The following is a 212,988-nucleotide window of genomic DNA, read 5'->3' as shown; positions in this document are numbered from 1 at the left end:
AACCTCTGCCTCCCGGGTTCAAGCAATTCTCGTGCCTCAGCCTCCTGAGTAGCTGGGATTACAGGTGCATGCCACCACACCCGGCTAATTTTTGTATTTTTAATAGAGATGGGGTTTCACCATTTTGGGCAGGCTGGTCTCTTAAATCCTGACCTCAGGTGATCTGCCTGCCTCACCCTTCCAAAGTGCTGGGATTACAGGTGTAAGCCACCATGCCTGGCCTGGAGACCCCATTTCTACAAAAAATGTAAGAAAACTAGCTGGGCGTGGTGGTGCGCGCCTGTGGTCCCAGCCACTTGGGAGGCCGAGGTAGGAAGATCGGATCGCTGGAGCCCAGGAGGTCGAGGGTGCAGTGAACTGTGATCGTGCCACTGTATTCGAGGCTGGGTGATGGGAGTGAGACCCTATTTCTTTAGAAAAGTAAAAATGCGGTCAGGCACAGTGGCTCATGCCTGTAATCCCAGCACTTTGGGAGGCTAAGGTGGGTGGATCACGAGGTCAGGAGATTGAGACCAGCCTGGCCAAGATGGTGAAACCCTGTCTCTACTAAAAATACAAAAAAGTTAGCCAGGTGTGGTGCCACGTGCCTGTAATCCCAGCTACTCGGGAGGCTGAGGCAGGAGAATCGCTTGAACCTGGGAGGTGGAGGTTGCCGTGAGCTGAGATCGTGCCACTGCACTCAAGCCTGGTGACAGAGTGAGACTCGGTCTCAAAAACAAAAAAAAAGAGGGGTTGGTGAGGAAATCTTCCCATGTTCCTTGAGTGGGTGAGACCTGTGGCGAGCCAGGGAACAGAGTGCAGGGGGCTTCACAGCTTCTGTGAGAGGAGGTTTCATAGCCACTGTGTTACTGGTGCACATAATGACAATTACGGATGTGGATGGGGAGGTTGTGATGCTCTAGGCTGGGTCTGAGGACCTGCGTGTGTTAGTGGTTATTCCTCCAGCGCAGAAGTGGGTGCTGTTGTTACCCTGCCCCCCCATGGTAGAGATGGGGAAACAGTCCACGGCAGTGAGAAGGCACCCATGGAATCTGTCTGTGTATTTCCCACATCCCACATTGCGTTCACTCTCACTGTTGGAATATCCGTGGAAGGCCAACAGAGAACCTGCTTTCTTTTTTTTTTTTTTTTTTTTGAGATGGAGTCTTGCTCTGTTCTCCAGGCTGGAGTGCAGTGGTGCAACCTTGGCTCACTGCAACCTCTGCCTCCTGGTTTCAAGCGATTCTCCTGCCTCAGCCTCCCGAGTAGCTGAGATTACAGGTGCCCACCATCATGCCTGGCTAATTTTTGTATTTTTAGTAGAGATGGGGTTTCACCATGTTGGCCAGGCTAGTCTTGAACTCCTGACCTCAGGTGATCTGCCTGCCTTGGCCTCCCAGAGTGCTGGGATTACAGGCGTGGGCCACCGTGCCCAGCTTAGTTCGAATGAATTTAAATGTAAACAGCCTCGTGTGCCAAGCGGCCTGCAGTGTGGACAGGGCAGGATGGTAGTGGTGCCAGGCGGGGAGAGCCGTGTCCGTGGTGCGTGGGCAGAGGGCATGTGTTGGCTGAGACGTCTGCCGGGCTGGGCGTGGGCAGTGACAATCCCGACCTCACAGGTATTGCCCTGAGTGCCGGAATGATGCCAGTGAGGTGGTGCTGGCTGGAGAGCGGCTGAGAGAGAGCAAGAAGAAGGCGAAGATGGCCTCGGCCACGTCGTCCTCGCAGCGGGACTGGGGCAAGGTGAGGCGGGTCCTCCCCCTGCGCCCGCGGCCCCTCCCCGCCTGCCAGGGCTCACCCTGTTGTTCTTTGTGTCTGTGCCTGGGACAGGGCATGGCCTGTGTGGGCCGCACCAAGGAATGCACCATCGTCCCGTCCAATCACTACGGACCCATCCCGGGGATCCCCGTGGGTACCATGTGGCGGTTCCGAGTCCAGGTACCTGCAGCGTCCCGGGTCTCCAGGGGCCACGTGGGCTCGTCCTGCTTTTCTGGGGGCAGTTTCTGTGGCTTCGGCCAGCCAGGGGTCAAGGTGGTTACCAGTGGTGCCTCGGCTGGCCGAGGAGGGGTGTGGAAAGCCTGCAGGTTTGGGTTCACTCCTTATTTTACCAGGGACCTGAAATGAATCCTTGGGGGCGGGGGCTGGTGCTCCTCTGCTCAGAGGTGTGTAAGGTCATTCCCAAAGCTCCTGTCCCAGGGAAGGGGTGGCGTCTGCTAAAAGGGACCTGTCTCAGCCCTGGTTGTGATCTGTCATTGGGGCAGCCCCCGCTTGTGACTGGGTGTTGACAGTGCTGGGTGCTGTCAGCTGTGAGACACTTTGGCACTAGTGACATTGGAGCCAGATGGTTCTCTGGGGCGGGGGAGTCCTGGGCACTGCAGGGTGCTGAGCAGCATCCCTGGTCCCCACCCACTTCGTGTCCCCCCAAGTCATGACAACCAGAAACGTCTCCAGACATGAGTGTCCCCTGGGAGGCAGGATTGCCCCTGGGTGAGGCCCACTGAGCTGGGTAGACAAGCTGGGCCTCATCGTGGAGTTCACGGGGCCAGGCGTGCAGGGCTAGCAGCTCCTGGGGCAGCACTGCATCTCTACTGCTCAGAGCCAGCCAGGGCCCCATGCTCAGGCCAGGGCCTCTCGGAGCGTTTTCTGGAGTGAGTGGCAGGCTGCACCTCAACCGGCCCAATGAAGGCTGGCTTTTATATCATCACCTCATTTAGAACTCAGTCACCCCAACTTTTCTTTTTTGAGACGGAGTCTTGCTCTGTTGCCCAGGCTGGAGTGCAGTGGTGCGGTCTCGGCTCACTACAACCTCCCTCTCCCGCGTTCAAGCAATTCTCCTGCCTCAGCCTCCCCAGTAGCTGGTATCATAGAGACATGCCACCACGCCTGGCTAATTTTTGTATTTTTAGTAGAGACGGGGTTTCACCTTGTTGGCCAGGCTGGTCTTGAACTCCTGACCTCAAGTGATCCACCCACCTTGGCCCCCAAAAGTGCTGGGATTACAGGTGCAAGCCACCATGCCCAGCCATCACCCCCACTTTCTAGAGGCCGAAGAGGAACATCAGAGATCAGCAGTGAGGCTGCCCCATGCACGCTTGATGGGGCTGGAATTCACACCAGCTGTTTTTTTTTTTTTTTTTTTTTTTTCATGGTGCATCTCAACTCCAGCAGTCTCTAGCCGAGCAGCACATGTAGTAGGTGACTCGCAGGCCTGACGAGTTTGGCGTAAAATTGAGGCTGCTGGCTCCTCGGGGTAGGGAGGAGGAGGGCGGTGGAGCTTCTCTGCAGCAGTCATTGCAGAGGACACCATGTATATCTTGGTGGCATCCTCAGGTCAGCGAGTCGGGTGTCCATCGGCCCCACGTGGCTGGCATCCATGGCCGGAGCAACGACGGAGCGTACTCCCTAGTCCTGGCGGGGGGCTACGAGGATGACGTGGTGAGTGTGTGTGGGGGAGGGTTGCTCTAGTTTTTTGGATGGTGATAAAATACATAGAACAAAATTTCCCATCCTAGCCATTTAGAAATGCTCAGTTCCCAGTGGCGCGAAGTATATTCCCATTGCTGTGCAACCATCACCACCACCATCTCCAGAACTTTCTCATCTTCCCAAACTGAAACATTGTCTCCACAAAGCACTCACTCCCCACCCCCTCCCAGTCCCTGGCACCGCCCAACCTGCTTCCTGCCTCTGTGACTGTGACGGCTCTGGAGACCTGCTAGGAGTGGAATCACACGGCCTGTGTCCTTGCGTGCCTGGCTCCTCTCACTGAGCCTGACGTCCTTGCTTTGTCCATGTTGTCGCATGTGTCAGGATTCCCCGTTCGTTCACGGCCGAGTCCTATTCTGCTGTGTGGAGGGACCATGCTGTGTTGATCTCTCTTGTCTGTCCGTGGGCACTGAGGTTCCTTCCCCTTTCGACTGCTGTGAATAGATCTGCTATGAACACGGCTGTACAAGTATCTCCAGCCCCTGTTTTCCATTCTTTTGGGTTTATATCCAGAAGTGGAATTCAAGGCTCCTGTGATGATTCCATGTTGAGTGTTTTTTGTTTGTTTGTTTTTTTTGGAGACCGAGTCTCATTATGGCTGGAGTACAGTGATGTGATCATAACTCACTACAGCCACTGCCTCCTGGGCTCTAGTGATCCTCCCACGTCAGCCTCCCAAGAAGCTGGGACTACAGGCAGGCACTGCCATGCCAAGCTAATTTTTGTATTTTTTTGTGGTGATGGGGTTTCGCCATGTTGCCCAGGCTGATCTCGAACTCCTGGGCTTAAGTGATCCTCCCGCCCCAGCCTCCTAAAGTGCTGGGATTACAGGTGTGAGCCACCGTGCCCAGCCCTCTGTTTAAGTTTCTTGAAGATGCACCACACTGTTAGTGTCGTCGCTTCGCCATTCTGTAGTCCCACCAACAGTTCACAAAGGGCTCCAATTTCCCCACATTCTCACCAACGCTTGTTATTTTCTATTTCTTTGAAAGTAGCCATCCTGGGGGGTTTGCCTTCAATGCAGTCTCTCCCTTTTTTTTTTTTTTTTTTTTGCCTCTGCAGAGGGTTCACCCAGCCTTCTTGTCTGTTTCAGGACCATGGGAATTTTTTCACATACACAGGTAGTGGTGGTCGAGATCTTTCCGGCAACAAGAGGACCGCGGAACAGTCTTGTGATCAGAAACTCACCAACACCAACAGGTTTGTGGAATCAGGCTTCTTATTTCCTTGCGGACGCACATCTGCCGAGTCCTTGGTTCTGTTTTGGGCCTGATGTCCAGCAAGCGATAGTCTCATCAGGAGTGTGGTAGAACATAGCGATGGCTGGCACCTGGTTCCTCCCTCTGTCTCCCAAAGTGCTGGGATTACAGGCGTGAGCCACTGCGCCTGGTCTGGTTTCTCCCTTCTGTGTGCCACATACTGTGAGCCATTCAGATGGATGAAAGCAAACTTCCCTATAAAAGGCCAGATAATAGGTATCTTTTTTTTTTTTGAGGCAGCGTCTCCCTCAGTTGCCCAGGCTGGAGTGCAGTGGCGCACTCTCTGCTCACTGCAACCTCTGCCTCCTGGGCTCAAGTGATTCTCATGCCTCAGCCTCCTGAGTAGCTGGGATTACAGGTGCTTGCCACCTCGCCTGGCTAATTTTTGTATTTTTAGTAGAGATGGGGTTTCGCTATGTTGGCCAGGCTGGTCTCGAACTCCTGACCTCAGGTGATCTGCCCTCCTCGGCCTCCCAGTGTTGGTATTACAGGCATGAGCTACTGCGCCTGGCTGATAGTAGGTATCTTAATGCTGGGCCTGGTGGCTCACGCCTGTAATTCTTGCACTTCAGGAGGCTGAGACTCGAGGATTGCTTGAGTTCAGGAGTTCAAGACCAGCCTGGGCAATGTAGTGAGACAACCCATCTACAAAAAGTAAAAATAAAAAAATTAGCTGGGTGTTTTAGCATGTGCCTATAGTCACAGCTAGTCAGGAGGCTGAGGCAGGAGGATCACTTGGGCCTAGGAGGTCGAGGCCGCAGCGGGCTGAGATTGTTCCACTGCACTCCAGCTTGAGCAACAGACTGAGATCTTGTCAAAAAAAAAAACAAAAAAACCCTCCAAAATAGATTGCTTCAGCTATGCAGGTCACACAGTCTATTCAGAGAACCTCTTCAGCTCTTGTGTCGTAGCACAAAATCAGCCATAGACCATATGTAAGTGAGTGAGCGTGGCTGTGTTCCCGTGAATTTTAGTTGCAAAAGTATGTGATAGGCCAGAATTTGCTTGGCCTCTGATTACAGGATGGGGGAAGACTTTTCCAGCATAAAAACCATCATAAAGCCCAAAGGAAAAGCCAGATTTGATTATCTAAACATTATAAATATATGACATAAATAAATCCTATAAATTAAAAGGCAGATGACTAGGAGGAGTTCTTGACATGACACATGATGATTGTGTCTTTATCATATAAAGAGCTGTTGCAAATCAACAAGAAACTCATAGAAGAGCTGGGTGCAGTGGCTCTTGCCTGTAATCCCAGCACTTTGAGAGGCTGAGGTAGGTGGATCACCTGAGGTCAGGAGTTCAAGGCTAGCCTGGCCAATGTGGTGAAACCCTGTCTCTACTAAAAATATAAAAATCAGCTGGGTGTGGTGGCAGTCACCTGTAATCCCAGCTACTTGGGAGGCTGAGGCAGGACAATCGCTTGAACGCAGGAGGCAGAGGTTGCAGTGAGCCGAAATCACGCTATTGCACTCCAGCCTGGGTAACAGGAGTGAGATTCCATCTCAAGAAACAAAGAAACTCGTAGAAGAAAGCCAAGAGGCCAGGCATGGTGGCTTACGCCTGTAATCCCAGCACTTTGGGAGGCTAAGGTGGGTGGATCACGATGTCAGGAGATCGAGACCATCCTGGCTAACATGGTGAAACCCTGTCTCTACTAAAAAAACAAAACAAAACAAACAAAACAAAACAAAACCAAAAAAAAAACAAAGCCTGGCGTGGTGGTGGGCGCCTATAGTCCCAGCTACTTGGGAGGCTGAGGCAGGAGAATGGCGTGAACCGGCGAGGCAGAGCTTGCAGTGAGCTGAGATCGCTCCACTCTGCACCCCAGCCTGGGTGACAGAGCAAAAAAAGAAAACAAAACAAAACAAAAAAAAATATGGAAATAATGCACAAAAAAAGAAATGGAAACGGCCAGTGGCCACAATAAATCGTTCAACTTTTGTAATCAAATATAAACTCTGAGGCTGTGGTAACATACTGTTTGTTTCCCCTATAGAGTTGGCCAAAAATTCTAAAATGTTGAGATAGGTCAGGGAGTAAAATAGCATTCCACTGTTGCTAGAAATACAAATTGGAACCATCTTTCTGGAAATCTCTTCTGCCTGTTTGTATGAAGAGTTTTATAAATGATCTATTCTTGACACTCTAACTCCACTTTGAAAAATGTCTTTAGGAGACCTCTGGCTTGGTAAAAATGTAAGATGTAATGTTTTTCATACCATTATCTAAAACAATTGGCGCATAGACACACACACACACACACACACACACACACTCACAAAATCAGTAACTAAGTATCTAAAAGAGACACGGGCCGTGGGTGGTGTGTCCCATGCCTGTAGTTCCAGCACTTTGGGAGGCCGAGGTGGGAGGATTGCTTGAGGCTAGGAGTTTGAGACCTACTTGTGCAACATAAAATTATGAAAAATTAAAATTACAAAAAAGAATTTCAAAAAAGTTAGCTGGTTATGGTCGTGTGGGCCTATAGTCCCAGCTTGGGAGCCGGAGGTGGGAGGATGGCTTGAGTCCAGGAAGCTGCAGTAAGGCATGCTCATGCCATTGCATTCCAGCCTGGGTGACAGAGTGAGACACCCTTTCTCTTTTTGTTTTTGTTCTTTTTAACCGTATATGTGTGTATGTGTGTGTGCTTTGTTTTGTTTTTTTTTGAGGCAGGGTCTCCCTCTCTTGTCCAGGGTGGAGTGCAGCAGTGTGATCATAGCTCATTGCAGCCTCCACCTCCTTGGGCTCCATTGATCCTCCCACCTCAGCCTCCAGAGTAGCTGGGACTTACCAGTGCATGCCACCACGCCTGGCTAATTTTTTTTTTTTTTTTTTTTTTTGGTAGAGATGGGGTTTTGCCACGTTGGCCAGGCTGGTCTTGAACTCCTGGGCTCAGGCAATCCTCCCGCCTTGGCCTCCCAGAGTACTGGGATTAGAGGCGTGAGCCACAGCACCCAGCAACCCTGTCTAAAATAGTAGGCTGGGTGTGGTCTATTTTATAAATTTTATATATGTATGTATATATATACACATATATAACTTCTTGAAATACTAAATTTTTATTTTATTTTATTTTATTTATTTATTTATTTTTTTTGAGACAGAACCTCGCTCTGTCACCCAGGCTGGAGTGTGGTGGCATAATCTCAGTTCACTGCAACCTCTGCCTCCCAGGCTCAAGCGATTCTCCTGCCTCAGCCTCCTGAGTAGCTGGAATTACAGGCACGCGCCACCACGCCCGGCTAACTTTTGTATTTTTAGTAGAGACGGAGTTTCACTATGTTGGCCAGGCTGGTCCCGAACTCCTGACCTCAGGTGATCTGCCTACTTCAGCCTCCCAAAGTGCTGGGATTACAGGCCTGAGCCACCACTCCCGGCTCCTGTGTTTCCTTTTTTGGGGGGCACATCCTCACCTATAATGCGTGGGGTCCTGACTCTCCCCGCAGGGCACTGGCTCTCAACTGCTTTGCTCCCATCAATGACCAAGAAGGGGCCGAGGCCAAGGATTGGCGGTCGGGGAAGCCGGTCAGGGTGGTGCGCAATGTCAAGGGTGGCAAGAATAGCAAGTACGCCCCTGCTGAGGGCAACCGCTACGATGGCATCTACAAGGTGAGTGCCCCTTGAGGAGGCGGGGGGCTCTGTCCCCGCCGGGGCTGCCTCTGATGGAGCTGATGCTGATGCCCGCTCCCTGCAGGTGGTGAAATACTGGCCTGAGAAGGGGAAGTCCGGGTTTCTCGTGTGGCGCTACCTCCTGCGGAGGGACGATGACGAGCCTGGCCCTTGGACAAAGGAGGGGAAGGACCGGACCAAGAAGCTGGGGCTGACCATGCAGGTGCGTCTGGGATGGGGGATGGCACTTTGGCAGGCCAAGGTGGATGGATCACTTAGGAGTTCAAGACCAGTCTGGCCAACATGGTGAAACCTCATCTCTACTAAAAATACAAAAATTAGCTGGGCATGGTCGTGGGTGCCTGTAATCCCAGCTACTGAGGTGGCTGAGGCAGGAGAATTGCTTGAACCTGGAAGGTGGAGGTTACGATGAGCCGAGATGGCGCCACTGCACGGCAGCCTGGGTGACAGAGTGAGAGTCCATCTCAAAACAAGAGCACTGCCGGGCTCCCTGACGGCTCTGGGCACTTCCCGCCTGGGCACCATGTGTCCTGCTTGGAGGCTGTCATCCTTGAAGGTCATTGCGGGTCACAGAATGGGCCCGGCCTGGGCTTGTGGCACTCATGTTCTGGACCACGCTGAACACTCCAGGAGGCCTCCCGTCTTGTGCCCATGCTTCCCTGGTTTCTCTCTGATCCAGAATAATTTCCAGGGCCCCAGCTGATGGCGCCCCCCTAGCTGTCCCATATAAATCCTCCAGCCAGGGGGTGATAGGAATGCGCAGATGACATTTGCGTTTCCGCCTGCCGCATCTCAGAGTTGAAAACCAGACTTGCTTGTCTTCGTTCTGTCGGTAAAGGGATCGCTGCAGACCAGTCAGGCATCTGGTGGCTTCTGTTTTCACTTCTCGGCTCATCAAAAAAAAAAAAAAAAAGTAGAAACCAACCAACCAAATTGGTGGAATCCAGAGAGATCTGGATGGAAAAATGGGGAAGATGAATATCCCCTAGCCATCTCTCACCTCCCTGTGGCCGTGGGACCTGCCGAGAACTTACTCAGCGAGCGGCGCAGCATTTCGGCACCAGTTAGGGTGTGGTCTGTCTGTTGCAGGGAGAAGCTTTACAGCAGATGAATCGTGGGGCTATTTAAGGAATCTTAATTGCTGTCGAGAGCCCGATGTCCTCTACCCGAGGGGGTCACTCAGGTTGTCTTTTGAATGGATTTGTACAGTGGGGAGTTTCAGAAGCTGAGGAACTAGAGAAAAACAGTAATGGGAGAGACAGCCTCAGCTTCCGTTGGGAGTAGGGTTTTTTTTGTTTGTTTGTTTTGAGATGGAGTCTTGCTCTGTCGCCCAGGCTGCAGTGCAGTGGTGGGATCTCAGCTCTCTGCAACCTCTGCCTCCTGGTTTCAAGCGATTCTCCTGCCTCAGCCTCCCGAGTAGCTGGGTTTACAGGTGCCCACCACCATGCCCGGCTAATTTTTGTATTTTTAGTAGAGACGGGGTTTCACCATGTTGGTCAGGCTGGTCTTGAACTCCTGACCTCAGGTGATCCACCTGCCTGTGCCTCCCAAAGTGCTGGGATTACAGGCGTGAGCCACCACTCCCAGCATTTTTTTTTTTTTTTTTTTTTTTGGAGACAGTCTCACTCTGTTGCCCAGGCTGGAGTGCAGGCATGATCTTGGCTCATTGCAACCTCAACCTCCCAGGCCCAAACGATTCTCTCGCCTCAGCCTCCTGCATAGCTGGGATCACAGGTGCGTGCCACCATGCCCAGCTAATGTTTGTATTTCTAATAGAGATGGGGTTTCGCCATGTTGGCCAGGCTGGTGACCTCAGGTGATCCGCCTGCTTCCACCTCCCAAAGTGCTGGGATTACAGGTGTGAGCCGCTGACCCTGGCCAGGATTTTTTTTTTTTATGACTCTCATCTCCACTGCAACATAAAGAATGTGAAAGGAACTCGAAGATTTCCCGAGACACTGGAGAGTCAGACGTGACTATAGGTGCCTTCAAAATGGAGCCATAATGCCCTGTGAGGACGGAGAGGAGAGGGCCCGAGTCCTCAGAATCATCAGAGTTGTTTTTTTTTTTTTTTTTTTTTTTTTTTTTTTTTTTTGAGACAGAATCTTGCTGTTGCCCAGGTTGGAGTGCAGTGGCGTGATCTCAGCTCACTGCAGGCTCCGCCTCCCGGGGTTCACGCCATTCTCCTGCCTCAGCCTCCTGAGCAGCTGGGACTACAGGCGCCTGCCACCACGCCCAGCTAATTTTTTGTATTTTTAGTGGAGACGCGGTTTCACCGTGTTAGCTAGGGTGGTCTCGATCTGCTGACCTCGTGATCCGCCCACCTTGGCCTCCCAAAGTGCTGGGATTACAGGCGTGAGCCAACGCGCCCGGCAGAATCATCAGAGTTTGGCCAGCTAAGGCCCTGGGGTCAGGTGTTCGTAAGTGAAGTTTCTGGGGAAACAGTCACGCTCATTCACTTAAGTAGCCTGCCCTCAGCCCTTGTGGTCCAGACCCATAAGGCTTGAAGGCATTCACCCTAGGGGCCCTGGAAGCAAAAGTTTGCCTGCCTTCATGTAAATCGTAACGACAACGAGATCTTATTGGTGGGATGTGATGCTGAACACGTCACCCGCGTTCGCTCACATTAAATGCGCTTACCCCGACCCTGCCAGGTGGAGCTTGGCCGATTATCTCCTCTTAGTCTCCTCTTGTTTGTAGTGAAGCTTTGAGATTAGACAGGATTAGCCATTGGTCGAGGCTCCACAGTTAACGAAGAGCTGAATCCACAGGCGTCCCCCCCTTACCAGGGGGACACTTCGAAGGTCCTCAGCACATGCCTGAAACCAGAGATAGTGCCAAACCGTCGAAATATAATGTTTTTTTTTCTATACGTGTAGACTGGTGACTAAGTTTAATCTATAAATTAGGCACAGTATGAGATTCACAACCTCTTTTTCGCATCTTTGGCTTCTCTTCGGCATTTCCAAATTGCCAGCATCCCTACTCTTGCACTTTGGGGCCATTATTTTTATTTTTGAGACCAGGTCTCGCTCTGTCGTCCAGGTTGGAGTGTAGCAGTGTGATCATAGCTCACTACAGCCTCAAACTCCTAGGCTCAAGCGATTCTCTTGCCTCAGGCTCCTAAGTAGCAGGGACTACAGATGCACGCCACCAGGCTGGGCTAATTTTTAAAATTTTTTTGTAGAGAGGGGACCTTGCTATGTTGCCGAGGCTGGTCTCAAACTCCTGGGCTCAAGAGATCCCCCTGCCTTGGCTTCCCAAAGTGCTGGGCTTATTTAATAAAAATTATAATGTTTAATATTAATATTTTATATTTAGCCTGTAATGCCAGCACTTTGAATGACTGAAGCAGGTGGATCACTTGAGGTCAGGAGTTCAAGACCAGCCTGGCCAACATGGTGAAGCTTCATCTCTACTAAAAATACAGAAATTAGCTGGGCGTGGTGGCGGGTACCTGTAATCCCAGCTACTCGGGAGGCTGAGGTAGGAGAATCAAGACGCTGGACAAAGGGAAGGTTCACATCCCTGCGGGACGATGCAGTGTTTCATCACGCGCCTCAGAACAGTGTACAGCCTACAACTTAGGAATTGTTTCTGGAATATTTCATGTAACGTTTTCAGTTGACTTTGGGTCACTGAAACCTCAGCAAAACTAGATAAGGGAGGACTACCCTGTGCTCTTCCGGAGGATCGGGGGTCAGGTGCGTCTGGAAACCCAGACCTGGCAAGGAGGCTGGAAGAGCGGGCTCTGCGTAGCGTGTGGGCCCCAAGCCTGACTCACTGCTGTCCCTCCTCCTCCTGAAGTATCCAGAAGGCTACCTGGAAGCCCTGGCCAACCGAGAGCGAGAGAAGGAGAATAGCAAGAGGGAGGAGGAGGAGCAGCAGGAGGGGGGCTTCGCGTCCCCCAGGACGGGCAAGGGCAAGTGGAAGCGGAAGTCGGCAGGTGAGCATTTCGTGGGTGTGGGGTGAGCGTCTTGTGTGTGTGGAAGCAGGTGGGCGTCTCACGGGTGTGGGGTCGAGGTCATGTGGACGTGGGAGCAGGTGGGCGTCTCTCCAGCAGCTCGGGCCACACACCCCTCCCTCGGCCATGGCGCCCCTCCCTCGGCCACACGTCCCTCGCTCACGTGCCCCACCGCCTTCCAGGAGGTGGCCCGAGCAGGGCCGGGTCCCCGCGCCGGACATCCAAGAAAACCAAGGTGGAACCCTACAGTCTCACGGCCCAGCAGAGCAGCCTCATCAGAGAGGACAAGAGCAATGCCAAGCTGTGGAATGAGGTCCTGGCATCACTCAAGGACCGGCCGGCGAGCGGCAGCCCGGTAGGCACGCACGGCTCACTCGTCGCCCTGATTTGCGTTGATTGTGGTAAAATGTATGGGGCTTATTTACCATTTTCACCATTTTCAAGTGTACAGCTCAGTGGCACTGAGTACATTCTTGTGGTTGTGCAACCGTCACCACCATCACCATCTCCAGAACTTTCTCCTCTCCCCAAACAAACCCTGGCCCTGAAACTGTCACTCCCACCCCCTCCCCAGCCCCAGCACCCGCTCCCCAGCCCCGGCACCCGCTCCCCAGCCCCGGCACCCACTCCCCAGCCCTGGCGCCCGCTCCCCAGCCCCGGCGCCCGCTCCCCAGCCCCAGCACACCCTGCCATCCTGCCTTCTGTCTCTGTCTCCCGGGGCTGTTGCAAAGTGACCCCAAGCTTAGGAGTGCAAAGCGACTCACATCTCACAGCTCTGGGGCTGGGAGCCCGACATGGGCCTTGCTGGGCTAAAGTCAGGGCACGGACAGGGCTGGGCCCTCCTGGGGGCTCCAGGGGAGAATCAGATTTCTGCCTTTCCCAACATCTAGAGGCGCTGCATCCCTCAGCTCGGGGCCCCTTCCTCCCCCTTTACAGCCACAGCACATCTTCTCCCAGTCTCTGAGTGTCACCCTCCTGCCCTCTCTCGGGCGGACCTCAGGGTGACATCAGGCCCCCTGCCTCACCCAAGATGCTCTCCCAGCTCCAGGTCCTTCACTCAGTCCCGCCTGCCACTTCTCCTCTGCTGTGGATGGTGACGTAGTTGCAGGTCTCAGGCTTCAGCTGTGGCCGAGGCCATTTTGGTCCCTCTCCTCCCATTTCCTTCAGGCCACATTCTTCTCAGGGCTTTCTCCCCAGCCCCCACCCCACGCTGGGGCAGCCCCTTGCCCCCAGACCTTCACTTGTGTCTCTTTGGTCCCTGCACTTAGCTCCCAGCAGGAGGAGGTGTCTTTCGAGTCATCCGTGGCTGGGCTCCTGGTAGCCCATGTACTCAGTATGCATTGTGTCAGTGGAGGCTCATATTGTGCCAGTGGAGGTCGTGCCTCAGGAGAACCTTTTTTTTTTTTTTTTTTTGGTGACAGGGTCTTGCCCTGTCACCCAGGCTGGAGTGCGGTAGCACGGACACAGGTCACTGCCTCCTTGAACTTCCAACTCCCAGGCCACGCCTATTTTTTTAAAATTTATTTTATTTATTTTTGTTACTTTTTTTTGAGATGGAGTTTTGCTCTTGTTGCCCGGGCTGGAGTGTGCAATGGCATGATCTCGGCTCACTGCAACCTCCGCCTCCCAGGTTCAAGTGAGTCTCCTGTCTCAGCCTCCCAAGTACCTGGGATTACAGGCACCCACCACCACGCCTGGCTAATCTTGTATTTTTAGTAGGGATGGGATTTCACCATGTTGGTCAGGCTGGTCTTGAACTCCTGACCTTAGGTGATCTGCTCACCTCAGCCTCCCAAAGTACTGGGATTACAGGCGTGAGCCACCATGCCCGGCCTATTTTTTTTATTTTTTGTAGAGATGGGGTCTCACTGTGTTGCCGGGCTGGTCTTGAACACCTGGCTCAAGTGATCCTCTTGTCTTGGCCTTCCAAAGTTCTGGGATGACAGGCGTGAGCTGCCGCGCCCAGCCAGGAACCTCTCCTAAAGCCCTGTCTTAACTCAGTGCAGGGCGTGCTTGGTGCCAGCTGGTTGTATCTGGGTCCTGCCCAGCATCATCGAGGCTGGCGCCCCTGTGCTGGCTCCGCCCCATCCTCCCCACCTTGCCACTTGGGGTGTTGGGGACTTCAGGTGAGGCTCACACCTCTTGGGCCTCTGTTTTTCTCAGAATGGGGAGGATCATGGCCCCCGCCTCCTGGAGTGAAGGCTGGGGACAGAATTAGAGGACCCAGGTACATGCTCAGCAGGAAGCCGCTGATCTCTGGGAGCCCTGGTCTCGGAGTCTTTGCTGGCCTCACACCCGCTTCCCTCTAGTTCCAGTTGTTCCTGAGTAAAGTGGAGGAGACGTTCCAGTGTATCTGCTGTCAGGAGCTGGTGTTCCGGCCCATCACGACTGTGTGCCAGCACAACGTGTGCAAGGTGAGTGGAGATGGCCGCGGGAGCTGGGTGGAAGATTCCGGAAGAATGACCTGACCTCCCGTTCCCACGTGCTTGCCACTACAGACAGAGGCTCGTTGGCTTTGCTCCGCTCACTCTGCAGCTTTTCTGGGGACTTACTGACTGCTTTCTGGGCAGCCTGTATTACGGTGGAGGCCTGTAACATTCTCCCCCCAGCCCTGTATGGCCAAGGGGCCAGGGTGGAAGAGGATGGGCCACAGTCTTGGCCTAAGGTCTGGAGAGGGAGGTGCACATCCCCTAGGGGTCAGGAAAGAAGGCTTCTTGGAGGAGGTGGTGTTACCAGGCAGCATCCCTGGCACCTGGGACAGCAGGTGAAGAAGCCTGGGTGAGAAGCCAGCAGCTGGGGCCTGCAGTGGCTCTGGGCACTGGGGTGGTGGTCTGGCATGGGCTTTAAACTCAGGACAAGTGGTCAGTCCTAGGAGGGAAACAAGATCCCAGCTTTTTTTTTTTTTTTTCCTAAGACGGAGTCTTGCTTTGTTGCCCAGGCTGGAGTGCAGTGGTACGGTCTCCACTCACTGTAAGCTCCGCCTCCCGGGTTCACACCGTTCTCCTGCCTCAGCCTCCCGAGTAGCTGGGACTACAGGCGCCCGCCACTGTGCCTGGCTAACTTTTTGTATTTTTAGTAGAGATGGGGTTTCACCGTGTTAGCCAGGATAGTCTCGATCTCCTGACCTTGTCATCCACCCACCTCGGCCTCCCAAAGTGCTGGGATTACAGATGTGAGCCACCGCACCCGCCCCCCCCAGCTGATGGTTTTCAAAGAGATTGGTTTGGGGCCAGGACAGGGTCTCTTCCCCGCTGTGCTGTGGGCTTTGGGGCCGGATCATTGTCTGGGGCGGGGCTGTCCTGGGCACTGCAGGGTGCTGAGCAGCATCCCTGGCCCCCACCCACTCCATGCCAGGAGCTCCCTGCCTAGTCGAGAAAACCACAGACATCCCCAGACACCTTCCAGTGTCCCCTGGGAGCAGAACTGCCCAGGTGGGCAGCGTGGGTCTGGGTGATGGTTTCTCTGCTGCGACCTCTGGCCAGAGCCGGCAGTCCCGGTGGGCAGGTGTGGAAGGGACCGACCCTGCCACCCCGCGGATCTCCCCGGGCCTCTGAGTTGCTGGCGGTTTTCCTTCCAACTACAGTCCTCTCAGCCATGGGCCACACCCCCGGGTCTCGGACCCCGTGTTTGTTTTCATGCCAGGAGGCAGCTCAGGGAAGGTCAGGAGACGGGGTGTTCCCAGTCACGCCCATGGCATCTCTGCCTCCTCGGGCCCCACCTGCCTCGCCCTGTGGCCCGAGTCCCTTCATCTGTGTGGGCCTTCCTGAGTGCCCTGAGTGAGGTGGCAGAAGGGGTGAGAGGCCATGGTGTCTTTGGGACTGGTGGTCCGGGTCTGGCCATCTGTCACCTCTCAGGTGTGCAGGCACTAATCCCTCCAAGCCTCAGTTGGCCACAGTGAGAAGGGGCCTGGTAACACTGTCCTGGCCGCTAGGTTGTTGTGAAGGTCCCACTTAGCCCCTGGCAGGAAGGAGGTGCTGAGGAGGTGGGCACAGGCAGAGGGCTGGCTGTGGGGGCTATTGGAAGAGGGAGGCCTGGGAGCCTCGTGGCGGTAGGAAGGACTGTGGGGACATTGGAAACCACCTGTCCTGTGCATTGGTGTGAAGGCGCGGAAGCGCTGAGGATGTGAAGGAAGGGGCTAACCAGCGTCACTGTGTCCCCACAATCTGTCCTTGCTGCTCTGTTCCAACTTGGGAAGCTCAGCGTCGGAAGGGTTCTGGGAAACAGGCTGTGACCTTCCACCTTGATCTTTTTAAATTAAAAACTTGAGGCCGGCTGCGGTGGCTCATGCCTGTAATCCTAGCACTCAGGGAGGCTGAGGTGGGAGGATCACTTGGTCAGGAGTTCGAGACCAGCCTGGCCAACATGGTGAAACCCCATCTCTACTAAAAATGAAACAAAATTAGCCGGGTGTGGTGACAGGTGCTACTCGGGAGGCTGACGTGGGAGAATCGCGTGAACCTGGGAGGTGGAGGTTGTGGTGAGCCAAGATCACGCCATTGTACTCCAGCCTGGGCGTCAGAGCAAGATTCTGTCTCAGAAAAAAAACATTGAAAAAATATTCAGAGACAGCGTCTCACTCTGTCGCCCAGGCTGGAGTGCAGTGGTGCCATCATAGCTCATCGCAGCCTTGAACTCCTCAGGGGGCTAAAGGGATCCTCTTGCCTTAGCCTCCTGAGTAGCTGGGGCTATAGGCATACACCACCATGGCCAACATGATGAAACTCTGTCTCTACTAAAAATACAAAAATTAGCCAGGTGTGCTGGTGGGCGCCTGTAATCCCAGCTACTCAGGAGGCTGATGAGACATGAGAATCCCTTGAACCCGGGAGGTGGAGGTTGCAGTGAGCCAAGATCACGCCACTGCACTCCAGCCTGGGCGACAGAGCGAGACTCTGTCTTTAAAAAAAAAAGAAAACAAAAACAAACACAGGCTGCCTGGGGCAGGTGACCGTGCTGTGGTCACCAGGCCTCTCCCCCACGTGGCCACCGCCCTCGCCCAGCTGTGTGACGACATGCTGCAGACATGTGCCCCCTGCGTAGGCATCTGTGCACCCGTGTGCGGCGTCTCACTCCTCCCTGGCGTGCAGCCAGCCCGGTGGCATCTTCCCTGTTTGTCTGCTTGGGAAATGGAGACTCCAGGCCTCTCAGCTCTGTCTTCTCCTGGCTTTCTTCCCCAGGCACGACTTGGTTGGTTGAGCTTGAAGTTAGGAATCTGAATCCACCAGACTTGGTTCCTTCCTCCTTTTCCCCTTTCTTCTCATTGACGTGTATGTTTATTTTTTATTTTTTTCGAGACAAGGTCTTGCTTTGTCGCTCAGGCTGGAGTGCAATGGCGTGATCATGGCTCACTGCAGCCTCAGCCTCCCTGGGCTCAGGTGATCCTTCCACTTCAGCCTCTGGAGTAGCCACGCCCGGCTAATTTTTTTGTTTTTGTTTTTTCTTTGAGACACGGAGTCTTGTCCTGTCACCCAGGCTGGAGTGCAATGGCGTGATCTCAGCTCACTGCAACCTCTGCCTCCCGGGTTCAAGCCATTCTCTTGCCTTAGTCTCCCAAGTAGCTGGGATTACAGGCATGCGCCTGGCTAATTTTTGTATTTTTAGTAGAGACAGGGATTCACCATGTTGGCCAGGCTGGTCTTGAACTCTTGACCTCAAGTGATCTGCCCCCATCGGCCTCCCAGAGTGCTGGGATTACAGGCATGAGCCATGATGCTTGGCCTGATGTGTGTGTTTATTAAGCATCTACTGTATACACTGTGCTTGGTGTTGAGAGAGAACACAGCCTCAAAGCTCAGGGAGCATCTGAGCTGTTGTAGATAAGATAAGCACATTAATATATAAAACGGCTCCACAGGTGGAAGGAGAGGTGCCATCTTGAAGGCAGATGGGGTGAGGGGATAGGACTACCTCTGATACTCTAGGGAGGTGTCAGGGAAGGCCCCATAGGGGAGGTGACTTGAGCTGAGCTGTGAGTGATGAGAGCCGGGGGGACCGAGCTGTTAAGCTGCATGACCTGCAGGGACAAAAGCCTGGCGGCTGGGTGAGCTTGGAATCTCTGAGGGCCCCCAGGGAGGCCAGGCTGGTGATGGGCAGCAGGTGGAAAGTGAGACTGAAGGTCAGAGGGGCCTCTGGACCTGGCGAGACTGTCCCCGCAGTCCTGGGAGAGGTGGCCAGGAGCAAACCTGATGGCGTGGATGGCACTTCTCACGCGCCCGCTGTGTCTTACAGGACTGCCTGGACAGATCCTTTCGGGCACAGGTGTTCAGCTGCCCCGCCTGCCGCTACGATCTGGGCCGGAGCTACGCCATGCAGGTGAACCAGCCTCTGCAGACCGTCCTCAACCAGCTCTTCCCCGGCTACGGCAATGGCCGGTGATCTCCAAGCACTTCTCGACAGGCGTTCTGCTGAAAACATGTCGGAGGGCTCGTTCATCGGCCCTGATTTTGTTCTTAGTGGGCTTAACTTAAACAGGTAGTGTTTCCTCTGTTCCCTAAGAAGGTTTGTCTTCCTTTTTTTTTTTTTTTTTATTTTTATTTTTCAAATCTATACATTTTCAGGAATTTATGTATTCTGGCTAAAAGTTGGACTTCTCAGTATTGCGTTTAGTTCTTTGAAAACATAAAAGCCTGCAATTTCTCGACAAAACAACGTAAGATTTTTTAAAGATGGAATCAGAAACTACGTGGTGTGGAGGCTGTTGATGTTTCTGGCGTCAAGTTCTCAGAAGTTGCTGCCACCGACTGTTTAAGAAGGCGATGGGATCAGTCCTTCTCTCGGGTTCTGGCCCCCAAGGTCAGAGCAAGCATCTTCCCGACAGCATTTTGTCATCTAAAGTCCAGCGACATGGTTCCCCGTGGTGGCCCGTGGCAGCCCATGGCGTGGCGTGGCTCAGCTGTCTGTTGAAGTTGTTGCAAGGAAAAGAGGAAACATCGCGGGCCTAGTTCAAACCTTTGCCTCAAAGCCATCCCCCACCAGACTGCTTAGCGTCTGAGATCTGCGTGAAAAGTCCTCTGCCCGCGAGAGCAGGGAGTTGGGGCCACGCAGAAATGGCCTCAAGGGGACTCTGCTCCACGTGGGGCCAGGCGTGTGGCTGACGCTGTCCGACGGAGGCGGCCACGGACGGACGCCAGCACACGAAGTCACGCGCAAGTGCCTTTGGGTTCGTTCCTTCTTTCTAAAGACGACAGTCTTCATTGTTAGCACTGAATTATTGAAAATGTCAACCAGATTCTAGAAACTGTGGTCATCCAGTTCTTCCTGACACCGGATGGGTGCTTGGGAACAGTTTGAGCCTTATAGATCATTTACATTCAATTTTTTTTAACTCGGCAAGTGAGAACTTACAAGAAGGTTTTTTTTTTTTTTTTTTTTTTTTTTTGTCCTAATGAACACATTTTCTAAATGAATTTTTTTTGTAGTTACTGTATATGTACCAAGAAAGATATAACATTAGGGTTTGGTTGTTTTTGTTTTTGTATTTTTTTTTTTTGAAAGGGTTTGTTAATTTTTCTAATTTTACCAAAGTTTGCAGCCTATACCTCAATAAAACAGGGATATTTTAAATCACATACCTGCAGACAAACTGGAGCAATGTTATTTTTGAAGGGATTTTTTTTTTCACCTCCTTATTCTTAGATTATTAATGTATTAGGGAAGAACGAGACAATTTTGTGTAGGCTTTTTCTAAAGTCCAGTACTCTTTGTCCAGATTTTAGATTCTCAGAATAAATGTTTTTCACAGATAGACTTGATTGTGTCTTCCTATTTGCAAACTGCCTTTGGAGCTTTCTGTGCACTTTTGTGCACTATTTTACAGAAATCCCAGGAGAAACATGAGGCAGGTGGCTTCAACCCCACTTTACAGATGAGAAAACTGAGACCCAGGAGATGATGGTGATGGGCTGAGGTCCTAACTGCAGCCTAAGAGGTGCTGGGCTGTTAACTGCAGCATCGAGTGCAGGAGTCAGCAAACCACAGCCAATGGGGCCCAAGTCAGGACAGTGCCTGTCTTTTGTAAATAAAGTTTTATTGACACCACCACACCCATTTCTTTATGTATTTAGTGGCGTTTGCGCTACCATCAGCAGAACTGAGTAGGTACAGCAAAAACCATCTGGATCGCAAAGCTGAAAAATACTCACTGCCTGGCCAGCAAAGCTTGCTGGTCCCTTCTCTTGGGAGGATGACTTTAGTGTAGGAGTTTGAGACCAGCCTGTAGACCCCAACTCTACAAATAAATAAAAATATTAGCCAGGTGTGGTGGTGTGTTTCTGTAGTCCCAGCTACTCAGGAGGTTGAGGCAGGAGGCTGATTGCTTGAGCCCCAGAGCTAGAGGCTGCAGTGAACTTTGACTGCACCACTGTACTCCAGCCTGGGCAACAGAATGAGATGCTGCCTTTAAAAACGTTAAAAAAAAAAATCGGGACAGTAAAGAGGCTGCGTCTTACAGATTAATTAATTCACATCAACCTATTACTGGTGCCTTTTATTGATGGTTAAGTAACCACATGGGCAGATTTGTTTTGTTTTTGAGACAATCTTGCTCTGTCGTCCAGGCTGGAGTGCAATGGTGTGATCACAGCTCATTGCAGCCTCCAACTCCTGGGCTCAAGTGATCCTCCCATCTCAGCCTCCCAAGTAGCTGGTACCACAGGCATGCAGCACCATGGTTGGCAAATTTAATTTTTTTTTTTTTTTTTGGAGAGACGGGATCTCATTATGTTGCCCAGGCTGGTCTCCAACTCCTGTGATTAGGCGATCCTCCCATCTCAGCCTCCCAAAGTGCTGGGATTACAGATGTGAGCCACCACATGCAGCCTGGAGTTTCTTTTTGAGGTGGTAAAAATGTTCTCAAATTGATGGTTGCACATGTCTGTGGATATACTAAAATCCACAGAATTGTGCACTTTATTTTTTATTTTTATTTTTTCCTTTTCTTTTTTTTGAGACAGAGTCTTGCTCTGTTGCCCAGGCTGGAGTGCAGTGGCGTGATCTCGGCTCATTGCAAGCTCCGCCTCCTGGGTTCACGCCTTTCTTCTGCCTCAGCCTCCCAAGTAGCTGGGACTACAGGGGCCCCCCACCACACCCAGCTAATTATTTTGTATTTTTAGTAGAGACGGGGTTTCACCGTGTTAGCCAGGATGGTCTCGATCTCCTGACCTCGTGATCCGCCCGCCTTGGCCTCCCAAAGTGCTGGGATTACAGGCGTGAGCCACCGTGCCCGGCCAGAATTGTGCACTTTAAATGGGTGAACTGTATGGCATGTGGATTATACCAGAAATATGTCAAGTGTGAATGTGAAAATAGGAAAGATTCCCAGTTCTTGAAGGAAACTCCATAATGTCCTCAGTGGGCCCTTCCTAGAAAACACTAAAGTGGGTTCATTGTTGAAATTGCTGCCTTCTTCTTGATTCTTCTCTCACTTTAAAGAACAATGTCATGTTTAAAAAATGAGCAAAACCCAGAAAAGTATTTGTGGAACTGTTTTGCCACCGACTCTAATCTTGGGCATATTTCTTTCCTGGTTCACTTTTAAAAATTTCTTTGGCCGGGTGCGATGGCTCACATCTGTAATCACAGCACTTTAGGAGGCTGAGGTGGGTGGATCACCTGAGATCAGGAGTTTGAGACCAGCCTGTCCAACATGGTGAAACCTCATCTCTACTAAAAATACAAAAATTAGCTGGGCATGGTGGTACGCACCTGTAATCCCAGCTACTTGGGAGGCTGAGACAGGAGAATCGCTTGAACCCAGGAGGTGGAGTTTGCAGCGAGCTGAGATCAAGCCACTGCACTCCAGCCTGGGCAACAGAGCAAGACTCTGTCTCAAAAAAAAAAAAAAAAAAAAAAAAAAAGTCTTTGATTCAAGATCTCACTTTGTCACCCAGGCTGGAGTAGTGGTGGTGTTGTCATAGCTCACTGCAGCCTCAAACTCCCATGTGCAAGCAATCCTCCTGCCTCAGCCTCCTGAGTAGCTGGGCCTACTACAGGTGCAAACCACCATGCCTGGCTACTTTTTTAAAGATATATATATATGTATATTTTAGTAGAAAGAAGTCTCACTTTGTTGCCCAGGCTGGTCTGGAACTCCTGGCCTCAAGCCATCTTCCTGTCTGGGTCTCCCAAAGTGCTAGAATTACAAGTGTGAACTACCATGCCTACCCTAAAAATCTTTAACAGCTCTATTGAGATAATTGTTCAGATAATATAAAGGTCACCCTTTTAAAGCGTACAGTTCAGTGGTTTTATTTTACTGTGTTGTTTTTGAGACAGTCTCGCTCTGTTGCCCAGGCTGGAGTGCAGTGGCAAGATCTCTGCTTACTGCAACCTCCCCTTCCTGGGTTCAAGCGATTCTTCTGCCTCGGCCTCCCAAGTAGCTGGGATTACAGGCACGCACCACCATGCCTGCCTAATTTTCATATTTTTAGTAGAGACAGAGTTTCACCATGTTGGTCAGGCTGGTCTCGAACTCCCGACCTCAGGTGATCCACTTGCCTCGGCCTCCCAAAGTGTTGGGATTACTGGTGTGAGCCACCGTGCCCGGCCAGCTTAGTGGTTTTAGTGTAGTCAATACAGTTATGCAGCCATCACCACCATCTAATTACAGAACTTTTCCATCCACGCAAAAAGAAACCTCACACCCTTCCACAGTCTTGCCCCATGTCCCTCCCCCAGCCCCTGCAAGCCACGAATCCTGTTTCTGTCCTTATGGATTTGCCTGTCCTGGACATTTCATATAAATGGAATTATACAGTATTCTTTTGTGTCTGGCTTCTGTCACTAAGGATGGAATTTTCGAGGTTCATCTGCATTGTAGCCTGTGTCAGAGCTTTATTCCTTTTCATGGCTGAGTAATATTCCACTGTACAGATGGGCCACCTTTCTATAATCCCCGTTTGACTTGTTTTAAGATGTAGTCTTGCTCTGTTGCCCAGGCTGGAGTGTGGTGGCATAATCTCGGCTCACTGCAATCTCCACCTCCTGGGTTCAAGTGATTCTCCTGCCTCAGCCTCCCAGGTAGTTGGGATTACAAGTGTGCACCACCATGCCTGGCTAATTTTTTTTGTATTTCTGGTAGAGACAGGGTTTCGCCATGTTGGCCAGGCTGTTCTCGAACTCCTGACCTCAAGTGATCTGCCCTCCTCGGTCTCCCAAAGTGCTGAGATTCCAGGTGTGAGCCACTGCGCCTGGCCTATATTGTTTTTTATTTTTAAGAGACAAAGTCTGACTTTGTCACCCAGGCTGGGGTACAGTGGCATGATCATAGGTCACTGCAGCCTCGACCTTTTGGGCTCAAGGGATCCTCCTGCCTCTGCCTCCCAAAGTGCTGAGATTACAGTCATGAGCCACGAAGCCCAGTCCCCATCTGCTTTTTTTTTTTTTTTTTAGAGTCTCCATGGCCCAGGCTGGAATGCAGTGGTGTAATCTCAGCTCACTGCAGCCTCCTCCTCCTGGATTCAAGCGATTCTCGGGCTTCCCCCTCTCGAGTAGATGGGACTAAAGGCATGCACCACCACACCTGGCCGATTTTTGTAGAGACGGGTTTTGCCATGTTGGCCAGGCTGGTCTCGAACTCCTGGGCTCAAGTGATCCTCCTGCCTCAGCCTCCCAAAGTGCTGGGATTACAGCCACTGTGCCTGGCCTCCCATTTCAATTTGTTAACGCAGCAGACCAACCCATAAGAGGGAGGGGCACCTATTGAAGCATTGAACATTTTTGCATTCCACACCTTGCCTGTCTAGAAAAATTGATGGAGACCAGTCAGAAATTGAGCATTTGGCCTGCTAATTGGGGATTCCTTGACGTCTGAAAGCCAAGCCAAGCCTCCTGGTCTTGTTTAGGGGGAGATCCCCAAGCATTCCCTGCCCCAGTCCTTTGTGAGATTTGCATCTGACTGCAAAGGATGGAAGAAAACCAGGGCAATTAGGTGAGTGTTCCCTAAATTAATCTGCCCATTAAAATATTCTAAAGAGCATTTCCTTCCTTTTTGGAGGATGAGGACTTCTACTTATCTGACAGCAATTCTAGTGTGTTTTTAACATTTTAATATGAAGAGTTTCCAAAACTTGGAAAGAATCGGATTTGGAAAGAATCGGATGGTGAACCCGCAAAGAGACCTACCGTCTAGATTCTATGATTGTTCATGTTAAGTTTTTCTCATAGTAGGTGGCATTAAAACTTTGTCTAAGCAAAATAAAGTGGAGAACCCATTTGGGTTCCTTGGTTAAAAACATTTATATTGTCTGTGAAATCTAAACACCCCCACTGTCTTAGAGAACATACTTGGAAGTAGAACAAAAAGCCCAATGTATGTGGTATGTGGGGTAGGGACTCCTTCCCTTCATGATTGCACTTTTTTTTTTTTTTTTTTTTGAGACAGGGTCTCATTCTGTTGCCCAGGAGTGCAGTGGTGTGATCATGGCTCACTGCAGCCTCGACCTCCTGGGCTCAAGTGATCCTCAGCCCCCAAAGTAGCTGGGACCACAGGCATGTGCCCCCACAATCAATTCGGTTTTTATTTTTAGTAGAGAAGAGGTCTCGCTGTGTTGCCCAAACTGGCCTGAAACTCCCGGGATCAAGTGATCCCACCTTGGCCTCCAAAGGGCTGGGATTATAGGTATGAGCCACTACACCCAGCCTGTTTTTAAATTTTATTTTTACTTTTTATTTTGAGACGGGATTTGACTCTGTCACCCAGGCTGGAGTGCAGTGGTGTAATCAACGGCTCACTGCAGCGTCCACTTCCCTGGGCTTGGGTGATCCTTTCGCCTCAGCCCCCGAATAGCTGGGATTATAGGCGTGTGTCACCACGCCCAGCTTTTGTAATTTTTTTTGGTAGAAACGGAGTCTTGCTATATTGCCCAGCCTGTTCTCAAACTCCTGGGCTCAAGTGATCTGCCCGCCTCAGCCTCCCAAAGTGCTGCGATTCCAGGCATGACCTAAAATTAAATCTTAACTCCATGTGGAATATATGAATATGGTCCCGTAAGAATTTAAAACACCTAGAGCTGCTTAAATTCTCCTTTGACTTCTCTTTCTACCAGCGTGCAACTTTCCTTCTCTCCCCAAGGATTAAATTAGTTTCTTCAGTTTAGGAGTACCTTTTTCTGTGCATTGACAAGCTTGTGTGCTCTTAAAAACCTCATGATACCGGTTTCCGTGTGTGTTTCCATATTTATTTTATTGAGTACAGGATTCTGGACCCCTAGCTCAGCGGTTGGGAGATACTTCATGATTGCATACAGATCGGCCTTCTCTCTTTTTTTTTTCTTTTTTCTTTCCTTTCCTTTTTTGAGACAGAGACTCACTCTGTTGCCCAGGCTGAAGTGCAGTGATCTCGGCTCACTGCAACCTCTGCCTCGGCCTCCGCAGTAGCTGGGATTACAGGCATGTGCCACCATGCCTGGCTAATTTTGTATTTGTTAATAGAGACAGGTTTTTGCCATGTTGGCCAGGCTGGTCTCGAACTCTGGACCTAAGGTGTTCCACCCGACTCGGCCTCCCAAAGTGCTGGGAGTACAGGTGTGAGCCACCGCGACCGAGCCACAGCACGAGGCCTGGCCTCCTTTTCAATTGCTATATAGTAAGTATTCCAGAGTACTGATTGCTATTAAGTTACTTCTCTAATCCCCCACTGATGGATATTTAGTGCAAAACATTGGAAACAGTTGCAGACCGCCCTGCCGCCCGCATTCTTGAATTGTGTAAGCTCCAGACCTTTTCTCAGGGTACATCACCTCCAGGAAGAACTGCCGGCTGGGTTATAGGGTGGATGCACTTAGAATGTGACATTAGAAAATGTCAAATTGCCCAATTTACACTCCTGCCAGTCCAAATGGGGGCATGCCCACAACCCTGCGTGGTCCAGTACATAATGCTCATTTCGTGAAGTCACAGGGTCAAATCTTTCTCCGTGCCTCATCTCACTTAATCCTTGCAACATTCTCAAGAGGCGGGTAGAAGGGGTGTGGCCACTACCGTCATATCCATTGCACAGTTGGAAACAGACTCAGCGAGGTTACTTTGCTGGAGGCCAACCACAGTGAGGCATGGGGCCCGGCTTAGCTTTGAACCCAGGTCAGAAAGCACCAAAGCTCATTCTCTCCCATACATTTTAGGGAACTCGGGGAGAGGGACCCTAACTATTCGGAAGGCCTTGCCCCTTGGCAAAGGTTTGTTGATTGTGATGGGAATAGACCTGCGGGGGCAGGGTGGAGGCTCTTGCTGCTTTACCCTATGTTCTCGGTTCTCCTCCTTTGCAAAACGGATCGCTACGTCTCCTTGCTTGGCACTTTGCAAATTGGGGAACTCTACGCCCACATTCCGGCCACGGGTTTCGAACCTCCAGCCTGCACGTTCCCGGCCGGTGCTGATGCTGTGCTGGGTCTCACGTACTCAGCCGCCGCCTGATAACCAGGGCGGGGCCCGGAGCGTGCGGGCAGTGATTGGCACCCACCCCAGCCTGTCCGCGCCTCGGGCTGGCCCCTCAAGCCAATACTGGCTCCTCTCTGTGCGGTCGTCGGGCGGGCCCTGAGGCTCCCTTGTCAATCCGAGGCCCAGCTGCCGTCGGGTTGGTCGCGGCAGCCTTGGCTGGCGTGCGCCCCCTCCAATGAGAACGGAGCCGGTCAGCGGGCACGTGGGTGGGCGCCGGCGTGTCCCTGCCGGTCTGCCAATGAAGAGGCGAGGCCGGCGTTTGTCCCCGCCCAATCGCGGTGCGCGGTGGGCGGGCCGTACGGTGTTGATGGGCCCGGCGGAGGGGAGGGGCGGAGCTGTCAGCTCCGGCCAATGGGCGCTCGGGCGTGGGTCCGGCAGCCAATGGCAGTCGGGGCGGAGCTGGCGCGCGGCCTTATAAGCCCCCCCCGCGAGCGCTCGCGGAGGGCTCGGTCGCCAGCAACCGAGCGGGGCCCGGCCCGAGCGGGGCCTGGGGGTGCGACGCCGAGGGCGGGGGAGCGCGCGCCGCTGCTCCCGGACCGGGACGCGCACGCCGCCTCAGGTGAGCCCACGGGGAGGCCGCCCGGCCGTGTCCGAGCGCGGACCCCGGCGCCATGGCCGCCCCCGCGTCGCGGCTCGGGGCTGCGGGCGCGCCCGGGACTCGAGGCCCAGGCCTCGGGCGCGGCCTGCTCGGGCCGGGCCTCGCGCTTTGTCCGGGCCGGCGGGGCGGTTGGGGGCGTGTTAACCGCCCGGCCCGGGGGCGCCCGCTGGTTTTCGGGCGGGGGCGGCGGGGCCGGACAATGGCGGGGCGCGCCCAGGGGCGGGAGCGGGGGCCCCTTCCCGGGCCGGGGGCGCGCGGGGGCTGGGCGCAGACGGCCCCGGCGCCCCGCACAAAAGATGACAGCGTGGGTGGCCCCGGCCGGGCCCTTTTATCATCCAGGACAATCCTCAGCCTATTATTATTATTATTTTTTAAAGAAAGCAAGAAAAAGGAAAAAGACCCCAGCCCCTGGGTAACCCCCGCCTGCGTTTCTGGCCCTTTGGGCGCCGGAGGGGCTAAGGGGAAGCCCCCCAGCTGGACACCCAGGGATGCCCCCTAAATGCCTGTCATTGCTCCTGCACTGCCCCCACCCCGGTCAACCTGCTGTGCCTTGATAGCTTCCAAACTTGCCCCCCCTGTACGTACCCGAAACCCCCACCCCGCCATAAGCATATGCAATCTGGATTTTAGAAAAAAATTATCTTGCTGTGCAACGGCAGCCTCCACGAGTCTCCCCGTCCCTCCCCCTTCCAGCCTGATCGCCATCTCGAACGAAGCCCCTGCTCTAGAGAAATGAATTGAGGAGTTGCTTCCGCTGAGACCCCTTTTCTGTGTCCCCCGTGGACATCCCCGTGGGAGCTGAGGACGGACTCGCTCTGAAATCTAATTGACCTGGGGTCTGCCAGGGCCCAGGTCTGCGCTCAGTGGTGGCCATGATAATCAGGCAGGACGGGGGTCTCTGTCCACCTGGGCACGGTGGAAGGTTTTAAGGGGCATGTTTTCTGCCCCTGGGGGCAGTGGAGGCGTGTACTGCTTTTGGGTGCATCCCATCTGTTTGCTTGGGGGAGGATGCTTTTGTTTTAATAATTTAGCAGCACCTTGTGAGGAAGTGTTTCCCGAGTTGTGAAACTAGTGAGAAGGTGGTTCAGCTCCGTGGAGCCTAGTGATCCTGTCATATGTGAAGAGCGTCTTTTTCCATGTGTTTCTGGCTGGGGCGTGTATTCAGCAAGTTCCTTTGGGTCCCACCGGGTGCCTGGACTGTCTTGGGATCTCTGGATACTGGACTGAATTCAAGGGATCGGTGCCCTGCCCCACCCCTCTGCCTCAGTGGCCATTTATCAGAATGTCCCCGGGCTGGAGAATGCTCCTAAAAACAGCACCAGTCCTAAAGCAGGCTCGTTAGACTACTCCTATGGGCTTTTTATCTCTGCCGTTATGGGAGCTAATGACTCCCCTAATTCTCCCATAATAGCTTCCTTATGAGCCACCAGGAGGGTTTGTCAACACACGGGGTCAGCCTTCTCCTGCAGCCCCTGCTGAAGCAGTGGGCATCCTCTCTCCGCTTTGCAGTTTATGTTTTGAAACTCCGAAGGTCGGAATGTAAAGCCGTGGTAGAGTCAACTTCTGTCTGAGCCGAGGATTTCTGGGACTTGCCAGCCTCGTCTCCGTGTGTCTGATTGGACACCTGGCAGGTCCGGGCGCTCCCCCGCCTTGAGCCGGCGACACCAGGACGGGTCAGACTGTCCTGGCCTAGAGGAGATCACCGCTGGGGAGGAAAAGGAGGTGACAGAGATTCTGCCGCACAGATGGGTGTTTGTGTACTGGCTGTTTTGGTGGAAGCTGTGTACTGTGTCAGGAGCTGCGGGTGCCTGCGTGTGCACGTGTGTGTTTAGTTGCTGAGACTTGAAATATATATGTCTTAGTAACAATCGGTTTGCTCGCATTTTCTAAGCCTTTCCTCTTTGGGGAGGGGGCTGCTAACAAGATGTTAACTACTGGCGCTTAAAGGTGTAGCTGATCAGCCACCGCACAGCACCCCGCCTGACCTTTGTTGTACTTCCCTGTCTCGTGGAAGAGACCCTTCCTCAGCCTCCTGCCCTGTCTTCAGTCCCTGTCCCGTCCTGCAGGAGCCCTCTGGGGTGGCCAGGGGCCGTCCTTTGTGTCCTTCTCTCCCATCTGACCACTCTGCCTATACTTTAATTCCTAATTTCTCTGTCTCCTCTGCTGGTTTCCTGCCCGTGTTTGTCCTATGCCCCACCCACTCCCTGATGAGCCGGGGAGGAGCCTCAGCTCCGGGAAACCATCTGTCCTCGGTTCCATCTGACACCTGTGGGGACGTGCTTTGGGGTCATGCGTTCACCTGGTCTGGGCTGCTAGGTTTCGAGTGCCCAGTGCCATGCTGGGACAGGTTGGGAGGAGTCCCTGGCTCCTGTGGGTTTAGAGTGTAGTGGGGGAAAGGGTGAGCTGGCTGCCCAGGGCCTGGTCACAGCTGGAATGGTGGTGTGCAGTCCACTGCCCTCGGGCCCAGCTCAGGGAGCAGGCAGGAGGAGGCAAGGCTGTTGAGGGCCTGAGGTGCATTTGTAGGTGGCTTTGTTCCCTGGATGGGGAGTGGAATTGGGGGTTCAGAGCTGGGTGACCTTGAGCCAGTCACTTGCTCAGTAACAAAGCAGATCAGGGGGCACTAAATCTTTCCGAGCCCACTGGGCAGGAGGGGACGGAGAGCAGATGAACGGGATGGGGGCTCGGGGCGGGGGGAGCTCCGCAAGCCTGCCCTGGTCACTGCCATGACACATCGGCCGTCCTCATCCACAGCCTCACCCTGGGCTCCTGGCTCAGCTCCAGGGACCTGCCATGAGGCAGCTCGGTGGGGCCTTCAGATGCCACAGCCCTCCCCCTTCTTGCCCCAGGGGCCTCTGCTCCTGGCTTAGGATGCCGGACAGAAGAGCAGGGGCCCAGCCTGGGCTCCGTTCTCATCTGGTGGTCTTGGCGACATTTCTGGGTCTCTGCCCTCCGTCCCATGCCCCACACAGGCTTCAGAGTTGGAGAGACCTGGATTCAGATCCCTCCTCTGGGGCGGTCACTTCCCCTCTCTGGGCCTTGCTTTCTTCATCTGTAAAATGGATGTAATGCGAACACTTCCCTCCCAGGTGGCTGTGAGGATCAAAGCGGGTAAAAGGCACTGAAGCTTGCAGGGTGCCAGGAGCTCTGAGTTCGGAGCCGGTTTATTGCACGGCAGGGCCTTGCTGCCCTGTCAGGGTCTCCCCACTTCTGCCCTGTCCACGTTCTGGGCTGGGACATTCTGTGGCGGGGCTAGGGTGGGTGTGAACAACACCCCTGACCACCACCCACCAGATGCTAGTAGCACCCTGTCCCCTAATCGGTAGCAACCAAAAATGTCCCCTGGGAAGCACTGTCGCCCCCCCAGTGAGAACCTTGGACTTGGCCTTCAGCCCTGCAGTAGCTCACGGTGTGCCATGACTGTGATGGGCCTCAGCTCCCTTTCTCTCCTCCCCACTCACCCTTTAGCTGTGAGTGACTCCTATTTGCAAACTGTGTCCCGGCCACACTCCTCACCTGGTTGTTCAGGTTCTCCGTGACTGTCCTTCTGCCCTTCCAGGGTGGCAGCTTGCACCTGAGAGGAGAGGAGCCCCCACGGGGCCCCCGCACGCCCTTCACTGAGGGGCAGCCCTGCACCTGTGGGGTCTTCCTGGGCTGCTCTCTGGCCTCTGAGCTCTGGCAGGTCCTTGCCCAGGCTTGCCTGGCTGCCCCCAGGGGTGGCACTTCCACACCCTCCCAGTCACCATAGCCCTGACCTGTCGATTTGCCAGACAGTTTTCTTTAAGTCCATTTTAAAATGACTCACCTCTTTGATCTTGGCCTCTTCCTGAACAGTAATGTCCCAGAGTTGTGGGACGTTAATGTGCTAGTTGCACATACTTTTATTTATTTATTTTGAGACAGAATCTCACTCTGTCACCCAGGCTGGAGTACAGTGGCTAGATCTCAGCTCACTGCAACCTCTGCCTCCCGGGTTCAAGTGATTCTCCGGCCTCAGCCTCCCGAGTAGCTGGGATTACAGGTGCCCGCCACCATGTCCTGCTAACCTTTGTATTTTTAGTAGACACGGGGTTTCACCATGTTGGCCAGGCTGGTCTCAAACTCCTGACCTCAAGTGATCCGCCTGCCTCGGCCTCCCAAAGTGCTGGGATTACAGGCGTGAGCCACTATGCTCGGCGAAGTTGCACATACTTTTACTAATTCATGTTCAAATGAGCTTAACCACTATATTAAAAAAAAAAAAGAAAATTTGTGTCTTCCCAAATACTGAGGCGGGAGTGGATTGACGAATTGATGTTTTTTGGTTTTTGGACAAATTAATTTTCAAGCTCACTCCCTGCATGACTTGGCCTGTTCTAGGATGCTGGGCTTGGTTAGATCTGGGTCCGTCTATTCCCTCCTGCTCCCTGGAGGAGCTCGGAAAATGGCCTTCCCTGTGGGGGCGGGGAACATGGGAAGTCTCTACCTCCTGTTTAGTTTTGCTGTGAACCTAAAACTGCTCTCTGAAACAAAGTATATTAAAAAAAAAAATAATAACTGGCTGGGTGCGGTGGCTCACGCCTGTAATCCCAGCACTTTGGGAGGCTGAGGAGGGTGGATCACCTGAGGTCAGGAGTTTGAGACCAGCCTGGCCAACATGGTGAAACCTCGTCTTTACTAAAAATAAAAAAATTAGCTGGGCGTGGCGGTGCACACCTGTAGTCCCAGCTACTTGGGAGGCTGAGACAGGAGAATTGCGCTGAGATCCTGCCACTGTACTCCAGCCTGGGTGACAGGGCAAGACTCCGTCTCAAAAAATAAATAAGTGGCCGGGCGCGGTGGCTCACGCCTATGATGTCAGCACTTTGGGAGCCGAGGCGGGCGGATCATGAGGTCAGGGGATCGAGACCATCCTGGCTAACACGGTGAAACCCCGTCTCTACTAAAAAGGCAAAAAAAAATTATCCGGGCGTGGTGGCGGCCAGCGCCTGTAGTCCCAGCTACTTGGGAGGCTGAGGCAGAAGAATGGCGTGAACCCGAGAGGCAGAGCTTGCAGTGAGCTGAGATTGCCCCACTGCACTCCAGCCTGGGTGACAGAGCGAGACTCCATCTCAAAATAAAAAAAAAAAAAAAAAACAAAAAAAAAACTGGCCAGTTGCGGTGGCTCACGCCTGTAATCCCAGCACTTTGAGAGGCCGAGGCGGGAGGATCACCTGAGGTCAGGAGTTTGAGACCAGCCTGGCCAACATGGTGAAATCCCGTCTCTACAAAAATACAAAAATCAGCTGGGCATGGTGGTGGGCGCCTGTAGTCCCAGCTACTCAGGATGTGGGGGCACGAGAATCTCTGGAACCTGGGAGGCAGAGGCTGCAATGAGCCGAGATCACACCACTGCACTCCAGTCTGGGAGACACAGCGAGACTCTGTCTCCAAAAAAAAAAAGGTAGTCAAAGGAGTAAAAACCAAAACAAACAAAGATTTTCCCCTGCTCAGAACCTTCCGGTGACTTCCTATTGCACTTGGGAAAAATTCCGGGCCCTTTCGCGTGGCCCCTTCGCTCTGTCATCTGTGGCCTTGTCCTTCCTTCCTTTCCTCCCTTTCTCCCTCCTGCGCCTGCTCTTTTCCTGGCACAGCCGCCTTCCCTGGCCCACCCTTCCCTGTTGCAGGACCTGTGCACTTGCTGTGCCCGCTGCCTGGGTCTCTTTCCACCCAGCGGGCTCCTTGTCACTCCAGTCACTTCCCTTCCCTGCTTCTCCTCCTTTGCATGTCACATGATCGGAGCTGGGTATTAGTCTGTTTGTGTATCTGTTTGTCTCATCTACTAGGGCAGGGGCTTTTTCTGGAAGGGCCGGAGAGTAAATATTTTCGGCTTTGTAAGCCAGAGGTCATCTCTGTCCAGACCACTCTGCTTTGCCGTTGTAGCAAGAAAGCTCCCGTGGGCGAGTGTGCCTGTGTTTCAGTAAAACTTTATTTATGGACACAAACGTGAATTCCGTGCAATTTTTACATTATAAGACATTTTTCTTCTTTTGCTTTTTTTTTTTTCTCCAACAACTAAAAAATGTCAAAACCATTCTTAGACTGCAGGCTGTACAAAAACAGGTGGCGGGCAGGATTGAACCTGTGGGTTGTAGTTTGCAAATACCTCGCTAGGGTGTGAGGGCCACACTATGGAAGGCTATGGAAACCACGTCAGCCTCGGGACCCCCTAGGATGTAGGGCAGCTCCTTAGACATGGTGGGTGTTGAGTGGACATTCCTTGTTGAGTGAATGAATTTTTTTTTTTTTTTTTTGAGACAGAGTTTTGCTCTGTGGCCCAGGCTGGAGCGCAGTGTGCTGATCTCGGCTCACTGCAACCTCCACCTCCCGGGTTCAAGCGATTCTCCTGCCTCAGCCTCTCGAGTAGCTGGGATTACAGGTGCATGCCACCACGCCCGACTAATTTTTGTATTTTTAGTAGAGATGGGATTGCGCCATGTTGGCCAGGCTGGTCTCCAACTCCTGACCTCAGGGCATCCGCCCGTCTCGGCCTCCCAAAGTGCTGGGATTACAGGCGTGACCCACCGTTCCCAGCCTGAGTGTGAATTTGTATCTTCCTAACTTCAAAGCATTTAGAGTCATATTCTAGCCTTAAAAAAAAAAAAAAAAATGGATCATGGCCGGGTGCGGTGGCTCACGCCTGTAATCCCAGCACTTTGAGAGGCCGAGGCGGGTGGATCACCTGAGGTCAGGAATTCGAGACCGTCCTGACCAATATGGAGAAACCCTGTCTCTACTAAAAATACAGAATTAGTCGGGCGTGGTGGCGCATGCCTGTAATCCCAACTTGTTGGGAGGCTGAGGCAGGAGAATCGCTTGAACCCGGGAGGCAGGGGTTGCAGTGAGCTGAGATCGCGTCACTGCACTCCAGCCTGGGCAACAAGAGGGAAACTCAGTCTCAAAAAAAAAAAAAAGGGTCATGGGTCATTTCAAGGATCCTTAAAACTGCAGGAATGTAAGAAAATGTGATGCTGACATCCACCCAGACAGCCTCACTATAAAGGAGGGAAAAAACAGCTACAAACAGTGTAGGTGGGGGGAGCGCTTCACTGTTTGAGACGCCAGACTCTCTTGCTCTGGGGTTCACGCGGCCGCCTTTCTGTTACAGCTCACCAAGCGTCAGAAGCACGTCGAGCCGTGTACTCGGCCCAAGGAGTTCAGTGTGACCTGGCAGGAACTGAGGGTTTGTTTAAAAGGAAGACAGCATTGCACAATTCCACAGGGCTTTTGTTTTGTAAGCATCCGAACTCTCCTCGTTACCAATGCTAGCGCCCCCGATGGGAGGGGCAGGGGAGTCGCAGATGGTGGTTTCTGCTGTCCCTGAGCACAGAAAGACTCGTGAGCGAGGTGGCTTATCCGGTGCAGAGCTCAGCTTTGTAGAGTGAGTGGACAAGTGCCCGTCGGTGGCCATCATGCGGTCAGTGGCCGAATGGGGGACTGTGCCCGGCCACACTTCCTTTGTCTCACTCTTCTCCCGGCTGACAGGCATTTTCTGAGCCAAGTAGGTCTTTGGCATCTTAGATTTGGGCCTGTCCCAGGAACGTTCTGACTTGTCAAGAAATCGTACCGTTAATTTACGGTCATGCTTTCTTTCCTTGATTGAAATAAACAATCTGGAGAGGCTTGCTCAGAATTTCTTGGCTTTCAAAAGTTGCCTGTCTTTTTTTCTTTTTCTTTTTCTTTTTTTTTGTTTTTTGCTTGCCCTCTCTCTCTCCCTGCTTCTCTGGCTCTGCCTCCCTTCTCTCTTCTTTCTTTATCCACCTCAGTGATCTCAGCGAACATGAGGGGATGGATGACAAGTTTGTGTCCGGCCATCTCCACCCCGCTGGCGGGCTGTGCCTCTTTGGCGGTGGCCGAGCGCGAAGTTGCTCTGTGGCTCTGGACTGGGATCGTGTTTGTTCAGTGGACAAAGGCTGAGAATCCCGAGGCCGACTGCCAATGGCTGCTGCACCCCGAGATCCCGAGGGCTCTCAGGTGCACAGCGACAGTCACTCACGCAGACCTGGCCCCGTTTGCTGGTAGATGCGACCACCGTTGCGTTTTTCAGGCAAGCCTGGGTGACTCGCTGTGAAAACGTCAGCTGAGGGCACGGTGGCAGGATTTCCCCCTGCACAGACCTCCCGTCAGCATTCATAGCTGGACCCAAGTGCTGGCACCTTCCGGGCCACCGGCGGTGGCGGTGGGCCTGTTTTCGTTTTTGCGGCTGCCCTAGTCTCCAGGGAGAGAACGTGGAGACAGATGATTTGTGTGAGATTGGCCGGCCGTGGATTCAGAATCGCTCTTTGTGTTGGGTCCCAGGGGTCCCTTTTGACCACAGAGCCAGCCTGAAACTACCCACGGTGCTGCGGGCCCCTTGGTCACGGCGGGATGGAAATGGGCTGGGCCCTCAGCCGGGACTCAGGACTGCAGCATATCTGGGCAGCAGCCTGGAAGCTGGCCAGCCCAGGTGCCCCTGGGGACAGCCCTTGACACTCTGGCTCATGCCCTGAGTGAGGGGGCGCCACCCTGGGCTCCCTGGGATGCGAGCAGGACCCAAGCCAGGCTGCTGGATCGGGACAGCTGCATCATGTTGCTGTCGTCCCCTTCCTGCAGCATCTCCATACTCTCCTAAAATCCCATCTGTCAGACAATGTTGGCTGTAGGCAGAGCGGGCCTCCCGTCCTGCAGTCGGGCCGCGTGGATCTGATTATCTTGCTCAGGAGAGAGAGAGGATTGCTGTCCCTAGCATGCACTTGAGTCATCCCCTGGAATTTCAACTCCTATTCCCTGCTCTATTCCAACTGCTTCCCCCAGGAAAGGGGGGGACGAAGCGGAGGAAGTCGCTCTCCTGACACCCCTAGAACATAAGGCATCTTGGCCGGGCATGGTGGCTTACGCCTGTCATCCCAGCACTTTGGGAGGCTGAGGAGGCTGGATCACCTGGGGTCAGGAGTTCAAGACCAGCCTGGCCAACGTGGTGAAACCCCGTCTCTACTAAAAATACAAAACTTAGCCGGGCGTGGTGGTACGTGCCTGTAATCCCAGCTACTTGGGAGGCTGAGGGAGGAGAATCGCTTGAACCTGGGAGGTGGAGGTTGCAGTGAGCCAAGATCGCGCCACTGCACTCCAGCCTGCACAATGGAGTGAGACTCCGTCTCAAAAAAAAAAAAGAACATAAGGTATCTCATGTTACTGTCTGTCTGGGCTGGAATCGGTGGAAGCCACAGAATTTTCTTGGCCCCTCCAGCCACAGGTGTCCTGCGTACCCCAAAGGCAGAGCAGAGCCTACTTCTCAGCCAGAGCCCAAAGGGCAGCTGCGTTCACCAAAACAGCTCCTGTGCACTTCTGTGCCTGTCGCTGGCCCAGGGGTGGGAGGAGGGATGGGCTGCAGCGAGCGGGTGTGGTCAGGCCCAGGCTGGTGCGTGGTCACTGGGAGTTCGGGCGGCATGGCTGTCACTACAGCCACACCGTGGGTCCCTCTGAGTGGGTTTGCATTGTCCAGCTCCGTGTGAGAGTTGTCAAGTTCATGCGTGCCTGGTTAGGGGCGCAGGGTGGCCAGATGACCAGTGTCTCCTGCCCGCAGGGCCTCTTGGTGGAAGGAGATGGAGAAGAACTGCCAAGAGGGATAGAAACCAAGCCTGGAGGCCGGATGGCTGTAACCCAGCACTGTGGGAGGCTGAGGTGGGAGGATCGGTGGAGGCCAGGAGTTCAAGACCAGCAAGGGCAATGTGGCAAGACCCATCTCAACAAAAATTAGAAAAAATCTGCCAGATGTGGTGGCTGTGTCTGTAGTCCCAGCTACTCGGGAGGCCTGGGTGGGAGGATTGCTTGAGCCCAGGAGTTTGAGCCTACAGTGAGCCATGATTACACCACTGCACTCCAGCCTGGGCAACAGAGCAAGACCATGTCTCAAAAAAAACCCAAAAAACCAAGCCCGGGGAAGCACAGGACAGTGCAATGCGCCGGGAGGCTTCCCATAGGAACTGCTGTTTGTGCAGAGCCTTGTCCATTGTGGGAACTGTCACAGATGACTGTGAGCTTGGGAGCAGAGGAAGTAGCGAGAGGGACTTGGGGATGTGGCCTGGGAGACCTGAGAGGGGGTGGGGTCAGGGTGAAGCCCACCTGGCATGCTGGAGGCAGCTGGGCACCCAGGCTCTGGGGTGTCTCTGGAGGCGTCACCCGAACCAGTGTGATCATGGGGACATGAGGCAGCAGGCAGCCCCATCCTCGAGGAGCTCAGAGTCTAGTTGGCAAGTCTAGAAGCCATTCCTGTCACCAGGGAGGGCCACCTCACAGTTGCCCAACCATTGGCATCAGTGTGCTGGCCAGGTTCTGAATTTCCTAGGACAGCCTCCCTTAGAAATGATCCTGCCATTTTAAAAAATATATATTTTTATGGAGCTATCATTCACATACTATAAAATTCATCTTCTTAAAGTATACAATTCAGGCTGGGCACAGCGGCTCACGCCTGCAATCCTAGCACTTTGGGAGGCTGAGGTGGGCAGATCACTTGAGGTCAGGAGTTTGAGACCAGCCTGGGTAAAATGGTGAAACCCCGTCTCTACTAAAAATACAAAAGAATGACCCAGGCGTAGTGGTGCACGCCTGTAGTCCCAGCTACTTGGGAGGCAGTGGCATGATCTCAGGTCACTGCAGCCTCCGCCTCCTGGGTTCAAGCGATTCTCATGCCCCAGCCTGGGTGACAGAGCAAGACCTTGTCTCAAAAAAAAAAAAAAGAAAAAAAAAGATACTATTTAGTGGTTTTTAGTACATTCACACAGTTGTGCAACCATCACCACTATCAAATGTTAGAACATTTCTATTATTACACAAAGGCACTCTGCCTCCACCCGCGGTCACTGTCCATCCCCTCCCCCATCTGCTGGTACCCTCACATCTCTTTGCTGTCTCTGGATCGGCCTGTCCTGAACATTTCATAGAAATGGAGTCACATACTGTGTGGCCTGTTGTGTCTGGCTTCTCTCAGTGGGCGTGATATTCTCAAGGTGTAGCCACGCATGGCGTGTGTCAGAGCCTTGTCCCTTTTCTTTCTTTTTTTTTTGAGATGGAGTCTCACTCTGCCACCCAGGCTGGAGTGCAGTGCCATGATCTCAGCTCACCTCAACCTCCGCCTCCTGGGTTCAAGTGATTCTCCTGCCTCAGCCTCCTGAGTAGCTGGGATTACAGGCATCCGCCACCACACCTGGCTAATTTTTGTATTTTTAGTAGAGATGGGGTTTCACCATGTTGACCAGGCTGGTCTCGAACTCCTGGCCTCAAGTAATCTGCCTGCCTCGGCCTCCCAAAGTGCTGGGATGACAGGCATGAGCCACCGCACCTGCCGCTTTGTCCCTTTACATGGCTGCATCCTATTCCCCTGTGTGGGCGGGTCCTGTTTTGTTTTCCATTCATCTCAGTGGGCATTTAAGTTGTTCTCATTTTTTCAGCCCCATCCTCTCCTCAGTCCGTGGCAGAGCTCAGAGATTCCTGTGCTGCACCATGCAGAATACAGGCCGAGCTGGCCCCGGGGCAGAGACAGCATAGAAACCATTTGTGGGGCTGTCTTAGGGGCTGGGGTGGGGTGGGGTCTGCTTGGCGGAGGCTGGGCTGCGGCTAGGCTTCGAGGCGCAGTGGCCCGGCGGGCCTGCAGGGGGGCACAGGTGCCCTGTGAGGCCACAGGGTCTGGGCTCCAGGTCATTAGTGGCGAGTCCGGGCCACGGGCCTCTTCTCTCAGCCTGAGCTGGCGCATCTCAGCCAGTGGGGCCCTGGCGGGGACCTCTCTGTGCAGCCACAGGGCCTCTGTGTCTCCGCTCCATGGGGCAGCGTGGCCCCAGCTGACCACAGCTCTGACTTGCCCTTTGCTCTGTCCTGTAAGGTCACCCCTGGTGAGCAGGACCCCTGAGTCCACCACACCAGGGCCCGATGGCTGTCCTGTCCTTCCCTGTCATGTTGTTGGTGTCGCCCTGCTGTCTGGTTGGCTGTGCCGGCCTCCCTGAGGGGCTTGTGAGAAGATGCCAGGGCCTTTCTTCCCCAGAGCTGCTCCCTCGAATCCAGCCTCGGGTTGGAGAGCGCGCTGCTCCCTGGGTCACTTCCCTTTCCTGGTCCGGGGCCTGGTCCCAGCCCTGACAGGGTTGTGAGCCTTAGGAGGTGGCCACCAGGTTCTAAGTGTGCCCCTGGGGCCCAGCAGCCTCCACCTGGACATCCCCCCAGGAGGTTAAAGGGGTAAGTGGGAGCCCCCCAACCGTGCTGGGCCCCTTGGGAGTGCAGGTGGGTTCTCCAGGGGAGCAGGTGACACTGCCAGGCACCGGCAGCGCCGAACGGTCAGCCCAGTGCCAAGCCCCACCTCTTCCCAGCTGCTCTGCAGTGCTCTCCCTGTGGAGACAGTGACGTGCCTGGGGACTGTCACCTGCTCTCCCCTGACAGAGGATGTGAGTGACCTGGGGTGCCCCATCAGTACCCCAGGGGCTGCCGATGAAGATGGGAAGACCCCATGGCAGGGGGCGGTCATGTAACTAAACACTACCAAGTGTCATGTGGTGAAGGTGGACCCCTGTCTCACACTGTGGCCAGAAGCCAACCCCACATGTAGCAGAGACGAGAACATGTTACTAAAACGATTACAAAACCTCTAGAAGAGCCGGGTGTGGTGACTCATGCCTGTCATCCCAGCACTTTGGGAGGCTGAGGTGGGCAGATCACCTGAGGTCAGGAGTTTGAGACCAGCCTGGCCAACATGGCAAAACCCCGTCTCTACTAAAAAATACAAAAAATAGCCTGGTGTGTTGGTGCAGGCCTGTAATCCCAGCTGCTTGGAGGCTGAGGCAGAAGAATCGCTTGAACCTGGGAGATGGAGCCTGCCATGAACCAAGATTGCACCACTGTACTCCAGCCTGGGCAGCACAGTGAGATTCTGTCTCAAAAAAAAAGCCAGACGCAGTGGCACATGCCTGTAATCCCAGGTACTCAGGAGGCTGAGGTATAAGAATCTCTTGAACCTGAGAGGCAGAGTTTGCAGTGAGCCAAGATTGCACCACTGTGCTCCAGCCTGGGTGACAAGAATAAGACTTCGTCTCAAAAAAAAAAAAAAAAAAAAAAAAAAAAAAAAAAAAAGCCTCTGGAAGAAAACGTGGATGTAAATGTAAAATGTTGTATTTCCTTTTTTTTTTTAAAAAATTTAAAGTTATTTTTATTTTTCTGTTTTTTAATGGCTTGTCTGTATAACCAAAAGTGATGTTCTCTCTCTCTCTCTCTCTCTCTCTCTCTTTCTTTCTTTTTTTGTGGCGGAGTCTCACTGTGCCACCCAGGCTGGAGGGCAGTGACGAGATCTTGGCTCACTGCAACCTCCACCTCCCAGGTTCAAGCGATTCTCCTGTCTCAGCCTCCTGAGTAGCTGGGACTACAGGCACGTGCCACCATACCCAGCTAATTTTTGTATTTTTAGTGGAGACAGAGTTTCACCGTGTTGGCCAGGCTGGTCTCAAACTCCTGACCTCGTGATCTGCCTGCCTTGGCCTCCAAAAGTGCTGGGATGACAGGTGTGAGCCACTGCACCTGGCCTAAAAGTGATGTATTTTTTAAGGCAGCGCTGTCCAGTGAGGATGCAGAGCAAGCCGTGTGTCTGAATTTTCTGGTAGCTGAGTTAAAAGGTGAAGAGAAATGGGGGAAATTAATTATAATAGTGTATTGAACCCAGTATACCCTCAGTTTTATCATTTCAACATGTAATCATCTTCAAAACTGTTGGTGAGATGTTTCACACTGCTTTTTTTTTTTTTTGGTGCTGTCTTTGACATTCATTGTGTGTTTTCCCTGAGAGCTGGCCCTACATGGTTGATCATTTGGGGAGGGCCCTGGCCCCGGATGCACTGAGCGTGATGCCAGCCTGGTGCTATAGATGGGGGCCTGATGCTTAGTGGACCAGGGCCCACGCTCCTTCCTCCCACCCTCCCAGTCCTGCCCCCGCCTATCCCAGGCAGGACTTATGGCTCTGATGGTTTCTGGCTGGAGAGATGAGACACACCTGACATTCACCAGCAATGGCAGGAGACGCTGTGACAGGTGCGGCTGAAGGAGAGCTAGGCTGTCTGGCGGTGGTCCTGGCCTATCTTCCCTGTGGGCCCTCGCCCACAGCCTCTCGCCTTTGCCAGGGAGCACTGAACCGTGGACTGATCCTGGGGGCCAAGGGGTCCTGGCGGCCCAGCCCTGGCAGCGCCTCTGGCATCGCAGCTGGTGGAGAGGTGCAGGGCTGGCGGGGCTTAGGAGGCGCTTGGTGCTGAGGAGATGTTTCCGGGAAGAGAACGGCAGGAAGTTGGAATGCTTCTTTGGCTGTAGGAAAGCCCAGAAGAGAGACTTGTGGATCAACACAGCCCAGGAATAACATCCTATAGCCACAGGCAGCTTCAAAGGGCTTGAGCTATCAGGGCAGGATCGCAGGAGGATTTGCAGCAGGGAGGATGGACACCCAGAGACCTGCTACCCACGCACCTGGCCTGCTGGGCTCACATCCACCTCTCTCGGGTCTGTGTCTTTATTTCCAAAATGGGGGTGGCTCTACAGGTCCCGCTTCAAGGCTGGGTGAGGTTAACTGAGTTACCACGCGAAAAGCCCTTGGTGAAGTAGTTCTCACCCCAGGGGCAATTCTGTCTCTTAAAGGACACCTGGCCACAGCTGGGGACATTTGTGATGGTCAGGATTTAGGAGTGCTCCTGGCGTGGGGTGGGTGGAGGGCAAGGACACTGCTCAGCACCCTGCAGTGCCCCGGGCGGCCTCATCTCAGGGAAGGCTCCGGGCCAGCGTCCACTGAGCGGAGGCTGAGGCCCCAATCCAGAGTGGTGCTGGCTGGGTTGGGCCCCGGGAGGTCACAGTAATGATTCTTCTCTGGGCTTGTTTCTGTTCTTGACTGTGAATAGAGGTGCTGCACTAGAAGTTTCTAAAATCTTTTTCCATTCCAAGATAGCTTAGGGTTTATGCTGCTCTTCGTGTTTGTGCTGGAAAGGAAGTTAAGGAGCTGTGGAAGCGATCATAAAGCAACGTGAAAATAATAGTTTTTGCGGCCTCTTTATTATAATGGGGCAGCCAGGTGGATTGGCCGGGGTTTTATGGGCCAGGAAGTAGGCGTGGGGGTTTCTGGGGGAAGCTGGACCCGAGGCAGTGTTGACCCCAAGACCAGGACTCCGCGTCTCTCCTGTTCCGGCCTGTTCCGTACGCCTCGTCAGGTTTTCTGCTCCGGTGAACTTGGAGTCTGTTGGGGAGTGACAGATCCAGAGAACATGTCCCTCTGCTGCATGGTGCCGCTGGGGCCCTCGGGAGGGCTCGGGGTGTGATGGTGGGTCTTGCAAACATGCTCCTCTTGGTGAGAAGGATCTGGTTACATTTTGTGCCCTTGGGCTGTCCCCTGGCTCGGACAGAGGTGTCCCTGCTGTAACCCCCACTTCGCAGGGTACCAGATGCCACTGCCCAGGAGTTACTAATGTACCTGGGGGTCTGGCACCTGCTCCGTGAAACCTGAGGTCTCCCTGTACTGATTAATTTGGCCTTTAGCCAAAGGGAGGGCTGCAGCCTTCGGGATCTGCTGGGTCACAGTGGCTGTTACCTTAACAAGTTTCCTAAAGGGATATTCATTAGATAAATAATTTATTTTATGGTATAAAAATCAGCAATGACAGGCTGGGTGCGGTGGCTCCCTCCTGTAATCCTAGCACTTTGGGAGGCCAAGGCGGGCAGATCACCTGAGGTCAGGAGTTCGAGACCAGCCTGGCCAACATGGTGAAACCCCTTCTCTATTAAAAATCCAAAAATTAGCCCGGCGTGGTGGTGCGTGCCTGTAGTCCTAGCTACTCGGGAGGCTGAGGTAGGAGAATCTCGTGAGCCTGTGAAGTGGAGGTTGCAGTGAGCCGAGATCGCGCCACCGCACTCCAGCCTGGGCAACAGAGTGAGACTCCTTCTCTTAAAAAAAAAAAAGATCAGCAATGACAGTGAAGTGGAAACAAAACAATACAAGCTGCCGGTCATCTCCAGTGAGCTTCCGAGGTTTCTCCTCCATCCATGTGGATATTTGGGAGGGGCCCTCCGTGGGCTCCAGGGGGCTGATTTAGAGGTGGTAGAATGTTCTAGCTCTGTGAGGCTGGGACTCCCAGGTGGAGACCTGTGATGCTGCCGGGTGACAGACAGGCAGAGGATCCTGCTGTGCAGGCTGGGCCTGCCATGGGAGGCTTGGAGCCGAGGGTGGTGAGGATGGAATTAAGGGACCTGGCCCCGTGCGCTGTGCCGGGTGAGAGGCGGGTGTGAGCATGGCAGGAGGCTTTGGGGGCCGAATGTGCAGTGGAAGCCTGGATGGTGAGCGGATGAGCTGGTGCTGGAACCCAGACCCGCCTTCACTGCCCCCAGCGTTGGGCCAGGACCGCTCATCCTGTGGGCGGATGGTTTTGCTCTGAGCCTCAGCACCGGCTCCGGGAGCACAGCCTGGGAGCGCGGATTGGGACTGTCTGTCTCTGGCCAAGGCTGTGTGCGTCTTAGGAAGCCTCCCCAGCACCCAGCCCTCCACCTCTGTGTGTTCTGCACCGGCCGTCTCCGGGTTTTTCCCTCGCTGTCTGGGCCTGAAACAGCCCAGAAGAGAAATCGGATCTCTTTTCAGCCTGAGCTTCTCTTTTAGCCTGAGCTGAAAGAGATCATCTTGGGAAGGAGCTCCCCAGCCCGGCTTGGATTGGTCCCCTCTCTGGTGCCGCGGGGGAGTAGTGATGGATTCAGGACTTGGTCCTGGTCTGACCTGCAGTGGGGGCTGTGATGGGGTCCTGATGTCCCCTGTGTGCCATGGCGCTTGCCAGGGGCCAGCATGTTTGAGGCCTCCCAGAGACTTCACGGGCCACATTCGGGGCAGTGCTTGGTTTGGAGTCTAGAGCCAGAGCCTGGCGTGGGACCCGAGATCATGAACTCTGTCAGTGCCACTGACTTGGGGCGGTGTCTCCGTGTACCTCCCTGTGGGGCGATGGCGAGAGTAAACGGGTGATGGTCACTGAGCGCTGGCCATGGGGGCTCTTGGTTCTGGCTGCCAAGTAGAAGCTTCAGGGGTGCTCTTCATGGTCAGCTGACTCTGCCGTCCCTGATAGCAGAGGACAGCGAAGGCACCTGCCCCCTGCCTCGGCAGGTCGTCGGGCACAGAGAAGGGCTTGGGAGGCTGTGTCCTCCAACGTCTCCATGTTTACTGTGCCGGGCCAGGTGCTGAGGAGCCAGCGAGGAAGACATGAGGACTGGGGAGAGCCTCGATTAGGGCCCTCGAGGGGCGGCACTGCCTTAGCCGGGGGAACAGGGAGGGCCTCTGCCAGCAGGCGACGTTCAGACAGAGACCTCTGAGCGACTCATACCTGCCCACCTTTGCAGGATTTGGGACAAGAGTGCTCCAAAGGAAGTGCAGGCAGCACGTGCGGAGGCCCCGAGGCGGAACGAGGCACAGCTCATTGAGCTGGCAGGAGCAGAGAGGGCCCCAGGGCCACAGGGCCTGAGCAGCAGTGCCTGCTGCCTAGTCAGCCATGAGGGGCAAAGGCTGGAGGCACTGCTGGCAGAGATTTATGCCCTTTTTTTTTTTTTTTTTTTTTGTGAGACGGAGTCTTGCTCTGTCGCCTAGACTGGAGCGCAGTGGCACGATCTCTCGGCTCACTGCAACCTCTGCCTACTGGGTTCAAGCGATTTTCCTGCCTCAGCCTCCTGAGTAGCTGGGATTACAGGTGCCCGCCACCACGCCTGGCTAATTTTTATATTTTTAGTAGAGATGGGGTTTCGCCATGTTGCCCAGTCTGGTCTCAAACTCCTGACCTCAGGTGATGTGCTCTCCTCAGCCTTGTAAGAGTTACAGAAAGAGGAAAGAAACACAAAATGCGGCTGGCAGTTAAAGACAAGTTTTCTTTAGTTAAAACCTGAGAGGCACTCCTGGCCAATTGCAGTCAGGAGTGCTTTCTCTTATAGACTAAGAGTATATATTGGTTTTAGGGTGAAGGGGCTTATCACAAGCTTGGAATGTTTCTGTGTGTGGAGAAGTTTATGGCAGGGCTGGAATCTGTCTGGGAGGAGGGGAGGTTATCTTGGGGCAGACATCTTCCTGGCCGGAGGGGGGCTGTCTCCGGTCTGGCCTGTCTCTGGTTGGGGAGGAGTTTGCGATGTTTCTGGCTGGAGATGTTATTTGTGGTTTATGGTCATGCTGATCTTAGCTGTTAGGCTGATACCCTTTGGATTTAGCGGTCTTTTATTAAGGTGAACTTGTAGAATGAGGGGCTTGTCCAGGATGGCAATGCTTCTGCTGTCAGGCCTCCCAAAGTGCTGGGATGATGGGTGTGAGCCACCGCGCCTAGCCAGTGTATGTGTTTTAAAGACCTCTCTGGTGGCTGTCAGGAGTGAAAGCAAGGGACCTGTTGGGAAACTCCAGGTGTCGCCCGGGTGATTCATGACAGTGGTTCAGGAGAAGGGGGTCTTGGCTGGGGCCGCGGCCTGGACTGGGGGTGGCTTTTGGAGGTAGACGGGATAGGCCTGGCTAGTGGGTTGAATGTGGAGCAAGGAGATCACTGCCACTCCCAGGGCGCAGCAGCTGGTTTCACGCCCCTGGCTTGGCCACGTCGTCCTCCACAGCGATGTGGTCTTGGGCCTGAGAACGTGGGAATAACAAACTCACTTTCTCCCAGGCTGTCAGAGCAGTCACAGATCCCTTCCAGCACACGCGAGCAAAGCGGTGCAGGGGCAGGAGCTGGGGTCCTCCGTTCAGTTCACTCCTACCTGGGGGCTGCATCGGGTAGGACAGGCTGCGGGCTCCTCCCCACACACCTACCCCCAATGGCCCATGCCAGTCACAAGCCCCAGGCTGTGCCCTGAGCTTCTGCCGGACCGGCTGGAAACCAGCCTTATCATGAACCCTTCTTTTTTTTTTCTTTTTTGAGACGGAGTCTTGCTCTGTCGCTCAGGCTGGAGTGCAGTGGCGCGATCTCGGCTCACTGCAAGCTCCACTTCCCGGGTTCACGCGATTCTCCTGCCTCAGCCTCCCGAGTAGCTGGAACTACAGGCGCCTGCCACCACACCTGGCTGATTTTTTGTATTTTTAGTAGAGACGGGGTTTCACCATGTTAGCCAGGATGGTCTCGATCTCCTGATCTCATGATCCACCCACCTCGGCCTCCCTAAGTGCTGGGATTACAGGCATGAGCCACCGTGCCCGGCCTCATGAACCCTTCTTTGAGCTTAATTTGCTAATGGCACCTCTCAAAACTCAGGGAAGCTGTTACTTACATTTACCAGCTTATTAGAAAGGATTTTACAAAGGAGGCAGATGAAGACATGTGTAGGACGAGGGATGTGGGAAGGGGCACGGAGCTTCCATGCTCTCCCCAGGCTGTGCCGTCTCCAGGAACCTCCACGCATTCATCTTTGGGGAAGCTTCCAACCCAGTCCTCTAGGTTTTACCTCAGCTTCCTCGCAGAGGCTTGGGTGACTTCATTGCATTGGCTTGGGTGATTAAGTCAGCCTTCAGCCCCATGCCCCTCCTCTCCCGTCCTGCCTGGGTCTTGTCAGTGAGCAGCCCTATTTCCGCAGCTCCCTAGGGGCTGCCAGCCCTTAGTCACCTCATTAGCACACAGGAGAATTCCGAGGATCTGGGGGAGTCGTAGGCCAGGAAACAGGACAAAATGTATTTCACAGTCTCACTGGGCCAGTCCCTTGCCTCCGCTTCCTTGTCTGTGATGAGAGGACGGGAGGGTGGCTGTCTGGACAGCACTGAAGTGGTAGAAGTGAGTCGCTGGCGTGGAGGGCTTGGCAGGGTGCTCTGTGAAGGTCCCTGTGGCCTGAGGTGGAAGCCGCTTGCATAGTTCTGGTTCTTTGCCTCTCTAAGGATGGTGGGGCAGGGGGGGCCATGTTCACACGTGCTGTTGGCTCTGTCTGCCAGTGTTCCTTTCTTTTTTCTGTTTGTTTCTTTTTCTTTTTGTTTGTTTGTTTGTTTTGAGACAGAGTCTTGCTCTGTCGCCCAGGCTGGAGTGCAGTGGCGCGATCTTGGCTCACTGCAACCTCCATCTCCCAGGTTCAAGCGATTCTTCTGCCTCAGCCTCCCCCAGTAGCTGGGATTACAGGCATGCACCACCATGCCCAGCTAATTTTTTTGTATTATTAGTAGAGACAGGGTTTCATCATGTTGGCCAGGCTAGTCTTGAACTCCTGAGCTCAGGCGATCCACCTGCCTCAGCCTCCCAAAGTGCTCGGATTACAGGCATGAGCCACCATGCCCAGCCTTCTTCTTCTTCTTTTTTTTGTGAGATGGAGTTTCACTCTGTTGTCCAGGCTGGAGTGCAGGGGCACGATTTTGGCTCACTGCAACCTCTGCCTTCTGGGTTCAAGCAATTGTCCTGCCTCAGCCTTTGAAGTAGCTGTGATTACAGGCATGCACCACTGTGCCCGGCTAATTTTTGCATTTTTAGTAGAGATAGGGTTTCACCTTGTTCACCAGGCTGGTCTTGAACTCCTGACTTCAGATGATCCACCCGCCTCAGCCTCTCAAGTGCTGGGATTATAGGCGTGAGCCAGGGTGTCTGACTCAGTCTTCCTTTTAATGTTATCCCTTGTTAATTTCCTTTAGAAAGAGTTTGGGCCAGGTGCAGTGGGTGGCTTATGCCTGTAATTCAAGCGCTTTGGGAGGCTGAGGTGGGAGGATCACTTGAGGCCAGGAGTTCAAGACCAGCCTGGGCAACATAATGAGACTCAGTCTCTACAAAAAAATTAAAAGCTTAGCTGAGCATTGAGGTGGCACCTGTTAGCCCAGCTACTTGGGAGGCTGAGGCAGGAGGATTGCTTGAACCCAGGAGGTTGAGGCTGCAGTGAGCCGTGATTGCACCACTGCACTCCAGCCTGGGCAAAAGAGTGAGACCCTGTCCCCACCCCACAAAAAGAGGTCAGAAACTTGGTGTTAGAGCAGTTCATTTCCACCCAGAAACAGGGACTTAGAAAGGGAGACACTTGTGTGGAACCCGAGGCAGAAATGCCCTGACTTAGCAGTGCAGGTTTCTGTATTGGGATGAGGGCCTGGGGTGGGTCGCCTCTGGCAGGACACATCTGTTACCTGAGTCTGAAGGCAGCGTGGCAAGGAGGTGGGAGGACTGTGTCTGGGATCCTGGGGCTGCGGAGAGCTCATTTAGAGGTCATGAGTATTAGGCAAAGCTCACATGCCGTGTTTTTAATACTGTCATTATTAAAGTTGGCCTGGGGGATAATCCAGTGTCTCTTTTAGATCTGTGTTGTACAAACACTGAACTAGTTCTGGTCACCTCTCTGGCCTTTGTTTTGGGGAGAATATTAGATGAGATGGCCCGTAATTCTAACACTGTGCATTTTGAAGGATATTTATAAACCTGGATGGATAAGGCCCTTGTTAGTGCTATTCTTGTGTTGGTTCCCTTTATTATTTTTTTAAAAAAAGTTTATTATGGGCCAGGTATGATGGCTCACGCCTATAATCCCAGCACTTTGGGAGGTTGAGGTGGGCGGACCACCTGAGGTCAGGAGTTGGAGACCAGCCTGACCAATATGGTGAAACCTCGTCTTTACTAAAAATACAAAAATTAGCTGGGCATGATGGCGGGCGCCTGTAGTCCCGGCGACTCGGGAGGAGACAGGAGAATTGCTTGAACCCAGGAGGCGGAGGATGCAGTGAGCTGAGATTGTGCCGCTGCACTCCTGCCTGGGAGACAGTGAGACTCCGTCTCAAAAAACAGTAAAGCAAAAACTAAAAATAAAAACACTGTTATGGAGAATTTGAATACACATAAAGGTAGACAACATGGAATAACGAGCCCCCCAGGCCCCTCACCTGGCCCCAAAACCATCAGCCCATGGCAACCCCCCCTGCCCTACCCCCATCTATGGTGAAATAGCCCTCGTATTATTTTTGTTAATTTTTAATTTTTAAAGAATTACAGAGGCTGGGTGTGGTGGCTCACACCTGTCATCCAGGCACTTTGGGAGGCAGAGGTGGGAGGATCACTTGAGTCCAGGAGTTCGAGACCAGCCTGGGCAACAGAGTGAGACCCTGTCTCTACAAAAGCAAAAATAAGAATGAATTACAGACTGCCAAGGTGTTGCAAAAATAATAAAGAGGTTTCCCTAGCCTTCACCCTGCTTTCTCCAATGGTAACATTTTACATAACTTTAGTATCCCATTAAAACTAGGAAATTGACATAGGACACTGTGGCTTCAGACCTTCCTCAGGCGTCATCAGTGTTAGCACTCTCTCATTCTTTTGGTAGAGTCTTTGCGACATTCTGTTACCTGCACAGATTCCAGGAACCACCATTGCAATCAAGATACAAAACTGTTCTGTCAACACAAAGGAACGCTCTGCTTTTCCCTTCTGTCACCCCCAGGCCCTGGCAACGGCTGAGGATCTCTGCATCTCTGTAACCTTGCCCTTTTGAGAATGTTATGTAGATGGAATCACAGCGTATTTAACCTCTTGGGATTGGCTTTTTTCGCTTGCAATCCGTTGAAGTTGTTGTGTGTATCAATAGTTACTTTCTTTTATTACTCAGTAGTTCTCCATACGAATGTTGTTTTCTTACTGTGCTTATTTCTGTGAGACGGGTGGCAGTGGTAAGGTCCCATCTTTCATTCCCGATTTTAGCAATTTGAGTTCTCCAGAGATGGAGGACAAGATCCAAGGTTGTCAGGGCCTGGGGGCGACAGAGTGGAAGCAGAGTGAGTTCCTTTGTGTTGACAGAACAGCTCTGTATCTGATTGCAGTGGTGGTTCCAGGAATCTGTGCAGATAACAAAATGTCACGAAGACGTTTTTTACCTTTGACAGTTTTGCTAGTCTTTTCAAGGGACCGACTTTTGGTTTCATTGGCTGTCTCTATTTTGTTTATTTTTGCTCGTTATCTTTGTTACGTACTGTGCTCTGTCTGCCTTAGTTTCTGTGTGCTCTTCTTTTTCCAGTGTCTTAAGGGAGATGCTTAAATTAATATTTGAGATCTTGCTCTTTTTAAAAACTATATAGGCAATTACAAATTTCCCTCTAAGTACTGCTTTAGCTGCAACCTGTATATATTTTTTTTCTTGCAATAGGATCTTGCTGTGTTGCCCAGACTGGAGTGCAGTGGTGCAGTCACAAATCACTGCAGCCTCGACCTCCCGAGCTCAAGCAATCCTCCCACCTCAGCCCACCAAGTGGCTGGGACCACAGGCATGTGCTACTATGCCTGGCTAATTTAAAAAATAATTTTGTGGAGTTGAGGTCTCACTATATTTCCCCAGGCTGGTCTTGTACTCCTGGGTTCAAGCATTCCTCTCACCTTGGCCTCCCAAAGTGCTGGGATTACAGGCGTGAGCCACTGTGTCTGTCTTTACCTTGTTGTGACTTCATTTTCATTCACCTCAAAATATTTTCTAATATTTTCTTCCTGTTCAACCCTGTGATTATTTAGGAGTGTGTTGGTTAATTTCCATGTACTTGTGAATCCCCAAAGTACTTTCTGTTGTTGATTTCTGATTTCCATTGTGGTTGGAGAACTTACTTTGGATGATCTGAATTCTTTTCAATTTAATGAGGCTTGTTTTATGGACTAACATATGGTTTATCCTGGAGAATGTTCCATATGTACTGAGAAGAGAGTATGTTCTGTAGATTCTTTTGGCTTATAGTGCTCGAGTCTCTCTCTTTGTTGCTCTTCTGCTAGTTGTGTTATCTTTATTGAAAGTGAGGGTATGAGCCGGGCATGGGGGCTCATGCCTGTAATCTCAGCACTTTGGGAGGCTGAGGTGGGTGGATCACCTGAGGTCAGGAGTTTGAGACCAGCCTGGCCAACAAGGCAAAACCCGTCTCTACTAAAAACACAAAAATTAGCTGGGTGTGGTGGCGCTTGCCTGTATTCCAGCTACTCGGGAGACTGAGGCACCAGAATCGCTTGAACACGGGAGGCGGAGGTTGCAGTGAGCTGAGATCACCCCACTGCACTCCATCCTGGGTGACAGAGTGAGACTCCATCTCAAGGAAAAAAAAAAAAGAAAGTGAAGGTGTTGACATCTCCAGCTATTGTTGAATTACTTCTCCTTTTATTTCTGTCATTTTTTGCTTCATGTATTTTGGGGCTCTGTTATTAGATGCATATATGTTTATAATTGCTGTGTCTTGCTAATGGATTCACCTTTTTTGTCATTATAAAATGTCCCTCTTTATCTCTAGTAACTTTTTTTTTTTTTTTGAGATGGGGTCTTGCTCTTTTGCCCAGTCTGGAGTGCAGTGGTGCGATCATGGCTCATTGCAGCCTCAACCTCCTGGGCTCAAGTAATCCTCCTGCCTCAGCATCCTAAGTAGCTGGGACTACAGGCGTGTGTTGCCCCGCCTGGCTAATTTTTTTGAATTTTAACAGAGATGAGGTCTTACTATGTTGCCCGGGCTGGTCTCAAACTCCTGAACTCAAGTGATCCTCCCACCTTGGCCTCCCAGAGTGCTTGGATTACAGGCATGAGTCATTATACCACACCTGGCACATTTTTTTTTTAAGTCTATTTTGTCTGATGTTAGTGTAGCCACTCCAGCTTTCTTATGGTTCCTGTTTGCATGTTACATGTTTAATTTTATATTTTCAGCCTGGTGCTTTTTTTTGTTATTGTTGTTTTGTCTTTTTTGAGCCAGGGTTTCGACCTCCCGGGCACAAACGATTCTCTTATCTCAGCCTCCCAAGTAGCTAGAATGACAGGCATGCACCACCGTACCTGGCTAATTTTTGTGTTTTTTCTGTAGAGACGGGTTTTGCCACATTGCCTAAGCTGATCTTGAACTCCTGGGCTCAAGCAGTTTGCCTGCCTAGGCCTCCCAAAGTGTTGGGATTACAGGTGTGAGCCACTGTGCCCAGCCTATTTTCAGCCTGTTTGTATCTTTGAATCTAGAGTCTCCTGGCTGGGCGCAGTGGCTCACGCCTGTAATCTCAGCACTTTGGGAGGCCGAGGCAAGTGGATCACCTGAGGTTGGGAGTTTGAGACCTGCTTGACCAACATGGAGAAACCTCGTCTCTACTAAAAATACACATGCATGGTGGCGCATGCCTGTAGTCCCAGCTACTTGGGAGGCTGAGGCAGGAGAAACGCTTGAACCCGGGAGGTGAAGATTGCAGTGAGCCAAGATCATGCCATTGTACTCCAGCCTGGGCAACAAGAGTGAAACTCTGTCTCTCAAAAAAAAAAGTGTCCCCCGAAGACAGTATATAGTATAGTATATAGTTGGATCGTGTTTTTTAAATCCAGTCTGACAATCTCTGTCTTTTGATTGGATTTTTAATCCATTCATATTTAATGCCATTATTGATATAGTTGGATTTGTATCTGCCATTTCCCTTTTTGTTTTCTTTTTTGTTCCTTTATTTCTTCTTTGATGTTTTCTTTTGCATTAAGTGAATATTTTCTAGTGTAATATTTTAATTCTTTTCATGATTGTTAGCACTATATTTTTGGAAGTATTTTCTTAGTAGTTGCTGTTGGTCTTATAGGCATCTGAACTTCTCAGAATCGACTTCAGATCCCCAATACCATTTGAAGCAAGGCTGTGCTTATTCCCTTTGAACTCTGCTTAGCAATCAGGATTTCACTTAATCAGTTAAATGGCTTGGGTTTTCAAGGATGCCGATGTGTTTGTTTGCTTGAGTGGTGCCTCTTCTTTTGCTCTTTCCTCCTCACACTTGGTGAAATGAACACATCAAAGCCCTCTTAGGACCTGTGGTCATCAAAACCATTTGGAGACCCCACTGTCTCGGGAGCAGGGCTTGGGAAGGACACCAGCTCCCCTGTCATCCCTCTCCTTGTGTTTTTGGCTTCTTTTCATCTCCCTTGAACCACTGAAACTGACGAGTTTGTAGCCCTGTTCCTGACACAAGACTCCAAATCTGTGTCAGTGGGTCTCACCCACTTGGAGGCAGGTCTTTTTTTTTTGAGATGGATTCTTGCTCTGGGCAACAGAGCAAGAATCCTGGGTTCAAGCGATTCTCCTGCCTCAGCCTCCTGAATAGCTGGGATTACAGGTGCCCGCCACCACACCCAGCTAATTTTTTTGTATTTTTAGTAGAGATGGGGTTTCGCCATGTTGGCCAGGGTGGTCTCAAAACTCCTGACCTCAAATGATCTGCCCACCTTGGTTTCCCGAAGTGCTTGGATTACAGGCATGAGTCACCGCACCTGGCTGGAGGCTACTCTTTGGTTTTGAGAAGCGTGTAGTACAAGAAGGCCCCAAATCAGCCGAGAGGGAAACTTACTAAAGACCCCCAGGGTGATGGGGCTCTGGGGGTGGCATCGTAAACTTGCTTGTTGGCTGTGATCATTCGTTTGAGAGCCTGGGATGTGGCCTGCGTGGTGGCGGTCACAGTGGCACGGGGCCAGAGTGCCAGGCAGCTGACAGAGCAGGCGCCTCTGGGCATCGGCAGAGTGAGTGGCCGCAGTGTTCTGGGTCCGTGTAGTTGAAGCTTCCAGACATCATTGAAGTATTGATCAGAGCTTTGCAGAGCTTGTAGACATTTATTTTATGGCTTGTTTTTTCTTTTTAAATAACAGCTTTATCAAGTATAATTCACATGGCATACAATTTGTCCTTTTAAAGTGTGCAAATCAGTGGTTATTAGTATACTCAAACTTGTACAGCAGCCATTATACTGCCTACTTCCAGAACATCCCATCACCTCAAAAAGAAACCCCATCTCAATTAGTGATCACTCCCTATCCCCTCCCCTAGCCCCTGGCAGCCACAAGTCCCCTTCCTGCCTCTGTGGATGGGCCTGTCCTGGACATTTCATAGAAATGGGATCGCGCACTGTGTGGCCTTTTGTGTCTGGCCTCTCTCACTGGGCGTGACGTCCTCAAGGTGCATCCGCGCTGTGGCCTGTGTCAGAGCCTCGCTCGTTTTCATGGCTGGGGTGCTGTTCCAGTGTCTGAAAGGACCACACGTTGTTTATCCATTCTTCCATTGCTGGGTGCTTCTGTTTGTGTTTTTACTTTTTGGCTGTTGTGAATAATACTGCTACGGGCATTCCTGTCCAAGTTTTTGTGTGGATGGGTGTGTGCATCTTTCTTGGGTGGAGACCTGGGAGTGGAATTGCTGCGTCCTACGGTAACTCCAAGTTTAACACATGAAGAAGCTGCTAAACTGTTTTCCAAAAGGGCTACAACATTTCACAATCCCACTAGCAATGTAGGAGAGTTCTAGTTTCTCTTGTCCCCGCCAGAGTCGGGGTCTCATTCTCCTGCCCAGCCTGGAGCACAGAGGCATGATCATAGCTCACTGCAGCCTCCAACTCCTGGCTGGGCTCAAGTGATTCTCCCACCTCAGCCTCCTGACTAGCTGGGACTATAAGGTGCATGCCACCATGCCTGGCTCATTAAAAAAACACTTTTTGTAGAGATGGGGTCTCACTATGTTAGTTAGGTCAGTCTTGAACTCCTGGCCTCAAGCAATTTTTTTTCTTTTTTTGAGATGGAGTCTTGTTCTGTTGCCCAGGCTGGAGTGCAGTGACATGATCTCAGACCTTGGGTCCCAGCACAGCATCCCAGGCTGGCCTCTTTTAAATACTCGTTGTTTTTATAAAAGGCATACGTAAGTATGGTTGGCGTGTGAACTACAAATGTCCCTGCATCCTGTGCCCCTGAAATGGCCTGTCTTGGTGTCGGTACTCCTGGTCGCCGTGGTGTCACATGTAGATCTTTGCTTCTCAGTGGCTGTGCAGTCCTTTATGTTGGTACAGATATGTATAATTTACTTACCCATTCTCCTACTAACGAGCACTTTCTTTTCTCTCTCTCTCTCTTTTAGACAGTGTCTCACTCTGTCGCCCAGGCTGGAGTGCAGTGGCGTGATCTCAGCTCACCGCAGCCTCCGCCTCCCAGTTCAAGTGATTCTCCTGCCTCAGCCTCCTGAGTAGCTGGGATTACAGGCATGTGCCACCACGCCTGGCTAATTTTTGTATTTTTGGTAGAGACAGGGTTTCTCCATGTTGGCCAGGCTGGTCTCAAACTCTTGACCTCAGGTGATCAGCCTGCCTCGGCCTCCCAAAGCGTTGGGATTATAGGCATGAGCTACTGAGCCAACCTACTTTTTTCTGTTTTAAACAATGCTGCTGGCCACATCCTTGCTGCCAGCCCTTCTAGGTGGGGTTGCTCAGAGTGTGTGTGCCTGTTTAATTTTTATGTTTTTGAGAGGGGGTCTTGCTCTGTCATCCAGACTGGAGTGCAGTGGCATGATTACAGCTCATTGCAGCCTCAGCCCCCTGGGCTCAAGCGATCTCTTGCCTCAGCCTCCCAAGTTGCTGGGACCACATGCGTGCACTGCCACATCTGGCTAATTTTTCTTTTTTTCGTAGTGACGAGGTCTCGCTATGTTGTCCAGGCTGGAGTTTATTTTGAAGCGTGTTGCTCAGCTGTCCCCTGAGGTGGTCTGAATTTGTGCCCCTGCAGTGGTGTGGGACAGTCATTGTGCTGGGGACAGCTCTGGTCTCTGCCCCTCCTTATCACCTGTCTCCTCGTGCTGGTTCTTGTTTGAGTTGCCAGTTCATAGCCTTTGCCTGCTTGTTGATTTGGTGTGTTTTTTTTTCTTGACTTAAAAACAAAAAAACAAACCCAAAGCTTCTCAAATTCGGCACTCTTGCTATCTTGAGCTGGGTCCTTCTCTGGGCTGGGGCTGTCCTGGGCCCTGCAGGGTGCTGAGCAGCATCCCTGGCCTCCACCCACTGCATGCCAGGAGCACCCCCTAGTCGTGACAACCACAAACATCCCCAGACCTCCCAGTATTCCCTGTGGGCACAACTGCGTGGTTGGGCAGTGTGGGTCTGGGTGAGTGGGTTCTTTGCATCCCTGGCCTCCACCCACTCCACGCCAGCACCACCCTCAGTCGTGACAGCCATAAATGTCCCTAGACGTTGGAAAGCGTCCTCTGGGGGCATGATCAGCCTTGGTGGAGAACCCCCGTTTTGGAATAACCCTCCCTGTACCCGGGCTATTAGCACCCTATTGTGCTACCTTTTTTCTCAGTTCCTCACTTATCTTTAGTTTTATTTTTGGTACGTTGTTACATAGGATGTTTTCAAGTTGCCAGATGTGTCCTTCCCTTTAGGGCTTCCGAGTCTGTGTCCCACTTAGAGAGGTTTCCCCTGCCCTAGGAGTCTGGGAGCGTCAGCCCCTGGCTTCCACCGTGTCCTTCTGTGGTTCATGAGGAACTGCCATCTGGGGGCGGCGAGGTGGGCTGGGCTTTGTGTTTCCATCATGTCCACCCCAGCCGGCTGGGCCTGCGGACCCAGTGGGCAGCGCTCAGGTCTGGAGCTGCCTCCTTGGCTCCCCGGTTGTTAGCTATGTGATCTAGGGCAGGCCACTTCCTGCCTGTGCCTCGGTTTCCTCTCCTGGGCAACGGGCTGGAATAGCTGTCCCTGCCTCCTCGGGTTGGTGGGCTGGTCAGCCATGCCAGGCACTCAGAGTCATGCCTGTGTGGGGGCTCCAGGACTTCATCGTCAGCCTCTTCATCCTTACTGTCAGGTCTGTTCCAAAGGCCGCACGCCCCAGAAAGATGGTGACGCTCCAGGAGGTCGCTGGACCTGGCGGGCCCCAGGGCCAGGAGTGAGGGGCAGACGTGCCACTCTGCACTGCTGTCCCTCTCCACCCAGGCCTTGGGGCTCCCAGACAACCATGAAATTACAAGGCAGATTTGTAGATGCATAGATTATTTTGTTAATGATTATGATTTTAAATGGTTAATTATGGAACGTCAAATACCTATAAATAAGTGTGAAACATGGACTGGTCCTTGTGTGTCTGCCAGGGGTTGCCTCCTGACTGGGTGGTAGCCTGCTCGGGGGCCCAAGTCCGCTGGCATCCCTGCTCTGTGTGGCTCCATCCCCTTGCCTGGGGGCAGTGGGCGGACAGGTGGGCTGCATCTCCCTTTCTATGGAAGGTTCCAGAAGGAAGTGCCAGGTGACCAAGCCTGTGTCTGTCCTGGGTTTTCTTGGCTCTTCACCCAAACACTTCACTTTTTTTTGTTTGTTTGTTTTAATAAAATTTTTTTGGACATAATTTCAGACTGACCCCAAAATTGCAAGAATAATAGGAAGAATTCCCAGACACCTTTCACCCAGGACCCCCCTGTGGCGACATTCACTGCTTTGCCTTTAATCCTTTCCTCTCATTCTCTCTCCCTGCTGTTCTTCCTAAACTGTCAGTGTGTGGCAGACGTGACATCCCTTTACCTCTCCTTCAGTGTGTATTTCCCCCAGACAAGGAATTTTTGTATCAAGTTATCAAAATAAAAAATTCGCACTGATAAAATCAGACCTACAGACCCTATTCTGACTTTGCAGTAATGTCCTTAAGAATCAGAAGGGAATCCAGGATCAACACAGCACTCACTTGTCTTGCCTGTCGGTTCCTTTTAACCTGGGGCTGATCCTGAGCCTGTCTCTGGGTTCTCTGACTCTAATGTTTTGGGGGCGTACAGGCCGTCATTCTGTTAAATGTCCCCCAGGTGCGTTTGTCTGATGGTTCCTCAGGACCAGATTCAGGCCACACACTTTTGGCAGGAAAGCCCTAGAGCCGACATTGGGTACTTCTTAGTGTGCCCTATCAGGAGGCCCATGATGCTGATTTGTCCCATTTCTGGTGATGTTAACCTTGATCCTTTGGTTAAGGTTGGTCCCCCAGGTTTCCCCACCCTAACATTACTATTGTGCCATTTGCATCTCATGGGGAGGCCAGTGTAAACATGCCGTTACTCCTCAAACATTCACTGCGTGTCTCAGCAGACACTGATTCTTGCCACATGGTGGTTGTCCAGTCCTGTCATTTCTTCTGCATTTATCAGTTGACGTCTCCTATGCAGGACAGCTGTCCCTTGTTCCTTTCTTATTTCTATCAGGGTGGGCTTGTGGATTCTTACTTTGTTCACTGGGTTATAATCCACTGCCATCACGATTGATCTGGTTGCTCAGATGGCCCCACATTTTTCCAGAAAGAGCCCGGTCGAGCTGGCTCCTGGGCCATTTGACATGTCTCCACCCTGCTCTGAGCACTTCCCAACTTTTTGACACTGGGATGCTCCCAGCTCATCCTGTAGTCTCCCTCGTGGTCGATCCCTGGGATTGACCAATCTCCAAGGAGCCCTGGTTCTGTTTGTGGAGAATGCCACCTAGAAACCAAGATCCAGGTGCTCCGTGTGCTCAGTGCTACTGGGGTGTCTTTGCTTCTAGGTCCTCTAATCAGACAGAGCTGGGAAGTAGATGTGTGCACATCTTACACACATGTACGTTGTGTGTGTATATATGAATACACATATATACATACAGACACCTGACATTTGTATCCATCTCTGCATCCATCCATCCACCCACCCATCCACCCATTTACTCACCTATCTATCCACCTGTCCACCCAACCCACCACCCATCTATCCATCCACCCACCCATCCACCCATTCACTCACCTATCCACCCATTCACTCACCTATCCATCTATCCACCTGTCCACCCACCCACCTATCCATCTATCCATCCACCCACCCACCCACCCATCCACCCATTTACTCACCTGTCCACCCACCCACCCACCCACCCCCCACCTATCCATCCATCTATCCATCCATCCATCCACCCACCCATCCACCCATTTACTCACCTATCCATCTATCCACCTGTCCACCCACCCACCCACCAACCTATCCATCTATCCACCTGTCCACCCACCCACCCACCAACCTATCCATCCATCCATCCACCCACCCATCCACCCATTTACTCACCTATCCATCTATCCACCTGTCCATCCACCCACCCACCTATCCATCCATCTATCCACCCACCCACCCATCCACCCACCTATCCATCCACCCACCCATCCATCCACCTATTCACCTATCCATCCATCCATCTATTTATTCACCTATCCATCCATCTGTCCATCTGTCCATCCATCCATCCATCCACCTACCCACCCACCCATTCACCTATCCATCCATCCACCTATACATCCATCCAACCGTCCATCTATTCATTCACCTATCCATCCATCTGTCCATCTGTCCATCCATCCATCCATCCATCCATCCATTCCATCCATCCATCTATTCATCCATCCATCCATCCCATCCATCCATCCCTCCCCATTAATGCCCATGAGTTCACACTGAAACCTCTAGTTCCAGCCCCACACCCAGGGTCCCTTGCCATCTTTCCCCATCGTTATTTGTAACTCCCTTGGCTGATAGTGAGAATCCACCCACTGCCTACCATAAAAGCATCTCCAGGGTAGGAGCCAATATTTCTTTTATGTTTATCTCAAAGACGTACAGTCCCAAACTGTATTTAAAAGTTTACATGGATTAGTTCTTCCATTTTTTTCCCCCTTCTTTACTGTGGTTATATTGTTTGCTTGAAATAAGGTTTGGTTTACTTGTTTTTGTTTGTGTTTTGGACAAGGATTTTCCTCCTCAACTCTTGCTGATTTTAGTTGCCTGTTGATTGATTTCTTGATTCAACATACGTGATGCAGTGTATAGAACATTAGCATGGTTCCAGAGTCAGGACTGCACAAAAAGGCGCGGGCAGAGAAGTGTCATCAACCCCCTTCCTCCTCCCCATTCCTGCCCACCCCTTGCAGGAAAGGAATCTCATTAGTCTCTGGCTCAGCCTTTCAGGGCAGCTCAAAGAAGCAGATGTGTATTTTTTTAATGTCCCTTCTTTTTTTTTTGAGACAGAGTCTTTCTCTGTTGCCCAGGCTGGACTGCAGTGGTGTAATCACAGCTCATTGCAGCCTTCACCTCCTGGGTTCAAGTGATCCTCCCACCTCGGCCTCCTGAGTTAGCTGAGACCAGAGATGTGTGCCACCATGCCCAGTTAATTTTTTTATGTTTTTATAGAGAAATACAGGGTCTTGCTATGTTGCCCAGGCTGGTCTCAAACTCCCAGGCTCAAGTGGGCTCCCAAAGTGCTGGGATTACAGGTGTGAGCCACCGCGCCTGGTCTTTCACCTTTTCTTTCCCACGTGAAAGTGGCACTGTACTCTGTTTACTTAGCTGTGTGTCCTGGAAACCACTTCATTGGCCAGGGAGCTCTTCCCGGCTCCCCTGCACAGCTGCGTAGTGTTCCCTGCAGGGACGCAGCGAAGTCCACCCAGTGTCATCTCCTGCATGCAGGCATTTAGTTTGTTTCCAGGCTCTTAGGGTGGCAAACTATGCTGCTGTGAGTAACCTGGTGTATATGGATTTTCACATTGGTGGAAGGGTATCTTCATGGTAGATTTCCGCGAGTGGGATTGCTGGGTCAGAAGGGCAGACATGTTTCGTTAGCTTTTATGCTAAACACCCATGTAAGACCTGTTCCGCTGGCTGTGGCGTCTGGGAGGGCCTGGTTCCCCTGCCTCGCCAGCAGGGTGTGCTGTTCCATGTCTAAATACTTGCCAATCCCAGTGCTGAGAAATGGGAGCTCAGTGGAGTTTTGATGATTGTTCCTATAGTTATGAGTGGTGATGAACATCTTGTTGTGATTAAAGTTGTTTTTGTATCTTTTCTATGAACCGTATCTTCATGCTTTTCACTTACTTTTTTCTATTGGATATTTGACCTTTTCCTCCTAACTTGAAATTCCAATATGTGAACCTTTGTGGTATGTATTGCAAATATTTTCTTTGTTTCTTTTTTTTTTTTTTTTTTTTGAGACTGAGTCTTGCTCTGTTGCCCAGGCTGGAGTGCAATGGCACAATCTCAGCTCATTGCAACCTCTGCCTCCCAGGTTCAAGCAATTCTCCTGCCTCAGCCTCCTGAGTAGCTAGGACTACAGGCGTGTGCCACCATGTCCAGCTAATTTTTATATTTTTAGTAGAGATAGGGTTTCACCATGTTGGTCAGGCTGGTCTCGAAATCCTGACCTCAGGTGATTCACCAGCCTTGGCCTCCCAAAATGCTGGGATTATAGGCGTGAGTCACCACGCCCAGTGTAAATATTTTCTCTCGGTCTCTGGATTGCCTTTTGAGTTTGTTATTGGTGTTTGGTTTTCTTTTGCCCTGCAGAATGTTTTTTTACTTTCTCCTTTACTTTCCTTTCTCTCTCCTTTCTCTGTCCTTTCCTTTCTCTCTCCTTTCTCTCTCCCTTTCCTTTCCTTTCCTTTCTTTCCTTTCTTCTTTCTTTCTTTTCATTTTCTTTCTTTTTCTTTATTCTCTTTCTTTCGAGATGAGGTCTTACTATGTTGCCCACGCTGGTCTCAAACTCCTGGGCTCAAGCAGTCTTCCTGCCTTGGCCTCCCAAGCAGCTGAAATTACAGGTGTGAGCCTGTAATTAATTAGCCACACCTGGCTAATTAAAAAAAAAGTTAGCTGGGCACGGTGGCTCACACCTGTAGTCCCAGGACTGTGGTAGGATCACTTGAGCCCAGGAGTTTGAGACCAGCCTGGGCAACATGGTGAGACCCCCATCTCTACAAAAAAGAAAAAAAGTTAGCCAGGCATAGTGGTGTATGCCTGTGGTCCCACCTACTCAGGAGGCTGAGGTGGGAGGATTGCTTGAGCCCAGGAGTTCAGGGCTGCTGTGAGCTACGATCACACCATTGTACTCCAGCCTGAGTGACACAGCGAGACCCTGTCTCAACAAAAGTCACATTTCTGAGTCTTTACTTTCTTTGCCTCTCGATTAGAGCTGTGGTTGGAAAGCCCTTTCCGTCTCTGGGGCTGGAGAGGAGTTCACCTCGTTTTTTTCTGGCTCTCGTATGATTCCTCCTTTATACTCACATTCCGATTCCACCGCCATTCATTCTCGCAGATGGTGCGAGGTGGGGACCTCGCTTTATTGTTTTCTAAATGGCTACCCTGTTGTCCCAGCTCCATTGATTTAAAAAATCCCTGCTTGGGCCGGGCATGGTGGCTCACGCCTGTGATCCTAGCACTTTGGGCCCAGACGGGCGGATCACCTGAGGTCGGGAGCTTGAGACCAGCCTGACCAACATGGAGAAACCCCATCTCTATTAAAAATTGGCTGGGTGTGGTGGCGCATGCCTGTAATCCCAGCTTCTTGGGAGGCGGAGGAAGGAGGATTGCTTGAACCCGGGAGGCGGAGGTTGTGGTGAGCCAAGATCGTGCCATTGCACTCCAGCCTGGGCAACAAGAGCAAGACTCTGTCTCTAAATAAATGAATAAATAAATAAATAAATAAATCCCTGCTTGGCCAGGTGCAGTGGCTCACACCCGTAATCCCAGCACTTTGGGAGGCTGAGGTGGGTGGATCCCTAGAGGTCAGGAGTTTGAGACCAGCCTGGCCAATATGGTGAAACCCCGTCTCTACTAAAAATACAAAAATTAGCTGGGTGTGGTGGTGGGCGCCTGTAATCCCAGCTACTTGGGAGGCTGAGTTAGGAGAATTGCTTGAACCCGGGAGGTGGAGGTTGCAGTGAGCTGAGATTGTGCCGCTGCCCTCCAGCCTGGGTGACAAGAGCGAGACTCCGTCTAAAAAAAAGGTCCCTGCTTACCCCACTGCCTTGGGAAACCCCCTCTGTTCTCCACACAGGCTCTGTATATGCCTGAGTCTGTGTTTGGTCTTCCTCACCTCTCCACAGCAGGTCCGCCCCCTGGGTTGTTGGCCACGGTCAGATGCTGAGCCGCTGGAGAATACTGTCTCCTGCCTGGGCACGTCTGGCTCCCCTCTGCGTCCTGTTTGGTATTATTTTTTAGGGTTTGTGCATTTCTCTGTGTACTTTGGTACACAAATGCTTCTTTGAAGTTAATACGTGGCAGTAATGCTGGCACTGGGGACGGCTAGGGCGGTGGATGGCCTGTGTCCTGGAGGGCGGGTGTGCTGGCAGAGACTTGGGGATGAGGTTAAGGATTCTTCTGGGGGAAAGAGACTCGTGGGAACCCCTCCAGTGCAGCGGCCTTGCCGTTTCCACACGCCGGCCCCTGGCACTTTCCACCATTCGCGTGCCCGGCGCCCAGCCCTTGCCCTGCCACAGGCCCTCGCTCCCTCCTCATCTGGCCTGGAGTGCATGGCCCACAGTGGGCCTGTTCTCACCGTGCATCCCGCCAGCTCCTTGGCCCCTCTCAGCCCTTGCTGCCCCCTGGGCTCATGCACCTCTACCCACGATCCGAAGATGGATTGTCACGCCCAGGGGTCCAGGCCCATCCCAGCCCGGCAGCTTCCTAGAGCAATGCCCTCAGCCAGGCATGTTGTCTGGGGACTCTCGGCAGTGTCTAGAGACAGCCAGTCCCTGTGACCCGGTGTGCACATGTGCTGCCGTGCACATTTCAGCTCCCCAGTTTCATGTAGTTGAGAACGCTTGGCTGTGAGATGCATCACGGCTCTGTGCTCCCTGGGAGTCCCCATACCCCTGTGCGGTGAGCGTGAGAAGTCACCCACAGAGGGGCAGGAAGGCAGTTATATTTTAGTGGTCACAGGTGGGCAGTACCCCTGGGTGTTGGGCAGAGGCCACCCCTGCTCCCCTCTGGAATACACTCCCTTCTGTCCAGGCAGCCCTCAGATTACAGCCCCCAGCCTAACCCCAGAGACATGCAAATGTGGGACAGACGCAAGGCTTTGGTGCCGGAACCAGGAGCATCCCGGGCAAAGTGAGACGAGCTGGTCACCTCCTGCACAGTCTCCCACTTCCCCAGGGTTTAGTCTCCCATCCCCTGGAACTGGTAACCCTTCTAGAGGTACCCGTGTAGCGTCTTCCTTTTCTGCGTGCTCTGTGTGTGCTGGCCTGTCCTGCGGCCGTCACCTGGCAGATAGCTGCTGTCCCAGGGATCCAGCACAAAGCTTGGAGATGTGTCTGTGCAGCCCACTCCGTGGCAGTGTGTGGAGTTGATGGTGGACTTCTGTCGCCCCATGACATCTGAGGCTACAGGAGTGGCCTGTAGAGGTGTTGGTGGCCAGGTGGGACAAACATGGAGAACACAGATGCCTGGGGCAGCTGGCAAGAAGGGGCAGGTGCTTTTGAAAGAAGAGATGTTACCAAACTGTCCTTCCCAGCGGTGCTGCCAGGCCACTGGGGCATAGATCAGTGGGGGCACCTGTTCCTCCATGGCCTCTGTGACCTGCCGGGTCATTGGACTTGCTGGTCTGTGGCTGAGTGAGCCTCCTGAGTGACAGGATGGTGACAGCTGCCACTTAGGGGACCTCGTTGAGCTTCCTGAAGACCCCATGAGGAGGGTGTTAACATGGGGAGCCCCCTTTACAGATGAGGAAACTGAGGCCCAGAGGTGGGGGCCTCACCCTCGTCCGGGCCTCATGGTGGGTGGTGGGGGGTCCACCTTCCTTTATTTGCATGTGGATATGCAGTTGTCCCAGCACTGTTTGTTGAAACACCTTTTCTTTCTGCATTCAGTGGTCTTGGCACCAGGCCTTGGGGGACTGTGCTCTGTACCATGTCCCCACCCAGGACCTCCCTCTAAGAGTGATCTTAGAGGCTACAGGGCCACGGGGGAGAAGGTCCCCACCATTCTCCAGCGGCCGCCTCGCCACACAGCTGGGAGGGATGTGGGGTAGAGAGCCCCCTGCTTGGCACTGGCCCTGGGGGTCTAAGTGGTATGGGGAGCAGGCGTTGCCCCTGCAGTCACCACGTCCTCCTCTGGCGGAGGTGAGTGGTGATGCCGGGTCACAAGAGGTGGCTTCTCATCCCAGTGGTCTCGCGCTGCACTCCAGGGCCTCCATCACCTGATCTGGGGGCTGTGGGGGTCCTGGGAGAGGGCTCATGGGTAGGGGACAATTTTTGATGTTCCCTTAGGGAAGGACAGAGAAGAAGGATGGGGGCTGGTGGTGGGGGCAGGGAACCCGGATGGTGCTGGTCCCGCCTCCCTTCCTTCCGTCCCTGCTGCAGGCCTGCCCTCTTCATGTCTGACTCCCTGCAGCCTCTCCCTGTCCCCGTCTGTCCCGCTACTACTGGAACCCCACCCTGCCTCTGGGTAGTGTGCACCCCATCCTCAGAGCAGAGCCCCCATCCCCTGGGCTTGTGGGGGCTTCACTTCCTGCTGTCTCCCCGCAGCCCGTGGCCATTCTGCTCCTCCCACCCCTCCTCGCTGTCCTGCCCGGCAGTCCAGGCCCCTCCACTGCATCTTTCTGACTCGTGTTGCCACATCATCTGCCCCGGCTGGGGTTTTAGCTCCCTGGCAACTGGAAATGTGTTGGTTAAGATACGGTGAGTTAGGCCGGGTGCAGTGGCTCATGGCTGTAATCCCTGCACTCTGGGAGGCCGAGGCAGGTGGATCACCTGAGGTCAGGAGTTCAAGACCAGCCTGGCAAACATGGTGAAACCCCGTTTCTACTGAAATTACAAAAATTAGCTGGGCATGGTGGCGCACGCCAGTCATCCCAGCTACTTTGGAGGCTGAGGCAGGAGAATTGCTTGAACCTGGGAAGCGGAGGCTGCAGTGACCTGAGATCATGCCATTGCACTCCAGCCTAGGCAACAGAATGAAACTCCATCTCAAAAAAAAAAAAAAAGATATGGTGAGTTAAGAGGGTAACCAGCCCTGGAGCTGACAGCCTGGGTTAGCACCTCTGGGACTTGGGACGGCCTCCATGTTCCACTCTGTGAAGTGGGAGTGACAGCAGTGCCTTTCTCATGGGGCTGCTGGGAAGTGACTCAACGAGGAGCACCAGCAAGGGGACACCAGAGCGGGCCCCAGCCACCTCCTGGCAGAAGCATGGGGCTCACGAGGCAGGGTGGGGATGGCGGGGACCAGGCGCAGACCTGGGCAGGGACCTGGGCGGAACAGGGGAGGCGGAATCTTCTAGAAGGGCTTTGGGGGAGGGCCTTGCCCCCACCACCCCTTGTGAGCACCCCCTGCCAACCTCCATCTCCCATTTGAGAGTTGGGAAACGTAGCAAAGTTATCTCAGGACTGGAATATGAATGGCAGCTCTTGGCCAGGCTCTGCCATATCGGAGAGGGTTCTAGAAGGTCCTGGAAGCCCACTGGCTCCTCTGTCATTTTCGGCATGGTTTTGGCCTCTCCTCTTCTCCCTTGCTTCATTGCTGTGATGTCAAGCATCTCTTCCCGTGACTGTTGACTCTTTCTGTATCTTCTTTGGAGAAATGTCTGCTCCATCCTTTGCCCGTGTTTTCTGTTAGGTTGTTTGTCTTTTGTTGAGTTGCAAGAGTTGTTGACATATTCTGGATGCAAGTTCCTTTTCAGATAATGTTTTGCAAATATATTTTCTCCTGTTTTGTACATTGTCTTTTCACTTTCTCTCTCTCTCTTTTTTTTTTTTTTTTTTTTTGAGACTGAGTATTGTTCCATCTCCTAAGCTGGAGTACAGTGGCACAAACATAGCTCACTGCAACCTCCGGAGTCCCAGGCTGAAGCGATCCTCCCACCTCAGCCTCCCGAGTAGCTGGGACTATGCGTGTGCACCACAATGCCTGGTTAATTTTTTTCTTCTTTATTTTTTGTAGAGATGGCATCTCGCTGTGTTGCCTAGTCTGGTCTTGAACTCCTGTGCTCAAGTGATCCTCTCACCTCGGCCTGCCAAAGTGCTGGGATTATAGACATGAGCTGCCATGACCAGCCAAGTCTTTTCACTTTCTTGAGACTTTTGCAAACAATTTTTCTTTTTCCACATCCACTTTTGGTGTTTTAGCCAGAAACTTTGCCTGATCCAAAGCCACAAAGGTTTAATTCTATGGTTTTCCTAAGAGTTGGATAGTTCTGGGCTGGGTATACTAGCTCACATCTATATGCCCAATGCTTTGGAAGGGTGGGTTGGGAGGATTGTTTGAAGCCAGGAGTTTGAGACCAGTGTGGGCAACATAGCAAGATACTGTTGGTACAAAAAGTTTTTAAAAAGAGTTTTGTAGTTTGGGCACTTACATTTAGATCTATGACCTATTTGGAATTAGTATAAATATATGGTGTGAGGTAAGGGTCCACCTTCATTTTTTGTGTGTGAATATCCAGCTGTCCCAGCACTATTTGTTGAAAAAACTGTTCTTTATGCGTTGAGTGGTCTTAGCACTGTTGTTGAAAATCACCTGACTTCTAGTGTGTGGGTTTATTTCTGGACTCTCAGCTTTCTCCCATTTATCTAATGTCTGTACTTATGCCAGTACCATGCTGTCTTGATTACTGTAGGTTCATCACTGTGAATTTATTTTTTGTCTAGTCTTGAGTGTAGACGTTAAGGAAAAATAATATGGTTCTTACATTAACATATAGGGACCCAGATTAGCTGATGAGACTACAGCCTTCTTAGTTGGGATCCAGAAAACCCTGGCTGTTCCCTGCCTCCTTGTTTCTTCTTTTTCTTTTTTTTTTTTTTTTTGAGACAGAGTCTCACTCTGTCACCCAGACTGGAGTGCAGTGGCACAATCTCAACTCACTGTAACCTCTGCCTTCTGGGTTCAAGCCATTCTCCTGCTTCAGCCCCCTGAGTAGCTGGTACTACAGGCCTGTACCACCACACCTGGCTAATTTTTTTTTTTTAATATTTTTAGTAGAGACGGGTTTTCACCATATTGGCCAGGCTGGTATTGAACTCCTGACCTTGTGATCTGCCCGCCTTGGCCTCCCAAAGTGCTAGGATTACAGGCGTGAGCCACCGCGCCTGGCCCCTGCCTCCTTTTTTTTTTTTTTTTTTTTTTCCACAAAGATAAGAGTTTTGCTGTGTTGCCCAGGCTGGAGTGCAGTGGCATGATCTCGGCTCCCTGCAGCCTCTGCCTCCCAGGTTCAAGCAATTCTCCTGCCTCAGCTTCCTGAGTAGCTGGAACTACAGGTGGATGCCACCATGCTCAGCTAATTTTTGTATTTTTGGTAGAGATGGGGTTTCACCATGTTGGCGAGGCTGGTCTCAAACTCCTGACCTCAAATGATCTGCTCACCTTGGCCTCCCAAAGTGCGGGGATTCCAGGTGTGAGCCAACACTCCCGGCCTATTCCCTGCTTCCTTTATTGAGCCATGCCACCTTCCTCAGTTGGATTTTGGTATCAGTAAGGATATGAAGGTTTTGGTGACATATTTCTAAATAAGAGGCTATTTCCCTAGGATGCAGAGGTTGGTAACAAATGTCAGCTTTTCAATTCTTTCACTCAAGAAGGATCTGCAACTTGAATTCTGCAGGTTTGGTCTTCAGTGGGCTTGAAAGTGGATGGGATGTGGTGGTGCCCACTTGGTTTTCTGATCACCTTGGCTTTTTACGGCCTGACTCTCCTCTTCCAGTGAAAACCTGCTATGCCCTGAGCTTCAGAGGACAGAGGTCCAGGTGGTTGTTTGGTTTGGTCTTTTTAACTTTTTATTTTGAAATAATTTAGACTCACTGAACTGTTGCAAAGATAGCACAGAGCGTTCCTGTGTACCTTTCACTCAGCCCCTAATGTGAGCATCTTATGTAACCACAGAATGCTCAGAAATTAGCCAATTCCATACTACCATGCAATTTACTCAACTATAGATTCTTTTTTTTGAGTCAGAGCCTTGCTGTGTCACCCAGGCTAGAGTGCAGTGGTGCCATCTTGGCTCACTGCAGCCACTGCCTCCCAGGTTCAAGTGATTCTCTTGTCTCAGCCTCCTGAGTAGCTGGGATTACAGGTGCCCTCCACCACGCCCGGCTAACTTTTGTATTTTTAGTAGACGCAGGGTTTCACCATGTTGGCCAGGCTGGTCTCAGACTCCTGACCTCAGGTGCTCTGCCTGCCTTGGCCTCCCAAAGTGCTGGGATTACAGGTGTGAGCCACTGCACCTGGCCTCAACTATAGATTCTATTAGAACCTCACTAGTTGTCCCACCAACGTCCCTTTCCTGGTCTAGGACCTCATACAGGACCCCACTCACCGTTTAGTGTCATAGGCTCCTCCAGGTGTGCCAAGGCCTCCATCTTGCCTTGACTTTCATGACCTTGGCACTTCCAAAGAGCACCAGGCAGGTGTTTTGTAGAAGGAACTTCCCTTGGCTTTCAGACGTTTTCTCATGGTTAGCCTGGGGCTCTGAACTTTTTAGAAGCATGCCATAGGGCTCATGTTGCTCCTTCCCTGTGCAGCGTATCAGGAGGTGCGTGTGGCTGATGTGGCTGATGTGGCTCAGCATGGTGGTGGTGACCATGGCTACCTGGCTGAGGCGTCGATCAAGTTTCTCCACTGCAAAGTTACTCCTTTTCCCTTTGGGACTTTGAGCCTGTGAACATGTCCTGTTCCTTCAACTTTTGCCCACCAATTTTTGCATCTCCGCGTGGCTTTTTCCTGCAGGAATTATTCCTGTGGTGTTGGAATGGTGATTTTATGTTATGCTTATTCCTTTGACACTTACGAAGGAGAATTCTTCTGTGGAGGAGAGCTGTCCCTCTTCCCCGTTTATCAGTTGCATTTTATTTATTTATATATTTATATTATTTATTTATATTATTTATTTATATATTTTTGAGACAGAGTCTCACTCTTTTGCCCACGCTAGAATGCAGTGGCGCGATCTTTGCTCACTGCAACCTCCGCCTCCCAGGTTCAAGCAATTCTGCTTCAGCCTCCCGAGTAGCTGGGATTACAGGCGCCCACCATCACACCTGGCTAATTTTTGTATTTTTAGTAGAGACGAGGTTTCACCATGTTGCACAGGCTGGTCTCGAACTCCTGACCGCAAGTGACCCACCTGCCTCGGCCTCCCGAAGTACTGGGATTACAGGCATAATCCACTGCGCCTGGCCCTCGATTGCATTTCACATGTTCTCTCAGGAAAGCCATGTGTTTGTTTTATCCCATGGGTTGTAACGTGATGCTATCATTCATCCTGGTGCTGGGGTAGATGGTCCTCGTTTTGGCCATCGGGAGTCCCTCACGTGTCATTTCTGCCCGCTCCTGTCCTGTCAAGCCTTCCCTTCCTCTCTGGTCCTGCAGGGCGATCTGGGCTCAGCTTGTATATTCTGCCCCAGCCCTGGAATTGACCACGTGTCCTGCAAGGCGCCCTGTTTCCTCATAGTGGAGAATGAGATTTACAAACCGTGGCCTGGGTGCTGGCCGTGCTCGATGCTATTGGGGCATCATTGCTTCTAGGTTTTCTCTGCTGACAGGGCTTGGAAGTAGGAACGCTAACCCATGTGTATATGCACATCTGTATCTATCTCACTGTCTCTTTTCCAAAGCTCCTGAGTTCATACTCAGGGTGCTAGAGTGTTCATGTCGTGGGCCCTTCTGAGGCTTTGGGTGTCCACCCCCAACCTGTAAGGGGTACACAGAGCCCCTGGAAAAAGGAGGACCTTCCTGTGGGGCTGAAGACTTGGGTGGGAGGCAGGAAATGACATGTCCCTTTTGAAGGCCACTTGGGGCTTGTGGCCGTGGGAGAGGCAGGCAGGGCCGGGCACTGGGCCATCCCAGGTCAGGTAACCTCGCCAGGCGTGCAGGTGAGAGGATCCCTTCCTTCTGGTTCAGAGACTCCTGTTTTTGGACCTGTGCCCAGCCCCAGGAAAGAGGTAGGCAGTGTGGTCTGGTGCAGGCCCAACTTTCTGAACCCACCCGAGGGTCAGTCCTGGGGGCTCCGGTGACTGGCAGCCCCATGGCCAAGAGCACCTCCTTTTGGTGGGTTCTTGGGGGCCAAGTTCTGTGGTCCGCAGGCCTCTGTGCTGTGGTGCCGCTGTCTCCTTCCTGATTCCCGCTGGTGGTCTTTTCTTCCGCCCCACCTGTGGGTCTTGGCGGAGGGGCTGGCAGAGCTGGCACTGCATCTGAGGCTGCCCTCAGGGTCAGCGCACGTGCGGGGCAGTGGCTGTTATGTAATCGGCAGCTCATGCTGTTTGGGGGCGTTGTTGTCCGATGCCTTGGGCTGTCACTGCAGGCTTTTGTCATGCTGCGGTGGGCTCCCCTTGCCAGTTCTATTCCTAGTGCCCAGAAGCCGCAGCAGGGTCGACAGGCTGGGCCCATGGCAGGACGCAGTCAAACCTAAACCACCTGGGTCTTCCCCTCCTGGCAGTTAATAGAACTTATTTTTTGGAGCAGTTTTAGATTTACAGAGAATTTGGGCAAGTGGTAGTGAGAGTTCCCATCTCTCCCTGCCACCCCCCACCCGTTTCCCTTGTGGGAACGTCCTGCCTATTGTGGCGCATTTGTCTCTTGATTAACACGTTGTTAATGACACTTCACACTTCATTCGGATTGCCTCTGCTTTTCCCTAATGGAATTTTTTCTGTCCCAGGGCCCCTCACACCGGGATCCCTCGTGGCCCGTGGCCGTCTCCTCAGGCTCCTCTGGGCTGGGACCGCTCCCCACATGTTCCCTGTGTTTTGTGCCTGGACAGTGTTGAGGGGGCTGGCTAGGCAGATGGTAGGGCGCCCCTCGATTGGGGTATGTCTGGCGTTTTGCTCAGGCTAGCACGGGGTGGAGGCTGTTGGGAGGACTTCAGAGGTAAGGGCTCTTCTCATCACATCCCGGCGAGCGTCAGGACGTGGGTTGGACGCTGTGTGGCTGGGATGGGGTTGGAGCCGTGTGGCTGTTGCTGCTGCCCTGACGGCCTAGCTGCAGGGGTTCGTCATCCTCTCCCCAGGACGCTGTCCCCCAACTTTCCATTTGTGCACTGATGGAAGGAAGTCACCGCATAGCCCATGCATAAGGAATGGGGAGCTGCCTGGGCCCCAACCCCTCGTCTTCCCTTCTGGAGGGGCAGTGGAGGCAGGCTAGCCCGGCCTCTCATCCATTGCGGATGGGGGCCAGGGTGGACAGAGGCCTAGGCTCGGGCTGTGCCTTGAGAACTGGGGCCTGGCCTCAGCCCTAGAGCCTCCAGCCTCCCAGCTTGGAGTGGGCGCTTTTGGGGCCCCAGGAGGGAGGGCAGAAGGACCCGTGGTCTTGGTAGCACCGGGCTGAGGTCTGTCCACCTGAGAGCCTCAGGGTCTGGTGGCTTCCATGCCTTCTTGACCAAGTGCCGAGAGTTGGGGTGGCCCGTCGTGCAGCTGGGGAGAGAGCTGTACAAAGAGACAGTTACTTGTGGCAGGGGAGACCCAGGATCCCGTGGGGACCTGGTGGCAGCCAGGAGCAGCAGGTCCCAGGGGAGAGGCCTGGGTGGCCCCTGGGAGTGGACAGGTGCTTGCCTCTGCTGAAGTCAGGGAGGTGCCCTTTGCTGCTGTGACAAATGGCCTCAGACACAGTGGCTGAAAACAGCACCCGTTCATTCTCTCCCATGCCTGGAGGAGAGAAGTCTGACATGGGCCTCCCTGGGCTAAAATCATGGTGTGGGCAGGGCTGTTCCTTCTGGAGGCTCCCGGAGACAGTCCATTCCTTTCCCTTCCCAGCGTCTAGAGGTGTCCGCATCCCTCGGCTTGGGGCCCTTCCTCTGCCTTCACAGCCACAGCGCAGCCTTTTCCAGGCCTTGACTCTCATCCTCTGGCCTCCTCCCACAAGGAGGCTGTGAGGACATTCGGCCTTCCGGATCATCCCCTATCTCAAGATGCCTAATTCAGTCCCATCCGCAGAGCCCCTGTTGCCATGGGTGGTGAAATAGTCCCAGGGTCTGGGGGTTAGGACGGGGGCATCTTTGGGAACCATTGTTCTGCTGCCCACAGCTGCATGGAGGGATTCCGGTCCTCGGGTTCAGCTGGTGACAGTGTCAGGTGTAGGCCTGGGCAGGCGGGAGAGGTCATGAAGCCCTTTGCAGGGCACTTGGCCGCTCATCTGGCGCAGGGGAAGAGGCACAACCTGCGGCCCGGCACTCTGGGACCTGCTGTTCCCTTCCTACCCGGGGTGGGGCCTGTGGGAAGATACGGAAGTCGGGTGAATGAGCCGTGCCCAGTGATTTTAAAAAGCAGATTAAAATAACATAGAAAATGTCAGAGCTCACTGCGTGCTCTAGGGCATTTGTGAAACTTGCATTATTTATTTTTTTGAGACAGGGTCTCGCTCTGTCGCCCAGGCTGCAGCCTTGAACTCCTGGGCTCAAGCGATCCTCCTGAGGAGCTGGGACCACAGGCACGTGCTACCACACCTGCAAAGTGTTGTGTTGTTTTGTTTTTGAGACGGAGTCTGGCTCTGTTGCCCAGGCTGGAGTGCAGTGGCACGATCTCGGCTCACTGCAAGCTCCACCTCCTGTGTTCATGCCATTCTCCTGCCTCAGCCTCCCGAGTAGCTGGGACTCCAGGTGCCCGCCACCACGCCTGGCTAATTTTTTGTATTTTTAGTAGAGACGGGGTTTCACCGTGTTAGCCAGGATGGTCTGATCTCCTGACCTCATGATTTGCCCACCTCGGCCTCCCAAAGTATTGGGATTACAGGCGTGAGGCACTGTGCCCGGCCTAAGTTTTAAATTTTTTGTAGAGACAGAGTCTCACCATGTTGGCCAGGCTGTTGAGACTCCTGGCCTCAAGTGATCCTTCCTCATCGTCCTCCCAAAGTGCTGGCATTACAGGTGTGAGCCACCGTACCACTTGGTGTTATTTAAAAGTCCTAGTGAATTGTAAAAAGTGTACAACTTTGGGAGGCCGAGGTGGGTGGATCACAAGGTTAGGAGTTCGAGACCAGCCTGGCCAGCATGGTGAAACCCCGTCTCTACTAAAAATACAAAAAATTAGCCAGGCGTGGTGGCACACACCTGTAGTCCCAGCTACTTGGGAGGCTGAGGCAGGAGAATTGCTTGAACCCAGCAGGCGGAGGTTGCAGTGAGCCGAGATCGCGCCACTGCACTCCAGCCTGGGTGACAGAGCAAGACTCCGTCTCAAAAAAAGTACAACAAAACCAGGGCCACAGGGGGCGAGCTTCTCTGCCCTGGAGGTTGGGCCCACCGAGGGGATCTTAGAGTTGCTTCTGAAGTGAGAGTTGGCATTAGCTGAGCAGAAGGAAGCAGAGGGCAGCCTGAGCTGAGAGCCAGTACCAGTGGAGCTCTGAGACGAGGCTCGCAGGCCTGGGCACCCACCGAACCCCAGGTGGGTGGGGTGCCAAGTCCAGTGGGAGCTGCAGGTCAGGTTGTGAAAGTCCTTTTTTTTCCCTCGACGTAGTCTTGCTCTGTCACCGAGGTTGGAGCGCAATGGCGTGATCTCGGCTCACTGCAACCTCTACCTGCCAGGTTCAAGCGATTCTCAAGCCTCAGCCTCCTGAGTAGGTGGGATTACAGGTGCACATCACCACGCCCGGCTAATTTTTGTATTTGTAGTAGAGACGGGGTTTCACCATGTTTCACCATGTTGACCAGGCTGGTCTGGAACCCCTGACCTCAGCTGATCTGCCTGCCTTGGCCTCCCAAAGTGCTGGGATTCCAGATGTCAGCCACCGCACTCCGCCGTGAAAGTCTTGATATTGGCTGGGGTGGTGGCTTATGCCTGTAATCCCAGTACTTTGGGAACCCAAGGCAGGAGGATCACTTGAGGCCAGGAGCTTGAGACCAGCCTGGACACTATAGTGAGACCCTGTCTCTTAAAAACAAGAAAGTCTTGGTGTCACATCCAAAGTTTGGGGTTCCGTTCCGCATCCATCCTACAAGTGTCTGGGCGTCTCTGTGTCCAGGACTAAATTCAACGCCTGGGCTGTGCCTTGGCCCCTGTGCGGTCACAGCCCCTGCCTCCCTCTCTCCCTGTGCTCTGTCTCTCGGTGTTGGGGGGTGGGGGAAAAACTGGGTGCATTTTCTGCACTTTTCCCCTTGGAGGAAGCAAAACTTCTTGAAAATCTCTCAGTAGCTGTCTGCGTCTTAAGGCCTCCAGAAGCTTCTTTGGTTTCATTTGACTGTTCACGGGTACTCTCGCTGCCTTGGCCCCTGGTTTTTAGGAGCTAAGCTTAAAATGGGCCCTCATTGGAAAACTTGACTGGGTAAAGTGCTTATAGTTATGGATTTTTGTGTTGTTAAAAATTGACAAGAATGTGGAAAATCTGAATAAAGGCAAGCGTCCTCGGGCTGCGTGCAGCTGGTAGGAGTCGAATTTAGAATTAAAACTTGAGCGTGCAATCAATTTAGTTAATCATGCTTTTATTTGCATGTTTTAGGAAGCATCACCGTTGCTGGAGGCACCTGACAAATCCTGGCGAATTTTTGGAGCATCTCCGCCCAGGAACCTCGCCATCCAGAAGTAAGTAACACAGGCCCGGCCCCCAGGTGGCCCCACAGGACCAGGGACCGGAAGGCTGTGGCCTCTTCCCTGGGTGGCCCGCCAGGGAGAAGGTGGTGGCCTGCCTGGCTCTGAATTCCCGGGACGTCCAGGCGCGAGCTGTGCTTAGACAGGAGCCTGCGGGCCGTGGTGGGGAGGTTCTTCTTCAAGTTTCTTCATGAAGCCTGTCTGCTTTGGGCTTGCATCTCGCCCTTCGGCATCGAACCTCCCGACCCGCACTTCTAGAAACCGCAAAAGCTGCGGCTCCTCCTGCATTTCGGGTGACACTGGGGTTTCCCAGGACCCACTACCCTGTCTGCATCGGCCCTGGGGATACCTGAGCTCACGGGGCGTTCCCCCATGCACTATCAGAAGTGGGGAGCAGTTAGAGCAGGGGTCTCTAAAAGTGGGAGACTCCGTTTTAAATGCCTTTGAGATAGTTCCACCGCCTGGCCACCCCAGGTTCAGTTCCTTTTCTTGTGTCTTTCTTGTAAGCCAAGGACGGCGGGCTTAAAGAGGTGCCTCTGGTGGCAGCCCAGGGGGACCACTCAGGAGAAGAGAGAGAATGACCTCATCCCTTCTGGCCACACCCACAGGGCCCGGGTGTCCCAGCAGAGGGTGTCAAGTGTGGGATGAGCAGTGCAGTGTCCTCCCGTCAAGGCGGAGGTGGCAGTGGCAGTGGCAGCGGTGGCCGGCAGAGCACCGGGGAAAGGCTGCCTCGTGCGTCGTCGCCCTTGGATTCTGTGCCGCTTCCCTGTGCAGAGGGAGGAAGGCGCCCATCCAGGGCCTCTTGTAGCTAACGAGGGCGAGTGTGGACTTGAGCTGGGGCCCTTGAATCATTTGTGGGTGCCTTTTCTGTTCTGCCACGATTAGGACCTTGAGGAGGGTGGTAGAGCCCAGCCTCCCTTGGAAAGGCATAAAGTGTAAGGGAAGAGGCTCTGGGCACGTGGTTGGCAAACTATGGCCCCTGGACCCAATCTGGCCCCCTGTTTTTGTAAATAAAGTTTTATTGGCACGTGGCTGTGTCCATCTGCCTGTGCATTGTCCCTGGTTGCCTTCTCCGCACAGTGGGAGAAGTGAATAACTGGAACAGAGGGCGTGGCCTGCGCACCTGGAGATATTTCCTGTCTGGGCCTGTGCAGAAAACCATGCGCCCCCTCTTGTCCAGGTTAACTTACTGCTGGCCGGGGCGGGATGGACGAGTCTCTTGGTGACTTGCTTTGGAAATTGGCAGGTCTGTCTGTGCCTCCTGAAATCTTGCTTTTACCCTTCAAGTTTGTGCTTCGTTACAAGACGGTCAATTTTCTAAAACTCAGCTGTTTTCTTTGTACCAAAATTAACACAGCACAAACCAAGTAAGCAACTTGCTCTATCAGTTAGCTTTATTATTTATTTATTTATTTTTATTTTTTTTGAGACAGAGTCTCGCTCTGTCACCCAGGCTGGAGTGCAGTGGCATGATCTCAGCTCACTGCAAGCTCCACCTCCCGGGTTCACGCCATTCTCTTGCCTCAGCCTCCCGAGTAGCACCACGCCCAGCTAATTTTTTGTATTTTCAGTAGAGATGGGGTTTCACCGTGTTAACCAGGATGGTCTCCATCTCCTGACTCGTGATCCACCTCGGCCTCCCAAAGTGCTGGGATTACAGGCGTGAGCCACCACGCCCGGCCAGTTAGCTTTATTTTTTTGAGGCAGGGTCTCGCTCTGTCACCCAGGCTGGAGTGCAGTGGTGTGATCATAGCTCACTGCAGCCTCCACCTCCTGGGCTCAAGGGATCCTCCCACCTCAGCCTCCTGAATAGCCGGGACTACCTGGCTAATTTTTTTATTTTTTGTAGAGACTATGTTGCCCAGGCTGGTCTCAAATTCCTGGCCTCAAGTGATCCTCCCACCTCAACCTCCCAGTGTGCTGGGGTCACAGGCGTGAGTCAGCTCATCCTGCCGCAGTTCACCACATAGCCCTTGATAAACCCACTTTATATCTGAAGGTGCTGAGTGCAGCAACCAGGAGGTGCTAGAAAGTCCTCGGGGAGAGCACACGAGACAGGAGTAAGGGAACGAGGCTCCTGCTTCCGAAGGCCTGGAGCTGAAGGAGAGGAGGAGCTCAGGGCAAACCATGTGGGCTTGCTGTGGTTTGGCAGGTCCCCAGATAGGCTGCCTTCACTTTGTAAAAGTTAACTTTTACTGAGATGAAATTCACATACATCATATTCACTCTTTAAAGGATACAGTTTGGAGGTCGTTGGTGCGCTCGCAGGGCTGGGCAGCATCACCAATTCCGGAGTATCTCATTGTCCCAGAGGAAGCTCTGTCCCCCTCAGCAGTCGCTCCCCATCCTGCCCCCACACCCCGAAACCAGGCATCCCCTTCCTGCCTCTGTGGATGGGCCTGTCCTGGACATCTCATAGAAATGGGATCATGCACTGTTGTGGCCTCTTGTACCTGCAGTCTCTCACTGAGTGCCACATCCTCAGAGTTCATCCACTCTGTGGCCTGCGTCAGAGCCTCGCTCCATTTCATGGCTGAGTCGCGTTCTGCTCTGTGTGGCGCCTGCCGATGGGCGTTCGTGTGGCCTCCTCTCTGGCTGTTGGGAGTCGTGCTGCTGTGGACGTTGGTGTGCAGGTGCTGCTGTGGACGTTGGTGTGCAGGTGTTGGTGTGCAGGTGCTGCTGTGGCTGTTGGTGTGCAGGTGCTGTGGATGTTGGTGTGCAGGTGCTGTGGACGTTGGTGTGCAGGTGTTGGTGTGCAGGTGCTGTGGACGTTGGTGTGCAGGTGTTGGTGTGCAGGTGCTGTGGACGTTGTTGTGCAGGTGCTGGTGTGGACGTTGGTGTGCAGGTGTTGGTGTGCAGGTGCTGCTGTGGACGTTGGTGTGCAGGTGCTGCTGTGGACGTTGGTGTGCAGGTGCTGCTGTGGGTGTTGGTGTGCAGGTGTTGGTGTGGGTGTTGGTGTGCAGGTGGTGTGGGTGTTGGTGTGTGTTGGTGTGCAGGTGTTTGGATGTTGGTGTGGGTGTTGGTGTGCAGGTGGTGTGGGTGTTGGTGTGTGTTGGTGTGCAGGTGTTTGGATGTTGGTGTGGGTGTTGGTGTGCAAGTGTTGGTGTGTGGGTGTGGGTGTTGGTGTGGGTGGTGTGCAGGTGGTGTGGGTGTTGGTGTGGGTGTTGGTGTGCGGGTGTTGGTGTGTGGGTGTTGGTGTGTGGGTGTTGGTGTGTGGGTGTGGGTGTGTGGGTGTGGGTGTTGGTGTGGGTGGTGTGCAGGTGGTGTGGGTGTTGGTGTGCAGGTGGTGTGGGTGTTGGTGTGTGTTGGTGTGCAGGTGTTTGGATGTTGGTGTGGGTGTTGGTGTGCAGGCGTTGGTGTCTGGGTGTGGGTGTTGGTGTGGGTGGTGTGCAGGTGGTGTGGGTGTTGGTGTGGGTGTTGGTGTGCGGGTGTTGGTGTGTGGGTGTTGGTGTGTGGGTGTGGGTGTGTGGGTGTGGGTGTTGGTGTGGGTGGTGTGCAGGTGGTGTGCAGGTGGTGTGGGTGTTGGTGTGGGTGTTGGTGTGTGGGTGTTGGTGTGTGGGTGTGGGTGTGTGGGTGTGGTGTTGGTGTGGGTGGTGTGCAGGTGTTTGGATGTTGGTGTGCAGGTGTTGGTGTGGACGTTGGTGTGCAGGTGTTGCTGTGAACATGCATTTTCATTTCCCTTAGATGGACACCTGGGTGTGGAATCGCGGGTCCAAGGGTACATTCTGTTTAACCTTCTCAGGAATCGCCTGCCCGTCTCCACGGCGGCTGCACCCTTCAACATTCCCACCAGCCGTGCATGAGGGCTGCCTCTGGTCTTGGAAAAGTCTCTCAGAATAGTTGCTCACTTTCTCCATTTCGACGCTGGAGCCGTCGCTTGGTGCCCAGAGGAAGCCGGGCTGCGGGCGCCGGGGGAAGGTGGTCCCACGGCAGCTGCGAGTCGGCCTCTCCTCCTGCCTGCTTCCCATGCCTCAGCTGTTGGCTTGAGTATTGAATTGTAATGGTTTCTTCCTCCTAGTTTGCTACGTTTCGTTGTTCAGGCCTCGTAACTTTTCCTACTCTGTAAAAAAGCACACCTTGAACACCTCGCTTTCTGTCTGTGCGCACGGATAGGTGTCGGCTGGGGGCTGATAGAAAACACCCCTGACTGGCCGGGTGCGGTGGCTCACGCCTGTCATCCCAGCACTTTGGGAGGCCGAGGCAGGCGGATCACCTGAGGTCAGGAGTTCAAGACCAGCCTGGTTAACATAGTGAAACCCCATCTCGACTAAAAATATAAAAATTAGCCAGACGTGGTGGCATGCGTCTATAATCCCAGCTACTCAGGGGGCTGAGGCAGGAGAATTGCTTGAACCTGGGGGCAGAGGTTGCAGTAAGCCGAGATCACACCACTGCACTCCACCTGGGTGAAAGAGTGAAACTGTCTCAAAAAAAAAGAAAGAAAACACCTCAGCTGCGGGCCTCGGGCGGCCCTGTGTCCTCCAGCTCTTGGGGTGGGGCCACTCTGACATCATGTGCCGTTTTGGGGAGTGTCATGACCAGGAGGGCATCTTTTGTTTTTTCTTTTAATTAAAACAAATGCTAGGTTGGGCATGGCAGCTCTTGCCTGTAACGCCAGCACTTTGGGAGGCCAAGGTGGGTGGCCTTGATTGCTTGAGCCCGTAGTTCAAGACCAGCCTGGGCAACATGGTGAGACCTGGTCTCTACAAAACAAATACAAAAAGTACTTGGGTGTGGTGGCATGTACCTGTGGGGCGGGAGGATGGCTTGAGCCCAGGAGTTCCAGGCTGCAGTGAGCTGTGATTGTGCCACTGCACTCCAGCCTGGGCGATACAGCAAGACCCTGTTTCAAAAAATAAAATCAAAAACAAACACTGAAGGGAAAGAGTAGATAGAGTGCAGGCCTGGCACAGGTTTTTTTTTTTGTTTTTTTGGGGTTTTTTTGAGACAGAGTCTCGCTCTGTTGCCAGACTGGAGTGCAGTGGCGTGATCTTGGCTCACTGCAACCTCCGCCTCCCGGATTCAAGTGATTCTCCTGCCTCAGCCTCCTGAGTAGCTGGGATTACAGGAGCGCGCCACCATGCCCAGCTAATTTTTGTATTTTTTTAGTAGAGACGGGGTTTCACGGTGTTGGCCAGGATGGTCTTGATCTCTTGACCTCGTGATCTGCCTGCCTCATCCTCCCAAAGTGCTGGGATTACAGGCGTGAGCCACCGCACCCAGCCAGATTTTTAATTTAAGAGACTTGGCACGCATGTTTCGTTTGCCTCTGTCTGCTTTCCATAGACCCCCAAGCAGGGACGATGTGTGATCGTCCATTTGTTTTCTCCTCTGCAGTTTGGGGGTCCTTGGGTAGAAGGACTGAGCGTTGAGCTTGGATCAAACTGCTGATATTATGGACAGAGTCGAGTGGCCCGGAGGTGGTGACTTGGGCCACGTTCCTTGTGAGGGTTTTGTTTGTGGCTCATTCATTCAGCACAGGCAGGCCCCGTGGCCAGGTGCTGATAGTCCTGTGTTCCCTCTGAGAGTGCGGCCCTGGTCCCTCGTCTCCTGGGGATCAGTGGTAGGGCCAGGCCTGGCCCCAGGTGCTCTGGGTCTTGTGCCTGTCCTTCCTCATACCACCTCTCTTGGGTACGCAGGGCACAGGGCACAGGACCTCCGCCCGAGGGCCACCATGCTCAGGTGTGGCTCACATCTCATGGCTTCGTCTTGAGGCTGGTCCGTCTGCTTGGCTCACCACACTTAGGCCTGAGTGTCTGAAGAAATAATGAGCTGCAAACCTCATGACCTGGAAATCCCACTTGTCAGAGCCCAGGCCTCAGGAGGAGGCAACTGAGGATGTTGGGGGTGCCAGCAACTGGAGCCCACTTCCACCTGCCTCAGTCAGGGCACTGGCCAACCCACGGATGGTCCCGGGAGTTAGCTCTGTGACCATGAGCGGCTGTTCCTGCCCCACCTCTTGGAGCGCCGCCTCTGTTGGTGTTGGGGGGGAACTGGGTTGGGAGAGCTCACTCCCTTGTCTGATTTTCTGGAAACTGTGCTCCTGTCTGAGTGAGTGCTCAGTATACCCGAGGTGTGCCGGGCAGGAGTGGTCTCCAGGTGGGAGGGCTTGGAAGGACATGGGGGTTGGTGCTTTTTTTTTTTTAAAGTTTTAATTTGTAGTTTTTATGGGTACAAGGCATGCTTATTTCTTTGCATGGTACATTTTCCACATGGCATTCGTGGTGGACTGAATGATGGTCCCCATAGATGTCCACATTTTAATCCCTGGAACCCATTAACATACTACCTTAAATGACAAAAAGGACTTTTCGCGGGTGGGACTGAGTGAAGGACCCTGAGCTGGGAGATGATCCGGGATGATGTGGGGAGCCCGATGTCCTCACCGGGTCCTCATGAGAGGAGGCAGGAGGATGAGAGTCAGAGAGAGGCTGGAAGAGGCTGTGCTGTGGCTGCGGAGGTGGAGGAAGGGCCTTGAGCTGAGGGAACCTGGCACGCACTGGTGCTCTTTGGAGTAGGACGAAGTAGAGAACGTTCTGGTGCCAAGGTTTTCTCTTTCCTGCCTGAGGGCCCTTTATGTAGATCAGACCAGAGACAAGTGAATCCCGGTCTTGCCAGGGGAGGCATTTGGAGCTGCTCGTGGGACGTGGTGATGCGGTGCCAGGCCACATGCCCGGGGCTGGGGCCGAGGGGCGTTCTTGTGCCGCCTCTGTGGCCAGGTTTCACTTGGGAGCCTGGCTGCATCGCGGGTTCCTCCTGGGCCTTCTGGCTCGGGGCTCCTCTGTCCTCGGTCCCTGCTGGGAACCGTACTTTGGCAGCAGGAACCCAGCGAGATGGCAGCACAGGGGCTGGAGGCCGGCTGGGGTTCACTGGGGCGGCATGGGGCTTCACCTGATGGCCAGCCCTCCCAGGACAGGGACCAGCTGGGACTCACTGGGGCAGTGTAGGGCTTTGCCTGATGCCCACCCCTCCTGGGACAGGGAACAGTGGGAGCAGGAGGGTGGGACAAGAGGATGAGGGCCCGAGGGAGCCCCTACACTTCCTACCCACAGAGGAGGGCCTGATACTTTTCAAAAACTGTGCACTTTTTGAATTTTTTTTTTTTTTTTTTTTTTTTTGAGATAGGGACTCACTCTGTCCCTGGCTGGAGTACAGTGGTGCGATCTGGGCTTACTGCAGCCTCGAGCTCCTGTGCTCAAGGAATCCTCCTGCCTCAGCCTCCGAGTAGCTGGGCGTGCACCACCACGCTGGGCCGATTTTTAAATTTTTTTGTAGAGATGGGGTCACGCTATGTTCAGGCTCGTCCTGAACTCCTAGCAGCAAGTGATCACCCACCTTGGCCTCCCACAGTGCTGGGGTCACAGGCGTGAGCCCCGCCCCTGGCCTTCTTATTTTTAAACCGATTCTTTGTCATCAGTTTCTGCGTGTGGCCACTGAGAGCCATCACCTGGCTGTTTCTTGGGTGGCCCTTGAGCCCACACCCCTGCATCCTGCCTCACCTTCAAGTTCTTCCATCCCAGAGTGGACTCTGGGTCAAGGAGAGTCTTCAGATCCTGGGGACATGGGCCGTTGTGGGGCCTGGGGGCATGTGGACAGGATGCCAGCCTGGCCCCAGCAGTGCCAGTGCAGGTGGGGTGAAGGCCTGATGGGGTCAGCCAGACTGTCCCCGCCTGAAGCCCCCTGCCAAGCCCCTGCATCTGAAGACTGAAGGGTGAGGGTGGCAGCCCGGGAGGGTGTCCTTGGGCCCGGTGTGTCAGCGATCAGGAGAGCAGCCCAGGCTGGAGCGTGCGGCCCTGCTCAGCCCGGCCGGAAGCGTCCCCTCTCACTTGTTCCTCTCCCAGGTTGCAGAGGAGCTGTCGAGGACAGCTGGGGTGGGGCCGCCCATAAGATGCAGCTGCTGGTCCCATGTCATGGTCACAGCAGGAGGGCTGAGGAGCCAGGCCTGGCCCATGGTGTGCAGGTCCCTGGAACAAACAGCTGCCCTAAAAAAAAGGCTTTAAGGCCAGGCGCAGTGGCTCATGCCTGTAATTCCAGCACTTTGGGAGGCCGAGGTGGGCGGATCATGAGGTCAGGAGTTGGAGACCAGCCTGACCAACATGGTGAAACCTCGTCTCTACTAAAAATACAAAAATTAGCTGGACGTGGTGGTGAGTGCCTGCAATCCCAGCTACCCAGGAGGCTCAAGCAGGAGAATTGCTTGAACCCAGGAAATGGAGGTTGCAGTGAGCCTAGATCGCGCCGCCGTGCTCCAGCCTGGGTGACAAGAGCGAGACTCCGTCTCAAAAAACAAAAACAAAAAGGCTTTATTGAGATAGTTTGCGAACCATACAAGTCACCCATTTGAAGCATGTCATTCAGTGGTGTATAGTTTACTCAAAAGGCTGCGCTTGGGCCTCAAAATGAGTAGAGGGGAGAAAGGGAGCCTTTTTTTGTTGTTAGAGATTTTGAGAGCTGGGTTGGGTTAAGCGGCTTTCACGGTAAGCTGGGGGCCAGGGTACCCAAGCCTGTCTTGAGCCCCGAATAAAGAAGAAACCAGGGACAGGGCATGGTGGCTCACGCCTATAATCCCAGCACTTTGGGAGGCCGAGGTGAGAGGATCACTAAGCCCAGGAGTTTGCCCTGGTCTCTCAGCTTCCTCTCTGGGGCCCCAGCCAGGAGCAGCTGTAGAATCTGCGGACCCTATGTATGCGGCTTCCCAAAGTGCTGGGATTACAGGCGTGAGCCACCATGCCCGGCCTTAAAATTTTTTTGAGATGGTCTGGCTCCGTTGCCTAGGCTGGAGTATAGTGATGTGATCACAGCTCACTGCGGCCTCAAACTCGTGAGTTCAATCGATCGTCCCACTTCAGCCTCCCAGAGCACTGGGACCACAGGTGTGTGCTGCCGTGTCTGGCCTTCATTTGTCTTTGAAGCTCTTGCTCGCCCCTCTGTGATGTCGCTAATTAGTAGTCTCCAGATTGGGCCCCGTTTTGTCATCCCAGAACCAAAACTCTGCCTGGCACGTGGTGGGGCCTGCACATTTGCTCAGCGGAGGAGGATTCTGGGGCCCTGGGTTCCCGAGGCTGGCAAGTTGGCTCAGAGCTGCCCATGGGCTGGGTCAGGGTGGGGTAGGCTGGGGGCAGCACAGAGTGGGCACAAGGCAGTTTTGTGGTTTTGAAATTGAGTTTATATCATGAGCTTTACTGCTTTTGTAAAAACTTGCTGGCATGGTACTGAGAGAAATTCAAACAATAGTTGAGAATAAAATCCCTCCCTACCCCTGCCCTGGTGTCCCCATAGGAGCTGACTGCTGCCCCCTTTCTGCAGCATTAGCTATTGTCTAGAATCTTCTACAAGGATGGGGCAGAGCGGTGGGAGCAGGGCCTGAGGGTCCCAGTTGTTGGTAACTATGTTGGCCTGGCTCCAGCCAGGTCATACCACGGGGCAGCCGAGGCCTCCTTTGGCCCAGCTGAGGCCTTCACAGCACCCCGAGGCCCAGAGTCCCGTGAGCAGGAGACAGAGAAAGGGGTCTCCAAGGAAGAGTGGGCCTGGCAGCAGCCTATGAGCAGCGGCAGGTGCAGGGGTGCCACCAGGCAGAGGCCGGCAGAGGCGGAAGCCGGCATGGTTGCCCTGCGTCTGTTTCCACGTGTGTGTTTGTGCCAGGGCTGCTAAACATGGACAGCAGGCACTGTGGCGCTCACCCCAAATCACAAGAAGGTTGTGTCTCCCTGTGACCGTGAAACCCACCACCACTCCATAGTGTCGGCTCACACCCGGCAGTTTCCCACGCCTCCCCGCCTGTCCCCAAGACAAAAGGTCTGGGATGAAGCTGCCGTTTGGGTGGCTGGGGCTGTCTCCTTGGCCTCTCTCAGCTGAGAAGAGTGCCAGGTTCCTCTCTTCTTTTGCGAGTTCAGGAGAGCATTATTCTTTCTTCTTTCCATCATCCTTCCTCCCTCGCTTTCTCTCTCTTTTCAATTTTTTTTTTTTTTTTTTTGAGATGGAGTTTCTCGTCACCCAGGCTGGAGTGCAATGGCACAATCTTGGCTCACTGCAACCTCTGCCTCCCGGATTCAAGCAATTCTCTTGCCTCAGCCTCCCGAGTAGCTGGGATTACAGGCGCCCACCACCACACCCGGCTAATTTTCATGTTTTTAAGTAGAGATGGGGTTCATGATGCTGGCCAGGCTGGTCACGAACTCCTGACCTCAGGCAATCTGCCCACCTTGGCTTCCCAAAGTGCTGGGATTACAGGCGTGAGCCACCGTACCCGGCCTTCTTTTTAATTTTTTTGCTAAGAGCTTTATTAGATATAATTTGCACACTCATTTGTTCACCCATTTAAAGTGTCCAGTTCCACAGTTTTCAGTACATTCAAAAACTTGTGCAACTATCATCACAATTTGATTTTATTTTTATTCATTTACTTTTTAGAGACAGAGTCTTGCTGTGTTGCCCAGAGGCTGGAGTGCAGGGGTGCAGTCATAGCTCCCTGCAGCCTCGAAATCCTGGCCTCAAGCGATCCTCCTGCCTCAGCTTTTTGAGTAGTTGGCAGGCACGCAGGCACGCACCACCATGCCTGGCTAATTTTTTATTTTAACTTTTAGTAGAGATGGGGTTTCCCTATGTTGCCTAGGCTGGTGTTGAACTCCTGGGCTACAGCACCCCTCCCACCTCAGCCGCCCAGAGTTCTGGGATTACAGGTGCGAGCCACCGCACTGGCCACAGTCAGTGGAGAACATTTGCACCCCTCACAGAGAAGCCCTGTAGCCTGGGGTGTAACACACGGCCTTTTGTTTCTGGCTTCTCTCACTGTGATGTCCTCAAGGTTCATCCATGTGGTGCCTGTGTCAGAGCCTCGTTCCTTTTCATGGCTGTGTCGTATTCCACCGCATGGGTGGGCTGTGTTGTGTTGTGTTCATTCATTCTTCCATTGGTGGACACCTGAGTTGTTTCCACCTTTGGCTGTTGGGAATTGTGCTGCTGGGGACATGGTGTACACGTTTCTGTGTGGACGGATGTTTTCATTTCTCTTGGGCAGATACCCAGGAGTGGAATTGCTGGGTCAAGTGTGATTTATGCGTGACATTTCCAGGAACCACCAAGCTGTCTTGCAGAGCAGCTGCCCCACATCACCGTCCTGCCAGCCTGTGTTCGAGGGCCCCAATTTCTCCACATCCCCGTCCACAGTGTCACCGTCTGTCGTTCTGATTCTGGCATCCTGGTGGGTGTGAGGTGGTTCTGATTTGCATTTCCCTGGTGCCGAGTGCTGCTGGGCACCTTTTCATGTGCTTATTGGCCATTTGTCAACTGTGGAGAGCCGTCTACCCGAGTCCCTGGCCTGTTTTTTGCTTGGTTTTTAGACAGGGTTTTGCTCCTGTTGCCCAGGCTGGAAGGCTGGAGTGCAGTGGTGCGATCTTGGCTCACTGCAACCTCTGCCTCCCCAGCTCAAGTGATTCTCCTGCCTCACCCTCCCAAGTAGATGGGAGTACAGGTGCAGACCACCACACCTGGCTAATTGTTGTATTTTTTATGGAGACGGAGTCTCACTATGTTGCTTATGCTGGTGTTAAACTCCTGGCCTCAAGTGATCTTCCTGCCTTGGCCTCCCAGAGTGCTGGGATTACAGGCATGAGCCACCTCACCCACCAGCCTTGGCCCATTTTTATTGGGCTGTTTGTCTTTGCCTGTGAGTTGAGAGCCCCATTCCTTGGCGTGGCACCGTTGTGAGCATGTCGCTGTTGCCAGGCAGCTCCTTTGGCTCCTCCAGGGTGTCTGACGCCCCCGAGTCATCCTGTGTCCTCTGTCTGCCACATTCCTGGTGACCTGGAAGGTCAGTCACAGGGCTGCATTTCAGTAAATTCCCTCTTCCCTGTTTAGCTGTGTTGCACATGCATCAAGGTTATGGCGCGTGGGGACTGTGGACGATTTTAGTTTTCCTCTTTATGATTTACCTCCTAAGCAATGTCATTTCAAAAGGCACAAATGGCTGGGTGTGATGGCTCATCCCTGTAATGTCAACACTTTGGGAGGCCAAGGCGGGAGGATCATTTCAGGCCAGGCGTTTATTAGCAGCTGGGGCAACATGACAAGACCCCGTCTCTACAAAAAGTACAGAAATTAGCCAGCTGTGGTGGCGCACACCTGTGGTCCCAGCTAGTTGGGAGGCTGAGGCGGGAGGATGGCTTGAGCCCAGGAGGTTGAGGCTGCAGTGAACCGTGACCGTGCCACTGCATTCCAGCCTGGGCGACAGAGCCAGACGCTGTCTCAGAAAACAATAGTTTTTTAAAAAGTGCACCAAGTTGCCCCTAGGCGGCGGTGGTGGGTGAAGTGCCTGAGCACCTGTGCTGAGAGTGGCTCCCGGTGTCACGGCTCCACCTTCCAGATGGAAGGGCTGTCTGGGTCTCCCCAACGTGAGTTTTGACGCGTAACCTGCCATGGGCTGTTGTCACCTGACACTGCAGGGTGTGCTGCTGGCAGCTGTGGCCACGTGCTTTTCAGATGAGCCACCTTGTGGGGAGCCCCCCTTTTTATTATTTATTTATTTATCTATTTTTTGAGACAGGATCTCTGTCACCCAGGCTGGAGTGCAGTGGTGCAATCATAGCTCACTGAAGCCTCGACCTCCCAGGCTAGAGTGATCCTCCTGCCTCTACGTCCCATGTAACTGGGACCACAGGTGTGCACCATCATGCCTAGCGTTTCCTGTCGTACAGAGCACGAGTTTGAGGCATCCCTTGGGCCGTCCAGCCCTGCCCCAGGCCCTGTCCTTCCTGGGCCCAGCTGGTCTGGGGGACATGAGAGTGTGGCAGGCCCCATACTGCATAGGTCACCCTGTGGCCAGTCCTGTGGGGCAGGTGGGCTTTGATAACCTGGAGGTCAGAGCCTGCAGAGGGGGTGGGCCAGCCCCTCACAAGACTTACTGGAGGGTTTCTTGGGAGCTGATGGCCCTTGCAGTGGGTTACAGGGAGGCAGGAAGTGGCCATGTGTGCGCCGGCCTGCAGAGAGGCAGCCAGGGATGGGGGCTGCTGGGTGCACGTGGGTCCCAGTGCCTCCACCAGCTGCCAAAGCTCAGGGGGAGACTCATGCGCTCATGGCAGCGCCCTGGCATAGCATGTGGCCCAGCTGTGTGCCATGTGGCCTAGGCCCACAACTGCCCCTCGTGGGCCTCTGTGCCTCCTCAGTAAGCTCAGTCGACCATGTCACCACCTGCGATGCACAGAGCAGGGCCAGGGACCCAGTAAGTGCTGATGTGGGGACCACTGCGGCCACCACCGCATCTGGGCACTGTTTGTGGCAGATCCAGGGACGGCCTCAGGCCTTTTGCCTGGCCTCTGAGGGCTGGGGACCAGTGGGAGGCCTGAGGTGACCGCGTTCTGCCACCCAGTCCTCCCAGAGGACTGCCCTGACAGGTGCCTTGGCAGCTCCCATCGTGGCCACTGGCCCGGCTCAGGCCGGCACTGAGGGTCCCACAGTGGTCCAGCTGCGGCCTCTGCTCCCTCTGAGCCGGTGGCTCCCTGGGGACAGTGCGCAGGCCCTGGGTGAACACTACATGGCCATGTCCGGGTGAGAGCGGGAGGGCACGTGCAGCGTTGGGGGGATCCTGGGGCCTGTGGGGCTGGCGGGGTCGCAGGTGAGGATTAGTTACTGGGCCCTGGCTGTGGGCGAGGGGCCTGCTGGGACAGTGTGGTGGCCTGGGAGGCCCCGCGCAGTCAGAGGCTGGTCTCTAGGCACAGGCAGCTCTGGTGACTGTGACAGGCACCCTGCCTTTACACACACTGTGACCGTCTAGTCTACATTCCTAGGCTGCACGTGGTCACATGCCGTCCACGGTGCACTCGGGGCCTCCTGTGCAGACACTGGCTTTGCGGCTGCCCCATGGGAGAAGCCTCGAGGACTCTGCACAGAGCAAGGGTGGCGGGCAGGGCCTCAGCCCACGTGGGCTTGGAGCTGTGGGGTTTTGTCAAACACAGTGAGGGTCTCAGCAGCAGCCCAGCCGGGGGTGTGACATCAGGGCTGGGGCTCAGCGCTGGGTATCAGCCCTGTGTGCTGCAGGCGGGGTATGGGGTGGACCCAAGGCAGTAGGGGGAGGCCGGGGGGCGACCTCGGCTTTGCTTTTGTCAGAATGGAGGGTTCTGGACGCCGGTGCAAGTCTAGCTGGGGCCTCCCTGCTGTCCTGCTCGGATTCCTGGGTGCGTGCTGCCCTCTAGTGCCCTCAGTGGGGAGCGCCTTCAGGAACAGGTGGCTGCGCCTTGGTGGCTGGGAACCCCGCTCCTGGGACTGCCTGGGCGGCTCCCTGCCTTGCTTCCTTCACGCTCTAGATCACTTTGGGGGTCACAGGGTGGGGAGGTGGATTTTGCTAAGTTTTTTCTAAGTTTTTGGGTTTGTGTGGACTTGGGTCCTTATTTCCGAATCCTAGAGGGATTCTGTCGTCTTTCTGCCTTTGGAGACTTGAACCTGCCAAGGAGGACCCTTCCCCAGAGTCTGTTATCGAAGTCCCTTCCTGGTTGGGGTGGGCTATCAGTTCCCACCCTGCAACACCTGGGGCAGGAGGGAGCCGCTCCCGCCCGCAGCCTCCGTGGAGAGGACAGTCTGACTCTGACGTTTCCAGGCGGGTGCCGTCAGTGAATCACTTGGCCTGGAGACTCAGCTGCGATCCCCTGTTCTGTACAGGGCTGGTGGGCTGGTTTATGACCCACGTGGCTCTGGGCAGCTATGATGGCAGGAAATGAGCCGTCCTGGGCGGGCCTGCTGCTCTCCTGGGTCAAGGTTCTTGCTGGGGCCTGAGTTCTGCTGGAAGCAGCCAGCCAGCCCCCTGTGACCCACGGGCCTGCTCCGAGGGGTGGGTGCCCCTGCCCTTGAGCGTGTGACCCTCGCCCATGGCCCCCCTTACCTTCGAAAACCCGCAGGTACCGCGGTCTCTGGTGCGGATCTGGCTCAGAGCAGAGAGACTGATGTGCAGCGGACGCTGACACACCTGTGGCGTCCCTGATACGTAAGCCTCTCTCCGAGGCCCCACTTAAAATTAGCGCACTGGCTCCCGGTGTTGCCTCGGCCTTAGAAACTAGGACGCCTCTGCTTCTCGTTAGCTGCAGCCCTCGTGCCTTTTATGCTCAGCAGAGTGACGAGGCCGCTTGTGGTTTTCTCTCCTGCCCTCGCTCAGGTGCGAGGGCCCAGCCACCTTTGTCCTCCTGGTGGCCGCGGTATTTTAGCATGCTCCGTTCTGAGGGAGGACGGGCTCCAAGGGCCGGGCGTGGCGGCACCGCTGGTTCACCCTCTCTCGTCTTCCTCCACAGGTGTGCTTCCCGCACAGCTGCAGCCATGGGGTCTGAGGACCACGGCGCCCAGAACCCCAGCTGTAAAATCATGACGTTTCGCCCAACCATGGAAGAATTTAAAGACTTCAACAAATACGTGGCCTACATAGAGTCGCAGGGAGCCCACCGGGCGGGCCTGGCCAAGGTGGGTGACATCCTGGCCCCAGCGTGGCCCTCCATCAGCCTGCGCCGTGGGCCTGCGGACATCCTGGGTCCCAGCTCAGCCGGCCCCACAGGCGAGGCCTGTGCATGTGGAATGTGTTTCGGGGCCACTCCCAGCTCGTTTACCAGCGCCTGTTTGTGGAGTTCAACAGTGTGCCAAGCACCATTCTAGGCACTGGAGTTGAGAAGTGGCCGGTGCAGGCCCTGGCTCCAGGGAGCTGGCAGGGGGTGGTGAGGACACACAGCCACACTGCAGTGAAGTCCAGGGGCAGTGGGGCACCAGGTTGTTCTGGCCGTGAGCTGGCGTCTTACTGAGGGATATCAGGAGTCCAGGAAGCCTTCCAGGGGTGTTCAGTGCCCAGGAAGGCCTTACTTTCCTAGTAAAACAATTTGTTTAGAAGCTGGATATGGTGGTTCATGCCTGTGCTCCCAGCTCTTTGGGAGGGTGAGGCAGGAGGATTGCTTGAGCCTAGGAATTAGAGGCTGCAGTGAGCTATGACTGTGCTACTGTGCTCCTGCCCAGGCAGCAGAGCAAGACCTTGTCTCAAAAACCAAATCAGACCAAACCAAAAACAATCTTTTTGAGATGGCAGAGTGGCTGGGTCAGGAAAACTCAAACAGTGCGACAGCGCAGGTAGATAGTGACCAGGAGCCTCCTCCCTGTCCCGACCCAGCCCCCCACCCTCTCCCTGGAAGCAGCACTGTTATTGGTTCTCTCTCTCTCTCCTGGCATATCGTGCATGTGTGATTGTGTGTGTGTGTACGTGAATACACACAGCAGACCCCTGAACCCCGCGTGCTGAGTATGTACAGTACCATGCTGCTCGGCTGGGCATGGTGGCTCAAGCCTATAATCCCAGCATTTTGGGAGGCTGAGGCGGGAGGATTGCTTGAGGCCAGGAGTTCAAGACCAACCTGGCCAACACAGTGAGACCCCATCTCTACTAAAAATACAAAAATGAGCCAGGTGTGGTGTTGGTACATGTCTGTGGTCCCAGCTACTTGGGAGGCTGAGGCAGGAGGATCACTTGAGCCAGGGAGGTTGAGGCTGCAGTGAGCTGAAATTGCGACACTGCACTCCAGCCTGGACGACAGAGGAAGATTCTGTCTCACAAAACAAAACAAACTTAAAAGTTCGTGCTGCACGTTTCACAGCTCTGAAGGTGGCTGCCGTGGTCCGTGAGTCTCTGTGTTCGGATGTGAGCCTGTTTGAATAGTGCTCATCCCTCAGTTTGGAAGATGAATCATCTTTGCATCTTGGGTTCTTCCAGTTGCCTGCTGTTTGACTATCGCTGTTCTTCCTCAGTTAGGCCGGGGGTCGGCGAGCACTCTCTACACACGGCCAGAGAGTGAATGCCTAGGCTCTGTGAGCCAGAAAGAGCAACCAGACCCCGTGTGAATGAAAGTGCACAGCCCTGTGCCAATGCAACATTATTCCTGGATGCTGGAGGGCAAACGCATATTGTTTTCACATGTCCTGAAATCATCTTCTGTTTTATTTTCCCCCAACCACTTAAAAATGAAAACAAACAAACAAAAGCCTTCTTAGCTCAAAGGCTATACAGAAGCAGGAAGGGGCTGATTTGGCCAGAGGGCTGCAGTTTGCTGAGCCCTGAGGCCTCCTGCCTCTCCTGGCCTCCTCTGCCCTGCCCCTCCCTCCACTCCCTGGTTTTGGTGGATTTTGTCATTAGCCTTCATCTCTCTGCTAGTGATCCTTCGGTGTCAGACTCGCATTGTGATCTCTTCGTCTCCGAGCTGTAGAGTGAGGGAAGCAGTCTCACACCGTCTTGTCTTCCCCTCCAAGATGGATGTTTTCTCTGTTTTGAGATGGGGTCTGGCTCTGTCACCCAGGCTGGGGTGCTGGGGTGCAGTGGTGCGATCACGGCTCACTGCAGCCTTGACCTCCTGGGCTCAAGCAATCCTCCAGCCTCAGCTTCCCGAGTAGCTGGGACCACAGGTGTGCGCCACCAAGCTGGATTTTTGCCTGTAACACACCATGACAAAGTGGGAATGACAGCACATCTGTGTCCGGGTCAGAACGGTGGGGGCTGCTGCTGTCCTGGCTTCAGTTCTGTCTTTAAAAGGCTTTGGTCCTCCTGTCTGATCGCAGACCGTCTTCTCTGGCCCTCTAGGCCACAGGCTGCTATCCCAGGAAAGGCCCAGGTCCTCCTCTTCCTCCTCTCCCTGGTGCCCGTAGGGCAGGTGGGACAGGCGTGGCTTCCCTTTATCCTGGCATCGCATCTGCCTCTGTCTCCTGCCCTTGACCTACTTCTACATTTCCCAGGATGCAGCAGCCCTTTCTGGCTTGGGATCCAAGGCATCCTGATGTCAGGAAGTTGAGGGGAATCAGCATCTCAGACCGCCCTGCGCTCTTCCGTGGCACCTTTAAATGCCCGCCCCGTCACTTCTTCCTCATCCCTCACCTCCCACCCGGCTCCATGCCCCGGTGTTTCCGGCTCTCTCTGCCCTCCACGTGGCAGCCTTGGGTGCAGCCTGCGTTCCCGAGTGGCCTGTCCTCTCCCGTGCCGGCACCTCCGCTTCGTCCCTCCCTCTCTGCCTCCTTGGCTGCCGTCTCTTTGAGCCCTCATGTCGCTGCTTCAGGCTTCTGCAGCCCCCTGAGATTCTCGGCACCAACGTCTTAGGCCAGTGTGGGGTGTGTGGTTTCCCTGCCTTGCATTCTGCATGTTCCTTCCCACACCTCTCCAGCGGCAGCTCCCATGCTGCTTTTCCTTGCACCAGCGCGGAGAATCCTTTCTCAAACCCATGGAGGGGGCTGGGCAGTAGGGGGCTGTCCGAGTCCCATGCTGTGGAGGGGCCGTGCGTGCGTGTGTCTGTGTGACTGTGTGTGTGTGTGCGCGCACAGGAGACTGGGGGGGCGGGGAGGCAGCTCTCACACAGCCCAGAGAGCTTGGCAGCTGCAGAGTCACGTTGGCACCCGCATGTGGCACACCCACACCCCCTTCTGCAGCTCTGTGGGGACAGATGGGCTCGGGGAAGCATCTGCTCTGGCCCTGGGCAGCCCTGCGTCTTCCAAATGGGGGGCCCTTGGCTCGGGGCAGCCAGCCTCTTTGGAGAAGGAGCACAGTGCCCTGCTGGTTCTGAGCGAGCTGTGGGGGTGTCGGGGTCCCCCTCTCACCCTGGTCTGCCTGCCTTGACCACTGTGTATGTGCGTGCATGTATATGTGTGTGGGGGGCGGGCTGGGGGTTTCCTGGTTCCATCAAAACTGTGTTTGGTTATACACCCCCCAGCCCCCAGCAGAGATCCACAGGCCCCACGGAGCTGGGTGGGGGTGGGAGCTTCGGGCACAGCCCTGAGAGGGCCCTGGAGCTGGTGGTGCCCTGGGTACAGGGAGCCCTCCACTGGAGTTGCTGGGGCCTCCACACGGGGTGTCCCCGGCCACTTGGGAAGCACTGAGGTGACAGGAGCCCTGGAAGGCCCCGTCGGGGGTCCTGTTGGGAGGGGTGGGAGCTTCTGGTGCCCCTCTACCCCCACCAGCTGCCTCCCAGGCGGGTGCCAGCAGGGGAGGCCCTGGCTGCCCTCAGCTGTACCGCCCGCTGGCATCTGCCTCTCACTGTTGGCATGTGGCCGGTCGCCTTCCTGGCCTCAGCTGAATCTGGCCCCCCAGGAGCCCCATGTGAGGCACTTTCAGGGGCCGCCCGAGGCCTGGAAGACCCGAGTGTGGCAGTAGGAATGTCCCGAGCAGCTTTCAGTGCCTCCTTTTCAACCCTCCCCGCCTGGAGCCCTCCTTCTGGATTCGCATCTCGGCAGAATGTGGGATGTCACTTCTGTCCTCTTCCACCCTGCGGGATTTTCCCAGAGCCTTCGGGTTTGAGCCCAGCTGGAAGTGGCCCTCGTTCACGCTGCCTGTCAGCACCTGCCTGGGCTGTGTCACCTAGAGTGTGGCTCCGCGTGTGCGGCGCAGACGCCGCGGGGGTGTTTGGAGCCTCCTGCGTGGCTCCCAGATGTCTTTACTACACGGTGCCTGCCGTGGCGGGGACAGATGAGCAGAGTAGCCCGAGGCTCTTTGGAGAGCAGAGGAGTCGGGAGCGAAGTGGTGGTGTTCATTTAGCAGACTAGGATCATGGGCGAGTTTCCTCTAATAGCCCTGAAGAGGCCAATTCACGGCTTCCCCTCGGCCGGTGGCTTTGGCGTGGATTTGGAGCCGGGCCGGGTTCATGGAACCCTCCTGCAGAAGCAGACTGGGGCTTCCTGGAGAGGGGGGACAGTGCCTGTGTGATTCAGAGCAGCGCTGGCCTGTGGAGTCTCTGACCATGCCACTCAGTTCTCTGCAGGAACAGCTCGTGTCTGGGACACAGGCCCTTTTGTTTCTGTTTCTCGCCTTTCCACTCCTGAATGTCTTAGTGTCTCACTGACTCTTCAGCTGCTCGCCTGAAATCTAAGAGAACGGCAGCCCCGCAGCTGCCCCAGCACCCTGCCATCACACAGCCTGTGCCAGGGACAGGTGCCCCAGGCGCCTGTTGCACTGTGGCCACAGTGGACATGGAGAGTCTCTAGAAAGAGCCGGTGCTAACGTGGATTGTCCTTTCCTTGGGACTGGCCTTGTCTCGGTTTAACTCTAAATTCATGTTTCTCTTCTCTTGGCACTGTGGACTTGGGGCCGCATCGTTCTCCGGGGTGGCGCCATCCTGGGCATTGCAGGGTGCTGAGCAGCTTCCTTGGCCTCCATCTACCTCATGCCAGGAGCACCCCCAGTCGTGAAAGCCACAGATGTCCCCAGACGTGGCCAGGTGTCCCCCGGGGGACAAGACCCCCCCTCAGTTGAGAGCCACCTGCTCACTGCGGCTGCTGCTGCTGCTGTTACTGCTTTTGCTAAAGAAACCTGCGCATGCCGGCCACGGTGGCAGCACCTTCCTGTCGTTAACAGGCACCTGGAGGATAAGTGTTTTCATTGCCAAGCAAAACAGTTTCTTCACTGATGTGATCGCTGGGTCCTTGGGGACAGTAAATGGATTTCAGCCATTCTGGAAGCTGCCAGCGACGCGGGCATCAACACACAGCTCTTCCCTTGGTGGCCCGGAGCACGGAGGGGCAGCTTCCCAGATTCCTGGCAGATGAGCTGAAGCGGGTGGGTTAGTTCCTTCTCCCTGTGCGGTGGATGGCCTGGTCGACTCCTGGAAGGAGGTGTGGGGCCTGCAGTGCCCACCCCAGGACTGGGTGTGGCAGCCCCAGAGTGGCTGGGAGGGCCTGCACAGAAGGGTGCCTGGCGCCCAGAAGGCCCATAGTGCCTGCCAGCAGTCTGGAATCTGGTCTTCTCGGCCCATAGGCTCACTCCCACCAGAGGAGGGAACATGAGGCTGGGACAAGGCCAGGAACTCAGGGTGAGGTGTGTACTCCGGATAGCCCTGGTCCCTCAGCTCCTGGACGGGGTGAAGGCACCGGGTTCCGGCTGCAGTGCTGCCTCTGACAGGTGCTGGTCCTTGTTTTCCTCTGCTGTTTTCTCCACATGTTCCAGTGTCTGAGGTGGCCCGGGACCTCTCTGGGGTGGAAGTCCACGCGGCCGCCAGGCTAGAGGTCCTGGGCCATAGTCTGCCCGCTCGCCCCAGGGTGCCCTGGGCTGTGTTGGGGATCGCTGTGTGCCTCAGTTTCTTCAGCAGTCAGATGGGAGCTCTGCCGTTCCTCCCACCCAGCACGCTCCGCACAGCTCCTGTCCTGCCCCACGGCCCCTGTCCTATGTGGTGCTGTCACCCTCCCTGCGCCTGCACTTCCTGTTGGCCCACTCCAGGCGGGGTGGAGGCCCATGGGGGCCGGATCTGTTTCCCAGTGTTTCCTAGCTCCCAGAACTTGGGTTGCCCCATAGTGGGTCTCAGCCAAGTGGAGCCACTGGAGCGAGTGTCTGGGCTCCAACCCCTGTTCTCCAGGTGCATGTGGCCCCTGGTGGGCTCTTGGTGGCCAGTGGGTGCAGTTCTCATTTCCTGCTGCCAGAGGGCATGGTGAGCTGCAGCGCTTATGACCAAGAGTGAAGATTCCCGTTTTAAAAAAATGCCTTGCCAGGGCGCAGTGGCTCACATCTACAATCCTGGCACTTTGGGAGGCTGAGACGGGAGGATCACTTGAGGCCAGGAGTTGGAGACCAGCCTGTGCAACAAAATGAGACTCCATCCCTAGAGAAAATTAAAATTTAAAAAAAAAATTAGCTGGGCATGGTGGTGCAAGTCTGTGGTCCCTGCTACTCGGGAGGCTGAGGTGGGAGGATCGCTTGAGTCCAGGAGTTGGAGGCTGCAGTAAGCTATGATTGTGCCGCTGCACTCCAGCTTGAGTGACAGAGCAAGACCCTGTCTCAACAACAACAACAACAACAAATGCCTCAAAATACGAGTCTCTGAGCCTTGAGATGCCGGAACACACACACGCCCAGTCCCACCGATGTTTGCTGAGTCTAATCCCGCACTCACGTGTCAGGGTTGGCCCTGGTGCTGGGGGGGTGCTGTACCCAGCTCCCCAGGCCTGGAGGATGGCTCTGCCCTAGCAAGTGAGGCCCTTGTTGGCTGCAGAGTCTCCTGGGGAGCTTGATAAGGCAAACGGGGGGTTCCTGGTGCCCCTGGGGGGTGTCCCGAGGTGCAGATCCGGCGGCACAGTCTGCTCTCTGGCCCTGCCCTGAGGCTCCGAGGGCGCCGCTGACTCCCATCTTGGTCTTGCAGATCATCCCCCCGAAGGAGTGGAAGCCGCGGCAGACGTATGACGACATCGACGACGTGGTGATCCCGGCGCCCATCCAGCAGGTGGTGACAGGCCAGTCAGGCCTCTTCACGCAGTACAACATCCAGAAGAAGGCTATGACAGTGGGCGAGTACCGCCGCCTGGCCAACAGCGAGAAGTACGCGGGGCGGGCAGGGCGGACCTGACCCCCGCCCCCGGGGGCACACCTGCTCATGGGGGCCCTGGGGGCAGAGAAGGTGCAGTACACACAGCCCCCACAGCATGGCCGGCCTGCTCTGTGTGCCCCGCATGGGCTGTGGCAATCCCTGCCCCCAGGGTGGATCTGGACCCTCTCCCGGCCTGGGCTGACCCACACCGCCCTCATCTCAGCTTCCCAGGGCTTCCCAGTGCATGTCGGGCGGTGCCCTGGTCCCCTGCCTGGGAGCACATCCTCCACACCCTCCTCTGACACCTGGGCTTGTGGCCCTTCCTCAGAGAGGGCTCCCTGGCTCCACACGGGCACATGCACAGGCACACAGGAGGGCACAGACACAGGTACACACTAGGGCACATGTGGACACACATGGGTACACAGGGCACATGCACGTCCATACCCAGGCACACACGGCACACGCACGTTTCTACACAGGCACGTGTGGGTATACATGGGCACGTGCACTGGACACGGGCACACACAGGCTCATACACAGGTACACAGGCACAGCCATGTGGGCACACCTATGGGCACATACCCAGGTACACATGGCACCTGCGTGTACTGGCAGCATTCCAAGTACTGCTCCCTGGTTCAACAGGCACAGCCACGCAGCCTCCGCGCTGCGCAGGCCCATCCCGTCGCTGTGCCCTCCTCTCTGTCTGTGGCCTCCACCCTTTTGCTCTCTGAGGTTCACGTGCCTTGTGGCTCTGGCACCAGAGCAGAGCCTGGTCTGTCCTGCTCACCCGGCCTTCCCAGCCCCCTAGTCTGTCGTCTGAGCTCAGTCTTTGCCACACAGGGATGACAAGAGCCTCCCAGGGCCTCTGTCCCCTGCCCATTCCCCATGGCGTGTGTTCTGATGTGGGTGCCCCGGGCCAGGATAACTGAGGAGGGGTACGTGGGTTTGGGCCACTGCTCGCCCGTGGAAGTGCGCTGTCCCACCTGGAAGCAGGTAGCGTGGTACCCTAGGCGGGGCAGCGGGCAGTCGGAGCAGAGCCCTTCCCGCCTCTTCCGTGGGTGCCCTGGGTTCCAGGTGGCTGAGGGTGGGCTGCGTAGCACCCAGGCCTCACCCTGAGCTGGTTTTGGGGTGTTTGTTCACCAGGTACTGTACCCCGCGGCACCAGGACTTTGACGACCTTGAACGCAAATACTGGAAGAACCTCACCTTTGTCTCCCCGATCTACGGGGCTGACATCAGCGGCTCTTTGTACGATGACGTAAGTACGAGGCTCCGGGGAAGAACAGGGACCAGCTTCCTGGTGGGTGGTGGTGGGAGGGCCCTGAATGGGACTCTGCCTTGGCAGATGAAGCTTCCAGGCAGGCAAGGTTAACCCCCTCGCCCAGGCTCTGGCTGCAGGCCTCGTCCTGTGGTGATGAAAGAGGAAGCCAGGCTTTCTCTGATTTTTGCAGGGTCCCTCCTGCCACACCCCGCAGCCCCCACCCTGAGCTCACCCTGGCCCCACCGCTGGCCTCAGCAGCCCACCCACAGCGTGTTACAAACATGTGTGCTTTTCCAGTCCCTGCCGCTCGTCTTCCTGGCACTGTGGAGCCTCGAGTCCTCAGCCCGCCAGGCCACCTGCTGGATTCGGCTCCAACCCAGTCCTGACTTGGGCTCAGGGCCTGGAGACACTGGGGTGAGGGGATCCCATCTCCCATCCGGAGCCTGGTCTGCTGGAGCGTCCCCTTGTCCACACAGCCCGGGCTGTCCATGAGGGCAGCTGGCGGGCATCCCGAGTCCCGGCCTCAGGCATAAGGTCCCCCAGGCCCTGCTGGACGCCGGAAGTGGGCCTGCAAGTGGGCCTGCGTGGTGGGTGTGTGTGGAACAGCAGCAGGAAGCTGTGACTGCCCTGAGGCCGTGGCCAGCCTTGGCTCTGCCCTGCTTAGTGGACCTTGTCTGCGCTGTGGCCCGCAGGGGACTGGGTTTGCTCTCTGAGCCGAGGGCTCCGGTTTATCACACGGAGGATTCTGTTCAGGCTGGAAGTGAGCCCACCCTGGAGAACCTGACGGAGACGCCCCCGACATGGAGCCAGGCATAAGCCAGCTTTGCTTCCGGCCCTGCCAGAAGCAAACATGAGACCAGAGTATTTCGAATTTGGGATTTTTTTTTTAATATTTGCATATACATACTGAGGTATCTTGGAGATGGGTCCTAAGTCTGGATTAGTCTGTTCTTGCACTGCTATAAAGAAATACCTGAGGCTGGGCGTGGTGACTCACGCCTGAATCCCAGCACTTTGGGAGACTGAGGTGGGTGGATCACTTGAGGTCAGGAGTTCAAGACCAGCTTGGCCAACATGGCAAAACCTGTCTCTACTGAAAATACAAAACTTAGCCGGGCATGGTGGCATGTGCCTGTAATCCCAGCTACTCAGGAGGCTGAGGCAGGAGAATCGCTTGAACCCGGGAGGTGGAGGTTGCAGTGAGCTGAGATCACGCCACTGCCCTGCATCCTGGGCAAGAATGAGACTACGTTACAAGAAAAAAAAAAAAAAGAAAGAAAGAAACAAACACCTGAGACTGGGTAGTGAATAAAGAAAAGGTTTAATTGGTTCACGTTTTTGCAGGCTCTACAAGAGACATGGCTGGGGAGGCCTCAGGAAACTTAGAGTCATGGCAAAGGTGAGGGAGGAGCTGATCCATCTTACATGGCAGGAGCAGGAGAGAGTGAGGTGGAGGTGCCATAGGCTTTTCCACAGCCAGGTTTAGCGAGAAGTCACTGCCGTGAGAACAGCACCACGGGGATGGTGCTAAACCATTCAGGAGGCATGAGCACTCCACCCACAGTGCAGCCAGCTCCCACCCGGCCCCACCGCCAACACCGGGACCTGCAGTTTCACAGATTCAAGTCTAAACACAAAATTCATCTGTATTTCATGTATACTTTACACACGTAGCTTGAAGATAACTTTATACAAAGTTTTTAATAATTTTGTGCACAAAGCGAAGTTTTGACTGTGTCTTAACTGTGACCGGTCACATGAGGTCAGCTGTGAAAGTTTTCACTTGTGGTGTCGTATCGGTACTCAGAAAATTTTGGACCTTGGAGCTTTTTGGGTTTTGGATTTTTGGAGTGGGGTGTCCGCCTTATCCCGCGTGGTGTTTATCGGAGTGGGGTGTCCGCCTTATCCCGCGTGGTGTTTATCGGAGTGGGGTGTCCGCCTGTGTTTATCGGAGTGGGTGTCCGCCTTATCCCACGCTGTGTTTATCGGAGTGGGGTGTCCGCCTTATCCCATGCTGTGTTTATCGGAGTGGGGTGTCCGCCTTATCCCATGCTGTGTTTATCGGAGTGGGGTGTCCGCCTTATCCCACATGGTGTTTATCGGAGTGGGGTGTCCGCCTTATCCCGCTGTGTTTATCGAGTGGGGTGTCCGCCTTATCCACGCTGTGTTTATCGGAGTGGGGGTCCGCCTTATCCCGCGCTGTGTTTATCGGAGTGGGGGTCCCCTTATCCCGCGCTGTGTTTATCGGAGTGGGGTGTCCGCCTTATCCCACATGGTGTTTATCGGAGTGGGGTGTCCGCCTTATCCCATGCTGTGTTTATTGGAGTGGGGTGTCCGCCTTATCCCACGTGGTGTTTATCGGAGTGGGGTGTCCGCCTTATCCCACTGGTGTTTATCGGAGTGGGGTGTCCCCTTATCCCGCTGGTGTTTATCGGAGTGGGGTGTCCACCTTATCCCGCGTGGTGTTTATCGGTGGGTGTCCCTTATCCCGTGTGTTTATCGGAGTGGGGTGTCCGCCTTATCCCACGTGGTGTTTATCGGAGTGGGGTGTCCGCCTTATCCCGCGTGGTGTTTATCGGAGTGGGGTGTCCGCCTTATCCCACGTGGTGTTTATCGGAGTGGGGTGTCCGCCTTATCCCGCGTGGTGTTTATCGGAGTGGGGTGTCCGCCTTATCCCATGGTGTTTATCGGAGTGGGGTGTCCGCCTTATCCCGCGTGGTGTTTATCGGAGTGGGGTGTCCCCTTATCCCACGTGGTGTTTATCGAGTGGGGTGTCCGCCTCATCCCGCGTGGTGTTTATCGGAGTGGGGTGTCCGCCTTATCCCATGCTGTGTTTATTGGAGTGGGGTGTCGCCTTATCCCGCGTGGTGTTTATCGGAGTGGGGTGTCCGCCTTATCCCATGCTGTGTTTATCGGAGTGGGGTGTCCGCCTCATCCCGCGTGGTGTTTATCGGAGTGGGTGTCCCCTTATCCCACGTGGTGTTTATCGAGTGGGGTGTCCGCCTCATCCCGCGTGGTGTTTATCGGAGTGGGGTGTCCGCCTTATCCCATGCTGTGTTTATTGGAGTGGGGTGTCCGCCTTATCCCGCGTGGTGTTTATCGGAGTGGGGTGTCCACCTTATCCCGCGTGGTGTTTATCGGAGTGGGGTGTCCGCCTTATCCCATGCTGTGTTTATTGGAGTGGGGTGTCCGCCTTATCCCGCGTGGTGTTTATCGGAGTGGGGTGTCCGCCTTATCCCATGCTGTGTTTATCGGAGTGGGGTGTCGCCTCATCCCGCGTGGTGTTTATCGAGTGGGGTGTCCGCCTTATCCCATGCTGTGTTTATTGGAGTGGGGTGTCCGCCTTATCCCGCGTGGTGTTTATCGGAGTGGGGTGTCCACCTTATCCCACGTGGTGTTTATCAGAGTGGGGTGTCCGCCTCATCCCGCGTGGTGTTTATCGGAGTGGGGTGTCCGCCTTATCCCATGCTGTGTTTATTGGAGTGGGGTGTCCGCCTTATCCCGCGTGGTGTTTATCGGAGTGGGGTGTCCGCCTTATCCCATGCTGTGTTTATCGGAGTGGGGTGTCTGCCTCATCCCGCGTGGTGTTTATCAGAGTGGGGTGTCCGCCTTATCCCATGCTGTGTTTATTGGAGTGGGGTGTCCGCCTTATCCCGCGTGGTGTTTATCGGAGTGGGGTGTCCGCCTTATCCCATGCTGTGTTTATCGGAGTGGGGTGTCTGCCTCATCCCGCGTGGTGTTTATCAGAGTGGGGTGTCCACCTTATCCCATGCTGTGTTTATCGGAGTGGGGTGTCCGCCTTATCCCACGTGGTGTTGATTCGTTCATCTGCTGACGGACATTTGGGCTGTGTTCTCTTTCCGGCTGTTGTGAATAATGCTGCTGTGAACGTTTCTTGTGTGTTTCTTTCTTTGTCTTTGAGACAGAGTCTTGCTCTGTCGCCCAGGCTGCAGTGCAGTGGCGCAGTCTCAGCTCATTGCAACCTCTGCCTCCTGGGTTCAAGTGATTCTCCTGCCTCAGCCTCCCGAGTAGCTGGGATTACAGTGTCACATGGAGTCATCTCACCACCCTAATGATCCCCTGAGCTCCACCTCGTCATCCCTCCCTCTCCCCCATCCCTCTCCCGCTCCCCCATCCCTCTCCTGCTCCCCAGGCAACCACTGATGTCTCACTGTCTCCATAGCTCAGCCTTTTCCAGAATGCCGTGAGCTGGAATCCTACAGTCGGTAGTCTTTGCCCATTGGCTTCTTTGACCAAGCAATAGGCATTCAAGTTTGCTCCGTTTTTCATGGCTTGAGAGCTCATTTCTTTTCAGCGCTGAATAATACTCCATTGCCTGGGTGCACCATAGTGTGCCTGCTCATTCACCTATTGAAGGACCCTTCCAAGTTTGGGCAGTGTGGGCAGAAGTTTTCATCTCCTTTGGGTAAATACCAAGGAGTACAGTACAGTTGCTGGACCACGTGGTGAGAGGACGTTTAGTTTTGTAAGACGCCACCAAACTGTCCTCCCGCCCGCCTGTCCCACTGTGTGCTCCCAGCAGCAGCGAATGAACGTTCCCCAGGGCCCCACTTCCCCGCCCTCATCTGGAGTTGTCGGTGTTGTGCGTCCTGGCCACTCTGGGAGGCGTGTCACACTGTCTCATTGCCATTTCAATCTGCATTCCCCCGATGGCTGCCTTTGCGGCGGGGCCCCTTGGCATGCCTGTTTGCCATCTGCGTGTTTCCTTGGTGAGCGCTCTTCATGTCTTTTGCCCAGTTTGTTGTTGTTGTTGTTTTGAGATGGAGGCTTGCTCTGTCGCCAGGCTGGAACTACAGTGCCCGCCACCACGCCCAGCTAATTTTTGAATTTTTAGTAGAGATGGAGTTTCACCATGTTGGCCAGAATGGTCTCAATCTCTCGACCTCGTGATCTGCCTGCCTTGGCCTCCCAAAATGCTGGGATTTACAGGCATGAGCCATGATGCCCGGCCTAATTTTTGTATTTTTAGTAGAGACGAGGTTTTGCCATGTTGGCCAGGCTGGTCTCAAGCTCCTGACCTCGGGTGATCCGCCCACCTCGGCCTCCCAAAGTGCTGGGATTACAGGCATGAGCTACCGCGCCTGGCCATCTTTTTCTGTTTTTTAACCATGCTGTTTGTTTTCTTCTGGTTGAATTTGAGAGTTTGCTGTGTATTTTGGTTATCAGTTGTGACTTGCAAGTATTTTCTTTCTGTCTGGGGCTTGTTTTCTCTTACGGATCCTGCCTGATAGTTTTTAAGTGAAAGTTCAGCCTCAGAGTCCAGTGCATGAGAGCCTCTGGGTTGGCTGGCCTGCACTGCCTGCACTTGGCCTGTAGCGATGACCCTGGAGGGACTCTGCAGCCGCACACAGGCCGTGCCAGTGCAGGCCGACCTGCCACAGGTGCCAGAGCAAGCTTCAGGGCTTCCTTGCCATGTATTTGCTACGCCTGTCCTGTGCACTAGCCTACTTTTACCGTGGGGGAAACTGAGCCCAGAGCAGAGAAGCAACTTGCTCTGGTCCCAGGATGAATTTGCACCCAGCTCAGCCTGTCCCTGGGGCCTCCCTCCTCCCCATCGGGATCTCATCACTGCCTCCCTCCTCACCTCCTCTCCTCACCTGGGCTCCTGCCAGGGCTCACCTTGCAAAGGAACCGCTGGTCTTGCCAAGTCTGAGGGCCGGTCGTGCTGGCGCAGGAACAGCTGGTGGGGGGTGGATTCGGGCTGTGAGAGGAGCTCAAGTTCATGAGTGTGTCTGGGCTCCTCTTGGCCTCTCAGCAGGTCATGAGCCTCTCCGGGGACTGCAGTGACTAATGTGTATTTTATGAGCTCTTAGGACAGGACGGGGTTTGTTTGCTTGTGGCATTAAGAATAGATATGCCTGGCGGGTGGGGATTCCATCCTTGTTTGCCTGGTTCTGAAAACTGTCTTCGTCTCCTCGGTCAGAAGCTGTGGAAGGGCTGTCACTGGGACTTGGCTCCGGTACCATCGCTGGGTTAGCCCCACGTGGTGACTGTTTTTCTCCTTCCGTGTCATTGACTTAGAGGCGTGTTAATTATGCACTCCCAAACTGCAGACTTCACAACCAGGCCTCCACCCAGCAGGAAGCATGCAGCTCAGTGGAATCTGGCAGGCCCTGCCTGCCTGGTGCACTCTGGCGTGTGCGATGGGGCCCTTCCTGGAAGGGCCAGGCTGGTGGTGAGCCCTTCAGAAAAGGTGTCTGGGCCGGGTATGGTGGCTCATGCCTGCAGCCCCAGCACTTGGAGGGGCCAAAGTGGGAGGGACACTTGAGCCCAGGAGTTTGAGACCAGCCTAGGCAACAGAGTGAGACCTCATCTCTACAAAAAAAATGTAAAAATTAGCCAGGTGTGGTTTCTCACGCCTATAGTCCCACGTACTCAGGAGACTGAGGCTGGAGGATCACCTGAGCCTGGAAGGTTGAGGCTGCAGTGAGCTATGATCCTGCCACTGCACTCCAGCCTGGGCAAGAATCTCACACAGGGTAAGACCAGCCCCTGGTCTGCAGGGTGTGACCAGCCCCTGGGGGGGCCTCAGATACTGGGGCGGGGGAGGTTGGGCAGCGACCCCTGGGCCTCTGGGGAGAATTAGCCTGCACACCGAGGCTCACCGGTTCTGGGGGTGGCCGGGCGGTTGCCGACACTGCTCTGCCGCCCCACAGGACGTGGCCCAGTGGAACATCGGGAGCCTCCGGACCATCCTGGACATGGTGGAGCGCGAGTGTGGCACCATCATCGAGGGCGTGAACACGCCCTACCTGTACTTTGGCATGTGGAAGACCACCTTTGCCTGGCACACCGAGGACATGGACCTGTACAGCATCAACTACCTGCACTTCGGGGAGCCCAAGTCCTGGTGAGTGTCAGCACTGACCCTGCTGCCGGCCGGACCGAGAGCCCCTCGGGAGGGGGTGGATCCCAGGTATGTGGCTGGGCGCCGTGGCAGGGGCCCCATCAGGTGAGGCTATGACGGCTGGAGATCTTCCGGACCGCCTGGGGTCACCCACCAGCTTTGGGGAGGGGGATGTGCACCCCCAGAGCCGAAGCTCCTAGGCCCCTAGAGCTTGTGCTTTACACCCCAGAGTGCCCCCCCGTTGAGCTGTGAGCAGCCCCAGGTGTCCCCATGGCCAGGAGCGTGGTCTTGAGCCTCCTGAGCTGCCCAGGCTGTGCTGCCTCACAGCCAAGTGGAGACGATTCCTGGTGAAGGGACACTGTCCATGCTGCCCGGAGGGGCCTGGCCAGGATGACCCTGCAGCCGCTCCCTCGCAGTCTCTGCCCTGGCACGTCTGGGCCAGGCCCTGCAGTTAGGAGGGCAGGGCGTGGTGCTGCAGCCACGTGTGGAGTGCAGTGGACCCGCCCCTTCCCTGGAGGTGCCGGGTGCAGCGTGGGTGCTGCTGTGGCGGGCTGAGTTCCAGGACCTTCTTCTGGCTCCCTGTGCACGTCCGCAGCGAGGCCGTGTGGGGGTGTGTGTGAATGTGCACGTGTGCGCGCGCGTGAGTGCGCACGTGAGTGTGTGAGTATGCATGTGTGTGTGCATGTGTGTGTGTGCCCCTGTGTCACTGGGCTCTGCTTGTGACTGCGGACCCTGCTGGGTGCTCGGTGGGGCCGCCCTGCGCTGTCCTCCGAGGGCCACTAGGTGGCGCTCCTGCCCTTCCCGGGGTCGCGCTCACGCCTGGAATCTTCCCAGGCCGTCATGGCGCTGGAGGACGACAGAGCCTCTGCCTGGAGGGCGTGGGAGCTCCGCCTTGCCTGGCCCTTCCCTGGGTTGGAGTTGTAAGTGGGGGAGAATGCTCTACCTCTTCGTTAAAAAAAAAAAAGCATAATGAGTAGGAAGGGGCGAGCTGTGCGCATCCTCACCTGCGTCCCTTGTGCAGGTGGAGCCCAAGGGGAAGGCCCTGTAGAGGACCCTGTGTGACTTGGGGCAAAGCGTGGCCTCCCAGGGGTGCGTGGGCGGTGGGACACCCATGGTGTGACCGGGTTTGTGCCTCTATAGGGACCGTCTGCCCTGTGCAGAGAGCCCCTGCGGGGCGGGAGGTGGCGAGCAGCTGGCGAGGAGGCCCAGACAGACAGAAGCAGGGGGTCGGGGACGTGGGAGGTGGGGGACCAGCCAGTGAGTCAGACGTGAGGACTTCAGTGCCAAGGACCGCAGCGCCAGCAGCTCGGTCTCCTGTGAGGGGCCCCGGGAGTTGCTGGCTGTCTCGGGAGCCTGGGCTGGGGGTGGCCCTGGGGCTGGGGCTGCTATGGGTCAGATGCCAGGGCCGGGGGTGCCTGCTGCTAGGTCAGAGGGGCCTCTGCAGGGGGAGGGGACAGTGGCTCCCTGGAGGCGGCAGTGGGGCCCGGCCACAGGCCGTCGGAGGGACTGACAGGGATGCGCCGGGAGCCGAGGGCCTTTCCTGAGCTGGTTCATCCAGGACGCAGCCTCTGAGGGCATCCCGCACCTCTCCCCGACTGCCCCTCACTGCACCCCTCGTCTGCTTCGCCTGGTGCCGCAGGCATCCAGCTGCCACCCCTATGTCTACCCTTCCCCACGACCCGTCGTGGGAGGTGGCTCAGGGGAGACAGCCGGGGCGGGGCAGCGTTGAGTAGGCAGCAGTTCCTCTGGGAAGGGAATTCTGGAAGCGCCCTGACCTTGGGTCTTGGTTTCTGCCCAGGAAGGGGTGGGGATGGCAGGGGTGGGGCCTCATGCTGCCCGAGTGTGGCCTGGCATAAGGGGCCTGAGGGGAGCCACAGGGTGGGCTCGAGCTGCAGGGCATGCCCTCCAACCCCCTAGAGCTCCCCACTTGCCCCCACAGTCAGCTCAGCCTGCTTAGCACGCAGGGCCCCTTCCCTGCTCTCTCACCAGGGCTGAGGCGGGGCCCCAGATGTTCCCACGGCACCCCATGCCTGTAACAGGCATAGACCAGGTGACCCCAGCATTAGCCAAGGTCTACTACGGGCCATCAGTCCTCCCCAGCAGATGGTAGGGGTTCTGGTCACCCCGTGTCCCAGCTCCCAGCAGGGGCCTGGCACAGAGAGGCTCAGTGACTTGCCGGAGCCTCTCGGATCCTCACTGTGTGCTGTGGGAGCTGACTCCTCCTCCAGGCTGCCCTCCCAACTTGCAGGGGGGTGGGGACAAGGTAACTGGAAAGAGTGCCTGGCCTCTGGTCCCTGGGCTGGGGTTCAGGAAGCTGCTCAGGCCCCTGGGAGGTGCTTCCCCCGTCTCCCCTCCTCGGGCCCTTGGGGTAGGTAGGGCTCCCAGCCAAGAGATCACCAAGGCTGCGCCCCGTCTGTCTCCCTAATTACACTGCTCCGCTTGCATCTGCAGCTGCTTAAATGCAACCATTTCAGAGTATTCTGGTGGCATTTTAAAGAAAGTGTCAGTGTACTCAGGTTTACAGCGTTTTATTAAAGCTTTCTGGGTCTGTTGCTACTTTGGTAGCTTGATTTGTGTGTCAAAGTGACGTGAACAGCCTGGTGTCAATAACAGACAGAAACGTGCTTCAAAAGGCTGGCTTCTGTGGTGCTCTCAGGCAGTGGGGCTAAGAATATCTGAAGAGACTGAGCGCCTCAAAATCTCTTTGGCAGTGGGGATTGAAACCAGAGCCAGCACCTGCAACTCCCCCACCCCGGACTTTCCGCAGCTCCTTCTGTCACCCAGGCCGGGGGGGCCGGAGTGCAGGTGGGTGTGGGGAGGGTCCGAGCTTTCCACTCGACCCTGTATTCCAGGGTCTTCCTGGGTGGGGTGGTGGCCTGGGGTCGGTGTCCTGAAGGCTGTGCCCCATAGAAGCCACTGTCCCAGGCCACACTCCTTGCCATAGATCAAGACTCTCCTGGGGCTGGGCGCGGTGGTTTGCGCCTGTAATCCCAGCACTTTGGGAGGCCGAGGCAGGTGGATCATGAGGTCAGGAGATCGAGACCATCCTGGCTAACACAGTGAAACCCCGTCTCTACTAAAAATACAAAAAATTAGCCAGGTGTGGTGGCAGGTGCCTATAATCCCAGCTACTCGGGAGGCTGAGGCCGGAGAATGGTGTCAACCCAGGAGGCAGAGCTTGCAGTGAGCGGAGATCACACCACTGCATTCCAGCCTGGGCGACAGAGTGAGACTCCGTCTCAAAATAAATAAAAAATAAATAAACAGACTCTCCTGGAACCTGGGGTTGGGGTGGTTTAGCCGAGCTGACCCTCCAAGGCCGGTCCTGCGGCTGTTCCCCTCCAGGCATCCCCTCCCCAACCTGCACTTGTGGCAGCCCCTTCAGGGCCCACCCTCCTGAGCCGCCCGGGCCAGGCACTAAACACAGGCGTCCCCACGAGGCTGAGCACAGTGCCGCCAGTGGCATCACATGCCACATGGCCCCTATAAGAGAGTTCCAGGCCGGGGTGGGAGGACACTGGGTCTCGGCCAGCCCTGGGAGAGTTGCTGGTCCCAGGGCACTTCTGGGTCATTCGGGTTGTGCTGTGCACCCCAAAGAAGAGAGTGGAGTGGCCATCCCCCCTCGAGGGCCCTGGCCCACACCGCCCGGGAAAGTGCCCACTGTTCAGTCCTGCGCACCCATGTGCCGGGCTGGGGCCTGGCCGAGGCTTTGGGTGCCCTTTTGCCCCCAACCCGTCAGACACCCTGCAGGGCAGTGTTGGGGGTCTGCAGTGGGCTGTGGGCCGCCACCAAGAGCAGAAGCTTTGGCTCTCACTGCAGCAGGGAAGCCAGATGGGGGATCAGCATGTTCCCGGGGCTTCAGGGACTCCCAAGGACGTCATGAGCTGATGGGACGTGGTCAGCTGCTTGCACGGGCTCTAAGGTGGCGAGAGGAAGGCCCTCCTGAGGAGTGCTGCGGGGCCAGCGCAGGTGCATGGCAGCCACAGAGGCCTCTGCTCAGGCTTAGGGAAGGGGGTGTCCCCCAGGGTCTCTGCAGCTCCGCTTGTCAGAAGGGGGGTCATCCTGCACCCGGGTGAAGCCCCCAAGAGCAGCGGGGCGAAGGAGCACTTGTCCTGACTGCGACCTTGACCTGCCCATGACCCGTGGCAGTCTGGAAATCCTCCATTGCGCTAGGCAGGATGCGGGTCCCCCACGGTCTCATCTCTGGCTGTTTCCTCAGGGGATCTCTCTGCCCACCCTCTCCTGCCTCTGTTTACCTTGGACACACTCTTAGTCTCCGGTGCAGGTGTGGGAGGTGGCGGTCTCGGAGCTTGTGCTCCCGTGAAGGGCGCGGAGCCCCCAGTTGCTCTTGGCTATCCTGGGCTGCTATGAGCCAGACCCTCCTGAGCGCTGCGGGGAGGGCTGCTGGGAAGGCCAGGGGAGAGGGGATTATCAGAAAACTCCACCAGCCTCCCTTGACCTTTAAGGAGCTGCAAGCCGAGAATTTTCCCTTTTGATTCAGCTACACCTTGAGTTTTCTCTCTGGCGTTTTCTCTCATGGGAATTTCACAGCATCTTTTCTTCTTGCTGCCAGGGAAACTTGAGTCCTAGCAGGCATAGCCGTCTTTTGCTTCATGGGCGTCCCTGGAGGTGTGTGTGCATGTGCGTGTGTGCATGGGCGCATGTGTGCACCGAGGAACCGTGCTTCGGGGTGGGGGTGGGTACCAGGGCTGCAGTGGACCAGCCTGGGCTTCCTGCCTTGTGGCCGCAGGTGGGTGGAAGGTAGAGCCTGGGGCCGATGAGTCTGTCGCCCACCCAGGCCAAGCCAGGCTGTTCTTGGGGTGGAGGCTGCAGGGCTGCTCCCTCACCTCTCTGCTCCCCACCTAACTGCCCCTCAGGACTTCCCTGGCCCACTTGCCTCCCAGTTCCGTCTCCTGCTGACAGCTCCTGCCTGGGGGCAGACACCTCCCTCCCTCTTGGGCTCCCTCAGCCTGGCTGCAGGTGGCACTGTCGGGCCCCACGATGGCCTCTGCCCTGTCCCTCGGAGTGGGACCCAGGAGTCTGGTGGGCGAGTGATGGAGCCGGCGAGCCCGTCCCAGGCAGCAGCCTGAAGGCCCATGGGGTAGCGCGCTGGTGCCCGGGGACCCTGGTGTGGGTTTGTACTGCTGCTGCTGGCGAGCTAACCACTGGGACTTCCAGCTTCTGAGCCCGGGGCCCGGGGGGTCCCACCAGCAGTGGGGACCCAGGGTCCCAGTCTACTGACCCTAAGGCACAGCCCCTCTCAGTGACCTGGGGCATTCCTCCCAGCCGCCTTGCTCTGGCTGGGCCTCCAGAGGTTGGGTGGCCGCAGCGACAGCTCCGGCAGAGATTGGTTGTCCCCACAGGGGCGGCGTTGCCTGAGCGGAGCACTAGGTTGAAATGGAGATTGCCTGGAGCCTGACAGCTTCACAGATTGGTTTTAATAACTCAGCTTCCCCACACTGCACCCTGTCACCAGAACAAGATGCAGGAGCGAGATAGTTGCTCCTTCCTCTCCTTGCCACCCGAGGCCCAACCCTGGCCAGGGTGCCTAGGAACAGAGCTGCATTGGCAGCTCAGAACCGCTGCGGAGCCCGGGGAGGTCAGACTGAGAAGACCCACCAGGCTGATGGGGGCAGCCCGATGCGTGCCTTGCTCCCAGGCAGGGGACCGCAGCCAGGTCTCTTCCGAGCCACACACACTGAGCCAGGATGACAGAAATAGAAAAGGAAGAAGTGGCTTAGAACAGAGAGCTCCCACGGAGAGCAGATCAGATCCAGTAGGGAGGCAGAGGGACCCTGGTCATTAGAAAATGATAAGGTGTCAGGAGCCGAGGCAGCTTGCTCAGGGCCTGGGTTCCTGCCCTCCAAGGCCTCAGCATTTCCTCCCTGGTTCACTGAGACCCGCTGCAGTGACCCCAGCCCATGGTCCCTGGGAGCCGTATCCTCGTGGAGACAGCCGTCTAGCCTGCATGAGGTTATCTGGGGAGGCTCTTGATGAGGGGGTGTCCCCTCTCTGCAGAAGGAACCTCTTTTTGAGAGAAGACAGTTGTTGTCACAAGCAAATGAGGCCCCCAGGCCCAGTGCCCAGGCCAGCTGCTATGCCTGAGTAGTAGTTACCACCAGCCCAGACCAGCCACTACCCCCCAGCAGTGCTCAGCACCAGCCCAGGCCAGCCGCTACCCCACAGCAGCTCTCAGCACCAGCCCAGGGGCCCAGCGTCCCGGCTGACTGGCCCTGGGTCCATGTGGGTTGCTGTGTGGCCAGGCACACCTGCTGCCCAGCTTCCCTGTTTGAGGAGCATGGCCGTGGGCAGGGAGGAAGCTCTTCTGTGGTCACCTGTCCCAATCCTCTGCTTCTGATGGTGACTGTGGCCACAAAATCAGTGCAGCGGTTCTTTATTTCTGTGTGTGAGTGGGTCTGAGTGACCAGCTCAGCTCTCCTAGCTTTATTTATTTTATTTTAGGTGGAGTCTTGCTCTGTCATCCAGGCTGGAGTGCAGTGGTGTGATCACAGCTCACTGCAACCTTAACCTCTTGGGCTCAGGTGATCCTCTCGCCTCAGCCTCCTAAGTAGCTGGGACCACAGGCACATGCCACCACAACTGGCAAATTTTTAAATTTTTTGTAGAGACGGGGTCTCCCCATGTTGCCTGGGCTGGTCTTGAACCCCTGGGATCAAATGATGCTCCTGCCTCAGCCTCCCAAAGTATTGGGATTGCAGGTGTGAGCCCAACCCTTTCCCAGTTTTAAAACTGGAAGTCCCATATCCTGGAACCTGCTCAGATCCAGTGAACTGTAATGCTCAGTTCCCTGAGAGAGAGAGTGGTCTCTAGTCACATAGGCTGTCTGGGAGGGAGTTTGGCCCCCTGGGACTATGCCCAGAAGACGAGACCTGGGATTCTGCTGGGCACCTGAGAACTGGACTTTATTTACTTAACTGTGAGAACTCGGGGCAGGAGCCGAGCTGCCAGCAGGGCATTGCAGCCGTGCGGCCTAGAGCATGGCGTGTGGTGCTGGTGCTGTGCTTGGATAAGTGGTCCAGGCCGCAGCCAGGAGGGCCGGCACATGGGAGCTATGGATGGCAACTGTGTTTTCCCTGGCCTGGTCCCCTCCCCGGCCCTCATCATCGAGCCCTCTGCCTCATTCTTGTCACGACCACTCTGTCGGCCTGACGCCATCGGCCCAGGCCTGCTTATCAAGACTGGGGAGTGAATTGAGCACCAGAAGCTGGCTTTGGCGTTCAAAAAATTAACTTGTGATGCTGCAGAGACCTTTGAGCCTCACATTGGGGCGTCCACAGCAAGGCTGGGATTGCATCTCTGCGCCTGGCGTGTGGGGCACAGGTGTTGGAATCACAGCCTCTCCCGCTGGCCTGATCAGCCTCCTGCCAACCTCACTCACGTTAAGCAATCACAGCCTGATTGTGCCCCCAGGACAGGCAGGGCTCTCAGCTGTGTCTCATGATGGCGTCCCCAAGGACTGGGAGAACATCTCTAGGCCAGGGTGACCGGGAAACTCAGGGCACATCGGGGCACTCACCGGGGCTCCCACTGTACCTGTCGGTGGGATCTGTCCCAGCAGGCTGGCTCCTGGCTCTTGCTGGGAGCTGGCAGGGACAGACACAGACACACTTGGTGTTTGTTCGGGGACTGCAGAGCAATTTTCGTATTGCCTTTTGCTGTGTGAAAATCGCACTCCAAGCTCTCCTCCGGAGCCGTGCCGCTGAGTTGGGGACTTCTGGTGTTTGGATGGTTGATTGCCCTGCTGCGTGTGTGGACAGCAGGCACCGTTGCCCATGGGTTTGGGAAATTGGTTTCTTGGCGAGCAGAGGTGGTGGCCGTGATGGGGCCGGGAGGACGCCCCACAGCAGGCGAGTGTCGGGTGGGTCCCTCTTCTCATTCGTCCCAGGCTTGTGCTTGTGTTTTTCATCCACTTTTTGGTGAGTCTTCTCCCCCTTTCTCTCTCTTTAAATAGATCTTTGTTCAACCTGTTTTAGATTCACTGAAAAAGTGGGAAGGTAGTAAGCACAGAGAGTTCCCCATTGGGTTCCCTGTTATGAACATTTTATATCAATGTGGTACACTTGTGATCATTGATGGGCCCACACTGATGCGTTAGCAACTAAGATCCATACTCCAGATTTCCTCTGTCTTCCCCCATTGTCTTTTCTGTCCCCTGAACCCATCCGGGTCCCACGTGGTGTTGTCCCATCTCCGTAGGGCCCTGGGCTATTACGGTGTGTTTGACGCCCTGGACAGTGTTGAGGGGGGCTGGCCAGGGGGTTTATAGAACGTCCCCTAATCTGTATGTCCCCTAATCAGCATGTCTGATGTTTTTCTTGTGGTTAGACTGGGGTGATGGGTTTTAGGGAGGAAGACCACAGGGGTGAAGGGCCCTCCCATCACATCCTACCAAGGGTCAAAGGCGCAGCCATCAGCGTGACGTCACTGCTGATGTTGGTCCTGGTCACCCGGCTTGGGTGTGGATGTCCAGTGTCTCCACTGCAGAATGGCACTTCCCCCCCTTTCCATGCTGTTGTCTTTGAATATCAGGCCCACCAGGATCATCTCCCTTTCTTTTTTTTTTTTTTTTTTTTTGAGATGGAGTCTTGCTCTGTTGCCTAGGCTGGAGTGCTGTGGTGTAATGTCGGCTCACTGCAACCTCCATCTCCCAGGTTCAAGTGATTCTCCTGCCTCAGCCTGGCGAGTAGCTGAGATTACAGGTGCACGCTGCCACGTTTGGCTGATTTTTGTATTTTTAGGAGAGATGGGTTTTCACCATGTTGGCCAGGCTGGTCTCAAATTCCTGACCTCAGGTGATCTGCCCTCTTCGGCCTTCCAAAGTGCTGGGATTACAGACGTGTGTCACCGTGCCCAGCCACCTCCCTTTCTTAAGGGTAACTGATTTGGGACCTTTATCACATCTTCGAGGCCCTCATGGCAGCAGCGCAGGGCATGTGTCGCGCAAGGAGTGTGGGAGCCCTGGGGTGGGGAGTCCTGGGGTGTCTAGAGCCCTGCCTGTCCCGGGGCTTCCCTTTTGTAGGCATTTCTTGCTAGGAAACATGATTTGGTACAGAAACGGACATAAAGCATGTAAGTACCAGATATATATGTATGTGTGTGTGCACGCGCACGCATGTGTTAGCAAATGACTCTCCGGCTGTCCCCTGTGTACCCTGATGTCAGGACATGGCCCCCACCTGTGCCTCCTTTTCCCAGCCCCCTCTGCACGCTGTGGTGGCGGCTTCCTCCCGGCTCTGCTGGCGGCGCCCTTGCCTCTCCCCTTTGCCAGGCCGCGTGTGCCTGTGGCCTGGGCAGTGAGGCTGTGTGTTGGCTGCATTGGAAGGTCTTACAAATGGGCTGATTTCCTCGCGTTTCTGCTCAATGGTGTGTGTGTAAGATTCATCTGGTTGTGTGTGGTGGCAGCGCACTCATTGTCACGGCTGTGAAATTCTGCACTGTACGGCTGGACTTTAGTCGACTTTTTCCATTCTGCCGTGGTCGGACATTTGGGCTGTTTCCAGCATGAGGCTTCTGCGAAAGACCTATCATCTCTTCACCTGCTGCTCATGTAAGAAATTCATTTTGATCGTAAGCCTTGCTATCAATAACTGTGACTGGGGCTGCGTTTATGATGTTCTGTTCCTCATGCAGCAGCTTTGCCTGGAGTAACCCTTTGACTTGTGCCCTGGCTCCACGTCCTTGTTCACGGATGAGGCACAGATTGAGGAGACATCCGATCTGCCCTTGAAGCGCTGCCCTGTGGGATCAGGAGGGCAGCGGGTCCTGGGAGCAGGTGCCAGGGTGATGTGCAGCCTTGAGGACAGGGTGTGTCGCAGTTGGCGAGGGTGGCCTGAACCCGAAGGTGTGGATGAGGAAAGACCCGTTTCTGATGGAGTCACCATATTAAGCCTTGCTTAGCCAAACTTGAAGGTGAACGTTTGTTGTGGGAGATGGAGATGATGCAGGGATGTGGGGACCGAGGCCAGCATGTGTGATGTCCAAGGTCGCCCTGGGTGCTGCTGTGTAGGTGAGGGAAGAGGGACTGATGGGCTGCTTAGGGGGCCATGTCTGAGGGCAGGGCCCACCACTTCTGCCCACACCTCATTGGCCAGCACCCAGTCACGTGGCCACACCTTGCATCAAGGGAGGCTGGGAGATGTAGTCTGACCACATGTCCAGCTGGGAAGGGGCAGGTGAGACTTCTCTTTCCTGCCATGTGGGTGCTGGGTGCCCTGCAGGGGCTCAGCCAACAGAGTCTTGAGGTTGAAGAGACGGGTCTACTCAAGCCCTGATGGAGTGCTCATGCCTGCTCGGGGCCCAGCATGAGCTGCGTCAGGAGCAGAAGCCATCAGGAAGGACTTCTGGTATGGCCGGGCAGCCAGACACCCCACGCCCAACCCCCAGAGCGGTGCCAGGCCTGGGAGCCCTTGGGATGGAGGCAGGGAGACTGGGGGGCTCTGAGGACTGAGGGAGGAGGAGAGCCCGGTGAGGGGGGGATGGGTGGCCAGCTCAGGAGCAGGGGCAGGAGGGGGCATAGAAGGTTCCTAAGCAGGGGAGCTACTGCTCTTGGCCATGTTCCAGGAGGATGGAGTGGCTGTAGGAGCTCTCAGGCCAGGGCCTGGGTGTGGTGGGAGCCGGGGCTGGCTCTGGACCCTGCAGGGGCTGCCTTAGCCTCACGCTGTCTGACCAGCCCCTGCCCCACATCGTGTGCTGAGTCCTGTCTGTGGCACCTCGCTCACCCGCTGGCTTGGTCTGGCAGGAGCAGATGGCCTTCATTTTGGAGTGTTTTGTTCAAAGCGGGCGCTTCAGGTTGGAGTGGCAGTGCGCACGCTGGCTCATGTCGCTTGTGAGGCCACAGGATTTTTGTTTTAGGGAGGTAGGAGCGAAACAAACCTGGCGCCTGCTTCTAGGCTGTGGCGTGCCAGGCGAGTCACGGGCATCCTGTCCCTGCCCACCACTTTAAGAAACTGTTAGTTCTGTTGGAAATGTCATCACTGGGCATGAATTCCCATCTTCAGTTAATCCCGCCAGGCAGTGTTCGGATGAGGAGTTTATTCAGGCTGTGGGGGTCTGTGCGTGCCTGCAGGTCCCTCCCACTGCAGCCGGCAAGGCTGGCCCTAACCCTGAGTCACCCGCCCACCCGGTCTACGTAGGCATCAGAGGTTTGGGTTCTGAGCACAGGGCCTGGTTTCCATGGCAAATTTCTTTCCCTTCGGTGAGGCTGCTGCCGGCGGGGTTCAGCTCCCCAGAAGGGAGATGGCAGCAAATCTGCGGGAGGAGAGAGTCTTCGTTATCTTTGCTTAAAAATTGGGCAGCGCACGGCTTCCTCCCCTCCACACTCACCAGCAGCAGGGGACAGGAGCGCTGGCTGCCTTCTGATGAAATGGGGCGGGCGCAGGACGGGGCTGATGACAGCGATGCTAAGGGCCCTCATTCAGCAGCCTCCCGCCGAGGGCTCGGGCCGCCTGTTCTCCCTGACCTGATTGCGAGCCGAGCAGACTTAACCTGTGTGTGAGCCAAACCCTCCAGGAGCTCCAGAGCCCAGCCTGGGTCCCCGAGGCCCAGGGAGGGACCCAGCATCCTGCGGCCTCTGCCCGTGGTGGGCACAGACTGAGACTTAGGTCATAGGAACAGGAGCATGTACCCCCATGGCCATCGGCCTGTGTGTGAGACAGTTTAACTCCTGTGCTCTCCAAAGCTAGTCCCATCATTACGCATGCCATTTAGGACGCCCTGGGCCATCTCGGTCACCAGGCGCCTGGCTGTCACCATGTTTCCTCATGAGGTTCAGTGGGTGCTGTGTGTCTGTGGGCGCCAGTGATGAAATAAATGTAAGCATAGAGGCATCAGAGTGTTTCAATAGATGGGAGCCTCCACAGCCTGCAGGTATCCAGACCACGTTCTGCACACAGAGACCCAGACTCCCACCAGGGCCTCACGCCCCACTGCCTCTCTGGGACGCCTGCATGTGGCTCACTCCCGCCACGGGTGCACCGGCCCCGGTGCCCAGCTGGCCTTCTGCAGAGCTTGGTGCTGGAGCAGCTTCTCGAATTCTCTGCTGTCTCCTCCCCACAGCCTTCCAGGGCCTCAGAGCTTCTTCTAGGCCAGCAGCTCCTTCGGCCTGTGTTGAGGCCCCACGGGGCTGGGCTCGGCTCATGTGGGAGCTGATCTTGGCCGGGTGATCCCTCACTGTCTGGACAAAAGGGAGCCATGGGCCGGGCATGGTGGCTCACGCCTGTAATCCCAGCACTTTGGGCGGCCAAGGTGGGCGGATCACCTGAGGTCGGAGTTCGAGACCAGCCTGGCTAACGTGGTGAAACCGTCTCTATTAAAAATACAAAAATTAGCCAGGTGTTGTGGCAGGTGCCTGTAGTCCCAGCTACTCGGGAGGCTGAGACAGGAGAATGGCGTGAACCCGGGAGGTGGGGGTTGCAGTGAGCCAAGATTGTGCCATCCAGCCTGGGCGACGGAGGGAGACTGTCTCAAAAAAAAAAAAAGCCGTGATTGTTCTCCAGCTGCAGTCCCTGTCTCTTCAGACCCAATGTGCTCTTAGGAGACTGTCCTTGTTCTTTCCTGTTTAAACCATCCTGTGCCTTTTAACAGAATAAACGGCAAACGGTCCCCACTCAGGTCAGATAACGCTGGAGGAGGGCCGTGGGTCTGGGCATGGTGGGGGCTGCCTCCCGGTTGTTGATGAGCAGAAATTCAGGCCGGTTTGACAGCAGGCACGTGAGGGAGGTTGCTGTGTGTCAGTGGCCCTGTGTCCCTGGCACTGTGTCCGAACCTGACAGCCACCGCTCTGTTGCTGGGCACCTGCCCTGCACACCCTCCCCTGTGATGGGCACTCCCACAGCTTTCCTGGCGAGGCTGCAGGAGAAACATCGCAAACAACTCGCACATGACTTTGCATTTTTGGCCTTGCCATATAATAAAAGTAATTTGTGGGCCTAAAATAAATCAGGGCTGGGGATCAGATGCCTCCAATCTGGCCTTTAATTGCAGGCACGACATGGCTCGCCTCGGCGAGTCTGCTCCTAATTAAAGGAGCAGGCGGTGTGTAAAGTTCACACGGCTCCTGGGGTGCTGACCCAGCCCAGGTTCCTGAGGGCCAGTGTGATGACACCTCGTGGCCCGGGAGAGCAGGGCGGGCCACCCACGGCCACCGTGCCAGGAATGGGGTCTTCTGGCTGGCCCTGCGAGAGCCGAGAGCTCTGCCTCCTCCGCCTGCGGCTCCGCTTTGTCTGGCATTCCTGTGGGCGGCTCTCCCCATCCCAGGCTCCCCATCTTCCCTGAGCTGAGGCATCCAGGACTCCGTTGGTCTCCTGTGTGTCTCAATAAAAATGTCATTATTTGAAATCATTGACACCGCTGGTTTAAGATACCAAATTCCATCATCTGTTGTCCCGTAAAACGATCCGCTAAAGATAAAGCCACTGCAGCTCAATGAGGCTACTTCCTGGGAGAAAGCCACCCTGCTCCCTGGCAGATCCTGGGAGAAAGCCACCCTGCTCCCTGGCAGATCCTACGTCCCGAGCAAGTGTTAGTATCTGCCACATAAAGGGCCCCTGTGCTGGGGACAAATGAGGGAGGTGGCCTCTCCCCAGGACGAGGCTCCATGAAAGAAGATTTTTCCAGTAGAAATAGGCAGGTTGGCTCATGCCTGTAATTCCAGAGCCTTGGGCAGCTGAGACCGGAGGATTGCTTGAGCCAGCCATTGGAGCTCGAGACTAGCCTGGGCAACATCGCGAGACCCTATCTCTACAAAAAAAGAAGAAAAAATTAGCTGGGTGTAGTGGTGCACACCTGTCATATTTTAGCTACACGGGAGGCTGAGGAGGGAGTATTGCTTGAGCCTGGGAATTTGAGGCTGCAGCAAAGACCCTGTCTGTTAAAAAAAAAAGAAGGAAGAAATAGGGTAGCTTTCCATCAGACATTGGGAGGAGTTCTGTCGTTGCCTTGGGAGGAGCCGTGCGGCCCAGGCCTGGCTGCATTTCTGCAGCACTGGCGTCTGGGGGAGCAGGGCCGGCCCCGCAGAATGCCAGGGCTGGAGCCTTCCCCATGGGGCCTGCACCTGCTCTGGGACTCCCGTTTCTCCTGTGAGTCTTTGAGAAAGGGTCTCACTCCTCCTCTTCCCGCCCTCTGTCCGGTCTCCTGTGATCTCTCCCTCCTAGCAGCCTGCGGTTGGTGACAGCTCCTCTCCCTCTCTCTCAGCCGAGATACGGGACCTCAGTGTTCTTGGCAGTTCCCGGGCTGTCTGTGTGTCCTGGCCTGTGGATCCACTCCCTTGCCTGTACAGGTGTTTTTTCTAACATCTTTATCTCACCAGACTGACCTGTGGGGCGGCCGCCTGTCCTGGGCGACCCGTCCTCCTGGGGTGGCCGTCGGTAGCATGCCTTTGCTGCTGCTGGTGACTACGTGGTGAGCTCTGGCGCCTGCCCTTCCTCCCGCCCGTCCCCATGCGCTGTTGCAGGGGTGTGGAGGGGTTTTACCCAGGTGGGCGCCGGCTTCCCAGGTCAGAGCCTGTGAGTACAGCAGGCAAGTGCACTACCAGGTCTGTGTGTGGCCTTGTTTGTGGCGAGAATTCCTGCTCCATCCTAGACGAGGGACAGGTTTACCCTGGTGGGTTTAGAGTGTTCTGTTAATGTTCTTTCTGCTGTAGAGGAAACCCTCTTTTTGTTGATTTTTTTTTTTAATTAAAAATTCTGCCACCTTGCTGGGCTGTGTTTAATTCTATAGTTTTACCAGTTTGTTTGTTTGCTTAGATTTCCTAAGTAGAAACTTATATTATAATTAAACTTTTTTTTTTTTTTTTTTTTTTAAGAGACAGTGTTTCCCTCTGTTGCCCAGGCTGGAGTTGGAGTGCAGTGGTGCAGTCATGGCTCACTGCAGCCTCAACCTCCTGGACTCAAGTGATCCTCCTGCCTCAGCACTCTGAGGAGCTGGGAACACAGGCACGCACCATTACACCTTGCTTAGACGTTTCTATTACGATTTTAAGAAGTTTGTCTTATCCCTTCTGCTTGGTAAACCCTTTGTCTTTTTCTTGATATATCGCGTTGGCTAGTGTCTCTAGTGCAGTGTGGTGTGTGCTGTGATGACGGGCAGATTGTGTCCTCTCCTGCCTCGCCGTGAAGGCGATAGTGGGAGAGTCCCTGCTCGTCCTGGTTGCCTGAGAATTTTTGTACCAAATGCTTTGGAATTTTTGATAGATATTAATTTTTGGAATGTCTTTGCAACCTTGGGGATAAACTCTTCTTGGTCTTGCAATAGCCTACTGTGCTTGACTCACTAATACTGTATTTAGGATTTTTACATCCATGTGGGACTGGCTTATCATTTGCTTGTGTGTTCTTTGTTGATGATAGGGTTTCCCATTCATTCATTTATTCATCCATTTGGAAAATATGCCGGATTCAGCAAACGAGCTCAGTAACATCAGATCTTCCCTACTGCTTGCCAGCCATGTGTGTACATGAGCACTGTCCCTTTAGATGAAGGTCATTGGGTAGGATTCATTAAAACCACCTGGGCTGGTGCCTTTTCCAGAGAGGACATCTGTGACCTGGTCTCTTCAGGGTTTCTGGTGGGGCCTGTGCTAACTTGGTGGACACCCTGGACTCCACAGCACCGAAGACACTCTGAAGAACCAAGTGCGTCTGTGGCACTGAGCCCAGCAACTCCGGCAGGGACCGTGGCTCGCTGGTCCTTGTGTCCTCAGTGCGATGAATAGGTCCTCAGGTTCCTGTGAACAGCTTTGTTTGCGGCGTAATTTATCCATAGCATACATAGAAGGCGCTCAGAGAACTTGGCAATTTCTGTGGACGGAGTTGACACGGCGCAGCACAGTGGTCACCACACAGACCTGTGCGTCCCTGGCCCGGTCACCGTGCGGCTCTGAGGAGCAGAGCACCCTGGCCTGGCTCGTCTTCAGCTGGCTCTGGGACTGCATGTCAGTGGAGGGGCTCGCGTGGGTGTGGGGCTGAGACAGCAGCTGTCTGTTGGGTCTCGCAGGAAGCCCACCCTGTAGCTGCCTTGCTCTCCTTCCCGGCCTGTGCCAGCCACAGGGCAGCGCGCCAGAGCCGTCTTGCTGGGTCGCAGGCCAGGGCCACCATAGGGCTTTGTTGTGAGGGTGGCGGTCACCATGGCTTTTCTGTTCTGCTTGCAACTTGGGGTCCTGGGGATGCCGCTGGCATTTGGATCTGCCATGGCCCTCCTGGGCTTGTGTGGGCGGCTCACTCTGCCAGGTGGCCTCTGTCCAACCTGACACCTGGTCTCGGGTACTTCCAGCGTGACGTGCACGGGCTCTGCCTCCCTGGTTCTGTGTCTGCAATGATAGCGCATTAAATGGCGAAGGCCCGTCTGCCCAGGCATGTGCAGATACTGTGAAATTAACTTCCTCACCCTCCAGCACGCGTTGGGCTGCGCCGACGTCTCTGAAGGGCTCTTGGTCGGACCCCTGCTCTTGGCACACATTCCTCGGCGGCGGGGGCGGGGGGCAGGGAGGAGAGCGTTTTCATCCCCGGCACCTAATTGCCAAGAGCTTCCTCTGGCAGGAGCTGTCAGGCTGGGCCGTGGAATGGATTCCAAGTGCCACTGTCACCTGGGAGAAAGCTACACGAATCTTAAAAAAACTTACACTATGATGTCCCATCTCCCGGTTCGGAGCCATCCACAGGGACCAAGCAAGATGGTGCCAGGCAGGGGCCACTGCCAGAGGTGAGGGCCACAGAGTCCTGGCTTGAGAGCCTCCAAGGAGCCCATTCCGCTTGCAGCAGGAGGGAGAGGGCGCCGGGAGTCACCTGGTCGCTGTGGAAGTGCCGCCCAGGCCCAGGTAGGGAGCCTGGGGCAGCCGGCAGGTGTGGTGGGGACATGTGTGGCCGGCGCCAGCATCACACCCCTCATCCAGAGACTTTGCCCCGATCTCGGGTTTTCTGCTGGTCTGAGAGGCAGCGGCCCTGCTGGCATTGCCTGCCCATGGCTGGGAGAGGCAGAGGCTGTGAGCGGGCAGGATATTGGACACCTACCTCCTCCACCTCGGGTTCTGAGGTCAGGTGCGGTGTGCTTCGGCCATGGCAGGCAGGATCCCTGGGGGTGCTGGGGCGTCAGCTAGGCAGGCAGTGCCTACAGGCGAAGCGGGCAGCCCCACTGCGCAGCGTCACCCAGCCCAGGAGGGGCCACAGCACCCGCTTTGCAGAGACCAGTGGGGGCCACGCTTTTATGGAGCCAGACGTGGGCCCGCCTCAGGCTGGGGCCCTGTAGGATGGCGCCCAGGGGTGGCCTGGCCTGTGCGGCCCCAAGCCCGTCTGCTCGCCATCATCGTAGCTAAGGGCTCCCTGGCAGGTCCCGGCTGCCCAGGATGGCCTGTGTTCCCTTTCCTGACACACTTATTTAATTTTTAACTGAAAGGCATTTGCTTATTTATTTCATTGTTCTTGATAATAATTCTAAGCCATTAGAGGGGAAAATTATATTCAAAAATGCTGTTTCACACTTTATTTGTTTGATGATTTAGAGCGATAGAAAATAGCACATTTGCTGGCTTTTATAGTCTGATAATTATTCACATCCATCAAGCCATTCCGGGGGAATAAACAAAACACCAAGAAATTACACTATTAATAGCATCCTCTGCAGCGGACAGAAGACTCTTTCCCAGGCCGGCGTGGCGGCAAGATGACAGTGGCCCGTTCCCTGGCTGGAGGGGAGCGCCTGCCTGCAGAGAACGCCTTTGCTTTGATTCTCTGGCTCTGGCTCCGGCTCTGGCTCCGGCTCCGGCTCTGGCTCATGAGCTGCCCGCCATCCATCCCCTCTTCTGCACGGCCAGGGGCTTCTGGGGCCCATGGCGAAGCTTCGCCCACCCGTCGCCAGGAGCCCCTGGGGAATTGCGCAAGCAGAAGAAGCAAGGCTGTCGGGGCCTCGCAGCATCCCCTGGACAGCTCTGCCGCCAGCCTGGACTCAGGCCTGGTCTCAGCACGCTGGTGGAGCCTGGTGGGGCGTCCCCACCCTCTGGCCCCGGCACTGAAACAGGGACATGCGGCTCGTTGCTGCCACGTCGGGCCCAGTCCTTGCTGCAATCCTGACCTCCCATGTGACCAGTGTCTCTGGACACCGGTCAGACTCTTGCGTGTCAGGCCTCAGGGCTCAGCCTCAGTTGCTCTCTGCTTCTGGGTCCCAGCCCCTCGAGAGGTGGCCCGGCCCCCACTCTTGCCCTGTGGGTGGCTTTGAGGCTTTTAGCTTTGCCTTTCTTGGGTGGCAGTAAGTGTAAGGTTGGTGACATTCACTACTCAAAACACCTCAAAGTATAAAAGAGAAGCCTGGGAAGGTAGAGGGTCCAGGGGCTGCCCACCTGCCCGTGCCCGCCCACCCACTGCCTCCGCACCGGGGTGTCCTTCCTTCCGGATCTCATGTCCTCGTTGGCAGGTCACCGTGCCAGGTCACATGTGTCTCCCCACGGGCCTAGGAGCTGGTACACTGCTGGACCATCATTTTGTTTGTTAACCATCTTGTGACCTCATGTATCTCGTGTCCCCAGCTCCAGAGGGGCCACGTCCTGGTGCTTGTCTCTCCCATTTTATTTTCTCACCCACGCCGCTTTGGCTTGCACGTGACTGACTTTCCGAAAGGACGTCCGATGCTTGGGTTTGTTTCCTGACCGTCTGGTCACCACCACGTGTGGCTGTCACAGAGCTTGTGGAGCCGTCTGCGGCCAGCGCCAGCTGGCTACCAGGTAGATGGCTCCAGAGCCTGGGCTGGAGATGCGGAGCTGAGTTTCTATGACTTTGTGGCTTACTGTCTTCCAGAAGGACTGGTGTACAGCATTCCAGAACAGAGGGAGTGGGTACAGGGGGGCAGACAGGCAGGGCTTTGAGAACACGGAGATGGAGACCCCACGGGGGGTGCTGTGGACAGTGGTGCAGAGGAGTGGCGATGCCTGGGTCCTGGTCCTGGGTCCCGCGTCCCGCGTCCTGGCCGATGCGAGTCCTCAGAGGAGCACCTCCTAATTGCATTCGCCCTGATTTAGAACCAGATTCCTCCAGGCAAGGCCAGGGGCCTGCAGTGGGGGCACCTGAGGGAACTGTGCAGGCCACCCCTCCCTCCCGAAGGCTCCCCTGGCAGCCTCCTCAACGGCGCTGTCTTCAGCCCCTGCCCAGACACACCCCAGGGCACCTGATCCATGCTCGGAGAGCTTAGCTTGCTGGAAGAGTCCTTGTTGCACTGAGCTAAGTCTCCCCACCCCCTTAACATTTCTGACTCTGCCCTCTGAAGCCCCACGGCCTGTTCTGCCTTGTACAGACCCACCAGGTTCCAGGAGTCGCTCTTCCTGCTTCCTTTGTCTTGACCTCTGCAGCTGCTTCCAGCAATTCCTGTGTGCTGGGCCTCAGACTCTCTGCACTCTGCCCCTGGCTTAGGGAGAGCTGATAGCTGCAGATGGCCAGCCACACACAGCCCAGTCCTGGGGACGTGCTCTGAAGATGCTAGAAGGGAGGGACACGTGCAATGACCTGGCCTCCAGGGCTCTAGAGGGTGAGAGGTGGTCAGCCCTTGTGGGGTCCCGGGGAGGTTGACAGAGTCAGAGGACAGAGAGGCTGGTGTGGGGGCCTTTGTGTCAGCAGGAGGTGATGCTGGCATGGGGGAGGGAGGGGAGGGAGGAAATGCTGGGGGCTTGTGGGCAGGGCCCGTGCAGGACATGGAGCCGGTAGCATCTCGAGCTGGATGGAGGAGGAAGGCTGGGAGCAGGCCAGGCTGGGGACCAGTGGCCCCTGCACAGGAGCCAGAGGGCCTGGGCAGCCGTCTGTCCAGAAAGCATGCAAGAGCCCCGTGCCACCCAGGCACACAGGGCTGTCGTGTCCAGAAAGAGACCTCCTGGGGTCGCAGGCAGGCAAAGCTGATTGATTTTGGCCGTAATTTTGACCTTGTGATGGGGACCGAGCTTCCAGGGAGCGAGACAAACTGCCTCCCCGTGTCGGTGGCCAATAAACCTGACTTGTCTTTACAGCCCCGAGAAATTGCTCGCTAATAGCCAGACAGATGCTCCCCCTGCCTCGAGCTTTAGTGAGCAAACATTTCCAACCCAAATAGCTGCTTTTGCCTGTTTTTTTTTTTTTTTTCCTCCAGAGCCAAGGCCAAATGTCAGGGATGCCCCAGCATATCCCCGAGCAGGAATTATGAGGAGGGGGCTGTGCGTTCTTCGCTCTTTGGGGGCCTGGGCAGAGGACCCTGCTGAGACACCCCTGTGGGAGGCCCGAAGGCTCCTTGAGTCTCTTCTCCTGTGGTGACTGTGGGTCTCTGCCATGCATCTGCTTCAATCCGCCAGCTCCATGGCTCGCCCACCAGTGCCGTCGCAACCCCATCGTTTGGACTGGGCTTTTCTGGACACCCAGAGAGCTTTGGTGTGAGAAGCAGGCCCCGAGGCTACCTTCTAGTCCCCCGTCCTGGGGTTGTTCCCCTAAGCGAACGTGAGCGTGCTTTCAGCCCTGTGTGGATGGAGTGTGGCGCCTGCAGCCTCACTCAGTTCTGTGTGTCCTTAAAGCCCTGTCCTGGCACTTTCTCTTGGAAACTGAGGTTTTTCTTCTGCCTGTGTCCTTGGGGGTGGCTGGGAGGCAGGTCTGCCAGCATCAGGCATCGGCCTGTTCCCCGAGGCCGTCACTGGGTTGTTCCGGGTGTCGCGGGGGGTGCAGCTCGCTGTTGGGCGCTGCTGGTGGCAGAGCCCAGAAGTCTCCATGGCTGTCCGGCCTCCTGTCCAAGAGTCTTTTGTGATTTCTCTGGGGGCCGTTCCTCTGAAGGCTGGGCCAGCGTCCTGCAGTCTGTGCTTTCTGATAACGCCGGAGCCACGTTCCAATGTATTAAACTTTTAACATTCTCCAGATTCAATTAATCTTATCTTTACAACTCCCAATTACAGGCAGTAATTAAGTGGAGCAGCATTGTAGGCTGGGGATACGGCATTAATCATCGCAGCCTTGGAGCCATAAATTAGTTCCTTCCCGTCCCCGGCATCTTCCCAGAAGGAGTGGAGTGTTTCATTCCCTGTGTGGAGGGGTCTTTAATCCCACAAAGGTGCTTTGGATTGGGATTAACTTTTCTCATCTTTATGTAAACGATAAAAGCCCATTTAAAAAAGGGGAACGCACCTCTGTCCAGACAATGGAAGACCCCCTGAGGACGACAGAGTTGAAGATGCTGGGCTTGCCTCGGCTGGGGACCCTGGGAGCATGCCCAGATATTAATTATTTGTGTCCTGTTAGATTAGAGGCTCCGTGATGTTCGCCTCTTCTCTGGCTCCTGCCCCCTCCTTATTTATTTTTATTTTTATTTTTATTTTTTTTAATTTTTTTGAGACAGAGTCTTGCTTATTGCCCAGGCTGGAGTGCCGTGGCACAATCTCGGCTCGTTGCAACCTCCGCCTCCTGGATTCAAGCAGTTCTCCTGCCTCAGCCTCCTGAGTAGCTGGGATTACAGGTGCCTGCCACCACACCCGGCTAATTTTTGTATTTTTCACAGAGGCGGGGTTTCACCATGTTGGTCAGGCTGGTCTCAAACTCCTGACCTTGTGATCCACCCACCTCGGCCTCCCAAAGTGCTGGGATTGCAGACATGAGCCACTGCACCCGGCCTTTCTGTTTGTTTGTTTGTTTTGAGACAGAGTCTCACTCTCTTGCCCAGGCTGGAGTGCAGTGGTGCCATCTTGGCTCACTGCAGCCTTTGCCTCCCAGGTTCAAACGATTCTCTTGCCTCAGCCTCCCGAGTAGCTGGGATTACAGCCTCCTGAGTAGCTGGTATTTTGTATTTTTGATAGAGGAGGGGTTTCACCATGTTGGTCAGGCTGGTCTTGAACTCTTGACCTCAGGTGATCCGCCTGCCTCGGCCTCCCAAAGTGCTGGGATGACAGGCGTGAGCCACCGCGCCCGGCTTCTTTATTTCATTAAAAAACAAAGTGGCCTTTCAGCTGGAAGGGGCTGTAGGGGAGCAGGGGCCATCTCCCACCCTCTGAGTTTTTCCTTGTCTTGCTTCTGCCCTGGGAGGGTCTGGGGGAGAGACCACGTCATGTGTCCTCTCATCTGTGTGACTGTTCTAGAACGGGAGCTGTTGGCCCTTGTTACTCTAGAGTGGGGGTCGAGGATGGGACTTGACCACCCTCAGCTGGCACTCAGCAGTGTGCCCTCAAGTCCCCAAGGCCCTGTCCTCGTCCCCTTCGCTTGGAAATTGAGGTTTTTATTTTGCCGGAGGCCTCGGGAGTGGGCTGGGTGGTGTCCCCGTTGGCATTGGGGCTTCTCGCTCCCCCTCAAGGCTGCAGTTCCTGGTGCCCACCTTCCCTGATGGGAAGAGAGCCCCAGCGTCACAGGTCTCCAGCTTCCAGTATGGCATGAGCGGGACGCCACGCCCACTTCGCTTCCTCTGTTTGCACACTTTCATCTTACGTCTTTCTTATTCATGATGGAGCCTTGGTGATCTTTCAAATGTAGAATGTGTAAAAATAAAACTTACAAAGTCGGTGACAAATGCAGCTTTTCTCATTTCCAAAGCTGCTTTTTCCTTGTTGGCTCCCAGTGCCGGGAAACAGGTGACGTAGGCCTGGAGACCGTGACGTGGGCCTGGAGAGCGGGCTGGCAGCTCCAGGGGCCCCAGATGCTTCCTGTTCCAGACTTGGCCCCCCCAGGGTCCCCTCACCACCCGCAGTTCCAATCCAGTACTTTTATTTTTTGCTTTTTCAGCCTCCTTGAGGTGGAGTGCCGATTAACTGGGAGCATCCCCACTCCTGGCTTTCTGAGTGTGTCACAAGCCACCGAGCCATGGTCCTCACTCCCCGCTCCTCCACCCGCCCCCCTCGCTTCCTTACGGATTCCGTCCTGAAAGCCCCCGCCCCTGGCCATGGCCATCCCCTCCACACAGCCCTGACCACGACTGCACTTCGCTTCTGCTCTGGGCACTGTCTGCATCTCCCCAAGGCTGGTCCCGCCAGGGACACCCCCATGCGTGGCTGCCACCGATCTTGCTTCTGACGTGCCTCCCTTCTCTCGCAGGTACGCCATCCCGCCAGAGCACGGCAAGCGCCTGGAGCGGCTGGCCATCGGTAGGTGACTGCCCTGAGGGCCCCGGGGACCTGGGACCGGGTGGGAGGTGCCTGTGGGCGGGGAAGAGCAGCTGGCGTCCCCCAGGCTCTGCTGTGGTCTGGGTTTGGGTTTTGGGGAGTGGTGACATTCTTTGAGCCATTACTGTGTGATTTTTCCATTTCCTCCCACCCTCGTGGTCAGATTCACGCCCTTCTGCTGTGCAGTTTGTCTCTTGTGAAATTCGCACAGAATGCCCAGACACTCCTGTTTTCCAGTTTTCTTAGCGCAGACTTCTTGGGCCTGGTCAAAGGCTGCCAGGGCCCAGGGAGGGCAGCCTGTGTTTGTTTTCCTCCCATCACCTGACCGCACCCTGTGCCCTTGCTAATTCTGAGAAAGCCTAGGAAAGGAGACAGTTCAGCCAGCAGTCCGCTCACCTGCGGGGGAGCTGACATGGTGGCCTCATGGTGTTTGCCCTTGTTCTGCTGGGACCCAACCTGGACACCTTTGGCAAATGTCCTCACGGGCGATGCCACCAGCTCACATTCATGTGCTCGCTGGGGACTCTTGGGAAAGAAGGGGTTTGTCATAGAGGGTCCCAACATGTGCCTGAGGGAGTGCCAGATCCTCAGGTTGTGGGATACTTGGAAACAAGTCAGACAGCTGGAGACACCCGGGGTGGGGCCACCCTGAGCTCCCCTGACCACCGAGCCCTGAGGCACTTGGGCCGCGTCCCCATGTCAGCGCCGATGTCACAGCCCAACAGGGGTGCAAGTTTCATGACACCTCACTGCTCCTAAGTGCCTGGAAAGTCATGAAAAGACACGGCTGGCTAAAGCAGTTCCTCCCTCCCGCTGGTCCATTCCCAGCCGCTCAAGAGCTGGCTCCTCTGGGTTGGCAGGTGGACAGGTTGGGGTACGTGAGGGGTGAGGGTCAGTGAGGGCCCGTTGTTCCTCTGACAGCGCTGAGAGGGCCCTGTCCGAGCACCCCGCCCTTCAGGGACAGCGTTGGGCAGCTCAGCACACGACAGCCACGGCTTTTCTAGGAGCTCTCGCCCAGCCTCTCAGTACAGGCTCCCGGGACTGCCTGGCTGCCGTCCTCTGTCCCTTCCAAACCTTCGAGCCAAAGGATGGCTGCCACACGCTCTCTTCCCCTTCCCGTGGGCTTTTGGCTTTGGAGATGGGAACTGTCAGTCTTTCTAGGGAAATAAGGGTCTCCTGTCCCAGAGACCGTGCCAGGAGTCGCGTGGCTGTGCAGGAAATGTTGCCCAAGCGCGGCAGATTCGGTGGCGGGGACAGAGGGGAAGCGAGTCCTTGGGCTGCGGGCTGGGCCCTCTCCTGGCATGTGCTCTCCTGGCTTCTGGACCGAGGGCTTTGCTCTTTGTATTTTTTAGCGTTTCTGTTGGAAACCTGGACCCCGTTCTTATGCACAGGTGAACCCTGGTCTTAGGAGCACGCTTCTGATAGTAGAAATTCTGCAGTCACAGACAGGCTGTAGCAAAGGTCCAGCTCACTTACATACTAAAGCAGTGAAAGAAAAGCCAGATTAAAGCATTTCTCCCATTGTATTTTTTTAATACCAATTTCCAAAACAACTTTGAAGACATAAGCTAAAGAAACATTCCCTGCGTTGTATTAGCGTCCTGAGGCTCCTGTGACAAATGACCACAGAATTAATGGCTGAAAACAACACACATTTATTCTCTCACAGTTCTGGAGGTCAGGAGTCTAAAATGCACATTAAGGGGCTAAAACCCAGGTGCAGGCAGGGCCAGTTCCGTCTGGAGGCACCAGGGGAGAATCCATTTCTTGCCTTTTCCAGTGTCTAGAGGCCACCCGCATCCCTTGGCTCGGTCCCAGGGGGGAACCCGTTTCTGCTTCTCCAGCGTCTAGAGGCCGCCCGCATCCCTTGGCTCGGTCCCAGGGGGGAACCCGTTTCTGCTTCTCCAGCATCTAGAGGCCGCCCGCATCCCTTGGCTCGGTCCCAGGGGAGAACCCGTTTCTGCTTCTCCAGCGTCTAGAGGCCGCCCGCATCCCTTGGCTTGGGCCGCATCACTCCAGCCTCTGTCTCTGGTCTCCTCACTTTCCTCTGCTGTAACCAAAAGTCCCTCTGCCTCGCTGTTCTGAGGAGCCGCGGAAAGACATCGGACCACCCAGATAGCCAGGGTGCTCCCCCACTTCAAGATCCTTAACTCAGTCCCATCTGCAAAGTCCCTTTCAGCATGGAAGGTGCCACACTCACAGGTCCCAGGGGTTAGCATGTGGGTGCCTTGGAGTTCCATTATTCAGCCAGCCACACTTAGAAAGCCACAGAAGAAAACCTCACTGAGCGGTCAGGGAGCAGCTTTGGGCTCCTTGTCTGCTGCAGGCATGACATCCCACAGCTCTGTCGTCCACACGGCAGTACCTCTCTACTGCCACGGGGCAGGGGGTGCAGGCGCAGCCTGGGGAGAGCCAGCAGCCCTGGTGGGGAGCAGGCTCTAGGCTCCGCAGTCTATACTGGAGCCGGGCTTCACCCGGGCGGCCCCTCCTGGTGCTCTCTGGTGCCCAGACCGAGAGGGCCACCCCATCCTTGCCAGCCACTTCTCCCCCTCCATATTTAACGGAGACTACAGTTAGCCACTGTCCCCTCCCTTCTCACCCAGTGCAACTTCTGCATTAGAAAAGCAGAGGTTGACAAGAGCCTGCTGAAGAGGCCACAAGCAGGATCTGGCGGGGCCACCCCTGTCCCCAAGCACTGCCACATCCTCTCTCCCTGGAATGTGACCAGTTCTACCCTGAGGCCGGGCCAGGCACCTGGAGGGCTGGTTTGGTTTCCAGGTGTGCAGAGGGCTCAGTGCCTGAGCTGGGTGAGGGGGAGCCAAGGAAGAATTAGTTCTTGGTGGTGCTTTCACAGGGGTTCTTAGAAAATATGGACTCTGGCCAGGTGCAGTGGCTCACACCTGGAATCCCAGTGCTTTGAGAGGCTGACGTCAGAGGATCGCTTGAGCCCAGGAGTTCAAGACCAGCCTCAGAAACATAATGAGACTCTGTCTCTGTAAAAATTAGCTGGGCGTGGTGGCGCGCATCTGTAGTCTCAGCTACTCAGGAGGCTGAGGCGGGAGAATAGCGTGAGCCTGGGAAGTCGAGGCTACAGTGAGCTGTGATGGAGCCACTGCACTCCAGCCTGGGTGACAGAGTGAGACCCTAGTCACTCCTTAGCAGGGCAGAGCAGCTTCCAGTATTCTGGGAGCCAGCCTGGCTCTGAACCCCGAGGAGGATCAGGAAGGTGGTGGGATGTGTCAGATGCCTACGGCTGCGTGGAAACGCCTTGAGTCCCCTGTGGCCTCTGGCTCAGGGCCCTGCCCTCCCCTTCTGGATGGCAGCTGGGGGCAGGATGGGGCAGTGCTGGGGAAAGCCGACCCGACCCCCCTTGTGTTCCTAGGTGCCCCTCCCAGACTGTTTTTGGGGGAGGCGATATGCTCCATCATTGGGACGGTGGAAGGGGTGTGCGATTAATATGGAAAATGAATAGCTGTGCTCCAAATGGGCTCGCTGGGAGAGTTGTGGAGCCCATGGAGAGAGCATTAATGTGCTGGCGCCTTATTGGTGCTAATCACTTAAAATGTGCGCCTTTGTTAGAGCTTTAATGAGAGCCACTTAAACTGTGCATTAAAAAGAGGAACTGCGGAGAGGCCGGCGGGCCGGGTGGCAGGCAGTCATAATTCTAATTGAAATGCTTTTAGTGCAGAGAAAAGTTGCTGGATTCGGCAAACCCCTGTACTTTGCAAAACCTCACCGTGGTGTCTAAGCGGCTGGGTGTCGGCGGAAGCACCGTGGCCCCGCCCTCCCACCTCCCCGTGTGCCTGGGCCTCCGTGTGCTGGTGCTCTCGCACACACCTGTGCTGCCTTCCGCCAATGACCCACTGGGTGTGTGTCCCGTCCTGGAGGCGCTTGAGGTCTGTGCAGGCTTCTAGAAGGGCCTTCGGGCTGGCCGAGGCTGTTGGTCAGTCCTGGCAGGAGGTGGACGCCTGTGGGTTCCATGTCTGCTGCAGGCATGACACCCCACACCTCTGTCTTCCACGTGGCAGTACCTCTCTACCGTCACAGGGCAGGGGACGCAGGCGCAGCCCGGGGAGAGCCAGCAGCCCTGGTGGGGAGCAGGTGCTAGGCTCCGCAGTCTGTGCTGGAGCCGGGCTTCACCTGGGTGCACCCGTCCTGTTCCACACCTGATCGCCGTCCTCCTGCCTCCTGGACCGGCCTCCTGCCTGTTGCCACTTGCAGAGTGGGTGGTGGAGCAGGAAGCGCCTGAGATGAGGCGGTGAGTCCCCTCCCTGAACTGCCCTTCCTGGCTTGGGCCCGTCTGGCTCCCCCGGTGCTGGTTCCAGGGGCCCGGCTGCTTCAGGGAAGTCCCTTTGGCACAGGGATTGTGCTGCACACCGAGGGGCTTGGGCCTCAGCAGCTGCTGCCGGGAAGCCAGGGCATCCTTACCTTACCCCCCAAATGCACGGGTCTTCACCTTGTGATTTGGAAACATTCCTGAACTGTGCTAGTTAGGAAGCTTGGTTTATTTTTTATTTTTATTTTTGTAGAGATGGGGTCTTGTGATGTTGGCCAGGCTGGTCTCCAACTCTTGGCCTCAAGAGATGCATCCACCTGCCTCGGCCTCCCAAAGTGCTGAGATTCCTGGTGTGAGCCGCCGCGCCCAGCCTGGCTGTGAGGTTTGGGAAGGTGCCGAGCCACTGGTGTGAGTGCCTGCTTTCCAGGCGCTGCTTTAAGTCAGCTGCAGAGCGCACTCCTAGACAGACAGCCCCACACACGTGCATGCAGCCCGCCATGCTGAGCGCGGCCCAACAGGAAGAGGTCATGAGCTCCGACCACAGCCCAGGGTCAGGCCCACTCTGCCACTTCCTGGCAGTGCTGGGGCCGAGGGTGAGTCGGTTGGTGGCCCGGGCCTCGATTTCCTCACCTGTGCAGTGAGTGAAGACACCTGTGGTACTGTGTGTGGGGCAGGTGCACAGTCTCATTCATGGCCTTAAAAGCAGGTGCCCAAGGGGGAGGCAGCACTGCTCACTCCCCACCGTCCCTGGCTGGTCTGGTTCTAGAACATCAGCTCCGAGAGGGGAGCGACCACACTGCGTCCTTTCCCCAGGGTCGTGCTCTCTTGTTGACCGAGTGACAAGAGCTGCCACACTGCATCCTTTCCCCAGGGTCGTGCTCTCTCATTGACTGAGCAACCGTGTGGGCTGTGATATGGTGGATTTTGTCTCGGGGGAGGTCGGAGGGGAAGTCTCTGTATAGCTGCGCCCTGTGAGGGACCCAAGTGTATGCCATGGGTGGGCACTTTGTCACACAAGTAACCCTGGTCCTTCGCCTGGTGAGGAGGCTCTTGGCTGCCCCCGCCGCTGGGCAGAGACGAGTCCAGGCATCTGCTCGCGTGGTCACTGCGCAGAGGCCAGAGGGGGTTACCACTGTCTGCCACTGGCAGAGCTCACAGCAAGGCACTGTGGGGCGGCTCCTGTGCACTCCTTCCCCCCGACCTGCAGGCACTGGGGCTCTGAGAACCAAGGGCAGGTCTGGCCATGCTCTGTGCTCCCACACTCCTGCTCTCCATGGGAGGAAAGAGCCAGCCTGCCCAGAGTGCAGCATCCTCACCAACCCAGGCCGGCTATGGCCCGGGAGACTGATGTCTGCCTTTTCCGCCCTAGGCTTCTTCCCCGGGAGCTCGCAGGGCTGCGACGCCTTCCTGCGGCATAAGATGACCCTCATCTCACCCATCATCCTGAAGAAGTACGGGATCCCCTTCAGCCGGGTGCGTACGGGGCGGGGCCTGCACGCCTGTGGGTGGAGTGGGTACCGGGCCCAAGCCCAGGTGGCCACACATACCCCCAGGAGATAAGCTGCTTAACCCTGAAGAAGTTTCTAGGACAGTGATCAGCAAGGCAGAGGAGGGCGGCGTGGCTCAGCAGTTACAGCTCTTCCACGGGGGAGAGAAGACGGCAGAGCTTGAGTCTGGCGGGGTGTTAACCTCCCCTCCCAAACCAAACCAAAACTTCTTCCTCCTGGGTGTGGCCATCAGAGGCCCCTCTGCAGGGGCTGTAGGGGTGGAAGGGCAGGGGTGGCCCCTGCTGACCTGGCGGGAAGCCACCAAAGAAACAGAGGGCAGGGCCCCTCGCCCCGTGCAAGGTGGGAACCTGGTTCCTACCACCCCAGGCCACACCCTAAGTCTCAGGCACCCCATGGCCCACGTCACCCGGCCGTGGAGAGAACTGTCTGTTTAGAAATGACATACCAGGCTCTCCTGCACTGTGAAGACTGTGAACTCATTCAGTTCACTGCTTCAGGGGCTGCTGGTGGAGGCTGTGATGGAGGAGACCTGAGGCCGACGGGTGGGGCCTCCCTATACCTGGTTTGATGGACAGCTGGGGTTTGGTGTCCCAGGAGCAGAGCAGACTGTGCTCAGGGTCCAGCTCAGCAACTACACCCACTCGAGGCAGTTCCTTCCCCGTGGAGAAGCCTTTGTACATGGGAGAGTCTAGGCCTATGTCCCCAGCTCTGTCCAGGTGGGAGGCACATGCCAGGAACCTGCAAGGCAAGTCTGGGCTGCAGCCCCGAGTGCTGGGCAGGAGTGGGGAGCAGCTGGGGAGCCCAGCTCATGAGGTTCCATGGGAAGAGTGATGTGCAGGCTCGGGAGCATGCTCTGTGGTGAGGCCCTGAGTGTCAGCCAGCTGGAAATTGCTTGTGACATTTCAATCAAACCGCCAAAGCATCAGCTCACACATCAGGGATCCGCTCTTCCTGGCGGGGCCGCAACCCAGAGGCTGCCTCCCAGCCGCCGCGGGCGTTCATCAGACAGCGCAGATCTCGCTCGGAGAAGTGCGGGTTTCTGGCCTTTCCTCTTCTCCCCTGTCTTCTGGTTGGAACATCATTCATTACCAGCAAAACCAGACAGATCACGGCATTGCTCAGGGAAGTGAGAAATACTGATTTTCTGGCTGGTTTGTCTAAAACCTTCTCCAAAGTGGTGCTTCCTGTAGGGGGGTGCCCATCGAAGGGGCGGGCAGGTGGTGAGTGGCCTGGACTCCCGGGTCAGCGTCTGTCGCACTGCAGTTTGTCTGTAAAGTTCCTGAACCTGAGCCAAAGGTGGCTCACCACCAGCCCCAGAGTGGCTGCTGGCACCATGCATGGTAGCAGGCGGGCTCCAGGCAGGACGGCTGTGCTCCCCCACACCCCCAGCTAGTTGCCGGGGCCAGGCGCCGGTTTCTCCAGAGGCTGCCACAGTGAAGGCCCCTGTCCCACTGCAGCGAGCAGCACCCTGTGCCGCCCAGCCTGGGGACCGTCCTTCAGCCCCTCAGACACCGCGGGCTCGAGATGAACGTCCCTTCCAGAGAGCACCGTGGGTCCCCTCATCTGAATTCCTGGCAGCCTTCAAACGAGTGACTCCCCACACTCCCCTTATAAATCTTTGTAATGGTATTTACTTCTAGGAGAAAAAGCCGATCAATAGCAGAGCTTTTTAATAATTAAAAGTGTGTATTTCTGTAGTCTGCCATTGACTCCCTCATTTATTCTGCAAGAGCTTGCAGAGGAAACCGAGTTCCAGGCTTTCTCCGTGCCTGGTGTCTGGGGCTGCGTCCTGTCACCACTGATGACTTTGCCGCAAAGCCTATTCATCATCCCACCGCCTTCTAATTGATTGTTAGATAATGTTGACAGCAGTGACACGGGACAGACACTGTGAGCACGGAATGAAGCCGCCAGGATGCAGGTTTCCTCGCAGGAATGTAATCTTCTTGTCCTAACCGAGTGCATTTTCTGTTCTAGGCCTTGGTTCACAGGAGGGCTGGGGTAGTGAGGTCCTTACACCATGAGAGCTTGGCTCTCTGCTGCCATCACCCCCATTCGATCTTGGCATTCCGGGGGCCCAACTGGATCCCTGAAGGCTCTGAGTCTGACGTCTGCCTGACGCATGCCTGCAGGCCTAGTTCTCCAGGGGAGAGACAGGGAGCCGTCACTTGGCCTTAGAGCAGGTAGTCAGGGAAAAGGCTTTCCGAAGCCAGCTCAAGTAGGATAAAGGAATCAGTAATGACATTTACTTTACCTTTTTAACTTTTTTTTTTTTTTTCTAGAGATGGGGTCTCACTCTGTTGTCCAGGCTGGTCTAAAGCTCCTGGGCATAAGCGTTTCTCTTGTCTTGGCCTCCCAAAATGCTGGGATTACAGGTGTGAGCAACCATGCCTGGCCCGGTAGTTACATTTTTTTTTTAAAAAAAGCCCCAAACCTTAATTTTATTTGCCCCTCATTTCACGGAGCTCCCAGCGTAGTGGGGAGAAGCCGGTCCAGAGAACTCCATGTCCTGCACGGTGGGGGCCAGGCTCTGGGGCCACGTGTGCTCCCCACCACCCCTATTTTCTGCCGCGTGCTCGTTCTGCTGCACGTGGCTGTCACTTGAATGGGAATTTAAAAATATAACTTAATGCACACTGACTTCCCTTGATTGGTGCAATTAATTATTTGAAAAAATATCATAGTGTTCTTAAGGACTGGCGTTTTTCCAAGCTGCGTCGGTTTTGATTGATGTCTGACGCCGTGGCTGGCTTCTGAAAGCCTCGCCAGTTCTGACGGCTTGTTGGTGACTTCAATGTATCCAGTGATGTCTGCCCATCTTTCTGGGGGAATACGTAATGATCAGCAGGCCTGAGAACTCCTACAAATCAGAGATAATAAAACAAACGGCCCGATGAATGCGGGGTGAGGGGCTTGAGCAGACGTGTTACGAAGGAGCTGCAGGAACAAAAGCCATGGTTCCGTGCCCAGCGTCGGTAGAAGTCAGAAGGAGGCAGCCAGCTGGGAGACGCCATCAGCCCCAGGACGGCCACGTCAGAACACCACCACCAGATGCCAGCGAGGAGGGCGCAGCCACACGCTACTCACAGCCGGGGTGGATGCAGGGCGGTGCCATGGCTGTGGAAAACCGTTCGGCAGTTTCTTGGAAACGGAAGCATGTACCCTGTGCCCCAGCGATGCCACTCTGTGCATATTTACTCAGGAGAAATGAAAACATGTCTCCAGAAAGATTGGTACATAAGTGTTCTTAGCAGCTTTCTTCACAAGAGCCCCAAACTGGAAACAGCGCGCACGTCCGTCAACAGGAGGATAAATAACCATAGATCCACGCATGACCGAGTACTGTTTAGTAATGAAAAGGAGCGGTCGCCTGGTGCACACGACAGTGGGAACAAATCTCAGAAATGCGCGCCGGGCGGAAGACAACAGGCACGCGTCCCTGCTGTACAACGCCGTTCATGTGAACCGCTAGGAGGGAACGAGGTCTGTGGTGACCGAGAGCGCGTGCGTGGTTGGGTGGGGATGGCCTGGTAGAGGGCTGGTGGGAGGGGTGCCCGGGGGGCCCAGCATGTTTTGTTCCTGTCTGGATCAGTGGTTATGCCCAGCACTCCGAGCAGCCTGTGATCCCTGCGTTTTACTGGATGTTAAATAAAGACAAGGAGCCCACTTGACTTCAAGGATTCTAGTCTGTGAGCCTCAGTTTCCACATCTGTGGATTGGGCCCACAGCCCCACCTCCCAGAAGCCCTTGGCCCGAGCCCCAAGGTATAGCAGGTGGGAGCCATCACTCCAAATTTGTCGATCTTTCTGGATGGTCCTCTTTCAAAGGCTTTATCAACGGGCTTAGCAGTGAGCAGAGAGTGGGGGGGTCAGTGTGGCCATCTCGAGTGTCCCCAGAGTGGGGAGGGTTCCTAGGGCATGAGGCTGTAGCCCCCCAGCACTGGTAGGCAGCCCTGTCTTTTCTTCCAGGCCTTGGGGTGGCTGTTGGGAAACCTTGGATATGGGGTCATTATGGGCCCCACCCCAGCCACGCACGGCTTGGCTCCTCAGCTTAGGGGGTCCTGCTTCAGAGACCTGCAAAGTCGAATGGGCCGACCATCCGAATTGGACCTGGGTCTGGAAGCATCGGCCCGCTCTCCAGGGTGCTGATCTGTGGTGTCAGGTCCTGTCCCCAGTGTGCAAGTGTTTCTGGATCTCCATGACCTCGTGGAGACCCCCTTGTTGGGATACGATGGAAAAACGGCTTGGGATGGCGGCATGTCGCAGGCCCCTTCCTGGCGTGTTTTGCGTGTGCAGTGGTGGTTCCTTTCTCATGCGAGGGCAGAAGGTGTCCTGAGCGCATGCAGTGTCTTGTCTTCAGAGCATTCTAAAGCTGCTGTCAGCACCACCCGCCCCGAAACCAGCCCCAGCTGCTTCAGGACGTGTCACAGTGACTGTGAGTGTGACTCAGCCACCTCCAAAGCAGGAGGCCCCCATCGTTCCCCATGAAGGTCCGGCTGGAGACACCCCCACGGGCATTGCATCCAGCCACGGCTCCATCTGCAGTTCTCCCACTGGGGTGATGCTGACCGCCACCTTGGGGCAGGGCAGGGGCTACTGGGGCTGGAGGGGCCCGGCTGAGCAGACTGGAGGTTGCAGAGCTGTGGCTGTGGCTGCAGCTGCTCACCATGTCCTTCATGAGCCGCGTGGGAAATGGGCTGGAGCCCTGGAGTCCCTGGATCACCTTTGACTTCATGAAACCTCCTTGGCTCATAAGCCAGGCTCCCTGGCACTTGCTGGGAAGTCCCTGTGCCCCGTCCCCTGGTGCGTCTCTGGTGGCCCTGCCCTCACCTGTCCCCTTTCCCTCTGCAGATCACACAGGAGGCTGGGGAATTCATGATCACATTTCCCTACGGCTACCACGCCGGCTTCAATCACGGGTTCAACTGCGCAGAATCTACCAACTTCGCCACCCTGCGGTGGATTGACTACGGCAAAGTGGCCACTCAGGTAAGAGCTTGCCCGCTGGGAACAGGTCCCAGCAGGGCTGGAGGAGGCTCTTTTTTGCCTTTGCAGCCACACGCCCATAGCTGGTCCAGCAGCCGTTTCGCTGAGCCCAGGGCCTGGGCTCTCAACCAGGGTCTGATTCCCGGCTCCTCAGAGAGCTTTTGCCCAGAACACTCCTTACCTCAAAGACTGGAGAGGAGGTGGGCAGGTTGGGTGGACAATGGTGACCCCGGGCCCATCTCCGGCAAGTTGCATACACCAGCTACCCCGCGGCCTGCGTGGGCCTCCTGGGCATGGCCGGCTGCTCGGGTCTAGGGGTTGTGGTGTTTCCTCCACCGGCACCATTGTCCCCCCTGCTGGCTGGCTCCTGGGCATTTCCTGGCCATCATGGTCCCGGGGATGGGTTGTTTGCTGACATCTCTCTCCTGGGGGCCACTTGGCCAGGCAGGAGCCCACTCAGGCATCTGCCCCCATCCCTCCCTGCTCCCCTGTCGGTGGCAGCCCCCCAGCTCCCAGTGCCTGGGCGCTTCCTGCTGGCGGGGTCCCTGGAGGTCACGGTGAGCTTAGCGTGCCCGTGGGAGGACTTGTAGCGAGTGGGCCTTGCTTGATTTTTTTCTGGTGATTCTCGTTCCTGGTCTCAGAAGGCCGATTATTGGCCAGCAATTGGCGTCTGAACTGAGCGCTTGTTTCCCACTCTCCTAACGCCATGTACAGTCATCTGTGTGGCTGTTCTTGACCACGTGAAGGGCGTGGGAGGCTACTGGATGGATGGGAAGCCCACAAGAGCTGCTGCTGGGCACAGGTGGGACGGGGTTGCCTTGGCTGGCCACCCCCTCCCCTATGGTCTCTGCCTTGGGGTCCCAGTGACGGGGACGTGGACGGGGCTTATGAACCCTAAGCCTCAGAAAGGGGAGTGTGGGACCCAGGAAGGGAAGCAGCTAGGAGGCCATCTGGGCACCACAGGTCTAGCCCTTTCCTGGCTGCCTGTCTGGGGCTGGGGGCTGGGGGCTGGGGGCTGGGGAGCGTCCTCCCAGGGCTGTCCCTGAAGTCACCTGCGTGCTTTTCCCAGCTGCCCCCAAGTAGGACTGAGCTGTCCCAGCAGGCCAGGCTCGGCCGCATGGCCCTGGCTCAGGGCTGCTGTTTCTGGGCAGCATTGAACAGCCCAGCTCCTCGCAGCCCCTCTGTCTTCCCCACAGAGACAGCCTCAGCCCCTCCCGGCGTCTCCCTCTGGTTCGGGGTCACGTGGCTGCTCCTGATGCAGCAGAGCAGGGGCAGCGGGCTGGCCAGAGTGAGAGCAGGTACTTCCTCCCAGCATCCCTCGCAATGCGGAGCCTTCCAGTTCCTCCAGGGCCGGGGTCAGCACAAACGGCAGATTCTTCTCAGATCCAGACATGGGGGAGGTGTGATAGGAGAGACCACAGGGCCAGATCCGGATTCTTTGACTCTCGCGGCATTTTCTAGATGTCAGCCCTTGGCCTGGTGCGGTGGCTTATGCCTGTAATCCTAGCACTTTGGGAGGCAGAGGCGGGCAGATCATTTGAGGTCAGGAGTTTGACACTAGCCTGGCCAACATGGTGAAATGCTGTCTCTACTAAAAACACAAAAATTATCCAGGCATGGTGGTAGGCGCCTATAATCCCAGCTACTTGGGAGACTGAGGCAGGAGAATTCACTTGAACCCAGGAGGTGGAAGTTGCAGTGAGCTGAGATTGTGCCCTGGTACTCCAGCCTAGGCAACAAGAGCGAAACTGTCTAAAAAAAATATGTATGTATATATTGTATATAATTTATATAATTTGTATATATAATATATAATTTATATATGTATTATATATTATATGATTATATGTATTATATATATTTATATAAAATATATAAATTAAATTATATAAATTATATATGTTACATAATTTATATATTATATAAACTATATATATAGCATAATTTGTATCTATAAATTATATATGCATATATAATTAAGATGGATTTTGGCCGGACATGGTGGCTTCATGCCTATAATCTCGGCACTTTGGGAGGCTGAGGCGGGAGCATCTCTTGAGCCCAGGAGGTCAAGGCATCCCTGAGCTGTGATTGCACCACTGCACTCCAGCCTGGGCAACAGAGTGAGGCCCTGTCTCAAAGAAAAAAAATGAATTTCACCTGTTTCATTTTACTCCCCACCCCCGCCGACCCTTTTACAGAGAAAGGGTCTTAATATGTTGGCCAGGCTGGTCTGGAACTCCTGGGCTCAAGTGATCCACCCACCTCGGCCTCCCAAAGTGCTGGGATTACAGGCGTGAGCCACCACAGCACACCACCTCTTTTTGCTTTTTTCTCCTGGCTGCTGGGAAAATGGAGACAGCATAGGTGGCCTGTGTGACATCTCTCCTGGCTGCGCCGGTCTGGACGAATGAGCTAACCTTTATTTTTCTGGCTGTTTCTCTGCCTTCAGTCCAGTTTAGAAAAAGAACAGGGGTCTACAGCAGGGAAGGCTTGAGAGATGCCCCCGGGACTCAGTTCTGAAAATCTCGAATGTCTCTAGTGAAGACTGTGGGTTTTGCTAAAAGAAGAGAGATCCAGAAGTTGGGATTTCGGCTTTTTGGTCTAAAGGAGTAGTTGAGTATCTTGGGGCTGTTGCTATGTTGAAAGGGCATGCGTCTGTGTGTTTGTGCCACCGTGGGGACACCGCGGGTGTTGTGACCAGCCCAGCAGCAGATCGAGCTGTAAGTCCCAGGCCTTGGGCTTGTCCTGGAGGTGCTGTCGGAGCTGAAACTGCAGCGAGGTGGTGGGGACTGCCCAGATATTAAAAGCAATTTGGGGTTCAGCCATGTGTTCACAAACAAGTGGCATTTGGGAAGTGCAGACTTAGATTGGGCTCCACGCTTCCATTGTCAGGCGGTGTAGCGTGAAATTGCTGAACAAGCGCGTGCAGCGCGCAAAACACACCAGGGGTTCCAGGCAGGCGCCCAGGGCTTGGGCTTCCTCCTGGACCCCCCAGCCCCGCTGTCCCAGCCCCTGCTTAGCACCCCTGATATAGTCAGGCCTGGCCTGGGCAACGAGGGCCTTACGCCGGGAGTGTCATTAGCCACAAGGCCTCTGTGGCCATCAGGGGGGTCGGTGGCCCCTGACTCTGGCAGGGTTTTCTCTCCCATAAGCAGCCCAAGCTGGAGAGGCTGTTAGAGCATCTCGCTGCACAGATAACAGAGGAGCGTTAAAAGGCTGGGAAACGGTCCAGGTCAGGTGTGGCTCGGGCCTTGTCCAGATCTTGTGTGCAGCCAGATTGGAGGGAAGGGGCAGCCCAGAACCCCCCTTTTCTGGTGTCCCTCTGGCCAGCCCAGCTCCCCCGTCCCATTTGCATTTCGGGCCACTTTGTTTTGAGCACATTGTTCAGAAGAGAGCCAGAGAGGAGGCTTTCCACCTCTCGATTTGCTTAGAGACGTTTTTGCTTGTTGGCTGTTCACCTTCCTTGACCCCTAGGGACCCCTGCCCCCCCACCTCGTTGTCGCCTTTCTGTCATTTTTGTGCTCAGGAGCTGACAGGTAAAAAGCCACCCTCCTGCCCTGGCCGGGCCCTGTGAATTTTGGGTGTCTGTGTTCACAGGTTGGCAAGCTAGGGCTCGGATCTGGCAGGCCGACGCTATGCCGTCTGCAAACTGAGCAGCAGGTTTACGTCTTCAAAGGGTTGTGGTAGGAGGGCAATTAAAAGGATGTGTGACCTGTGACAGCCAGACGAAACTGAAATCTCACTCCGTAAATGAGCATCCTGTGCACAAAGCCACACCCTGGCATGGAGGTGGCGTCTGCGTCCGCTTCGCTGTGCGGAGTTGAGTAGTTCCGAAAAGGCAAGAGGCGTGTGCTGCCTGGCCCTTGCAGGGGAAGCCTGTCTCCACGTCTGCAGAACCCAGCAGGGGTGCACGGCTCGCAGGACAGCCACCTCCTCCCCTGCCCAGCCCCCAGGGCCTCTGTGGGCAGAGGGGCTGCTCCGAAAGCAGGTTGGCCCCCACCGCCTCACAACACCCTGAGCCAGTGCAGCTGCCTCTGGAGTTCCGGATGGGCCTGCCAGCAGCTATAGCCGTGAGCAGGCCAGATCAGTGCCATGGATGTGCTGCCACCTGCCTGCGGAGCATCCCTGGCTGCCCCATGGCAGGCAAGAGGCCCAGCCCTCGGCCCAGGTCTGCCCCCACAGGGCAGAGGCTCTCCAAGGTTCTCCCTGGCTGTAAAATCCCAGAGAAATACGATCTCCCTGCAGCGGGTGGCTTACCTAGATACACAGCCGTGGACCAGAGCCTCCTGGTGGAGCTTCCAGGGCCCTGTGCACACACACACGAGGCAGCCTGGGGCTCTCCCCTCCCGTATTCTGCAGCAGGGCTGGCGCCTGCCTGAGCTCACAGGTGGGATGGAGCAGCCCAGGCCGGCACTTGTGGCCTAAACACGGCCTCATTCACTCCCCATCAGCAGAATGCCGTGGGCACACGGAGGCCATTGTCGAGGGGGTTGGGATTTATTCCCACGGGTGTCATTCCTTTCTAGCGGGTCTGCGGGCGTTCACCCTTGCCACCCATCTGTGCAGCCAGTGACACAGTCAGTGCCTCTCGGGGCAGGAGGAGGCCTGGTGGCCCTGTGTGTCTGTGTGGGGGAGGTATGGCTGTGTCCCCACCCCCGGCTCTCCACTCCCGCTCGTCCCCTATGACACCTGGTGTCATGGACCTGCTCCCCTCGGGGCTGGTGACCTTTGGACCCCAGTGGTGACAACCACAGAGGTCCCCAGACATCACCTTCAGCGTCCCTTGAAGGTAGGATTGGCCCCAGTGAGAGCTGCTGCCCAGGGCCACTTTCGAGGTCAGTCGTCTCTTTCTGGGGGGTGGGGTAGGTAGTGCCACTGTCATTTTTGACTCCCCTGCTGGTGTAGCCTCCTAGGCCCAGGTTTCCCGGCATCTCCCCTCTCCTGCCGAGGGCCCCCATCTCTGAGTATTCCATTTGAGCTGTTCATCTCTGTGCCACTTTTTCCCAACTTAAGGCGGCTGAGCTCTGCAGTGGTCTGCAGCCTCGGTGTGCGACGTCCCTTAAGCACACAGGTGTTAAGTATCTCAGAGCCATGAAACTTTGGCCGCTGCCTTGCCTGACAGACTCCCACCTTGAGGACGGACCCTGGCTTCGGGGCTGGGATTTCATTCGTTTCGCTCGAGTCTCCGGAGGGGGACCGGGCTGTTCGGAGGGTCTGAGGAATGAGGGCACCAGACTGTTCGGAGGGTCTGAGGAATTAGGGCACCGGGCTGTTCGGAGGGTCTGGGGAGTGAGGGCACTGGGCTGTTCAGAGGGTCTGGGGAGTGAGGGCACCGGGCAGCACAGGTTTAAGTCTCCTCTGTAGAAACCTCACGTCTTTCAGGAGGTTGCTTTCCCCTCGGGAACTAGAAGTTCTTTACCAACCTGCTCCACGCCCACCTGTGAGGAGAGAAGCCCATTCCTTGTGTTTACTGCCTGCCAGAGAGCGGGAGGGAGCCTGTTTCCTCGTGGGTGGGATGTGCCCGCCAACTCGGGTAGGCCCTGGGCATCTGAGGGCTCCCAAGGGCCCATCATTGTCAGGGTGACCGTCCATACCTGCAGGAGCAGGGAACCGGCGGCTTAGCTCCCTCTGGAGCACGGTTCCATCAGCCAGATGAGCTCACATCCAGCTCTTAGCAGCTCCTGCAAAAACCCGCTCTGATCAAAGGGAGATGAGTGTAAAAATTCGGCCCGGGCTTTGTCTCCAACTCCCCCCGTGATTCCTGGACCACGCAGGCCGTATCACTTGGACACCACAGATACAAACCCTCACTCCCCTGGCCCCTAGATCTGAGCAGAGCGCTGGGCTCGACTTCCATCTAGAGCAGAGGTCAATGGGGGGAGGTTGCCCCTGCCCTCAGCTCTACCCGTGATAAGTAGGCAGGCTTTTCCATAATTAATCAAAACCTAGGCCGTTCATCTGTGGGCCAGGGCTGAGCAGAGACCACCGGAGTCCCTGAGGGGGGCCCTGAGGCTGCAGGGGACAGGCCAGGCCCCCCCCCCACACACAAAAGAGTGGGTTGTGGTTACAGGGGCAGGATGACAGTGGGAGATTTTGACATCCTCAAGAGGCAGAGGAGCAGGACGCCCCTGCCAACTTCATCCACACATCCCTTGGGGCAGATACAGAAGGAAGAATGTGCATTGTTGGAAACTGGGGAATATGGTAAACAAAGAGAAGTGGGAGCTGACCTTACCATCTCTGCCATCCGCTCAGCCATGAGAAGGAGCAAGGCCCAGCGTGGGTGAACCCTGAGGACACCCCGCTCAGTGAGAGAAGCCAGACCCAGAGGCCACACCGTGCAAGACGCCATTTCTATGAAATGTCCAGGACAGGCCAGGGCTCAGAGGCAGGAAGGGGTGCGTGAGTGTGGGGGCTGGAGGGTGACAGCGGATGGGGACGGGTTTTCTTTGGAGGATGAAAATGCTCTACCTTTGATGGTGAAGATGGTCTCCCCACTCTGTGAATACACAAGCTCCTGCGTCGCACACCTGGTGAATTGTAGGGCACACGAATCTCACTGAAACTGTCCAGAAACATCCTTCCCCCAGATCAGTTCTCAGCAAATCAGGAACAGTAATCCAGAATAAAAACTAGGCAGCCTTTCTGGAAGGCCGTCTGCCATGGGTTACACGTGTGTCTCCTGTGGCCTAGCGGTTCTGTCTCTGGAACACGTGCATACCGGTTCCATGTCCAGGGATATCTGTAGCCCCGTTTGTTGTAATGGAAAGTTCTATGACCAGGGGATGGGTTGAACCAGTGAAATGTTATGCAGCCGTGAAAATGGGTTTGCTCCATGGGGTTTGCTCTGCATCTTTGGGCATGGAGAGATGAGTGCGACAACTTTAAGGGGAAAAATAGGCTGTGGACTGTGACTATTGTGATTCCCGTTTTTTGTGGGGTTCTGGTTCTCAAACTGGGAAAGGGAGATTTGCCCAAGTATTGATTGATATTAGTTTGATGTCATGGAATTTGGGATACCTTAAAAATATGCACTAACTTCTCAATATGGTTCTGTCTTTTTTTGTACAAAAAAAACAAAACAAAACCCTATATACTCCTCTTTTCATAGTCAGGGGAGTGTAGCTCCGGGGAGGGAAGAGTGGGGTCAGCCATTCCTAGGTGCTTCTTGAGCAGGCACCCCACAGTTCCCAAGTGGAAAAGGTTTTTGTTGTTGTTGCTTCATTGGTTTGTTTTCCCAATGAGAGTTAAAAACCAAACAAAAGGCCAAGTGCAGTGATTCATGCCTCTAATCCCAGCATTTAGGGAGGCCAAGGTAGGATTGCATGACTCCAGAGGTTCAAGACCGGCCTGGGCAACATAGTGAGACCCCGTTCTCCACAAAAAGGGGGAAACAAGACAAAAACACAAAAACCGTGAAGACCCCCAAAGCCTGGACCCCTTCCTCCCTGCTGAGCAGGCGAGGCAGTGCTGCAGAGAGGACAGAGTGGAAGGTCCTGGAAGCCCAGCCCAGCATTGCTGAGCACCTGCCGTGTGTGGTGGAGGGGTCCCAGCCCCTGGGTCTGCCACGGAGAGGTGAGAGTGCGGAGGACACAGGCTTGCCTCCCTAGCCACACGCCTCACTGCATGCCCTGGCCTTGCCAGGCTGAGGCTTAGGGTGCAGTACCCGGTTCATTTTGAGAGGTCTCTTTTCTCAACTAGAGTTGCCTCAGTGGTAACGTTCTCTCTCTCTCTCTCTCTCTCTCTCTCTCCCTCTCTCCCCCCTCCCCTCCCCTCTCTCCTCTCTCTCTCCCCCCTCTCCCCCTCTCTCTCCCCCTCTCTCTCTCCCCCACTCCCTCTCTGTCTCTCTTTCTCTCTCTCCCTCTCCCCACTGCGTGTGTGGGTGCCCCCCGCCAACAGTACCACCCTCCGTCAAGTGCTGACTCTGGGCCTTGTCACCTTGGGAGGACCAGAGTAGTTCAGTGATTTTGCCAAGGTCACACAGCAAGAGGCCGGGCCCAGCACACCCTAGACCTTCCTCTGCTTCCCTTGCCCCACTTGGAGGCACAGGCCGATGGGGCATCTGGGAGCCCACACCCTCCCTGCCCACCAGGTGTCTCCTGGGCCAGTGGCTTCGTGTCCTGGGCACATGTCCTGTGCACAGCCCGGTGGGGGCGGCTGGAGGGGCCTCCAAGGCGGCTGCTCCGTGTCTCAGAGCAGGATCCCCTGGCATGTGCTCCAGCAGGCAGGCTTTGTAGTGGGATTACTAATGGAGCAGATCAAAAGGATGTTCCCATTTCACTCAAGGAAATAAAACGTGCACGCAGCTGCCTTTCTCACGCTGAACTCAAGTTAGTCCTACAAGCCTGCACGCCATGTTAGATTAGCTCAGCACGCGGCCGGGCTGGCCCTGCGGTGGGTGGCGCCTGGTGCCGATAGACAAGGGTGTGTCCTCCAGAGCCCAGGACTCAGCGGCGTCCCGAAACCCCCCTGCCACGGGGAGAGTTGACTGAGGATTAAACAGAGCGCGAGAGATGTGAAGCCTGGCTGGAAGGCTGGGGAGCCACGCACGCGCACTTAACTGGTTCCCTGCCAGCTGTCTGTGGGTGAGGCCTGCTGTGTGCCAGCCTCCCTGGGGACATCTCGGGCTCTCTGGAGGTGTCTGGCAGGGAGAGAGAGCTTCTGCTGAGCTTGGGAAGGGGACGATGACTTGGATTCCCCAGAGGCGCCGTTCCTGGAAACGGCCCACTCGGTGCCACCCATCTCCTCCCACCTCCCCACATCCAGGCTGGGATGGGGGCTCCGGCAGGAACCAGGCCTCTCCTAAAACCCCAGCCCTGGGGTGTACTGAACTTAATTACTGTAAAATTCAAACCAAATTGTTTCTGCTGCCTGGGAGAACTGTGTGTTCCTTCTGTTTGGTAATGAGGCCGCCTGCTCCGGGTGATTAACCCGGAGCCCAGCAGGAGGGAGCCCAGGGGGAGGCGGCAGAAGGCGGGGGCTGGGGAAGGGTGGGAGGCAGGAGGGCCCACGGAGGTGCGGGAAACTCCAGCCACTCCTCTGACCCGCCGGAGCCCACAGCCGGCCTGTGCCCTGCCTTTGGCTTCCTGCCTCAGTGAGCCTCTGATTTATGGCGTTGCGGGGCTGGACGCATCGTGTGTGCCGCAAACTGTTGTGCGAAATATGTCTCCCTTGCTCCTTCTCCCAGATCTTCCCTGTCACTCTGACCCTGGTGAGGCCTTTGGGGCCCCTTCCCATGTGTGGGCTTAGGGGGTGTCACGGTCACGCAGAAGCGTGGGGAGAATCTGCAGCTAAGACCAGGCGGAGCGGGTCCTGGGCCAGGTCAGAATGAGTGGGTCCCGTGCCAGCTCTTGGCCTCGTGTTTATGCTGCAGGTGCGGAGGGTGATCTAGGAGAGGAGTGGTCTGGAAGGAAGGCCTTGTTTAGTCTCTCGCCCAGCACTGTGGACATTGGGGCCGGATCCTTCTCTGGGCTGGGGCCGTCCTGGGCACTGCAGGGTGCTGAGCAGTGCCCCTGGCCTCCACCCACTCCATGCCAGGCACACCCCAAGCCAGCTGTTTCAACCACAACATCCACAGACACATCCACTCCCATGGGGGCGGGGCCACCCGTTGAAGGCATCTGGGTCTCCAGGCTCCCTGCCAGGCCCTTCCTTCCTTTCTCCCGCTGCACTCGGCTTTCGGGATCACGGCCTCTAATGCCCCCGGTTCTGCTGCCCAGGAGCTCCGGGGGACACATCTCCCCAGAGGAGGGTCGGGGGCTTTTCTAGACCAAGGCTCGTGTGTGGCTCGAGGGCCTTTGCCAGCTTGGCAGCCCCCAGTCTTCTCTACCATCCTTCATGGACAGAGCTGGTTCGGGGGCTGCAGCTGGATGCTGCCTGGCATCAGAGGAGCGGGTCTGCTTATGGGGTCAGGCAGAGGCAGGACCCCCTCGAGGGGCACCGGCGAGGGAGCCCAGGGGTCAGCCATCGGAGAAGCAGGAGAGTCGGAGGAGGGGGCTCGCGGGGCCTGGCCCTGAGTCAGAAATGGTGGAGCTCTCTCCTCTCCCATCTCAGGGCATCCCGGCTCATGGCCGTTCCTCGGCCATCGTGGATGAGTTGTAACCTGGAGAGTGAGAGAGAACCTCCAGGGGCAACTGCTGGCAAGGAGGGATCAGGGGAGGCTGGGCCCCTGCACCCCTGACCACGTGTCCTCTCCCCACCCAAGGTGTGACCCTTCATGGGGCCTGTGGTTCAGACCCTCCCCTCCTAGTGCTCTGCCTCAGTTTCCCTCCTAGGGCTGTTGGAAGTGACATGGAACAGCACTTGGGTGGCGCCTGGCACAGAAGCAGGACTGCTGTGGCTGTTGAGGCCCCTTCAGGGCAGCATGTGGAGGAGAAGGGCAGGTCCTGGTGGCCCGGGGTCAGCGTGCAGCTGCCTGCTTGTCACATCCCTGCAGGGGCTCACAACACTGATAGACAGACTCAAGGCTACTTTCATTTAGGGAGGGTCAAAGGGGACATTGGAGCCTCCCCTGGCACCTGGTGGATGTGTGGGCAGCATGGAAGGCTGCGGAAGGCCATGGAAGGCCCGTGACCTTGCCTGGCCTGGCTGGCCGGGAGGGGCAGGGAGCCGCTCTCTGTGCTGCCAAGAATGGCCCGCGGCTGAAGCCCAGGGAGCCCTGGGAGCGGGCGCCTAATTGTTTTGTTGACGTGGCTGCCGAGCACTTCCAGTAGGTTTCCTAATGAACTGGTTTGTTATCGGCCTTGCTGCAGCGCTGATAATTACATCAGAAACAGGGGGCCCGCTCGTCCTTCCCACGCCTTCTGTGAGCTGTCAGCGCAGATGCGGGCGCCTCTGCCCCTTCCTCGGTGTTTAACGCTTTGTGTGCCAAGGCACCTGCCACCCACGCCCACCCCAGACAGATGGTCAAGATGGCTGTGAGAGGAGTGTGACCGCCACTCGCCCCGGTTGGTGTCTGCTGGACAGTGGTCACCGCGCAGGTCACTGTTGAGCTGCTGGGGAGGCAGTGGGTGAGGCCATCGAGGTCCAGGGAGGAGACAGGTCACAAACAAGGGTGGGAGGAGGAATTTCTGCTCCTAGAGAGGGCGCAGGGACGCTGCAGCTGCGGCCTGGTGTGTCTGCCACCTGGGTAGCCCAGTCCACAGCCCAGGCAGCTGAAAGCGCCAGACATGTATCCTTTGGCAGTTCTGGAGGCAGAGGCTGAGATGGGTGTGTGGCAGGCCGAGCCCCCTCAGGGCGCCAGGGAGACCCCCCTGCCTCTCCTGGCTTCGGGGCTGGCCGAGATCTCAGGGCTGCTTGGCTTGCAGGGGTGTCGCCCTCTCCTCTGCCCCATGGTCACGAGGCCCCTCCTCCCTGTCTTTGTGTCCTCTTGTCTGCTTCTAAGGACACCAGACGCTGGCCCCCGGCAAGCCCTGATCCTATATGTAAATCACGCACTGATGACGGCTGGTACGACCCTGCTTCAGAAAAGCTCCTCTGTGAGGCCCTGGGTGCAGGATGCTGAGGAGCGCGGGGAACAGCACTGCAGGGGAGGAACAGAAATTGCGAGGTCCCTGAGTGGGGGACAAATGTCAGAGGTCGGGGGCTGCAATAAGGGCCCTTGAAGTTAGATTTCATTACCATGTGCGGGGAGAGGCACTGGGCATTTCAGCAAGGGAGAGGGGCCACCGGCTGGAGAAGGGACTATGGGAGAGATGGGGCAGGGAGCCCGGCGTGAATGGCTGCCATCTAGGTGGGCATGAGGTCTGTGGGCATGGGAAGAAGGGGACAACGTGGGCCTGTGTTTTAGGGGTGGTGCCTGTAGGACCTGGTGATAGGACAGAGGTGGGGGCACAGGGGAGGGGTGGGGACTTGGGCGTGTAGGTGTGCGGTGGTGCTGGGAGCGCACAGAGGGACGTGGAGGAGCCAGGACTGGGTGTGGTGTTCAGATGCATCAGAGCCTGCCTTCCAGTGTGGGAGCCACGGGCCACACATAGCACCGTATCCATTAACCAAAATGAAATAGAATGAACCCTCCACTCCTCAGTTGGACCAGCTGCGGGTCAAGCCCTTGCTAATAGCCAGGTGGGCTGGCAGCCGTGTCCTGGGCAGCGCAGGTACAGGTCATTGCCGTCACCACAGACAGTCCTGTCGCAGTGCAGCTGATGCGTCCCGTGGAGGGGTCTCCAGCTTGGGGTCGGCGCCGAGGTGTCCCGTGGAGGGGTCTCCAGCTCGGGGTCAGCACCGAGGCGTCCCGTGGAGGGGTCTCCAGCTCGGGGTCGGCACCGAGGCGTCCCGTGGAGGGGTCTCCAGCTCGGGGTCGGCGCCGAGGCGTCCCGTGCAGGTGTCTGCAGCTCGGGGTCGGCACCAGGGCGGGGCAGGGGCCGCGTGAGGGATGGGACGTGCTGAGCTATAGATGTCGCATTGGCAGCTATGAGATGCTGTGCCCTCCCCACACCAGGATTGCTGCTTCTAAGGCCCCCACCCGTCCCCATCCCTGTCCACAGCAGGGCAAGCACCAGCCATGCAATGTCTGTCGCCGTCGGCCGTGGAACCGCCCGCTGGTGGCTGGTATCGTCCTCAATGTTCCGCCCTGGTTCCTGGATCAGGGGGCTGGGAGTTGGCACTGCAGCTGACAAGAGCATTCATGATCCCCGTGGTCAGATGCTATTTGGGTTGATTTTATTGGACCACATATAATCATTTTCTCTTTAGGCTGGTGGCTGTGTCTTCTCTCTGCCACTCTACTGTTTTACATGAGCAGACTCTAATATCTGTTCAGGCTTTTAAAAAAGAGATGGCCTCTGGTGAAAGCTCAGTGCTGTTTAAATCAGGGAAAAGGTGGCAGATGAGCCCCCTGGGCTCCAGGGCAGCAGTGGTAGCCCACCTCGTCTGCAGGTGGCCAGGGTCCCGCGATGGTGCTGCCAGCCAGGCTGCTGCACGCTGAGAGCTGGGGGCCCACGAGCCTCAGTGCCGGATGCCCCCACAGCGTGGATCAGATCGCAAGGGGCTGGCCAGGGCGGGGCAGGGCCTGTTAGGAGGGAGGGGGCTGGGAGCAGCCAGGGTGGACCCCTCAACCTGGATCAGATCGCAAGGGGCTGGCCAGGGCGGGGCAGAGCCTGCTAGGAGGAGGGAGAGGGCCCGGAGCAGTCAGGTCAGACTCCTCAACCTGGGGACCCTCCCCTAACAGCTGCAGGCTTGAGTGTGTGCAGCGCTTGTGTGCGAGCATGTCGTTTGTGTGTGTGTTTCCCTGGGAATCAGACCCTGGCAGGGGCCCCCAGTCTATAGAGTGGGTGCTATAGACCCCAGCCGCTGGCAGGCAGAGTGTACACCCCACCAAGGGGCAGGCTGCCGAAAAGTCAGCTTCACAGGGAGCTTGTTTTAGGAGGAGGTCCTCGTGTTATGGAAATGTAGGCCACAGACAGGCGCACACAGGGCCGGTGTACAGTGTGGGGAATCTTTTTTTTTTTTTTTTTTTTTTTAATTGAGGTTGAGTTGTGCGCTATCACCCAGGCTGGAGTGCAGTGGTGTGATCTCGGCTCACTGCAACCTCTGCCTCCTGGGCTCAAGTGAGTTTCCTGCCTCAGCCTCCCTGAGCAGCTGGGACTACAGGTGCGCCACCACACCTGGCTAATTTTTGTATTTTTAGTAGAGGCGTGGTTTCTCCATGTTGGCCAAGCTGGTCTCAAACTCCTGACCTCAAGTGATCCACCTTCCTCGGCCTCCCAAAGTGCTGGGATTACAAGCGTGAGCCATCGCGCCTGGCTATGGCGTGGGGAATCTTCACAACCCTACCCCATCCGGACTCTTGGCAGCATGCAGTGGTGTCACCTTGGATGGGGAGCACGGTCCCAGGTCTCCACAGGCTTGGGGAACCCCTGGGGTTCCTGCTGACCTCAGTGCCCCTGCCCAAACCCCAGTTTCTGACTTCTGTGCGATGCGGCATTTCTATACTTGAGTCGCTGGTGACATTGGTGGCGCCTGTTGCTGCGGTGCCTCCCTGGTGGTGGTGGTGGTAGCGCGTGTTGCCATGGCGCCTGCCTGGTGGAGGAAGTGTCCCTCCGTTTCTGGGTTTGCCTTAATAGCTCAGAGAAGGCTGAGGGAAACCTGCGAATGATTTTAAACATCCCATGCTAGGGAAGGGCTTGTAAGGCCACACAGGATGGCTTCCATCAGAATCTACACTTTAAAGAGCATGGGCTGGCAGCATGTGTGGTGTGGAGTCAGCAGGGCGGGGAGAAAAGGACGAGGCACGTGCCCCATGGCCATCGGGTAATGGGGGTGGCGCCTGTTCACGAAGAAGAGTCGCCAAGGGAAGGAGGTGAGCGGGAACCAAAGCCACCAAGATGTTGCTCTCGGCCGGGCGCGGTGGCTCACGCCTGTAATCCCAGCACTTTGGGAGGCCGAGGCGGGCGGATCACGAGGTCAGGAGATCGAGACCATCCTGGCAAACAGGGTGAAACCCCGTATCTACTAAAAGTACAAAAAATTAGCCGGGCACGGTGGCGGGCGCCTGTAGTCCCAGCTACGCGGGAGGCTGAGGCAGGAGAATGGCGTGAACCCGGGAGGCGGAGCTTGCAGTGAGCTGAGATCGCGCCACTGCACTCCAGCCTGGGCGACAGAGCGAGACTCTGTCTCAAAAAAAAAAAAAAAAAAAAGATGTTGATCTCACCATACACAGGATTCTTGAATATGTAGTAAAAGGCTGTAAAGCCCCACATGGCGCATCAGCCGGCCATCCAGGCTTCGTGGTTTTGTTTTTTGTTTCGTTTTTTGAGACAGAGTCTCCAAAAACTCCAGGTTGGAGTGCAGTGGTGCGATCATAGCTCACTGCAGCCTTGACCTCCTGAGATCAAGCAGTCCTCCTACCTCAGCCTCCCAGGTACCTGGGACTACAGGTATTGCACCACCATGCCCAGCTAATTTTTTGTAGTTTTTGTAGAGTTGGGGTCTCACTATGTTGTCCAGGTTGGCCTTGAACTCCCGAGCTCAAGGGATCCTCCTGCCTTGGCCTCCCAAAGCACTGAGATGACAGGTGTGAGCCGCCGCGCCTGGCCTGTGCGGGCCTTGGTGGAGCTGCTCCTTCTGTCCTGATGGGGAGCATTTCCCAGACGTGCCCCATGGAAAAGGCAAGGCACAGAGCAGGGAGCGTAGGATGTCACTGACACGAAAAGCAGAGGACTGCTGCCCTGTGTGTCGGGAGGCTGGGGCCTCAGGGCAGAGAGCACGTTGGCCACCTTCCCTTTCGTTCTTCTGGAGCTGGGTACTGGCTGCAGCGTTGGCTGTTCTAGAAAGTCTGTGAGTTCTGTCTCCGTTTTGGCTCGGAGTTCTCCTGTGGGAGGTGCCCAGCGAGGATGATTCCCCTCTGCCACCAATGAGATGTGAACCCTCCTCCTCCTCTGAGCTCAGCAGAGCCATCGTGGACCTGGGGCCCCAAGCTTCTTTGGATCTCAGGCATGGGGGGCTCAAATGTCAGTCGGGAGTTGTCAAGCTCTGTGGAAGGTTTCTGCGTGTTTGCCCGAGCCCTGCCAGGAGGGGCTTCAGAAGTGCTTGTCCAAGTGCAGCCCATGAGCCCTGCAGAGCAAGGCAGGACGCAGAGGCAGACACAGCCCCCAGCTGGGCCAGGGCTGGTGGCCACGGGGCTTCCTGCATGAGCAGTGGCAGCCTCTGTGTGTAGTACATGGTCAGTAGAAGCCCCATTAACAGCAGGGGGACTCGGCCTCTGGGGAGCGGATTTCTTTTGCAATATGATGTTAAAGGAAGGTCTGGCATTCAGTATGTTTTTTATTTTATTTTTTATTACAGTTTACAAAAGCACACCAGTTTCATTGGATTTCAGGCATTTTGCATGGGATCGTTATGGCTCAGAAGGCATAATCTCAGGCATTAGATTAGAGTGACAGGCTTGGGAATTCAGACCGGAGAACAGCTGCCCTGCCTGTTCCCTTGTAGGTGACTGGCAGATCTTGCTTTATAACAGGAAGTGCTCCCTTGGTGGTCCTGACTTGCCCAGCCTATGGGGTTTGCTTGTGTTATCTCATTTAAAACCCCCGGCAGCATGAGGTTGGTCCATCTAGTTCCCTAGAAAGGTACCATGGACTGAAGGTCTGTGTCCCCTCAGAGTCATCTGTTGAGTCCTCATACCCCTCCCTAGGGTGATGGTATTAAGAGATGGGGTGTCTGGGAGGCAATGAGGGCATGAGGGTGATGCCTTCATTGATGGGATCAGTGCCCTTATTATGAAAGAGCCCCCAGAGAGCTCCGTTTGCCCCCTCCACCATGGGAGGACTCAGTGAGAAGATGCCAAGAATCAGGAAGTGACCCTCACCAGACACCAGATCTTGCTGGTGCCCTGATCTTGGACTTCCCAGCCTCCAGAACCATAAGAAATAAGCAATTTGCTTATAAGCCCCCAGCTTATGGTATTTTGTCTCAATAATGGACTAAGACAAAAGGTTCATCACAGTCACTTCCTCACATGCCATTTCCCTCATCCCTGCCTCCGAGGAATGTGCAGTGTGGATTTCTGAGCCTTTAGTTGCTGCTTTCTTTCCTTTTGGCAGAGATACTTTGAGGGGAACCTGGTCACATAGAACAACCTCTGGTTCCAGTAGTGCTGGGCACACACTGGGTAGCAGTGGGCAGTGGAGAGGATTGCGGGGCGCCAGAAGGCCCATTTGTTTCCTTTCTCTTTTAACGTGATGAGCAGGTCTGTGCAAATCTACTCCAAAGTCCAAGGATGCTGAGAGGCCAAAGAGGCTGGCATTCAGTTTCTCAGCGAGAAACATTTAATAAGGATTTACAAAGAGAAGCCATGTCTGTGTCTTGGGTGGCGGCAGTGAGACAAGACGGTGGATCCCTGCACCATCACCCCCAGACCTAGGGCTTATATACCATAGGGAAGGGTTGTTTGGGGATGTGCAAGACAATTGAAATATGGAAACCTCAGGGCCATTTGACCAAAGGGCAAGATTTACAGTAAGTACCTGCTCTTATACAAGGAGTGGTAGATGAACTGGAAGTCTCAGAGGCCTTCCCAGAATGGGGGTTAATCAGAAGCCAACATGGCAGGTTAGCATCCAAGATGGAGTTGCTTTGGCCTCCACACCTGCTGTGACCTCATTTCTGAGAGACATACCCTCCAGGGGCTTCTTGAGAAAGGAACACAGGCAGTAAAGTTTTGAGACTTTTCTCATTTGAAAACAGGGCCTGACGGTGGCACCCTCATGGAGGAGATCAGAGCCCTTATAAAAGAGCCCCCAGAGAGCTCCTTCACTCCTTCCACCAGAGGAGGACACGGCGAGAAGGCACCATCTAAGAACCAGGAAGTGACCCTCACCAGACACCAAATCTGCCAGTGCTTTGATCTTGGACTTTCCAGCCTCCAGAACCATGAGAAATAAGGAAAGGGCAGAAATTGAAAATGAAACCAAAACTCCACAGGATGGTTAGGCAACAAAGTAGAAGAACTTGTGCAGGAAAAGCTGCTGTCTGGGTGGCAGATAGTTTGGCTGGGTATCGAAGTCCCTTTGAAGCCCACACCCATCCATGGTTCTCATTCAGTGCTGCTGGCACAAAGATGCTCCTCTGATTCCTCATCCTTGGTATGGGACCTGTTTTTCTCCCTTCTGGAAGCTTATCGAACCCTCTTTGTGTCCCAAGTGTCCTGAAGTCCCCTCATTGGGTACCTGATGTGTGTCTGATTTTTGTCACTTGCCTCTCCTTGGGCCCTTCCATTCATCTTTTCCAACCTTTCCCATGATTCTGGTAAACTTTCTTGAGTGGTTTCATTGATTATTTGCTCTCCTGTCTTTCTTGTTTCTATTTCAAACTCCTGTCACTCGCTGTTGGGCTTTCAGAACAAGTGTTCTACTTTCTTTATCTTCCCCACCTCCATTTTCTACTTTGTCTTTTTTATTGTTGTTGTTGTTATCTTCAAGACAGGATCTCACTCTGGAATGAGACAGAGTCTCAGGCTAGAGTGCAGTGGTGCAGTCATAGCTCACTACAGCCTCGAACTCCTAGGCTCAAGTGATCCTCCTGCCTCAGCCTTCTGTGTAGCTTGGACCACAGGTGTGTGCCACCACACTGGCTAATTTTTTGTAGAGATAGAGTCTCGCCATGTTGCCCAGGCTAGTCTTGAACTGACCTCAAGTGATCCTCTCACCCTGGCCTCTCAAAGTGCTGGGATTAAGGCGTGAGCCACCACACTTGGCCTCTTTGTCTGTTTTATTAATTTGTTTTCTGGAAGAGTTCCTCAACTTCCTCACTTAACCTGTCTATTGATGTGTTTTTATTGGTGTTTTTCATTTCTGCCCTTTTTTATCCTCTGGATATTCCTTTTGTTATAAGCCGTGTTCTTCTTTCATGATGTAGTATCTTTTATTTCTGAGGATATTGATTGACGATAGGTTTAAATTCTTTTTGAAAATATCTTCTCTGGCCAGACACGGTGGCTCACACCTGTGATTCCAGCACTTTGGGAGGCCGAGGCGGGAGGATCACCTGAGGTCAGGAGTTCAAGACCAGCCTGGCCAACATGGTGAAACCCTGTCACTACTAAAAATACAAAAAATTAGCTGGGTGTGGCAGTGGGTGCCTGTAATCTCAGCTACTCGGGAGGCTGAGGTAGGAGAATCACTTGAACCCAGGAGGCGGAAATTGCAGTGAACCAAGGTTGCACCATAGCACTCCAGCCTGGGCAACAAGAGCGAGACTCCATCTCAAAAAAAAAAAAAAAAAAAAAAAAAAGAAAAGATCTTCTCTGTCCTCTGTTTGTATTTCTTACCAGTTTTTTTTTGTTTTGATTGTTTATTTTGATCTCTGGGGATCATGGTGCAGGCCCATCTCTCTGATGCTTGGGGGTAATGATCTAGTGTAATGATTACTAGTGAGGAGCTAGGTGCAGTGGCTCACGCCTGTAATGCAGCACTTTGGGAGGCTGAGGCAGGAGAATTGCTTGAGCCCAGGACTTGGAGTCTGCAGTGCGCTGCTGTGATCACGCCACCGCACTGCACTCCAGCTCCAGCATGGGCAATAGAGTAAGACTGTCTAAAAAAAAAAAAAAAAAAAAAAAAAAAACCCAAAACCCAAAAAACCCAAGTGGGCAATGGATGCTGGCGATGGCTCGGGATGCAAGGGGATAGCGGGGAGGGCCTTACTCGGTGCTTTCGCCAGGGATATCGTGGTGGGCTGTGGATGCAGGGGGATGGCGGGGAGGGCCCCACTCGGTGCTTTCCCCGGGGAGATCTGGGTGGGCTGTGGATGCAGGGGAAGGGCGGGGAGGGCCTCACTCGGTGCCTTCCCAGGGGAGATCTGGGTGGGCTGTGGATGCAGGGGAAGGGCGGGGAGGGCCTCACTCGGTGCCTTCCCTGGGGAGATCCGGGTGGGCTGTAGATGCAGGGGAAGGGCGGGGAGGGCCTCACTCGGTGCCTTCCCTGGGGAGATCCGGGTGGGCTGTGGATGCAGGGGAAGGGCGGGGAGGGCCTCACTCGGTGCCTTCCCAGGGGATCCGGGTGGGCTGTGGATGCAGGGGAAGGGCGGGGAGGGCCTCACTCGGTGCTTCCTGGGGAGATCCGGGTGGGCTGTAGATGCAGGGGAAGGGCGGGGAGGGCCTCACTCGGTGCCTTCCCTGGGGAGATCCGGGTGGGCTGTAGATGCAGGGGAAGGGCGGGGAGGGCCTCACTCGGTGCCTTCCCTGGGAGATCCGGGTGGGCTGTGGATGCAGGGGAAGGGCGGGGAGGCCTCACTCGGTGCCTTCCCAGGGGAGATCCGGGTGGGCTGTTATGGAGGGGGGCGGGGGGCCACCATGCTCCAGGGGATCCGGGGGCTGTGGATGCAGGGGGGGGGGGGCTCACTCAGTGCCTTCCAGGGGAGATCCGGGTGGGCTGTTATGGAGGGAAGGGCAGGGGGCCTCACTCATGCCTTCCCAGGGAGATCCGGGTGGGCTGTTATGGAGGGGCCCACATCAGGCCCTTTGGGTCTCTCCCCTTGGGCTGGCCAGATTACACAGGGAGTAGCCCTCCAGCCTCCAGCCTGGGCTCCTAAGGGTGGCACCCACATCCTCCACTGTGCCCAGTGTCCCCAGCCCAGACACCCACCTTCTCCAGCCTCCCCAGTAAATGAGCCTAGGGAGTCCAGCGAGGAGGGGCAGGCGGCCGCCAGGGTGCCAGGAGGGGTCGGGTGCTCCAGCAGTCCTTGCTCAGACCTCTGTTTTGAGCAACTCCACCCTCGTTTCCAGCGGACCCTGGGCCGTGAGGTGTGGCATGTGCCCCTGCCACCACCGTCTGTGTCTCTGCTGGGAATGGCTCCCTGGTGGCCGTTGGTCTGCTCGCCATGTCCCACCCCCAGCCTGCCGTCGTCTCCTTTTCCATCCTCCCTGTCCTTGCAGGTGTGTCCTCCCTAAAGGCACTTGCTTGTGGCTTCAGGAGAGAGATGGGTGGCGTGGTCTTGCCAGCCTACCAGGGCGTCACTTAGAGCCAGGAGCTGTGAGCGTGGCCTCCTTCCTGCAGTTGCCTCTGGCTGCCCAGGAGGGGCGTGGTGTTGCCTGGCAGGGAGTGGAGGCAGTGGGGCCTTCTAGGGGTCCTCCCTTGAAGGGTCAGCAGACTGATGTGGAAGTCACCAAGGATGAAGGCCGGAGCCTGGGGGAGGGTGGAGCTGGACACCCCTGGGAAGTCTGGGAGAGGGGCTGAGCCTCCACAGGCCAGGGGAGCAGGGGAGGAATGGGGCCGGGGTCGGGGTGGCCTCTGGGGCCCCTCCCGGTCTCTTACTGTTGGTGTTGGGAGGGATCTCGCACAACAGCAGGGAATGGAGGCCCTGGCTCCCCTCAGGCTCTCCCTTCATCAGCAATGGGCGGCGGGTGACGGGTGACAGGTGATGGGTGCAGCACCCGCCCCGCCCATCGGAGAGGGTGCTGCGGCCTGTGGATGCCGCCCCTGACGCCAGCGTCTCTCTCCCTGCTCCCTTCCCCTGGCCTCCCTGGGAGCAGTCTCTGAGTGGTGAAGAGCTCTTCACATCTGGTGCTGTGGCGATGCTAAGTAATAAGATCTCCAAGTTTTATTGGACATTAATATTTATTCCCATGAAAAGGTTAAATTTATTTCACTTTAAAGCCCTGGGGAGTGCAAGATGGAGCCAAAGTCGCCTCTGCTGGCTACGGCCCTGCCCACCACGCACCCCCCCTCCCGCACAGGCCAGTCCTCATGATGGCCTGCAGGACAGGGCAGGATGTGTGGGGCAGTTGGTGGCACCCCCTTTTGGAAGGCACTGCTGCCAGTGGGGCCGGTGAGTGTGCAGAGCCCAGGGCCAGTGTGTGCTTCCTGCAGGCACTGGGAAGGCCTGGCCACTCCTCAGCTCTCTGACCCCTTCCCCCGCTCTCTGCAGCAGGCACCACACAAGCCAATTTCGGTTGGCACGACGTCCTGCAGCAGGCCCTGGGCTGTGCGGCTGCCGGCTCCGAGGCCATTGACATTCTTACTTCTATTTTTTTCATGCTTTGGAAAAAAGAAATCTATTTATCTCTGCATCGGGTCTCGCTCTGCATAACCAGAGGCAAACCAGCAGCCCCGCCCGCTTTCTCATTTTCCTGGGAAGGTAGCAGCGGGTCCTCTGAGGCCTGCATCGGGAATATCGGGCTGTCGGATGCGTCAGTCTTCAGGGGCAGGTGATGGCCGCATTGCTTCCAGCTCTTTGGCTTGGTGTTTGGGCACCAGGTGACAGGGGCCAGCCAGCAGCAGCGGTGCTGAGGTTAGTCCAGGTCCCCTGAACTCGACGGCCAGCAATCCCAGGCCTGTCATTTGCAAGCAGCTGCAACAGCTGGTCGACCCTCCTGCTAGGCCCTCTCTCCACCCCAGGTTTTTCTTAAGGGTCTGTGATGGCATCTGTCAGTGGATACTCATGTTAGCCATGTCAGGAGGGTCCTTGTTGGAGAAGGATGGAGGGAATGGCCCCGAGCCTGGGGGGCCCAGCTTCTGCTCTGTGAGGCTCGCTCTACACCCTGTTCCCTTCCCGATCCTCTTCCCCACCCTGCCCTGGTCCTGAAGGAGGTGACATGGGGCACGGGGTTGCACGGCCACCTCCCGTAGAACCAGGGCAGGCCAGCCACCTTCTGAGTGGCTTCCAAGCTCCTGAGGCTTGGCCACCCGCACATCATGGGGTGGGTGGGGGCAGAAGGAGGGGCCCTCCCCACGGCTGCCTGCAGTCTGGCCCTCCCCTTTTTATCTGGGAAAAAGTGTCCTGTGGTTGCTGGGCAGGTGGCAGGGAGGCTGGCCGAATCCCTGGCCAATGAGTCCCACTGACAGGACCCCAAGAAGCAGAGGAGCTCGCTCTGGCTGGTGCACCTCCACCCCGACAGCAGCAGGACGAGCAGGCATGCCGGTGCAGCTCCTGGGCACCTGCCCCTTTCTGCTCCTGGGTCCCCTGGCTTCTCATATGTGCTTATTTTGTCTCCCAGTTACACTGTGAGCTGCTTCAGGGCAGGGGCCCGACGTTGCACGGTAAAACTATGTTAATTCAGACTCATTAATTCAGAGCCTATAATAGTTCAGACATGGGAGACGTGACTCTTTTTGAGCTAAAAGTTGGAAACCGTTTTGCTCTGGGTTTTTATGGCCACAATTGCAGAACCTAATCTAAGGTCAGTACCTTTTTTTTTTTCCTAGCAACTAAAATCTTGGGAAATTAAAGGTCCTTAAAATGTGCTTTCAATTGTGAGCCAGACAATTCTGAACCCGGCGAAGAGCAGGCACAGGAATGCTCTGTCTTGGAAGGGGGTTTTGTCTGGGAACGCCACTTCCAGGATTCAGACCTCATGTATGTCCCTCGGGAGCTTCCAAAATTGGACTGCTTTTAGGTGGAATGTATTGGAACTGATGTCAGTGAGAAAACGGACACCCTCACACCTCCCAAAAATTAGAAACAAAAGACCTCACTCTCAGGCCGTGCCTCTTCTCTTCCCCAGACCCTGGGCAGGTCTCAGCAAACCTGGGAGAACCAGAGCCTGACTCCAGGTCCTGAAGTTGTCATTTCAGGAACCTGAATTGCTGTTTTCTCCCATGTATGAGTGTCTGGGCTCATTAAGACAACTGGGGCCATCCCAGCCAGAATGTGCGAAGTCCATGGGCTCCGGGAGTTTGGAGCTGGGTCAGGTGGTGAGGCTGGGAGAGTTGCGCCCCCTGGGCTCTGTCCGGGCAGCAGGATCCAGGTCCCCATGAGGCTGAGGTGCAGTGGGCCCAGCTCCCTGAGCTGCCCCTGAGTTCTGGGGGCAGCGTGCCCACAGTACATGGCCACCTTGGGCTGATGGTGCAGAGGGCACAGGACCAAGAGTGGGGCAGAGCGGGAGGCTGGGACTCTCCATGCCTGGAGCCGGGCTGCTTCCCGGCAGGGGCAGTCAGAGGCCCGGAAGCCGGTGGTGGGGCGTGCACCGCTGCCACGCTCAGTACAAACTGGGACTCCTGCCCATGTCTATACAGACACACCTGCGATGGCTCCCAGAGTGTGCTGAAGCTGGTCTGTGGGACGTGGTGTTCACCCCGAGGCTGTTACACTGCGAGTTACACTAGAAAAGTTACTTCATGACTTAAGTCAGGCTTCAGCAAGCTTTTTCTTTTGAGACAGGGTCTCAGTCTGTTGCCCAGGCTGGAGTGCTGTGGCATGATCACAGCTCACTGCAGCCTTGACCGCCTGGGCTCAGGTGATCCTCCCACCTCAGCCTCCCAAGTAGCTAGGACAATAGGCGTGCACCACCACACTCACCTAATTTTAAAAATAAATTTTTGTAGAGACAGCATCTTGCTATGCTGCCCAGGCTGGTTTTGAACTCCTGGCCACAAGCGATCCTCCTGCCTCAGCCTCCCAAAGTGCTAGGATTACAGGTGTGAGCCACCATTTGAGCCAGCCCAAACTTATTGTAAAGGACGTGAAAGTGACTGTTTGCAGCTTTGCAGGCGGTGCATTCCCCATCGTGAATGTTCAGCCCTGCCCTGGTAGCGTGAACACAGCTGTGGGTGATACATAAACGAATGGGCATGGCTATGTGCCAGTAAAATTTTATTCACCAAAACAAGTGGCAGGCCAGATGTGGCCCATGGGCCCACCTTAGATGATATGCCTTTTCAATAAAGAGATTTAGAGAAATAGGTAGCGCAGAAGTGTTTAATCCCACAATTGAAAGAACCACAGTTATTGTTTTGATGCATTTCCCTGTCTTTAGAGACCTCTGCCCATCATTGGGCTCTTGCTATATTCATGACCGTGCATTTTGTGTTTCTTCAGATAACAGACACATCCTGAGGACGTTTCTCTCATTGAAAGGGTCCTGTAGACTGCATCTTCCCAGCGCATGCCTCCCTGTTCCGTGTTGTTTATTTAGTCTGTCCACGATGGTTGAACGGTTTGGCTAGAGTCATTGTGATGTGTGTATGTGCGCAAGCATACTTGTCTTTCAGTATAAAAGCAAAGGACATCTTTGAATTCCTTCCTTCCTTAGGCAAGATTGCTAGCAGGGGGAGATTAGGGACAAGCTTGCCTGGAGTGTGCAAAGATCCACGTTCCGCCCATCGTCTGCAGCTTGGAAGAGCTGCTCAGCTCCTCCTTGCATCCTCCTGAGGCTGCCAGGGTCTGCTCCATGCTCACTGGGGGCCGAGTAGGGGCCGTGATGCAGACCCACCCTCCTCCTCTGGGGGATTCCGCAGGACCCAGCAGCCACCCAGCAGCCACCCCTGCCTCTGCTGTCGCTAGCTTTGGGCAATGCGTGTCTCCTGCGTGCAGGAGCACTGTGAAGCCTCTGCTGATTCGCTGGCAAGCGGCACTGTCCAGGCCCCCAGAGGTGCACTTGGCAGGGTGGTCAGGCCGCCCCCTGACATGAGCACTGTCGAAGAACCCAGTTCTGCTTGGCATCTGGGGCGCCAAGAGGGGTGGCCTTGCTTTGAGACTCTGCTCTGCTGGCCTTAGCTGGGAACCAGAAGAAGCTTATGGGTTCCAGCCCAGCGCAGAGCGGTGAGACCAGGATCTTAGGGTTGGGGAGAGTGGTGGGGGCAGAGAGCCTGCAGTTGGTGGGCCCAACCTGTAGATGAGAGGCTGACCCCAAGGCAGGGCAACCCAGGGCCATGACCGCAGGGAATGCGTCGTATTTGGGAACAAAGACCCTCAGTGGAGACTGAGGGTGGGACCCTGGCTTCATGCTCCGCATTCCTTACCTGAGTCCCCACCTCCTGGTCTCGGACCTCCACCTGTACCCAGAGGCTGCTCAGCACTGAGGGGGCACTGCCACCCTGCCTTGGCCAGACGCGCCCAGCTTCCCCAGCAGCTCTCAGGGCGGCCTCTCCCATGCACACGGTTCTAGTGGCTGCGTGTATCACGCCACACAATGGGACACAGGGCCCTGGGGTGTGCTTAGGCCTTTGGGGGCCGCACAGACCTCCTCTTGCCCTGTTTGTGCCTGATTTCTCCATCAGAAACTAATGACACAGCCAGATTCCCCCGGATGGCGCCTGCCTTATCTGTCGCGAGTGCTGACAGAGGACCACCAAGTCAGGGAGCAGGAATTGGAGCGGGCAGGGCCCGTCCCCTCCAGTCACTCCTGCACAGCCTCACAGACACGTGTGTCCCAGAGAGTGGGGAGCTAGACAGGGCTGTGGTGAGAGCAGTCAGGGGCCTCGCTAATGAAAATAGACAGCGAGGTCTGCCCTGCCCCAGGACTCTGTGGTGAGGCTCCCTCTGGCCTGCTCTGAACCCTTCCCAGCCACAGTAGAACAGCCCACAGAAGTCTTCACGTGCCTGGCTCACCCTTTTCATGGGCACGTGGCTCCCACAGGCACGCAGCCCATCACAAGAGGCCGGAGTTGGTGGCTCGCAGTGGGGGCTGGGCATGTTCAACAGGAGGCTGCTGCTAAGGGGAGCTGGGTCTCCTCACCAGCCCTAGCGGGTTTCTCTCCCACACTGCGGCCTTGCTGAGCTGCCCAGCACTAAGAAGTGACTGCTCTGTGTCCTTGATCCACGAGGCTGTGCTTCCCTCCCTGTGACCCACCGGCTTGGCCTCCTTCCTGCTGTTTGCTTCTTGGGTGTCCTGGCTCCCCAGCTCCCTGCAGAGCCACATGGAGACTTGCAGGAATGCTCCCAGCCGCCACCTCCTTCCAGTCCAGCCGTGGGCAGGCTGGCACCAGTAGCTTTGTCCTGGCAGTGGCATCAGCCCCCGGAGCAGGGGATGCATCTGGAGCTGGGCCAGCCCCCAGCCGGGCAAGGGGGCTCAGGCCAGGCTCCAGGCCGCGGCAGTGCGCTCCATGGAGCGTGTCTGCTTCTCCCCATTCACGGGTGCACACAGGTGCTTTTTTTAATTACTTAAGGAAAAGCAATTGCAAAGCTGCTCAATACAAATCCCCTAAGCTGCTGTGGATGGGGATGCCGGGGCAGTCGGCCTGGCCAGGAGTCTGAAACGCAGGCACCATCTGTGCTCCTGCCACTCCACGGCCAAATGACACCACCAGCCTTTCTCTCCCACGCTATCTTTCATTAAATGAATTGAGTTTGCTGGGAATTGCTGGGCCATAAATATTCCCTCCTGCTCAGCATGGCAGGGCTCTAACTGTTCCCAAGCCCCTGCTCCTGGATCCAGCAGAAGGTTCCATGGTCCCCCTGGGACGGGGTAAGGTGGGGGGAGGCACGAGCTGCAGGAAATTCCACAGGAAGGTTTCCGCTGTCCCCAACCGCGTCAGATTTGGGGTCGTAAATATGTCAGTGTCTCCAAGCAAAGTGCGGGCCACCTGGAAAGGTTTGTCAGGGCAAGGGAATAGTCACGTTGAATTAAGTCTTTCCCTTCCCGTTTCCTTCATCCCATTGAGCACGGGTGGTGACAGCAAGACAGGTACTTGAAACAGAAGAGTGTCTCACGATTTTTGGAAATGGGCTTCTCCTGTGCCTGTTTGATGGAGAGGCAGAAAGTTCCCTGTGGGCTTCTGAGGCTGAGATGAGGGTTGGCAGAGGTAGGGGCAGCCTGTGTCTGGCACGTGGTCCCTGGGCCTGCCTCTCCCCAGCAGGAGATGAGGTCTGTGCCCCCTTCAGAGGGGGGGCCTGTGCCTCTGCACCCCACACCCCGAGCTTCCGCATGGCCCTCCCCCATGCCTGTGGAGACTCCCAGGGGCTACTTTGTCCCCTAGAGTCTAGACCAGGAATTTCCAAACTGCTGCCCGCGGGTCAACTCTGGCCCTGGCCTCTGTTTATCAGTAAAGTTTTATTGACACACAGCCACGCATGTGCATTTGCCCATCGTCCGTGATGCTTTTGAGGCACGGTGCAGAGTTTCTCGAAGCTGAAAACACTTAGCGTTTGGGCCTGTGTGACAGTTGGCCAGCCCTGCCCTTTCCCCCTTCCTCTTGAGGTTGGGGTTTTTCCAGCCCCATCTCAGCCTCGTCCCAGTAGGTAAGTGACAGACCAGAGCTTCCTGGCCACCTCCTGGGATCTGATTGCCATGGTGGTCATCGCTGCTTGGGCATCTGGGTTCATGCCCCCTGGGGCCTGGCTTCTCTGGCCCCAAGTCCCTGAAATGTTGAGCGTCACCAGGTCACCTGCAGAACATCCTTCACAGTGCCCAGTGTGACCAAAGTGACGCAGCGGCAGAGCCACCAAGAACAGTGACCTGGGAAGGACTGAGGGCGTGAGGGTGGCAGGTCTGCCTGGGAGGCAGCTGGAGGGGACTTCAGCTCATCCTTGCCACCTGCTTGAGGTTCCCAAACACAAGGGGCCATCCTATTGGGTGTTTGCTCAATTCCCCCAAGACCCCAGGCAAGCCGGCCGCAGCACGTGGCACGTTAATGTCCTTTCTTAGCTGCTGAGTCCCTGAGCCTCCCAGACCCTCAGCGTCTTCTTCGTTAACATTGGTGTCCCTCCAGCCCTGCAAGCTGGAGGCAGTCAGGTGAGGTGCGCGGGAGCCTGTGGGCCACCTCGTGAGGCCTCCTGAGGAGGGGCCGTTGTCACATTCCGGGATTCCTGTTGGTTCTCTCGGCTCTTTGGGGACTGCCCTTGTCTCCCTTCTTCCCAGCCCTCTTGGAACGATTGCTGTTATAAAATACTCCGTATCCATTTTTACCTATCTGGGGGCACCCGCGTCTGACGGGAGGGAGATTTTTGCCTGAACCAACAGGAGGCATCTGAACCTCAGCCTCGCTGGTCTCCGGACAGCTGTGCGTGGGACAGTGCCCAGTCCTGAACCTCAGGCCCCTCATCGAGCCGCGCCCAGCCCCCATTTCTCTTGGGTGTTTGCTCAGTGGCTGTTCTAACTCCATGGAGGCAAACCAGGGACTCACAACTGGGGGATGCCATTTCCTGACTTGTGATAGAAGTTCTAGAAACAGAACAGGAGTGGTGGTGCACACCTGTAATCCCAGGACTTTGGGAGGCTGAGGCAAGAGGATCACTTGAACCCAGAAGTTCAAGACTAGCCTGAGCAACATAGCGAGACCCTATCTCTAAAAATTCTCTTAAGAATTAGCCAGACGTGGTGGTTGGTGCCTGTAGTCCCAGCTACTTGGGAGGCTGAGGCGGGAGATCGCTTGAGCCTAAGAGGTTGAGGCTGCAGTGAGCCATGATTGCACCACTGCACTCCAGCCCGGGCGACAGAGTGAGACCCTGTCTCGAAAAGAAAAATGTTCTAGAAGCAAGTGGAAAGCTCAGCGGTGGGATGGGGTGTGGGAGGCCCGGGCTGTGGGCCCTACCTGCTCTGGGGTGGGGTGTGTGGAGCCAGCTGTCCGGGTGCGGTGCGAGGGCTCAGGCGCCTGTCTCCTGCCACAGTGCACGTGCCGGAAGGACATGGTCAAGATCTCCATGGACGTGTTCGTGCGCATCCTGCAGCCCGAGCGCTACGAGCTGTGGAAGCAGGGCAAGGACCTCACGGTGCTGGACCACACGCGGCCCACGGCGCTCACCAGCCCTGAGCTGAGCTCCTGGAGTGCGTCCCGGGCCTCGCTGAAGGCCAAGCTCCTCCGCAGGTGAGTTGCCGCGTGGCTGGCCCAGCGTGATGGAGGGTGGCCCAGGCCCCTTCCCACTGGCAGAGGCTCCGGGCTGTGTCCCACTCCTCCCTTTCTTCCTGTTCCCACCCCGCCTCCTCTTCATCCTCCTCCTCCTGTTCTGTTTCTCCTCGAGTCTGAGGCAGTGTTCTCTCAAGGCCTCGCCTTGCTGGGTGGGTGGGCCCTGCTCTGGCGGGCAGTATCTGTGCCGTTCACACCCGTGGGCTCCCCGTACTCCCTGTCATGTCCCCGCCAGGAGGCTGACCCTGGGTGGCCCCAGGCCCCGTGCCATTGCCTTGGCAGAGTCACCAGCCACATGGCTCCATGTCCCTCTCACTCATCGCATTTCTGCTGTCCGGCTACTCGGGCCCCTCCCAGGCGCTGAGAGCAGGCGGGTGCCCTGCAAGGACTCACAGGGCATCAGGTGGGGCTGCTTGGATTTGAGATCATGGAGAGGATTGCAGAAGGCCGGCCCCTGGCATGACCCTGGATGCCCTCCTCCCACTCAGGACCCCTCCCTGCGCATTGGGGTCCCCACTGCCACACAGACCCTCCCAGTCAGGTATCTGGCATCCACGTGGAGGAGAGGGCAAAGCATCTGCAGCCTCTTGACTTCCAACCGCAAGAGGCCGTGGGGACACGGAGGCAGGTCCCGGCCAAGGAGGAGATCCACTTCATGCCCAGAATGAAGGCGAGTGCCAGCCTCCCCAGCCCCTCCTCTGGGAAGTGTCCAGGCTTCCAGGGCTCTGAGCTGCCCTCGGCACAGTTGTCGACAGATCTCACTCCTGTTTGGTGCCCAAGGAACATTCAGGGAGCCCCTGAGCACGAGCTGGAGCCGGGAGGGACAGCACAGAGTGGGCTCAGCCGATTTCTCCTGGTAAGGGCCAGAGAGCAAACATTTGTGACTTGGAGACTTTGCAGGCCAGACCTTCTGTGTCTTGACGACTCGACTCCACATGGCAACTCAAGACCCCTGCAGATGATAGACAGTGAAGAAATGCGCGTGGCTGTGTCCGTGAAGCTTTGTTTACAGATCCTCAAATCCGGATCTCATGATTTTCACATGCTACCAAATATGATACTTTTTCTGTTTTGAGCCACTTAAAAATGTGAACATTGGCCAGGCACAGTCGCTCACACCTGTAATCTCTGCACTTTGGAGGCCAAGGAAGGAGGATTGCTTGAGTCCAGGGGTTTGAGACCAGCCTGGGCAACATATTGAGACACCATCTCTACAAAACATTTAAAAATTAGCTGGGTGTGGTGGTGTGCTCCTGTGGTCCCAGCTACTCAGGAGGCTGAGGCAGGAAGATCACTTAAGCCCAGGAGGTCAAGGCTGCAGTGAGCCGAGATCGTACCACTGCACTCCAGCCTGAATGACAGAGCAAGACCTTGTCTCTCCAGGAAAAAAACAAACAAACAAAAAAACATGTAAACACTGTTCCTAGCTTGTGGGTCATACCCAGACAGGCTGCTGGCAGGTCTGGTCTTTGAGCCAATAGTGGTGGCCCTGGCGTGGGGGCAGCCTCCCCCTTCCCTTTGAGCAGTGGCCTTCCCTCTGCAGCCATCCAGTCACTGCTGCCTTGATCTTGTCCCAGCTGGGGATGGATGGTGCCCACACGAGACCCAGCTACTGAGCACCAAGGTTGGGGGTGGCTCAGCCTTGGCCCCCCACCACGCTCTGCAGAAACAGGCCTTGGAACTGGTTTCTGAAAAGTCACTTCTGGTCCAGAACCTTCTCCTCTAACTGGGCGCCTTCTTTTTCAACACGTCCATCTGTCTGTGAGTCTGGGACTCCTGGGCGGTCTGGGCGTCTGTCCCGGCCTCCTCTGTCTTCCCCACCTCACAGCCTCTCTCGGAGAATGTTCCCTCCGCCCCGAGTGTTTTCACAGCCCCTCCTGACAGCCCTGCCAAGGTGAATCTGTCTCTTCTGCTCTTGTTATCTGTCCTTTTGATTTCCTGCCTCCTGCGTGCTCCTCATGAAGAGCTGCCTCCTGGTGAGGCTACTCCAGGCGGCCCCCGCAGCACAGAGCTCGTGCACCCCAGCGCCCAGGCCCAGCCAGACGTGCTATTTGCATAATGGTTAATTGATTGTGGCTCAGGCTAATTGGTCAACAGAGCGGATTGCCAATAAACTGGCGCCACGTTCCAGGAGTGGAATGGGACTAGAGGCCGTCTAAATTGCCTGCCAGGAGGAGATGTGGAAGCCGCTGCACTCACCGCTGCTCGGAACCTTCTTTGCACGCAGGAAGTGGACCCCCCAGAACCAGCCCTTGCGCGGCCTGGCCTCCCTGCCCCGGCTGCCCCCTCGCTTCTAGTCACGACCTGCTCCTCCCAGGAGCCCCCCTCCCGCCGTCTCCCATGCCGCCATCCTGGGGGCTGCCTTCACTCAGCAGCGAGCCTGAATAACAAATGAAATCAGCTTCCCAAGGATATAATTTTCTTTAAAGCCTTCAGTATGTAAAACAAGGCTGATTCACTTTTTTTTTTTTTTTTTTTTAAGTCATGGGGGTGCTTTTCTCTGGAGAGGCAGATGGGTGACTCACGTTTCAAAGCCCAAGCTGCCCCTCCCTCCACCGCGGTGGTGGTCGGTTCCCCCTGAGCAGTGCCCTCTCCACGTGGCCTGCCTTTTCCCCTGAGCCAGGCTCCCTCCCTGAGGGCATATCTTGGGGCCAGGGCAGCCCTGTCTGAGCATCTGTGGCTCAGGCTGGATCGGGAGACACAGTGGACTGGGTCTATCTCCCAGACAAGGGGCTTGTGGACACAGGCTGGATCCTTCTCTGGTTGGGGGAGCATCCTGGGCCCTGCAGGGTAATGAGCAGTATCCCTGGCCTCCACCCACTCCATGCCAGGAGCTCCCCAAGTCGTGACAACCACAGATGTCCCCAGACATCGCCCAGTCCCCCGGGTGGGAACCCCTGCCCTAGACCAAGGAATGGCGTCAGGGTGGGCGCCGTGCCCTCGCACGAGTGCAGTCCAGCCTTCCCTGCCCTCGGCGTGGCTGTGGGACGGCCCCCATGTGTTTACCAGGTGCCCCGTGGGTGTGGATGGTTCGGCACAGCTGCCTGAGCTCAGAGGACACAGTCTACTCCCCGCTCGACACCTTACATGGGTCTCTTCTGGAACTAAATCTCGTTGGGCAAGCGTTGGGGGCTGTTTGTATTCTTCCCCCTGATGGATGGGTCGCCTAAAACTGCAGCCTGGCTCCTGGCGGGTGCCCTCAGCCTCCCCACTCCCGGTGGCGCTGTGCGTTCTGGTGCCCCGCCTGAGCCGGAGCCCTCACAGTGCTCTCTGGCACCCACGCGGCGCTCCTCCATGCAAACTCTTTCCACGTGAGAAGCGCCATGTGCACGTGCTCCAGCAGGTACGCGCTCCCTGCAGGACATCTGTGCACCCGCCTCACCACAGCCTCCCTGGCCCACTGCTGCTCTGTGAGCCTGGCTGGGCCCAGGCCTCATCTCCCCTACCCCTCCAAGCTCCGTGCTGCCTGTCCCCTCCGGCTCTGCCTTGGCCTGTCGCCCCTGCGCCAGTGCAGGACACCACCACACCTCTGGCCCCGACTCCTGTCAGGGCTGCCGCACCCCAGCTGCATTCCTGAGCCCTCCCCACCAACAGGGACCTCAGCCCTCAGGGACAGAACCTCACGAGCACAGGGACCTGCCAGCCCCTGCAGGGAGTGTGCAGCTTCAGGGACTCACTCGCTGTCTCCTGTCTCTTTCCTAGAGCTGCCCTTCATTTCCTCAAAGGTGAAATTCCTCAGCACAGGGTCTAGTCTTGGGGGCAGGGAGCACTGGGCCACTTTGGGTTGGGGGTGGGCGGCTCTGAGGGCTCAGCCTGGGGCCAGCCTCCCAATCCTCCCCGCCCTGTGAGAAGCCCTGAGCCAGCGTGGCACTGAGAGCTGACCGTCCCACTCTGGGTGCTGCAGGTGCCCCATGTTACTGGGTGACAGGGCCAGAGGCCGTCCACCCCGCCTCCTGCCATACAAGCTGCAAAGGACACCTGCTTCCACCTTGGAAATATAGTGCAGTTGTCTGGACTGTGTCCCGACATTTGGCTCATAGGAATGAGCCCGGGGCGTCCAGTTAAGCCTGGCAGGCTAAGTGCCTATTTATCTCCACTCTCTCCTGAAACGCAACTGGAACGCAAGAGAGTGAAGTGCAGAGAACGGGAGAGGGGGCAGTGGCAGCTGAGCACGTCTCCAGGCTTTGAAAAGCAGGGAAGGGTGGGCAGGAGACCCCATGGGCCGGCGACCGGGAGGACAGCCAGCAGGGAGCAGCTGGGCTGCACCACGGGGCGGCAGAAAGACACAGTGGGTAGACGTGGGCAGCTCCTGGGGGGCTGCAGGGGGAACTTACCACGGGGCCGCAGAAAGACACAGCGGGCAGACATGGGCAGCCCCTGGGGGTGCTGGGGGATGTGGGGGCAACCAGCAGAAGACAGTGGGTGGCTCCGGGCAGAAGGGAGGTGCCTTCCTGGAGTGGGCAGTGGGGCCCAGCTGCCAGCCTCACATCCCCCCCACCCCCAAGGCCAGGAGAGACAATAGAGGGGTGGGGGTCCTCTGCCAGAGAACAAAGGGGCCCAGTGGAGCAAAGCCACATATGCTGATACTGGGGCTCTCCTAAAGTCACAGGCTCCTGCCCTCAGCAGCCCCTGCCACTGCCTTCACCAGGCCCATCTCACGGCTTGGCACCGTGCACAGAGGGATCAATGGCCAGGGGGCCTGACACATTGGAGGCCGTGCTCCCATGGCAAAGGCAGGGCCTGCACAGCAAAGAAGGGCAGAGCTCCGAGGAAAGAGGATGCAGTGAGTGCAGGGCCCTGGAGCGGGCTGGGACTTTGCATCATGGAAGAAGAGCCATTGCTGTGAAGAAGAAACATTGCAGGAACGAGTGGCTCTCGGATGTTACCATCTAGAGAAGAGACAAGCCCACAGTGGATTGGGAGGCCCTTGAAGAAGCCCCTCCCACAGCACTGACTGACAGGGAGGCCCTTGAAGAAGCCCCTCCCACAGCACTGACTGAGCTGGAAGATAGGAAGGATCAGGAAGTCAGAGGTATAGTCCAGGAAATCTAGCCCCTGATAGGAGTTTCAGAAAAAGAGAAAAGAAAAGTGTCCCCGGATCCAAAGACTTTGCATTTCCAGGGTAAAAAGTCCACCCAAGAATGGACATTACCCAAACCACAACGCATCGGCTGTGAAATTTCACAACTCCTGGATTAAACAAAGGCCCTGAACGCTTCCAGAGCGAACAGATCACATAAACAGCTCACCAGACTGGGGCTGGGCATGGTAGCTCATGCCTGTGATCCCAGCACTGTGGGAGGCCAAGGCAGGAGGATCACTTGAGGCCAAGAGTTCAAGGTCAGCCTGGGCAACATAGCAAGATGATGTCTCTACAAAAAAAAAAAAAGAACAGGAGATCGTATTAGCATTGGATTTACAGTCTTAATGCCACAGCTAAAAGACAAAGGAAAAAGGCCTTCAAAAGTCAGAAGAGGAATAATTCTCCCCAAATCTTTTACCTAGCCAAATTGTCAAGAAATGTGTAAGGGGAATAAGGATCTTTTTAGACGCACAGAGTCTCGTATTCCACCTCCTTTCTCAGGAAGCTGCTGCAGGATGTGCTCCAGCTTAAAAAGAATGTAAACCGAGAAAGCCATGGGATTGCAGAAACAAGATCTAACCCAGGAGAGTCAAGGGGAGTCTCAAGATCATGGGAGAAGGAACCAAGACCCCCAGGGGTGTCATGGAGAGAAGGGGACACCCTGCATAGGAGACCACAACAGGAGTTTAAGAGCAGTGGCAGGGAGCTCAGAGATACCAAGGAAGCTAGGCGTCCAAAGCAGGAGGCCAGTCCCAGACCCCAGGGTGGGGGCAGGGAATGCGGCCCGAGTTGCTCTGTGGCTCATGGATGCACATTGTTTATGGGGCATAAAAGTGTAAACGTGGAATTTGGCTGCAGTGGAAGACGGTGGCAGGTGCAGGGAGAGAAGGGGACAGTCATGGAGGCGAGCAAGGATGGCCACACCTTCAGCACCTGTGCCGGGAGCCAGACCCAGGAACAAGGGGGATGAAGGCATCAGGGTCAGGAAGAGGCATGCTCTTAGGACCCCACAGATATCCTAAGTGATGGTTGCCCCTCTCTCATGGGCTGTGGCCCCCTTGCTGTGTCTGTGCCCCCCTTGCTGTGTCTGTGCCCCCCTTGCTGTGTCTGTGCTCCCCTTGCTGTGTCTGTGCCCCCCCCCCCCGCTGTGTCTGTGCATCAAGCCCTACCCAGTTCCGTGTAGTGTGGGAGCCAGGGGTCTCAGCCTGGCACTGCTGCAGGTAGGAAAGGGCTGGGCTGCAAGGATGAGGCCCCAGAGCTCTGGTTGGACACCAGGATGGTCCTAGGGCCCTCTGTGGCAGACACAGTAAGGCTTGAAGGCTGTGGGGTGCCCCTGGAAGGCTGTAGCAGGGGAGGGCCATAGTCAGAAGCGACCTCTAGGGTGGGTTTTCAGGGTGGGGGTGGAGGGAGGGACTGCAGTGGGTGGGAGAAGGAGCTGTGGAGCTGGGGGCAGCCGAGGCCAGGTGAGTGGCATGGGAGGGCGCCCTTCTGCTGGTGTTGTCTGGGACTAGGGTGGGTCCACTGTGGGATCCCGGCTCTACAGCCCTGGGGCATTCCCAGACCAGGAGGGCAGCCCACCTTGGGGTGACAGTGGTGACAAGAGCCAGTTGCACCCCAGCGCCGGTCTGAAGCTTCCTCCTCCTGAGCCTGCTGTCTCCACGTGGGGCAGGCACCTGCATTTCTCCAGCCCCCGAGTGGAGCCTGAGGCTGCCTGCCCGGAGCCGTCCTTGGGCTGCTGTTGTGGAGAACGTTCTCTGGAGGGTGGAGGCCGCTCCCGTGTCCCCCACCCACCTCCTGCTCCCTGTGTTAGTGACTCTGGCCCCACGCCCGCCCCTGCCTGCCTCCCACCGCCGCCAGGCTGCCCCGCAGCGACCTTGTGTGCACCATGCTGTGTGATGCCATGCCTCTGGTCCACCCGCTTCCTGCCTTGAGTCATTGTGGTGGGCCATGCTGCAGACATCGGGGAGCACTGATTCTAGCGAGTTAGGCAGCTGAGGAGCAAGGAGGGCCTGCAGTGACTAGTGTTCTAGGAAGGCTTCCTGGAGAAGGTGCCCCAGAAGCCAGCATGGAACACAGGGCAGGCAGAGTGGCTGGGAGCAGTGGTGGGCAGGGGTCAGGTCCAAGTGTCCTCAGGGAGCATGGGCTGCTGCTGGCCCATGTGACAGCCTGGCTCAGGCAGAGGTGAGGAGGTCCTGGTGACAGAAGCCCCGCCAGTGGGCCCACCCCCCCCCCGTCAGATGAGCCTGCCCCACCGTAGTGACCACTTGGTCCTTGGAGGGGCAGCTGCCACAGGGACCCCCGTGAGATTGAGGTGTCCGAGTCTGAGCCCACAGGGACAGGGGACACGGGAAGCACCCGGAAGCCGCAGCCGGCATTGGCGATTGTCCCGGAAACACTGGCACTCCCAGCTCTGCCTGGCTGCTGGTGGGCTTGACGTGGCTGGATCTCAACTGGGGAAGGAGAGAGAGGCCACTGGGGAGCCTGGCTGTGCGGCCTCGAGCTCATGGCCTAGTGAGGCCCCTGGCCAGTCCGAGGCTTAGGGCAGCTGCAGGGGGTGGGCCTGAAGGAGGTGCAGATATCACACGCCCAGGGGAGGCACTAGTGACCAGCCAGGCCTAGGTTTGTCTGCGCTCCCGGCCTCTGCCTGAGCCCCCAGGGAGCCACCCCCTCCGCGTCTCCAAAAAGCTTTTGCTTCCCTCCTGGAAAGACCCTGGAGGTCCCCGGGGGAACCTGGTGTGAGGCCCTGGCCACTCAGCTGCACGTTCACCTGGCTGTCACTTTTCCTCCCTTTTTCAGCGCCCCCCCTCCCCCATTTCTAAGAAGTCCTAGCTCAGCCAAGCCTGTAAACCTCAGGCTGAATCCCTTACTTGGGGCTGGTGTGCAGGGACCGGGACCTCCCCGATGTACCCCGGGATTGTGAGTGTCCAGGCTGGGCATACAGGATGCACCTCCTCTTGGCCCACGCCTGCCCTGTGAACAGATCCTGGGCTCGGCGCAGAGGAGGCCCTGGCAGGCCCTGGGGTGTGGGCACAGGTCAGAGCAGCGGAGTGTGAGCTGGGGCTCCCATGCGCCTCACGGGCTGCAGAGAGAGAACCCAGGGAGTCGGGGACAGAGCCAGGTGCCCAGGACCAGGCGTCCTGGGGAATTGAGCAGAAGTCCTAGAGAAAAAACCCGTGAAATTTACATTCTAGACAAATTAGTCTGAAAGAAAACAGACACTGGAAAAAGACTGAGGAGGAGAGGAAACCAAGTCTAGAAAGGAAGAAAGAGCAGACCAAAAGGCCGGGGCTGTCGTAAGTGTCTTTTTCATTCCGTTTGTCGTCTAGGCATTTTCCATGAGCTGCTGTTTCCCTCGAAGCTCACACTCCCTGTGTCTCTGTCCCGTGGCACACGCGGCTCCTGCCGCCGCGTCCCGCCCGTCATCCCCACCTGGTGTCAGTCGGCTTCCCATCTCCAGCTGTCATCAGCGTCCCCCGCTTGACACCGTTCCCACCGTGTCCATTGCCCCGTCTCCCTTTGGTCTCTCCTCCCAACACAGCTCCTGCCCTGCAAGAGCAGAACCCCACCCAGGGTTCCCTTTACCCCCGGCCTCCAGCCAGGAGGACCCTGCTCATGGAGCACTTTTCTGGGGGTGGGCGGGGGCTGCGTGCTGCCGGACAGAGTGCACAGACCTGCGGCTCTTCCCTCCCTGGTCTCCCCTCCTGCCTGATAAACCTCCCTCTCCAGGTCTCACCGGAAACGGAGCCAGCCCAAGAAGCCGAAGCCCGAAGACCCCAAATTCCCCGGGGAGGGTACGGCTGGGGCGGCGCTCCTGGAGGAGGCTGGGGGCAGCGTGAAGGAGGAGGCTGGGCCAGAGGCTGACCCCGAGGAGGAGGAGGAGGAGCCGCAGCCACTGCCACACGGCCGGGAGGCTGAGGACGCAGAAGGTCAGTCCCTGCCGGGCCAGGCCTGGCACCGCTGCTTTCCCACCCCCGTGGGCATCTCCTAGAAGGGACCAGTGCCTGCTACAGCCAGAGTCCCCGCTTTGTAAGAATCCAGTTCAGCAGCTTTCTTGCCAGGGTGGGGCATTTCGTGAAAATAGACATTGTGAGGTGGAGGCCGTAAGAAAAGTGCCTCCTTCCCCAGAATTGAGAAGAGCAGTCAACAAGACGCCAGGCACAGTGGCTCCCACCTGTAATCCTAGCCCTTTGGGAGGCCAAGGTGGGAGGATCACTTAAGTCCGGGAGTTTGAGACCGTGTCTCTACTTATGATAAAATTTAATCAGGCTTGGTGGCTTGCACCTATAGTCCCAGCTACTTGGGAAGCTGAGGTGGGAGGTTGAGGCTGCAGTGAGCCGTGTTTGCACCATGGCACTCCAACCTGGGCAACAGAGCAAGACCCAGTATCACAAAGATAATAATAATAATAAAAGACCGGGATGCTGTATATGGCCCAGATGCTGGAATGCACCTGCAGCGGCCATGGCCGCTTGTGAGCAGAGGGCCGGTCCTGACTGTGAGCTGGGGCTCCCGTGAGCAGGTCTCCCACCTGCCCTCGGGCCCCCCCACTCTCCCGGGGCTGGCAAGACAGGGGGTAGCCACCTTCCCACAGGAGTGTGAACCAGCAGTTGTGAACGGGGTGCGGGGGGCCGGGAGGCAGCCTCAGAAACATTCCCTTCTCCAGGGGGAGCTTTTGGCTGTGGAACTCCCACCTGTGAGTGTGTAAAGGTTCCTCTTCCAGGGTTGACAGCATTTTGTTTCTGGTGACTGGGTTTTATCTTCTCAATTTAGAGCTTTAGCTGCTTGGGAGTGCGCGCAAAGTGGCTGTTCCCAGCTAGGGCTCCCCACTGGGAGCCCTTCCCTCTCCCACCCTTTCCGGGCGCCCTGCAGGGAGCAGGTGTGTGGGGTGTGCCGGCCAGCCTGCCTCCCACCAAGGGCTGCCCCCGGCCGTAGTGCCTGAGGCCCAGGTCATGGGGGCCACATTCTCCAGAGGGTCCTAGTCCTGAGTTTCCCTCTGTGTGAGCCCAGCATGACCTGGTCTGCCTCTGAGGCGTCAGGTCTCCAGGACGTGCTGGTGCCCAAGGTGAATATTGTCCTTGGAACGTGGCAAGAGGCCCAGCTGTGGTGCCATTCAGCAGATGTGAGGTCCCTCCCACCTGCCAGGGGCAGCCGTGGGGCATCTGATCTGTGATAATGGGGTCGTGGCACTCGCGGTACTCCAGGAGGCAGGCACGCCCCTGCCCTCCCCATTTACACGGGGCAGGTATTGAGGGTCACAGTTGGCCAGTGCCTGTGGGCCTGAGGCAAGAAAAGTGAGCGTCCCTGGGGGAAAGGGCAGAGGCCGGGGTGAGTTTGCCGCTGACGCGCCGCTTACCCGGTGGGGTATATGGGCCCTGTGTCTGTTCCGCACGCCTCAGGAGGGTCTGCCGGCCTAGGGAGGCAAGACGAGGACAGAAGAGGCATCGTGGGTAGAAGGGAAAAGCACAGCTGTCGTGGCACCGTTCGCATGTAGCGACGATTCTCTACTGAGAAGCAGCAGGCGAGTCTACGGGCGGAGCCGCCTGGTGACTTGGGGATCGAGCGGAGCTGCCAGAGATGAGCGACGGGCACAGAAACCCAATCTCACCCCTCATCTGCGAGCCACTCACAGCAAACATGGCTCCCAAAGATGCCCCTTACGGTGCTAGCAACCAGAAATAATAAACCTAACCAAAAAATGATCTTTATGGAGAAAATTAGAGACTTTTTTTGGAAATAAGAAGGAATTCCTAAATAAACAGAAGGTTGTACCAGGTGTTAGGAGAGCTCTTGAGCAGACAACTAACGGCTTCCCCCACATTCTCTGCAGGTTCAGTGCAGCCCCATTTGGGATCCCAGCAGGGTTTGCTGATGTAAATGCAGGCGGATGAAAGCCCAAGGCCTGTCAAGAGGCTGGGGCCGCCCTTCCAGAAGGCAGGGCTTGCCACAGAGCTTGCAGGACCCAAGCAAAGATGGCAAAGGGTCTAGGAATAGGAATCCCAGAGCAGTGGATGTGGTGTGAGACCTCAGTCCCCTCCCTCCCCCTGTCCACGCTGCGGCCTCTGTGAGTGCCCTGTGGCCGCTGAAATGAACGACCATGACCTTGGTGGTGTAAAACAACACACGCTCCTTCTCTCACAGCTCTGGAGGTCACCAGTCTGACACAGGCCTCACTGGGCTAAAATCAAGCCGTGGGCAGGGCTGCTTCCTCCTGGGGCTCCAGGGGAGAACCTGTTTCCTGCCTTTCTCAGTGTCTAGAGGTGTCCACATCCCTTGGTTCAGGGCCCCTTCCTCCCCCTTCACAGCCACAGTGCAGCCTCTTCCAGTCTCTCTCTGACTCTTATCCTCCTACCTCCTACCTGGTGAGGACCCTGGGTCCCTGGGTCTCCCAGATGCTCTCCCGTGTCAGGGTCCTTCACTCAGTCCCACCTGAATGTTCCTTCTGCCACGGGAGGGGACAGATTCCCAGACTCCAGGGATAAGGATGCAGACGCCTTTGGGGTCATTCTTCCGCCTGCCACATGCGTAGGCATTTCTGTCAAAAGAGAACTGGCAGACTGGAAACACAAAGCAGGAAAGTATCTTCATAACCCAAGGCTAAGTGCCTCTTTATTGAAAAGCACAAACCAGAAAGATAAAGATGGACAGATTCAGTGACCCTCAAATACACTGCTGTTTATTGAAGGATGAACCTTTAAGAAAGTGAGAAGACAAGCTGATAGGGAAGATACTCGCCACCCGTCACCGACCAAGAGCAGATAAGAATGCGTGAGGACCAGGAGGGGCTCAGCCCCCCAAGGAAGAGAGCACAGAGGAGGAGACCCCTGAGGCCGATGAGCCCAGCCTGCTCTGGGGAGCGCCGAGGAGACGCTGCTGTGTGCTCCTCAGACCACCAGACGTGGAAACACCCACCGTGCCCAGCCCTGGAAGCCGGTGCAGTGGCCAGCCCACTGCTGCCTGGGACCTGCGTGAGTCCAGCTGCATTGGAGACGGACCTGGCCGCATCCAGAGAAGTGGAGCGTTTGCAAACTGCCCACCCAGAGCTGCCCTCAGGGCACGTTTCCTGGAGAGACCCTTGCTGGGGGGCACTAGGACTGTGCAGATGCAGGGACAGGCAAACTAACCAACCTCCGTCGGTGGAGAGGGACAGGGAATCAGCGCCTCCTGACACCCTCGTCTGCCCCGAAGGCATGAGCGCTGGAGGTCACTGCTCTGCACCCTGTGGCTCCTGAACACGACCTCGCGTGGCACAGGGCTTCTCATATGCTGTGCTCCGTTTGTTTAAAGCCCACAGATGGGGCGGCTGAAATGGCTGAAATGTACAGTCTCACACCTGTGGAAGCGGGAAGGTCACGGTCCAGGTGTCAGTCAGGCTGGCCCATTCCGCAGACCCAGAAGGACCTATCCCAGGCCCCTGTCCTGGGCTTGGAGGCGGCACCTTTGCGTTCCCGTGTTCTCCCAGAGTGTGTCTGCCCAGATTCCCCGCTTCTTAAGGACACCGGCCACACTGGGCCCGGCATGCCCCAAGGGTCTCATCATAACTCATTCTGTCTGCAGTGACGCCCTTCCCAAACAAGGCAGCACCCCAGGTCTGGGGGCTGGGACTGCAGCACCATTCAACAGCACAGGGACTCAGCTCTGCAGCAGGCGAGGGGCTTCCTGCGGGGCAGGGGCAGACACAGGTGCCCATTTGTGTTGTCATCCTGCAGGGCCTGTGTCTATACTGCAGAGCCTGTGTCTACACTGCAGGGCCTCTGGGGTCTGGGAAACCCTCAGAAATAATGCAGACTGCAGCAGGCAAGCCGGGCGCCTGACCGTGGGTCGCGCTGGTAGAGGATGAGTTCCTGGGCTGGCTCCGGTAGCCAGGCCTCGTGTCTTCTGAGCAGGAGTCTGTTTGATGCTGGAGACTGCAAGCCCCAGGCGAGGGGGGCATGGGCGCAGTTCAGGGCCTATTCCAAGGCAGACTGTGGGATGTCCCTGGAAGGACTGGTATGGGACAGGGAGATGGCTGAGCCGTGACCGTTCTCCCCACAGGACGGGCGGGCGGGAGTGGGCTGGGCTTGGGCTGGGGTCCCTGGGGGTGGGGGGCTGCGTGGGCCACCTTGAGCTTGGGCCTTGTGAAACTGCCCGTCTCACGAGTCAGAAGGTGCTGAGGGCTGTATGTGGTCTCACAGGAGAGGGGTGAGTTACGGGAAGGCAAGCAGGCAAAGATCCGGGCTTGGGTTTTGGGACCCGGGCCCACCCAAGCCCACCGGTTAACTGCCCCTGTGACCCTGAGCTGGGACACTGCCTTGATGGGCCCTTCAGGAGGGCAGAGACGAGAGGACCCGCATCCTCCCCAGGCCAGCGCGGTGGGGGAAATGGGGCAGGCTGCCGCCGCCGCTGCCACCTGTGGGTTCGGGCAGCGAGGAAAGTGGCCCAGTCCTGGGAAGGCTTTTACAGAGTGGAGCTGGCTGGTCAGAGTCTGGCCTGGGTTCTCAGTGGGGTGTCCTGGGAAGGGTCACAAGGATCCCCAGTACCACAGGTGTCTTCCTCCCTCTTGAGCAGACTCCAGGGGCTGGCCAGCCTCTGGCTGGAGGAAGGGTGGCCACCAGCTCCTGTGACTTGGTTTACCCAACTGACTAGCAAAGAACTGTGGCTTCTTTTCCCTTTCCTTTCCTTTCCTGATGGAGTCTTGCTCTGTCCCCAGGCTGGAGTGCAGTGACACGATCTCAGCTCATGCAACCTCTACCTCCCAGGTTCAAACGATTCTCCTATATCAGCCTCCCAAGTAGCTGGGATTACAGGTGCCCACCACCATGCCCTGCTAATTTTTGTATTTTTAGTACCGACAGGGTTTCACCATGTTGGTCAGAATGGTCTCTAACTCCTGACCTCGGGTGATCCACCCGCCTCAGCCTCCCAAAGTGCTGGGATTACAGGCCTGAGCCACTATGCCCAGCCTTCTTTTCTTTTTTTTTTTTTTGAAACCGAGTCTCACTGTGTCCCCCAGGTTGGAGGACGGTGGTGCAGTCACGGCTCACTGCAGCCTTGCTTTCCTGGGCTCAAGCAGTTCTCCCACCTCAGCTTCCTGAGTAGCTGGGACTGTGGATGTGCACCACAACTCTGCTCATTTTTCAGAATTTTTAGTAGACACGGAGTCTCGCTATATTGCCCAAGCTGCTCCCGAACTCCTGGGCTCTGCCTCAGCCTCCCAAAGTGCTGGGATTGCAGGTATGAGCCACTGTGCCCAGCTGTCTTTTCATTAATGTGACTAACTTATTTAATAATCTTCCCAAGCCCACTGACGAGACAGCCACACCCTCCCCAGCCCTGCGTTACCTGCTCTCACTTGGGCCTCACCATGGCCTTGGCCTCCGAGAGACTCAGGTTCAGGGAGGTCCTGAACCAGGGGGTCCTGGTTCTCCTCTGGTCTCCCCTCCCCATGCGTGGTCCTGGCTGGATGGGCGGCTTTCCTCCCCTGACAGTGGAACTTGCCCGCTGGAGAGAAGCCTACACCGCGTGGGTGGGAGTGGAAACCAATGGCTCGTCCAGCTGCCTGGCCTAGGCGAGGCCCTGGCCTGGTCACTCACCGTCCTGTTTAAAGATGTACAGGGCAACTCACCCCCTCCCGAGATCCCCGGGGGTCCACACACCCTATGCAATGGTCACAGTGCCAGGAGGCTGGGCCTGGTGCATCTCTGAGGCCTGTGGCTTCCACAGGTCTCTGAAGGGATCAGCCCCCACAGAAAGGCCATGGACCAGCGAGGAGGGTTAGGGGCCACCTTGGTGCCACGTCAGGGTCTCTGCCCAGGGAGGGCTCAGGACTGGCGCTGTCCACCCCCCCGCCCCCCGACCTGGACACCCTTATCTCTGTTCCACAACAGAGACTCCTTCTGAGAAGGACCAATCTGGAAGGGGTGGGCGTTTTCTTGGACACAGCCCTTTTCCCGGGAGCCCGCATTACCGGGAGGCTCTGGACAAGGGATTTATCTCGACTGTCTCATAAATGCATGTTCACAGTCAGGGGCACGACAGGAAATGAATGCCACAGGGCTGCGTGAAAGATTTCCTAAAGTGGTTTCTGGTCCTCCTTGAATGCCAGTTTCACCCCCCTAAAAGCTATGACGCTGAGGCACCTTTCAGGGCCTGGCAGTGGGGTGTGGGGTTTTGTGTTTTCGTATGGAACAAGCTGGGAAGGGGCTGGAACCTGTTGCTCACAGGGCCCAGGAGGCATCAGTGTGGGGGAGGAAGCCCCTCGGGAGGAGAGGTGCCTGGGGGGCGATTGAGAGGCTGCTTCCCAGTGGCCACTGGTGTCCCCTACCCTATTCTTACTGGCTGCTTCAAGGTCTGGGAAGAGCGGCCGCTCTATTGCCCAGCGCTAGGAGAGACTAGCAGCCCCACCAGCCAGCCAAGCAGAAAGCAGGAAGGCGGCCTCGTCCACCTCTCCTGAGCCTGCGGGGAGGCCTCGCCTCCTGAAAGAAGGCCTGAAGTGCAGGACACACAGGGTTGGGGGGCAGAGCCAGGATGGGGACCCAGGAGGGCTGGCACAGTGCCGTCCTGCCTCCCAGAGGGTGGAAAGGCTGCGGTGAGTGCGGCAGCCAGCCCCCAGCCCTTCCCCTCCCCTCGCCCTGGAGTGCTGCTCTCAGAGAGGCCTCGTGGCTGGTGACTGGTTTTAGGACACAGAAAGCAAAGGCTGCCATGTCTGGAGGGTAGCCCCAGCCCATAGTGAGGGGCTGCGAGCTCAGCCTGGGGACCCCCCAGCACATTCCAGCCGGGCCTCTGGGACCATCAGGCGCACCCAGCTGCGGGTTCAGCACGGGAGGGTAGCAGTGTTGAAGGGGGTGGCCAGAGAGCCCCTGAGACCTGGGCTGGTTGGCCCAGGCATGGCAGCCAAGCACGAAACTTGAGGGAGGGGCCCCATAAGCCAGGCCGCAGCTGGTGGGTTGATCTCGGCAGCCTCGGAGCAGGAACAGAGTGGTGTCCTTGGAAATGGGTTTCTTGCCCCCTCCACAGGGCAGCCTGGGCCTCGGGCCTGTCTTGGGGTTTGCTGGAGGCTCTGGTGGAAACCCCGGCGCTGGGGAGGAGTGGCCTTGCTACCAGGCAGGCTAGTGAGCCCTGATGGTGGGGGTTCCGCTGTGACACCTTCCCTCTCCCCCAAAAAGAGTGCTAGCAGGGCCTCAGCTGGCTGCCCTCGGGGGCCTGGGCGCATTCTGGGCCCCATCTGTACCATGGTCCCTGCTCCGTTCTGAAGCCTCTCACCCCTCTCCCCTCCCTCAGGCCAGGCAGGTGAGGGGCGTGCCAAGGTCCCTGTGGAATGTGGTCCCCATGGCACGGACAGAGCCCCACGGAATGGCCCATGGCAAGGACAGAGCCCCGAGGAATGGCTGCGGAGTGTGCCGCCGTCTTTCGGGGTGTCCTTCCTGGCCTTGGGCATCTCCCTCTAACAGGGTCCCCTGTGTGTCTGTTTCACAGAGCCTGGGAGCCGACGGGGAGAGGGCTGGAAACTTGTTCTTGCGAGTTTGAGAATCCAAGGCGCCAGCAGGCGCGGGCTGTGCGTGGAGTGCGTTGAGGCTGCCGCCATTGTCATTCACCGCTGTCTCCAGACGGGATGGGGTGGCACCCATCAGCTGGGCACCCGAGGCTCAAATTATGTCCCGCTTTGTCTCCCATGCCTGGTCCCTCCGGGAGACAGAACCAGGCAGCCGACCAGGGAGGGCTGTGGGGAAGCGGGACTTGGGGCCGTCCCTGTCCTTGGAGGAGGAGGGAGAGAGCCCTTGGTGTGGCCCTTGGTGAGAGGGCAGCCCCCGGGAGGCCTAGGGGCTGATGGTGGCCTCAGCTCCCACCCAGCCTTGCCTCCCGAGCAGAACCAGGGCCTGGGGCGGTCGCACCATCTGCCCCTCAGCTCCCAGGAGGCCCCGTGGGTAGGGGGAGGATGCCAGCCCCTTAGGCAGGGATTCCCCAGGGACCATCCGAGCAGACACCTGTGGTCTCATGTGAGGACAGCCCGGCTCTGTGTCCCTGGCCCCACAGCCCCGGCTGGAGTCCCCTGTGCACAGAGCTGCCTGTTGTGTGTGAGGACAGCCCGGCTCTTTGTCCCTGGCCCCCACAGCCCCGGCTGGAGTCCCCTGTAAGCGGAGCTGCCTGTTGTGTGTGAGGGGTGGGTGGGGGTGCCAGCTGGGGACTCTAATGAGCGTTTCCTCCTTGCCTCCTTCCCCACTTCCTCATGTGTGCCCTGAGCGGCCCTGCAGCTGGAGGCCATGAGGCTGTATCCTGGAATCTTCCCCCGTCTTCTGAGACAGTCGATGCCCCAGGTGGGGCCCTCCTGGGCCAGATCCCATGCCAGCCCCCGCCCCTGAAGTTGAACCCAACTTGGGTGGCCCAGGCTTGGGAAGCCGGCCCAGTGGTGGGGGGGGCCTGAGTCCCAGTCCCCAGTGAGCCTGGATGGGCTCACAGATCAGATCTGCTGCCCTGAGTGAGGCTGGGCAGCAATATCATGGACGAAGGAATATTGGGTTTCCTTAGGGGAACAAAGCTGTTAGTCCTCAAGTGCCTTTTACACACGCCGGACAGTGGCTTTCCTGACAGGCGCTCGCGGTGAGGCGTGCGGCCTCTGCAGCCTGCCCGGGCTGCTCCAGCTTCCTGTGGTGAAGCTTCCAGCCCCTCCCCTCTGCATCTCCATGCCTCCGCTCCCAGCCTTCCAGGGAGGGGGTGCCTCCCCTCTGGCATCCGCAGGGGAAAAAGTATTTCTTCCCACACCAGCCAGTCTGCTGTGTCCAGTGTTTACCTCCCCTGTCCAGATAACAGCTGAGGGTCCAGATAACAGTGGAGGGGGGGTCATATAACAGTGGGGGGCCCGTATACCAGCGGAGGGGAAGACTGCACTCCCTGCAAGGCCAGACAGGACCTGGGGGTGTTCCAGGCTCCCCTGCCGGGGTAGAGGTCAGGGAGGAGCCTGGCCAGTGCCCCCAGTGCCCCAGAATGCTCAGGACTAGCAGGGGTGGGGGCCAGGGCGGTGGCAGGGGCTGCCTTTGCCTTATGGCTGCTCGCCTGTCCTTCTTGAAAAACAGGTGGGCATGTGCCTGCTAAGGACACCGTGGGCGGTCCCCGAAGCCTGCAGATGGAGCTGGGGTGGGTGTGGGGAGGAGAGCTGGAGCAGGGAGGGCAGGGCCACCTCCACCCCTGGGGGAGGCTGGGGGCTGGGGACCCCTTGTGGGAGTGTGTGGGGCAGTGTGGCTTCCTCCTGGCTGCAGGGTCTGTTGTGGGAGGGTTCTCACTTGACCCTTCCTGGGGTCAGCGTGGGTCAAGGGTTAAGTGTCACCCCCAGCCCTTGGGAGCCTCATCGCTGAGGCTCTCAGCGCTTACCACTGGTCCCGGCGTCACGGACTGTGGAGCTGGGGGCAGCACGTGGTGGGTTTTATAGCAAGTGGTGAGATGTGGGCGCTGTGCTCCAAACCAGACCCCGTTAAGTGCCACATGGTCAACAGTTTAGTGTGCAGAGATGAATTTTCTTCTCTTGATTTTTCCTTATTTTTCCAGCCTGTTGGGGGAGGTGGAGGTGGTGAAATGTTAGCAGTGACCAGTTCGTCCTGATCTGCTTAGGACCTTCCAGTTTTAGCACTGAAAGCCCCACAGCCCAAGAATCCCTTGGATATCAACCACTGTTCCTCCTTCCAGAATGTCCCGAGAGCCTTAAGGCCTGGAGACACACAGGTGGGGGCCTGAGCCCCGTCCCCCTTCTCCAGATGGAGCAGGCAGGGCCCCAGGGCTCCAGGGCTCACGGTGTTTTGGGGTCCACTGTGTGCTGTGCGGCCAGGCTGGTCTTTCTCGAGGACAGGGCTCCAAGGTGCCGTGCCACAACTTACCCTGAGTGCCTGGGCCCTCAGAGGGATTGTCCTGGCACGAACTTCCCACAGCCCGACACAACCCCGCTGGGCTCACATGGAGCTGTGTGCAGGGCCAGGCCCTCCCGGGGACTCCAGGGCAGAAACCTTTTCCAGCATCTAGAGGCCCCTGCATCCCTCAGCTTGGGTTCCTTCCTCTCCCTTCATAAGCACAGCACAGCCTCTTTCAGTCTCTCTGACTCTCACCCTCCCGCCTCATCTTGTGAGGGCCCTGTGAGGACATCAGGCCTCTCGGATCATCTAGGATCACCTCCCATTTCACTCAGTCCCATCCACAGAGTCCCCGCTGCCAGAGTCCCCCATGTCCCTCTGTCATGTCCCACATCCACATATCCAGGAGAGTTGGGACCCACATGCCTCTGGGGGCTGTGATTCAGCCAGCCAGGCTGCCCATCCCAGTTTTATTTGATTTACTGCACATCCGTCCTGGCCCCAAAGTAAAATGCCATCAAACACATGAGTCACCTGTCAGGAAATTGCCTCAGTGCTGGCCCCGGGGAGTTCCACGCAGAAGGGCGTCGGGCCCTGCAGGCCCGTCTGACGCTCCTGGTTCGCTCATGTGACCGCCGGGTTGGGGTTCATTGATTAAGATTTTGTGCGTTGTTCAAGGTTTTACTTTCGTCAGAAGCAAAACCTTAACGTTTCCACATCAACAGTAGAAATGTACATAATTCGGATACACGAGAACACAAAAAGTGCTTCTCCCCCACCCTCACCCGGGGAAGTGCCGTTTGGCACGGCCCACCCAGGTAGGAGCCCGGAAGACAGAGCAGCCTCCCCTGGCTGGGTTTGGTGACGCGTCTCCCCACCTGCCATGACCCCAGAAGGGACCTAGAGCAACACCTGGTGGGTCCTCACAGGCCTTGGCAGGCAAGTGCTGCTGCTGCGCGTGCGTGCTGAGGAGACCAAGGCCTGGGGTGCCTGGCCAGGTGCCCCTGCGGTGATCTGAGGTGGCCCGAAGCCTGTGTTCTTTGCCCACCCATGTTCATGTGGCCTCTCTGGGCTAGAAGGAGCCCTCGACCATCCCAGCCAAGGTTGGGGGATTTCTGGGGAGCGTGGGACCAGCACCTGAGCCCGAGTTCTCCTCCCTGACCGCCCTCTCCTCTCCCCACAGAGGATGGGAGGGGCAGGCTACGGCCAACCAAGGCCAAGAGCGAGCGGAAGAAGAAGAGCTTCGGCCTGCTGCCCCCGCAGCTGCCACCCCCGCCTGCTCACTTCCCCTCAGAGGAGGCGCTGTGGCTGCCATCCCCACTGGAGCCCCCGGTGCTGGGCCCGGGCCCTGCAGCCACGGAGGAGAACCCCCTGCCGGCGCCCCTCAATGTCGTGCCCCCTGAGGTGCCCAGCGAGGAGCTAGAGGCCAAGCCTCGGCCCATCATCCCTATGCTGTACGTGGTGCCACGGCCAGGCAAGGCAGCCTTCAACCAGGAGCACGTGTCCTGCCAGCAGGCCTTTGAGCACTTTGCCCAGAAGGGTCCGACCTGGAAGGAACCAGTCTCCCCCATGGAGCTGACGGGCCAGAGGATGGTGCAGCCAGCAGTGGGGCCGGTCGCATGGAGACCAAAGCCCGGGCCGGAGAGGGGCAGGTGGGGTGGAGCGGGGGAGGCAGGGAGGAGGGGGGGCAGGTGGGGTGGAGCGGGGGAGGCAGGGAGGAGGGGGCAGGTGGGGTGGGGCAGGGGAGGCAGGGAGGAGGAGTCAGGTAGGGTGGATAGGGGGAGGAGGGGGGCAGGTGGGGTGGGGCGGGGGCGGCAGGGAGGAGGGTGGCAGGTGGGGTGGAGTGGGGGAGGCAGGGAGGAGGAGGGCAGGTGGGGTGGATGGGGGGAGGAGGGGATCAGGTGGGCCAGAGGGGAGCTGATGGCAGGAGAGGGGGGAGGTGGGGAGGAGGGGGGCAGGTGGAGTAGAGGGGGGCTGGTGGCGGGGGAGGGGAGCAGGGAGGAGGGGGCAGGAAGGCTACCTGCTGGTTTCACAGGGAACTGTGGCTCTTCTCACAGAGTAGGTGGGGTGTCTGTACTTAGAGAACAGAGGAGCTCCGTGGCCATTTGCTGGGACTGTCACCCCACAGGAGGAGACTCAGGCCTCAGGCACGCCGAGCCCCATCCAGGAGTCTGTAGCAGGGCCCTCACTGCAGCCTGTTGTGTGTTTCAGGCACCGTCCACGTTTTCCAAATTGAAGATGGAGATCAAGAAGAGCCGGCGCCATCCCCTGGGCCGGCCGCCCACCCGGTCCCCGCTGTCGGTAGTCAAGCAGGAGGCCTCAAGTGACGAGGGTGAGTGGGGGTCCCCAAGTCGGCTCTCATTGGCCCTGCTCCGCGCTCTGCTGCTGCTGGGGGGGCCCCGGCTCCCCTGCGGCCTCCTTCCCCCACTCCCCCTGTCTCCTCCCCTGAACCCAGGCCTTTCTGTGGCTCTGCCGCCTTATCTGTAAAATGGGGGCTGCTGGCACTTGGAATCACCAGGCCTGGCACTGCATGCTCCATGCAGACCCGGCTCCTGCCGGCACCCCCTCCCCCAGGCATGGGCTGGGTGCCCCCGCCGGCTGCCAGGTGCACGAGGCCACACTTCCTCCCTCCCACAGCCTCGGACCTGCTCGTTGCCCGTGGCTGCTCATGTTCTCCGGAGTGCTGACAGAGCATGACTGTGCATGGCGGGAACCACGGGGGTGGGGCAGAAGTGCTGGCCACCTCTACCAGGTGGAGGGGATGGAAACGGGGTCAGAGTTCCGGGATAGCCAGGTGGGGCCTGAGAGCCCGGGCGGGGTCAACATACATCCTCTCCCAGTTTCCAGCTTGTTTCCAGTGCCAACGTCCTCACAGTCACGTCCACTGCTAGAAATGGCCAGCAGTAGAAGTCTGTTCTCAAAAGTACTGCGGCTGCCTCGGGGGCAGGGGGAAGTCCACTGTGTTCAAGTTGCATGACCAGAGGAAAACCTCTCACCCAGCCTGGTCACCCAGGCAGGTGGTAACTCCGGGACAGGTGGTCACTCCAGGGCAGGTGGTCACCCTGGGACAGGCGGTCACCCCAGGGTAGGTGGTCACCCAGGGCAGGCTGTCACCCCTGATAGGTGGTCACCCAGGGCAGGCTGTCACCCCTGAAAGGTGGTCACCCAGGGCAGGCTGTCACCCCTGATAGGTGGTCACCTAGGGCAGGCGGTCACCCCGATAGGTGGTCACCCAGAGCAGGTTGTTACCACTGATAGGTGGTCACCTAGGGCAGGCGGTCACCCCTGATAGGTGGTCACCCAGGGCAGGCTGTCACCCCTGATAGGTGGTCACCCAGGGCAGGCGGTCACCCTGATAGGTGGTCACCCAGAGCAGGTTGTTACCACTGATAGGTGGTCACCTAGGGCAGGCGGTCACCCCGATAGGTGGTCACCCAGGGCAGGTGGTCACTCCAGGACAGGGGGTCATTCCAGGGTAGGTGGTCACCCAGGGCAGGCTGTCGCCCCGATAAGTGGTCACCCTGGGTAAGCAGTTAGCCAGGACAGGCTGTCACCGGGGCAGGTGGTCATGTGGGGAGGCAGCTGCTGTTAGAGATGCCCGGCTCCGCTCTGCTGGCTGGGCTGCCCACGATGGGCGGTTCAGGGCTGGGGAGCTCGTGCCTCCCCATGGAAGATTCCTCCCAGGGCTGAGCACAGGCCATCCGGGGCTCGGAGAGGTTGGAACAAAAGGCTCCCGCGAGGCTTTGAGTGGGAGGGGAGGAGATGGAATCTTCGATTTAACCCTCAGCCGGAAGCCGCTGTCTTGTGTGCAGAAGTCCTGCTAAGCCCATTTTTCATCTTCCTCTTTGGCCTTTCATTGGGGATGCATGTAGAATCTGAAAATGGTCTGGATGGCGTCTTTCATCCTGCATGCAATTAGAGGGGTGGGGAGAGGAGGGTTCTAGAAGCACCTGGGATCACAGGGCGGGAGCCCCCAGGAGTGGTGGAATCGGCAAGGGGACAGAGGAATGACCAAGGGCCCCACGGGCTGCCTTGGGAAGGGGCCTTGCCTTCTACCCAGGTATCCTTCCAGAAGGCACCTCCAGGGCCTCCGTGGACTCCCCCACTCCCCACACCCCACTGTGGCCCTTTGGTGAGACTGGAGCATTTGCCTGTGAGACCATCACGGCCCCAGAACCCCAGGCATCCTGGGGTTGTGAGTGACAGATGCAGCCAGTGGCTCCGTTCTCATCCCCAGGGCCCTGGGGCCGCTTAGGGCCTTCCCTGGGCTCAGCTGGCGGGACTGTCTGGTTTGGGTTTTCAGAGGAGTCTTGGCCTAAGGGCTTCCTGAGTCCACTGTGGGAGTCCTCGGCCTCCACCTCGGGGAGCCTGCCCTGCCCTGCCCTCCTCTAGGTGAACCAGGGGCAGTGCCACAGCTGGGCTGATCGCAGGACCCCAGGCTCCCCTTTAGGTTGGGCTAAGGGTTGGGCCACAGGAATGGGCACCCCACTTCCTGGGGACAGCACCTCTGTGTCCACAGGAGATGCAGGGGGGGGACTTGGAGAGATTGGGGTGCGGCAGCTGGCAATGGGGAGGCCATTAGAGTCCAATGGGAACAGGTGACAAGCAGGAGAGAGACCGCTGCGACTTCTCAGCAGCAGACTTGCCTTCCCAGAGAATGTCCCCATCAACGCAGCTCTTCCGAGGATGGGCTGCCTTGGCTTCCTAGCCCTGGTCACAGCCCCTCCTGAGTCCCTGCCAAACTCCTCCCACACCTCCCTTGAGTTCAGGGAGTCTGTGCCCGCCCAAGACAGGAAGGACAGTGTCCCTGAGTCTCGGCTGGTCACTGCCGACGCCCCCACACAGACTCAGACCCCAGGACGGGTGTAGGGCAGCCGGGGCAGGGCTGGGCACTGAGTTTGGCTGGTCCTTGGCCCGGAAGGCCCCGGGTGAGTGGACAGCTCCGGATGTCCAGGGAGAACCAGGTGTTGGGGGAGGGGCTCAAGGAACCACCTTTGGGGGCTCTGGCCTCAGGTGACAGTCAGATGAGACAGATGTGCTCCCTCCTGTTGATGGGATGGGACGCTGCAGTGTCAGCTTGATGGGCATCATGGAGAATGGCGCAGCCAGGAGGCAGGTGGAGGGGGAGCTATGGGCCAGGGACCCTGTGGGCAGCCAGGGCTGTAGACCCGGGGCCATCTCCTGGGCACTTGGGGTGATTCCTTGGATGAGTTTTTAGGGGGCTCAAATGTCTCTCTCCCTCTCCCCTCTGTTCTTCTAGAGGCATCCCCTTTCTCCGGGGAGGAAGACGTGAGTGACCCGGAAGCCTTGAGGCCACTGCTGTCTCTGCAGTGGAAGAACAGGGCGGCCAGCTTCCAGGCCGAGAGGAAGTTCAACGCGGCGGCTGCGCGTACGGAGCCCTACTGCGCCATCTGCACGCTCTTCTACCCCTACTGCCAGGTGGGCAGGCGGGCCTCACGGGTCCCAGAGAACCCCAGGCAGGGTCAGTGGGAGAGGACGAGGGACTGGGCACCCCACACGCCTCCCTCTGTCACGCAGGGCAGGGTGTTGGCCAGCACCCCGAGTTGTGAGGGCTTGTTCCTGACAGCCGTAGGCAGAGCCTGGTCTCTGGGTTTTGTTGGAATGAAGCTTACAAACGTGCACATCTGCAACATGAGCCATGGTGGATGGGGCAGAGGGAGGCTGCAGAGGCTTGGGGTCACTGCCCTCAGGGAGCGCCCATGCCCGGGGGGCACTGAGAGGGGGCGGGTGGTGTGGGGGTGCAGTGAAGGCCCGGGTACAACACCTGGGTGGCCGGGCGGGGCTCCCGCAAAGCCTGCCCTGTCTAGCTGAGCTGGGCACCTGGCTGAGGTCCCGTTTCTGGTGCTCTTTCCATGCTGGCCTCGCCTGTCCTCTGCACCCAGATGGGGAGCTGGCCTCTGCCCACGGCTATCCCAGGCATCAGCACCCAGCCTAGCCGTTGTCCTCAGATCTCTTGGATCCCCCCTCCTCTTCTCCCCTGGGAGGACACGTGCTTCGCACTCCCAGCTCCTAGCCCCATGCCCAGCACATCCAGGCATCAGCAGAGCTGCCCTGGGTTGGGGACCTCACCCCCCCAGGCCTGTGCGCCGGCCAGGTCTGGGTGGACAGAGCCAGCGAGGGTGCTGTGCCGAGGGTGGCGAGCCTGTCTTGGGGCCTTGCTGCTGGGAGCTGGATTTAGTGCTCTGGTTCCTGAGACGAACAAGACCTGACAGCCGACACCGTCTCCAGGTGCTTGCTGTCCTTTGTGAGGCCAGAGAGGCTGCTGGGAGCCACAGGGCCGGGAACGCGACTTCAGACATGTGTCTTTCTAACTCCCCTTGCCAGGCAGAGTGTGGAGACTCGTTCATCACACCACCCCTAGCATACCCCAGCGCCAGGGGCCACCCAGCACCAGGGGCCACGCAGGCCGGCCTGAGCTCTGTGTCTGGATGTGACCCTCATGGGAAGGTCTTTGGCGGGTTGGGGACGGGGTCAGACGGTGTTTGGGGATCCTGACTTTCTAGAGGATCCTGACTGTCTGGAGGAGTGAGAAGAGGGGCCGAGGTGGCTCTGGGCATCTCCCCAACCTCCCCTCCAGAGCCAGGGGGTGTCGAAGCCTGGGGCAGGTGCCCTGAGAGAGGTCTGCGCCACCCTCCCGCCTACCCTACACATGGCTCTGTCCCCTGAAGGCCCCCTCTCCCCTACAGGCCCTACAGACCGAGAAGGAGGCGCCCACAGCCTCCCTCGGAGAGGGCTCCTCGGCCACATTGCCCTCCAAAAGCGGTCAGAAGACCCGACCGCTGATCCCCGAGATGTGCTTCACCTCTGGCGGCGAGAACACGGAGCCGCTGCCTGCCAACTCCTACATCGGCGACGACGGGACCAGCCCCCTGATCACCTGCGGCAAGTGCTGCCTGCAGGTCCATGCCAGTGAGTGCCACTGTGGGGCCCAGAGGAGCTGCGCCCTCCCTCAGGATGTTGGTGGGGGTGCCGATGGGGGCTCCATCCTCCCCTGCGGAGGGCCACGCCGGCCCCTCTCCCCAGGCTGCACTTTCAGGGCCAGGGCAGGGGCCTCCCTGGTGACTTCCTGCAATTTCTGACTTTCTCATCCTTCCCGTCGTGGTCCCACCATCTAGAGCAGGGGGAAAGGCTGTGGCCATGGAAGGGCTGGGTGACCGCATGCCACCTGGGGGCAGGACAGGGCCTCCACTGCCCCCAGCGTCCAGAAGACACCAGTGCAGGCCCAGGTGCTGGTGGAAGGAAGCCACTGCTCCGAGGGGGCACTGGGCTCATCCCGCCCTATCCCTGACACCCAGAAGCTCACCCTAGGGCCAGAGCAAGAAATGGGCCAGGCACCCCATCTCTCTGCAGGCTGTGTTCCCTGAGAATGGCTGTCTCTGCCAAGCAGCTTTTGGGGGCAAACATCCCTGCCCTTGACCTTGGCCCAGGCAGGGTTCCTCCTCACTGGCCTTCTGGACAGTTCTGCCGAGTCTTCCCCAAGGCCTGGGCGGCGACAGGAGGAGCTCAGGCACCCGCTACACCTGTGATTTGCGGCCGTGGTTGAAACTGATGGTCACAGTGAGATTGCAGCGTGGTCAGGGCGTCTGATTTATCTCTGCTCTTGGGGACCCCTCCCCAGTCCTGAGGCTCGACCATGGTCACAGACAAGAAAATGGATGTCTGTCTCTTTCCCAGGCGTGGGGGGCAGTGGCAGGAATTGGACTTCCAGGGCAGGAGGAGGGCTTTCTGGAGACGTTTAATTTTCTGTGGCCCTGGCCAAGGCAGGTGGCCATAGATCTCTGGCAGTTTCCTCCTGGCGGGGGCCTGCCTGGGGCTTGCTCCATCTCCTGGCTGGGAGGCTCTTCACTCTGCTTTGCTGGGCCTGGGTTTGAGACATGCCCCTGGGCAGATGGACTTCCTGGGGGAAGGGTTGCTGAGGGTCCCAGGCCTGCCACAGCCGGGCCACCCCAGCCAGGGCTACCCCAGCAGGTGCCCCCACCCCAGCCGTGCCTACCACCCCGCTGCTCTGGAGGCAGTGAGGTCCCCGCCCCCAGCCTCTTCAGTGGGCCACCAGCACTGGCAGAGAGCCCCTTCCACACTGCGGGGCAGTGACGCCCGGCAGAGGCAGAGCCCTGGGGGGCAGGCGGCACCCCCGCCCTCGCTCTGGGGGCATGACTCGGCCTTTCATGCCCTTTCCCCATTTCCAGACCCAGGGCCACATCCCACAGTGAGTTGCCCTTGTGGCTTTGACCTTTCTGGACACAACAGGAGGAGCCGCTGTTGGGCGTGCAGACCCTCAACAAGGAGGGGCCCTCAAGCCACCACCAGGCTGAGCGCGGCAGACCCAGCTGGAGCTCAGGGGGCCCTGCTCCCCCTCCTGCGTCCTCCTTCCACACAAGTAGCTTCCAGACCTTTCTCTTGCCCCACATGCAGTGGCCGGGACTGAAGCTCAGAGGGTGGCAACAGCACGCCTTCTGAATGCTGCAGCTGCGTGCGGAGGCCTCACCACTCCACATACGGACGCTGGCCCCCGAGTTACCTGGCCCCTCCCCCTGAGTCTTGGCCCCCCAAGTCTCACCTGCCCCCCAGATCTCAGCCAGCGCCCGCTGTCTTCCAGGTTGCTATGGCATCCGTCCCGAGCTGGTCAATGAAGGCTGGACGTGTTCCCGGTGCGCGGCCCACGCCTGGACTGCGGTAACTCGCTGCCCGAAGCGGGGGTGGTGCTCTGAGAGGCCTGGGCCCCGGCCCCACTCCAGCGGGGTGACTTTGGGGTGCAGTCTCCCCCTCCATGGGCCTGGGTTCCTTCGTCTCTGCCCTGAGGGGGTGGAACCCAAGGGATTCCCACCTGTCACTTTGGTGGCTGCTAGGTTGAAACATAAGGACCATGGGCTGGGGACGGTTGGCAGATCAGGCCCCAAGCAGTGTGTGGGGAGCCTGCTCCGAGCCCTGCTCACCCAGGGCTGTCTGGTCTCCACAGGAGTGCTGCCTGTGCAACCTGCGAGGAGGTGCGCTGCAGATGACCACCGATAGGAGGTGGGTGGCACCGTGCGTGGGGGCTGGAGGGCCGGAGGGGAGCCTACCCTGGGCTGAGGCTCTGCAGGGTGTGACCCAAGTGCCCAGGGGTCGGCCATCACCTCCACATAACCGCCCCGTGTCATGGATGGGCTGGCCGGGGCTGAGGAGGAGCATATGCCTGCCCTGACCTCCCTGAAGGTCCCCAGGCCATGACCCAGCTGACAGCCACATCACGCCCAGCCCCTCTGTGACCAGCCCAGGTCCTCAGAGGCGCACCTGACCCCGCCCCACCTGCCCTCCCAGGTGGATCCACGTGATCTGCGCCATCGCAGTCCCCGAGGCGCGCTTCCTGAACGTGATTGAGCGCCACCCTGTGGACATAAGCGCCATCCCCGAGCAGCGGTGGAAGCTGGTAGGTCCTTGCGGTTGAGGCCCACCCTGCCCGTGCCTCTAGGGCTGCCGGCCAGGCTCGGCTCCCCACCTGGGCGATGTGGAGCGGTCTTTCCTCCAAGCTCTGTGTCTCCATGGGGGTGGTGGGCAGCTTTCAGGAAGCCAGTGACCCCAACTTCAGCAGGGGTGTTATTTTTGAATCGTTCCCCGAGGTGCAAGGTACAAAAGTCAAAAGGCACCAAGGGTGCCAGAGATAAGCAGGCCCCGTCAGGTGCGGCCTTGGGGGCATCCTCTGCAGAATCGAGCACCCCATGCAGCTTCCACTTTTCCACAAAAGCAGAGGCGCCGCACATGCCCCGACACAACCAGGCCGTCTGATCTTTGTTGTTTTTCTAATAATTATAACAAGCCTGGGCAACATGGTGAGACCCCATCTCTATAAAAAATAAAAAGCAATAGCTGGGCGTGGTGGCACACACCTGTGGTTCCAGCTACTGGGGAGGCTGAGGTGGGAGGATCGCCTGAGCCCAGGATACCCAGGCTGCAGTGAGCTGTGATCGCGCCATTACACTGCAGCCTGGGCGACAGAGCCAGGCCCTGTCTCAAAAAAAAAAAAAATTGTAACAATGCTTAGCATGAGATCTGCCCTCTTAAGAAGCACTGGAGGTCCAGTGGTGGGCAGCAGGGCTCTGCGGCCCGCTCACCCGTCCTGTATAACTGACACTTCACACGTGCTAAGCAGCAGCTCCCTCCGCCCACCCCAGCACCCAGCACTCTGCTTCTGTGTGTTTGCCTGTGTTATAGACCCCATGTGAGTGGGATTGTACAGTCTTTATTCTTCTGCAACTGGCTTCTTTCTTAAGAGACACGGTCTCTCTCTCTGTCATCCAGGCTGGAGTGCAGTGGAGTGATCACAGCTCTCCACAGCCTCAAACTCCTGGGCTCAAGCGATCCTCCCGCCTCAGCCTCCTGAGTAGCTGGGACCACAAGCACGTGCCAAAAAATTAGGTTAACTCCCAATTTTTTTTTTAAAAAGATAGGGTCTTACTATGTTGCCCAGCTGGTTTGGAACTCCTAGCCTTGAGATCTTCCTGCCTTGGCCTCCTGGGTAGTTGGGATTACAGGCGCGAGTGGTGTCTTTCATTTGGCATAATGTCCTCAAGGTTCATCCACATTCATTCAACCAAATATGGCCAGAGTTCCTTCTTTTCATGGCTGAGTAATGTTCCGCCGTGTGGATGGACCGCGTTGTGTTGATCCGGGCACCCGCCGATGTCTCTGCCTTCAGGCTGTTGTGGGTTGCGCTGCAGCTGATGTGGGAGTGTGGTTGTGGTTTGGAGATTCTGATGTCATTTCCTGTGGATGAGACCCAGCAGTGGGCTTGCTGGACTGTTGGGCAGCTCTGTTTTTAGCACTGGAGGAGACTGCTCTCCCTTGCGGCTGGACAGACTCCCATTCGCACCCCCAGGGTGCAGGGCTCTCCTCTTCCCCTCATCCTCACCCACACCTACCTTTGACTTTTTTGTAGCAGCCGCCCTAGCAGGTGCGAGGTGGTCTCGCTGTGGTTTGGTTTGTGTTCTCCTGGTGGTCAGTGATGCTGGGCATCTTTGCACAGTCCTGTTGGCCATCTGCATGCCATCTTTGGAGAAACGTCTGCCCTGCTCCTTCGCCCATTCTGTGCCTGGGTTGCTTGGCCTTTTGTGGTTGAGTTGGAGGATCTCTGCCGCTCCACTCGTGGCGCACATTGAGGCCCCCCTGTAGATGTGCGCAGCCTCCTTGGGCGTGGCGGGGCCTCGTCGTGGGGTCTTCTGAAGCTTCCTCCTGCTCTCAGTAATGATGGCCCCCCTTTGGGGAACCCCTTGGAGCCACAGGGCAGTCAGGGAGTGGTCAGTGCTGGCCACCAGCTGGCTGTGCACTTGGGACAGATTTCACGACCTCTCTGTGCCTCAGCCGTACCTTCTATGCTGTGGGGTTGCCACAGTCCCCGCCATGCAGGGTTGCAGTGGTGTGAGCTGGGCCCACTCCCTAAAGCATGGACCACCCCGTCTGAGCACTAGCAGCTTCTCAGGGCTTGTCAAATCTGCAGCCTTGTCCCCCCAGGCCCCCAGGGTCACCCACTGCATTTGATCCACACAGTGAGAGCCTGTGGGGTCATCCTGCACTGTCTGTTCTGCAGGTGAGGAGCCTGGGGCCTGGAGGGGCTTGGCCGATGATGGCCCGGGCTGCAGCCCTGCAGGGCTGTCTGCTGCACACCCTGTAGCCCACCTGTGCACAAGGCACTTGGGGCTGTCCACGCCTGCTGGAAAATGGCACTCAGCTGGCCCTTTAAGTCAGCTTCCTGCAGAGCCTTGGGATCTGGCCCAGAAAGATGAGGAGGCCAGGCCCGGTGGCTCGTGCCTGTAATCCCAGCACTTTGGGAGGCCGAGGTGGGTGGATCACCTGAGGTCAGGAGTTCGAGACCAGCCTGGCCAACATATGAAACCCCCATCTCGGCGCGGTGGCTCACGCCTGTAATCCCAGCACTTTGGGAGGCCGAGGCGGGCGGATCACGAGGTCAGGAGATCGAGACCATCCTGGCTAACACGGTGAAACCCCGTCTCTACTAAAAATATAGAAAAAAAAATTAGCTGGGCGAGGTGGCGGGCGCCTGTAGTCCCAGCTACGCGGGAGGTTGAGGCAGGAGAATGGCGTGAACCCCGGGGGGCAGAGCCTGCAGTGAGCCAAGATCACGCCACTGCACTCCAGCCTGGGTGAAAGAGTGAGACTCCGTCTCAAAAAAAAAAAAAAAAAAGAAAAGAAACCCCATCTCTACTGAAAATGCAAAACTTAGCGCGGCAGGGTGGGACATGCCTGTGATCCCAGCTACTCGGGAGGCTGAGGCGGGAGAATCGCTTGAACCCGGGCAGCGGAGGTTGCAGTGAGCTGAGATCGCGCCACTGCACTCCAGCCTGGGCGACAGAGTAAGAAAGACTCTGTCTCAAAAAAAAAAAAAAAAAAAAAAGATGAGGAGAGCGAAATGCAGACGTTGCTGGGGCCGCGTCCCCACTAAGGGCTGTGCATGTGGCAGCGCTGATGGGGAGGACACGTTTGTCCCCGTGCACTCCGGCCTCTGCACATGTGTCTCGTGGGCCCCTGGAGGCTGGGCGTGCAGCCAGCAGCACCCAGCAGCGTCCTGCCTGCTTTTCCTGCCTGGTTTATCTTCCCAGCCACGGACACAGTGCCTGGTGTTGACATTCAGGCTCATGTGGAGGTGGGGCTGGAAGCGGACACATCAGTCTGGCAGGGTGGGTCTGCTGGGGAGACCCACGAGGGTGGGACTGATGCCGGCCACAAAGCCCGGGCTCCGGTGCACTGGGGCGAGGCGCCCACGAGCCTGGGGGGCTTGGATGCCGTGTTTGGAGCCCACAGGTGCTGGGCCACCTGGGTGGGGCCATGCGGGCAGTCACAGAGGCTCATCTGGAAGGGGAGCCCTCTTTCCTCGTTGTGGAGTGGAGTGTGCAGTGGGTCACACCAGCCTGGCCGGGCACGGCCGGGTGATTAGGAAGCCGGCAGCCCGCGGGTGATGCTTCCAAGGCACCAGTGACTCAGTCCACAAACGTGGGCGTAAAAGTCCTCATGATTCAGGTGGAGTGATGGTGCGGTGCACAGTGCAGTGATAAATCCTCCCGCCCCAACGCCTTATGGATCATCTGACATTTCCAGAACGCAGCCTCTTCATTACCGGTGCTTGTAACGATGAATTAAAAATCCTTTTACACAAGGCCCGCTTGTACTGCTTAATGGAGCTTTGCAAGGAGGTGGCGGTTAACTCCTGCTCGCCCAGCCACCTTCGTGGGCCACGGGCAGGCTGCAGGCATGGGGCACTTACTCCTGGTTACCCATCCATCAGTCTGTCTCCAGGACTTCCCCAGCCACCGGCTCAGGGCTCCAGGCAGTCCTGGTGAGTCAGGGGGCTCCGGCCGGCCGCCCGCCTGGGCCAAGTTACCACCAGGTTCTCAAGGCGTGCTGCTGAGAAGCCTCTCACCTACCGCTGGCAGGTTCCTGGCAGCGAGCAGAAGCACTGGGAGCTCCCTGGAGGATCTGGGGGGTCTGGGAGGGACTTGGGATGGGAGGAGGCGACTCCAGGGCAGCAGGAGGGGTGGGCAGTTGCACCAGCTCTCTCTGCTGCCCACAGTCCTGCCTGGAAGGGCAGGGCTCAGTCAGGAGGGAGGGGCTCTCTGCTCCTCAGGGGTTGGGGTTGTGGTTGTTTGTGAAAGCAGGTTGTTGGACAGCCACCGCGCCTCAGTGTGTGACAGGCTGAGGACACAGCATCATGGGTAGTACCTAGCGGTGATCACCTGCTTCCTCCAGGCTGTGGTGCCCTGCACACCTCCGAAGCCCACCCTGCGTTGTCCTCGCAGCCCTGTGGCCTCCGAGGAAGGACACCGAGCTGGGAACTTCGAACCAAACACCATTGCCTGGGCCCTTCCAGGCCCCCCAAGGGCCGTAGACCCTGACTTCCCGGCCCACACTGGCCTGGGCCAGGCGAGCACTGGATGTGGGTCTTCAAACTGCAGCTGCCAGGAAGGGAAGTGACGGTCAAGAACGCCTGCTCGACCTCCTGTGGCCACAGCGCGTGGCGTGACCGGACCTCGCCTTAGGAGGGGTGGCTCTGGGCAACCTCGGCCCCAGGCGCAGCTCCTGACAAATGGTCCCATGGGTCCTGGGGCAACGCTCTTCACAGCGTGGAGATGCGGGGTCACGGGCTGCCTGCCACCACGGGGCAGAAGGGGATGGTGCTGTGCACCAGGCTGCCCCGGGGCTGGGTTTCTCCTGGGCCTGGGCCGAGGGGTGGAGGCCTGTGGGTGACGTGTTCAAGACGGCTCAGCAACCCCACCTGACAGTGTCCAGGCGGGGCCTCTCCCCCACCCCAGGCCCCCCAGCGAGCGTAGCCTCCACTCCTACACACCGGCCACTCTGCCGGAGGGGGAGGCCGTGCTGGAGCACTGCCTGGTGCGTGTTGTGTGATGGGAGAACTGGGTATTGACAGTTTAATAACAAGATCTCGATGCCGTCGATCGGCGCTGCTCCAGGCCCTTGGCTTATCTGGCTTTTGAACATGGTTTATAGAGCAGTGACGGTGCCGCTTATTAAATGCTTAGCTGGGCCCGGCGTGGGTGTGGCGGCCGCCAGGGCCCCAGTGCTGGCTCGGGCAGGTGTTGCAGTGGGAGCCTCTCGGGATGACAGGTGGCTCCGGTGCTCCCTCCTCACCACGGAGGCTTCTCTGGGGGCTTCTTGTTAAAATCCGACATAAATGACCCGTGCGGTGGCTCATGCCTGGAATCCCAGCACTTTAGGAGGTCGAGGCGGGAGGATCCCTTGAGCTCAGGAGTTTGAGACCAGCCTGGACAACATAGCAAGACTCCACCTCTACAAAAGTTAAAAATTAGCCAGGCATGGTGGTCGCGCCTGTGGTCCCAGCTACACAGGAGGCTGAGGTGGGAGGATTGCTTGAGCCCAGGAGTTGGAGACCGCAGCGAGCTATGATCGCACCGTGCGCTCCAGCCTGGGTGACAGAGCAAGACCCTGTCTCAAAGAAAAAGAAAAAATCCTTCACTCTAACTATTCTAAAGTGTGCCACTCCATGTTTTTTAGTACATTCTGAGTTGTGCCAACTATCACACCGTCTAATTCCAAAATAGTTTATCACCCCATGAAGAATGGGCCCCATTACCAGTCGCTCCCATCCCCCACCCTATGCCCACAAGCCCACTTCCTGTGTCTGGGGGTTGCCTGCCCGGGGGGTTGCAGATCACGGGGTCACACGGTCTGCGCTCACCTCCTTGTCCCCAGGGCACATCTCTGTCACCACGTGGTTCCTCTCTGGCTGAGCGACACCACGTGGGGCTCTTCAGTGTCTGTCCTAGCAGTCAGTGACACGCAGGGGGAACGGGAGAGGACTCCCCGGGGGCTGAGCAGCAGGAGGCTGGGTCAGTGGGTCTGGAGGGCTTGGCCAGGGAGGCTGTGGGCTCTCGGCTGCAGAGGGGGACCCTCGCGGGGCAGAGCACAGGGCCACTCCCGCGATGCCTCGCTTGAAGGCTGTGTCGGGAGGGGCCGGGACCTCCATCCCAGGGTCCCTAGGGAAGCTCGAGCCCCATGTCCCTGCCTGTGTCCCCGTCCCCAGAAATGCGTGTACTGCCGGAAGCGGATGAAGAAGGTGTCGGGTGCCTGCATCCAGTGCTCCTACGAGCACTGCTCCACGTCCTTCCACGTGACCTGCGCCCACGCCGCCGGCGTGCTCATGGAGCCGGACGACTGGCCCTACGTGGTCTCCATCACCTGCCTCAAGCACAAGTCGGGGTTCACGCTGTGAGTGCCTGCTCGCCTCTTTGTCCCCGGCCCCTGGCTCCCGCCCCTACTGACACCCGCACTGACCACCCCCCACACCCTCCGCATCCTCCCAGGTCCAGCTCCTGAGGGCCGTGTCTCTAGGCCAGGTGGTCATCACCAAGAACCGCAACGGGCTGTACTACCGCTGCCGCGTCATCGGTGCCGCCACGCAGACCTGCTACGAAGTGAACTTCGACGATGGCTCCTACAGTGACAACCTGTACCCCGAGAGCATCACGGTGAGCTGTGGGGCGGGGCCGGGGGAAGCTGGGAGTGGCCTGACTCCAGATCCCTTCACGGGGTCCCCTTGTCCTCAGGCCCCAGGCCCCTTCAGGAAAAGCACTGCTCACTGTGTTCTGCAGAAACAAAGCAGAAAGCGACCCGCAGCCAGGGCTCTGCACCGCCCTGCTACACCAGGCCCCCGCAGCCGGCTCTGGGGCTTCAGGCAGAGAACCTCACTTGCCAGCGCGGAGAGGGTCTAAAACCCAGCGACAGCCCCCAGCGTAGTGTGGCCAGGACCTCACCTCCCGCCTGTTCTCCCTGCAGAGTAGGGACTGTGTCCGGCTGGGACCCCCTTCCGAGGGGGAGCTGGTGGAGCTCCGGTGGACTGACGGCAACCTCTACAAGGCCAAGTTCATCTCCTCCGTCACCAGCCACATCTACCAGGTAAGCGGGGGGCCTGGCAGCCCCACCATGCCTTTGCCAAGCTCTTCTTGTAGGTGCGGGGACAGGAGGATCACACCCCTGGCCCAGGTGCCTTTGCCTGGGGCACTGGCGGGTGTGGGCCATGGTTAGTGAGGGCCACAGGGCCCGGCTGAGCCTTGGCTCACCTGCCTGAGTTAGAAGCACAGGGCTGGTTTGTTTTCAAAGCTAAAGGGGCCTCCACTTGGGTGACATTCCCCTTTGAGACACCTTCTCAGTTTTTCTTAACATAAGTTCTCCCTTTCACTGTTTTGGAGTGTACAGCTCAGTACCCCTGGGTTTTTTTGTTTTTTTTAATCAAATTGGTAGTGAGTTTCTTCTCATGACTGTGGAGAGAATTATTTAAAAGTGTGGAATCTTAGACAGGGCACAGTGGCTCACCCCTGTAATCCCAACATTTTGGGAGGCCGAGGCAGGTGGATCACTTGAGGTCAGGAGTTCAAGACCAGCCTGGCCAACATGGTGAAACCCTGTCTCTACTAAAAATACAAAAATTAGCCGGGCTTGGTGACAGGCACCTGTAGTCCCAGCTGCTCGGGAGGCTGAGGCAGGAGAATCGCTTGAACCCGGGAGGCAGAGGTTGCAGTGAGCCGAGATCACACCACCGCACTCCACACTCCAGCCTGGGTGACAGAGCGAGCACTCAGCCTCAAAAATAAATAATTAAATGAAATAAAAGTGTGGAATTTCAGGAGGAGAGCTGCCCATATCCCAGCAGCTAGAAGCATTGCTCCCAAGCCTGGTGCCACACTTCCCTTGAGCTCCCCTGGCTCGAGGCTCCCGGGAGGAGGCCATACCTGGTCTCTTCCAGTCACATCTGCCCCATTCGAGGAGTGGGAACGAAGGCTCACTCCTCACTCAGAGTCACCTGGGGTCACGCGGCGGGTCAGCCGGTGACGTCCCGGCCTCAGCTCGCACCCTGAGCCCCAAGTTCTTTGTAGACATCGGAGTTCAGCTCTTTACCGGTGTCGGTTAAGGTGAAAACCCCGACCCCTGTGATGGTTCCGAGGCGCGTTAAGAAAAGGTCCCGCATCACCCGCCAGACCTGAATGATCTGAAATGATTGAGTGTCCACTGAGCATCCAGGACCTCCCCACCCTGGCCCCGCCGTGCAGGCCGGCCTCCGCCCAGTCACCGCTCTCGGACCTGTCACTGAGCATCCAGAAACCTCCTGCCCCCGCCGTGCAGGCCGGCCCCGCCCGGTCACCGCTCTCGGACCTGTCACTGAGCATCCAGAAACCTCCTGCCCCCGCCGTGCAGGCTGGCCTCACCCGGTCACCACTCTTGGACCTGTCACTGAGCATCCAGGACCCCCCCCCACCCCCCACCCCCCTGCCGTGCAGGCCAGCCCCACCCAGTCACCACTCTCGGACCTTGCAGGGTCTTCCCTGCTCCTTGAGAAGGGGTGGTTTCAGGGACAAGCCATCCCCATGGCCAGCCCTGTGGGAGCTACCACCAATCTCCAGACACTGTCACTTCTGCTCAGCTCCAGCCTTCCCCTGGGGAGGCTCAGGCAGCTCCTTGGACTTCCTGATTGTGTTAGGCTTAGTCCAAGGGCAAGGTTTGATTTGCACCCCTTAGCCCATCCCAGGCAGCAGCAAAAGAGAATAATCCCCGCTCAGATCACCTGGCAGCTTTTCTCTCAGGTTATGAGTTTCAGGCCGGGCTGGGCTCAGTGGTTCACACCTGTAATCCCAGCACTTTGGGAGGCCGGGCAGGAGGATCACTTGAGGCTAAGAGTTCGAGACCAGCCTGGGCAACAAAGTGAGACCCCCGCCCCCTCAATCTCTACAAAAATTTTAAAAGTTAACTGGGCATGGTAGTGTGCGCGTGTAGTCTCAGCTACTCGGGATGCTGAGGTGGGAGGATCGCTTGAACCCAGGCGGTCGAGGATGCAGTGAGCTGTAACAGCCATTGTACTCCAGCTTGGGTGACACTGAGACCCTGTCTCCCAAAAAAAAAAAAAAGAAATCTCTGCCGGGAAGCAGTCTGGTGCATGTAGTACACGGCAGGATGGGTGGGGTGTGTGTGACGGTGACAAGACCCTCCGCCTGCCCCAGGAGCCTCAGAGTCCGGCCCAGGCAGGTCGGACTGGACTCGGAGGAGGGGAGGTTGAGCCAGACCTCTAGAACCCCATGGAAGTTTGCTCCAGAGATCAGGCTGAGCATGTGCCAGTCTCTCTCCCTCCCTCAAGAAAACCTATGAAGATGATAGAAAACACCACGAATAGATAAATAGCCATTTATAACGTACACAGCACAGCCATGCTGGAAAATGACAAGGGAGACTCAGGACGGGTCTTGACAACATCCCACAGGAGGAGGCGCCGGACGCAGCCCCCGCCCTGGTGGCGAAGGAAGTGCCCCCAGGATCATTGTCATGTCACCCAGAGCCCAGGCAGGGCCAGCGTCAGGGGAGCTCACCCCAAGGAAGCCAAGCTAATGAGACAGTCAGAAATGAGATGACGCCAGCCAGGCGCGGGGGCTCTGCTGTGATCGCCGCACTGTGGGAGGCTGAGGTGGGCCAGAGCGCTTGAGCACAGGGGTTCGAGACCAGCCTGGGCAACACAGCAAAACCCTGTCTCTACAAAAAAAAATTAGCTGGGCATGGTGGCACGCACCTTTAGTCCCAGCTACTTGGGAGGCTGAGGTGGGAGGATCGCTTGAGCCTGAGGTTGAGGCTTCAGTGATCCAAGATCACGCCACTGCTCTCCAACCCAGGCGACGAAGCAAAGCCTGTCTCAAAAAAAAAAAAAAGATGTCACATCTCCAGACGTGCTTCAGGGGTCGGGGGCAGAGGCTGTGGAATCAGGAATGGGTGGTTATTGGAAGCCAGCAAGCCACCGTGGAGCACGCGCCTGCTGCAGGTGGTGGCAGGACCTCGATCCACGATTCTGCAAACGCCCACTGTGTGGTGGCCAAGGAGGTGGGGCTGGAGCTGCCTGCCCCGAGGCCAAGGCCTGGTCAGCAGGGGGGTGGGGGGGCTGGGGCGGGCCCAGGTGACAGCAGGGCCGAGTGGATGAGACCCCCACATGCCGAGGCCCAAGAGCCTCCCCGCCTGTCCGGAACACTCGGAACACGTTTCCCTCGCACGTGACCCCTCGAGATGCTTCTGAGAAGTGCCGGGCAAGACGTTGCCACAGGGAGCCTGGGCCGAGGCACACGCTTCTCTGATTTCCTGTAGCTGCAAGTATATCCAGTTTTCTCAAAATGTTAAAAAGCAACGCCTCCTTCAGAGCTCGCCCCGTGGAGACTCATAGTGAAAGCAGGTTCCAGGGAGGCCCTGGGAGGAAACCAGTCTGAGTCTCCCATCAGCCCCCAGTTCCCAAATGACCCGGGCACAGAAGTTCCCCGGGAGCCCCACTTGGACCCGGCAGTGTGAGCGCCATCCTCCTCGGCGGTGCTGCGCTCCTGAGAATCTGGGCGGATCTCCCCAGTCTTCCTGACCCAGACCTGAGCCAGTTTCCGCTGAGTTTCTAGAACGCGCCTTTCCCCTCCTGGCAAGGCTGCTTCTGTGCCTGCCTGAATCACTGTGTGCCGCGGCCTGCCAGAAGCCGAGAGGCCGAGTCGGGACTGGGAGCTGGGGAAAGGCAGCAGGTGGACCCTGGACTCCTGGGGTGGGAGCTCTAAGACCTGCTGCTGCCCGTGGCAAAGCGGAGCCTCCAAACCTGCTGCTGTGCATGGCAAAGCAGAGCCTGGCCACGCCGGGGTGGAAAACTCGCTTTCCAGGGTGCTGGGCTCCGACACCCAGGACTCCTCTACCCAGACTCTCCTCACTGGACGGACGCTGGGAAGGGGCCTTCTCCCGGTGGCTTTCTTCTACAAAATGAGATGGGCGGGACGGGGCAGAGGGTGGCACCCATGTCCTTGGTTCCCGCAGGCTCCTCCACACATCCCCGAGAGATCTGTGCTGTCGTCCCAGGACACGGCCCAGAGGCAACCGGCCATCCGAGAGTCCACACTGGGCACTCGCAGCCCTGCTTCTCCTGCCGCCTGCGCCGGCCAAGAGGCCTGTGGAACCCACAGCAGACACTCTCTCCAGGGCCTACATCTGTGTCATCCCTACCCATCCCTGGAGGAGTCACCAGGGGACCGGCAGGCTTGGCTGCCCAAGGCAGGGTCTGTGCCCCCTTTAGGGAGGTGCTGTGATCCCGGGCCCCCACCCTGCACACTACCTGGGGCATCTGGCCCCAGACACACTTCTGTGATGGTCTTAGTGTGTGACTTTTGTACACTCCGTGACGGTCTTAGTGTGTGACTTTTGTACCACTTCCGGACGGTCTTAGTGTGTGACTTTTTACACTTCCGTGATGGTCTAGTGTGTGACTTTTGTACACTCCGTGACGGTCTTAGTGTGTGACTTTTGTACATTCTGTGATGGTCTTAATGTGTGCATTTTTGTTCGTTTTGTGACGGGGTCTTGATCTGTCACCAGACTGGAGTGCAAGTGACATAATTAGAAGCTTACTACAGCCTCGACCTCAGCCTCCTGGGTAGCTGGGACCACAGGCACACGCCACCATGCCCGGCTTGTTTGAGTTTTTAAATGTGAAAAATGAGCCCTCTGCTATGGGAACCTTCTCCCCCTGGAGCAAAACGGCGGTCAGGGCCAGGGAGTGACCCCAGCACCTTTCCTGGCTTGGGAACACGGCGCCCATCGCAGTTATGAGGTGGGCCTGGAGACACGCCCCTCTGTGGCACGCCCTTCATGGGACGGTGTGAGTTGCCAGAGGGCCCCTGAGAGAATCTCCACGAGCCTGAGCTGGCGCCAAGCTTAATGAGGATGTGAAGCGGGGTGCTCCCAGTGCCCCTCACCAATCGGGCATCTGCTGCCTAAACAAGGCACCAGCTGGGGGACTGGAAGGGGGTGATTTGTGTCTGAGTTGAAGGGAAGAGGTGACTGAGCTCTTTCAGGGGGGCCACACAATAAGCCGGGGACCCTGCCTTCACTTTCTGGTTGGGGGCTCCTGAGCTCAGGCGCCTGCGTCCCCTGCCCGGCCTTCCCTGCCTCCCAGGCTCTGTTAGGGTGCTGCGCCTCCTGCCTGGCTCTGTGTCCACCAGTGACTCTGTTGCCTTGTCCTGGGGCTGTGTCTTCATGGAGACAGATGTCTGTCGAGCTGGGAGGAGGTGAGGGTGAGTGCTCTGTCTCCATGTGGAAGCTGCAGAGCCCCTGCCTCTGCCCCAGGCTGTCCCCGACCTCCGTCATCCTTGCTCCATGGTACGGGACCCTCTGCCTGATCCTTTTGCTGCCGGCGGTGTCAGAGGTGGACATGAGCTTCAGCTCAGCTGCATGTGGCCTCTAGCAGGCCCTGTACACCCAAGGGGGCCGGCCTCCCAGCTCTTGAGGCCGTGGCCTGCCTGGAGCACCTGCCATCCTGGCAGTGCAAGGCCCCTGAGAGCCACTTCCCCCTGCAGGTGGAGGTTTGAGGACGGGTCCCAGCTGACGGTGAAGCGTGGGACATCTTCACCCTGGAGGAGGAGCTGCCCAAGAGGGTCCGCTCTCGGCTGGTGAGTGCGCGAGGCCAGCCTGGTGGCTCCGGGTGACTCAGGGAGCCCGTCTGGCGAGGCAGGGCACAGACTGTGTCTTCCAATGGCATGGACCACCCCCTTCTCCTACACCTCTGCTGGAAGGGGTCCTGGCCGCCCCAGCACAGCTGGTCCACCGGCTCCTAGCAGCGACCCTTCCTTGTCTTGACTCCGGCCGCGCAGCTCCTGGCGATGCCGTTCATGTGGGGAGGGAGGGTTGGAGAAGCCCCGGCCCGTCCGCTTGTCACGAACGCAGAGCAGACCCACCCAGCCCTGCAGACCCATGCTGCCCGACCCTGCACAGGGCAGCCTCTGAACCATCATAGGTTTTGGGGCACAGGTGAAGTACGGGCACCCAGTTGTCGGCTTAAAAAAGCTTTTCCTGAGCTTTTTCCTTATTAAACGGGAGCCTGAGTCCTGGAGGCAGCGGAGGCCAGCGCCAGCTTTCGCTCCCGCAACCCTCATGGGCTTCCTTTATTCTGTAATGGAGAGGCGAGGTGTTGAGGGCGGAGCCCGTGGGGGAGCTTCCTGGTCCTGGCCACAGCTGCTCAGCCTCAGAGGGGTCCCTCGGAAAACAGATGGGAGCTGCCAGATGGATGGTCCCAGCTCCAGCCAGGGCGCCCACCCCACTAGGGGCCAGAGGCTGGGGCCGGTGCAGGGCCCCTCCGCTGGCAGGATCAGGGGTTCACCACGAAAACGGGAGCCTGCTGAGCAGCCCCCACAGCCATCAGGGCTCTGTCCAGCCGGCTCCTCTCAGAGGCCGTAGACAGTGGCTGGGCCCGCGCAGTGTCTCCACCATGCTAACTGCTGTGCTTCCGCTCTCCCACAGTCACTGAGCACGGGGCACCGCAGGAGCCCGCCTTCTTGGGGGAGGAGGCCAAGGCCGCCAAGCGCCCCGCGTGTGGGCACCCCGCTTGCCACGGAGGACTCGGGGCGGAGCCAGGACTACGTGGCCTTCGTGGAGAGCCTCCTGCAGGCGCAGGGCCGGCCCGGACCCCCCTTCTAGGACAGCTGGCCGCTCAGGCGACCCTCAGCCCGGCGGGGAGGCCATGGCATGCCCCGGGCGTTCGCTTGCTGTGAATTCCTGTCCTCGTGTCCCCGACCCCCGAGAGGCCCACCTCCAAAGCCGCGGGTGCCCCTAGGGCGACAGGAAGCCAGCGGGACGCCGCACGCGGGCCCCAGACTCAGGGAGCAGGGCCAGGCGGGCTCGGGGGCCGGCCGGGGAGCACCCCACTCACTACTCAGAATTTTAAACCATGTAAGCTCTCTTCTTCTCGAAAAGGTGCTACTGCAATGCCCTACTGAGCAACCTTTGAGATTGTCCTTCTGACAATTAAACCACTTTGTGAGGCTCTTTTCTATAAATACATATTGTTAAAAAAAAAAGCAAGAAAAAAAGGAAAACAAAGGAAATATCCCCAAAGTTGTTTTCTAGATTTGTGGCTTTAAGAAAAAAAACAACAAACACATTGTTTTCTCAACCAGGATTCTCTGAGGGTCAGAGCATCTCACTGTTTTTTTGTTGTTGTTTTAAAATATTATGATTTGGCTACAGAGCAGGCAGGGAAAGAGGCCCGGTAATTGGAGGGGGAGCCTGGGGGGGGCAGGACGCCCCGGTTTCGGCACAGCCCGGTCACTCAACGGCCTCGCTCTCGCCTCGCCCCGGCTCCTGGGCTTTGATGGTCTGGTGCCAGTGCCTGTCCCCGCTCTGCGCCTGCTTGGGGGAGGCTCTCTGGCGGCCGCCCCTGTGCACCTGGCGAGGGGTAAGACCCGGGGTCTGGGGCCTCCCTCCATCTGCGCCCACCTTTGCAGAATAAACTCTCTCCTGGGGTTTGTCTATCTTTGTTTCTCTCACCCGAGAGAAACGCAAGGTGTTCCAGAGGCCTTCCTTGCAGACAAAGCACCCCGCACCTCCCATGGCTCAGGGCGAGGGAGGCCCCAGGCCCTTCTGGTTGGTAGTAGTGAGTGTGGACAGCTTCCCAGCTCGGGGTGCAACCCTGAGCAGGTCGGGGTTCACAGGGCCAAGGCAGGCCTTCAGGGTCCTGTTCGCCTGCTTCCGAGCAGGGACAAGGCCTGGTGTCCTCGCTCCACCCGCCCACTCTGCTGTCACCTGAGGGAATCTGCTTCTTAGGAGTGGGTTGAGCTGAATAGAGAAAAAGATGGCCTTCAGCCCAGGCTGGGAACGACCCTTCTCCGGGGTGCCTCTCCCTCACCAGCTGTGCACCCCTCTGGGGAGCCCTTCCCCATCTTAGCTGTCTCCCGCCCCAGGGAGGGATGGAGGGGATAATTTGCTTGTATTAAAAACAAAAAACAGCTGAGGCAGGAGTTGGGCCCAGCCTGGCCATGTAGTGAGACCCCATCACTACAATTTTTTTACAATCAGCTGGGTGTGGTGGTGCACACCTGTGGTCCCAGCTACTTGGGGAGGCTGTGGTGGGAGGACTGCTTGAGTCCAGGAGGTTGAGGCTGCCGTCAGCTCAGATTGCACCACTTGCACTCCAGCCTGGGCAACAGAGCGAGACCCTGTCTCCAAAAAAAAAAAAAAAAAGCATGTTTATATTATAAAAGTGTCCTGACGGTCCCGGGCTAGAGAGGACTGAGGAAGACGGAGAGAGTGTTACGCAGGAGCCAAGCCTTTCATTTCCTTGGTGTGGGAGGGGCGGTTTGCCCTGGAAGAGGGCCAGGTCGGGGAGGTCGGGGGGTGTCAGCCAACCTGGAGGTGTCCCTCTGCACGCAGCCCTCGCCCGGCGTGGCGCTGACCACTGTATTTCTTATGTTGTTTGAAAATGCTAATTTAATATTGTAAAGAAGCGGACGGGTGCCCCTGCTGCCCTTGTCCCCTTGGGGGTCAACCCACCCCTGGTGGGCTCCGGGGCAGCCTGGTCGCGACGGGCCCAGCAGGGGCAGGCCGGAGCTGCACGCTCTCCCCACAAGGTATCTCTGTGTCTTACTCTGTGCCAAGACGCGGCAAACCCAGTGCCCTGGTTTTTCCCCACCCGAGATGAAGGATACGCTGTATTTTTTGCCTAATGTCCCTGCCTCTAGGTTCATAATGAATTAAAGGTTCATGAACGCTGCGAAACCCCGTTCCATGCCCCGGCAAGTGTCTTCATTTCTGAGCCTGTGCTAGGGGGGACCAATGTTGGGGCCTCCCTGGGGTGGGGCTGCCCGCGCCCTGTTCTCCGGGAGAAGGTTTGCTTCCAGAGCTGGATGTCCCTCCCCTCCCACTCTCCAGGGTCCCCAACACGCAGCGGCTGTCATGCCCCTCACACTGTGGCCAGGCTGGGTGGCTGGGGCAGCGGACCCCATGATTCCCCCTCAGTTCCCTGAAGGCCTGGGCCTGGCCTCACTTGTCCCAGCCAGCAGCTGCCCTGTCCCTGTCCCCAGCCCGGTTCTGGTTACACCTGAGCCCCGAGAGCGTCGCTTGTGGTGGTGGTGGCTGGCGGACCTGCTAGGCGCTGGGGCTCACGGCCCTGGATGGCCACTGGGACCCAGCAGTCC

General features: G+C 56.5%; 2 protein-coding genes across 2 annotated transcripts; both read left to right on the top strand.

The window, feature by feature from the left end:
- Positions 1-1,647: 1,647 nt before the first annotated feature.
- On the top strand, positions 1,648-20,073 carry UHRF1 (ubiquitin like with PHD and ring finger domains 1). The gene is made up of 10 exons (XM_030796869.1): positions 1,648-1,722; positions 1,810-1,917; positions 3,310-3,414; positions 4,559-4,665; positions 8,180-8,342; positions 8,428-8,565; positions 12,171-12,309; positions 12,510-12,667; positions 14,643-14,741; positions 18,556-20,073. The coding sequence occupies exons 1-10, from the start codon at positions 1,681-1,683 to the stop codon at positions 18,700-18,702; spliced, it is 1,206 nt and encodes a 401-aa protein (XP_030652729.1). The 5' UTR covers positions 1,648-1,680; the 3' UTR covers positions 18,703-20,073.
- Positions 20,074-27,202: 7,129 nt separating this feature from the next.
- KDM4B (lysine demethylase 4B) lies at positions 27,203-204,252 on the top strand. The gene is given in 23 exon segments (XM_030796980.1): positions 27,203-27,319; positions 75,234-75,316; positions 90,595-90,760; positions 97,438-97,613; positions 98,752-98,866; positions 105,547-105,740; positions 128,759-128,808; positions 134,472-134,575; positions 139,461-139,598; positions 168,357-168,553; positions 176,867-176,968; positions 177,402-177,601; positions 188,670-189,062; positions 189,065-189,138; positions 189,698-189,818; positions 192,747-192,925; positions 194,194-194,416; positions 196,104-196,180; positions 196,464-196,519; positions 196,805-196,913; positions 203,055-203,312; positions 203,314-203,499; positions 203,807-204,252. Coding segments are annotated over 21 exon segments (3,342 nt in total). The 5' UTR covers positions 27,203-27,319; positions 75,234-75,316; positions 90,595-90,619; the 3' UTR covers positions 204,056-204,252.
- Positions 204,253-212,988: the final 8,736 nt, after the last annotated feature.

The sequence above is a fragment of the Nomascus leucogenys genome, chromosome 17 (assembly GCF_006542625.1).
Source record: "Nomascus leucogenys isolate Asia chromosome 17, Asia_NLE_v1, whole genome shotgun sequence".
Taxonomy (NCBI): Eukaryota; Metazoa; Chordata; class Mammalia; order Primates; family Hylobatidae; genus Nomascus; species Nomascus leucogenys.
Note: the sequence above shows the minus strand (reverse complement) of the source record. Positions and strands in the feature narration are given on the sequence as shown.

Excerpts from the sequence above, each read along its gene's own strand:
- UHRF1 (XM_030796869.1), top strand. The coding sequence starts at position 1,681 with ATGGCCTCGGCCACGTCGTCCTCGCAGCGGGACTGGGGCAAG. Across the intron at positions 4,666-8,179 it reads AAACTCACCAACACCAACAG|GGCACTGGCTCTCAACTGCT; the intron begins GTTTGTGGAATC and ends CTCTCCCCGCAG. Across the intron at positions 8,343-8,427 it reads GCTACGATGGCATCTACAAG|GTGGTGAAATACTGGCCTGA; the intron begins GTGAGTGCCCCT and ends CGCTCCCTGCAG.